This window comes from Notamacropus eugenii, chromosome 4, assembly GCF_028372415.1.
Source record: "Notamacropus eugenii isolate mMacEug1 chromosome 4, mMacEug1.pri_v2, whole genome shotgun sequence".
NCBI classification, from domain to species: domain Eukaryota; kingdom Metazoa; phylum Chordata; class Mammalia; order Diprotodontia; family Macropodidae; genus Notamacropus; species Notamacropus eugenii.
The window spans coordinates 432399161-432678933 of record NC_092875.1 but is presented as its reverse complement, the minus strand read 5'-3'; the positions used below and the strand labels follow the sequence as shown (position 1 = coordinate 432678933).

At 37.7% G+C, this 279773-nt stretch overlaps 2 protein-coding genes across 6 annotated transcripts; both read right to left on the bottom strand.

Annotated features, from left to right (window-relative positions):
• Positions 1 to 3196: 3196 nt before the first annotated feature.
• NARS1 (asparaginyl-tRNA synthetase 1) lies at positions 3197 to 27642 on the bottom strand. 2 transcript variants are annotated; one of them, XM_072605964.1, is made up of 15 exons: positions 27507 to 27642; positions 24205 to 24287; positions 19399 to 19464; positions 19208 to 19300; positions 19029 to 19118; positions 15704 to 15782; positions 14331 to 14401; positions 13646 to 13732; positions 12563 to 12784; positions 12233 to 12432; positions 11698 to 11833; positions 10715 to 10828; positions 9164 to 9295; positions 8657 to 8788; positions 3197 to 4330 (listed from the first exon to the last, which is right to left on the bottom strand). In XM_072605964.1, the coding sequence occupies exons 1-15, from the start codon at positions 27514 to 27516 to the stop codon at positions 4199 to 4201; spliced, it is 1647 nt and encodes a 548-aa protein (XP_072462065.1). In that variant the 5' UTR covers positions 27517 to 27642; the 3' UTR covers positions 3197 to 4198. The 2 variants fall into 2 exon arrangements, with proteins under 2 accessions (XP_072462065.1, XP_072462064.1); XM_072605963.1 differs by lacking the exon at positions 27507 to 27642 and adding an exon at positions 25800 to 26318.
• Positions 27643 to 45482: 17840 nt separating this feature from the next.
• On the bottom strand, positions 45483 to 196402 carry ATP8B1 (ATPase phospholipid transporting 8B1). 4 transcript variants are annotated; one of them, XM_072605961.1, is made up of 28 exons: positions 196259 to 196402; positions 126724 to 126929; positions 104200 to 104297; positions 103304 to 103417; positions 100634 to 100732; positions 100453 to 100514; positions 95633 to 95705; positions 95452 to 95522; positions 91779 to 91861; positions 91484 to 91642; positions 91234 to 91322; positions 89731 to 89921; positions 87483 to 87691; positions 86501 to 86544; positions 86142 to 86298; positions 81560 to 81748; positions 79968 to 80080; positions 77332 to 77496; positions 76350 to 76461; positions 74062 to 74137; positions 69750 to 69882; positions 63882 to 64170; positions 59018 to 59241; positions 56344 to 56427; positions 54257 to 54502; positions 53547 to 53685; positions 52406 to 52536; positions 45483 to 47321 (listed from the first exon to the last, which is right to left on the bottom strand). In XM_072605961.1, the coding sequence occupies exons 2-28, from the start codon at positions 126902 to 126904 to the stop codon at positions 47097 to 47099; spliced, it is 3756 nt and encodes a 1251-aa protein (XP_072462062.1). In that variant the 5' UTR covers positions 126905 to 126929; positions 196259 to 196402; the 3' UTR covers positions 45483 to 47096. The 4 variants fall into 4 exon arrangements, with proteins under 4 accessions (XP_072462062.1, XP_072462060.1, XP_072462061.1 ...); XM_072605959.1 differs by lacking the exon at positions 196259 to 196402 and adding an exon at positions 195140 to 195343; XM_072605960.1 differs by lacking the exon at positions 196259 to 196402 and adding an exon at positions 195140 to 195343 and having other exon boundaries at positions 126724 to 126926.
• Between the last annotated feature and the right edge of the window lie 83371 nt (positions 196403 to 279773).

The window sequence follows — 279773 nt, the reverse complement described above, 5'->3', positions numbered from 1 at the left end:
AAAAAACCCTCACTAAGACCCATCCTTCTAAGACTCAGGAAACATCATGAGGATCTTCTTGCATAGAATAGATAATTGTTTTACTTTTATTTTCCACATTTACCACAAAATACTTATGCAGAAAAATCCACTTTCTACACAGAAATGTATATGAATTAAAGCCTCTGGGCAGCCCCAGATAAACAGCCCAGCAGAGCAGAGGATTTATCTGAGGCTGGGTGACTTAATTAGTGGATAAAGCACTCGCCTGTCACAGATAGGACCCAGCGTGTGAGTTTGGTTCCAAGAACTAAATAAAATGAATTTGTTGGTTTCAGCTCAGTGCTTTGGGACAGGGGGGCAAATCTAAATCATTATGTGTCATGATTGGCACCTCTGAGCTGCTGCACAAACTAAATTTAGATTACTTGGCTGTATCTCCTTAATCAGAAAAAGGGGGCAAATTCAAGTGCAAAAGAAATTGTAGCTGAGTAAAGCAGAAGCAATTTACATGCCATAATTATCCATAGCTCCAAGATGCCAACTATCCTTTGTTTACCACAATGATGCTGCAGAATCCACATCAAAAGAATGTGTACTTTAACCTTCTTCCAATAGTAAACAGAAGTTGCATAAACTTATACTCTTACCCAGTTATGCCAATTACCAAGTTTACATGACAGCTAGAAAGGATCAGAGCTTCAGTCCATAGTTATTTCCCTGTCATATTCAGTCATTTCATTGTGTAGCCATCCTTTCCCCACCAACTTTCGGATCATCCACAACATTCTTAATGAAGGTGTTTGTGACTCTAAAGTTCTTCCTAAATTATAATAGACATATTTCCCATCACCCTTCAGTCCTTTTGACTTGTCCACAAATTTGGAGTATAGCTGTTCAATGCCACTTATATACTATACCTAGGAAGCTTAGACAAATATTATCCCCATTTCACAGATAAGGAAAACTGAGGCTAAGGCCTATTCAGTAATTTGCCCTGGAATCAGCAAGAGGTGCAAGTAGGATTTAATCATTAGTCTCTTCAAGGACTCCATGATGCCCTATGAGCTTTTTGTCCAGGTTCTTCTCCAGTACACCAATTACACGTGGTGTTTACACATGCAAATACTCTCCAGATTAAATAATCCACTTCTCATAATCATCAGATCTTCAAGTCAGGGTCACTGCTTTAATTCTTTTACGCCTTTCCTGGAGCTCTGTGGACCCTATTCAAACTCTTCATATCTTAAGTCTAAGGGTCCACCCCATATTCCTCTATCTCCTCAGCACCAGGCAGTGTCAAATCATCCATATCTATTCTTCAGGAAGGATCAACTAGCCAATGTCTTGAATTGATAATAGAGGAGCCAATGAGATATGTCATGGCAACAGAGAACTAGCATTTTAAACCTGACAGCATTATGACAGACTTTAAGGGTATTAATAAAGCTTCTTATCATGGATCCAAAGAAACTCAACAGTGATAACAGCAAAAAACTTAGCTGTTGTAGCTCCACGTGAATATCCATCTCATTGTTGAAAATTTACATTTCTAATATAGAGCTAAAGTTACAAAAATTGAGCTGGAGAAGGAAATGGCAAACCTCTCCAGTATCTTTGCCAAGAAAACCCCAAATAGGGTCACGTTGTGTTGGACATGACTAACACCACTGAACAACAAAGATAAGAACTTAGCCTAATATGAGGATAACACATTAGTCATTTCATCCATTCTTAACTACAAATTAACGTTTATGCAGCTGCACTGTTCTAGCACTGCTTAATTTCATTATACTCTTTTCTCCTGAAACATTCAAGAGGGGGAATGTGGTAATAGCTAGCTATTTACGTAACGCTTTAAAATTTGCAAATCGCTTTACAAATTATCTCATTTTTCCTCACAACATCCGTAATAGGTAGGGACTACTATTACCTTCATTTTACAGATGAAGAAACTGAGGCAAACAGAAGTTGTGACTTGCCATGGGTCACATCCTTGGCAAATGTCTGAGGCAGGATTTGAATTCAGGTCTTCCTGAGTCCAGTCCAGTGTTCTTTCTCTCTGTCATTTAGCCGGTTAGTTCTAAGAAAACCAAGTTCAACAAACTTTCCCCAAAAAAGTGTTGTTTAAGCCTGCATGCTGAAAAAAGTCTGACTCGTCCCATATCCACCTAGGTAGAATAACTAAGTGGAAGACCCACTCTCAGCATCAAATATTCAAACATCTAATTCCTTTTCACTTCTTTCAGAAGAAACCAGGGGTCACACAAGCAAATCCGCTATGTCCCAGGACTACATCCATGGCAAACACTATGAAATGGCATCATCATGACCAAAAAACTCCAAACCTGAATTCACCATGTAACTATCCAGGGCATTTTTGGGTAAAAAAAGGGGAGAGAGGAAGCAGAGGGAGGGAAAATAGGACAGAAAAATGAACCATGAAGAATCAAGGGGGTCAAGGAAAAAAGGAATGCAAGACAACGAGGAAAGGGAGTAAGGATGCTTAATAGTGTGAAGCCCTACTACTGAGTGGTGACCTTTAAGGTGAATTCCCTGGCTTGGCTGCCAAGTACCTACTGTTCTCCTCTGCCCTCTGCCTAGTTTTCTTGAAAGAGCAACCAAGGCCTTGTTGCTGCCATGCCAAGATCCCACTGCCACTAACATGGTGTTACCTCCTGTACTCATGCCCCAGTTAAGCTCCTCCAAGCTGGGTGGTTTTACTGCACCTACTGTTCTCAGGTCCTCTTTTAGTTTCATTGAACAAGTGCAAATTAATAAACGTCATGCACTTCTACTGTGCTAGATTCACAGAACTCAAAACATTCATAAAATACACGTTCGTTCTATTGGAGCCTTACTTCTTCAGGCTGAACAGTGCTTAAATGAATCCCCTAAGTAATACGTTAAAAGCTATTTATATATCCTTATAAGTAACTCAATTCTTAAAACTACTGATACTTTTATTTTGAAGTGAAAAATTAAATAAAATTTAACTAGTAGCTAAAACATACCAACAAGTAAGATCTAATTCAACATTTACATAAAAAGAAGCGATTAGGAGCACATAGTTGTTGATATTAGCCTTTTATAGTCATGCTAATATTGCCATTTTAACACTATAAATTAAAAGTATGTTCACAAAAATATCAAAATGCAAGCAGGATGTTGGTAATGTAAGAGATATTTCAATTGTGAAAAAATTATCCAAGCAAAATCCTTCTACATGATGTCATTTATTAATTTTCACAATTACAGTTAACGGAGAATATATGACATGCATTTTTAACTGACTAAATCTGAGCTGGAGGAATTTAGTAAGTACAGTGAGAATGAAGAAAATAGCTAATTAGATCTTAAGACTTAATAATGAGATAGTTCAAACAACTATATTATTAAATTATTAATATATTAATATTCTGCCTTACAATTCTTTTTGAGGTCATTTGTTCTTATTTATGGAAATGCCAGAGAAGAAAAGCAGCCCAGCTTTTCAGAACAACAGAACAGATATCCTGCAGGTTATTTAATTACCCCCTCAAATACTGTTTATACTGTTGTCCACCTTTTAACCTTTACTAAACTATTTGAAGAATTCTGCAAATTCTTCTATTTCTGTGGTAAACAAAATTGTTTAAATATATTAAAATCTGGAATGCTTATCAGATAATAACAAAGTGGATACATGGCTCAAGAAAATGATTCATTTTATTCCAACACCTACAGCTGAATGACATTTATACTGAAGAAATCAAATCTTTAACATTGTATTAATTAGGTGTCAACTTTATTCCAAGCTTTTGGTTCTTCATTCAATGAAAGAATAAGATGCTGCAAATCACAAAACACAGAACTGCAGGAGCACAGAAAAGTACACAAAATTTCCAGGATACAGTAGAAACACCCGGCATCAGTGGTGAATGAGACGAAACACAGAGTCCAGTACAAACCATAACCAAGGGCAGAAATATGGTACTACCTGCACGCTAATGTACCACAATATCCTTCCCCCAATGTTTATAATGGCAATTATTTTTCTAAGAATGACAACAAAGATGTCACTTGAGATCATTTTATTTCTGGGACTTCTCAAATAACTGACTATTTTATAGCAATGAGAACAGATAACACAAGAAGTGACACTGTGATGGGACAAAAAAGAAGCATCTTTCCATTAAGCTGTGTGGACTCCTGCCCATTGCTGTCACTCACTGGACTGTTAGGGTGTACAGCGCTGGACAAAGCGTGGGTACAGGCATACATCTCGGATATGGTATCTGTTCAAAATCCAAGTTAAGAATCGTTCCAAGCCCAAGCCATACCCTCCATGAGGGCATGCACCATATTTTCTCTGTCAAAAACAAATAAAAAAAAGGTTCAGTGCCAATTTTAAAATTTCATCTAATTCAACAAATAGCAAACATTCATTAAAGACTAAATGCAAGACAGACACTGTGTCAGGTGCTGTACAAGATACAAAGAGAAATAAGATATGACACCTATGTTCAAAGAACTTATAGTATAGTGGAGGAGAAAACATATAAAAATGACTCTAAGATAACAGATTATAAGTGCATAAAAAATAGTATCATATTGTACACCATCTTAGGGTGGGGGAGAAAATTTAAAAGCTTATGGAAGTGAATGTTGAAAATGAAAATTAAAATAAAAAAAAAAAGATAATATGATCATGAATTTAGGGCTAGAAAGGATCTCAATGTGTAGGTAATGAAACAGAGGCCCACAGAAATAAAATGACTTGCCCATGGTAATTCAGCCAGAAAAGGACTGTGCCTAGACTCAAAACTCAAATCCTGTGTTCATTCCATAAATGCTGTTTATGAGGGGAAGCTCACTTCTGGCTTAGAAGAAACAGAAGTTTCAATGGAAAAAGTGGCATTTGAAATGTCCTTTAAAGAATAGCTAGCTAGAATTTCAATAATTGAAAACGGAGGAAGGGAGATGGCCATTTCAGGCATGGGAAGCTGCCTGACTTAAGATTTAAGCACAGAATGTATGTGAATAGTCCAGTTTGGCTGGATAACAAATGGAGAGACAAAGATAAAATGGAACCAGATTGTAGAGGACCTCCAACGCCAACATAAGGAGTTTAATTAGCCCTTGACTTCTAGATGATGGAAAGCCAATGAAAATTTTTAGCAGTGGAGTGATGTGGTCAGAGCCACACATTAAAATTAACCTAGCAGCAGCATGAAAGTTTGTTTGGAAAGGGAGGCTAGAGGCAGACAAAACAAGTACAAGGACATTAAATTAGTCTTAGGAAGAGTAATAAAGATGCAACCTGGACTGGTGTCATACTGGAAGTGGCAAAAAGAGGACAGAGGCAATAGATATTGCAAAGACAGAATTAACTGAGCTTGGTGATTAACAATGTATATAGAGAGAATAGGAGAAATCAAAAGATGGCTCTGAGGCCTTAAGAGTAAGTGGTTAGGAGAATAGCAGTAACATTAAAAAAAAAAACAGTGAAGACCAGAAAAGCCTAAGTTTGAGGTACTAGTAGGAAATCTAGGTATAATGTCCAAGAGGCAACTGAAAATTTGTACCTGGAGTTTATAAAGTAGTTGAGTTGGGAGATATAGAGAATGGAAGCCAATGTAAAAGGAACAAATGAGACCACCAATAGAAAGAAGGTGAACTATCTTAAATATGTCAATCTAACACAAACCACAGAACGGCTAGAGGAGACCAAGCCAGGGCGAATTCTGCACCCAGAGACCACGGAGTATTGGAGCGAGGGAGATTCCTGCTCCGGAGAGACCTGCGGACCTCTCGCGGGGGGACAGGGAGCGGAGTGCGGCCCTGCCGCAGCGGCGACACCGAGAGGAGGAGATCCGAGAGGGCTACGGGGATGGGATCTCCAGCGGCGGCACAGCCCCCCCACCAACAGGTGACTGACGGGGGTCGGTGAGAGAGTCTCTTTGGCGGGTTGAGAGGGGAGTGGGGTGCCCCCAAGGCTCGGCCCCCCCCCCCCTCCCCCGGAGGTGGGGGCTGAGAGGTGGGTGCGCGGGCGGGAGCCTGGATCCATTGTGGAAGGTTTGTGCATAAACCTCCTGAGGGAATTGAGCCAGAGAGGCGGCCCTGCCCCTGACCTCAGCACCTGAACTTAATTCTCACACTGAATAGCAGCCCTGCCCCCGCCAAAAATCCTAAGGCGGGAAGCAGCATTTGAATCTCAGTCCCCAAACGCTGGCTGGGAGGACCAGGAGGTGAGGTGGGTGTGAGGAGAACATTCAGAGGTCAGGCCACTGGTTGGAGAAAATGCCAAGAAAAGGGAAAAGAAATAAAACTATTGAAAGGTACTTTACCGGAGAAAAGACACTTCCTCCCTTCCTTTCTGATGGGGAAGAACAATGCTTGCCATCAGGCAAAGACACAGAAATCGAGGATTCTGTGTCCCAGCCCACCCAATGGGCTCAGGCCATGGAAGAGCTCAAGAGGAATTTTGAAAATCAAGTTAGAGAGGTGGAGGAAAGACTGGGAAGGGAAATGAGAGGGATGAGGGAGAAGCATGAAAAGCAGATCAGCTCCCTGCTAAAGGAAAACCAAAAAATCTTGAAGAAATTGGCAACTTGAGAACTAGCCTAACTCAGCTGGCAAGGGAGGTGCAAGGGGCCAATGAGGAGAAGAATGCTTTCAAAAGCAGAATTAACCAAATGGAAAAGGAGATTCAAAAGCTCACTGAAGAAAATAGATCTTTCAAAACTGGAATGGTACGGATGGACGCTAAGGACTTTTCGAGAAAGACAGATATCTCAGAACATACCGCGCAGATTCGAAAAATGGAAGATAATGTGAAATATCTTACTGGAAAAACAACTGACCTGGAAAACAGAATCAGGAGAGACAATGTAAAAATTCTGGGACTACCTGAAAACCATGATCAAAAGAAGAGCCTAGACATCATCTTCCATGAAATTATCAAGGAAAACTGCCCTGAGATTCTAGAACCAGAAGGCAAAATAAATATTCAAGGAATCCGCAGAACACCGCATGAAAGAGATCCAAAAAGAGAAACTCCTAGGAGCATTGTGGCCAAATTCCAGAATTCCCAGGTGAAAGAGAAAATATTGCAAACAGCTAGAAAGAAACAATTCAAGTATTGTGGAAATACAATCAGGATAGCACAAGATCTGGCACCCTCTACATTGAGGGATAGAAGGGAATGGAATAGGATATTCCAGAAGTCAAAGGAACTAGGACTGAAGCCAAGAATCACCTACCCAGCAAAACTGAGTATAATACTTCAGGAGAAAAAATGGTCTTTCAATGAAATAGAAGACTTTCAAATTTTCCTGATGAAAAGACCAGAGCTGGAAAGAAAATTTGACTTTCTAACACAAGAATGAAGAGAACCATGAAAAGGTGAACAGCAAAGAGAAATCATAAGGGACTTACTAAAGTTGAACTGTTTACATTCCTACATGGAAAGACAATATTTATAACTCTTGAAACATTTCAGTATCTGGGCACTGGGTGGGAGTACACACACACACACATGCACACATGCACACATACATAGAGACAGAGTGCACAGAGTGAACTGAAGAGGATGGGATCATATATTAAAAAAAAAAATGAAATCAAGCAGTGAGAGAGAAATATTGGGAGGAGAAAGGGAGAAGTTATATGGGGCAAATTATCTCTCATAAAAGAGGCAAGCAAAAGACTTATTAGTGGTGGGATAAAGAGGGGAGGCAAGAGAAAAACATGAGGTCTACTCTCATCACATTCCACTAAAGGAAAGAATATAATGCACACTCACTTTGATAGGAAAACCTATCTCATAATACAGGAGAGTGGGGGACAGGGGCACAAGCAGGGTGGGGGGGAGGATAAAGGGGAGGGTAGGGGAGGAGAATGTAATACGAGGTCAACACTCATGGGGAGGGAAAGGACCATAAGAAAATAGAAGTAATGGGGGACAGGATATAATGGAGGGAAATATAGTTAGTCCTATACAACACAACTAGTATGGAAATCATTTGCAAAACTAAACAGATATGGCCTATATTGAATTGCCTGTCTTTCAAGGGGAAGGGGTGGAGAGGGAGGGAGCTAAGGAGGTTAGAACTCAAAGTGTTAGGACCAAATGTAATGTTCTTACCACTGGGTAACAAGAAATACAGGTTAAGGGGTCAAGAAAGCTATCTGGTCCTACAGGACAAAAGAGAAGACGGAGACAAGGGCAGGGAGGGAGGATAGAGGAGAGAGCAGATAGGTCACAGGGGCAATTAGAAAGCTTGGGTTTGGGTGGGGGGGAGGGGATAAAAGGGGAGAAAATTTGTAACCCAAAATTGTGTGAAAATAAATGTTAAAAATTAATAAAAAAAAGAAAAAAAAATATGTCAATCTAATGGCTGCCATAACTTTAGGAAAGTAATCTTCCCATCCCATCATTGTAAAGGGAAAGTTCTAACCTGAAGAGCCTAATGAAGTGCAAATGTAAGGTAAATGTGTTATTCTTAAAAAGAAAGATACTAAACCATAAATTAGAAACTAGGAAATGTCTAAGCTAAACTTACCCTGTCTGTTTGGTTCAATTTGATAAAATTTTTGCAAGAAACAGCATGATGTTACTTACCCATGCAGCTGACCACGTTGTGTCGAATAATAAAGAAATTTGTTACACAGCACATGTGAAGAAGGTAAGTACCTGATCAGTGTACCAGTAGTAGGGAGTGGGATCAATGCCTTCTCTCTTGTATCCCTTTAGCAGTTCCTCACCATCCCAGATACGCATGGAACCTCCCACAATTTCACCAACATTTGGCATCAACACATCTACCTAAAAAACAAAAAAATAAAGAGAACAAGATGTTGCCATAAGCCTGGTGCTACCAGGGAAGCAAACTAAAATTACTTTTCTAACACTCTCCCCCGCCACCCCCAAAATGCTGGCATTACTCTATAGGTGAACTGGAAGCCAGAACTGTGCTCCAATAAGAAGCCCCTCTAAAGCTTCCTTTGATCATTCATGGCCTAAAATTTAACAAACTGCGTGCTCAGTGATAAGTACAACAACTTCAGAAACCATTTTATAATTTTGTACTGGCAAGAAAATATCTGAGGTTTTAAACAATGAGCTACATGGCATTCCAAACAGTGATCCCCACCCCCTTAAAAAGAAAGGCTCCTAATACTACTTGAATCACCAACTGACAGATTCAGTAAGCCGGGAATCCTCAGGACATCGCGGCATATAGAAGGACTTGATCTCTGCAGGAAATCGACACAGCAAGATTGGTTCATTAATGGTGTCTGTCATCAGTCTCTCAGGAGCTTCTGGGATATCCTGAGGTTAAACAAGACTTCATTAACATTTACAACTAGAAATGCAACAAGACACCAGGAACTCTCTCCCTCTGCACCAGGCCTTTGTCCTACTGATGCAACGCACTAAGACAAGTCACAAAAAGTAGGGGAGGGGGTTAGTCTCATTTTCAAAACAAGCTATTTTAACATGTTCCAAAATTCTTCAATTCTAAATGAATAGTAAAAAGATGCCTGTGCTTCCCTAAATGCTTTAAAGGAATTCAGACAATATACCACTCAAGTCTGGTAAGTAACAAATACATATAACCCATTATGAGGGAAACTAGAAACCAGCGAACTTGGGTCTATCAGTTATTGCTGCAATAATTCATTTTATCTGGCTCTGAAGTACAGGAGTTTCACTAGTTCCGTGAGCATTAGGTAGTCAGTGATGGTTGCAGAATATCAATGATCTACATGGAAAGTAACAGCCACCTATAAACACTCATGGTTATTGGTGTATCTTTATCCCCACTATCAGTCATGCTTTAGCTGGCAGTAAAACACATCCAAACGCCAAGTGAGCCAAAATGTTGTATTTATGAGGGTAAACACCACTGAAATAGTTGGCTAAAAACATTAGATGACAATAAACCAAGTCACTCAGTTTTTACATATATCCTTTTGTGTCATTAAGTACATATTTGGTGGATATGCATTAGTTCATCACATATAAATATTCAAGATGAAATAAGAAATTGAAGCTAACATAAAGATTGATAAAGACACATATTGCACAAATGATATTATTAGTAGAACCTTTGACTTTCCCTGCTAACCTCTGGTTAACAGCCAATAGGAAACCTGTCAGATTATTTATACGGTATAACAGAGTACATATGAAATAGAGTGTTAAATCTCCTCTAAAACAATCAACCCTACACAGCACTTGGTAAGCACTTACAAGAGAATTATTATAAAATGAAGTGAACAGCAGAGAGGCAGTTGGCCGAGGAGGGGTCTAGAGCAGGAGTATGCGTGACGTTGAGCAGCAGGACCACAACTCAACATAGATCAGTAACACTGGGACCCAGCCCCTCTTACCTCTCCTTCCTCTCTTCCGGCTTTTCATTTTATAACTTTTGGCTCCTTCTTGCCTCCTATCCTTAAAGCAACTCACTGCACACTGCACCTTCAGTGGCTACCCTATTCCTTCCTCCTCATGATTCAGCAATTGAATAAACAAGGACTTTGGTAAACTGCTATCATCTGGCCTGGAGAATTATGGTTATAGTGTTCTCCCAGGAAAACAATAAGGAAGACTGAAGCACTGACGGAAATTTAAAAGATGAAGCCAGGCAGATACTTCCCATGTACTGAATTTTTTGTAAATAGTGTGCTCCAATAAAAGGCAATGTTCCCCTTGAAAGGAAAACCAAGACTGGTGAACATTTCTTACCTCTCCAAATTCATAATAGGTACCATCCTCCTTCTTCACATCATGCTCCTTTAGCCACACAATGGCATCTGAGTAGTTCATCCGTTTGAAAGGTCTCTTAGGGGGTGTAAAAGTCTATAATGAGAAAAAGAAAACATAGTAATTTTAAAATAACTTCTAAAAAAATGATTTCTAAAACTATGTCCAGTCACAGATCATGACAATAGGAAGGGTCCTTAGAGATCCTAAAAGATCGGTGCCTTCATTTTATAGACCATGAAAACAAAGTCCAGAATGATCTGCCCAGAAGTGAAGAGAATTTATGTTGAATCAGCCACACTCTCAACACCACCATCCTCTGTGATCCAAAGCCCATCTCTCAGAGAACATCCAAGGCAAAAGAATGTTTCTTCTTCTGAGAAAATCAAACTGGGCTACAGCACTAGCATCATGCTCTAACCAAGTAGGTTATTTGGCTCAAAGTCAGCAAGTCAGAGCAGTCAGGGAAGCTTTATTAGACATCAAGGCAATGTTCGTTCCTAAGTGTCAAAAACTGACGGCCAATATGTTAGGCAAACTGACATAAGTTTCCTATTACAAGTTTGTTGGTAACATCCACATGTTTTCCACAAAAAGGGACAGGAATTTCCCATTAATGACAAACAGTACTACTGAAAGTCTCCTTATGAAATATTCAGTGAATCATTTAGGATTTAAGTGATGTTGAATGCCTAGGCTCCACTGCCAAAAGATGTGAACTGTAGACTGGGCAGTTGTATACATCACTTAAAGCCATTTTCTGTAACCAAAACTGTAACTTCATTAAAATGTAATGGATAAGTTAGTAACCAAAACTGTAACTTCATTAAAATGTAATGGATAAGTTAGTTACTCTCGTATATAAACCAAAATTATTACAAAATTAAAATGATGAGCCAGTCATTTTTGGTCTTAAATTTCTTCAACAGTGTGAACTCATTACACACTTCCATTGAAATGCATACCGGGTTGAGTTCATACAGTAAGCTTGCTGCAGGTGATTTCAAGATCCTGTCTACTACATCACAAACCAAGTCTTCCACGCGGGTTAGGAGATCTTCAAAAGTCAGGAAAGGGCACTCAGCTTCAATGTGAGTGTACCTGAGGAAAAAGATGACACCACACCATTTCAGGGTCACTAGGCTTTTGACTTAATTTTACTCTAACACAAGGAATTTTAATAATGGAAAACTGTCAAGGAAGGTAGCATCCCAATTGCAAGAACCATTAATATTCGGTTCTAATACTGGGGTTCCATAAACCAGCAATTCTTTTCTTATTATTTCTAACAAATAGAGGATAAAGTCATAGTGAATGAATAGATACATTTCCTCTATTGCACTTCTGAGTATCATAACTGACATTTTCCTAGGGAAAGCAACACTTCACAATTACTATTTAAATGGATACTTCCCACATCCAAGTCTTGCTACAAACACATCATCCAAGATGCTTTTCCTGTGAACGGATTAAAAAAGGAGACAATGGCATTTCCCATACTCTGCCAGGTGTCTTCGTGTCCTGGACTGCTCTGCTCTGTACGACTGAGCAATACAAAAGACATCTCCTAAAGCTGGGAGGCAAGTTTCCAGATATAACTGTGACGACTGAGTCAAAAACGCCTCTTCTCCAAAATAGTTCAGTTTGAAAAGCGTGGCACCACCTTCCACCTGTGTTTGTACTAACGTTGGAGGAGTGATCTGTTTAAAAAAAAAAAGACAAATGAGTATTTAAGAAAAAAAACCTTTAAAATGACAGCCAGCCTTTATCATTTATCATTCTAAAACAGGAAAAAAAGGTTTATGCCACAGAAAAGCAAGTGAAACTTACTTCATGATATCCCCTATCAAAAAAGTGATCTCTGAAGCATCTGGTGATCACTGAACGTGCTTTCAAGATTTTAGACATGTTCTCTCCTCGGATCATCATGTGTCTATTATTGAGCTGGACATCCACATCAGACTCTTCATTTAGCAGGTTATCTGATCCCCCAGCAGGAGCTAAGCCAATCAATTCCCAATAGTCACAGCTCAGCTCATGGCCTCCTGGCGCCTAAGTGCATTTTGAATAAAGAGATTGGGGGGTGGGGAAAAACAAAAAGAATCATAAAACAAAACAGATGCTATACTATTCACAATCCCAATTTAGGTCATTATGAATTCTGCATGAGAGTGCTGACCCAAACCTGCAATTTCATTAGTTAAGGGAATTCCAAGTAAGGGAACTTCTTCTACTGATGTTCTTTTAACTCACAATCTTAAGAGTCAGCTGATAGCACTGAGAGTTTGAGTAACTTTCCCATGATCACAGAACCAGGAGAGGGAACAGGTAGGACTTGAACATGAGACTTCCTGACTGAGGTCAGCTCTCTATCCATTGATAACATATAGCCTTTCACATTGTGACTAATAGTTAAAAAAAAAAAGCCCATTAATATTTACTAAAACTGAAAAGGACTATTTAAATGGTTTTTCTCTGAAACAAAAGATGAAAAGTCAGTCCCCCACTAATCATTAAGGGAAGCAAGTGTTCTTCTGTATAATGTGGCTGAATAAGGAATAAGGAAGCTAATCTGGGGATGATTAACAAAGAAGATAGTTGCTGGGACAAAAATTTAACTCCTGCTATTTTTCAATCACATTGTTCAGAAAGAAATTTTAATGCCTTAAATCCAATCTTCCACACAAATGCAAATACTGAAGTCTTTCTTGCCAATATCTGACTCTTGTGAGCTCCCTCTGGTGGCTAATCATATTTTTTCCTCCATCAAGAGCTGTTCTCTCAGTTGTCAACTAAATGTGTCAACATGTTAACTATAGTGTAAACACTAAAATCTCATGATTATAATTTGAAAGCTTTCTTTTGTTAAATATTATTTAAGGCATCTTTTGATAAATAATTCCACACACTTACCTGCTTGCCTTCTGGCGTAAGATTGAGCGTGCCATACACTGCCACACTACTCTCTGTAGACAAGACCATTCCACTGTAACACTGACACTATATAAGAAAGAAGGTCATTTTTTAGCAGAATCCTCTACTCTTACCTAACTAGATTACCATATAAAAAAATGAGAGTATTATTTACAAACAAAATTTATTTTGTATGAAACAAGTCTAGCCCTTTCAAATTCTGAAGATAATGCTTTTACTCTTAATGTTTCACAAAATTTTTAACGTTAAAGACAATTTTTTTTAAAGAGGAAAATCAAGATGTATCTCTACTGGAGGGAATCTGTGAGGGTACATATGACTAGAAACTGTGGAAAGAGTCAGACACAAATTATAAGGACAAATTATAACTCACAACCCAAAGCAACAATACAATAGATACCCTCAAATTTCCTATTTAAAACAATGAAATTAATTAACTTTGATTTAAGGGAAAATTGACATACTGTGACAACACCCATTATTCAAAGTAATTTCTTAGGTCCTCAGCAGTAAAGTATCATTCAAGTCTTCCTTTCAAATTTGTAGGTTTTAAAAATAATTTACTAAAAAGCTGAAAGATATTCTTTTGCCAACTGCCACAAATAAAGTAAAGTACTTGGATATTTAAAAAGATGGGCCATTTTTAGAAGAAAAGAAAAATTACCAGTTCATCTGACAAGACACATTGAAGATATCCTGTACCATCTCTTAATATGAGAAACATTAAATTCTTCCCTAAAAAAAAAAAAAAGAAATTTTTTTTCTTAGAGATGCTATTAAGATCTTTATAATTCAACTTTTATGTAGCAGTTTATACAAACTATACAAAAGTATAATGAGTTTATCAAGCTCACCATACTGTTCAGCTTTCCTCTGGAGAAATAAGTGCATATTTATATTATCATCAGTGCTTTTAATGTTTTCAAAGCATTTTTACATCTATTATGGTATGCGACCCTCATTAAAAACAAAATAACCTCGTAATTTAGAATAATTAAAAGGCACAGGAATTATCATTCACAGCTAGAAGAGTAATAAACTGAGGCACAGGACAGTATGACATAACATGACCAAGACCACATATCAAGTTAGTTTTACAGAACTGTATAGGAGAAAGGAAATTCAGTGATCCTAGCCTAGGAGCTATTAACATTTTTTTGTGTCATGACAGCATGGGAAAGGTCAGGCATCTGTTCTCACAGTAAGGTTTTTAAGCACATAAAATACATAGAATTACAAAGAAATTCCATTTTTTATACTGAGCTATCAATATTTTTTTAAAAATGCATTCATGGACCCTGGGTAAACAACCCCCTCATTTTACAGATAAGGAAACTACAGCCCAGAGAAGCTGCAATCTGTCCAGGATCACAGGGTCCTAGAACCACGGCTGGGAGGGATCTCTGAAATCCCCCCAGAGTCCAGGAGTGTTCAGACTTCTGAAGTCATAGATTCCTGTGGCAACTTGCTGAAGTTTCTCAGAATAATTTTTTAAATACAGAAAATACACAGGCTTACAAGGAAGAACATTATACTGAAATACAGTTATCAAATTATTTTTCTAAAGTTCAGAGATTCCACATTAAGAAGCCCTGATCTAGTCCAACATGTAACTGAGGCCCAAAGACGGTAAAGACCTGCCTGACCTCATAGGGTGAAGCAAAGGGCACAGCTAGCAATCTCTTGACTTTGGACCATAAAGGAACTTATTAGTAGGTCAGCCCAAGGGAGGGGGAATGGAGTCACTATGAATTCACCCTTGCCTCTTGGATAAAAGGAAAAACACAGGAAAAAAGAATATTCTCCCTTTTTTTGGAAGGGGGAGCAGGAGGAGAGGAAGAAAGAAGGAAATACTAAAAGAAAAATATCAACGTAGTCTGCAAGAGGCCACTTACCTGGGATGACTTTAACATGGGACAAGCTACAGCACAAAGCACTAGCCTATCACCACCGTTTCTAAGTAAATACTGAGATGTTCTTCACCTCTATAAGTTTACTAGGCTTTAAATTAAAAATACACAAGATACATCAACTTACCTTGCCTACGTAACCTGTGGACCCAGCCAAACACCTTCACCCGTTGGCCTCGATGTGCTTCTAAAGTACGAATCTTTACCTGTCAAGTAAGGATTACAATTTATTAATAAAATCCAATATTTATCACACAACTCTACTTTCCACCAATGATTCAGACAATGGAATCATAAGTACCATAAAATCCATAATCAACATAACATCTGGGTTGTCTGGGACGTCAGAAAACAGAAATTATATTTAAAACTACTTTATTCAACTAGAAAAGTGGTCACAAAAGAAAAGTGAGAGAGGGTAGAAAGAATAAAGAAAATGATTCAACCCAGGGACTCAATCTGTAAAGCTGAAACACATAACAATCCTCCCAATACCTGCTGGAAGGTAGGCAAATATTATCCCTATTTTACAGATCATGAAACTGAGTCAGAGAGGTTATGATCACAAAACATAAGAGCTGAAACATCAGAAATTTTACTTAAGGTTACAAAGTTACTTGTGAAGCAACAACCACAGCATGTGAGGAATTTTTCTGGTAGACTTAGTACTTCATTGCAATGCAACAGCTTAAATAATTCCCAACGGTCTCAAAATGCCTTCCACATCCAGGGAAAGAACTATGGAACTCCATCGCAGAATAGGTCATTTTCTTTTGTATTATGTTTTGGTTTGTTTTATGATTTCTTCCATTCATTTTAATTCTTCTATGCAACATGACTAAGGTGAAAATGTACTTAATAGGAATGTACGTGTAGAATCTATATAACATTGTATGCTGTCTCAGGGAGGGAGTGGGGAAGTAGGAGGTAAAGGAGGGAGGGAGGGGAAAAATCTAAGATATACAGAAGTGATTTTGGAACACTGAAAACAAATAAAATAATAACAACAATAAGAAGTTATTTGTGAAAGAACTAAAATCTAGTTCTCGATTTCTAATCCAGAATAAAGAAGAAAATCAAAGCCTTCTGGGAATGTCAGCCATATGGATCATATTTGCAACAGATTCCCAAATGTGAATGTTTCTTCCCTGAATTGACCAGATGACAAAAATGGTTTTGTACTACTTCTCTTCCCTGACACTATAAAAGAGAAGAATTTACTCATTGAAGCACCAAAAATCTCAACTCTTGGTCAACCTCTTCTTTGATATCACTGAGCTAATCAGACTTAGGAATGAACGATCCCAGAAGGGGCAGCTAGAATCTTATTTACAGGACCTGCAGGTATGGGAAAGTGTAGAGGCAAAGTGTGTACAAAAGGGATTTTTAATTTATGAAGCAGAAGAGTAAGGTTCCAGGGAAACCCAGGGGGTGAGCCTAGGAGATTAGCTCCTAACTAGAGAGAAAAATGAGAAGAAACTTATACTTAATTATACACATTCCTTTAGCCCACTATGTAAAAATCAATTATATAGCAAGCAGAGTGAAATTCAATCAAATTCTGAAAAACACCTACTATGTGAAAAGGAAGGTGCTAGGGAACAGAGATGCCAAGATGAAACAAGGGAGACTAAGTGCTAACAAATCTAGGTAAAACACTAAAAAATTTTATGCAGAGAAGTGATCACTTTCAGCTTAGGAGGATGGAGCAGTCAAAGGAGGCTTCATGGAAAAGAAATGGCCTTAAAAAAAGGCAGTGACCAACGAAGAGACTAGAGTGGAAGAAAAGGTTGAAAGGAATTTCACTCCAGGTTTGGACCCTGCTTTGTGTTTGTCCTTTGTTGCTGAAGAAGTCCATGCCATCAGAGAAATGATGACATGGCTTGCACTTCACTTTGTTTTGAGTAAGGGAGGGTTGTGCAGGTCACCAGCCTCACTTCTCCTCCAGAGCCATCTGAATCCAGTGACCAGCTATTCATCAGGATGGATGGAGATGACCCAGGATGAGGCAACTGGGGTTAAGCGACTTGCCCAAGGTCACACAGCTAGTGAGTGTCAAGTGTCTGAGGTGAGACTTGAACTCAGGTCCTCCTGACGCCTACACTGGCATGGCATGAGTAAAGATACAGAAAAAGGAGAGTCAAGAACAATAAAGCCTGAGAGGGGGTAATCCAGTTTGTTTACAAGATAGGCCAGACTGGAACTTGAAGATGAGTTTTCCCGATCCTAGGCCTAGCACTCTATATCCCCTTCATCACCTACCTGCCCCAACATAGAAGTACATTAGGGCAATAATGTGAAACAATACTTGAAAAGGTAGCCTTGAACCCCAGAATAACAGCCAGCAAACAATGGGAAGCCAATGAAGAGCTTTGTGTGAACATGACCAAACAGTACGTGTTATGATGATGACTTGGCTGAACGTGTTAAGGATGAAAGGAGGGAAGAGACCAAAATAATATGAGGTTATTATAATAGCTTAGGTTGAAGAGTAGGAAATGAGAAGGAGGTGAGAAATACTCATCTACACCAAAATGTCCAATTGATAACTCAAACTCAACGAGTACAAAGGAAACCCATTAGCTTCCTTCTGTCTAGATTCTGTCTAGTTCTGTTAAGTCACGAGCAGACTTCTAACCATCTGGGATTCCCACCTCAGTCAGTCATCCTCCCCTCCAAGCAACCTACTCTTATTTTCCATGGGCTGCTGAGCTTTCACATCTACCTCCACAACATATCTCCCATTCATTTCCTTTTGGCTGCTCACGCAGCCTCCTCTCCAGGTCAAATCCTCATGATTTCTTAAGAGGGACATTGTTTTAGCCTCCTGATTGGTCTCCTTGTCTCCAGTCTCTCTCCTCTCCAATTCATTTTTCACACAGCCACCAAAATGACATTTCCTAGTCTGATCATGTCAGTCCCCTGCTCAAAATTCTTCAGTGGTTTCTGGCTGCTTCTTGGACAAAATGCCAACTCCTAAGCTGGCCATTTAAAGCCCCCATAACCAGGCTTCCAAGCCACCTGTCCAGGCTTATATCATATTACTCCCCTCCACAACACTCTTTGTTCCACCTAAATCTGTCTATTTGCTTTCTCCTGAATTCAGCATCAATTGAAAAGAGGTCTTTGGATTTGGCAATAATAAGGTCATTAGCAACACTGGAGAGGGCAGTAGCACTATAAACAGTGAAGAAATAAAGAACTCAAATAGAATCAAAGCAATTTGATTCTGTGTGCCTCTAAATCAGGTATGCTGCTTATTAAATGATAAAGTATTTTTTAACTCAAAAACTGTCTTTTCCCATGCCTAAAGAGCCAACAAGGAAAACTACTTCAAAGGAGTATTTTATCAGTTACATTCCCTTCATAACACTGAACATACAAAAATTCTTTCGTTGCACGAGAATCTTTGTTTTTAAGCCCAAAAAACATGAAACAATCTGTCTGCTTACACATTCTGCCTCTGGAAGATTTGGATCCTGTTTAATAGTAATCTTCTTTGCTTCCTCCAGGTTTTTCTCTCGTCTTAAATTGTCTTCTGCCTAATGGTAAAGATAAAGTACCTTGTCAGAAAATTGCTTCTACCTGCCAAACTGAAGGGAAAAAAAATGACATCTCATTCTTTACTTACTTCTTTTTTATCTCGGGATTCATTCTTCATTTGTTCCCTGTGCCATATTTTTTTAATATTCTTCAGCTGTGACTTGGAAATAATATCCCATCTCTAAAAAGAGAAAAACAAGCAAATTTATTTGCAAGGTCTATTAGTAGGTTTAATTACTCCTAAAATGAAAAAATTGACAGAATGTTAAGATACTCAACCTCATTTTCTTTTTGTGAATCCACATAAATGGTAGGAAATGGTTCCTTTCCTGCTGTCATCAAAGCCTTAAAAAATAACAAGAGATTTATAACATCAGATATAATATTCCTGATATAAAGTTTATAGAGTACCAGCTGATATTTAAGTAAGGGTTTTAAGAATTACAAAATGTTGCATGTACACTACATCTATTTATTCTAAAAACAACTCAATGAAATTAAGTACTATGGTTATTATTATCCCAAGATGAAAAACTTCTGGCTTAAAAAGATTAAATGACAACGGACATATAGGATTTAAAACCCTGAGAATTCCACCCTTTCCGCCCTACCAGACTGTCTCTTTATTTGGAATTGTACAAACATCTCACTTATTTAAAGATGTTTCATCTAGCAACCTCAACTACCTGGAGAACAGATTTAAACATTTCTGAAAAATCTCAAACAAATAACTGCTTTTAAGACAATAAAGAAACACAAAGTGTCTTCCTTCCAATAATCAGAATTCCAAAAGTGACCATCAAGTCTGAAACACTGGTGTGACCTTTGATTTTTTTTGTCCTTTCCCTATTATTGTGTCTAATCAGGTGCCAAGTTCTGTGGAGTTTACTTAGAAAACATCTTCTCCCTCCCATTCTCTTTTCTCCCTCCCACCCTCCACTGCCATCTCACACAACCATTCTGGTTCTGACTCTTATCATCACTCACCTGGACTCTGCAGCAACCTTTTAATCCCCCTCTCTTCTCCAATCCATCACTCATAAAGCTGCCAAAATAACCTTCCTAAAGCACAGATTTGACCATGTCACTGCCCTGCTAAGACTAGGATAAAATACAATCTCCTCAGCCTCACATTTAAAGGTCTCCAAAATCTGGCCCAATCTGACCTTTCCAGGAATAATTCATATTATCTGTCCCTTCGTCTCCCTTGACCCCACCTTCGGGTATAACTAGCTTTCAATCAAGCAGGACCATGAGTTCTTCCCTCCACATGTCACTTCCATGCCTGGGTCATTCCCAGTGACTGTCCCACCCCCATCCCTAGCTTTCAGATCTCTTTCCTTCCTCCAAAGCTAAGGTCAGGTACCAGGTATCCCACCTGGCCTTCTCAGATGCTTCCAAGTCAAAATGAATTCTTCCCCAATTCTTCCCCCCCAAAGCCACTGATCAGGGGATCTCTTTGTTTCCACTATTCCCTACCTTGTAATATATATACCTTGTGGGGCACAAAGTGTGGTGCCATCGACAGAAAACTGGCTTCAGAGCGAGGAAGTCCTGCTTCTGATAACTACTGACAAGGTAACTTTGGGCATTCAGTGCTCTAGGCAACTCTATAAGATTCTTTACTATACGTAAATTGTCAACATGTTTGATTAGAGGGAGTTTCCTAATACCAATAAAATCACAGCTCCAATCCCTAGCCTGGGGGTAAAAGATAGTTTCTTTGTGATCACCAGAATCTAGTACAATTTTTGCATCTAGTATTTGTTTAGTATTTTTAATTGAATTTATACATAATTAGCTAAATTCTTCACTTCACTGAAATTCTTTTCAGCCCTTCAGGAGAATGATTCAGGAAGAAATCCATAGACTCCTATCATAAGGACAGTGGCCTTTCTAGCTGTACCAATTTGTGATCTTTCCGAATCTTTATGGAAATTCCATTCTAAAATTGCAGGGTTGGCCTTATCCAATGAAAACTTGCTTAACTCTCTTAGGAAGTAAAGACACTCAGATGCTAAGTCAGGCCTAATCAAGTCTTGTCAATCAGTCAGAGATAAAATCTCAGAACAGTAAGAGCTTTGAGAAGCAACAAGTTGTAAAACTGTTATTTTAACAGCACAGTATCTTTGCTACATTAAAAAATATATACGTATATGTACGTTATGGTTATAGTTCTGATTGACACAATTTACCCAAGACCTGACTAGAACCTAATTGTCCTTACTACCCAGGACATGAGAGTTTTAACTGAATAAAGCCAACATTGCAATCTTAATGTGGGATGAACAAAAGGCCTAGAAATAAATAAATAAATGTGCAGGTGCTCAGAGACACAGACATATACACACACACAAATATAATTAGAAAAACTACTTTGACAGGCATCTATTGAATCATCTGTAGGTGGTTTGGAGAGTGCTATACCTAATTCCTATACTAGGCATATTATACAAAAACTTGACTCTCCTCACTAACGAGACTGTGGTAACAGGCTGAGATACTACAGTGGGGCAGAGCAATACTCTGAAGTCTAGAATTTCGTGAATAACTACTGCTTGTGGGCATGTCATCCACAAGGTGGTCATCTAGTAACAAAGCTATTTTAGCCTTGGCAACCCATAAACTATGAAAAAATAAAAAAATGGCCGTAGGTCCTGTAGGGCATCCTTCTTTTTCTGTAGTTACCTGTGGTAGAATGGAAGGAAAAGGTGTAGAGGATGCTAAGAATCACATAGATCATCCACTTTAATTTGACTGTTGGCACTCTAAATGCAAATTTTTCAATGACGTGTGTGGACTTATTATTGGAAGAGGTTAATCCTATTAATTTTAACATTCTTGCTATAAATGGAAACTGGAAAGAAGGACAATGCAGGATGACTTACAGATACTTCTTGGATATGCAAAGAAGGGAGTTGAATTAGCAAAGTAGTTTTTATTGTATATTCCCAAACTATAAGAAGTAAGATTTCGTGGGATACCAGGCATCCCATATTGCAGTACTGATAAGTATTTACAAAGAGACAAACATGAAAATAGTAATTTAAAGTTATATAACATTATCAGTTGCTGTAGATAAATTGGTAGAGAAATTCAATGAAAAACTTGACAAGGCCCTCCAAATCAAATCAACATTTACTCTGACACTTGGTGACAAAAAAATCAAATGTAGGGAAGAGATAAGGATGGGGAGAAATATGAGAAAGTAAGATTCAGAAGGAAGAAATGAAAGGAAAAAAAAGCCTAAAATATTACATAGAAGTTTTGTTGTTTGTATATCATGAATACTTTCTTCAAAACAAATAATCAGTTGGTGCTGAACATGCTAAGCAAAAGTCACAAATAATAAAATAGGATACATTTTAAGACAGGAAAAAAATTACTGAAGAGTAGGAGTTATCCCTAAGTCTGTTGTGTAGTCAGATCATCAAATCATTAGAGTTAAGACCAGAATTTATAATAAACAAGAATATTGACGAAAATATTGTACAATGGAAGTGCATTGAAACCAGAAAATGGCCAACAGAAATGATGTGAACACTGACTATAATAATTTCACCTAAAAGTTAAACCAATGTAATTATTACAAGATCAAATGGGCCCAGATAGTGTCTTAGTCAGAAAATATCTGCCTCATTTGCTAAACGTAGAGATGGCTGTCAAAAACAATAACAAGCTAGAATGTAAACCCATCTGTAAAATCTTAGAAGTTGATGATTATGAGCACTGTAGTTTCATAAAGTAAAGAGAAACAGCAGAGGGAGAAGTCAGTCTAAAAGAAGTTTGATAAGATATCCAATTAAGCAGTCATCCCAAGGCATCTAAAGATGAAAAGAGAAATAGGACAAAAGAAATGGAAAAGATTTGCAAAAATTATTTCAACTGCTTTACCCAATTAAATTGTAATCTCCTTGTAAATAGGGTTTTAATCTTTGTACTTCCATCCCTAGTAGCTCCCATGGTGCCTGGCACATAGAAGGTGCTTAATAAATGCTTGCTGATTGATTTCTCCAGCAAGGATAGTGAAACCACTGCACCTGGACCTTAACATCAGAGAACCTCAAGTAATTGTGGAATTAGTAAAAATGGCACTAAAGTGAACAAAGGTGAGAAATGCAGCCAGACTAGATCATGTATGTATATAGGTGTGTGTATGTATATATGTATATGTGTATATGTATATACATATATTATACATATATATACATATATTATTAATCATTACATATGTCCTCTTTTCATGGACAGCCCATCCAAAAAGTTCATCACTAAAAGGCTGGCTAAGCATCTCTAAACTCAACTTAGGTTGGTCCTTGAGAAGCAGACAGACTTTAGCAAGACTGTGTCCTGGCAGATAATGCCAGAGTTCAAGCGTCAAAGGCAGGCCCATCAGGAACCTAAGCTCACCTCCAAGACATGGTGAGTCATTAAAGTAGAAGACTGTAATACAGGCTAAAAAATAATAAAAAACAATATATATATAAAAAAAAATAAAAACTTTTTAAAAATTTTAAAACCATTAAGAAGCAACTGAAAGCAAAACAAGTTTAAAGAAAGCACGGAGAGTCAACTAAGCCACATCACCCTAAAGGCATTTAAGGATCAAAACGAAATGGTAACTCTTTACTGAAAAAAATAAAGACTTTTATAATCACCATGCACATACTGATTTGGACTCAAATGATCACAGTCCCACATGTGCTACATGAAGTAGTGGAAATGACATTAAATAAAAGTAAGATGAGGAAAAACTGCTGAACTAAATCAGGCATAAAGAAGAGGTCCATGCTGAAGGTGACAAAATTCTGAAGGTACTGAGCTAGGGTCTGATTCTTACTCATCCATATATCTCCTTATATGGTGCCTCAAAGTTTATAAAGTGTTTCACATATATTATTTCATTCGATTTCCAAAACAACCCTGCAAAGTTATAGATCAGAGAGATTAAGAGATTTGGCTGAGGTCATGCAACTGCTAAGTACTGGAGTCAATATTTGAATCCAGGACTTTCCTGACTTCACTTCTTCTACTACAACACTGTGTGAGCTATCACTCAGTTTTAAGTGAGAAGGGAGATAATACCTTTAGGCCTGTTTTAAAAGGTTTCTCTTTTGTTCCATCACCAGTTGCATCACTCCCCTCTCTATCTGAGACGTAGAGTTCCCCTGTTAACAAAAAAAAAGGAATCCATACTTAAACTATGTCAACAGTTCTCTCAGGTTACCAGGTACTAACTCCAAATGTATTAACTTCTTTGTTGCCTTTATGAATTTAATAGAAGATATGCTGCCATTTACAAGTACAGCACTGACTGAAAAATGACCAAGTATTTAGTATAACAACATTAGACCACCTCATTCTTTAACAAAACCTTTACATTTAAATGCTATCTGTATCCTGGTATACTGGGATGAATGCTGGATGTGGAATCTGAGGACTTGAGTTCAAATTCTGACACTGTTCCTACTAGGTCTTTGGCTTAATGATACTGAGAAGGCACTTAACCTTTCTGGGGGAGTCCTTTCTTAATTTCCAAACTGAAAAACACTTAAAGAAATGGAAACTGCCAATCAGGAAATGGTTGAAAAAAAAATCACCATGTTAATGTGATGGAATTAGTACTGAAGCACGTTCAGGAAAACCTAGGAAGACTGGTTTAGTACAAAAACATATGTATAGAGTGCGGTGAACTAAGCTAGGAGAATAATTTACACAAGAGTCACACTGAAAGACAACTTTTAAAGACTTAAGAACTCCTTTCAGTAAAATGATCAAACCATGATTCCAGAAGACAGTTAATGAACTAGGTCAACCATTTTCTAACAATGAGGTTATGGCCTCAAAAATGCAGAATGAGACCTAACATTTTTGGACATGGAAATCTGTTTTGCTTAACTGCAAATATTTGTTACATGGGTTTTTCTTTTAAAGAGGCTAAGGTGAGAGGGAAAGAAAATAAAATGCTTGCTAACTGAAAAATAAGAAAAAATAAAACCGGAAGCTAAATCAGGGCTGCTTAACCTGGGGTCCATGAACTTGCTTTTTAAAAATATATCCTGCTGACTATATTTCCATATAATTGGTTTCCTTTACAATTCTATGTATTTTACTGTACCTTGTATTAAGGAAAAGCTACTCTGAGAAGGGGTCCTGTGAGGTCCCAGATTACCAAAGGTGTCCAGGACACAAAAAAAGTTAAGAGTGTCAGAACCAGAAGATCTGTGAAGTCCTGCGCAGATTTAAATCTAGAATCCCATTGACATAAGGAAAAACTCCACCGTCCCACCACGTGACGACACATTTCTGCTACAAATCTGGCCATGTTATAAACACAAAAACCTAAGACTAAACATTTCTGGTATTAATCACGAGTCCACGTGGAGGCCAGGACCTAGCTTAGTAAATTGTTAATTATTAATATTAACTATTAATTGTCGGTTATGGGGGATGTTAGAGGAGGCAAGGGGGTGGAGATGTGCATCAAAATGAGCTGGAGCAGGCAGCCCCGGCAGAGGCCCCGGGTTCGGTTCGGCCCGGCCCCAGCCGCGGACGTTCAGGCCCAAAGTGGGCCAACACCACAGGGCTCCCCGCGTCCCAGGGCAGCGGATGCCCGCGTTGTTCCGGCTTCTCCGGAAATCTCGACGGGCAGCTCCGCTCGTCCCGGGCCCCGCACTCACGCAGTCCGAGCCCGGCCACCGCGTGGGTCACCTCCAGAGCCATTTCAACCCAGCCTCGAACCCTCCACGCAACGTGCAGCAGCTACAGGGGCAGCGGCCGAACCTTCCCGCACAACCCCGCGTCCCGTGTGTTGCATCAGCTGGCCCCGCCCCGGTCGCCCAATAATTCATCGCCGAATCCGAGCTCCATTGGACAAGAGGTGAGGGCAACTGACGCCTCAGCCGCCATGTTCGTTCAGGGGGAAGGGAAACTGAAGAGAATTTCCGGAAAGAGGAACTAAGCCCCCTCCCCATCCCAGTCTGTAGACCCCCCCCTCCCCCACGCCCTCACACCCCCACACCGCGGTTTGGGTGCAACTCCCTGCTCTCGGGGAGTGAAATGCATCGGGGCAAGCAGAGAGAAGCGGAAGGATGAAGCCGCCCTGGGGATACGAAGGCCTCCCAGAGGGCCTAGTTCACGAATTTCTTGGGAATCCTCCGCCCTTCCTCCGCAGGGGAGAAAATCACCCAGACCCAGCCAATCTAACCCAGATCCTCGGAACCGAAACCAAGCAGACGTCCCAGCTGCAAAAGCTGCAGTCGCTTAAGAGATTTTCATTGAATGAATGAATGAATGAATGAATGAATGAATGAATGAATGAATGAAATCTTTATTGAGCTTCTCCCTTGCACAAGGAGCCTCGCAGGAGGACGAGAGAGAGCCACATCCAAAAACACAAAAAAACACCAAAAATACAGAAAGGTTTTTCTGCCTTTAAAGACAAGGGGGGTGGGGGAGAATTCCCTGCTTCCGCCCCTCCCCCGAAAAGTCAAAGAAGCAAGGAAAGTTGTTGGACTTGACTATGCATTTTTGTTCCAAAAAATTTACTTTTTCTTCTGTTTTTCCTCCTCCCTGGGTTACGTGGAAAGGGGAGATAATCGATTCCTTTTCTGTTTGTTTGTTTGTCTTAAACTAGAAAGGAGCGTGCTACAGATACAAAATGTTGCATTCCCTCTCGCATGAAGTCAGTGTTAGTGTTACTTTGTTGCAAAGTCAGAGCAACTGTAAATGCAAATAACATACAACAAAAGACATCAATAAAACCGCAAGTGACAGAAGCATCAGTCGCTTATGTTGGTCCAAAGCACCGCGCTGAGAACTGGGGGTGGGGCGAGGAATGTACCCGTGCTGCGTCATAGCAACCCCACCTCCTCCTGGACTGGCTCAGCTTTCTTCTCCTGGTCCCGTACCTACACCCTTTAAGGGAAGGGGGCGGGAATACGTCCTCACTTTCCCCAGCATTTAGCAGGTGACAATTTTGCGGCATTTACTACGTCCTCCTTTCCTGTGTACTTTATGTGGACATATCCCCGGGAGCTGGAAAGATGAGGGCTCAACACCTTCCACTGACGCGTTACTAAATGACCTTGGGCAAGTCACTTAAAAACCTCAGTTTCCCTTGTCTATACAACTAGAATAATAATGGCACTTATCTCACAGGGCCCCACAGGTGTAGATCCCGCTAGATAGTACATGCTACGTGCTTTAAGAATCTTAAAAGTCCTATTACAATGGTATTTATTATGGTCCTTAAGGGACTATAGGATCCATTTATCTTTATACAGCTAACCGACCCTTGCACACAACTGCTGCCAAATAAATGCTGAATGAATGAACGCATGAAAGAACAGGAATTATTACCATCCCCCCCTTCCACTCAAACTTACCTAACACCATCCTGATCACCTCTGCTGATCACTTCTAGTGACAGCCGTTTCTGCACCACTTCTCCGCTACTTTGCTGCAACCCTCCCAGAGTCACCCTTATTGCATCATGCAAGGCCTAATTGGTCAACGTAGTGTGTACTGTCCTCAAAACCATAACTTTTATTGGCCATTAAGAAAGGGCAAATGAAGCCAATGGTGCCATCTTGAGTGAGGGCACCACCTTTCCCTTTCTCCACTAGTTCCCTCGACCTACCCCCCTTTTCCCTTTAAGAATCTTACAGACGCTGCAGAGTGAACACACGCCACAGAAAAAGGTAATTTCCTGAAGGTTCAGGGAATCAGTTTCAGAAACTTTTCAGTCCTACAGTCAAATTCTATTACAATTCCAATAAATAGTCATTCAGCATCTGTTAGAAGGCTACTCAAGAGCAGGAACCCACTAATTCCAGAGGCAACTCATTCCGTATTTGAAAAGCTCAAATTATTAGGATTTTAAAATTTTCTTTTTCATTCCTAGACCCATGAATTGCCTGAGGTTGATCAGATATTATCATTCTCAGCCTTGGATTGTCTTGTAAATGTTCCAAATTCTCTCCTCCCAAATTTCCAAGTTTTCACCTCAGACTTTATCAGTAGTTATGCAAAACAACTTACCTTGTAAAGTCGTAGAATGCCCCAACCCCTTTGCCCCTGCAGCAACTCTTCCTAGGCCCAAAGCCAAGTGCAAGTCATGTCATCATTTTCCTGATGTCATGGCCCTAAGATACTGCCTTGAGGTTATAACTGATGCTATTATGGTAGATGATTGTCAGATTGGCAAAGATGGCAAAAACTGAAAATGCAGTTATTGGAGGGAGGATGTTAAGGTAAGCCTACTAATGCATTGTCAGTGGAGCTATGAACTGATTTAAGCATTCTGGAAACTAATTGTGCATACTGTTTGACAGTAATATGTAGAACTGCAAAGTATCATACTCTCAAGAGGTCAAAGACAGAAAAGATCCATATATGCAAAAACATTTATAGCAGCAATTTTTATTGTAGCAAAGAATTGTAAACAAAGTGTGTGCTTTTCAATTAGGGAATGACTGAACAAAAAATACATAAGTGGAAAATAGCATTATTGAGCTGTAAGAAATGATGAACCAATAGCAATCTCAACTCCTGTTAAATCAGTTCAACCATACAGTGGCCCCTGCCACTCATATCTTGCCAAACCCCAACCCCTCTGCCACTCATATCTTGCCAGACCCCAACCCTGAATTTTTTTCATCAACTGCCTCCTCTAGTCTTACTAATACACTTCTGAGAGGAGGCAGAGGATGCCACACAATTGTGCTTACTGGTCCACAGAAAATTTATAGGATCAAATCTCAAATAGTAGCTAACTAATCTCAATCTAATCCCTCACTGCAGCAAAGCGCTCCTTTTGTTCCTAATTGATTCTCTCTTTGAATCTTTAAATCTTCTTTGTTTCAATCAGCAAGCACTCATTTTCTCTTCTCTTCTCTTCTCATCCATGTCCCACCTCCATTCCCACCCAGGATAGGGATTCTTTAAACAAATATGCATACTCAAGAAAAAAAAATCCCACACTGTCCATATCCAAGAATACATGACTCGTTTATCATCATGAATCCATCATCTTTCCATTAGGAGGTAGAAATCGTGCTTCATCATTGGTCCTCTGGGATTGTGTCTGGCCATTACATTGATCAGAGTGCTGAAGTTTTTCCAAGTTGTTTCTCCTCAAAATGTTTTTACTGTATAAATTGTTCTCCTGGTTTGCCCACTTCATTTTGCAACCATTCATACAGTTTCCCCAGACCTAATTGATTCTCTATCTCATTCTTTACAACAGGTTTTCCAAACCTTTTTTATCCTTAAGCTTTGATAGTACTACCTCCTCCAGCTCTCAGTTGAGATCTCCTCAGACAGTTCCTTGAAAAGGAAAAGGCTGTCCACATTGAGACCTATAATTCCTCTCTACTTTATTCTCTTCTAAACCTTCTGCAATCTGGATTTTGCCATCACTCAACTGAAACTTCTCTCTCCAAAATTACCAATGATAGCTTAATTGCCAAATCTAGTGGCTTCTTCTCAGTCTTCATCCTTCTTATCCTGTCTATAGCATTTACTGCATTTATGACTCTCTTTTCCTCCATACACTTTCCTCTCTGGGTTTTTGCAACACTGTTCATTTATGGTTCTTCTCTGTCTCCTTTACTGACTGATCATTCATGCCATACCCTTTGACTGTGGGTGTATTCCAAGGTTATGTCCTGGGCCCTATTCCCTTTTCTCTCTATATTCATTTCCCATGGGACCGTCTCTATGCAGATTACTCCCAGATCTACATATTCAATCCTACAGCTCTCCTGAGCTCCAAGGCTTCACCATGAGCCACATATTGAATATTTCAAACTGAATTTACAATAAGCAGCTCAAACGCTAAATGTTGAAAATGAATTTTTTTTTTTAATCTAGCTACGTGGCACGGTAGCTTGGTGTCAGGAAGACTCAACTTTGTGAGTTCAAATCTGGCCTCAGACACTTATTAGTCATGTGACCCTGGGCAAATCACTTCTCCCTGTGTACCTCAGTTTCCTCATCCATAAAAAGGAGCTAGAGAAGAAAATGGAAAACCACTTTAGTATCTTTGACAAGAAATCTGCAAATGGGATCACAAAGAATCAGATATGGCTGAAAAACACCGAACAAAATCTCCTCACCTACCCTATCTTTGAAACTTCTCTAATTATGTTGAAAGCACCACCACCCTTCCAGTCACTCAGGTTAACTCTCACTTATTCACAAAACCAGTTTACAAATCTTGTTTCTTTCTCCACAACTTCTCTTGCATATAGTTCCCTTCTATCACTCACATAGTGAGTATTTGATGTCAGGGCCCCTATTTGGTCAGCTTTTTGGAGCCATAGTTGGACACTAAACATGGATGAGGGTGGTCTCACCAAACCCTCACACCAGAGGTGCTAGTCCTCCCTAAATATCCCATACACCACAATTCCCAAACTCTAGAGCTTTCTCTTTCTACCATCTTCACCCCAAGGGAGCATTAGGACTCCTCTGGAAGTAATTACTGCAGGTTCAGACTTTAGAAAAAACGTCTTCGCCGATGAATGAAGGACAGATTTGGAATGGGGAAGAACCCAAGACAGGAAGACCAAGGAGAAGGCTATTGAAATAGTCCTGGGAAGAGATGATTGAGGTCCTGAACTAGTATCGTTGGTGGCTGAGTGAAGAGGACACGCATAAGGAATGTGGTGAAGGTAGAAATAATGAATTTTATTTTATTTTTTAGCAGTGTGGTCTCAGAGGTGAAATGAGAAAATGTATCTTCCTCCCAGAGGTATTAGATTATGGTTGTATGATACTGAATAAACTGTCAGACTCAGCTGATATGTTGGGTAGCTTTTCTGATGCTTTTTTTCCTCCTACCCTTTTATTCTTTAATCCAGTGGTGATAGATGAGGAGAGAGATATTTAGAAATGAAAGTAATATTAAAAGAAAATAGTAATTTTTAAAAAGTAAAGCAATTATAAAAACCAAATTCACAATTATCTGATTGAACTAATCCTCATGTCAATGAATCATTTTTATAATTGTGCAACTAAAATTGCCCCAATTTATAATCAATACATAATTTGTTTTATACTTATTAAATTTATATTCCTGTAAATTCTCAAATTTTTTAAAGAAAGACTTATGAGTGTAGGTTATTGAGTATAATCTGCCAACACTTTGTTGTCAAAGCTAAAATATCCCAATTTCATGAGACTCTTGGGATATATTTTTAAAAAGCACAAATTCAAGAAGATAACCTTACAAACACTAAGATAATTTAGGTGTTTTGGATGCCACATAGCCTTCTCAACTCATATTAAGATCGCAGTTTATTAAAATCCCCACATGAACAAAAATTCTAAGTGCAAGACCTTATGTTTGTCCCTTTTCGTTTTCATCTTATTAGATGTGGTTCATTACTTTAGCCTATCAAAGTCTTTGGGAATCTCAGTTCTGACATCCAGCATGTCTGTCCCAGTTTCCTGTTATGTAAGTATTTCATAAGAATGCTATTTATATCTTTATTCAAGTTATTCATACAAATGACCAAGAGGATAGAGTCACACACAAACCTCCTTCTAGGCTGACCTTGATCTATTAATCAAATTCCTAAACACATTATCATCTAGCTCACATCCTTCACTTTAGAATTATAGGACTGATTTAGGGTCATAACAGAACTTGGAGATTATCTAGTTATTATCTTCTTGATGAGGAAAGTGAAACCCAGTTACATTTAATGACAACTTGATATGTGATGGAAAATGGTTGAAGGATTTTAAGGAAATGAATATGTTCATATCTATGCCTAAATAAATCTGGCATCAGCATGAGAACATTTGAGTGAGGATCAAAGTAGGGAGAAACAGGAATGAGTTCATGGTGGGCACACACTATAGACCAGCCCTGCCAGATGGAGGAAATGGATAATGAGTTCCTTATGCAAATCACAAACCTGATACTGAAGCAGGATATAGCAGAGACAAGAGATTTTAGCTATCCAGACATATGCTGGAGGACTTTTTCTAAAAAAGAAAAAAAATCAGAGCATCTCATATATTCTTGCCCGTGACTTTCTGATAATTTTATCTTTCAGAAGGTAAAGTGATGAAGGAATCTGATAAAATGGGAGGAGCTGACTGTTAAGTGGATACAATAGGAACTTCAGAGAAAGTGATTATGTTATTTTATAATTCATAATAGATAAGGAGAGGAACAACAGGCACAATCTCTACCTTAAATTTTGGGAGAAGAGATATCAGAAAGTATAGAGAAATGGTATGACCTGGGACTGGAAAAGGTAAGTTGGTTCAAGTCTTACAAGAAAGGCAAATGATTCCAATGTGGAAAAGAGAGAGAGAGAGAGAGAGAGAGAGAGAGAGAGAGAGAGAGAGAGAGAGAGAGAGAGAGAGAGCTATAAGCAATTACAAGAAGAACTCTACTATTCGTGGATTTTTAAAGAACATATATAAAAGATGAAAACAACATAACTGAAAATAAATATAAAGGAAAGGAAAAATCTTATAAGAAAAAGATTATGAAAGCTAATATTCAAAATTAACCAGACTTTTGAATGGTTTAAAAGATAAGAAAGACTTTTTTTTAATAGTAGTTTTTTCTGATTACATGTTAAGATGATTTTCAACACTCATTTTTTGGTAAGATTTTGAGTTCCAAATTTTTTCCTTCCCTCCCCTTCAGCCTTACCATGACCACAAGTAATTTGCTATAGGTTATACATGTGTAATCACATTAAACATGTTTTCACATTAGTTATGTTGTGAAAGAAGAATCATAACAAAATGGGAAAACAAAATGAGAAAGAAAAGAAAAAAACAAAAAAAGTGAAAAAAGTCTGCTTTGATCTGCATTCAGCTCTTCCTCTGGATTGAGGGTAGTATTTTTCATGAGCCTTTTGGAACTATCCTGGATCATTGCACTGTTGAGAAGTGGTGAGTCTATCATACTTGATCATTGTACAATGTTACGGTATACAATGTTCTCTCAGTTCTGCTCACTTTACTCAGCATGTTGTAAATCTTTCCACGTTTTTCTAAAATCTGCCTGCTCATCATTTCTTATAGAACGACAGTATTCCATTACATTCATATATCACAATTTATTTAGCCATTCCCCAATTGATAGATATTCCCTCAATTTCTAATTCTTTACCATCACAAAAAGAGCTGCTTTACATATTTTTGTATATGTGGGTCCTTTTTTATTTTTCATGATTTCTTTGAGAAACAGACCTAGTAGTGGTATTGCTGGATCACAGGATACGCACAGTTTCATAACCCTTTTGGCATGATTCCAAATTGCTCTCTAGAATGGTCGGATTAGTTCACAATTCCACCAACAATGCATTAGTGTCCCAATTTCCCCACATCTTCTTCAATTTTTATGATTTTCCTTTTCTGTCATATTAGCTAATTTGATAGGTGGGAGGTGGTACCTCAGAGCTGTTTTAATTTGCATTTATTTAATCAATAGTGATTTCAATTTTTTTCACATGACTGTAAGATATCTTTTTTATATGACTATATCTTTAATTTCTTCATCTGAAAGCTGTCTGTTCATATCCTTTGACCATTTATCAATTGAAGAAAGATTGTATTGTTATAAATTTGACTCAGTTCTCTACATATTTGAGAAACGAGGTCTTTATCAGAAACACTGACTGTAAAAATTGTTTCCTAGCTAAGAAAATCTGTTTTTAAAAGCTGTTTGGGGGGCAAGACAAAGAATAAATCTCACACTGGTTGGGGTAAATTGGACAATGATAACAGATAGAAAGCAGGACTTCTTAATTCCTCCTTTCCTCTTGCCTCAAAGTAAGAAGTGTTCTATGTCTTGATAATATTATTCTATATTTGTTTTCATACTTCTATGTGGTAGGGACCATTTTAGCTCCCCCCACCCCCCACCTCTACCCCTACAATTCCCTATTGGCTCATCTTAAAGATTCAAGATATTCCAATATATAAAGTACTGAACAAAAAAGCCTCGAGTGGCTATTAACCTGTTCACCATAGCTAAGCAAGTCTCCTTTTTATTTAAAGAGAAAATTCCCTTACAAACACAGAAAGACAGTATTAATGTATCCTTCAGCCACTTCTAAGACCTTGCTCTAGGAATTATCTTTTTTCTCTTTCCTGGATCTGATCTTTCTCTTTAGCTCCTCATCTACTTTCTTTCTTTCTTTTCCTCCATTTCACACTGTTTACTTTTTTTTTTGGAAAATTATGCAATAAACACTATATGTCATTTTCAAAGCTACCCTGCTTTTCTGTGCTTCCTTTTAGGTTTTGTTTCCTGCTATATACTTTTTTTCTCCCCCCTCCCCACTTGCCCTAGAAAAGGCTAATATTAGACACAAAAATGTACAGGAGTGTGTGTGTATGTATGTACAACAATGCTATACATACTTCTATTAGTTCTTTTTTTGGATGTGGATAGCATCTTCCTTCATAGGCCCTTTGTAATTGATTTGAGTATTTATAATACTGAAAATGACTTAATGGTTCAAAATTGTTCTTAGAACAATATTGCTGTTACTGTATACAATGTTCTCTTGATTCTACTCATTTCACTCAAATTATTTCATGCAAGTCTGTCTCCTCATCCATTTTCAAGATGTTCAGATCTACTCTACCCAATCCTGAGAAAAGACTTTCCTTAAGATTATCCTACTTCTCTCCTCCCCAGTGGAAATAAATTTCTTGAAAAAGTTGCCTCCACTTTATCAATTTTTCTAGAAAAATAACCCACTCATCTTAGGGGTCATCTTAGGATTCCAATCCATTTTGTGGTCCTTTTGTGATAGGAGCAATCTCTGCTTTGTAGGATAGGGTAGTTTTTCCTTAAAAAATATTGAAGCTATCTATGAGCCTTAGTTGGCTCAGGGGATCAAGGCTCTAGATTCCTGGTGGTCTAAGCACAAAAGCCAGGAATTGCTATACTCAACTAAATGGCAGGATTTTTGCTGAATATTCTTTTTCTACTGTGGCTAAATAAGTCCACTTTTGTTAACTGTCAGATGTTTTATGAGTGTTTTTCATTACAATTCTAAAGCTGACAAACTAAATTGGCCTGATCAGGACTGGCCTACAGACCTAGTACAGCTTCTTATCAGGACTTTGGCAGAGGTTCTATAATTCAGAGGAAACAAGTTTTTCATTAAACTTGCCACAGAATGAAGTCAAAACTCTCTTGTTAGAAGTGGTGCTTGCTATTATAAAGCTATTAGTGAACCCTCAGATCTGCCCTTTGTAACAAAGCTTAAATTAAGAGGCTGAAAGTAGGAAGAACATTGGCAGGGATGAAAACTATACATTTCTTATAAGATTTCCACAGGAAGACTTATTTATCTCTCAGCTTGGCTCTGCAAAGCTATTTTATATTGAAACTGCAAGAAGACTCCCTCCTGGTTGATAAATTGACCTCTATTCTCCAGGCCGATCTTGCCACCAGAGAGAATTGATTCCTGATGAGAAATACTAGACTGTAATTGTAGACTAGATTGTTGAGCTTTAGTATCAGAAACCTGGTTTTTAAGATAATTGTGAAAAAATTAAAATGAAAACTGAGGTTCTAGGATATCTTTATTTTCTTCTGGCTCTCAAAAAGACCCTCACTTTGTAAATACAGTGAAGGAGTAGAGAAGGAGTATCTGTTTCCTCCACTCCAGTAACTATGAAATTGCTTCAGTTTTTTTACTGCCTAGTGAAATTCTGATTCACATGAGAATTTTTAGTCACCCTCTGTAAGCTTACAAATAAAGGAAAACTGTCTTTTTCAAGAGTATTGCTTTGAGGCAAAACCCTTTATGCCTTGAATTTCTTATAAGATTACAATCATCCCTTCTATATAGTGGGATGGGGAGTAGAAGGTGGGGGCTAGGGGCATAGCACCTGAGTGATCTAGAAAATTCATGTAAAATTTTTTGGCCCTCCCTCTGTACCAGAGAATGCTGAATTATTATAGTATTAAAAAATAAAATATGTTGATATTATGCAATACTATACATATATTTTGTGCATTTCTGAGTTTCTGAACTTTTTTTCTCTGTCATCTGCTGACCTTTGTATGTTGTCTGTGGCTTCCACAAAACTCCTCCAAATTCCCATTTAATTTCTGATACCATCCCTCAATATATTGAAACCACGATGGGGAAAGTTGTGATGTGCAAGGGATAATTATTTTTATTTTAGATCAAAGAAAAAGGAAAGGGATTCATATAAAAAAAAACATTTATAGCAACTCATTTTATGGTAGCAAAGAATTTGAAACTTTGAGGGGACTGAGGGAAGTGAGGGAATGCCCAACAACTGAGTTTTGGCTAGACTAGTCTTGGTATGTGAATGTAATAGAACGCTATTGTACTGTAAGAAATGATGAAGCAGTTGGATTCAGAAAAACCTGGGTAGACTTATATGTGCTGATGCATAGTGAAGCAAGCAGAAGTAGGAAAATGAAGTAGGAGAACAATCTAGACAACATTAGCAATATTGTAAAAATAATCAACTTTGAAAGCCTTAGTAAATCTGATCAACACAATGACCTGTCACAATTCCAAAGAACTCATGATGAAACATGCTATCCACCTCCAGATAGAAAACTAATGGACTCAACATGTAGACAAACATATATTTTTCCTCCTTTCTTTTTCCCGAATTTTTTAAAAATGGCTAATGCAGAGATTTTTTTTTTAACGTGTTTCATTTTTCTTGTTTCTCGATGAATTTCATTTTTCTTATTTCTTCATGGCTGAGGAGGTAGAAAATTTGGAACAAAAAGAAAATTTAGTCTCTTTGCTTTAAAAAAAAAAATTAAAATGGGGGGGGGGGGGAGAAGACTGTCTCTTTCTGTACATCTTAATACTGAAGCCACCCTAGGTGTAATTGCCTGAGTGATATGGAATCTAATTAATTCTGGCCTTTGTAACTGGAATATTTCTTTATGAAATATTCTCAGAGGAAGTCAAGGTGGCAGAGGAAAAGGAAGAAGGATAGCCCAGTTTCCCTACCATATCTCCTACATAAGAATCTAGAAAATGCACCAAATCATATTCTGATTGGGAAATTCACGGTGGGGGAAAACCACAGTGAGTCATTTTCCAGATCAGGTTGGCTTAGGGAAAAAGAGAGAGAGGTCTGTGAACAATGGAGATGGGGTGTGACTAGGGAATGAAAGAGGGCCAAGAACTGGAACAAGGGCAAGAAATACTGGGACTAGAAGTCCCAGGAAAAACCCTAAACTAGCACAGGGTATAGCACTTGGTACCATCTGCCAGCCCTGTCTGTCACTACCTAATTTGGAGTTAGAGATCTAGACTGGACTAAGGAGGAAGCTTGCACCGCTATGGGAGTCAGAGAGAAATGGTCCCAATTAGGGACATGAGTTAGGTACCGAACAAGGAACAAGTTCAGAAGCAAAAGGAAACTGTGTAATTCTGATCCCAGGAGCAGAGCTGGGACTGAGTTCTAGGTTGGAGCCTGCAATGGAATAACCACAGCAAGAACCTCAAACCCAAGGGGACCCATAGAGCCTTCCAACAGGTGAATAGTGGATGAGTCCAGCAACAATCTACTGAAACTCCTAACCAGAGACAAGTCAACAGACTCAAATCTGAGTCAGGAATTTCCAGTGCTCAGGCCAGAAAGAACAGACTTCACTCTAGGTCATGTCACTTTGGGAGCACTAGGGACTTGCAGGTCCCTAGCTTGTGCTATCTCTGAGATCCTGGAATAACACAAAGTTCAAAATTACAAGAAAGTAGCAGAAGCACCTAAGAGGACAGAAGCTCAGCCCAGAGGATAACTTATATAAAGTCCAAAGTGAAGAAAAGGCTTCAAGAATGAGCAAACAAAAAAGAATCCTACCCTCCCCCCAACAAAAAAACTGCTATAGTGACAGGGAAACTCAAGACACAAACTCAGAAGAATGGAATGACTCAAAATACTAAAACTCAAAAAAAACTGCAGCTTGGTACAAGTCTAACTAGAATTTCTGGAAGAGGTCTTAAATAGGAATTAAGGGATTTAAACAAACATATGAGAGGTAGCCCCAGGTCAACAGGCTTCCTCCAGTGGCCAGACCTCCACATGCTTCAGTGTAGCCCCAGGCAAACACAGAAACACCCCGTGGGGCCTCAGCACATGCCAGATATCACCAATAGGATCTCAGCTCAGCACCAGGTAAGCTGCCTGACCCCTAGAGCTTCCAGAAGCACCAGCTACCCCCCATCCTACCCTTCAGCACAGCACCAGATACGAGGGTTCCAGGGACCTCAGGGCAATATCAAAGCAATACCAAGTAAACAGCCAGGGTCTGCAACCACTGGCATAAGAAACCAGAGACAGTGCCCGTTCTATCCCAGGTATGGAGCTCAAATTTAAAAGAAAGGAAAAAGCTCTCCCACACCCACCCTGAATCAGCAAAAAACAACAAAAAAGAATCTGACCATAGAAAGTTGTTACGGTAATAGGGAAGACCAAAACACAAACTCAGAAGAGGACAACAATGTCAAAATACCTATGGGAAAAACCACAAAGAAAAATAGAAAGTAATCTCAAGCCCGGGAAGAACTCATGGAAGAGATCAAAAGGGAGCCTAAAAATCATATAAGAGAGGTTGAAGAAAAAAATGGGAAAAGAAAGAGTGTTGCAAGAGAATTATGAAAAAAGAGTCATCAGCTTGGAAAACTACTTAAAAAGTAGAAATGGTCAAATGGAAAAGAAGATACGAAAATCCACTGAAGAAAACAACCCCTTAAAGAGTACAATTGGTCAAATGGAAAAGAAAGGACAAAAGCTAATTGAGGAAAACAACACCTTAAAAGTTAGAATTGGGCAAATGGAAGCTAATGACTCCATGAGACATCAAGAATCAATCAAAGAAATTCAAAAGAATGAAAAAAATGAAAGAAAATGTAACCTGGAAAATAGATCTAGGAGAGACAATATCAGAATCTTTGGACTACCTGAAAGTCATAATCAAAAGAAGGACCTGGACAGAATCTTTCAAGAAATTATCAAGGAAAACTTCCCTGAAGTCCTGGAACCACAGGGCAAAATAGGCATTGAAAGAATCCACCCTTTACCTCAGGAAGGAGATTCCAAAACAAAAACTCCAAGGAATGTTATAGTTATCCATATCCAGACAAAGAACTGATAAAAAGACTCTGAATGCACTTACTTCATTCTTTCTCCTGGTTTTTTCCCTTTTGATCCATTTCTTCTTTCACAACTATGACTAATACAGAAATATTTTTACATGATAGCATGTATATAAACTATATCAAATTGCCTACTATTTTTAGGAGAGGGGAAGGGAGGAAGGGAGAAAAATTTGAAACTCACAATCTTGTAAAAATGAATGCTAAAAATTTTCTTGACATGTAACTGGGGAAAAATAAAATACTATCTTGTAAGGAATCTTAGAAATTATCTAATCAATAGTCCTTCCAATAAAGGAATCCTAACTACAAAATCCTTGAAAAATTGCTATCCAGGCTCTGTGGGAACACTTCTTCTAATGATGAACTCATCGCAATACAAGGCAGTCTGTTCAACTGTTGATCAATTGTATTGGAAACCTCTATAAATGAGCTGAAACCTGTCTTCCTATACTTTCCATCCAATGGTCCAAGTTTTGCCCTTTGAAGTCATTCAAAATGGCTCTAGATTTCTCCACATAGCAGCCTTTTGAATACTCGAAGGGAACATATCCACATTAAGTTTTCTCTTCCCTAGGCTAAATATCCCCAGTTGCTGAAATAACATTTTCCAGACTTCTCCTCCTCTTTATCATACCCTCAAGACATTCAAATTTTAAAATATCTTCTTTTGAAGTACTGTGTCCCAAAAGTCTCAGTGCAATTTAAAGTTATTAAAGTGTAGAATTGCACTAAGATTTTTGGGATTCCCTGTATGTCAGTAATACACTAAGAAAATCATACTACCCTCTGAAAGCAAGAAGAAAAAAAATAAGTTAAAATTACCACTTGAAAATGTTATGAATAAGGTAGCAGGAGTCTCTGCTGCATTACCTCTAGGCTCTGGAGGTCATATAGATGAAATCAGGTACCAAAGGAGAAAGAATTAAGAACAGAGAGGCATCACTGATGCTCTAAGCATCATCAATAGGAAGGCCTAGGGGATAGGGAGCTAGAGGTAATTGCTGCTCTGGTGGGAACATTGATAAACCAACAAATACTTTATCTAGGCTAGTATGTTCTGTGAAGCAAGCTGGAGAAGTATAAATTCAATTTATAACTACACTTCCTTTTTTTCTGACTTCACTAGTATTTTAGATAGCCTCCATTTTTATCCTATAAGAGGAGTAGGTCTAAAAATTGATTCTAAATGCACCTTGCTTTTTTACAGTTTAATTTAGGTCAATTAAACAATTAGTTATTAAGCTCCTACAGGACACTGTGATAGGTTTTGGGGATATAAGTACAAAAATTAAAACAGTTCTTCCCCTTGATCTTAAAAAAATACTTATTTCTGGAATGTTTCTTGCACAGAGTTTCCAACTTCCATTTCTTCCTGGATCATTTTTCTTCTAAAATGAATTTCCCAAAATTATTTTCTAAAAACAATATTTTATGCCATTCTGTACTTTTTAGCAAGTACAAAATTTGATAGAGCTTGTAGAAGCTATTTCCTCGACTCCTGATTGGATAGCTGCTAAGATCTTAATATACTGAGATTTCCATGAGAATGTCTTCCATTTCCTGCTGGGTTGTAGGACAGTCTTTTAAATGAGTATTTTTCTAACCACAGTCAACATTAATCTTTACTTATCAGGTATTGTACTTGAACAAACTGTAAGAGCTGTTCACTAGGTGGTGCTCTTTGACTGTCATTTAGTGAATAACACATCAATTTTTCAACTAGACTAAATGTAGTCTATAAAAACAAAACAGAAAATTAGCAAACTGATATTTACATCGGGCTTTATGGTTTACAATGCTTCATCTCAGTTAAACTGCAAAAAAAAAAATCAGGTTTGCATTTTGAGGAGGGTGGGTGGGTGGGATGGTTTGATCACTGTCACAAGTCTGCATTTTGAGGAGGGTGGGTGGGTGGGATTGTTTGATCACTGTCACAAGTCTACAGTGGAATATCACTGTTTGTTTTAGGGCCAAGGATATGGTCAATATTCCATTCTCAAGCATAAATATCACCAGACTGTGTTCCCTAACCCAAATGTAAATTTCAATCTAATGACAAGACAATTTGCTGAAGAATAGGGTTGATCAGGTGGGAAGGCAACAGACACAGTTCAGTGCTTTAAGGAGTATACCCAAATAGAGGTCTTATCTTATTAATCTTGGATCAGCCCCTGGGGGTATGGGTTTGTGAGACTGGGTGTGAGCAATACTTTTCAGGTGCTCCAGGGGACAAGCATTTCAATCCTCCCCAACCCCACATACCTATCTGCTATTTATTCATTATTTTGTTAATTTTTTTTTAACCTCTCTTAACTCAAAAGGCCCCATAGGAGGAGTATGAATTTTTAATAAACTTTGCTTTTCTTTTGGGCTAAAAGAAGGCCTTGAGTTAATTCATTTGGGCAGCATCCAGGGTGTTGGTATTTTGAGGTCCCAAGCACCTGAAACCTCAAATTATGGTTCCCTAACCTCAACAGGCCCATCTGCCAAAACAGTTTTACCAGAGTGTTGTCTCTGTGCTTGCTACAGCTTCTTGAAGCCACAGGTGAGAGGTGACAGGTAGACACCCAAAGTGGATGAGCAGCCCCGAAAGGGCTTGGAAAGCTCTCTGACCGGAGGTACTGATCCTCTGAGAACACCCAAATGTGGTGCCACCTAGCTTAAGTAGCCACTCTCACAGAAATTTTGAACGCTGATGTTGTATATTTATTAATAAGCTTACAGAGAATTGGGAAGCATCTAGAGAGAAGTAAAAACCTTTGGTGGAAGTTTGACTTTAATATAACTTTAACTGTCACCCTGAGGAAAAAACACAGTTAAATGTCATTCTTGGTAAAACTAAAACTGAGTTAATTCTCACTCTGGAGAAAAACAGTTCACTCACATTTTGGGGGGAAGAGCAATGCTGGTATTGGACAGCTAGCTAGCACAGTGGATAGAGTAGCACCAGGCCTGGAGTCAGGAAGACCTGGGTTCAAATCTAACCTCTGACGCTTACTAAATGTGTGATCCTGGGCAAGTCACTTAACCCTGTTTGCCTCAGTTTCTTCATCTGTAAAATGAGCTGGAGGAAGAAATGACAAACCACTTTACTATCTTTGCCAAGAAAACCCCAAATTGGGTCATAAAGAGTCAGACAGAACTGAAATGCCCCAACAACAGCAAAGTTGGTGCTAGGCAATTGGCGGTCATTGTACACTAAGGGTGATCCTTCCAAGTTTTAGAAATGAAACGACATGAGCAAATATGATACGGGTAGGCAAGTGTGTAGATGAGAGCAAAAGAAAAAAAGAAATATGTGGCCAAAGTGAACTGGAGGGGGTGCTAGGCTAAACCTGCAGATGGGATAACTGGTGAGAGAATTCAGACCAATGCTTTCCCCTGATTTCCCAGAATATGGAAATGTGACTGGCTGTAATCAGGATCACAGCCAAAATGTTTAAATGATTATTGCTTTCTCATTTGATGCTGTAACAAACTTCATGGCCAGTAACAGTGATGATTATTTAAGCCATACAGTATTTGAGACTGAAAGGGGAAAAATAAATGACATGAGAACAAATTTCCCTGATTTTGTCGACCAAGGTGGGGACTTGAGCTGATTAGAGAGAATTTTGTAATATTATTCATTTCTATGTAGTTTCAGAACATACTCCTCCTATGGGGCCTTTTGAGTTAAGAGAGGTTAAAAAAATTGCATCTCAGCTAGACAGAATCAGAGCTGGATTGAATCTGAGCACCTTCATCACTTTACTTTATTAACTGCTCTATACAAACTGGATTTTTTCAAGTTCATCTTGCCTTTTTCTGCCTCAGTGAAAACTGCCCATACCTGGAAAAGACTCTTCCCCAAATAAAAAAGATTTCTTTTTTACATCAATTTTTGTTGATCTTAAAACACAGATCACCTAGGGTTCTCATTGTATTCTTCTCCTACCTTCTTATAAAAGAGCCATTCCTTATAGGTAAGTATGAACAATAAAACGGTCCACAAAACTAAACAAAATATAAAAAAGTCTAACGTTATATTCAGTATCCCACACCTAAGGTTCCCCTATCTCTACATCCTCCACAATTTCTCTTGGTTGAAAACCTTTCTTCCCTCTCAGTTGTTACCTGCTCCATTGAGTCTTCCTTAATCAGCTGACAAGTATTTATTGCCTACTATGTGCCAGGCATTGTGCTAAGACTGAGGATAGAAAAACAAATCCCTCCCTTCCCCTGGCTCCCCCCAGCCTTCATTATAGGACCAGAGCTTTAGAGCTGGAAGGACCTACAATCTTAGTTTATAGATGAGGAAATGCCTGAGGTCACACAGGCTACTATAGTAGAACTTGGATTTCAACTCATGTCCATTGACCCCAGATCCAGTGTTTTTTCCACCATTCTATGCTGCCATAAGATGAGTTGGATTCTTCCTCCTCTTTTCTCTTTCCTTTGCCCCCTCAGCCAATTACAGTGCTCAAAGATCCCAAACCATAGATTTGGAAGTGGTCCTTTCCTTTCCAAGAACATCTTCTAGAATGCTTGGGAAGTGAGGAAATCTGGTGAAGCAACATTGACGTGTCACAGATAGGGTCTTTCCAATATAAAAAGGATAAACTGAGGAGTCATCTAGCTTGTTGCCCCCCAACAAGTTGATCTGACATTGCAGGTGTTTTCCCAAGTGACTAGGGCAAGTTCACCTTGAGATAGAGACTTGAAGACTTGAATCATCTCCACGTCCCCTTCTCCAGTCCTCCAGGCTATAGGAATTGTCCTTCAATAAATCTTACTAGGATACACAGTTTGATGTTTGAAGTTTCTTTCCTTTCCTAGTGTGGTCACCTCATTTAGATACACATCTGCTGTTAAGTGAAAAGTCATAAAATAAGATGAAGAAATTAATCAACTATTTACACACACTACATAGCATTAATTCAGTGACTTACTGGCTACTACAATATAAAAGGCATGATCTAGGCTTTTAAAAGGTAACTTTGTATCCTTAGAGCCTGCATGTTGGGGGTGGAAGCTCAATTCCATGTGGACAGTCTCGGGCGGGTAAAGGTGGGAACTTCTAAATCTTAGAGTTCTCATGAGGCCCCCCAGAAAACAGCAGGGAATCGAGGAGTGAGACCGAGCTATCTCGTGTATTTCCGCCTCTTCCCGTGAGAAACGTGATGGGAGGAGCATCCCCGCCCTCGAGACTGACCCGGATCTGGGCACACCTATTGTTATCTAACAGGCACGGTATTCAGGTGCAAACTACACAGCCGGAGAGCTTAATTAGGGTCAGGAAAGCCTGAAGGCGCTCTTAGCGCGGGAGGGGCCCTTACAGGACAGAAGGCGCCTCTTCCCTTTTCCTCTCTTCGCTCTTCCCTCTCCCCTCTTTCCCCACTTCCACTTCTGCTTTCACTCTCTCACTGAAAGATCTTTGCCTCCTTGGGAGATTTCTCTCTCCCTCCTAAGGAAGAGTTCCCCCTGCACATGTAACCAGGACCCTGAATAAAGCCTAACCCTTGTTTGACTCCAGAAAGTCTCTTCTCTCATACGTTTATCCGGTTTGGCCAACCGAAGACCTACGATAGGTAAGGTAAGACTCGGGTAGCCCTCAGGCCTCTAGGCCTGGCACCTGCACATAGTAGGTGCATGTTAGATGTGTGTTTAATTATATTGTTTCATGTGGCGGAGAGTGGTCTACTCCTTTCTTATTTCTACTAATGAACTCATGGTACTAGATCAGTTTTACAATATATTTTTTGGTGTGTGTCATTTCAGGCCATAAACTTGTCTGTTTCTTGGCAAATACATCATTCAATTGACTAGTTACGGAACCCCATTAAGAATACGTATTTTGAAATCAAGCCAACTTGCTTCTGTGCCGTGTGTTTACCTGAAGGTAGTCAGCCACAGGTGTTATCACCCCTAGCTCAGAGAAGAGGGGACCCCAGGTAGAATTAACAGTTTACACAAAATCACGAGGGTAGAAGGGCAATCCAAGGAGCTCATATCCAGTTCTTGGACTCCAAGGCAATTGCTCCTTCCACTCCACTGTCTCATGGTATATTCATTTGTGCTTTAAAACTCTAAACTCCACCTCCAATTTCCAGCCTCATCATTCTGAACTATACTTCACAGAACCCATCCAAGCATCAGATTCCTTCTTCTATATTTGTAATCCGTGAAAGCTTCCTATATCTGTGAAAAGATGATTATTTTCCAAGATATATTACTAAAGCATTTATTACTCTTTAAACAAAATATTTACACATAAAATCTCAGATTTACAGATAAAAGGAAATCATTTTCCAAAGCAATTTGCATATTAAGATTGTTAATATTGCACCCAACAGTATGTCTTTGACACATTTGCATTGTCAGTCTTCCCCACATTCAATTACCACAAAACAGAAGAAAAATATGAAATTGACAGAATTATACACTCAGTTTATCTTTGTTTAAAAAAATGAATTTTACATTCCTTTTTATTCACATGATAAAGGAAAAATTGTAAACTTTCTTTAATTTATTTCCACAAAATGAACTATACATTCTTTTGTCGCACCTGGAAAAACTATATACATTTTTAAGCTCCTTAAAAGGAATTAACGTGACAGGCAAATATTTTTTAACAACAAATAGCAGCGTGCTGGTAGAGGGCAGTATTAGTGAAACATGTTTATATCGTCACTAGCAAAAGAAACTAGTGCATGTTCCAGACAGAATGAGGAAAGCCTTTGGACAAAAAGAGTTTTTACCTCTTTAAAGGATGCTTCCCATAATTAAACTAAAATGATAGTTTGAAATGAACACATACTAACATCCTTCAAAATGTGGTTAATAATATCCTTTTCTTTTTTTCAAGGCAGCTCTAGAAACATCCAAGTAAAAAGAATGAGGTCTCTGTTACTCATTTCCCTTATAAAAAATACTTTATAATTATATACAGGCAGGCACAAAAGTTTGCTTCTCAACAGAAAGCTCTGCAAACTACTTGGTGATTTATCACTATTTTCCACATGTACATAGTTGTATCACAAACAAAAACGTAGATTTGTTTTTAGAAAAAAACAGTTTTTAAAGTAGGACTTTAGGAGGTTTCCTAAATGACATGCTTTGAGAAGATTAAAAGTTATTATAATGTACTATATTAGGCTTTCACTAAAAAGAAGCAAAGGAGACATATGCCAAATTCAATGGACTTTTTTTTGGATTGCACTAATAACCAAATATCCTAAAAGGAAGGAGAGCATTAAACCATGCAGCCCATTTATGACTCTGCAGAGGCCTTCAGAACCCTCGGCTCTCAGAGAAGGAATTTTTAATTATATTCTTTTGCTGGTATCCTCCTGAGTGAAAATTCATATTTATATAGTGGCCTAGAGAGCTTAATGAACATCTTGATTATTCACGTTGAATATTACTGACAGGAGACATTAACTTTAATTTTGTTACATATCATCAGTATTAACTATATATAATTTTATATATATATATATATATATATATATATATTTGCTTTTTCAAGTGTCACATCGCTATGAACTTAAGGTTTTAAAAAATAAATCCTTTGAGGAACAAATATCATGGATAATTTCATGACCATAAATGTCTGACTAATGGAATTTTTAAAAATACCCATACTTGGCTTGTTTAATTTTTAATAGTCCCAACCAAGTAGTTTTTCTTGTATAACAGTTGCTCATCTTCAATATCCTTGTGTCAAATTCAATTTTTAAAAAAGTCCTGAGAGTCAGTCATAAAAATATTATTATATATGTGGTTTTTTTTTGTTTGTGCAATTATTTCAGTAAAGCTATTTCCATGGAAAAATTCACATCAGCTCTCTACAGTTCGTCTATATTCTGCAGTTCCCTCTGCTATTACTCCATCCAACGGAGATCGCTTTTTGCGTATGCTACGTCCTGAGGAGATGAGGTCAGCATATCCCCGCTGATGGGAGAAAGCATAAGCAGAGCGCCGAGATGATACTCCCCGTCGAAACACATTTTGCCTTCGTTTCCACTGCTCTTCTGCTTTATACTTTTTACGACTTTTCTGAATCTGCAATGAGGAAATGAATGTAGGAGGTTAAGGCAGATAGATATTTGAATACTCTCCTAGGACCAGCTAAAGTCACACCTTACACAAGAAATCTTTCTTAGTTCTCCTTCACCTTAGTGCTTTCTGGACTCTGTGACTGTTCTTCAATTTATCCTGAATAGTTCTTGTTTTTATATAATTATTCGCATGATGTCTCCCTCACTAGACTGTGAGATACTTATAAGCAGGGACTGTTTTTTTTTTCTTTCATTGAATCCCCAGCTCTTAGCATAGTGCCTTGCACACAGAAGATACTTAATAAAATGCCTAATAAATGACCAGACCGTGGAATCAATAAAGCATAAAAGAAATCAGACTGTAGGTAAGAATTAAAACAGAGGCACAGATGTTAAAACATAGAAATCATAAAATGTCAGGAAATGTATAAAAGGTAATAGATATTTTGCACTTGCTATAGCAAATTTTTTAAAAGCAGGTTAACAAATCTTGGCTTAAATTTATTTGCAAGGTAAGATGAAGACAAAAACAACAGAACACTCTTCTCAGTACAAATATTTGTTTTTGGAGGCATGGAGTAAAGTGATTGGCCCAGGGTCACACGGTGTCTGGGGTCACATTTGAACTCAGGTCCTACTGACTCAAGGGCCAGTGCTCTATCCACTGCTCCACTAGTTGGCCTCCTCAGTTCAAATCTAATACAATTCCAGGCAAGAGAAATAGGCCATTTTGAAAATCACTTTAACATATACATAGATTATGTCCCTTTCCTTCCTACAGTCTTGACCTAATGGTTGGCGCTTGTCATTTTTCTCTTCATTTACACCCTTGAAAATGAATCTGTTCTCTTCTAGACTTGTTCATTTCCAGCCTTGGACAACTCCTATTACATGTGGCATTCCTAAGTTGCCTAGTTGCTGCTGATAGAATGTGTAAAACCATGCTGACTGGTCTGCTATACACTTATGCTGTCTAATTTCATGTGAACTAAAAACACCCATAGTAATATTTTTATTCATTCTTTACTGACACTATGGCATCCCATTCAACAGTTATTCCAAACCTTTTCCATGCATCTTGAACACCCAAGTGTACCTCCATCCCACTCTCTGGACAGAGGGCCTTATCTTCTAGTTTACCGAGAAAACGGAAATAATCATTTGTGAGTACCTTGACTCCTCTTCTCCTTTTTGCCTTTTTGATAACCTCTATTTATTTACATTTGCCTTTCCTCTGTTCTTAGAGGACAAAGTGGTTTTCCTTATTGTCAACATCAAAAATCCCTCTATTTGTACCTTTGATTATCGATTGTTCTAGTACTTCTCTCTCTCTCTCCACACATACACGTGTGTGTGTGTGTGTGCGTGCGTGTGTGTGTAATACACTTCAACCTTGTGTTCAAATATGATCCAGTTTCCCCTGTTCTTTGGCAGTTCTTAGAACTGGACATTTCCTTGTATTTCAGTCCTATATTTCCAAGTATCTGCTGGATAGGAATATATTGTCATCCCTGCAAAAGTAACGTATTTGAAAACTGAACTCAAGTATTCATTCTTCAAGTAAGTGCCTAATGTGCACTCAGTCTTGCTGTTGTGCTCTAAGAGAGGTACAAGGTCTCAGTTAGTCATGGTTAATGCCCTCTTGGACCTTACAGAGTCTAGCAGAAAGATAATAAACCCAGATGACTAAAAAATGAAATATTGCATGATGAGTACATTTAAAAAGGTGTAGAACAAAAAAAATATTATGTGAGGTCAAAGGGACAAAAGATTACAGAGTGGAAACAAGATTTTAGGAATGTCTTAGCTGTACTTCTAGACAAACTGACATCACTTCAAAGACCTGTGGGTAGACTAGGTAATGTCAACATGAAGAAACTATGGGGAAATGTGTTATTATGAGAAAGAATGCTATCTCTAGGCAGAACAATAGACAGCACCTGATTGACTTGCAGTACTTGTTCCTAGTATGAGCCAATCACTGCGGCCCTCTGAACATATCTTCATCAATTTCCTAACTTTCTACTTCCTTCTCCTACCATTACACTATTCTCTCTAAACTCATCTTTTGTGTGTGTGTGATAAGTAGTATTTGTTTCAGATGTGTTATTTCATGTTTGTACACTGGAAAATGCCAGAATATCCAACCCAAAAAGTGAATCACAAATGGCTTTCCTGCATCAATTGGCAGAATAGCAAATGATAAGAAAACAGTAATAAGTATCAGTCTTCAGCTAAGAGCAAAATGTTCATCTTTCAGTTCTGAACTACCTCCAAATTATTCCTTTTCTCCTCAGTAACAATATAAATTGGCTGGCCATTTTCCACTTCAGGAAAGTGAATGTCTGTGAATCCTGTTTGGATGTTCATGATCAAATTTGTCCACTGAGTTAAAAAAAAATCCTTGGTAAGTCTGGCAAATGTAGAAATAAATTCTTTAACAGTGGAGAGACAGAGATCAAGAAAGTCTTCATAGAAGAGTAATGCTGACCTGGACTTGAAAGGACTGATAGGAATTCTACAGATAAAGACAGGAATGGAATCCATTCAAGAACAGGGAATAATATATGAACCAAGGAAAAGAATTGGAAAAGAGAGGATGTGCACAGGGGCAGAAAGCAGACCGTTGTGGCTACGATATAAATTATACGGAACAGAACAATACAAGATAGGAAAGATAAGAATCTGACAAATTGCAAAGGATTTTGAATTCCAAGCAAAAGTAGTTTGATCTTTATTCAGGAGTCAATAAGGTGTTGAATTTTTTTTTTTTAGCGTACCATGATATTATAGATTTATATCTGGAAGAAACCTCATAGGTCATCTAGTCCAATCCCCTCGCTTTACAGATAATGAAAGGGAAGCCCCCTTAGAGGTTAAACAAACTGGCCAAGGTCACACAGGAAGTAAATGGTATAGCCAGGATTTGACCCCAGGTCCTCTGATTCTCTAATGTTCTATCTATGGCCCAACATTATCCCCCAGAAGAATGACCTAATTATAAAGAAGATTATTCTGGCATGGACTGGAGGGGAGCGAGGCAAGAGTAGAGGGGGAATGGTCTGATAGGAGACCAGCTCCAACAGTTCAGGAGGATGATAATGAAGGCATGTGTCAAGGGAGAAGCACTGGGAACAGAAAGGAGAGGTGGAATATGAGAGCTACTATGGAGGTGCATGAGAATTAGAGTCTGGAGAAGTGAAAAAGAGAAAAGAGTCAAAATAACACCAGTTTAAAATGTGGGAGACTCAGGGAATTGTGGTATGTTTGACAGAAATAGTGAAGTAAGAACAAGGAGAAGGTTTAAGCTTATAGCCTTAGGAGTCATCTGCATTGGGTGGGTAGATTGAAACTACACTAGTCAATGAAGTAAATGAACAACAGTAGCAAAGAAGACAGTGTAGACAAACAAGGACTGAATCTTTGGGAAAACACACTTTAAGGAGATAGAAGAAAAAGAGTAAGGAAAGAAAACTAAAAAGAGTGGTCACAAATGTAGGAGGTGAAACAAGACGTTCACTGAGGAAGCAGCATATTCAGTAGACTCAAGTGACATATAACAGTGTTAAATATGCTGCCAAGAAGTCAAGGAGGATGAGGATCAAAGAAACACAACTGGATTTGGTGCTTAGGAGGTCAATGCTGACTTTCCAGAGAGCAGTTTAGAATAATGGGGATAGCAACCAGATTGCAAAGGGCTGAGGTACGAGTGGATGGTGAGGACATTAGAGGTACACTATGTAGATGATTTTCCCCAGAAGTTTGGGAGTGACAGGGAAGAGAAAGACAGGAAGGGAAAGCTTTTTTTTTTTTTTTAAATTAGGGCGACATGTAGGCAGATGGGGGGAATCACTTGGAAAAGGAGATTTCCTCCCCAAGCCCATTCCTCTTCCAAACTTAATTTGTTTCTATTGGTGGGACAACCTTCTTCCCAGCCATTCACTCAAAGAAATCTGCCATGTTTGACTCATTTTTTTTCTCATCGCTGTCTACCACCTCCACCCATATATAATCAGGTCCTAAATTCCATCGAATTTCTGTTTTATAGACCCATTTCAGCCTTGCTGTTACACTGCCACATTCCTTCCTCTCCCTCTTCCTTCCCCATAGCTAATTAGTTCCTGAATTCCACTGAATTTATGTATTTTCTATTCTCACATACATGCACCACCAGGCTCATTCTACCTTGTCTTAATATTGCAACAGACTTGTAACTGGTCTGTCGCCTAGTTATCCTTCAAACGAACTCTTCACACTGTTATTAGAGAGAATTTTTCTAATGTTTGAATTTGTTCCCCTCAACACTCTGCTCAAACATTTTGAGTGGCTCCAAATAAACTACCAAATAAAATACAAATGTCTCAGCTTGGTAGTCAAAGCCCTCTGCAGTCTGGCTCCAACCTGTCTTTCCACCTTTACCTCACACTATTTACCTTCACCTGTTCTATCAAACTAGGCTCCTTTATTTCCATAGATTCTTGCTTTATCCTATCTACTCTCTTAGCATGTGCACATGTCAGAAAGAGTCTCCCAACGCTCCTGCCAACTGAAATCCTTCAAACTTAGGGGCCACCTTTTCTATGACACCTTCTCTGATCTGCCCTGATGCACATAGTGATCCCTCTCCATACACTAATCACATTATACCTGACATATTACTTATTTATATACCTATCTTATCTCTTTTATTAAACTATAAGCTCCCTGAGGGCATTTGCTCTCTTATTTCCTCTCTGTATCCCCAATACCTAGTACAGAGCACTGTATATAGTGATATTGTTCAGTTGTTTTTCCGTTGTGTTCAATTCTTTGTGACCCCATTTGGGGTATTCTCGGCAAAGATACTGGAGTAGTTTGCCATTTCCTTCTCCAGTTCATTTTACAGATGGGAAAACTGAGGCAAATAGGTGACTTGCCCAGGGTCACACTGCCAGTAAGTGTCTAAGGCCAGATTTGAACTCAGGAAGATGAGCCTTTCTGACTGCAAGTCATCACTATATTCACTATGCCACTTACATGCCCTTATTGCATGTAATAGATGCCTAATAAATTCTTGTTGAATTAAAGGAGGATTATACTTCTACCTACCTTATCGCTTTCTGATGGCCAGATCGTCATACATAAGAAACGTAAGGCGATAATGGGAAGCAAGCACACTGCAACTGTTAAAATGATGGTCAACCAAAGATATGGCTGCCTCAGGGCATTTGGAGCGGTTCCTGTGAAGAATGACAGGAGAAAGATATAAATTTTTGTCAGGTGGCAATGACATCCTCCTTATTATCTAAAAAACAGAATCAATTCTTGGATAATTCATGACTGTGGAATGTGCATAGCTGATTTGTGGAAACCAGGATACTATTTCCCCTCCCCCTCAAATTCCCATAACTCTCAACACATTTCCATGGAACACAAATAACTGAATATCAGTCCAAGCAGAGTAAAATTAGAAAAGTAAGAGGTGAAATATGCTTCCCCCTACCCTCCATGACCTTTTCAAGGGGAAAAATAACATGCATTATAAAACATTTTAGATAACACACAATACTGGTTTCCTCTTATTATGGATAAAATTGAATTGATTATATAATTGAAAAATGCTCAGAATAATAATAATCCTGTGTTGTACTAACATATGGGAAAATTAAATTCTTCCAGCCGGGTGTTTTTTTCTAGAGGACTGATTGATTTATAATTTTGGTCAGATATCATTTTGAAACTCCAATTAACATTTATTAGGTCTGGGCAAATGACAATATTAATTCAAAAATAAACTTAGTAATCTGAGCCAAACAGCCAATTTCAGTGCAATAATTAGCATCCCTTATGGCTAATTTTGCCTGGTTATTGCTTTTTTGTATTATGATTGTAAGTTGAAAGGAATCATGGAATGGTCTTTTTAACTTTAACTTTTACAGTGTCTGTAATTACTTAATAAATGTAGTGAGCAGTTTCAGGCAATTGACAGGACACTGGGATTACTTTGATTCTGAAGAAACAAAACTTGTCAAAGTTTTGGAATCTCCACAGGGAAAATGAGATTTATAGCAAATCTTTTACAGAACCTTAGAACTTAAGTAAATTTTTTTGAACTAGACTTTTAAAGAAGGAAACAATCTCTAGGACCACTGCCCAATACAGAAATATATAGAATTTATTCTTATCAGAAGTTGAAAAAAAAAGGGGGCACTTTCTTATAATTTATGTTGGGAATGTAGAAAGAACTGACCTGTGAATTGGAAACCAGATGGGAAGAGAACATGGATTCCTGCACTGTGAAAGTCAAACATGATGCCAAAATAAAGAGCGATGCTCCCAAAAATGGAAAAAGCATTCACAAAAGTCCAGTAGGAAGTATCTAAGCCAATCTGTTGGTAAACCAAACAGAAAACAGCACTCATTTGATGGTTAGCAGAATAATTGAAACAACAACTTGCATTTAGCTAAGTGTTTGAAGGTTGCAAGGCACTTTATCTACCCCATCTTACTTGATCCCCACAACCACCCAGGCAACTTTATTATCTCCGTTTTTCAGGAGAGGTAACTAAGACTCAGAGACATCAAATGAACAAACTTACACAATGAGTAAAGGGGCAAATTTAAACCTGAACCTGGATCTTCTGACTCCAGGTTCAGGGCTTTTCCTTTCTTTCAAGAAAGAAAGAAATAGATGGGTTTAGAATTTAGCAATTTGGATACAAATTGATTTGAAGGCTCTACAGCCCCAAATCAGACTTACCATCCTCAACTGTCTGGGGGAAAAAGGTATGAAAATTATATTCATGGTTTAAAAAGTTGGAGAGAGGATAGAAGTTCATGCACGAATATACATAAATGTGCGTCTATATAATACATAAACATATATTGTGTTATTCAGTTAAGTGAAATTATCTAAATCAGTTAAATTATTTTAGAAATTATTCAACTAAATCTGCTTACCTGAAAGTTGACTGTTATTGTAAGGGCAGATGCAACCGTAACAGCAAAGGATTGGTAGTCTGAAGGTGCCTCCCCATCTTGTCCCATGGTTTGTAGATAAGCACCATATGGTATAAAGAAGAGGATCAGTGAAGTTAAGATTCCATGGAACAAGCTTATGAAGAATTTCTTATAGTTAAACAATAAGTCTTTCTGTCCTACTATATATAAACTGGGGAAGCGAAGACTCAGCTTGTCACTCACATCCTTAAGAGAAAAATAAAATAAGAGTTATTAGCCATTGGCACAAAGGAAACCAAAGTAATGTTACAGTGCCCAGGGCAGGGACACAACTGGTGGGCACTGTATATATATGGTAGATGGTTTACTTTCTAGAGTTGTGCATTTTATTAAAACACATTTTTATTATTTATGCTTCAAACTGCTTCAACCTGCTACAGTATTCAAAGGTTTTATTGTCTTTTTTTTTTTTTACACCACTATCATTTCTTTCTAACCAACCCCATCCTTGTAACAAAGGAAAATATTTAATCCAAATCCAGTGACAAAGGAACTGCATCTGACAGTGTGGAGATGCCACATCCCACCATTCAGCAACACTGAGAATGTTCATTGCAGTTCCGAATTCAACTGCTTTTTGGTTTTCTTAATTTGAACCACTTTACTAAATATTCATTATTTTCTTGGTCTTGTCTCATTTGATCAGCCTTGCTCTGTAACAGAGCTCCAATGCATGTCAGGAAGCTTCATGGTAGTCTCTTTGTTTAGGCTCATAAAGAGAAAAAGCTCGTTAAGAAATACCTTTCTAAGAAGAAATAACTGGCCATGCCCATCAAACAAAATTTCTTGTTGTCTTTAGGTAGGTACATAAACAATCTCTCTGTATACTTTATTTATCCTTCTGAAAAAAGTCAACAATTTGCCCTTTTCTTTAGCTACTATTTCTTTAGTTTTTTTGGTTTAATTTTATAGTGAGGATGTTGATACAGATATGGTTCAGGTCCTCCAGCAGTCTGTCAATTCAGTGATTGTTGGACATAGGTCACATGTCAAATATAATGAAGATGACATTTTTATTTGTAGACAAGCTAAGGGTTTTTGTGCTTTACAATACCCTCCCTTGTCCTTTCCCCACTGTTTTTCCTCTCAAAAGCATAGGGCAAACTACACTAGACTCAGGACCATTTTGTGTTTTTGTCTATTTTATCCATATCCATAACCACAAAAATCCAAACCAAAACAAACAAAAACCCCTACACATTTTGGTGACAAGAGTTCTCATGATTTGCTTGGCTGGTGGCTGTATGGCAGATAAACAGTCTATTACTGGTGTGTGCTTGAGGACTCTCCAGTCCCTTCCAGATTTACCGATATATTCTTCCAAGATAACCTACACAAATTCTTGTATTAATGCCCTATTCCAATGTTTCATCATGGAATGGAGATGACAGTTGGGGTCTGAGAAGGATATGTCAGCAGTGTATAAGTGTTGGAAAATTCTATCAAGATGAAAAGGCTTCTGGGATTAAATTCTGATAAGTATCTTATACTGGAGGTGTCAACCCCCCAGCTCTCAGCTGTATGCACAAGGAAAACTCCCCAGTGATTCAGACTCACATTAAAGTGTAATTGGAGAATGCTAAAGAAAATTAACTACAATACAACATAATCTGTAGTTTCTAAGTTAGCATTCAGTGGCAGGAGTCGGTTTCTATTTGAGTTTGACACCACTGTTTCATACTATCCAAATCATCCAAAAAATTTTATACTATCCAAATAGAGGTGACCTAAATATTAAAGGTCACATCATTTTAAAGAAAAAAAGAGGAGACTAGAAGGAGGCATTTTGTACAATTAAGGATAGGTAGGAGAATTCTTAACCAAACAATGAACAGAGATGATCATAAAAGATGACAATTCTGATTATATAAAATTAAAAAGCTTTTCCACAATCAAAACCTAATTCAACTAGGTTAAGAAAAGCAGTAGTAAACTGGGGAAAAAATCTGTTACAGGTAATGTGTTAAATTACATTGTCTCCAAGCTCTTCTATGTAACAATCTTACTCTACAAATCAGGGATCATACCTGATCCAGCAAACCAACCAGCAGCACAGGGAGGCTTGAATATAGTACATTGTACAGTGTGATGAACCAGTCTTCATATGCGGTCTAAAGTCAAAATAACAATGGATATTTAGATAGAATTTAAAATGCAAAGCATTTTACATCAATTAAGTCATTCATTTCTCATAACGTTGAGGCATTATGGGTAATATTATCCCATGTTTGATATGTGAGCAAACAGGCTCAGAGAGGTAACTGACTGGCTTATGTTCACAAAGCTAGTGCTATAAGTAGGAAGGATTTGAACTTGATACTTCAAGCCTATTACTCTGCCTACTAGGTCATACTCTCTCAGAAACACAGTAGACCCAAACCATATGTTATTCCACTTTGCTAATGGGAAGAAATAGTAATAAGGGTTTCTCTGGTCTGGGAGAGATGTGTTGCCAACACAAATTTTAGCCAAATCTGTTATTCAAGAAAAGAGAAATTCAATTAGTCTCTATAAAAAGTGTAAGGAACAGGTCATTCCATAAACTAGATCATATGTAAAATTGACAATATACCCAAATAATTTTAAACATACCAATGTTCTTCATTTTTTCCATGATCAATATATTAGGAGACATAAAAATGATATTAAGAATTATATTAAAGTTTAAAAGTGTTGTGAACATACACATACAGGCACACACATTTTTTTAAACTAGTCACTTGTTTGCCATTTTGACAAATGTTTATAAAATGAATTACATAAAAAGAGATTTTATAGCATGAAAAGATTGTTCAGAGATGAGCCAAATGTTGAAATTTTCTCACTATAATGGAAAGTAAGCTATACAAAGGTAGACTATTATTTCAATATCCCCAGTGCTTAGAGAGTAGGCGTTTTAGGATGGTAGGCATTTAATAAGAATTTATTTACTGACTCAAAGATAAGTAATTTAAGATAAAGAATTCAAGATGGTTTTCCCAAAAGGTAGGAGAAAGGAAGCTCTTTGGCCTCTACCATGCTTAGTCTACCACGTCTTAGTCTTCTGAAGCATTCTGGTGAATATAAAAATTATCACAAAGGAAATAAACGACAGCATTGGATCAAGTATAGTTGGGATGTTCATTTTTCTGCTGTTCATACATTAAACACTTTCTGTAATGCCATTCTGTTTCCTTATGAAGACTGTACATGAAGAATGATGAGCAACAATCTATAATCATATGAAAAAATGCTCTAAATCACTATTGGTTAGAGAGATGCAAATCAAAACAACTCTGAGGTACCACATCACACCTATAAGATTGGCAAACATGACAGAACAAGAAAATGATAAATGCTGGAGAGGATGTGGGAAAGTTGGAACACTAATTCATTGTTGGTGGAGCTGCGAGCGCATCCAACCATTCTGGAGAGCAATTTGGAACTATGCCCAAAGGGCTACAAAAATGTGCATACCCTTTGACCCAGCAATATCGCTACTAGGACTATATCCCCAAGAGATCATAAAAATGGGAAAGGGTCCCACATGTACAAAAATATTTATAGCAGCACTCTATGTAGTTGCCAAAAACTGGAAGTCAAGGGGATGTCCATCAATTGGGGAATGGCTGAAGAAATTATGGTATATGAATGTAATGGAGTACTATTGTGCCATAAGAAATGATGAACAAGAAGACTTCAGAGAGGCCTGGAAGGACTTATATGACCTGATGCTGAGTGAAAGGAGCAGAACCAGGAGAACTTTATGCACAGCAACAACCACAGTGTGTGAGAGTTTTTTCTGGTAGACTTAGATTTTTGTAATAACACAAGAACTTCTTACCAAAAAAAAAAAAAAAATCCCAATGGAGGATCTCAAGGCAAAATGCCTGCCACACTCAGAGAGAGAAATATGGAAGTCACTCACATATTGTAGCAGATCATGTTTGTGTATGTGTATGTGTTTGTGTATCATGTTCTGATTTGTTATACGATTTCTTTCATTTATCTTAGTCTGACTACATAGCATGACTATAGTGATAATATACTCAATAGGAAAGTATATGTAGAATCTATACAGAATTGTATGCAGTCGTGGGGAGGGAGGGGGGTAGTGGGGAGTAGGTGGGGAGGGATAAAATCGCAATTGTATGGCAGTGATTGTTAAACATTACAAAATTAAAAAAAAAAATGATGAGCAACAGAACACACAGGAAGAGTACAAGGAATCACCAAAAGTATGAAAGTTCTCCAACAATGGTAACAGTAAGACTTCATAATAGCACAAAGGATATTAGAGAGGTTTACACACATATTTTTCTAGGCAAATATTTCCATTACTATACTTACATGTAAATAAATTTGAATTATTTCCCCTTTACGTTCAAGATTTTAAGTATACACACATATGTACACAGGGTCTTTATTAAACTGGGAACAAATTCATTAAAAAGCCTTAATTATTATTTTAAAACTACTAGAAAATTATAACAGGGTAAAAGAGTTCAAAATAACGTAGTTCAATATGCTTTAATTGTAAACAGTAATACTCATCCCTACCCCCACAAAAGACAATTACCAAAGTGAAAATGAGCTATTGTAACCTCAACAGTCAAAGTAGTTACAGTTATTGACAACTTCAGGTTTTACAGAAATTCACTTGGCAGTAACCTGCAGTCAGCGAAAATTTACACTAATTAAAAAACAAACATTTCCTATTACCTGCGCTGAGTACCCGTTGAAGAAGGAATACCAGAAGTGAACCAAAGTGAATGCAAAGTTTTTGTAGAAGAAATATCTGAGAAACTTGCACATCCTGATGTAGGACCATCGACCGTGGACCAACAAAAGTCTTTGCAGATATCTGAACTGAGCAAAAGAGTAATCACTAGACATGACTGCCTGCATGCCTTCTTGTCCGCTTATGCCAACACCAATGTGGGCAGCTAATGGGAGAAACACAAAAGAAGATATCTTAGTTATGGAATTATCGGAAGAGAAAAAATACCACCAAATGGCCAAACTCCAGTCTGCCCATACCCCAAAACTGCAAAAATGAGCAGACAATAACATAAATGAAACACGACCTTATATTTCGGATAAAGAAAATGAATGGCACAATTATTCTGAGTCTTATCTCTTTTTAGTGATGGTCCTCCCTTATAGCTTCTTCTGAACTCAACCTGGACTTGAATACTTGATATTCTGAGACTTGAAAAACAGCAAAACCTGACCATCTAAGGTTATTTTTAAAAGTTGTCAGGAATAAAAGTGATAAGGACCCTATATTTTTACCCTTTAAAGAGTCATTAGGAACCAGGAGATCATCGTACACAGTAACAACCACAGTGTGCGAGGCATTTTTCTGGTAGACTTAGCCCCTCACAGCAATGCAAGGACCTAAAACATTTCCAAAGGTCTCTTGAGGCAAAATGCCTTCCACATCCAGAGGAAGAACTATGATGTCATTTCACAGAATGAAGCAGAATATTTTCTCTTGTGTTATGTTTTGTTTGGTTTGATTTTTTTCTCATAGTTTCTCCCATTCATTTTAATTCTTCTGTGCAACAGGACTAATGTGAAAATGTGATTAAGATTGCATGTCATCCCAGGGAAGGAGGAGGGAAGGAAGGGGAGTATATCTAAGACTTATGGAAGTAATTGTAGAAAACTGAAAACAAATAACTTAATAAAAAAATTAAAAAAAGAGTCAGGTCATTTTTTGTGGTTAATGAATGAGAAAATCATGACCTGCTTACAGTAGTATTAGCCAATAGCCTGTAACACTGTTGTTCTGATGACTCAGTGATCTTAGGCACTTCAATGCTAGACCAGTGCTCTGTGAGATACTTCCCATGCCCCCAAACAGACTGTGCTGTAGTGCAGACAACCTAACTAAATATGGACAAGTTCCTCACCCACTCACTCCACTCTTGTGGCCCCTTCCTCTGATTGGCTGGTTCCTTCCCAAACCTCCATTTTAAGGAAAACATCTATCCCAGTCATGTCATTGTTACTCTCCAGGTTCCACTCCTGACTCTCCAGCCTTCCTTCCTCCATCATGCTCCTGTGTGGGTACTTTCCTCCTCTTCCCCTCTTCCTTTCCAGCTTCCTTTTATGTGTCTTGCCCATTGAAACATAATCTTCCTGAGGACAAGAACGGTTTGTCCTTCTGTGTATATTTGTACTCCCAGTGTTGAACACAGCACCTAAATGTTTGCTGACAGGACTAAGCTAATTGGTGGTAATTATGATGATCCCAGAAAACTGACTAAGGTGAGTGAGGTTGTGATCTGCATTTGTTGAAGGAGTACCCAGAAGGATATTACCATAGCTCTTCTGAAGCATTTCAGCATTAAGAATTTGCTGCAGTGATGAAAAATAATGGAGAAGTGCCAAAGGGAGGGAAAAAGGAACATAGCAAATTAATTGTTTCCTAGATTTTGGGGGAAAGGGAGGGAAGCTAGGTGGTGCAGTGGATGGGAATGGCTGGACTGGAGTCAGGAAGATTCATCTTCCTGAGGTCAAATCTGACCTCAGACAGTGACTAGCTGTGGACCCTGGGCAACTCATCTGTAAAATGAGCTGAAGAAAGAAATGGCAAACCACTCTAGTATCTTTGCCAAGAAAACCCCAAATGGGATCACAAAGAGTTGGACATGATTGAAACAAATGAGCAAAAGAGTCCAGGAGACAGTTAAAACCTGAACAGAATTATAAGCCAAAGAAGGGCTTCAAAAAAGAAATTCCAAATTTTGAATTGATTCAAAACTTTGACAAACAGAAAATCAGCTTAACTGACTATTTGACTTGGTAAAGCTATTCTGAAGGACATTTAAATTAGTTACATCCTGTTAGTTCCTATTTTCCTCTATGAAGCATATCATTAAATTAGAAAGAGACTTGAATTTTAAACAAACTAACAGGCAGCATTTGATCTATGGCTTTAAGACTGACAGAAGAGAGTAGTAGTACAAATATCACCACCCCCATATTACTATAATGTTAAAGGAATTTGAAGATCTTCCCTGCCCCTTAATAGACCCATGTGACCTGCTTTGAGCTCTGGTCCAGCCCAGAGCCTGAGCCACAGGAAACCCATGGCAGGAGGAGCTTGCCCAGTGGGTGGAGTAGGAAGGCTTCAGTAGGAAGAGAGAGTGAGGTGGAGCTAAGAGAGAGGCAGCAGGCAGAGCAGAGCAGCTAGCCTGGGTGGGAGGGGGCATTTTGCCAAAGGGAGCTTGTTTGTGGGGAGGCCTGACAGAGGGAAGGCTGGAGGATGGCGGTCCTCCCTCTGTTGGAAATACGTACAAACTTCCTTGTTACCGTTGTTGAACTGGTTTTCTGGTAGCTGAATAAATATTTTGGTTTTTGTCTTTGAGGAAGTTACTATTTTGAGAATTTACCCTGGAAATACACCTGCATAAATAGCAGTTGCTGTGGGTATGGCATTGGCTTTACAATTACAAATGAGGAAACTGAGGGTCAGAAAAGACTTGCCTACAACCAGACATCTAATAAGCATCAGAGCTAGCCCTCCGGTCCATATCGTCTCATTCCAAGGCCAAGGCTCTTTCCAAAACAACAGTCTCTGAGAACTTAATTTTAGACAATATATATTCCTGAAAAAGTTGGCAGCCTTTCTTTAGCTAACACAGACTTTATCAAGTTTGCATTTAATATCTTCTGTTTCATATGGTTAATTACAGTGCAATGTTCCAAAGAAGAATGTACTGGGGGTTTATGTAATCAAGTATCACCCATACGTGACTTGACTGACTTAACTGAATCCAAAAATTTTTTTGATTTGTCCAGTTTAAATGCCTAATTTTAGAGATAAGTGAACTCAAGGCCAAGGAGATTCAGTGGCCTCATTACTGGCCTGAGCTAAAGAATGAAAATGCCAAGTCTGGAGCAAAAACCAAAAATAAAATAAAACAAAACAAAAACCTCTTGGCTTAACTGAAAAACAAACAAAAACAGCTTTCAAAGGACAGTTAGAAACAATCACAATGGTCAACATAAAGGTAATGATGTCTGGACTAGAGCAGTGGTCTTGAATGGAGAAATGGAAGTTTATTGAGGGCTGAGTTTATGTTGGTTTGGTATAACAAGAACCTTATCACAGTGTCCTGAACATAGCAGACCTTAATAAATGTTTGCTGTTAAACCAAAATAAACAAATTTGGAAGATATCGCAATGGTACATTGTAGGCTCATAAATTTAGAAGAAATCTAAAAGTCAGATGTGTGTGACTTCCAAACTCATCACTACTATAGGTCAAAAATAAAGGAAATTAACTAACTAGATAAAAAGTAAATTAAAAAATACATTTTATAAAATAAATAAAATAATAATAAATAAAAAATAATTAAGAAATAAATAATGAGAAATAAAACTATAAAAAAAGGAAAATAATAAATAAAATAAAGGAAAAGCCAAATATAAAACAATGTGTGGTCCATCTGTTATTTTGCACTGTCTATGTCACTGTCCAAACCACCTGTGTGATATCTGTAGTAGTCCACAGCCCTCTTCATTGTAACAAATGTCATATGAGTTCTGAAAATAAGAATTCAAACCAAATTGAATTGAAATGGAACTAGAGGTGGAGGCAGATACAGTAAGACGACAGTAAGAAGGCATACAGCATACAGTAGACTCTTGCCAAGGAAGCTAATATAGTCTGAATATATATCGTGAAGAAGAGGAAGAGTAGATTCTGGAAAAAGAAAGAGATATGAGTTATTAAATAGACAGGAAGGGAAAATACAGTAAAAAATAATTACTATTAAACTTTTAGCAAGATAGTACAAGTTCTAAATTAGTTAATTCAGAGAATCATAGAACTGGAAAGGACCCCTGAGACCTCACTGTATATATGAAGGGACTGAAGTCCTGGAAAGGGGCAGTTCCTTGTTCAAGATAACACAGAGAGTAGCAAACTTGAGATCAGAACAGAAATTTCCTGCTGGTGTGTTCAGTGCTCTCTTTACTGTACTATGCTGACTCATGACCTCAATTGTGGCTATAAGTATGAGATCACAAAACAGAAATCTAGACTGCAGTGTTGGATTTGGTTTTTAACAAAGTATATATGTGTGTATATACACACACACACACATTTCTTTATCCATCCATACAAACTTATCTGTATATACTTGCTTAATTATTGCCCCTTAAATATTATGGCCACTGTCCCTTAAGATTGCTGCCCTAATGAACTTTCTGTTGTAAAAAAGAAGACCATTGAAGCAAAACCAAATAATGTTGGTCAGTATATTCCAAATCACACACCTATAGGTCTCTTTACTGAAAGGGAAGAAGGTATGATAAATTACCAGCACTCTTGGACTGATCTTGTTTATACAACTCACCAATTATATATTTGAAAAACAGGGATAAGAAAAAAGTAAATTCAACATTTGACATTGAGAAGATATACAGAAATGTACTGAATTCCATGAGATAAAAAGCCTGGGGAATGACACATATGAAATCTCCCAAACAATTTCTGCTTATTTCATTGGGAGTCACTGCAGCCTCACAGAACATGCTCTCTTAACACCTTTCGGGTGCGTTACTTACTCTTAATCATATTCACATCATTGGCACCATCCCCGATAGCCAGTGTTACGGCTTTCTTGTATTTCTTCACAAGCTCCACGACCATGGCTTTCTGCTTGGGAGTGACCCGGCAGCAGATGACTGCGCTGCACTCACATGCCAGGTCAACAAAATTCTTCTGCTGTTGCTCTTTATTAACCTCAAGTCTCCTTATACTCTGAGTACGTATTCGTCTTTCCTCTTCTGTCCTGGGGAATTTCAGTTTCAGGATTTTACTTCTCTTTGTCTTCTTTTCTAGAAGAATTTCATTCTATAGTGCCAGAGAGAAAGAAGGTTAACATTTAACAAGGCTCTGTCTGTTTTTGGCTTTAAGATTACTTCTCTCTTGAAACCTTAAAAAATGATATGAACTTAAATATTTGTCTTTATTATAAAAATCAATAATAATAAGGATGATGGCGATAGCTAACATTTATACAGCTCTTACTGTGTGCCAGGCACTGTGCTAAGTGCTTTATAATTATTTTCTCATTTGATTCTCACAACAACCCTGGGAGGTAGTTGTTTATATTTTATAGATAAGGAACTGAGGCAGAGGTTACATGAATTGTCCGGGGTCGCGCAGCTGGTAAGTGTCTAAGGTCACATTTGAACTCAAGTCTTCCTGACTCCAGGCTCAGCATTCTGTGCATTATGGCACCACCTAGTTGTCTTGGTCATTGACATTACTTCCTTCTGAATTTATATCATTTTTTCACAGAACAGCAAAGAAACTAAGAGAAGATAAGTATATATTTTATATATAACTTGAAGCTAATACTTGCTTTAAAAAATACTACTTTTTTATCTCATGCTTTTACATTGTGTTCATCTCCAAATATGTTCCTTATCCTTCTTCACCTAGCAAGCCACACCATGTAACAAATATTTTTTTGAGAAGAAAAAAGCTTTCAGCAAAATCCATCAATACCTCAATCATGTCTGACCGCATTTACAACATTACATACCTATGACCCTCTATGTCTTGTGCTTCTAGTTTTAAACAAAGATACTTTTGAGAAGAAACTATTTATCTTTGGAATCTCCTCAAAGCTAGTCTCAGATTTAATCATAATTGATATACACAAGAAAATATCTTCAGGAGTGGAAAAATGTATAACCAATACTGGGTGTTATAATTATTCATTGCAGTGATGTCAGAAAAAAATTATTCAGATTGTATTTTAGCTGAAAGCTACTCATTTAACAGATTCCAAATCTACTCAGTATAGGGAAGGGAAGGAAGAATTTGCTTACCTTTGACCAGTGTTATCTGACAATGGCACCAGGGAAACGGTCAATGGTTAATTATGTACAAACTCATATGTGCAATAACCTTAAAGTGGAGGTTTTCAGGTAGACAAAAAGACCTTGAATGGGCAAAATACGGGGGTCCATAACATGAATGGGAGAGAGTAGGGAAAAGGCAATAACTCAAACTATACAGATGTTGACAAAACTTAAAAGATAAAGGACAACTGTGTTCTACAGGGGAAAAGGAGGACCAAGACTGAGATACAGAGATCAAACTATAAGAATGAGAAGATAGGAAAGAATGAAAGAAATTAGAATAAAGTTTATGAATAGAAAGAAATGGAGGGAATGATACAGGCAACCCAAATTTTATTCTTTTATTTCATCTTTCATTAAGGCAGCTTGAAAATGAAACTAAACTAATTAAAGTGAAAAGCCTTTACTGGTTTTCTAGCATAAATCAGTAATGTACTCATGAGGAAAAATGTTATAGCTAGGAGTAAAATTAGGTATTCAGGTTATATAATATTTTTGTTGGAATGATGTTCATGGGTTCTTGGGTTCCCCCAAATCCTGCTCATCCTTTCTCATTCTAATTATGTCCTAATCTCAGAATCTACAGCACTTTGCTCTGATGTTCTACTACCTAACCCAGGATGTGATCTTTGATGCTGGCTAGAATCCCAATAACCTCTTTGTGTTTGTAGCTAAAACGGAAGGTAGACTTGGGCACTAGCCTAATGCCTTAAGAGAAGCGCGTCTTACCAGTGATGAAATCTGTCTTTTACCTTTGAACCAGAGAGTGTCTGCCCATTTCTTTCTATTCTGATTGCATACTTCATTTGGAACCTATTCAATTCCCATCGGGTCTACCGTTATCATGCCTATGGTACTTCATCCACCTGTGTTCCATTGTTAATAAATGTTCCAAAAATCATCTTTGAAGTATTACTCCAACCATATTCTTCACAAACTTGTCATCACAGGATCACTGTCCAAATTATGAAGGCCATACTCTTAATTTTGTGCTACAAAGCTTAACTAGCTAATCTCTCAGATCTCTCCCCTGCTGTTGGGTGCTATTTTCTAACTCTCATACATGAACTCTACTCCAGCCAGGTTATATTTCTCCACATTTTTCACCTGTGTTTTTCCTTCAGTCTCTAAGCTTTTGTTTAAACCGTCTGAACAAATAACAAATGCCATTCTGGGTTCCAACAAAACCTACCTCCTCTAATCTTGAAAATCCTGTCTTCTCATTCATTCAACAACATATAACAAAATCTTGTTATGTATAAAATATTGTGATAGCTACTGAGGGGGATATAAAATTATTAACACATATTCCCTTCTTAAAAGGAACTTGTCATATAATTAAAGTAAGATGAAATATTTGCATGTGAGAAATACACATAGAAAGTAAAAGACAATGTGTTATGAGAGTTTAAAAGTGGGAGAAGTCAATTTACTGTAGCGTGTGGATAAGGGAAAACTTCATAGAAGAACTAGCGCTTAAACTGAACACTGAAGGATTTCAAAAGGCAGAGGATGACGGCAGGTAGAGAAAAAGAGAAGCTATTCCAGGTCATGGGAACAGCCTGAACAAAGGCAGAGGAATAGAAAAATATAAGGCATATGTAGGCAATGGCCAATAGTCAGATGATTCTGAAGGTTCAAACCTGGATAAATGAGAAGATGGTAGTGACATTAAGAAGAATAGGGAAATTAGGAGGAAGGGCAGGTTTGGGAGGTAAGATGATGTTAGTTCAGTTTGGAACATAATGAGTTTGAGATTCTGAAAGGACACCTAAGGCAGATATGTCTAACCAGTAGTTGGAAATGTCCACCTAGAGTTCTGAGAAATAAGGAGTGAGAACTAGAGAATTTTCAACATAGAAATGAGGGCTGAAGTCACTTCAGTAGATGAAACTGACAGATTAGCAAAGATGATGAAAAAGAATAATGATAATTCTTGAAGGAACCAAGAGGAGAAAAGGGATCCTTGTACAGTATTAGTGGAAGTGTGAACTGAATCAGTCATCCTAAAACAATTTAGAACTATACCCCAAAGTCACTAAAATGTGTCCTCTGACCAAATAACATCACTACTATGCATACACACCCAAAGAGGTCAAGGACAGGTAGAAAGAACTCATTAAGTACAAAAATATTCACAGCTTATTTGGAAATAAAGTTAGTGCCCATTAACTGGGGAATGGCTTAGCCAATTTGCCTTTTTGAATATAGTGAAATACTGTCATACTCAAAGAAATTACAGAAAGGATGGATTCAGATAGACTTGGGAAGATTTAAAGTGACACAGAATGAAGTAAGTACAGTCAGGAGAACAACTTATACAATAACATTATAAAGAAAAATAACTTTTAAAGACTTAAGAACTCTAATACAACAATAATTCATGACTCAAGAAAACATATTTTCCATCTCCTGAGAGAAAAGAATGAGACATACATTTTCAGACACAGTCAACATGTGAATTTGTTTTACTTGAATATGCTTATTTGTTATAAGGTACAGCTTTTATTGAAACATTTAAAAATACACAGAGCAGAACAGAAAGAGGTTTAGGAGAGAAGTATTGTTAGATTCTATTTAGCATTAAATTTTATATTTAATATATACTTTAAAAAAGCTTGTACATAACAGAGATTCAAGCTCTTATTCATTCATTCTGATTTTTTGGATATAGAAATGTTCACATTTGTTCAGTTCATAAGAAAGAGAATGTTTAGTCTGACATTGAATATTAGGGGAAAATGTTCATTACTGTCATTGTTAATAGAAGATTTCAAGAACATCGAAAGAAGTCTTTATTAGGAAAAAGTTCAGGACCAGATCTAGAGAATATAACCATTTGTGGCTATAGATCCTAGAGAGGAGTCCACTAATTCCTCCCAGTTATGTAATACCACTTCATTTCCTTGCCAGTTAACCTAGACCTGGTCAACTGGGGCATTCTACTGAGTTTCCTTTGCCATCACTTATCCTAGTTTTCCTGGGCCTCAATAAGTAAGAAAGTGGAGGGAGTGGCATAGTTGTTTAACAGTCCATCAACCTCCTGGTGCACTGATCTGTCATGCATTAGAAAAAAGAATATACTATAAGCCACTAAAAGGGAAACCTCCTGGCTTATGATACATATATTCTTCTAATTGCATCCTGGGCCATCTCCAGTAATTCTGATGAATATCTGGTCACTGGACCCAGATGGCTCAGGAGGAGAAAGTGAGGTCGGTGACCTTACACAGCCCTCCCTCACTCAAATCAAAGTCAACTGCAAGTCATGTCATCATCTTGATGTCATGGTCCTCTTTGAGAACGAAGGACAAGCACAACAACATTCTAAAAGTCAGCCAAATTGGCCTCCTTACCTCTTTTCACATTCTATCTCCTCTCTCTATACCCTTGCAGCACCAGCAGTCTCCACAGCCTGCAGTGTACTCTTTTCTCACCTTCAGTTCTTAGAATGGAGTTTTCCTCAAGCTTTCACTCAAACACCGCCTCTTACATAAAGTCTCTCCTGATCTCCCAGTGGTTATTGGACCTCCTCTCTTCACTCAAATTATCTTATATTTATTTTGTATACACTCATATTTGTCTTCCTTGACACAGAATGGAAGCTGTGTGAGGGAAGGGATGGTTTCACTTTTCCCTTTGGATCCCCAGCACAGTGAGTGTCTGGCACACATTAGGCACTAAATCAGTGGTTGGTGATTGATTGCTTGATTGGGGTGGGAAGAAGGAAGGCAGAGTAGCAAAAGGAAAATACATCAGTTTGGCAAAATGTAAATGTGTTTATAGCTTAATCACAGTTTTCACCCTATGCCTCTATCATTATGCTTTCTAGTTTTAAGTTTGGGCTCTCAAGTAGGTCCATCCCAAAATGGACCTCCTCGTGAACATGGTTGAACTACAGTACCAAATGCCTTTTTCTTCCCCAGGTTTTTCTTCTCTTCTGCATAAAAGTTTTTCCTACTCATCCTTGGCCTTGATATGAGTTTAGTTCTAGGGTTTGTGGCTATGGATTTGGCTTGCCAGGGAGCTCTACCTTGGCCTTCAGGAATCTGCTACTCTAGACCACAATTATAAGAGTAAGAATGAAATGCTCTGAGTCAATAATTCTTTTCTTACAGTACACTGACTGCAGGCCTGGGGAGAAAATGCTCTTAATCAGAAAGACTCTTCTCTGTTTAGATCTGTTTAAAATATCATTAACATCTCTTGATTTTAATATGATCAATATATTGTACTGTATGCCTTTCCCAAAGAGCCATCCCCTCTAAAATGAAAAAAAAAAAAAAGGAAAGGAAAAGCTCAGCAAATGCAACCAACGTATCAACACAGTTCACTATTCTAGACAATATTTTATAGTTATCATATTCCCCAATCTCTGCAAAGAAGGTACCTTCTGGCATCTCTTCTTTGTGGTCTAATTTGAATTCACATATTCCTGACTCCAGGTCCAGTATTCTGTCCACTGTACCACTTAGATGCCTCAAATAAACTCTGGAGAATTTATCAAAAAAAGGAAAAACTAATCCAAGTGGCTGCTCTCTACAGCTTAAAGATACATACCAACCAGGAACCAGTGATGATTAATGCACGGTTTCCACCAGTTGGAAAAAAAGGTTCATTCACAGCAGGAGAGAATTTTGCATAAACCCCAGCTCTATTCTTCTGGTTTTCCCTCCTTGTGTGTAGAAGAGCGCTGGGGAAAAAAAATAAGCATGAGTTTTAAACTTAAAGCTTTCTAGGAACTAATCTTGGGAGAGTTTAAAATGTTATCTTAGGCACATCATATTGAGACTTGATTATTTTATTCCAAGGCTGCTGTGCTCCTGGATGCATATTTGTTTTGGCAAGGCAATGGAAAATAGAGCAGAGGGTTAATTTTTCCCAGCACAATACGGAAAATAACTATGGATTGGACCAGGATGCATCAGGGCACCCCTTAGTTATATATGTCCCCCTACTCCCACATCCTTCTCTTCACCACTGTGTGATTAGATGTAATCCTGTGCCAGCATAACAGAAGAGGAAGATCCTGGGAGTGGGAAACAAGGGAAATAAGAATGCCTAATTCAGGGGTGGGGAACCTGTGGCCTCAAGGCCTTCTAAGTCCTCAAGTGAGGCACTTTCACTGAATCCAAAATTCACAAAACAAATCCCCTTAATAAAAGAATTTGTTCTACTGAATTTGGACTCAGTCAAAAGGCTGCATCCAAGGACCTAGAAGGCCACATGTGGCCTTAAAGCTGCAGGTTCCCCACCCCTGGTTTAGTGACACAGGACCTGGCTGAGATAAAAGTTTGAAAAGAGTAGCAAGGATGGAGGAGACATAGGGTAATAGCACTGATGCACCTGTGCATTTTTCCCCAGTTTCTGGACAGGACAGAGACCTTCACCCTCTGAATTTGCTTGTGTAAAGGAGAACATGGAGTAGAAAGCAGCAGCCTTAGGAGCTGATGTGGCCCTATGGCACAGAGGCAGCAGAAAACAGAGCTGAGTTGCTAATTCTTCTCCTTTCCTATAGAAGCAGGAGGTGGAAGCTTGGTACTAAGCACCTTATCTCTGTCCTTTTTAAACCTAAGTTTCTGTAGCCATGGTCTACAGATAACGGGTGGGTTTGGATCTAAGTGCACAGACTGTCTTTTTATACTCCTGTTTGGCTTGCCTATAGGGTAAAAAGAGTCTGCCATGTGGTGATTGTTTTAAATATTTGGTTTTCATGGCTTTTGCTTCTAAGGAAATGAGTCAAGAACTGTTTACAAGGATGCCATGCTTCAGTAATTTTAACTCCACTGTGTCATTCTTGTATGATTTAATTCCATTAAAACCTAGCATCAAAGGGTAAAAGGTAGAGTTTCTCAGTGGGTGGGGTCACCAGAAGTCACAGGAGTCTTGTGGATAAATTCACAAACCACAGCCTTGACTAACCAGGCCAGAGCTCCCATTCACAAAAAGGGCCATGGGAATAGAAAGAGCTCTCTTTCTGAGAGTTACAGAGAGCATGACAGCTGAGCCAAGCATCCTTTGTTTAGTGACAGCTGGGCATGGGAAGTACTAGGCCCTCATTACCAAGTTGGATCAGTCTGCTGACCAATAGAGCCTTGTGATAGTTAAACTTATTGGTGATCAAAAGTGTACAAAAATGACTAGAAGCTGATTTATATACAAATAATCAGTATTATTTTGAAGAATTTGTAACAGTACCACATGTATCATGTAACTGAGTAGACCAACACAGTATACCTAATATATAAATGAATTCTGGAATTTTAGAATCTAAGGTAACTTTTAGGATTAGTTAGTCCAATTTTCTTATCTTACAGATGAGGAAACTGAGGCACAGAGAGATTAAATGATTTGGTCAAGATCACAAAGCTACTTATAGGAAGAGCTGAGCCTAGAACCCTCTCTCAATAACCAAATGAGCATCTTCCCTGCTATTCCATGTACAAGAGTACAAAAAAGACATGCACTCTGTCTACTTCTTAAATAGATTAGAAATCAATTTCCTTTATCACAGACTTGGAGAATGGAATTGGAGAGTATTCTAGAAGCTATCTAAATCAACCCCAACCTTCTTTAGAACAAATGAAGAAACTGTAGCCCAGAGAGGTCCAATAATTCTCCAAATATGCAAAACTAGTTAATGAGAAGGTCAAAATTAGACCCTCCTCCCTGATTCTAGAGATTCTTAACCAGTCTGCTTCTACACTCCCCAACAATTTAGTACAATCTCCTCATTTTACAGATCAGAAAACTAGCTTATGTTCATAAAGTGACCTGTTCCAAGTAATCTAGTGAGTTATTCATAAAACCAAGACTACAATCCACATTCCCCAGCTCCAACTCCTCAACAAGTGATCCATGATCTTATATTTAATTTAACCTACTGTTGACAAGAGATAACTAAGAGATCCTTGAAATAGCTGACAGAGGAAGAAAGGAGTAGGATACAACAGGGTCCAACTTCTAGCAACAGCTGCCTTAGTACACTGTACAGAAATAATACTTTCATGGACTACCTGGAATATCTGGATATGGCAGCTGACATCCATACCCAGCGAGAAAAAAAAAGATACCACAAGTATCAGAATTAAATTATCAGACTTGCTACTTACAAAAATTCATCTTATTCCCTAAGGTTCAAGTTTAACCACCTTCCAAAAAGAGACTGAATTGTCATTTATTAAGACCATGATTTGTAAAAGGCCAGTAAGATCACAAAGGGGAAAAAAAAATGAAGCGCTCTCTTTCTGTCTCTTACCTCTCTCTGTCTTCTCTTCTCCCTCCCCCACCACACACATCAATATGCATGCATGCACACACACACACACACATACACACACGTGTGTATGTGTATAATAGTTATATATGCCTTTCTCTCAAAAGCATGATTTCAATGATGCAGGGAGATTCCTCTGAGATTCTCTTAGTTGATAAGGGAGAATGACAACTTTGGGAATATTTTTAGAGTTGACTGACACACTTGGAGTTTAAACGATTGAGGTCACCCAGGCAGTTTGTGTCATTGGTAGGACTTGAACTCAGCATATCCTGCCTGCCTTATACCACATTGCTTCTCTATATGCTATGAGAATTATGTAAAATATGTAGGAGGAGTCTGTGATTAGTGTAAAATTGACCAGCCTAATAGAGTAGCTATACTATCTAAAAAAAATTAAATAAACATATTAAGAATTTATTACTTTATTAAATTACTAGCTTCAAAGGAAAAACAGTCTCACCATCTTTCAGAGATGATCTATATAAAATTTTTTGTTTTTGTTCAGTCATATCTGATTCTGAGACCTCATGTGGAATTTTCCTGGCAGAGATATTGAAGTAACTTGACATTTCCTTCTCCGGCTCATTTTACAGACGAAGAAACTGAGGCAAACAAGGTGAAGTGACTTGTCCAAATCTACCAGCTAGTGGATGCCTGAGGCCAGATTTGAACTCAAGAAGAGGAGTCTTCCTGACTCCAGGCCTCCACTGCACCACCAAGGTGCCACATCTACATAGATAATTTAGCCTATGGCTCTTTGCTTGTCTAGTTTAGCATCCTAATACTGTGTTCTACAAAACTCTACCACCATCTTTAGCAGAACTAATAATGATAATCAATTTCCCCCATTATCTTTGAGAAGTAAGACATATAATTTTGTTAAATTTTTTCTTCTGGGTTTATTAAACCCACTAGGGGTGTGTAATGAACCAGCTTAACGGTAATGGGGCTATCAGTAACATTTGTGTATACTAAGTCTCTTAGGGTCTTTTTTTTTCCTTTTAAATAACTGAAATTGCCTAACAAAATGAGACCATTTTCTCTGGATATATTAAAGGTCAGCAGTTAGCATGAATAATTTTTGATGTTTCCATTCCAGCGTAATTGGCATTTCAGCTTCAGGCTGGCATTTGAAACCAGACCTGTTCTTGATGGTGAGGATGATATGTGGTTATTATCTTAACAGTTCCAGGAGCTGCCCACTACTACGAAAACATTTCTTATAACCCAATCCAAGATATATTTGTTAGTCTTTCTTTTTAAAAGTCAAAAGCTACCAGATTAATTTACGCTAAGGTATTAAAAAATTCATTAGACTCAATTTCTTTCTTCCACTTAGGAAAAATGTCTTTTAAAGGGAAAGAAAAAGGATTTCAAGATAGATTTTGCTCTAATAAACTCCAAGTGAGGCTAATGGGTTTTAAACTAATTGCAATCTTTCAAGTACTCTATGTAATTTCTACTGCCTGACCTTGGTTTAAGGCATATATTCTGTACCCAGTTTCCCCCATCACTAGCCTTCTTATCAACTACTCTTAATTTGCCTCTAATTTGACAATTTTAAGTAACACAGAATGCATTCTCTTTACTTACTTAATGTCTTCACCATAGCAGATTGTAGTGTCCTCTGTCAAAAGTTCACAAGCAAATCCTATGTTCTCAGCCGTTTCTATAATGGGACAACATTAAGTCAAAAGATGCTCCTACCGAGTCATTTTGTGACTTAAATATAAATTGACTTTGCCAAGTAATAATGATTTTAAAATGATGAATATAGTCTGAACACAACTTTTAAAAGAGAATTTGCTATGCCAATTTTATGCAGAAAGAAAATTTGTAAAATAGGCAAAGGAAATGTATTCAGAAACTTAAAATCTTTTATCCTTTAAAATACAGAAAGACATAAAAAAACACCAAAGCTTATATGATAGAATTTTACCTATAAAAATGGGAAATATATTCTTATTCAACAATTCTCAAAATCTGAAATAATATACTCACCTTAAATATACCACAAAATATACACTCATTTAAAATAAGTATTAATGAATGAAGATCATACAATAAGAAAAAAGTCAACGAAGGCAGAATTTTGTGGGTTTAAGTTTTAAAATCTGCCTTGTTTAGATTTCCATGAGAAATGAAGTGTTCTATTTCCAAATCTCTGTGTCAACTATATGACCTCATGTAAAAAAATTGATTAACAAACCATTATGTTCTCATCCTAATTACCTTATTTAGGGTTCTTAAGTAAGAAAACAGTTTCAGCTGTTTTGGTTTTTTCCCCTTCAGTCACCTTCCTTTTGGTATGGATACAAAGACTTGCTCAGCCCAAAGTGAGAAATATGCTGATTAGGAGAGTTAACAGGAATATAGGATATAGAGCTATGGGTTATTTTTTTCCCCCTTAAAATATCACCTTGTATGATTCCCCTCTCATTTTAGAGGCTTGAGATAAAATAACTAGCCCAAGGTCACATGGATAGTAAGTAGGAAAACCTAAAAACCTAGTGTTCTTCCATTATATCATAGAAATTTTCTGAATGAAAGGTCTATATGTTAATCAATTCCTTATTAATAGTTAAAAAGTCAACAGAATGAGGTCAGTCTCCTTGAGGGCAGGGGCTATCTTATTGTTGTGTCTTTCCTGCCTCCAGCACAGTGTCTGGCACTGAGAAGGCACTTAATAAAAACTGAACTGAATTAATTAATTTTGATAAAATTAAAAAACTCTTTAGCAGGAAAGGTTTTAGTCAAACTATGAAATGCATGATTTTAAGGGAAAGGAACTTTGTTAGTCAACAAACGTCCTGTTTCACACAAAATAGTTACACACACACCCATAAAATTCAGCAATAGATACATATCATAGTGTCACACTGCAGGGTATATATTCTCTTTACTTGTCTGTGTGTGTCAATGTGTGAATGTGTGTATTATGTATAATTTTCCCCCAATTCTCTGTTAATACAATTTTTAAATATTTTGTTAAGTTTTAAGTTCCAAATTCTCTCCCTCCCTCCCTTCCCATCCCTGAGATGGTAAGTGACAAATATAATTTATACATATGTAATTATGTAAAACATCTCCATGTTAGTCATTTTGTACGAGGACTTGAATAAGAGAAAAAGAATGAAAGAAAGAAGTAAAAAAAGAGTATGCCTCAGTCTGTATTCAAACAATTGATCTGCTTGTTTCTGATCAACAAGTATGGCCTGGCTCAGGTCTTGAGTGTTTTGGGGATGACAAAGCCTCTGGCTGCTTACAAGCAGCCACGTATGAACCAGGAAAAAGCAAATAGAGAGGAGGCAGCTGAAAACCAAGGCTCAGGCTTACTTATGCAAGACATGAACTTTACCTGCCATATGTTGGAAATTCAATATTTCTGCTTAGGGAGGAGGGATGAAAGGGTGACCCCTCTTCCTTCAAATCCCAAGGGAACGTCACTTGCCACATGGTAAGAAAAAGTGAGACAGAGATAGAATAACTCTCTTTTTAAAAGTTGTAGTAATCTCCCTTTTCACTCCTTTAAAAAAAACTAATTGGCTCTTCATGCTTAGAGGTCAATAAGAGGATTGTTTCATCATTGCCAAAGCTCCTAAGTGCTGAGCTAGCACACTGGTGGGTGGTCAGCAAGAAGGAAGCAGGGGAACTCTGTACATGCCCTATTACAGCAGCAGGTATCATGTAGTGAAGTGTGTGGTACAGAGAGGTATTGGGAGTTAAGAAAAGGGAGTGATCAGCATGGGCTGGAATGCTTAGAGACCACTCAGCTTAAGAGAATTGATCTAGACATGATATAAATGGAGAGATTTATGAAAGGCACCAGTCATCAGTTAGATGCTAAATTTGTAAATTCACATTTATACACAATAACTTACCTTTCTTGTCCCCAGTAAGCACCCAGATCTTAATGTCTGCTTTCGCAAGTTTTGAAATGGTTTCTGGGACTCCGTCTTGCAGTTTGTCTTCAATAGCTGTGGCTCCCAGCAGCTGTAAAATAAAAAAAATAATTGTTCAGGAACAAATAGAAATAGCATGATTGAAAGTAAAAAGTATCAAACTATGAAGTACTAGCTAATGTTCAAGAGTGGGCTAACATCTGATATTAATCAAAGGGCTGGGTAATACTCCATGTTCATGGTAAGTCACACACACACACACACACACACACACACACACACACTTTTCAATGCCATATGATCAATTTCATTTACTGACTAAAAGACAAATGCAGAAAACATAATAATGATGACAATAACATATAGCAAGTAAAAATTACACTAAAAATTTAAGTGAAATCACCAAATTCCCTGAACATTAACTACAAAATAATTAATGTGTATATACTAGCCTTATATAATGTTATAACCTTAGGATGGCAAAATAAATTCCGTAAATAACATAAAGACTTACCATCATCGATCATCATGAGTTAAAATCTCAATCATAAACAATATTATTTTCTAGCGTTCAAGTTGATTTGCAAGAATAAAGACCTTACCTCCCATGCCATAACATTCATGTAATAAGCAGCACATCTTATTTTATATAAAAATTCAATTTTGATAGGCATTTTATGTTGTCTTTTAATAAAAATATAAATTAATTTGTATTTTAAAATATGTTTGCACAAAAACATGATGTACCCATCAGATTAGTGCCCTCTCCATTTCCCAGTTAGCTTAGGAATTTTACCCTTTCCTTAATGATGGCAAATGAGCTTAAATATGCTACTTTCATCCCATTATTTTCAAGTTGTTGAAATGATCCTTTCTCTTCACAGAAAATGAAAAATTTGATACAATAACTACCTTTATTAAAATTATAAGAAAAGAAAAAATTACTAAAGTTAACACTCACAATTAAATCTTTTTCAATTTCTTCATAAACTCTATCCAGGGCTTCATCTCGATTAACTGTAGTTATACTGGCAGCCATGAATTTTTTATTCCATTCTGCATATTCATTTTCACTAATTTCTTTGTAGCAAAGGCACAGTGTTCTAAGTGTCTCATTTGCAAAGATCTGTATTTATTTTAAAAGGCACAAATAATTATTTTGAGAATATATGAAATATTACTTTGCAGTAATGAAGTGAATTCAAGTATGATTTTATGAGAGTATGTACAAACTGGCTAGTAGACAAGACTAAGCATATGTCTCAAAATTTACTTCACTTTTAAAAGTACCACACACCTCACATTTTTATTCCAAACAGAAACTTTTCAGGGCCTAACATTCTTCCATCATTTGAACTAGCTAAAGAAAACTTTGAAGTGAAAAAACAAAATGCTAAGATAATTCCATTAAAATTTGTCATAAAGCTATATTCTTGAAAAAAAAATCCTATCATGTAATAAACTATTACTTCCAGCATACTGAACACCAAAAATTTGCAATGATACATCAGGGGCAAAATGATGTTTTAAAGAAAAATCCTGACAACTTTGAGAACGTATTCCTATAAAGCCCACAAGGAAACCAACCACACCTAGACCCCAAACCAAATGTCATTCCTTCAAACCAAATATGAAACCATTATTTGAATATTCCCTAAAGTAAAACTGGAAGGAAAAAAGTATCCCAGAAAATTTTCCATTATGAAGAGATTAAAATCATTATAGTTTTGAATGTGAATTATACACAAAAAATTTACATACAATCCTCAGTTGGACTCAGTTTTAAGAGTTGAATATTCATATAAAGATGTGGCTAATGTTAATGGTTATCCATAATACTTTGTTGCATATAACAGCTTTTTCAGAACACTCAAATGTATAATATGATGTTGAATTAAGGATTATTTTTAATATACACACTATATATTATTGATCCATGGAATTGTCATCCTTCAAAATAGTCACTTTGAGAATTTACATAATTTTTCCAATGAAATCACCATTATTCACAAAATTTCAGAAGTCCTCTAAACACCAGCTTATGAACCACCCAAGAAAATGTCATGATTTTATAATCATAAAAAGAAATAGATATCATTTTATTGACTACAAACGTGAAATCCAGAAACACTGAGAAATATAGTGTGTACATCATAGATATATCATTGTATTTTGTACTGGTCAAATCACAACAAGAATACAGTGCCCAATTTTGGGCACCACATATTAATTAAGGAGGGATAGAGGTATTCCATATTCTAATAAAAATCGTAGGTAGAGACACTTCCTCAATCCTGTAAAATTTATGTTAGAGTATATTTTTTAAAGAGAAGTGCCCAGAATGACAAAGAGTCTGGACAGTCTTATATGAAAAAAATTGCAGACACTGGGAATATTTAGCTTAAAGAAAAGAAGATGAATTTATATACTTTTCCTTATGGCTGACCGGCCATATCTGAAGGCATGACTTATGTCATGTTTCATGTTTTTATCTCTGATACCTAGCACAGGATTTGATACAGTGTGAGCTTAATTTTCATCAGCTTGTTTGTTGAGTGATAGCTATTTTCAAATACATGAAAGACTTTTGAAGAAGGAAAGAAAGTTATATTAAATGCTGACCAAAATGGGGGGATAGGGGAGGTAACTAGGAACAATGGACTTCCAGTCTGTAATTTACTCATGCCTGAAAGTTATGTGGAAGACTTTTTAAACCATTAGAATAATATGAAAACTTGAACTAAAAAAGCAACAACAAAGAAAATGACTAACGAAAGAAAAAACTACTTATAAGGAAATGTTTTAGATGAGTGTTCATGTATAATCTGTATAGGTTGTTTACTGTCTAAGAGAGGGAGAAAAGACAGGATGGATGGATAGAATTTGGAACTCAAAACTTAACGTCAAAATTTTTTTTTACATGTAACTGGGGGAAAATATAATAAAAAATAGGAAAATGGAATATGCTCTCTCTTTAAATAGTGAATTGCCCATCAACCAGAGGCAAGATGACTATCTCTCAATGACATTGTATAAGATATTTCTTTCATGGGAGGCTGGACTAGATGGTCCTTTCCAACTTTTAAGATCCTCTATCTCATTTCATCTCCAACATTATTATCCAGACTTGGCCACAAATGACTTTAGTCAGCTTAAAAAAAGTCCGTCTTATAAGTTGTAACCACCACAGATAATAAAACTATGCAATCAGCCTCATTGCCTTATAGTCAACGCATATGTGTTGTCTTGGTAAACTATGTCTGGGGTGAGTGAAATGGAAGTGGGGTTAGTCCTATTTTGCCTTTGGAACTGAGGTGCAAAGAGGTTAAGTGACTCATTTAAAGTCACCTAGGAATCTGAGTTACCATGTTGGATTAACACATTGATTCCAATTATCATCTGACAACAGCAAACAAAGGCATCCTCTGGAAGAGTAAGGATGTTTCTATATAGCTAGCTAGTGACAGAAACAAAACTTATATTTTCCTCTCTTAATCTGACACTTCTCCCACTAGACAATGCTGAATGATGAACTGTTAGTTGAAGTTGAACTTGATTGCTTGAATTTATGAAATCAAGATAACAAGCAGGACTTACATCCAGGGCATCCTGCGTTTCCTGTTTGGTAGGATTCGTTGGATGCAGCCGTTCATAAATAACAGTGTCAGCGCCTTTGCAATATAGCCTAATATGACCTTCTGGTGTTCTTACTATTAATGAAAAAGAAAATAAAGCATTCAGCTATATTCTTTGAGGCAAGCTTCCCATTCATTAAATTGTCACTATTAGAAAGCATTAATATCAAGATCTTTTAAAGATAACACTACTGATAATGACTTTTAAAGAATTATCAATCTATTAAAATAATCGAGAACTTTTACCCACACAGAAAAGAGCAAACCATTTAAACAAATGGGAACCACTAGTAAAGTGAACCTAATAGATGCTTTTCTCATTTTTAGGACCCAACTTGGTTCCATTTCCTTTTTGAAGTCTTTCTTAACTGCCAGGCTAGGGTGATTATTATGAACTTACTTGTACCAATCATTTGGCATTACCGTTTACTGCCTTATGATATCTTGTACTGTTATCTGGCATTAACTTTCTATAGGTGTCTTATTTCTGCAAATAAATAAAATTAATTGATGACAGAGTCCAAATACTTTATTTGTTCTGCATCGCCACAGTGTTGACAGCAAAACTCATCAGATGATCAGTACTGAATACATCTTTATTAATGAGTAAATTACTACATGATTAGATTTGAGTGTCTTGAACTTTTACTTTCATAACAAATAAAACAAGGAGAGATTCTGGGCATATTAATTCAATACTTCTAGGGTAAGTGGAGGTAAATGTGGTATTTGACCTATTTTTGTACCCTTCCTCTCTAAGTCCTTTGCATTTATTTTGCATATGTTTACATATGTTCATACATGTCTCTCTTGATAGAATGGAAAATTGCTGAGGGCAGGGATTGTTACACTTTGGGGATCCTCAGTGACTAGCATGATGCTTCAGACGTAGTAGATGCTCAATAACATTCGTCTTGCAAAGCACCATGTCTGCAAGATGGGATATATTTTTTGATTCTCAATCACAATTTTGTTCCTAAGTAGAGTTCCTTTGCTTTTTAATTTGCTATTTCCTTATAAGGAATGGAATATAAATATTTATGTTAAATATCAACATGGAGCCCAGAGACTCCCTCCAATACGACATTTATGGCAGGCAGTAATCACATTTTAAAATATTATGTTCTCTTTCTATGCATCGTCTTACATGCCCAAGGCCAATACTCAGGGTCCTGAATCTGTTTGCTACAAAGAGTATCCAACAGACTGAACTGAATATCTTCTATCTTCTACCTATCAATGTAAATGAGGTCCAGAAAAGCAACTGTACCTACACTGATATAGGAAATTTCCAAAAGAGGAAACTCTCTACTGAAACACGCCAGAAACTTCTCTGCAACTTAGTGTATTAGAAAGTTAAAGAATGAAGGAAAAAATATGCATTTCACACGTTTCAATAGAAGACTTGAAATTTCCCATGAGTCAAGCAATTAGTTCAACAAATGCTTTTGCTATGGAATCAAGCTGAATTAGACTATGGGTACATAAATTAGTCATTACAGAATGTTCTTTAATGGTTCTCCTTTGAACAGAAGGGTTTTGAGTGAGACTTACCAATTATGGACATTCTCTTTCGATCACTGTTAAAATCTAAGATAGCCAGAACATTGTATGTCCTTTCTGTTCCCATCTCACTTATGGTGATAGTGTTCTGTGTTCTTGCAAGGAAGGCAAAACCAAAGTTGCGGGCAGCAGTGACAAGAGCGCCTTCATCTGGAGAAGCTGCCTGGTAGTTGATTTGCCCTAGAATGAGATATTGAGAGAGTGAGACAGAGGCAGAGAGAGACATGAAAAAGAGAGACAATGAAATCAAGACACAGTGAGAGAAGACAATTAAGAGAATGTGGGTGAAGAAGTCAGAAGATGTGTCAGGAGGGGATGAATATCTGTACAGATCAGAGGCATGGATCAGATATCCATGAAGTGAGATGTTTCATACCAAGTCTATATAGCTTTTTTTTTTTTAATATCACCAAGAGCTTGCTGAGGGCTCTTAAGTTCAAGGACCTACATTAACATATTTAGTAAAATACGACTCTGTCGATGCCTGATCCTGATTTCCAGAGGGCTTGGATTCCAATAGGAATATTAATTCATGCCTCAAGGAGGATCAGTTATTGCTTATCTCCCCATTTAAATGAAAAGGGCTGAAACACTCAGGAAAATTCTCTACATCCCCAACCAGGGCTCCCTTCACTGGATACAAAAGAACATAATTTCTCGTATCTTCTGGTAGCCTTATTTTGATATCATCATCAATTAACAAGCAACACAGAGAGGAACAAGTTATACTGTGATAAATCAATAGGAAAGGTTTGTAGTGGTTTGAAACTCCTGGCTCTCTCCCTATAAATGTGTTCAAGTTTCCTATGTTAAAAAAAAAAATCACAACCCTTCCATCCCCACAAGCTACTCTTCTGTATATCTCTCACCTTTTCATTCATGATTTCTAGTCATCTGCATTAGATCTACTTTCTCACTACTCACTAATATCTCAAGCTGAAGTCTGAAATTTGATTTCATTGTTCCACCAAAACTACTTTCTCAACAGTTACTAATGATCATGCTAAACTGCTAAATGTAATAGTTTTGTTCCCCAATACTTGGCCTTTCTGCCACTTTCACTATTGACAACCATTCGGTCAGTCTTATATATACACTTGTTTCCCTTAGCTTCTGAAAGACTGTTCTCTCCTGGTTCTCCTCTCCCCGACCTCCTCAAAAAGAGGTCTGACTAATATGGAATGTTTTACAAGGCTGCATGTGTGTATAAACTATATTGAACTGCTTATCATCTCAGGGAGGGGGAAAGGGAGGGAGGGATAGAATTTGGAACTCAAAACTTTATTAAAAAGTTTAAAATATTGTTTTAGCATAATTGGGGGAAAAATAAAATATTATATTAAAAAAAAAGAGATCTGATTTCTCTTTCACAGTCTTCCTCTCTGCATCATCATCTCTCCCCCAATTCCAGCAAGTTTGTCCTTCATTGCTGAAGAAGACCATGCCATCGGAGAAATGATGACATGACTTGCACTTGACTTTGTTTTGAGTGAGGGAGGACTGTGCAGGTCACCAGCCTCACTTCTCCTCCAGAGTCATCTGAATCCAGTGACCAGATATTCATCAGGATGACTGGAGATGACCCAGGATGAGGCAATTGGGGTTAAGTGACTTGCCCAAGGTCACACAGCTAGTGAGTATCAAGTGTCTGAGGTGAGATTTGAACTCAGGTCCTCCTGACTCCTGCACTGGTGCTCTATCTACTGCACCACGTAGTGCACCAGCTGTTCCTCACCTTTGACTCTCAATCTCCTACTTCCCTGCATTCAGGCAGGACACAATCCTCAAGTCTAGGATGCATTTTTTCCTTGATTCTACCTTCAGAATTCTTCTCTTCCTTTAAAGCTCATCTTAGATGACACCTTCTCCTTTAAGTCTTATCTGTTTCCTCAAATGATCTTGTCTTCAATAATAGTATACATGTTGTATCCCTTCAAAGAATGTCATCTCCTTGAGGGTGAGGACTGTTTTTGTTGTATGGTTATCCCTTCCACATGTCGGGATTAGGGGGCATCATGCCCCTGCAATCTGGAAAATCCATGTAAAATTTTTTTGGCCCTCCCTTCTTACCAGAGAGGAAGTCTGAATTATTATTAAAATTATTATTAAAAGATAAAATATGTTGATATTATACAATATTATACATATACTTTATGCATTTCTAAGTTTTTAAACTTTTTCTGTGTCATCTGCAGCTTCTATAAAACTCTCCCCAAAACCTGAATTAATTTTTTATGCCGACCCATGATATATTGAAATTGTGATGGGGAAAAATTGTGATGTGGAAGGGATAACTATAGTATCTCTAATGCCTTGCATATGTGTAGGCTTTTAATAAAGTTCTATTTAATTTAATTAAATTTCAGATTTAGAATGAAGACATTGCTTATAGCTAGAGGCAACAGGGAAAGTTTTCTGGAAGAGATGGCATCAGATTTTGATCTTGAAGTAAGGGAAGAATTTCAACAGCAGTCATGTGAGAAGAAATCATTGCAAGAATAGGAGACAAGCAAAAAGAGGCACTTAGCACAGTGCCTGGCAAGTAGAATAGCCTAGCAAGTGACTGACTGACGTGGATAGGCATTGGGGGATGATGAATAGTCAGGTTTGTCTGAAATGTGAAATGCTTGAAGGTATTTAGTATTTGTCAAAGTCGGAAAGATAAACTGAGGTTGGTGCTGACATGAAGGTTCTAGCTATAGAGTAAGGATTGCTGTGTTCAGATTTGTACCAGAAAAGGTGATTCTACCTGCAAAGGAAAAGAAAGAATGAGATATGGAGTTAAGAGATAAGATAACTAGCAGTTATCTTATGGTAGTTCAGGAGAGAATTGTTAAGGGCCAGAATTAAGGAAGCAACAATACTGAAAACAGAAATGATGGGTCAGAGGCAAGAGACACCGTGAAGGTAAATGGGACTTTTTAGATTACTGAATGTGGGGACTGGGGTAGAATCAAGAGTCAAAGATCATAAGATCATCAGCTGAGAGCTGGAAAGAGTCTTAGAGATGATCTTCTCAATTTTGGACTCAATTTGGACACATGTCATGACTCCACCCCACTTCTGGAGATCCCTGATCTAGTCCAAACTCCTCAGTTTATAGCTCAGGAAACTGAAGTAGGCAGAGGTCAAGCGATCTGCTCAAGGTCACAAGGTAATAAAAGGAACTCAGGCTCGCTGACTCCACATCCAGCGTGCTTCCTACTGTGCCACACATTTGGCTTTTTCAGTTTGACAGAGTGGTAGTGTCAATCAACAGAAACAGGAAATTTAAGAATTACAGAATTTGGATGAAAGATAGTAAGTTCATTCTAGACACAATGAGTGTGAAATGAGAGAAAAATCCTATTACTAATTTCACTATGCAAAGTGCCTAGGGCAGGGGTGGGGAACCTGTGACCTTGAGGTCACATGAAGCCTTGGCGCAGCCTTTTGAAGGAGACCAAATTTGACAGGACAAATCCCTTTTGTGGATTCAGTCAAAGGGTCACACTTGAGGACCTAGAGGGCAATGTGTGGCCTCAAGGATCTAGGCTACCCACCTCTGCCTTACAGAATTTAGTGTAAACCATGAGAGAGAACGCCACCTTCATCCTCACAGAACTGTGCACTTTCTTTGAGAATGAATCATAACCACTACAGAGAAAGCTCCACGTTGATGGATTTTTTTTGCATTGTTGCTTTTTTAAGTATCATCAATTACTCAAAGCTAGAGACCAGGTGGCTTTATGACATTGTACTTTGTCCTTCTTCTGTGAGGAGATATCCCCTGGCCAGTCAAATAGACTTTAACCCTCCTCTGACTGAGTTGCTATCATCCCTTCGAATTACTCCTGACCATGATCTCTGATAACCCCTTTCCATTTCTTGACCTCAATCTGAACTCTGAAAATAGTTTTATTAGACTCCTTAAATTTATCCTAGGAGAATGGTTTACTTTGGAATTTATGGAATGATACCACACCCTGTTGTTATTTATTTACCATTTAAACTTATTTCTTTGCACACAATTTATGCCCTATTGCAGAAAAATGAAATCAGTGATAAGTAAACACTGAAGTGTTTTTGTTGGCTGAATTGATTAAAGCACGAAAGTGCGAATACTTTCCAAATGGGCACAGCTCATGGCTGAGTGCAGAGGCAAGGCGACAGGTTTTGCTCCTTTCCTCACATCAGGGCTCTGTGTTATTATGCCTGTATCAAAGGATTTCAAATGGCTAACATTTGTCCATGATGGATAATTTTAAGAGTACATTTAAAACTTCCTAATGTGATTTTTAGACAACCAGTAGTCATAATTCTAAAATCGTTCTTAAATGTAACTTTATTTAGAAATAAAGGTTGGAAGAAGAGCATAGATTTTAAACTCAAAGGCTGAAATCTTATATTTCTTGGAATCCTTTATACCTTATATAAAGAGTAAAAGCTCAGTCATTATTTTTGATTAATTAAACTCTTGAGAAATTTGTTGCATATAACATTTACATGCATTTAAATCTTCAATATGAGGTCTACAGAGTAGATAATAAATTGTCAGGCTCTTTTTTTATATACTAGTGAAATGTTTACTTACCATTACTTCTATCCACCATGACAGTGTGACAAATTGCAAGCAAAAAGAAGAACTGTCGAACTTCTGGCTCTTTCCCGGACTGGATTTGTTCAATCAGATAATGGTCATAAAACACAAGCTTTCCATCTGCAAATGTATTCCAACTAAAATCAACCTCCTGGGGAAAAAGAAGAAAAATGCCAAATATGAAAATTGCCAGTGTAAGTTACTTTTTACTGAGTTACTTTTTTTTTTGTAGCAAACAATCATTGTAGAATTTAAATGTATTTTTAAACACACAGAAATATTAACATGTTAACATTTGTTCCCAAACAAAACGTCACCAACGAACAACTCTTGAAAAAAGAGAAAGAACTCACATCTATCTTGCTGTGGTGATGCTGGGATGCATCCCGGTAGTCCCCTGAAATAGAAGCAAGTATTAAAATCACAAGGTAAATAAGTACTTGCATGAAAAAAGTATATATATATTTTCCCCATTTTAAATGATGTGTTTCATGTATGTTTTATGGTTTTGTTAGAATTTACAAATGTACTTCTGTTTCATTAAATTATAAGGATCACAATTTTTTCCATAACATCACAAGACTTTGTTCAGTCTAATGTGTTGACCACAGAAAGCAGTGTAGTATAATAGAAAAAATGCTCATCCATAAGACTGGACACATAGGTCATAAGAGTCTCAGCTTTGTTACTCATTAGCTGTGTGTGCCTTTGGGCAAATCACTTGACTTCTTTTCATTTTAGTTTACTTATCTGTAAAATGGGAATACCTATTCTACTTACTTTCCAGGATTATTGAGTTGTATAAAAGTACTTTGAAAAGCTTAAACCCACATGCAAATTTCGAGCATCATGTGTTATATTATTAACTAAACTCAACCACCTACTTATTCCTTGTACCTGCCAGTGAGTGGCATCATATTCCTGGGTGGTTGCTGAAACTCAGAGCAAGAAAGAGATTATATTACTACCAAGTTCCTTTTTTCCTTTATGCTACTCTGTATAGAAGCATTTAGGTGATCCAGTGGGTAAGAGCTCTAGTCTGGAAGTCTGGAAGATCTGATTTCAAATTTGGCCTCAGACACTTACTGTGAGACACTAGGCAAGTCACTTACTCTCTTTCAACCTCAGTTTCCCCATTTGTAAAATGATGATAATAATACCACCAACTTCACAGGATTGTTGTGAGCATCAAACAAGATTGTATGCCACAGCAGTCTACAAAACTTAAAATGTTACCTAAATGCCAGCTATTATTATCTATATCCAGTGTTGCCTAGAGCTCTATCCACAAGACACCTTCCACAAATATTCAGTGAACTAATGACTAATACTTACCATATATTTGTCCATTTATACAGCACTTTTTAAATGTCATGATATTCTGTGTTAACGTTCCTGTCTTATCGGAGAAAATGTAATGAATCTGCCCAAGCTGTTCATTCAGTGTGGTTGTTCTAGCCTTTGCTGGTGTGTCTTTCTTGGAATAATACATTTGTAGGTCCCAGTTTATGAAATAACTCTGTCCAAGACGGATGATTTCAACACTAGAAAGAAAGAAATAACACTTGTTGGATTGGTCAAATACAAGCTGCAGTCACTGAGTTTTCTTAGCACCTCACCCATTGGATTCTCTTTCTTCTCACACACGGGTCAGCCTGGTTCAGGCTTTCATCTCCTCTCCTATGTTCTCCTTGAGATTCCTCATACCCCATCTTTTATCTCAGTGTGAATAAGTTGGCTGTCCCCACTCCTGGCATTCATTCTCTCCTCATCTCTGTTTCCCTAAATCTTTTATATATTATATTGCCTGGCATACAGAAGGCACTCAATAGATTCTTTTTTGATTGACTGATTAGTTATTGGATAGTAACTTTCATTTTCCTCTAACTTAGTGTCATATAGATTCAACTAAGAAAGACCATCATTAGAGTATTACTAGAAGGCATGATAACCTACTCCTTCTTCCTTCCCTCAGACTTTATCTAAAACAATTTATCTTGGACAACCCATTCCTCAACTCAAATGGGCTGAGCAAAGTAGAGCTGATCATATCGCAGAGCCATAGAGCATACAGAAAGCATGCATTTCCAAGCAGTGTAAATGCCTTGGAATAAGTAAGGCCTAAACTAGGATTTATGAACTGAAAAGGAAAGTTCCTTCAAAACTAGTGTTGCCAAGGTTAAAATATCTGAAATAAGAGACAGTAAGGGAATTTTAAAACCATTTACGGAGTCTAGAATTTTAAGTACATCTTAGATGGAAACAAGAAAGCATTCAGAACCATCAGTGGCTAGAAAAAGGATGTCTCTAAAATAGATAAGTAGGGAAAAATAAATATCAGAAAAATAGGTAATTCGTGTATTCTCATAAAGTGAACATTTCATTGGCTTTGTTCTCTCATTCTCTATCTGTAAGTGTGTGTGTATGTCTCTGTCTCTTTTTCTCTCTCTGTCTCTCTCACCAAATACTATGTACACTTATTTTATTTCTGCAACATGTACTATGCCATATACCCCAGGCTATAATTTTTTTTAGAGGACTGTGTTCTATCTATCTTCCTTAGTTCTTATCATGATGTGCTCCGCACACAGGAGGCAATTAATAAATACTGGTGAATTTAATGTATCTGCAGTACTTATTACATAAAGTCATAAAAGTATGGACAAATATCTTCCCAATCACGCAAGAGATGAGTTTAGATTTCTTACTATACAACAGATGTGATTGAGAGCTTTACTTCATGGAAAGGATGACTGTAATTACATAGGAGGAAATATAAAACAAGACAAATATCACCACATCTGATTAAAGAGCATTATGCAATGCCCATCTGTCCTTGGACTATTTATTAATTCAATTCAATAAGCAATTTTTTAAACATTTCTGTGTCAGGCACTATAGTAAGCATTAAGAATCTATGCTCTAAGTAGAAATGTGTAACCTCAAGGTACAAGAAGACCCTACCCAAAGGCATTAAACACAAAACTAACATAAAGGGCAAATTTTGGAAATAAAGAAATGAAACAAGAAAAATCACCAAATGAAGGCAATGATTGTTTCAGAGGCAGGAGGTACTTCATAGTTTGTAGTTCGTAGGTGGGTGAGGAAAAAAAATCATTGGCTTAACATGACATCAAAAAGGTGGTAAAAGAGGCAGTAAATATTTGTCAAAATGAAAAAGGAGCTACAAATGTGAGAAACGACATGGAGTAGAAGAGCCATCCTCATCCTAAAGCTCTTACAAAGCCATGGTTAAAAGAGATGGGCTTCAGAATAGTGTGTGTCCAGGAAACTGATACAAGAGCAGGAGGCACTAGAAGGTTTCAGGGAGGGATGAAAACACCCCCCCCCCCCCAAAAAAAAAACTGGTAAGAAATGAAATTTCTGATTTTAGTTCCTAAGCCTGATTATGACTATACTTCAAAAGCTCAACATATTGGGAAATTTTTCATAGAGGAAAAAAATGTTTTTTCTATGTCATGAGAGTAGTAAGTAGTAAATTAGTATAAATGCCCATTTAACAATAAGTTGTATACCTTCCCATTAAGCTTAAAGCAAGAAACAAAAAAGGAGACTTTGTTACCTGACATAGAGGGAGATGGGTACCATAGTGTTCAGAATGATGATGTAGCCCCAGAAATTAAGGAATCCACGATATGAAGGTGTGCTGTCTTCTCCATCATACAGGTACCAAGAAAAATTACCAACCTGTGCTACCCAGTAAGCATGTCCAATAGCTAGACCAGCAGAAAGAAGTATAAGGACCACAATGATCTAGAAAGTGAAATGTTTCCACGTATTACTCAGATCTGCCTTTGACCAAGAGAGGGTCTAAGCTAGATTCCTAGTCCTGCCTACTCGAAAAGCTTCGTGCATTCCTTTATCTATAATGTATGAAATATGTGGAAACACTAATAAAAAAAATCAAAACAGTATTAGAACACTTTCCTTTATGATTGCACTTGGTTTCTTTAATGATTGCTAATAGTATCTGATTCACAACGCCACTCCCCAAAAATTGTCAGCAAAAATAATTGTTAACAAAACTCTGTTGTTTATCAGTTGTTTAAGCATCTTTGACTCTTCATGACCCTGTGGACCATACTGTTCATGGGTTTTTCTTGGCAATGGTTTCCCATTTCGCTATCCAGTGGATTAAGACAAACAGAAGTTAAATGATTTGCCCAGGGTCACACAGCTAGTAACCGTCTGAGGCCAGGTTTGAACTCAGGTCTTCCTGACTCCAAGCCTAGCACTCTAACCACTGAGTCATATAGCTGTCCCTATAAACAAAACTTTACTGAAATACAATTCTACACTAATAGAAGTGACCCTAGATTCTCAAAGGCTATGCTCTTGAGGTATCAGCTCTTTCCAATCCAGAAAGGTTTGGTGGAAAGGGTATCTAGGTAGTACAGCTCTGAGTCTGGAGTCAGGTAGACCTGATTTCAAATCCAGCCTCAGATACTTACTAGTTGTGTGACTCTATATCTACCACACTTTCTTCAAATGCAAAATGAAGACAGTAATAACACCTACTTTCCGGGGTTGTTGTGAGGATTAAATGAGCTAATTTGGTAAAGTGCTTAGCACAGTACCTGGCCCATTCTAGGTGCTCTATAAAGGCAAGCTATTATTATTTAAGGTCCAATATCGTCCGTACTAAGTTTAGACAGTATCCTAACAAGGAGGTTGGTCAGCTGGTGATGAATTTTTTGGCCAAGGCAACTCATGAAGACTATCTACTAAGATGTACAGGTTGGATCATGAAACAGGGTGAATTTCCAGACTGATGAAATCACAGATTTCCAAAGAATCGTACATTGAGAATTAGAGCAATCTTAGAGAGGATCAAGCGCAATCTCCTCATTTTGTAGATAAGGAAACTGGAGTTGAGAGGTGACGTTAACTGCTCTAAAGTCCCCCTGATAGCAAGTAGCAGAGATGGAGTATGGACCAAAGTCCTCTGACCCCAAACCCAATGATCTTTCCACAGCCCTCCCCTGATTATTGGAGCTAATATTTTTTTTTTAAATCATTAGTGAAACAGGTTAGCTTTTTGTGCAGTAAAATAAAAATATTTTACCGTGTAAACCATGTAATTCATCAAGTAATCAATTTTAGTCCTTTTAAACCTGGTATTCCCACTGTTTCTCATGATTTTGGTGTCAGCTCCTAAAAAAACCCAAAATTGAATGTGATCAAAATATGAAAAATAACAATCGTATATGTATTCATTCTTATGTTTTGGACGGTGAACAGGCAGGGAGGAAATATCTTGTGCTTCATTTTTATTATTCACGTTAGGTTATTAATGACATGAAAAAATAAAGTACCTGCAAAAATGACCAAACCATGGCAGAAATCAGTATTTCTAATCACACAGCCACGCAGCAAAATTTTATCTGCATCTAAAGAGTAACTTATGTTTTTCCACGATAGTGTTCCTGTAAACTTATCTAGTCGATTATTTGGTTCTTCACATTCAACAAAACCTAGGTTGAAAAGAAAAATTTCAATCTATGTAAACATTTAAGTGTAGCATTTCATACAAAATTCATTATTTTTAGACATTTTAGAAATAGAAATTATCTATCAAAATTGCAGCCAGAAAAGCAATTTTATACAAACCATCAAATGCTGCCAATGCACTCTCTTTTTGGAGATCTCGATCTGTGACTTCAAGTGACATTTTGAACTTTAAATTTGTTTCTCTAGGGGGAAAAATTAAAAGAAAAGAAAATTTAGTTGGACCAAATTGGTCATTTAAATGGGGATATAATCATGAAGGAAAACAGCAGTAAAAAATTATTTAAAACATTGCATTATTTCATTACTTAGTCATATTCTTTCTATATTAAGAATCAGTAACTAATGTTCTAACTGGTAGGTTTCCAGTGGCTTATGTGGTCATGTACCCTAGATCTGGTTCTATTTTTTTATTCCAATTTTAATTAGAAGCTTTGGAGAAGGGAGAAATAAGTGGTTCACTGAACTGGAGCCAAATCTTTGGCATACTAATACCCAATTCCCTTTGTAAATAGCTTTCTCTGGGCTAGTATGTGGACAAACATCTGAACATTTCAAACTATCAACTCATTAGATTCAGCAGTTAGTCAACTGCAACTTTCTCTCTACCACCTACCTATTTCTTCTATTTATCCCAAACTCTGAGGATCCCTTTGTAAACTAAACTTTTAGTATTTTATCATATCTGTTAGGTATGCAATTGGAATGGGGCTCATTTGACTCTATGTTAAAAAATGAAACTCAATTATTTCCTATTATCCTTAGAAATGAAGTAATTTTCTTTTTGGTTCACTTGACCTGAGAAGGCAAAGGTGTAACTGTTAACTATGATACTTCACATTTACACCAAACCAAAATGTGATACATTCTGAAAGCTGGGAAAGGCACTAAAAACATATGGAAAAGGCATAGGTCCACACAACTTTGCAATGAGATAGGCTTTTTACCTTCTGGCAACATCTCTTATTCAGGATTTTATTTCAAAGTTTCCACAAATATTAGCTGATTTAGTTCTGCCTATTAGGCAGGTGGCCAATTGACCTTAACATAGCCTAATAGGCAGGACGTGAGAATGTTTTCATGTTTATAAGTAACAGTAGTATCTTTTTAAAAAAAATTTCTATTCAGTTACTAAAAATTGAAATTATTCACATGTTTTATCTCATTTGATCCTCCAAATGACCTTCTGAGATAGACAAGACAGAATCACAGAATTTAATATTGAAGGGGACCTCAGCAGTCATTTCATTTAATCCACACCTGAAAGAAATCTCCACTGTAATGTCTTGCCAAGTGGTCTTCCAGTCTCCTCTTGAAGAGAGATCTCCAAGGAAGAGAAACCCAGCAATAAAGAATGAACTTACAAATAACTAAAAAAATGAGATAAGTTTACAGAGTGAGGGGGACAGGTCACCTCAACCTTTCCCATGCTCAGGAGGGCTCCCTCTCTATAGAGTATGTATTACAGAAAACAGACAGAAAAAAAGGAGAGTTTGTTACAGAGCCTACTTGGCAGCAGCTCATTCCATTTCTGCACAGCTATAGATGCTAGAATATTTTTCCTAAAATAATATGGCAAAAACTAGGTGTGGACCAACATCTTATATCCTATACTAAGATAAAGTCAAAATGGGTACATAAATTTCATTTTATTTGATTAGCCCATATTAAGAGCACTTAGAGTGTGATTTAGATTGGATCATCAGTAACTTTTTCTCCTAAAATTTCTGTATTTATGTAATCAACCTCAATTAGTAATGTTAATACATTTTTAAAGTAATAAGAACATGATAACACATACAAATTGCATGAAAAGACAAGGCACAAATAATATTTTTTTTAAAAAAAGAATCTTTTTTCCAGCCATCTATCCTAAAATAGCCCTTTTACACCTCCTATCCATTGTTCCTGGTTATGCCCTTTGAGGTAAAACAAAACAAGCAGAATTCTCCTTTCATCTGTCAGCCCTTCAAATACTCAAAGCCCAGCTCATCATGTCATCTCTGAGCCTTCCCTTTCTTCCTGGATTATAAATCCCTAGTTCCTTCAATCATTTTTCAGTTGACATAGACTGAAGGTCCTTCACCATCCTCGTTACCAGGAGGGCAAAACACAACAACGAGAAATAATTTTATGTACAGAGATGTCTTTTAGGACTCTCTGCTGCTAAAGGAAGATCAGCTAAGAAATTCTCACCTTTCCTTAATCACTGTTTCTTTCTTAAAACACACAAGAAGCAACAAAGAGAAATTATATTCTGATGTATAAAAAATATGTTGCTGCTGAAGGAAAAATGACAAGAGCCTTGAGAAGAACTGGTCATGGGATGATAGATAAGGAGGTGATTATCATATATACTCTAGGATTTTGGGTGATTGGGTTTCAGAGTTCAGAGAAAGCATAGGTACATTCCCAATGCCTAAGGGCCTAAAGGGAAAATTAACTCAAGAGGGACAGTATAGTTTCAAAAATGAAATTTTGATAACAACATTAACTATCCTACTAAGAAAAAGGGGATCTTTTTTAGTTGGCCTGGGTGTAAAAAGAAGCTCAAAGAAGAGACAGAATTATAGAATGGCGTTGATGAGAATGATGATTGAAAAAAAAAGTTGAACAATTCAACTAACAAACAACTCAATTTCCACTTTCTCTTCTTTGGAAAATGACCCATAGATTGGGAAGCAGAGAACCAAAATTTTAAGAGATAGCTGAAACCCAGGAAAAGTGAAGAGGTTGTAAGTGCATGTAGCTACCCTCAAACAGGCATCAATCCATGAGACAACATGCAAAAGAAAGTGATCAGGGTAGAGAAGGAATTGGAAATTGGGTCAAAAAGGAAGTAGCTGCAATTGTATAGCCAGGAGAATGGAACAATTATAGGTAAATTAATGGCTATCTTCAAGTATTTGAAGATAGCAATCATGTGGAAGGACAGTTATACTCATTTTGGGTGGTCTCCATAGGTGAAACTATGAGTCATGGGTAAAAAGGGTTTTGGGGGGAGGAGACTTGTGATTTCATCCATATAAAGCACTCCCAATAAACAATTTCCCTCCACCCATGCAAATCAGCAACTTGTCTCTAATTTTTAGTCTTAAAAGAGTAGCCTGGGACACTGAGAGGTGATGTGACAATCCAGAATCACATAGCTAGTATATATCAGAAGTAGGGATTGAACCCAGATTTTGGAGACTCCAAGGATGGTCCTCTGTTCATGATACCTTCTCAGTTTAAGAGTCAGATGACCAAGTGAGGTTAGAGTTCTACATTTGCCAAGGTGAAAGTTACATCAAGGCAAATATTGTTTCAATATATGAGAAAAGTTAATAATTTAACAGTTTGAAAGTGGAATGTGTTGTCTTAGAAGTCAGTTCCTCATCCCTGATGTCTACAAGAGGAGGCCAAATGACTAATTATTGAAGATGTTGTTCAGGGGATTTCTGTTCAGGTAATAGGGGCTAGATTAGAAGACAGCTGAGGTCCATTCCAGTTATGGATCTCTACGATTCTGGCCTTATTTTAGAGACGAAGGGACTGAAGACTGTAAAGAAGCAAACTGGTTACATTGCTAGAAAGTGGCAAATCTGGAACTTAAATCTAGATCTTTCAACTCCACATTCAAGATCCATTTCAAAACACATGATACCCTTGGAACAGATGACTTCAATATACACACATATATGTAAATATAAATGCATATACGTACATAAACAACATGCTGTATTTGCATTGCAATGCCTTAAATGAAGTGACCTTTCAAAAGAAATATTCTTACCCATCTAATTCAGCAGTTTCTACATAACAGAGGCTGTTAGGCTCTGAGCTGGACAGCAGGAGAATGTCAGCCTAGTCAAAACAATAAACACAAGTTAACTCATTAAATGTCAAGCAAAAGTATACCAAAGGTCACAGATTCAGGCAAATTTGGATGAAATGGAGATAACTTGTTCACTTACAGGAATAAAGTCATTTTTTTTCAAACGAATGACATCTCCAACTTGAACTTCTTTCCATTTTGCAGTTTTGAATCTAAAAACAGCATTTGAAATATTAGCAATTATTCATTTATATATTCATTTACATATTTATTCATATTTTAAAAATAGTGATATTAAAATATATAGAAGCAATTTGGAATTTATATTAGGAATATCTAGGACTCTGAAAAGTATAGGCATTCTATGAATTATGACAGAAAAATCTTCAGTTTTGAACTAAAATATATTTTATTGGTGTCACAGAGATAAGAAGCCATGGAAATATGCCCTCCAGCTGGCATATTTAGATGTTGTAGCAAAGTGTTAATCAAGAGATCGCAACAAAGATTGGCTTATAGAATCTTGACTCTTTGTTCATGGATTTTTAAGGAGCTGCAGCTTTTCAAGTTCTATCCCTGTTCTTCCTCCTCTAGACTGACCTAACAAGTAGACATGCTATTTATTTCCCTTCTTGATCCCTCCAAAGCCTACTTTATATCATCACTGAACCTAGAATCTGATGTCACTTACCAAGTTTGTCTAGCAAGCCAGAAGCCATATATACACTAGAATACTTAAAGATTGGTTCTCCTTTAAAGGAAGAATTACCTAACACTGAGTCCTTTATATTTTGGCATTACCTGAGCTGTGATACTATAGACTCCAAATGTCCATTTGTGTATTGAATATATTGTTTTAAAAGTTTAATATTTTGCAACTTCAATTCAGTCACAGTAATCTGTAGCTCATACTGACCCATCATCTACAAAGGGAGCCTCTGCTTAACAATGGAAGATTTCAGGGAACAAATTACTAAGAGGGTGAAATGCTCCATTTTGGTTTTTTTTTTTATTTAAAGCAAACAGCTATTATTCTATTCTAACTGGGTGGAGATTTTTTATTTGTTGGAATTGGAAAAGGGGAGAATAAGATGCTTAGATTCCAAAAACTGAGTCCAGAATCCTTCTCAGTTCCAAACTGTACCACACAGAAAGTTGCAAATTTCAAATAAGTCTGAATTTAGAAAACTTTTAAATATACAGTAATTCAATATGTGAATTTTGGAAATAGAGGATTACTAACAATTCATGAATCCCATGAAATCTAACAAGATGCCTCTAGAACTAATTATTAGAAGCAAAATCAAGGCACTATGGTTTCCTTATTAATTTCTGACCAAAATGCACATAAACAGAAAATCTCATTATGTTGATTTTTCTAATTTGCTAGGATTTACGATACAATCTGTAAGGGTTTTTAAAATTTAGCTTCAATTGATTTGATTTTACCTATTAATCAAAAAAATGATAACAAAGATTTATTAATAAGTATCTTTTATGAGACCTGGATCATACTAGTTATTAGTGATACAAAGACAAAATAGTGAATGAATGGATGAATGATCATGATGATGATATTAGCCAGCATTTAAATATTGCTTACTATGTGCCAGGTATTTTACAAATATCTCATTTAACCAGTGAAAGAATACTTAACTGCAAAGCATTTATAATCTGTATAAGAAAGGCAACATGTGCATATGTAGATAAACATAAAATATATGCAATACAGATAATTTTGGGGGAAAGGCAGCAGCACTTCAGGGACCAGGAATTGCTTCATGGATTAAGTGGCACTTGAGCTGAGCCTTGAAGAAAGTTAGGGTTCAAAGAGGCAGAGATGAAGGGGGAATTCATCTCAGGTATGAGGGACAGACAGCATAAAGTCATGGGAATGCAAGTGCCAAGTGTGAGAAACAGTAAGGGCAGTTTGGTTGGACCACAGTGACCATGAAGTGGAGTAATGTGTAATAAAGCTAGAAAGGTAAAATCAGGCCTGGTTGTAAAGAACTTTAACTGTCAAACAAAAGCATACGTATCTGATTCTAGAGGTAAGAAAGAACACCTGGAGTCTATTTAGTAGGGAGAGACATGGACTTGTACTTTAGAAAAATCACCTTGGCAGCTGAGTGAAGGTTGTATTGGAATAGGAGAAGTGTGAAGCAGGGAGCCCCAATTAAGAGGCAACTGCAATTGTTCATCTGAAAGGTGATGACGACCTGAACTAGGGTAGTAGTTATATGAATACAGACATGGGCACAGATGTGAAAGGTACCACAAAATAGAAATGACAAGATTTGGCATCTGATTAGAAGTGAGAGCAAAGGGTTAGGTATATAGCACCAAGATTTCTGACCCAAGTAAACGGAGGGATAGTGGAGACCTAGACACAAATAAGGCATTCTGAAAAAATGATGTGTTGAGAGAGGGAGAAAATGAGTTCTGTTTTGGACATGCTGAGATTGAGTAGTCCATGGGACATCCAGTTCAAAATGTCCAAAAGGCATGTGGTGATATGTAACTGGAGCTGAGGAAAGGGACTGGGGCTAGATATAAAAATTTGAGTCATAGGAATAGAGGTAATCATAAAACCCATGTGAGCTAATAAAATCAGTGAGAGATAGAATGGAGAGAGAAGAAGAGAGGGCACAGGGCACAGCCCAATCATGATATCAATTACGAGTCAGCAAAAAAAAAAAAAAAAAAAAAAGAGTAGTGATCAAACAGATAGGAGGGGAGCCAAGATAAAGCAGTATCACAGAAACCCAGTGGGCAGGAAGTATCCAGGAGAAAAGGGGGATCAACAATCTAAAATACTGCAGAGAGGTCACCAAGGATGAAGATTAAGAAATGATTGTTGGATTGAATATCTAGATTATTAGTAAATTCGGAGACAGTAGTTTCAGATGGGTGAGAAGGTCCGATTACAAAGACCTGGGAAGAAAATGAGAGGAAAGGAAATGCAAATAGAAGACTGAGATAGTTTTTTCGAGAAGATAGACAGACAGACAGATAGATAGACAGTTTTTTCTAGAAGTTTGGCTGAGAAAAGGAAGAAAGATAATGCATGATAATTAAAAGGATGGTAGGTTCTAGGGAGAGTTTTTCCCCCTAAGGGTGGAGAAGACTTGGGAATGTTTGTAGGCAGCAGGGAGAGATTGATGGTAAGATAGATAAGACATAACTCTAGGAGACATTTGCTGGAGAATATTGAAGGGGATAGCTAACAGGACCTAGATTTGTCAATAAATTTGGAGAGAGTGAACCTCAAAAAAGAAGAGTTTGCTGAGACTCTGAAAATAGCAATGAGAATCAAGAAACATTTTAAATGAAAATAAACAGTTAACACTGTGGTGTTTTAAATTTGGGATTAGAATTCAGAAGAACAAATCAATTCTTTCATGTTTACTACCTGTTTCTAATTAAATTGTTTCTAATATTCCACTGAGGATGCAGAAGAGCAATTCATATTATAGGCAATATATGATTTACAAATACTTGACTTATTAACAACTCAAAAATGAAACCTCTCTCAGCTGCTGCTGAAGATTCTAACTTCCTTTTTCATTCCAGGATCAGATGGTAGTCTCAGGGTTGGTGTTTATTTCAAAAGAGTTTCAGGTATATACATTTTTTTAAAAAAGTCTTTTGCGGACTAATCTGGGAACCTTATTGCCACTTTTTAAAACTTTTTTTCCCCAATTAACAAGCATTTATTATTTTTCCTCTACCTCTCCCTCCCATTAAAAAAAAAAAAGGAAAAAAGAAACCTTTCTGCAACAAATATGCACAGTTAAACAAAGCAGATTCCCACACTGGCCATATCTGAAAGTGTACATTTCATCCTGCATACTGAATCCATCACCTCTTGTAACAATTTTCCTTTGGGAAAATGCATTCAGAGCTTTAAATAAATGATTTACAAATATATGTTTCAAGCACAATCTCTTTTGCTTCAGTTTCTGATAAAGAGGTGATCCTTCTTGGCAAGGACAAACTCCCCACATAAAAACTGACCCCACCCTTTCCCAATCTCTCCAGCAGATTGCCCCCATTATATCTTTTATCTTGAATTTCTATACACTGGGTCCTTCCTACAAAGACCTTCATTTCTTACCCAATCCTCAAAACCTTCTCATTTGACCCTACCATCCCTACTAGCTATCATCCTATATCTCTCCTCCCCTTCTTGGCTAAACTCTTTAAGAAATCATTTATACAAGGTGCCTCCTCTTCCTCTAGTCTAAATCCTGTGCAATCTGGCTTCCACACTCATCATTTAAATAAAATGGCTCCCTGCAAAATCATCAATGAACTCTTACTTTGAACTGTCTTTAATAATGCTGATCACTATCTCTTTCTGAATATTCTCTACCCTCTAAGTTTTTGTTATAGCCTCTCCTGGTTCTTCTCCTACAGATCTGACTTCTCTTTCCTTAGTCTCTTGGGCTGATTCTCATGTCATTTTTACTAGCTGTGGGTGTCTTCCCAAAGCTCTAACCTGGGTTCATTCTTGATTCTCTCTATATTCTCTCACACAGTAATCTCATCAATTACGATGGATTAAATTATCATCTCTATGTAGATGACTCCTATATCTTTCTATCCAACCTTGGATTCTTCTTCTTAATGTGAGTTTCTTGAGGGTAGAGTCGGTTGTCTTAAACCTTTTTTGGCATCCCCAGTGAAAACCACTGGCAAATAATAATTGGACTAACTGATACACCTAAAAGACTACTTTGTGCTGTTTTCATGGTCATTTTATTCAAGGCTTTTTATTGTGACACTTAGATTAAAGACCTTTGAATCCACAGCCTTGATATTTTTAGGCTTTTGCACAAAAATCAAACTTATTGGTACATCTGTCATCACTAATCACCATCAGCCTTTAGCTATGTCAAATAAAAATATTTAGACATTTTTACAGAGTAAAAAGAAATAGGGTGATTTTTACAGTACCTGCCATCCTTGATAACTTCACATGTCCGATTGTTTATCTCTTTATCCATTCTATGGCGAGCCTTGGGTGGGACAGAAGGAAGAAGGAGAATTGATACCTTAAATTTAAAGTTCTACAAAAATTATAGGATAAAATAATCCGAAAACAACAGAATTCTTAGTATTTAAAAAAAAAACTTACCACATCATCCACAAGATCTTTGATTGCAGTGATGCCCAGCACCACAAGTAAAGGCACAAGGGTTGTGTACCATGCCAAGGTAGATATTTGAGGAATAGCCTTTAAAAGAAAGTGTATTGTAAAATATGTAATATTACTATAGAATTCATTTTTGTATTTGAAACCTGATTTGAATAATTATTCATAACTGAATTCTTGAAGACATACTGGTAAGAGACTCTTGGTACCCATTATACAAGTTATCTCAAAAGTCATTTCAATTCTAAGCAATAATAAAAATAATGAATATTATATATCACAATTACATAGGGTATTCCAAAATTCTTAGTGCCATTTTTAGCTATTAAAACTTAAAACTGCACTAAGACTTTTAAGACACCCTGTAAAATAATAACAATACTAACATATACACAATAATGATTATCATAGTTAACACATGCTGTTTTAAAGTTTGCAAAGCATTATACATGCGTTATATCATTTGAGCCTTCCAACAATCCTGTGAGGTCAGTGATTTTATTATCCCCATTTTATAGAGAAAGAAATTAAGATGGTAGAGAGAGTTCAAGTGACTTGCCCAAAGCCACACCGTAAGTGTCTGAGGCTGGATTTGAACTCTGGATTTTCTGATTGAAAATCAAGTGCTCTTATCCACTATTACACCTAGTTGCCTCTATTTTATGTATACATATATATGCACACACATGTATATGTGTGTGTAACGTATATAATTGACATGTAGCATGCAATCCGTAATTAAACATAATAATCTCCATATAAAACAATAATAACAATACCCTCAGGCTATTCTCTTTAGCAGCTAGCCACCTCTAACAGTGCCCCCAGGAGAGTAGTTCTGTGTCCTAAAATGGACACAACTGCGGGTTTATAACTGTCAAGTAAAAAACACTGGGACTTCAAGGATCTAGGTTTTTGTTCATGTGGAAAATCCATTCGCTGGTGCAGACTGTAAGCCTCCCATGACTCAAAAAGACATTCTCATGAATTATTCTGGCCAAAACAAATGCATCCCTTTGTGGATATCTCTCTGTGAAGATTATCATCAAATCTTGTGTGCCTGGTCCTTAGAGAACATACAGTTGGATGCCAGGTCTTTGCACTTTCCTAGGAGATGCCCAAGCTTGTGTATTCTGGAATCCAGATTCAACTTCATGCCATAAAAGGCCCTGGAATAAGACTTCAGTAGGGATTTGGGATAATATGAGAAATATCAACGGACAATGTCTGATGGACTAAAGCCAGGGACACTGTTAATCCGTGACTGATTCAAAAGTAGGAAGTAGTCCAGGTGTAGCAAATATCTTTTCTGTGTGTGTGTGTGTGTGTGTGTGTGTGTGTGTGTGTGTCTGCGTGTGTGTGTGTGTCTCTGTGTGTGTGTGTGTCTCTGTGTGTGTGTGTGTGTGTCTGTGTGTGTCTGTGTGTGTGTGTCTGTGTGTGTGTGTGTGTCTGTGTGTCTGTGTGTGTGTGTGTGTCTCTGTGTGTGTGTGTGTGTCTCTGTGTGTGTGTGTGTGTCTGTGTCTGTGTGTGTGTGTGTCTGTGTGTGTGTGTGTCTGTGTGTCTGTGTCTCTGTGTGTGTGTGTGTCTGTGTCTGTGTGTGTGTGTGTGTCTGTGTGTGTGTGTGTCTGTGTGTCTGTGTGTGTCTGTGTGTGTGTGTGTGTCTCTGTGTGTGTGTGTGTGTGTGTGTCTGTGTCTGTGTGTGTCTGTGTGTCTGTGTGTGTGTGTGTCTGTGTCTCTGTGTGTGTGTGTGTCTCTGTGTGTGTGTGTGTGTGTCTGTGTCTGTGTGTGTGTCTGTGTGTGTGTGTGTGTGTCTGTGTGTCTGTGTGTGTGTGTGTCTCTGTGTGTGTGTGTGTCTCTGTGTGTGTGTGTGTGTGTCTGTGTCTGTGTGTGTCTGTGTGTGTGTCTGTGTGTCTGTGTCTCTGTGTCTCTGTGTGTGTGTGTGTCTGTGTGTGTGTCTCTGTGTGTGTGTGTGTGTCTGTGTGTGTGTCTCTGTGTGTGTGTGTCTGTGTGTGTGTGTGTGTGTCTGTGTGTGTGTGTGTGTGTGTCTGTGTGTGTGTTAGACAATTTATATACTTATTTTTCATCTCCACCTTTAAGAACCCTTAATCCTCCTTGGAGGCTCAGCTCAGGTGCCATGTTCATTATGTCGCCCCTCCCTCCTCAAAGACTAAAAGAGAATTTGTCTGGATCTCCACTTTGTCCCTTCTCTCTCTAGTTTATATGATCATTCTTGAAGTATCATTTCTCGCTCAGTTCTGCTGTCCTCCTTATCTCCTTAAGGATAATCTTAGTTTCTTGAAGGCAAGAACTATTTTTGCCTATGTCTCCACTGTCCAACCCTGCATGTACAGAATAGGTTCTTAGTAAATGTTTGTTGACTTGAGTTAAACTTTAAGACAACCAGTTTTAATCTTCATATCAGTAAGAGGAGCCAGAATTAGAGAGTTGTGCAAATATTTTTTTCCCTCCCCTTTCTGAATCAGTCAGTAATCATTTGTGCTCCTGTGGTGCATGAGGTAAGATGGTACCATTCTCTTAAATAAAAAAAAAATCAGATTCTTGGAGTCATTCATCTTACACCCTTTTACAACTTAAACATTATTGAACAACCATTACTCGTATGAGATTTAAGATATCAGATAGTATTATTACCTGTAAGATAAGGAGGGTCAGGAAGTAGGTATTGGCAGCCCTCTTGAACTGCTCAAATAAATTCATTGGTAAAAAAGTAACTGCATTGTACTTGTAGGTTTTAATTGCATTATTCTAGAAAAAAAGAGAATCATTTTAAGTATTATCACTCATTTTCTACCTCATTTGCTTCTCCAAATTTTATATTGACCCAAGTATAGAATATGATTAAAAAAACCTATTGCCAAAATTTAGTTTATTAGTATCACTACTTTAATTGTGAAAGTGACATTTAGCAGCCAGAATGTGATAGTGGGATTTCTTAAACTTGTTTTAAGTCTGTCATGTGCAAAATGACTCCCAGAAAGCTTAAAGTCAGGACTGCTGTGTAATAAGATATATAACCTTTAAGGTCAAAGATACAAAATTCCCTATTATTGTTATCAATAATTTTTCTTTTGGTCTGGATGGGCAACATTGCATGAGTGTAGGGAATTCTTGGCCAAGAAAAAGCTACAAAGCACTTTACGTACTTTATTTGAGCCTTACAACAACCCTATTATTATTTCCATTTTAGGAAGGAGGAAACTGAGGCTGTGAGAGTTTAAGTAGTTTGTCCAAGGTCATATAGCTAATAAACATAGGATTTTCTGACTCCTGAGTCCAGTACTTCATCTTTAAAGTGTTTTTATAAATCAGTTACCTTCTTTATAGAGAAATATGAGGGCAGGGGAGAAATTAATCCACAGAATTGTACCAGTTTACACCTATCTACTTGTTAAGGTAACTAAAAGTGGTGAGAGGAATAAAAATTAACATTCTATAAAACTACAGGTGATCATGTAAAGATTCTTGTTGATTTAATACTGAATAAACACAGACTTTAAAGACATGTTTGGAAGCTAAAACCAGCTTACCGCATATTTACTCTCTTTTAAACAAAAGAAAGTTGTCTTCATAAACTGGGGCTGTTCATGGAAGCTTCGATCATTTGCCTTCACTTGCCATGTACAGTCTGAAAAAGGCAGGGGGAAGGGGGAGAAACAATGAAACAAAATCTCTCAAAAAACAAACCGTGCAAAACTACTTGACTGCTCATTTATAGGGCATTATAAAATATTCAGGGCAGCTAAGTGGCGCAGTGGATACAGTGTCTGGCCTGGAGTCAGGAAGACTCATCTTCCTGAGTTCAAATCTGGCCTCTGACACTTATTCCTGTGTAACTCTGGGTAAATCCTTTAATCCTGTTTGGCTTCAGTTTCATCTTCTTTAAAATGAGCTGGAGAAGGAAATGACCAACCACTCCAATATCTTTGCCGAGAAAACCCAAAAGGGGGACATGAAGCGTCTGCCCCAACTTAAACTACGAAACAAATACATTTTAACAAATCTTTCAGATATGTTGTGGTAACAATAATAGCCAAATACAGTGTACTTTTTAAGGTCTGCAGAGCACTTTACATTCAATATTTCATCTAATCTTCAAAATAATCCTGTGGTGTAGGTGCTTTTCTCACTCCCACCCCCAGTTTACCAACAAGAAAACTAGAGCTCAGAGAGTTTAAAGGACTCATTTAGTTTAAACACAGGACTTCCAGACTCCAAGTTCAGAACTTTATCCACTTTATCTAGTACCCAGAATCACAATGAGCTGCAATGCCAGTCTTCTTAGCATTTAATTTGCTTTTTCTCCCCAAATTTCTTGGGTGCATACATTTTCCAAATCCACCAAAAGAGAAGGTCTTCCATCTTGACTAATTCTTCCTCTTGAAGTTTCAATCATGGATAATACTATTCTGGGCTTTAACTCATAAAACAATGCCTGCTGACAGCTGTAATTCTCACAGATCTCTCTACTCTCACTTAACACAGTTTTGGCTACATTCTTGCAAACATTTCCCGTTCCTAAAGCTTCAGGGAGCTTATAGCTCCTTCACCTTGCCTCTCAAGTAATGATTTTGTGCTGGTTCAGCCCTTTCAGTCACTTCGGATCCTTTGTAACCTATCTAGAAAGAGCCTGAGGCTGCATTTGAACTCAGGTCTTCATGACTCCAGGCCCAGTGTTTTGTCTTCTGAGACATCAGCTGCCTCCACTCCCTGGTTAGTATATCTTAAACCTTTCAGCCTCCTTTGCAAAGTATTTCTTCTTTCTGGCTGATGTATAAGATTTAACAAAATATATTTAAAGGCAAATTTCTGAAGAGAAGGTTATTGTGTGTTAGAAGCTGTTTTCCCCTTATGTTCCCAGTTTGATTATCACACACATGTGCTTAGATATCACTTAATTAAAATTCTATCTCTTTCATGAAGTTACTTCACCTGACATTCCTACCTGATCACCTTTACCCAATCATTCTTCCTCTATAGCATTTATTTCCCATTTAATCACATGCAGGCACACATACACACATATGTACACGTACATATACACACATGTACAAGGTGATCCAAAAAAATCTTATTGCACTTTTAAGCTACTAAAACTTAAAACCCTTTAAGCTATTAAAGCCTTCATAGGATTTTGGGACCCTGTACACACATAACACACACACTAGTGACGTAATTATTTCTGTCTTATTTCCTCTTTTTTTGTTGTTGATCAGTTGTTTTAGTCACGTCTGACTCTTTGTGACCTCATTTGGGGTTTTCTTGGCAAAGATGTAGGAACAGTTTGCTATTTCCTTCTCCAGCTCATTTTACTGATGAGGAAACTGAGATAAACAGTTAAGTAACTTGCCCAGGGTCACACAGCTAGTAAGTGTCTGAGACCAAATTTGAACTCAGGTCTTCTTGACCCCAGGCCACATGTTCTATCCTTCATGCCATCTAGCTTCGCTTTATTTCCTCTCCTAGATTGTAAAATTCCTAGAACATGGGTACTTAAAAAATTTCTCACAGTATCGATAAGCCAATGCCTTACACTTAATAGGAACTAAATGAAAATTTGCTGAAGTCATGAATGAATGGATATCAGAAGTTTTTTTCCAAAAAGTGAAAAAATTGTTTCTCTTGTTGACTATTCTCCCTGCTAGTACAACAAGGCATTTCAAATTTTGATGGAGTTGTCTTTTCCCATATAATTAGACTGTGTAACATTAAGATTCCATTTGCCTGGATAAAATTTTGAATTCTGGTTGGACCAAATAAGAATAGGTTCCTTAAGTTTTTTTCCAAGGTTGAATTGGATTATGACCTTAAAAATTTATTTTCCTAGACATTTCTTGAAATCCTAGGTGGTAAGAGGCAAAGATTTTATCAAACTTGAGTCCACCCTTCCCCAAAGCAAGAGCAAAACAAAGCATCCCCTCCCCTAATAGTTTCTTTCATGCCTTCTCTAGATTTTTTAGAAGGTAGGAAACAAGATAGAGCCTGTGTTTTCCTTAAAAGAGTTGCCAATATAACAGGTAATAGAATTATGCTATTTAAGCATTTTCTTTTTATAGCTACTCAAGTAGCCAAATGAGCCTCTGCGAAACAAAGGGCAGAGACAATAGCTCCTATAAAATTCAGCTTGTAGAAATAGTGTGAAGCAGAAAGAGGAAGAGCTTAAATTTCTGGCACTTTAGAGATTACCTGGAAGCTCAACTGGAAAGAGGTAGGAAAAAATTCTCAGTCACAGTGAAGAAAGGAAGGAACATGGTCTTCAAATAATGGAAATGAAAAAGGAAAAGAACCTATATGTTTTTTAAAACGCTTATTGCTCTCTGTGGTGGCAAAGGACTGGGAATTGTGGGGATGCCCATCCATTGGGGAATGGCTGAACAGGTTGTGGTATATGATCGTGATGGAATACTACCATGCTATAAGAAAGGATGAGCTCAATGATTTTAGAAACACATGGAAAGGATTGCATGAAATAATAAAGAGAATCAAGAGAATGCTGTATACAGTAACAGCAATATTGTTTTTAAAAACAACCTTAAGTGAAGAAGTTGTTTTGACTATTTTAAATACCCAAATTAGGTTACATGATCATTTTATTATATATTTTAAAGGAACAGCAAGTTGTGCACAATAGATTTGCAGTTTCATGTACAATCATCTTGATTCTATCCTACTATGTTAGGGAAATCCTTTTTATTTCTTAAGTTCAGAATAAATAAAAAATTTTTAAAAAAGAAAAGCAATGAAGGAAAGAGTAACACTGTTTGAAAATATCTTTTGTGTAGGAAAAGTGAGGATCCAAAGAAATGTGTTGGGTTCGTTTTCTGCCTTTGATTCCCTTATTAGTATTCACACAGTACGTTGCATTGGTTAGGTGTTTCCATCTTTGATGGATCAGTAATTCTGTGCCTCCACAGAGAAATGTTGCAAAGCAAACATGTCTTTTAATCTTGTTCTGTACCAGTACATGTCCTCCCGTTAGTCCACCAAAGGAAGCCCACTCAATGTGCTGGGGGTATTCCCCTAGAACTCTCAATCTTTTGTTCAGTGGAGCACATGAGCTCTCCATTCATTCTACCCTGCTCTTACTGAATGACCTCTTCTGTTCACATCTCTCTGGTGACATCCTTAACACCCTGTCTCCATCAACATCAGGCTGCAACTGCTCTCATACCCTCATTAAGGATGTCCTCGATAGGTGTGTGTGTACTAGTCACAAAGATTTTGTAGGAGTGCTTGTGGGAAAGTAGGCATGTGGCTAACTAGTTATTGTTGCTTTATGTCCTTTTTCTTTCTTTCTTTTTTGAACAGGGCAGCATAGTGGTTAGAGAGTCTGCCTTGAAGACAAAAAAACCTGGGTTCAAATCCTGCCTCTAATACCTACTGAGCCTGGACCACTCACTTCAACTCTCAGTGCTCTATGCCAGGGATGTCAAACAGGCAGCCTGTGAGGCCACATAATACTCCTGAGTGTGTGTGGCCTGAACCAGATTAAACTGTAGTTACTTTCTGACTTTGATGTCTGAATGTAGTAATAAAAGATATATATGTATATGTATACATACATACATACATGCACATGTTTATATATCTATCAGTCTAATGTGTGCTTTTCTTAGTTTAATATGTAGCCCACAAGAATACTTATGTACAGTTTAGTAGCTGTTCTATTTGAGTTTGACACCACTGCTCTTGTGCAACTTTCTAAGGTTGTTGAGGAGACAAGATACAGTGGTAGAGAGTTTACTCACCTGGGAGTTCCTTAATCTAATGAAATCAGTAGTCCCTATTGGGATGGTACATGTTTTTCTTCCAGTGTTTGGTTCCCCTGCCTCTGTTCTTTGTAACTAATTTAATGGTTACTCATTGAATTCTTCCTCTCTTAATGGCAGTGCTCTGGTTCTCTCCATTGAGTGCCTTTCCTCACTATGACCTCCACTTACTGACCTACAGGTTATCATCTGGTTATAGGCACTTACATGCATAAGCACATCTACTTAGGAAGTACCTCATTCTTATTTGGACACAGTTTAACACACAACTAAAAGTTAAGGACTAACAGCTTTAATTCTTAACTGCTGTCCACATATCATCCAGAAGAAAAAAAAACCAAAAAACTCCAGGGAGTCTGAAAAAAAAAAACCAGTGGGTTTTTTTCCCCCTTATAATTCTCTACAGATGTGTAGTTGGGGTGTTTTTTTGTTTGTTTGTTTATCAGTTTTTTAAAAATGGCCAATACCTAAGCAAGTAGCAATTCTCTTATTTACTGTGCCCCCTTATCTGTCTGACTTACTTCAGCCAAAAGAAACCTACAGCTACCTGGCGGATTCATCAGTGGCATTCTCCTCCCGTAATTCCATTCCTTCCTTTATTCATGCTTTCAGGGTTAACTGCTGTAGTATAAGCCCTTCAGTAAATATAGCCAAGAGATTCCTTTGCACATTGGGCTCCTTAAAAAAGCTGGCCATCATTAACAAATATGTACTACAGCACCTACTGTGCACAAAACACCTTAGCCTCTGTATCCAAATGCTCAATAATCACAGAGAAATCTATCTTCTGTGCCCACACAGAGCTTATTTTCTAGGATGGAAATATAAATTCACGCAATAAGAAGATCAACAATAGATTTAGCAGTAAAACAGTCATACGTACCCACATACACACAGAGCATGATTTTTTTTCAATCAAATGTTTTGCCCCACCCCCACTCCAGCAGCATGACTCTTTTGATGAAGGGATAATTTTGCTGTGTTTTTCTCCAGTGTCTGGTACAGTGCTTCATACAAAGAAAATCCTTAATAAATGCTGGTTGAATTATAAAACCTAAAAATTATAAATGAATGGGCATATATTGAATGATCATACTGTTTCAAGTCAGTTAAGATTTAAGGAACAGATATAGTCTGAACTAATAGGAAAATTAACTAGTTACAATTGACTAGCATTTTTTAAAAAGGATGACACAAGCATGTCTAGGACGTAGACACCTTTTGTTCTGATGCTAGAACATGCTATATGGTACTTTTGAGGTATAAACAGGACTTACAGACTGACTATGAGAAACCAGAAACATTAATGTTTACGTGGTTCTACACTGGGAAGAAAACAAAGGGAGTGGGAGTCATTCCTAAATGCACTAAGCTGAGGTAAGGGAAGTCCCATGCATCTCTGAATATATCAATTATGGGTCGACTAGAAAAGGGCACATACATGGGCTGATGTATGGTGCTTCCTTTGGCGCTTCAAGTTTAGACCTCTGAATTCATTCTGTTTACTTATTTTCCCTTCCCCACAGAGAAAAGGGCCAAGACTGAAAAGACTTGTTGCCACATTCCTTATTCATATCCTCATCTACTCCAAAGTTCCAAGAAAATAGCCCCCCCTTTACTATGCCTCTTGGAAGGGGACCTGTCTCCAGTTGTTCTGATCTACCTCTTACCACTGGACCCAGATGGCTGTGGAGGAGAAAGTGAGGCTGGTGACTTTGCATAGCCCTGCCTCACTTAAATCCAATACACTTGTAAGTCATCAGGAAGGTGATGCTATGGTCCTTTTAGAGAACAAAGGACAAACCATAATAATAGCTTTTTGGAATACTTGTTCCATAGGCAACAAATTTCCTTTCATTCTAAATCTTCTCCTCTTCTGCTCCTTTTATCTTCTAGCTATGAATGAAACTTAGCTGCCCCACTGATAACACATATTCCTTGGTCACACTTTCCAGTACTAGCTGTAACTTCATTCATTCCCCTTGGCTCACTGGTGAAGGCCAGGAAGTCAGAACACTCCTGGATGCTCAATACCACTTCCAGGTTCTCTACCTCCATTATCCAGTAACCTCTTCTCCTTTGAGACCCAAGCTCTTCCTCTCTAGCACCCAATCAAACTCCTTTCCTGATTCTCCTCCTTCGTATCTTATTGCTCCTTCCCTGTCTTCTATGCTGAACCCCCATCCAGATCACACCCTCTAATTATAAATATCCCACAGGGGTGTGTCCTGGGTCCTCTTCTCTTCTCTCTCTTTACTATGCTTGGTGATCTCATCAGCTTGCAAGGGTTTAACTGCCGTCTTAATACTGATGATTCTCAAATCTACCTATCCTACCTTAACCTCTCTACTAACCTCCAATTTTGTCCCTCTAATGACCTTTCAGACATTCTGAACTGGATGGCTAGCAGACATCTTAAACTCAACATGACCAAAACTGAACTGATTGTCTTTCTCCCTAAAACTTCCCTCTGTCCTCAACTTTCCTATGACACTAGAGGGAAACCTTTCCATTTCCTCATGCTTGGAACTTAGGTGTCCTCTTCAGTTCCTCGCTATCTGTCACCCCCATATCCAATATGTCCCCAAGGCATGTCCAGTTAACCTTTGCAAAATCTCTGTAATATCTCCATTCTCACCTCTGACACTGCCATCACCCTGGTTAAAGCCCTTATTACTTCACATTTGTACTGATGCAACAGCCTTATATCTCTTCTCACTCTAATCTATCCTGTATTCAATCATCAAAGTGATTTTCCTAAAATAATTTCCTGAATTTCCTAAAGCTCCCTGTCACCTGCAAAATCAAATACAAATTCCATTTGGCATTCAAAACCCTTTATAACTTATATTCTTCCTAATCTTCTTAAATGCTACTCCCTGCTGCACATACTCTTCTTTCCAGTGACACTGGACTCCTTGTTCCAAAAATAAGACATTGCATGTGTCTTGGTTTTTGACATTTTTTCTAGCTGTCCCCCATGTCTAGAATGCTTTCCCTCTTCCTCACTGCCCACTGACCTCTCTGGCTTCCTTTAAGTCTCAGCGGCAGTCCTATCTAGGGCAGCTAGATGGTACAATGGATGGTATCTGGTCTTGAGTCAGGAGGACTCCATCTTCCTGAATACAAATCTGGCATCAGATACTTACTAGCTGTGTGACCCTAGGCAAGTTATTTAACCCTGTTTGCCTTAGTTCCTCATCTGTCAGATGAACCGGAGATGGCAAATGGAAATGGCAAATCACTCCAGTATCTTTGCCAAGAAAACTCATGAAGAGTTGAACACGACTGAAAATGAATGAACAAAAACATAGTTCTGTCTTCTTTAGGAAGCCTTTCCCCATCCCTCTTGAACATAGTATCTTCCTTCTCTTCATTATTTCTTTTATTATCCTGTACACAGCTTGTTTGTGTATGTTTTCCTAGTTGTTCCCCTGATTAGACTGTAAACTTCCTGAGGTAAAGATCTCTTTTGCCTTTTTTTCGTAATGCTTAGCAGTGCACTTATTAAATATTAGTGACTTACTGCTTCATTATGAATAACAAAACACAAGCCCAGATACCCACACGTAATGCACAAATTTATTAGATGTTGATAAAAGTGGGTTTGTTCGGATCATCAGTCAACTGATGATATTAATAATTATTGTGTATTCATGGTTATTATGTTCTCTGATCTTTAATGTCCAGAGTCTGACAGTAGTGAATGAAAAAATTAGGTCTGATTAAAACTCCTTTATTGTGTTAAATTCTTATGATTTTATACCATTTCTTCAAGAATTCATGATTTCAAAAATGTGAATACTCTGCCCAGATCAGAAACCCTCTAAGATTAAGCAGATGATTTATGAAAGTTGTGGTAGCTGAAAAATCCATCACCCAATCAATGGCTGTGAAATTAAAAACTGATACCCAATTTTATTTTGCATTATGTAAGAATTATTGATTGAGAATTATATCTAATCAGTATTTATGGATCAGATTTGGACTTGATTGTATAAGCCTCAATGGTACAGTTTGTAAAACTTCAAATTCTCTATTTCTGTGGGCTACGGTCTGACCAAAAAGATTCAAAATCTGTGAGCTTTTACTGACCATGAAGGGATGCAAGTTCACCTGGTCACAGGATGCTTGGCCATCACAAGACTTTCTGGAGGATGTTAGTCAACCCTATGCTTTTCCCACTGCCATGGATACTGGGAATCTCCTGTCTGAGTCATGCCACATGTAAGCCCACTCTCCATCTTTGTGTGTCAGATCAATCACAGTCTTAGTTTACATCATTAGACTACTTGTGGTACCCTATATAACCTGCTACCTTTCCACATGTATAAAAGAGGTCAGATGCATCCCTGGCTACTGAGGAGTAATTGCTAGCCTCCTTAATAAGTTTAACATGTAATATAATAAAAAATGTAGCAGATACATCATACTTGAGAAGTCTTGTGATATAGGACGAGGTAGACCACAAAAAAGAAACAGCCAACCTGAGTAAAAGCAAATGACATCATCTTATTGAGTCAATTTCTTCCAATATCTACAATTGATAGGTGAGAGTCACAGTGAAATAGTGAGTCCTGGTATAATCTACCCATAGATTCCTGAAATGATTAGAAAGGAAGGAAAGTAGAAAAGAGGCATAAGACTGAATGAAATCCATTGTCCTCTCCAAGAGAGTCAGTCAATAACCACGATTCTAGAGAACCTTTGATGAATTATGACCTCTTGACAAAGAAGCCTTATCTCAGGATGAAGAGCAAGACAAATTTTTGAACACAGACAATACAAGAATTAATTTTTCTTGACTATGTACATTTCTTAGAAGAATTCGGTTTTTCTTTTTAATTGGTGGAGTAGGTGGTAGGGTGAGAAATTTTTAATGAAAAAAATGCAATTACAAAAGGAAGTGAGTTAACCTACCTTATTCATACTGAACAACTTATTTTTCTAGGATTTTTATTCCCAAAGTATCTAATCTTTATAAAATAGAGATGTACAGAAAAATCTCATAGATTTGTAATTATCTTATTAATTATAATTCTGCTGAGGAAAGAAAGTCTATGGAAGCAGATAAACTTAAACCTACCAGCAAATCAGTTATGGTCACTTCTTTTCAAATAATTTGCTCAATAGCATGGTAAATGGTTCTTAAAGTTTAATTCAAAACATTTATTACAAAAATGCTCTCATATAGGAAATAAATATGAATGTTGTTTCTTTACATTTCTCAATGTTAAAGCAAAGTATTACACCAGTAATGTCATATACTATAAAACATGAATAAAAACAAATTTTAAAGAATAAGCTAATGATCATTTTTTTAAAATAAATTTTTATTTTGTTTTACTTAGTAGTACAAAAAAAACCTTACTGCTTTCAGCAAAATATTTAAAAAATGAAAGCAACGGGATCAAATATGCTTCATTCTTTCAGGGAAGGCTGGCTGAACACTTTAAGATACAGTGATGCAAAGGTTTGCTTCTAAGGGCCTTCTAAGGGCAATCAAAATATTGATCCTTGGCTGAAACAGCTAAAAAAGATACTGTGCCAAAACAGGTAGATGTAAATGGAAGAATCATATCCTTGGCTGCCCTTAGCTAATCATGAGACTCATTTTTTAATCCAAACCACAAATATTACAAAGGATTTGACTACAATCCTACTAGTAAAGTTTTATCTTCACTCTTGTGAAATCAGTTGTTCTTATGAACTAATCAGAAAGTATTGAATACTTATGCTTTTAACAAATGGGTTCAAAGATCCATTGAAACTCTTCATTTGGGAGATTTTTAAACAGAGTAGAAAATTCTGTTTCCAAGCTCTAAAGTGCACAGATATGCTAGTTTTTTCTATGACACATCATTTTCAGTAACAATGGATTAACTTTTTAACCATCATTTTATTTGAGATGGTTTCACAATATCTCAAGTCCCAAAAACAGGTGTGGGGTAAGGTTCATCATTAAACAAGAGATGTAAATTCTATTTTTAGTAACATCCTTAATAATTAAAAAAATCTTTTGATCTTCTTGTCAACCTGATGAAATCAGGAGTTCTTCACCTGGGTTTATGAACTTAAAAATTTTTATATGTATTTCAATATAATTGGTTTCCTTGGTAGTCCTATGACAATGAGAAGGGGTCCATAGGTTTTAGCAGTCTGCCAAAAGGTCCAGGACACAGAAAGGCACAAGATCCCTCTGAGGAGATGCTTTGTTTTGTTTTACCCTACAGTGCAGGTGATGCTGCTAACACAGGAGAAAGAAGGAGCAGCTCCATTATCTTGTTGGCTTATGCTTCCATTATCCTCTTCAGACCACTGGTTTTGTCTTTTGTTCATTTTGCATGAATCTTTTTAAGCCTCTTACTTTCCCAGGATTAAATTAGTTAAAACTAGACAATATAATTAATAAATTCACTAGTCAGTCATCCTGAAAGTACAGTGCATAGCAATACACCAAAAGGAAATGAATGGGTGAAGATGGCACTGTATAACCACCCATATTGTCAAAATCCCACTCTTCTTTCAGGATACCACACATGCCATATGTGACATATGACTACCTGACACAGGGACCATGTGAGGGCTCCAAGATCAATCCATATATTAAAAGTTAGAAAAGCTTAATTTTTTTTGTTAAATTAAATAATAAAGAGAAGTTCTCATATTTTCTTCTTGTAGCACAATGGGTACCCATGCAACCCAATTCTGTATTCTACTCTTCTAGAGCTAGGATTTTTTTCTTTTCTACTTTAACATATTTTCACCTTATTCACAGTATTATTCAATACTTTCTGATTAGTTCATAAGAACAACTGATTTCACAAGAGTGAAGATAAAACTTTACTAGTAGGACTGTAGTCAAATCCTTTGTAATATTTGTGGTTTTGGAGCTGTGAGGGAGCTAAAGGTAATCTCATGAAACCCTTCATTTAACAGATGCTCAAACAGGATTCCAAAGAAGTACAATAACTTGCCCAGTTTCATGCAGTTAGTAAAGTGGGCCTCAGATCCAACTTGTCTGATCCCTAGTGCAGTATTCCTTTTACTATATTATGCTGATTCTCTTGAAACTGGGAGTCAAAAGATCTGAGTTCAGAATTCAACACTTGATGTTTATTAGCTATGTGAACTTGATTTACTCAAAAACTCTCTGAGTCTCAATTTCCTCATTTGTAAAATGAGAGTGAGATGTAGGATGATAGAGTGGAAACAGAGCTGGCCTCAGAATCAGAAAAAACCTAGGTTCACATTCTACATTTGACATATATTGGCTCTATGAGTCTGGGGCAAGTCACTTAATCTCTGTGTGGTCCCAGGCAATTCTCTAAGATGGATGCTTTTGACTTTTTAACCTGGGGTCCCTGAACTTGGCAACTAATTCAAAATTATTACTTTCCTTTAAAATCCAGTATATTTTATTTTATAGAATCAAAAACATTATTGTGTGAAAGGGTTCATAGGCTTTATCAGACAAAAGGGGTTCATGACACACACACAAAATTAAGAACTTTTCTCTAACACTATAAGCTTCAAAGCCATTGCTGATAAGCAGGAGAAAGAATTTCCTCAAAGACACCTGACATCAAAGAAACCACAGATCTGAACCAAAAAACAAACACACAAAAGGAAAGATAACAATATTTGTACTATTTATTTACAAGGTTGGTGAGGGTGCCAAATGAGGTGTGATTTGTAACCACAAAAAGCACTATTGTTATTAGTTTTATTAATTAGTTAATTAGTACCGAATTAGTTGATCAGCATTATTAGTGTTATTATCATCAATAATAATTATCATTAAATATATTTTATAGTTTAATTCCAGTGGTCTGGGTTTTCCAGATCTGAACTGATAAAAATTACCCCTACACAACTGGATCTCTTTCTAGTTATCCATGGAAAAAGTAATTCCCTGCTTGTCTTAGGGGAAGCAGGATGTGGTGGTAAGAACACCAAACTCAATGGCAAGACACTCACGTTCTGCAAATAACTAGTTGTGTGACACTGGGCAAGTCAACTCACCTCTATCAATTTCCTTGGTTGCAAAAACTCCAAACACAACAAAGAAAAAAAGGAAGCTGGGAATAGAATTGCCAAGTCTTTATGGTCCTTTTGTGTTATAACCCTGAGACTCTACAGTTCCAAGTACCGACTTTGAAGCTTCATAGACGCTACCAGGACAAATTTCTGTACCATATATACCATGACGTTCAGTGGAATAAAAAGAATAAAAACCAATTACTCTACAAAGGAAGTGCTGGTTTTCCTTTTGGCTGCAATTCAGTGTGGAACATCTACACATACAGACTTTCCATAATTAACCCTGACTTTAGTAACCCAAATCAACACTGCCATGAAACTGAGAGTAAGAAGGCACAAATCAAGTCTTCACTTAGCTACGGGTCTTTACTCAGTTTTCTAGTTGTCGATTTTTGTCCTTTAACAGCATAACTGAGATCTAACCTACAAAAAGAACACTAATTTTGAATGCCTCCCATACATATTTTATGTAGTCTGAGATAACGAATCATGCTATTTATAAACTGTCAATTAGAACACTCCTACTAAAAAGTTGAAATAGGATAGCCCCTCTCAAAAGAAAAAAAGAAAGAAAAAAAATTTAAAAAAACCCATCCAAATACTTTAAAGTAGGCCTGCAAAACATGCTCATGGCCCTTGCTGATTTCGGCCTGAGGGTCCTTGTGGCCCACCCAAGGATTTCGAGGAAAAATGTAGAGGATGTAACTATGGTTCCAGATCATCCTTGGGCCCCAGTGCTGATCTCAGACAGAGCTAATTGGGCTCACTGGCCCTTTCAAGAAGTGATTAAGAGGCCTAATACCCTTGGGCAGGGCCACACCACACAGAGCCCATGGGGCCACTTTTTCAGGCTGCAAGAATGTTGAGCAGGCTTGCCTTAATGCAATTGGAGTGGAATTTCAGTTCATGAGTTATATAAACAAATAGGCACATATCAAATGTAATTCAGTTCCAGATTTCATAGCCTCCCTATGTTGATGAATTTTAATGGACTGGATTTATCATTTCATAGTTCTAAGTAAAAAAAGAAAAAGATTATTTAGATACACACCCTCCTAAGCTCCTACTGCTTCTCTGAAAAGATCGATTTCACCATGTAAAATGGTGGAGTCACCTTGCTGACTTTCACAACCAGACTGAAATAATGCCAAGAGAAATAATGCCACGTTGCTGACAGGCTGATAGGTTTAAAGCTCAATTATTAGATTCTTCTTAAATACAATCACCACCTGCTGTTATCACCAAAGACTGACAGGATGTGGTAAAATGACACTCATTTGAATAAGAGAAAGAGACCTTTTTGAATTAGGGCAATTCTGAATTATAGAATTAAAAAAACACAGAATGTAGTTTTATACTTTCAAGTAATTCTAGTGAGGCAAGTAAAATGTTATCCTCAGGGAATTACTCTAGTGAACAGAATTATGATAGAGTTGGGATAGCAGATAGAAGATTGGACCTTGGAATAAGACTTGGGTTTAAATGCTTAACCTTATAGAAAAATAAGCTGAGAAAAATGCAAATTAAAACAACTTTGGAGTAGCCCTTTATATTCATTAGCTTGACAAATTTGATTTGTTAAAAAAAGAACATTTCAAATGCTGGAGGGACTGTGGGAAGATTGGTCCATTAAGGCACTGTTGGTAGAACTGCAAATTGATCTACCCATTTCGACAAGCTGTTTGGAAATATGTCTAAAAAGCTATTAAAATATGCATTCTCTTTGACCCAGTCATATCATAACTAGGTCTATACCCCAAGAAATCAAGGAAAAGAGGAAAAAGACCCATATGTACAAACTAGCACTTCTTGTTTTGGTAGTAAAGAACAGAAAAATGATGCAGGGCTCATCAACTGGGGAATGGCTGAACAAGTTGTATATATGAAGGTTATGTGATACCATTGTGTTATATGAATGATAAAAAGGTTTCAAAGAAACATGGGAAAATTTGTACAAATGGATACAAAGTGAAATGAGAAGAACCAAAAGAACAATGTATACCACAACAATATTGTAAAGACAAAAAACTATCAAAGACTTAGGACTTCTGATGGACATAATGACCAACCATAATTCTAAAAGACTAATGATGAAACATGCTACCAACCTCCAGATAGCTACACTAAGAATGCAGATTGACCCTATACACACACTCACACACACACACACACACACACACACACGATATGACCAATTTGTTTTGTTTGACCATACATGATTGTAATGGGTTTTTATTTTTCTTGCTTTCTCAGTGGAAATTGGGGGCTAAGATAGGGAGAAAGTGGGGTGGGGGGGAAAGAAAGAATGCAGACCTGATAATAAAATTGAATCATAAAAAAAAGAAAAATAAGCCCAAACCCAGAGAGGTTTAATGGTTTGCCAAGGTCACACAGCTTGTGACTGTTATAGCTACAATGAGAATACAGGTATTCCGAGACATAGTTCAGTGCTTTTTGTACTTATCGCACTTAGTGCCATAGAGCACAGAATCTCAAACTTTGAGAGATCTTATAAATTGCCTAATCCAACCCATAACTAAATAAGAACCTACTTATTATCTATGACATAATCACTTCTCTTAAAGACCCCCCAGTAAGGGGAAGCCTACTACCATTTAAGATCATTTTCTTAGATTAGATATTCCTCTCAAAGTCTTATTTAAATTTTTAACCTAATAAAATTTTTAAATTGAGAAAGAGGAACTTGAGATCAGCTCATATCTGAATTATGAGGAATAAAAAAAAATTTAACTCTAAATTGATAAGATTTTTTAAAAATAGAAGGGAGAACCTAAAGGAGGATTACAGACAAGCAGAATGGTGTTGGAACTACCAAGAAAAACCCAAATTATACCAAAAATCTGAAATCACACACGGTGCAGACTTCAGGTTTCCTACGAAGCCCTCATTTTGTGTTCTTCACTTAGTATTGATGCATATTTATTCATTTATGGATGCTTGTCAAGTTTAAAAAGAAAAAAAATTAATGAGATTTTCCTATATGATACCTATAGTGCACAGCTGACCAAAAAGAGGTTTGAGAACTTAGAGAAAATTCAACAGGTTATAGGAAAGTAATGCTAGGAATGCCATGTATTACTTTCAGGATAACTTGGAGGAAAAAATTCCCATCCTTTTAAAAAGTCATTTTATGAACCTTATTTTATTGTAACAGTAATAATAGCTGCCATTACACAGGATATCCCAAAAGTCTTAGTGCAGTTTTAAGCTATGCAAGCTTAAAACTGTATTAAGACTGCGGGATACTGCATAATACTGTTAGAGGTTGCAAATGACTTTAAATACTTTATTTCACTAGAGGTATTATGATTATTATTCCTATTTTAAAGATCAGAAAACTGAGGCTTGGAGAACTTACTCACCCGTAGTCAAACAATTCCTAAATGAGAGAATCAGGAGTTGATATTGAGCTATAATCAGGGGCAGTCCAGAGAAAGCTGTACCAGGCAGCCTTAAGCTCTGCTGGCTTCTTTGCCATGACTAGATGATGCTCATGCAAGGGATACATGCTCTGAGTTCTCAAGTCTTTCAAAATTGTTTTTCTCTATATTTTTTATAGTATAAATTGATCACTACAAATACCCAAGAGAATACCAGGCTGTACAATATACTCCTTGCCAATTCACCTCTTCTTTGCTACCACCTCCAAAATCTTGAGGTGGCATGGCAACCTGAAAATGTCTCCCCCAACATAATCAGCTCACATCTTCCTTGACTACTGAGACACTTAATCACATTCACATTCTAATTTAAAGAGATTAGAGAAGAAACATTTCTAAAAAACAAAACTATGTTTTAACAAGGACTGATTTCAATTCTTCCATCTTATATTTGACTACTGTCCATTAAAGTACAACCTTCAAAGATGAACAAAGAGCAAGAGAATTTATGAGAATTCTTCTATGGCTGATGAGAAGATTATATTCTCAGATTCCACCTCATCCTCTAGTTTCATCAGACATCTTAAAGAATCAGGAAGATAATCTTCCTATTCCTTTCTGAAGTAACTTCACTGCTAATTTGTCTGTCTCTAGTTTACCTCCTACAGATCTAAAAGTAGATACTACATTTCTAGGAGAGTATTTCTATTTATTTGTAACTGGTCCCTTTTAGATCTCTAAGTAAACTCAAAGTAAAGCTACATAAATAAAATTCACATGCTTCTCTTTCCCTCATTGGCTCATGTTTATATTATGCTTATACCTGTATATAATAAAAATCACTTAATTTCCATTGGTTATTTTAAAGCATTTTGCCTGATACTAAATTTTAATTCTGTTCTCATATTTAAATTTTTTTTTTAAAAAAAGGCTGTTGGCTCACATCAAGACAATGCAATTAAAAAAGATGGTAACCTGCTATAATCCCTAATTATTCCACAACATATGACTTTTCATAAAGAAATTCCATTTTTGATGACTTGTTAAATTTATGTATAAAATTATAGTCTGATTAAACTATTTTAAAAAAAGCAAAGTAATAAGTTCAGAGCAGGACTATTCTATGTCATGAAATTCAGTGAGGAAAATACCCTAAATATTTAGACACCCCTCTCTCCTATACATATATGTAATATCATATATATGTGTAGACACATAGAAATATTATATTCTTCGTATACACATACTAGTACACAAGTATATAGGCTAGGAACTAGAGCTATGATTTCATTGGAATTGGAGCTATCAGATGAGTCAATTCCCCCCACCAAGTCAGTGCTGCTCACTTTCCAGCCTTAGAAAGTTGCCAAGAGTTCTGAAGAGTTGAGAGGTTTTCTCAAGGTCACACATCCAGTATGTGTCAGAAGTGGAACTTGAATTCTGGTTTTCCTAGACCCAAATCTAGCTCTCTTTTCACTATACCATGATACTTCTTGTGAAGTATATATGCATATATGTATATATATGTACAGATATTTGTATGTTGGGGATAGAGATTGGAGATAATAAGTAACAAAATCACCAGTATCTAAAATTGCTCCGGAAAACAGAATAAAAAACTCCAAGTAAAGTTAAATTTGAAAATAACTAGTCAAACTGACCATTTCATAAAGCCAAACTAACATCAACTCTGAATTTCCATGGGTTAAAGAGTATAGTATTCTGCATTAATTGTCCTTTACAAGTTGAACATTCAACCCAAGTCCTGGAACACATAGACTGTGTATGCCCAGGAAAAAACCAGAGCTGACGGTTTTCTTCCACTACGTGCTTCTATTAAATTCTGAATGCAATTGACCCAGATTCATTCTCTGATTCCTAACCAACCTATAACTGTGTGTCCTAAGCAACAAAGTACAAAAATAAATAAATGCATTTACTCATTCTGATATCAATAGATAGAAAGTATCCAATAGATATAAGGTACTTTATCAGCAGCAGTCACAGTTATAAAAATTTCTATATTACCATGCAGAAAAGAATGAGGAAGAAATCCGTCGAGGCAATCACCTGGAACTAAACCTGTAGTTTGTTTAGTTTCTTCAACTTTACCCTGATTTTTCTAACAGCTAGTTTCAGCTTCTCATCACTGAACACCATCTTCATTGTCACATTCATTTTTCTTTCAACTCTTCTTTTAACTTTATTTGATTAACTTTTTCATGACAGATATAAAACATTTCCATTTTACATTCATTGCTTTAAAACAAAAACCACAACTGACAGCATATTTCTGGGCTTAATAATCTAAAGTCTGAAAGCTGTAGTAATGATGAAATGAATAATTAAAACAAAACAACACATGTATTTGTTTTATAGTGTTCAGTAGCCTCAGTAAGGTGATGAAGAATAAGGAATAAGAGGAAGCTACGCTGACAGCAAAATATAGAGGGGAAATTGAAGCCAAGAAGGGAAATAAATGCCTTACGGATTCTCAGTACTTTATAGTTACATGGCAGATGTGGTATAGTTACTTTACAGTTATGTGGCAGACCACAGTTAACTGTATAGTCATATGGTAAATAGGATCATAGCTCTAAAAGCTGGAAGGAATCTAAGAGAAGTTAGTCTAATTTCCTCATTTTATAGATGAGAAAACTAAGGTTGGTGAAGCTTGACCAGTTTAAGGTCATACAGGCATGTAACAGAGTTTAAGCCCTGAGACTTCAAATCTAAAGCTTTTTCAGTCAGTCAACAAGAATTTACTGTGTTTAGTTGGACCCTACTGAAATGACTCAACAACAATGGAAATGATCCAAGTAAATCATGGGGAATATAAAGAAAGGGTAAAACAGTCCCAGACCCAAGGCATATATATTCTAATGGAGGAGATATCATACAAATAACAGAATGTGTCAGACACTGGATTTAACTTTGTCTTCCTGACTCTTGGCCCACCACATATCCAAAGTAAACGGAAGGCACTCTCAAAAGGGAAGGCATTAGCATGTGAGGGGACTGGAAAAGGCATCCTGGAGTAGGTGAGGCTTGAAGGAAGCCACAGAAACCAAGAGGTAGGGATGGACATAATTAATTCAAAGACAAAGAGATGCAAAACGGAGAGTCTTGTTCAAATTAGAGGAACTACAAGTAGGCTAGTGTTTCTGAAATGTAATGTCAGTGGAATTGCATAAAGTGTAAGGAAACCAAAAAGGAAGGAAATATTCAGGTTATGAACAGTTTTAAATGACCCCCCCAAAGGGTTTATATTTGATCTTAGAAGTAACAGGGGAGCCATGGAAACTTATTGAGCGAGGGGGTGACAAGGTCACATCCACACTGTAGAAGACCATTTTGGCAGATGAGGGAAGGGCAGATTGGAATGAGGAAGAACCTGAGGTAGGAAGACCAATCAGAAAGCTATTGCAATGAACTACACAACCTATATCAAATTCCTTTTCTCAATGAGGAGGGAAGGAGGGAATTTGGAAGTCAATTTGAAAAATGAATGTTGCAAATTGTTTTTACAAGTAATTGGGGAAAAATAAAATACTAAAGAATTTTTTTTTAAAAGAAGGCAATAGTCCAGGTGAGAAGTGATGAAGTCTTGAACTAGGATTGTGGCTACATGAGTAAAGAGAAAGGGACATTTAGGAGGTAGAAATAAAGAGGTGGATTTTTAAGGTAAGTTTGACTGATGAACACGGATAACCTAGAGTACAGTGATTCCTTGGACAATAATAAGGAAGTTGGGAAGAGGAGAGGGTTTGGTGGGAAAGATAATGAGTTCCTTGTATTAGACACAATGACTTTGGGACATCTAATAAATGGTGGAAATGTATACTGACTTTACATTTAATAAGGATAGGGATTGGACCTGTGATTTCATTGATATAGGAAACCCAATGAAGAATTTTGTTGTTCATTCATTTTCAGTCCTGTCCCACCTCTTTGTGACTCTCTTTGGGGTTTTCTCAACAAAGATATAGGAGTGGTTTACCATTTCCTTTTCTAGTACCAGATAGTTTTGATATTACAGTCTTATAACATAATTTGAGATCTGGTACTGCTAAACTGCCTTCCTTTACATTTTTTACATGAGTTTCTTTGATGTTTTTGACGTTTTATTCTTCTAAATTAATTTTATTATTTTTTCTAGCTCAATACAATAATTTTTTGGTAATTTAATTGGGAAGGCATTGAGTAAGTATATTAAGTTAGGTAGAATAATAATTTTTATTATATTGGCTCTGCCCACCCCCAATCGATATTTCTGACTTTATATATAAAATCCATATATTTGTATATAAAATCTGACTTTATTTGTATAAAAATATTTTATAATCATGTTCACATAGTTCCTGGGTTTGTCTTGGCAGGTATACTTCCATTTATCTTACATAGTTTGTTGTCAAATAATTTTTTAGTTGACTCTAGGATTTTCCAAGTATATCATCATATTGTCTGCAAAAAGAGATAGAATGGGTAATAAGGTAATAAAACTAAGTTCTTCAACTTCTTTTTCTTCTTTTATTGCTATTTCTAGCATTTCCAATGAAATATTGGATAATATTGGTGATTACAGGCATCCTTGTTTCACTCCTAATCTTACTGGGAAGGCTTAATGCTTGCTGAGGGTTTTAGACAGATACTTCATATCATTTTAAAGAAAAATCCATTTATACCCATGCTTTTGAGTAATTTTTTAAAAAATAGGAATGTGTTGTATTTTGACAAAAGCTACTTCTTCATCTATTGATACAATCATACGATTTTTATTGATTTTGTTATTGATATAATCAAATATGTTAATAGTTTTCTCCTTATGTTAAACCATCCCTGCATTCCTGGCATAAATCCCACAGTCACCATGTATAATCTTTGTTTTATTGATTCATCATGCTTTTCAAGGGACATCACAGCCTCTATTAGCAACATATGATAAATTACACAGATTTATTTTTTTAAGGACTTAGAAATGCCACTCCTCAAACTTATGTAGTTTTTAATATAGTCTTAGTGGATTAATTTCTAATAGTGAAAAACAGGGAAAAATTAAATGCCTATGATTGGATATTGACTGATTAAGCTTTGCAATACTGATGTAATACTTTCTTAAACTGATAGATGACCTTATTGGTGATCTAAATCCAACTTCCTCATTTCACAGGTGAGGAAACTGAGGCCCAGAGAACTCAAGTTGCTTAAGTCACTCAGAAACACAGGTAATTGAGTAACAACACTGGGAACTGAACTCCAGTGGTCTGACTGTGATTAAATTCATCATTTATTCTACTGCATTTCAAATGCCTCAATTGATAGTTTCCTGGGATTCAGAAAGCTGCTATTACCTCTTCCCTCCAGAAAAGTGCAAATTAGCCACAAGCCACTAATTATTCTCAGAGTCACTTCAACTCTGTGTACTACATGTTGGAAACTTAAAACATTGTAATAAAATAACTCAAGTTAGTTCTGCATGTATGGAAACTGGAGAAAGCATCCACTCTACAAGGAATTTTACCAAAAGCCCCAAAGAAACCTACAAGATGGTCATTTTATGTTAAAGGTTTGTGAATTGTCTACCTCCAAAATTATGACCCCCTACATCCAGATTATAAACATGCTGCATAATACATAATATGAAAAATATTGCACACAATCAATAACCCAGGAAGAATCTGGAGCCACAAGATAGTAGCAAATGAATTTGTTTTTTAGTATGTTGGCCATTTTGATTGAAAGAAAAAAAACAGTAGGGAAAAAATCCTAGGTTGGGCAACTAAGAAAAGAGAAGTCACAAGTCTCAGAACACTATAATTTATGCCATTCAACAGTTCTGGTGGAGTGTGATTAGAGCTGACAATTGGCACCAATGAGTATAAATTGATCATGTTGGACCCTGTGAGGTATAGCATCTAGATTTTAGGATAATTTTTAAAAAAATTCTAAGAAAGATTTAAACCCAGGTCTTCAGACTTCTCTGTTAACTAACATCAAAAAAAATTTTTTAAAGAAAATAAAAAAGCTTTAAAACCCTTGCTAAATGTTGAAAGAACAGTTGGTCTACAAGATTGATAATGAATATTCCATAGTTAATTTAGAACTATCACATAAATTATAATTTTGAACCATTTTGATTCATTCAACAAATTTTGTTGAGAGTTTATTGTGTATACACAGCACTGACTCAAGTTACATGACACATATGGATAGGAATAGGGAATGGACCCTATGATTTCATTGGATAGGCAACCCTTAGATAAGCACGAACAATAATCAGAAAAGAGATGAAGGGAACACAGAGCAGATCAGACATCTTTGTCATTATTGTGTCCATCTGTATAATTTTTCCTTTGGCAAAAAGTAAGCAGTTTCAAATTCATCACTGTACATCTGACTTTATTCTTCATTTTGTAGGATTTGGTTCCTTTGGTTGAGATTATTTGGCTCATAAATAAGGATATGACATTTTTAAACTGCTTACCCAGATCCTAATATTCCTGTATTACTGGTAAATACAGACTAATATCCTCCTGAGGACCAATTTGTGCCCTTTAATTCCTCTAACCACTACCAATCAATAAACATTTATTAAGTGCCTTTTATGTACTGAGGACTGTGTTAAGTGCTAGGCATGCAAAAAAACGACAACTCAGTCCTGCTATCAAGGAGTTTACAATCTAACTGTCAAAAGCACCTCTTGAGGGGGGAAGTGAGGGAAAAGTGGTCATTACACTGGATGGACTTTGTATAAGTCCAGAGCTGGAATGGGAGAGGCTCTATTAAAAAGTTTAGAACTTTTACCATTTGCTGGGCAACTCTCATATCCTTGTATACATACCTCTTCTGACCGGCTCTTGATTTTCCTCTGCTTCTTTGTTGACGCGGTTTTGCTCTGGTTCCACTGCAGGCTCTTGATCTTCAAGTTCATCCTCTGTTTCATCATCACTGTAGGGAACGACTTCATCGTTGGGCTGAGAATCCTCCTCAATTGTGGTTTCTGAGTCTCTTTCCCTATTCATTCTGCTGACAATCAGGAACTACCTACTTTTAAAAAGAAAGGAAAAGAAAAATAAGAAAACTAAGCGTCATTATTGATGCTCAGTTTGTAGTTAACTCTAGCTCTGTCCACCTCACTTCCAATATAATACCTTATATTTCTGAAATTCTAGTAAATAGCACTCAACCAGTGGTTCAAATTTACACAAAAATAAGAATAAAAAGCAATTCCTTTTTTATATCCCCTAAAATTTTATTATGATGAAGTTTACAAGCTTAGTCTATAATTTAGAGGGGTAAAAATATTTTGTATAAAAGAATGAAAGCTGCATTGTATCAAAGCTAGGTTTTAAATCAATTCTCTCCCCATCCAACTACTGCCGCTGACATTCTCTACCTCCATCTAACATCCTCTTCTCTCTACCTTTCAATCTTTCAAATTCATGATTACATATACACTTATACTACAATCTATTTGTACCCAAATAGAGAGCACCTTTAAATGAATTCCTCTATTTTAAAGTATGTACAGAATGATTTTACACACACATATACACATACATACACATATTTGCTTCTAATGGCAGCCATCTCTAGGGCCAGAGGGAGTGAAGAAAAAAAAAAGAAATTTACATGATAACTTTTTATTATATATTTAAAAGGAATAACAAGTTGTATTACAATAGATTTGCAGCTTCATGTGCAATCAACTTTTCCTACTATATTATGAAAATGCTTGTTTTATTTCATAAATTAAAAATAAAATAAAATAAATTTAAATCCTTTTCATAACAGTCTTTAGACTACCAAAGAACGAAAAAGGAGACTGTCATTGTTTGCCTATGTTACACTGCCTGTCAAATCAACATGACTCACTCTGGTGATCACAGATCCATCACATTTTCGCTGTAACTTGGTTATCTGTATTCAACTGCAAACTCATTTGATAAGCACTGTCAAATTCTGAGTTTTTTTCACAATCTAGTGTACATTTCAATTCAACTTTAAAGTTATACTAGTCTTTTAAAAGGCTTGTCATCTGTCTTGTCCATGCTTTTAAAATTTTTCATTCTTCCAAATAACAACAATAAATGACACATATAATACATTGTTTCATAAATCTGTCATCTCATCTGAGCCTCATAACAACTCGGTGAGCTAGGATACTGCAGTTATTTTCTGCTCCAGATCTGCTTTGAAATGAACTTTAAAAATATCTTGAGAACCAACAAAACTCAAAGACTCCAACAAATGTAAATGGATACAACAACAATGCATTGGACTTTGTGGAATTACAATGGCCAAGATCAGCTGTGAAGAAGACATGAAAAACGCACCTCCCTTCATTTTTGATGAGCGAATGTCAATGTGGAATATCATATAGAATGTCAGATTTAGATGATGCATTGGTTTGTTTTGGTAAACCACATTTTTTTTTCCTCTTAATTCATTGTTATAGAAGGACAACTTGTTGGATACAGGAAGGAGGAGAGAAATTCAGGAAGATACCACATGAAATAATTTAATATATGTAAAGTAAATTAAAGTATTAATTTAAATGTTTTCAAATTGTTATATATTGAATATACATCCAATATTACATCCTATATCTGCTGGAATTTATTTTTTTAAAAAATATGAGAGAAAGAACATCATATTGTGTGGGAAGAACAGGTTGAGTCACTTAGAAGTGCAAATTTGGGAGTAGTAGAATTTTCATGTAGTTACTCAGATGTGAAGTTATTGTGAGATGAACCATATACAATGGTTAATATGGGTTATGGCAACATGGAATAACTGAAAGAGTGATGGACTTAAGTTGAGAAATTTGAATTTAAATTGGGTCTGATGGCCATCTTCTCTGAGATGTTGGATAAGTCACTCAACCGCTCAGAGCCACAGTCCCCTCACTGGTAAAATGGTCCTCATAATATTGCCACAGCATCTGTCCTTTCCTCATACATGTGCCCCTTGAGCACTATGCCAGGTTTGAGGTCTATTGTGGGTGTGGGTCATCAGTTACTCCATCCATTAGCTCATGATCCTCCACTACTATGTTTCTTTTATCAGCAAACAAAAGGATACATTATTTAGGGGGAAAAGAGCTATTTAATTAAACAGCATATATAAATAACTGACAGGAAAAACTGTGCTTTACACAGAGGGGTATATGCTACCACAGGTAACTATATCATCAATGAGGGGAGAAAAAATTGTCAGAGAGCATACATGACCAAGAAGTATGACCTAGGCTCAAATCTTACCATAAACACTAGCTGTGTGACCTTGGGCAAGTCACTTAATCACATAATTCCTCAGTTTCTTCATTTGTAAAATAAAGGAGTTGGACTGTATGCCTCCAAGGGTCATTTCCAGCTCCAAAAATCTCTGTTCCTATGGTCTATGTTGCACAGATTTGCCAAGATGATTTTCTTGAAGTATAAATAGGACCACACAACCTTCCTACTCAGCAGACTCCAGGGGTTTCCTATTACCTCCAACAGCAAATAAAAACTCCTCTTTCTGACACTGAATGCTCTTCGCAACCTGGCCCCTTCCTATATTTTATTACACATTTTCCCCTACCACACACACTACAGTACAGCCATCCTGGCCTGTGGACTGTTCTTCACACATGGTCCCTCTATCTAGCATTGTGGTGCCTTCCACTGGTCATCCTGTGTCTGAAATGCTCACCCAAGAATCCCTCGTTTCCTTCTTGACACAACTCAAGCATTTATTTCCCTCTGACCTTTTCTATACCCTCAAGCTTCTAGTGACCTTCCTTCCAATGCCAACTCATATCTATTTTATGTCTTTTACCCAATTTATGCACACATATTTTCTCCCTCATTAGAATGCAAATTCCTTCAAGGCAAAGAATCATTTGTTTGAGTATTAGTAAACCCAGAACCTCTCACAGTGCCTGGCACAGAATAAGAGCATAAAAAATGCTTGATTCATCAAAAAAGGCATGAATAAAACTTTTAAAATTAATTTTATTTTCCTACCTAATAATGTTTTATTTTTTTCAAATTACATGTACAGATAGTTTTCTACATTCACTTTTATAAGATTTTGAGTTCTAATTGTTTTTCTCTCCCCTTGCCCCAAGATGGCAAGCAATCTGATACAGGCTACACATGTACAATTATATTAAACAAACTTCCACATTACTCATGTTATGAAAGAAGATCAGAACAGAATGGGAAAATCATGAGAAAGAAAAAACCAAAAATAAAAAGGAAAATCGAATGCTTCAATCTGCATTCCGATGCCATAGTTCTTTCTCTGGATGTGGATGGCATTTTGCTTCAAGAATCCTTTGGGAATGTTTTAGGTCCTTGCATTGCTATAAAGGGCTTAATCTATCAGAAACAGTCCTTGCACACTGTGGCTGTTACTGTATATAATGTTCTCCTGGTTCTGCTCACTGCACTCAGCATCAGTCCATTTAAGTCTTTCCAGGTTTTTCTGAAGTCCTGTTCATCATTTCTTATAGCACAATAGCATTCCATTACATTCGTATACCACAACTTGTTCAGCCATTCACCTACTGATTTTTCCCATTTGTATGATCTTGTTGGGATATAGCCCTAGGAGTGGTATTGTTGGGTCAAAGCATTTTCCTTTTTCTTTGAACTCTTTGGGGTATGGACCTCGTAGTAGTATTCCATTACATTCATATACCACAACTTGTTCAACCATTTCTCAGTTGATGAGTGTCCCCTCAATTTCCAATTCTTTGATGCCACAAAAAGAGCTGCTATAAATATTTTTGTACATGTGGATCCTTTCCCCTTTTTTGTGATCTGTTTGGGATACAGATCTAGTAATGGTATTGCTGGGTCAAAGGGTATGTGCAGTTTTATAGCCCTTTGGGCATAGTAAAACTCTTTTTAAAAAGATAACCATTGGTAGATCAGCTTTCTTGAGATTGATTCTACATTTCATGTTATTGACCTATCCCAAATTATAAAAACTACATCTGGCATGGAGACCATCACATCACAAGTTTCACAGATTTCTAACTGATTTAATGTATAACTGTCAAGGCACTGAAGAGATTTTAGTGGGTCTATGTTAACTATGAATGTGCAAACCACTAAAAAAGCAAGCAAATTTGGGTAAGCAGTAAAAATTCACGTAATCTCCTTATGGTTGACCTGTCTCCTGATATCTTCCATGCCCCTCCTATATCAACAGGTACATGGAGCTTCCAGACATCTGGGAAGTAGAATCTTCCTGACACTAACTTCAAGGAAGTCCCCAGTCTCCATAATCTGTTTTAAATAGGGAAAGAGGACACCAATCAGCTTTCCCTTACCTTTACTTCATCATTACAGACTGATTTTTTTCATTAGTATAGTTCAAAAAAACATTTTGATCATGACAGTGAACAATATCTCATGTCTACAGAGAATTCTATTACTATGAAGTGCCTTTCATGTTTGACTAGAAAAAAACAGCCTTCAAATTATAAAAATATAAATTGTGTTATGGAAATTAAAAATTCCCAAGCATACACTCTTATTAAAGATTTGAATATGATATGCTTGGAGAGCAGGTGCCTGGGACTGAGCAATATGTGAATAAACAAATTAAAAAATTTGCTAGGTATAAATGTTTAGTGCCAACAAACAGTTGCTTTCCAAAGTTATGATATTATTTGAAGAGTCATGACAAATTTATAGCTAAGCAATTGAATAAGAATGCCCTTCGACTGATCCAATCCCAGTTTGTCCTGATTGATTTTATCCAGACTTATTTTTTGATCACTGTTTGGGAATTCCCTCCAGTGATATAAATTGATACCTTGTCCAAAACAGTCTTCAAGAGCAACTGGGACTTGGATAGATTAAGTGACTCCAACCAGTGATGTTAGAAGTCGAACTTGAACCAAATCTGAACTTAGAATCTTGCTCATTCTAGGTGATTAGAGAATCACTAATTCTAAGAGTAGTGAGGTGGCAATAGATAGAGTGCTGAGTCTGAATCTTCTATGAGTTCAGATCTAGACTCAGACACTTACTAGCTGTGTGACCCTGGGCAAGTCACGTCACCCTTTTTGCCTCAGTTTCCTCATTTGTAAAATGAGCTGGAGAAGCAAATGGCAAATTGCTCCAATACTTTTGCCAAGAAAATCCCAAATGGGGTCACAGAGAGTTGGACACAACTGAAAATGACTGGACAACAACAACAATTCTAAGGCAAGCATTCTACACCCTAATACTATATTGTCACTCATTCTAATAATAGAATGGTTAATTACTCTAAAATTCAGCAGAGAAATTAGCTAACAATTTAAATTTTGAAGACTTCTGGGATGAAATTATCCTACATTTTGTATTACATTATTACTTTAATTAAGAATTATTGTCTTTTATTATATTGCTAGAATATTATGTATAGTCAGTCTTAGGCCATATTGACAGAATTCACCTTCATTTTTAAAACACAGTCCACGTCACAGTCCAGAGGAGTCTTGTTAATTGACTAGAGGGCTGACTCTACCTGGTTTTGGAATGCAGTACACCATCTTTCACCTCATCTGTTTCATTAGTTGCCTGCCCTCCCTTGTAATTCTTGTTTGCCTTCAAGGCTCGGTCGCCTCTTCTTGGAGGTCTTCTGTGGTTTTCAGTACTTTCCTTCACTTCAGTTTTCCTTGTACTTATTTGTATACACATAGCATCCTCTTTCCTTCCACCTGGAGATTGCTGTGGTTTGTCTTTCCTACTTGAAGAGGACCAGTGACATCATGATGTTGGGTTCAGGATACACTGTGTTCAACTGGCTTAGTCCAATATGAGTTCAGAAGGTTCTACCACAGGTTGGGCACAAATAGTCCATTTGAACATTTGGGATGAAAATGTTTCTAGATTTGCGCATCTCACGTTTCCTTTGTGCTACTGTGATTCTGCTTTGCACATAGAGCACAGTGCCTTCTTTGAGGGTTGGCATGTCTTGTTAGGTAGTCCTGTGCCAATGTCTCCCATGTCTCACAACTGATACTAAAGTTCTTCAGAGAGACCTTGAAAGTGTCCTTGTGTTGCTTCTTCAGACCTCTGTGTGAGTACTTGCCTTGTGGGAGTTTTCTGTAAAGCAGCCTTTTAAGTAAACCTATATTTGGCACTCAGATAATGTGAGCAGCCCTTCAGAGTTGCACTCTCTGCAGTAGAGTTTGAATGCTTGGCAGTTCAGCTCAAGATTGAGGATCTATGTCTAGTACCTTATCTTGCCAGGTGATCTTCAGAATCTTCCTAAGACAGTTCCAGTGGAAGCAATTCAGTTTCCTGACATGGCACTGGTGTACTGTCTAGCTTCCACAGGCATACAACAATAATGTGAGCACAATGGTCCTGTAGATCTTCAGGCTAGTAGGCAGCCCAAAACCTCTTCTCTCCCACAATTTCCTTCAGACTCTCCCAAATGCTGAGCTGGCTTGGCAATATATGTGTCAACCTTATCATCCATGTGGAAATCCCTGGAAATTATACTGCCAAGGATAGTGAACTTATCCACAGCATTCAAAATTTCTCCATGTACTATAATTAATGGTTCCAGGTATGGATGGCACAGTGATAGCTGGTGGAGAGTCTCTGGTATTTTTTTTAGTGTTAACTGTTAGGTCAAAATTAGCACAAGCAGCAGAGAATCAATTCTGACTGTTGTATCTCAGCGTCAGAGGAAAATAGCATCAAGGTTTACTACTGTACTGATGGTAACTTTTTGTTCACAAATGATTGTGTATTCATGCAGCTTCCAATGGTGAAAGGCAACAGAATATGGATCCAGGAGCTCCCAAGCCTTTCAAAAACAAGGTCTTCAGGTTACCAGAGCTTCTCATAGTGTCTTGCAACAGAAGGTATACAATAATTTTTTTAAAAAACAGACCTATAATTTCATTAGAGGAGTTCTTCTGGTGAAGAACTTTCTCTGTTAATGCATATCAGGAAATTCTTTGCAATTTATAATCCTAGCACAGTGCCTGAGTCAATGAGAGGTAAAGAACTCGCCCAAGGTCATACAGGCAGACCTCTTGTGTATCATTCTGGAAATCTGCCTCTCCTATTTTTGCCAATTACTCTTTGTTCAGCTTTCTGGAACCAAGAAGAACAGGACAATTCCTCTTTCACCCTAAAGATGGAATACAAAGTATTCCAAAAATCTAAAAGAAACTTTAAATATTAGTAGTTTAAAACTGTATTAAGACTTTTTTTGTCAGCCATGTTGTCTCTCCCAGATCTTTTCTTCTCCAGGCTACAGATCTCTAGTTTCTTCAACCCAGCTTTCCTATGACCTCCCGTCCAGGCCCCCCCCCCCCCCCCCCCCCCTCACTGTCCTGGGTTGCCTTTTCTAGATCCTCTCCATCTTGTTAAGATATAGAGTGCAAAACTGAACCTCAGACTCTTTCTAGGATCTGACCAGGAGAGAGTACAGCAGGAATATCACTTCTTTTGTCCTGGAGACCATGTCTCTTCTAAAACTTTAAGGATAAGGCATGCATGTCAGTTGAAGCAAAGTGTTTTATTACACTTTCACTGTGAAACAAAAATCTTCATCCTATCTTTATTTTCTTTGCACTGTGGACAAAAAAAAAAAAACTGCACTTGTCAACCGATACTGCTTGGTCCTTCAAAGTATTCTTAAATTCCAGTTCTTCTAGTGTTTAACGCTGCCAAGATTGTACTAACTTTTTTGACTGCATTTAACACCACATTGTTGAATCATATTGAATCTGCAGTTCACCAAAACCATCAGATCTTTTTCAGACAGAGTTCTACACAGTCATGCCTTCTTCAACATGCACTTGTAAAGATAATTTTGGGAACCCATGTACCATATATGGCTTTACAGTTATTCCTATCAAATTACATTTTATTAGATTAGCCCATTTTTTTTTTAGATACAGACTACTGCTTGGCACGTTAGCTATTCCTATCAGATTTGTATCATCTGAAATTGGATAAGCACACAACCTTTGCTTTTATCCAAATCATTCCGAAAAATATTAAGCAGCACAGGGACAAATATAGATGGATGGGGCATTCCACTTACAGCTCTATTCCCCCTCACCCCCTTTCACTGACACCCACCATTTAATAATTACTCTTTGGGCCTGGCTCTCCAGTGTGACCACAAAGAACTCCATCTTGCCCACTTTCATTCCATTTTCCACTTTAATCTTTACTTCCCCTAGTAACCCTTCCATGAAAACATTAACAAAAGAATAACCTTAATAGGCAGACTCATAGGAAACAAACCAGAAAATATGAAAAGGGACACATAAACAAACTTGGGGCACTAGGAGGTGTAGTGGACAGAGCACTCAGGAAGACATGAGTTCAAATCTGGTCTCAGATATTGACTAACTGTGTGACCCTGGGAAAGTCACTTAACCTTGTTTGCCTCAGTTTCCTCTGTAAAATGAACTGGAGAAGTAAATAGCAAACAATTTCTGTACTTTTACCAAGAAAACCCCAAAAGGGGCCACAAAGAGTTGGACATGACTGAAAAACAACATACAAATAAACTTGAGTTTTAATAGTTTAAAAGTGCACCAAGCCTTTGGAACAATCTATATTGCATATATATATATATATATATATATATATATATATATATATATATATATATATATATATATATACAACTATTTCTCCCTTTTGTATTAATTTATTTCCGGTTTACAAAATGTACATAAAATTGACTCATGATGGAAAATGCTATCCACATCCAGAGAAAGAACTATTGAGTCTGAATGCATATTAAAGCAGACTATTTCCTTTCTTTTGTTTCTGCTTTCTCTTTCTTGTGGTTTTTACTTTTGATTCTTCTTTCACAACATGAAAATGAGTTTAATATGATTGTACATGTCTAGTCTATATCAGATTGCTTTCCATCTTGCGGAGGGGGGAAGGGAGGAAGGGAAAAAATTTGGAACTCAAAATGTTATAAAAGTGAATGTTGAAAACCAAAAATGAATTAAAGAAAAAGAAAATGCTTATGAAATGAAGACAAAGGGAGTGCTACTCATGACTCATTGGTGACAAAACAGATTTAGACTGGTGAATTAGTCTTGGTTGGGTTAATGAGCTAATCACTATGCATAGATCTAGAAAACTCAGAAATAAAATGAAGAAGAGGGTGGAGTATTAGAATAGATGCCATCCCCAAACATGAGCTTCTAGGTATTCCCAAAATATTTTTCTTTCCAAAATGTTTATCGTGATGAGTCATAGCTTAGAACCACAGTTTGCTTTTATGATAAATAACAAAAGGAAAAGAAGAAAATAGTATTGCTGCTTTTCAATCCAGGCTGCATCTTTCTTTGTGAATAGTTTAAGGACAATGGCCCGCTTTAATTCCATTCCTGCTACCTCTATAATTATGTCTTCATAGCTCCTGTTATAATCAGGCTTAAGGAACACTATACAGGCATGTGTTTTGTAAGTTACACCTAACTGGAAACAAAACCTCTACGATAATAATAAGAAATCTTGCTTCTGACGAGTCTTTCAAGTTGGATTAGTTGTAATGCTAGCAGAATCAGTCTATTGATCCTCTATCCTATATTGATCCTCTATCCTATAGAGGATCAAGGACAGCTCTGTAAAAAAAAAATTCCAATTTGGCCTCAGTGAATGTCAATTTGATGGCTTTCCCCTCTCCAAGAATCTATTTCTAGCTTTGGTCCAGATTTATGGGAAATAAGTACTTTAGTAAAACGGTATACTGAAAAAGAAAGGGTGGGGGAAAGGTTCCCACCCGCCCAGCCCGGGAGCAAGGAGGGGATATGGCTCACCCTATGCTCAGGTTGCTAATGAGCTAGAAATCTCAAAAACAATCAGCAACTACAAAGGGTCAATCAATCAATTAGCAAGCTCCTACTATGAGCCAAGTATCCTGCTAACCGCTAAGGATTCAAATAAAGGCAAAAAGCCCCCTCAAAACCAAATCAAACAGTCACAGTCTAATGGGGGAGACAACAAGCAAACAACTATGTAGAAACAAGATAGAAACTGGATAAAATGAGGAGTAATTTCAAAGGAGCGACTAGGTGGCAGTAGATAAAGTGCTGGGCCTGGAGTCAGGAAGACTCTTCTTCCTGAGTTCAAATCTGGCCTCCGATTCTTAATACCTTAACTCTGTCAGTGTCTTCATCCGTAAAATGAGCTAGAGAAGGAAATGGCAAACCACTCCAGTATCTTTGTCAAGAAAATCCCAAATGGAGTCAGGAAGAGTCAGACATAACTAAAAAATAACTAATCAACAAGTCTCAAAGGGAAAATATTAAGATTAAAGAGAACTGAGAAGATCTTGATGAACATGAGGCTTTAACTGAGGCTTGAGGGAAAGTAGGAAATCCAGGAAGCAAAGATATGTATAGATTGGGGGGCAGGAGGGCAGGGGGGCAGTTCCTGGCAGGAGGAACAATCAGAGAAAATACTGAGAGTCAGAAGATGGAGTGGAGATATTTTCACTGAGTGCTGTAGCGCATGTAAGAAGGCAGGTAAATGAGTACACACAGAAGGGAGCCCAGACAATTGTGTCCTGGAATGTGTGTTTATCTGCGGTAAATCTCACATCCTGTCCAGTACTTTAACAAAAACAGGGTTCCAGATATCTACTAAGGATCCAAGATCTCTTCGAACTCTCTGATCCTAGAATTACAATTTGCCAAATAAAGGAGAAAAGTTTACTCCCTCTTCATCATTATGAATTATTCAGTCATCTCAGTTGTGTCTCTGACTTTTTTTGTGGGGGGAGGAATTTTCTTGGCAAAGAAACTACAGTGGTCTGTCATTTCTTTCTTAAGCTCATTTTACAGATGAGGAACAAAGACAAACAGGGTTAAATAACTTGCCCATGGTTACACAGCTAGTAAGTATCTGAGGCTGGATTTGAATTCAGGTCTTTCTGACTCCAGGTCCTGGAGCTCTATCCATTGTCCCACCTAGCTGTCCCTCCTGTGCTAGGTACATGGATAAAAAGAAAGACACTACTTTCAAGGAGATCACAGTCTAATGAAGAAGACAATATGTAAACTCTGTAAAAAATAAGACAATATAGAGGATAAAGTACAGATAATCGGTGAAGGAAGGCATTGACATTAAAAGAGACTCAGGAATGGTCTCTTTTAAAAAAAAAATCATTTTTATTTTATTTTCAGGTTTATTTTCTTCCCACCTCCCTCTTCCACTAAAAAAAGCAAAAGAAACTCAAACCTGTAGCAAACATGTACAGTCAAGCAAAATTAACTGGCACCTTAATGGTAGTACGTTTCATCATGAGTCCTCTGGAATCATGGTTGGTCGTTGTGTGGATAAAAGTTCCCAAATCTTTCAAAGTTGTTTATCTTTATGATAGTGTTGTTATTGTATTAATTATTATATAATTATTCTTCTGGTTCTGTTCACTTCACTTTGCATCAGTTTATACAAGTCATCCCATGTTTTTATGAAGTTAATCCACTTCATCATGTCTTACTCTTGGGAAAGGATTTTTGTAAAAGATGGACTTTTAGCGGCAACTTGAAGGAAGCCAAGGAAGCCAGGAGGCAGTAATTATTATTTTAAAATTCAAATAGAAGTATAATGATATGATATGTAAAATATACATCAGGTATGCTTGAGACCAACATTTACCTTCCTTTTTTTTTTTTAAAAGAAATTATGCTGTCACTCATAAGCATGAATTTAGCTCCCTCAGTTATGTCAGCAGGACAATACCAAACGCAAAGAAAAGGGCTATAATTGATATCTAATCACTATTTTATTCCATACCCAACATTCACACAGTGCTATCCAACTTAGATTACAAACTCTCAGAAGACAAACAGTTCACACCCAAGCTTGGCTCTAAGTAGATTACAAGGCAACAGTTCAACTGCTGTAACCCTCTGAAGAAGTGAGAAGATGAGGCTAGTGACTTTGCACAGCCCTCCTTCACTTAATCCAGTTCACTTGCACATCATGGAATCACCTCCCTGATGTCATGGTCCTCTTTCAGAACAAAGGACAAATGGCTGAAGTGGTGACAAGTTTTCTTTTTTACTGGTTTTGTTCTGTACTGGACAAATCTCATTAAAAATGAGCACTTCCACATTAACACAACAAAGAAAGAAAATCAACCACAAATTAAAAAAAAACCCACCAATACAATAAATTCAACATGTTAATTTCAAAGCTATCCAGCTTAGCTGTGAACCTTGTGCATGCTCAAAAAATGCTACAGTGACCTTTTCTTCTTCTTTTTTGGCACCTGTATTACTAGTCCCTCTGTTTCATAATAATTGCAATTTAAAAAAAATTCTACCTTGCAATACGCATGCATAATCAAGCAAAAAAAAAAAAAGCCACAACAAACTCATCACATTAATTGTGATGGGAGTCCTATTCTAATCTCCACTACCCCTCCACCCCCTACCCATCCCCATGACAATTAGACTAGTTTTTCCTCAAAATTAATGTTTTTTCCTTGAAACCATTTTGAGACATCACTGGCTCTGGGGGCTAAAAGATAGCTCTGGCTCTTGACACCATTGTTACCTAAGTACAAAACAGTGATGTGGAGCTCCAGGGGCCCTCTGGCACCTCTAGCTGGCTGGCAGACCACCATGGGCAACTCAAAGTAAGGGAAGCTTTACTCAACTGAGTCAACTAAGATCTCTTCAATGTATAATATTTGTAGAATAACCTTCTCCCACTGTGGTCTGTTAAATAACATACAAGTATCTCATTTTATTCCAGCATCCAACTTAAACTATCAAGGTCAGAGGCTGGTCTAGCCCAGTACATTGGCCACATCAAAAAATCTTTTTCTTCTTTAATCTATCTGGGTTATAGATCTAGTAGCAGTATCATTGGGTCAAGAGGTATGCTTAGTTTAGTAACGTTTAGGGAATCCATTCCAAGTTGCATTCCAGAAAGGCTGGACTAATTCATAGTTTCAACAACAGTCCATTGGTGTGCCTGTCTTTTTACCCTAATAGCCACCATTTTCTTTTTTTGTCTCTACCATCATCATCTAAGACAGGACCTCAGAACTGTTTTAATTTGCATTTCTATTATTAATGATTGGGAACTTTTTAAAATATGGCTGTTGATTTACATGTTTTCTTTTAAGAAATTTCACATTCAAATGCTTCTTTCTTACTCACCCCTACCCCCATATCTAATCAGTTACTAAATCTTTTCAAAAGTACCATTTCAACATTTCTCCTATCTATTTCACCATTACTCCAGTCCAGACCCTCATCAGCTCTGACCTAGACTACTCTCAGAATCTCCTGACTTTCTTCTCTCTCCCTACAACAATCCATCTTTCACACAAATGCTAAATCAGCATTCCTAAGGTACTGGATTGAGGTGCTGCACGTCCCTTCCTCTGCTCAAGAAGCTTCAAATGGTTGTCTGACTTTAGAATAAAATTAAAACTCCTTCATTTTCCAAACCTTCACCACCTTGTTCTAGCCTATTTTTCTTAGCTGCTTCCAGACTATTTGTCCTCATGTCCTCTATGGTCCAGCCAAACTGGTCTACAAGATTCCATTTCTTACCCGCATGACTTTCTGTGAGCTGTCTCCCTGCCTAGAAAGCTCAACCTCCTCATATCTGTCCCGTATAACCCCTTACTTCAGAAGCCTTCTTATCCTATTCCTAGGGCCTCTTCTTCCATTGATGAGTTGTTTCCACAATCTCCATTTTGGGCAAAGGTGCAGAATCAATCATCCCTGATTCTTTTGACTATGACATAATGCCTCACCTGCTCCTGCAGGCTCTTTCTCCCACTGGTGAGTTCTTCCTAGAACTTTCATTTGGGGGAAGGGCCCAGCCTACCCTTCCCTCATTCTCCCAACTCAGGCCCTCTCTCACTTTTCAGCTACCGTTTATGTGTTGTCTTCTACTACTAGAATGTAAACTTGAGGGTGGATGCAGGCTTTCTTTTTGTTTGCATTTTCACTCCCAATACTTACTGTAGTGCTTGATAAATGCTTGGTTTTGCTTTTTGGTTTGGGGTTTTTTGTTTTGTCTTATAATTCCCATAGTTCTGTTTCCATTTTTAAATCAAAATTTTCTCACATGTGGCTCAGATGCAATAAAGTATTTTTTTCATTTGTATCTTACAATTACTTGTACTCAAAGGTCTACCGGCTATTTGACCTTTCACAGACACCCATCAGTCATAACTGTTGCTTAATAAATGCTTGTTGACAGATGAACCACCTCCCTTCGATGTTTGGATCAAGCTCTGATATGAAATGGATGAAAAACAGAACAGCATAAGAGAACCACCTCCTTCAAGAAGTTTTTTTCCTGATTGCTCAAGTTGTTCAAGATTCTCCTATTTATGACAACCTGTATTAATTTTGCATAAATCTTGCCTTCACTTTTCTATGACCATGCTGTTTCCTTCTAGTAAGATCTAAGTTCCTTGAGAGTGAGGCCTATCATATTTTTATATTACTATGCACAATGCCAGCCATACCAAGGCCTAATAAATTCTGGGTTATGGATTAGTTGACTCAAATCTGGTATGTTTGACTTGAATGTTCTACCAGTACAACAACTGAAAGCAGGCAGGATTGTATTTCTACTTTCTACATCACTCTCTGACCCAGAATAAGTCATTCAAGATAAGGCAGCGGTAATAACCTGCAAGGGAAAGAATCCAGCCTTATGGGATATATTTTAAAGGTTTATATTAGTATTTACAAAATGAGCCTATTTCATCTCAAAGTATTAATATAAATAAATGAATTTAATCTATACAATATCCTGCGAGACAGTATGATATTATATTTCCATGAGGAAACTAAAGCACAGACGGAGCATGTAGCCTTGCCTACAATGGAGCCAGAACTAGACTTCCATTGTCTTGGCTTCTAGCCCAGTGGCTTTTCCGTAAACATGTTCAAACTTTTTGTTAAGTAAATGAAAAGATAACCTATTAATAAACCCTTCTCTCACCTTTCCTACTTAAAGGAAGTTCTGCACTTCCATCATCATCATCTCCTGGACTCTTCCCATCACCTATTATCAAATACTTTCCCCCTTTGTCCCTGTTTTGAAAATGTTCAGTATATATTACTAAACTTGCTCCTGTGAAGAAGGAACTGTTTTCCTTTTATTTCTAAAAGACATTGTGCCATTTCATGGTACTTAATTCCAGACATTATAGAGGTAGCAAAAGGGGGATGTTATAGCATATAAACTAAGCACTTGAGTTTATATTGTTTCTTCATTTGTAAAATGAGAAATTCAGACCAGAGGACCACTCCAGTCCTTTCTAGGTTGATGCCTATGATGCTTGATATTACTAGGCCTGTGACCAAAGGACAAGGCATTGCTAGTGTTCACACTGAGGAAATGTAATTGCTGCTAAAATTTCCAAGTTTTTCTATTTCTCTAATTTATTATGTGAAAGCAAACCCTTCATCCTGTATTTTTTTGGGGAGGAGGAAGAGGATTTTCAAATTTATGAACCAAATCTTTAATGAAGAATTTAAGATAATGATAAAAGGCAGTTAATACAAATAAGGACAGACTCATCAAATGAAAAGATTTACCTTATGCCAATCTGAACAAACTTTACACTAATGGCTGAACTGTGGACAAAATCATCAACGACATTCTTATTTAAATTCCAAGGGAAAAAAATCAGTCACTAAGAATTGAATTCTTCAGCAAATTTACCTTTAGCACATGTACAACCTCACTCAGTCCCATGAGTACCCTCAAAAATGAGTGGGCTTTGGGCTTTTAAATGCTTGGTTGATTGGTTGACTCAGATCAGGCTCATTTGACTCAAATAGTCCCCCAATACAACAACAAAAGCAGGTAGGTTTTTTATTTCTACTTTTTACCTCTCTGTCTCTCTCTCTCTCTGACGTAGGAGAAATCACTTAAGATAAGGCAACTGTAAAACCTGCAAGGGAAAGAATCTATCCTAAAAGGAGTAAGAACAATTTAACCTATCATCCTCTTCTTTTTCTGAAAAACTGTCCTAAGAAAATTCTGAGGTTTCAATCTAAAGTTTTTCCTTCATTGATGTTTTTTCCCTACTCAGTCCCTCCCAAATCAAGATTCGCTTTTCCTTAAAAGCTATCTATTTCCCTCTTCTTCATACCACGGATAACAAAACTTCCTTAAAAACAATTGGGTTCTTCTAACAAACTCAGGAAAGGGCACATTTCCTCAGAAAGTCAGAATTCATAACATTTAATTGTGTACATGAAAGGGGCAGGGCTGGGGAGAGGGTTGACTGGAAAATTATCCTAAAATAACTTTGATTTGGCTTAAGGCAGGTTATAAAATTGAGAGATGATTTACCATCTAAATATTCTTCCCTCTGTAGTTATAAGGGATTTTAATCCCTCCACTTCCTTATCACACAGGTAAAGAAATTAAGGTCCCAAGTGGTAAAATGACTTGCCTGAGATGTATCTGTCAGTGCTAAGGCTGGGACTTGAACTCAAATGTCTTGACTCCAAATTCAGTGTTGTTCTCACTGTACTGCACTGCCTTCTTAATTTCAAAATAGGGTAATAATGTCTAAGCACTGGGGAAAAAGCAGTGCCAGGATGAATTAGTTCAAGTAAAATCCCTCCTGCTCCTCCATTGTTTCCTCACTATATCCTTACTTTCCTACTTTCCAAAAAGGGCAGCTACATGGCACAGTGGAGATAGTGCCAGACCTGGAATTAGGAAGACTCACCTTCCTAAGACTCTTACTACTTATGTGACTCTTGGCAAGTCATTCAGTCCTGTTCGCCTGTTTCTTCATCTGTAAAATGAGCTAGAGAATAAAATGGCAAACCACTCTAGTGTCTTTGCCAAGAAAATCCCAAATGGAGCCGCAAGGAATCAGACATGTCTGAAAACTGAACAACAGTGGCATTTTCCAGAACTCTTCTCTTGTCCTCCACAGGTTTAGTCATTTCACCTTTGCCAAGTTGTCAGCAGCAACAATTGTAAAAAAAAAAGTTTTTGAAACTCCATTTTACTAAAAAGCAGTGTACTAATATTTATGGTGCAACATAACCACGCATTTGAACTGCAAGTCCTTTACATTCTAATCCTGGCCATCCTTTCCATTATTAATGTTTCATTATTTCCCTTCACATATTTATTTTCTAGTGGAACAGAACTATTCATGTTCTTCATTATTGATTTAGCCTTCCTCTCCTGTACAAACTGCCTAAGCCATCCCCCACTCCTGGAATACTTTCTCCCTTCTCATCTCTAATTTCTTCAAGACCCATCTTAAGGACCATCTTTTCAAGGATGCCTTTCCTGACCACTTTTGCCAAAAAGTGAGCCTTCTCCACACCCCAAGCTCTTAACTCTCTCTCTTTTTTGACCTTTTCCTTTCATATCCATCACCAAGAACGCAGCAAAGCAGCACTGAGAGACAGGAGCTTCACTTAGAAGTTGGGGCAGCTAGGTGATACAGTGGATAGAGCACCAGTGCAGGAGTCAGGAGGACCTGAGTTCAAATCTCACCTCAGACACTTGACACTCACTAGCTACTGCGTGACCTTGGGCAAGTCACTTAACCCCAACTGCCTCATCCTGGGTCATCTCTGATCATCCTGATGAATATCTGGTCACTGGATTCAGATAACTCTGGAGGAGAAGTGAGGCCTGCATAGCCCTCCCTCACTCAAAACAAAGTCAAGTGCAAGTCATGTCATCATTTCTCTGATGGCATGGTCTTCAGCAATGAAGGATAAACACACACTCTAGAACTGGGTAAAATGACCTATCAAGGCCAGAAGAGCAGGGGATACAGAAAGATGTGGTCACAAAAATCAATGAAAGGACCAAAGTTGATCATTGATTGTAAGTATGGCCTGTTCATTCCTAATTACTGGAGTGAGGGCAAGATTGATCTCAAGCTGAATGGGAAGGGCATTAAAAAGTTGTTTGAGATAAAAACAAAAGGAGTGATGAACATAAACCTTCAAAATCAGTTGATTCAGATTGATTCTGTCTGGTAGGTTCTCCTTTACCATGGGAACCAACGTGTCTCTTCATATAGCCAAGTTGAACACAGGTATACAGAAATTCTTGGGGGAAGTTTCCAAGTTTATGCCTGCTGTAACAACCTCTTCTCCCCAATTTTGCAAAGTAAATGATTTTACTTTCTCCCTTTCCTTTTCTGAAGATTTAGGGTCTAAAAACCTCTTAATTTTTTGTCAGAAAACATTTATCTCCCTAGTAACAGTTAGGACTTTGTGAGGCATTGGAATAAATGTTGAAATGGTATCAATTTCAAATAATATGTTTTTAGAGAGAGATGTTGTGGAGGGGATATCCAGGGAACACTATTCCCTATTTTGCAGATATGTCACCAGTTTAAGTGACTTCTGTTCTCTCTAATCTGCATTTTCTTTTATTTTAATTTTCAGTTCTAAATTCTGTATTTAACCCCATCCCCCACTCATTAAGGTAAGAAATATACCTATTATACATATGAAGTCATGCAAAATACATTTCTAAACTAGCTATGCTCAAGAAAAAAACACAAGAAAAATTAAGAAAGGAAAAAAATGTTTCAATCTGTACCATAAGTTTACCACTTGTCTTTCTGGAGGTGGACAGTGAATACTTTGGAGATATGGTGGATAATTGTATTGATTGAAGTTGCTAAGTCTTTCACTGCTAATTATCTTTATAATGCTACTGTTAACTGTGTACGCTATTCCCCCATGGTTTTGCTCAATTTACTTTGCATTCGTTCATGTATGTCTGCCTAGGTTTCCCTGAAACCATCTCCATCATAATTTCTTATAGCACAATAGTATGTCATTACATTCATACACCTTAACTTGTTTAGTCATTCCTCAATTGATGGCTGTTTCCTCAGTTTTCAATTCTTATCCACTACAAAAACAGTTGCTATAAATATTTTTTGTAGATATGTGTCCTTTTCCTTTTTCTGTGATCTCCTTGATAAACCCAATAGAGATATTGCTGCATCAATGAATAAGCACAATTTTGTAAGTCCTTTGGTCAAAGTTCCAAATTGTTCTTTGGAATGGTGGATGTAGTTCAGAGATCCACCAACAATGCATTAGTGTACCTATTTTTCCATATCCTCTCCAGTATTTGTCACTTCCCTTTTCTGCTAAATTAGTCAATCTGATGGTTGTGAGGTAGTACCTCAGTTTGTTTAAATTTGAATTTTTTCTCATTATTATTTATTTAGAGCATTTTTATATGACTATTAATAGCTTTAATTTCTTCCTCTGAAAACTGCCTATTTGTATCCCTTGACCATTTATCAGTTGGGGAATATCTCCTATTTTTTTAAATAAATTTGGCCAAATTCTTTATATATTTGAAAAAATGAAACTTTTCTCTGATAAACTCTGATAAACTTGCTGTAAACTACCCCCTCCATTTCCATCTTTTCTTCTATTTTTGACTGCATTGGTTTTGTTTGTACAAAAACTTTTTAACTTAATGTAATCAAAATCATCCACTTTACCTCCCATGAACCTCTCTATCTCTTGTTTGGTCATGGACTCTTACCTTGTCCATTGATATGACAGGTGATTTCTTACATATTCCTCTAATTTGCTTATGATATCATCCTTTATATCCCAACCCTATACCCACTTTGAACTTATTGTAGTAGATGGTGTGAGATGTTAGTTAGTACTTACTTTCTCCCAGACTACTTTCTAGTTTTCCCAGCAGTTTTTGTCAAATAATAAGTGCTTGCCCCAATAACTAGGATCTTAGGGTTTAATCAAACCTAAACTAGGCTAGTGTGTTCATTGTTTCTGTAAATTGTGTACCTAATCTATTCCACTGATCAACCACTCTACTTCCTATCCAGCACCAGACGGTTTTGAAGATTACTACTTTGTAGTATAGTTTGAAATCTGAGACTGCTAGGTCTACCTTCACATCCCCCCTGCCCCCATGACTACCTTGATTGTGTTGACCTTTTGTTCCTCCCAGATGAATTTTGTTATTATTTTTTTCTAGCTCTATAAAGTAATTCTTTGGTAGTTTGATTGTTATGGCACTGTCTACCCTGCACTTTGAAAAGAATCCAGTAATAGCTTGCTACCTTTCAAAAAAAAAAACACTATATATTTAAGGTTCTATCCAGCTCTTAAGAGTCTACTACTCCATATCACTGGGAGACCTCCTTTAATCTCTTTTAGGAAATATATTGTAACATACACAAAGTGGACAGGTTAGGAACTAGAGAAAATTTAGCTCCACACTGCAGATTTTAAAATTACACTTTATTAGTACTAAATGAATAATCTGATATTATTAGAAATATTTGAAGCGCCACTGGAAACCAGGGTTAAGCCTTCACATTTATCTTCATTTACTGAATCATTGATAAAGACAGGAATCCCTAGATGGTGACGTATTGGTGTGTAGTACTCAGGAAAATGTCACCTTAGTAGTGAGAAGACATTAAATATTTTACTACAGCAGCTGCTCAGAACAAAGCAACGTGGTGTGTATCCATTACCAACCTGTTTTCAGATGTGCTGAGTAAAGGAGAAACTTTTCGCAGGTTACATAATGTTTTTCTAAATATTTACCTACAAAAGGTATTTTCTAGATGATGTCATACAATGAGGAACAAACCCTACATTTTGCAGAATTATTAAAGTGTTAAATTCAGAAATAGAAACCTTATTTACACCCGACACCTACGTCACAATATACTCTTTGTATCTTGCCAAGAGAGACACTCCATACGAGATCGCCAAAAATAGAATTCAGTAGTTTATCAACAAGTGAGTAACACTGCATTTGTGTACATGGCGAGCTCAATGTAATTTTATGTTCAAACATTTAAACACATTACATCTGATCCTTTCATGGTTCTACTTACTTCCTATAGGCTAAATATTAAAATTTATGAACCACACAAGTACTTTAACACTTAAGTGGAAAGTTGCAGATCCCATAGCCTGAATTTTCAATATTTTCTCCTTTCTTTCCTCTTATAGAAAACACTGCTTTGACAGCATAACCCCTTTATACTTCTTATAATTCCCTATCAATTGATCATTCAGGAATCTAATAATTACTTATCGAATATCTCTTATCACCTAGAATAACATCTCCTCCCCCTACAATTTCTCAATGGGCTCTAGACCACCAGTCGTGCAGTTGATCCACAAAACATTAAATGTGTGAGCCTTTTCCAGGAATGGCTTATGCTCCAAAATTACTTTTGTAACTACAAATGGTGTGGGATTACTTTAAGATAAAACTTGCTATTTATATTTCACTTAACATTTTACAAAATATCTTCAGGTACATTGCCTCATTTCATAATCACTAGCATTCATGTAGCATCTTAAGTTTGCAAAGTCTACAAATAGTATCTCATTTTATCCTTGCAACAACCCTAGAAGGCAGATACTATTGTCATCCCCAGGTTTTGGGGGTTTTTTTGAGACCTTTTTCAGTCATGTCCAACTCTTCATGACCCCATTTGGGATTTTCTTGGCAAAGATACTGGAGTAGTTTACTCTTTCCTTCTCCAGCTCATTTTAGAGAAGATGAAACTAAGGCAAACAGGGTGAAGTGACTTGCCCAGAGTCAAAGGCCAGATTTGAACTCATGAACATGAGTCTTCCGGACTCCAGGTCCAGTGCTGTATATATACACTGAGCTACCTAGATGTTTCTACAATAGAGGCCTCATCCTCAAAATAACCCAGTAAAGTAGAAAGGAACAGACAAATATGTAAGGCATTCTTACCTTCATTTTACAGAAAGTGAGGACCAAAGGAAGTCAGATGCTCTTTCCACTAAACCACACTCTTTTTGTTGTTGTTGTTTTTTAGTAAAATAAAATACTAGCAATTTATTATACATGGAATAGGCAGGTAGGTGTTGTAGACACCAGAGTCAGGGTCTACAGTCAAGAAAACCCAAGTTCAAATTTAGATTCTGACACTTAGCAACCATGCAACCTTGGACAAATCCCTTAATCTTCTTTGCCTCAGTTTCCTCATCTGTAAAATGAGCTGGAGAAGGAAATGACAAACCACTTCAGTGTTTTTGCCAAGAAAACCTCAAATGGGGTCACAAAGAGTCAGACATGACTGAAATAACTGAGCAACAGCAACCAATACACAGAATACAGTGTGATAAACTGGGAAAAAATAAAACCCCACTGGATTTGGAGTCAAAGGACCCAAGTTCAAATCTCAGCTCTTCCATTTGCCAACTATATGCCCTTGAGTTAAATTGCTCAATCTCTCTCAGCCTCCAATTCCTTATCAGTGAAATGAAGAGCTCGGACTGGTTGACCTGTAAGGTTCTTTCCAGCTCTCGTTCCATGACCTAACCACTCCTAACATGATTTCAATGGAAAAGTATACTCTTAATAACAACCCAGAACTTCAGGAACACATCTTTCTCTTCAGGAGAGGCAGGGATAACTCTCTTAGCGACCATACCTGGGAGAAGATGCTCCCTTAGGACAGGGGAAGGTGGCCTGCATACTTCAGTATAGCAGTAACCTTTTTCTGCACATTAGCACATGTTTGTCTCTCCTTAAGAGAAGTAAGTCTGTCACTTTAAGTCAATCACTTCCCATAGGATTAGAAGTACAGAATAATAAGCTGTTCATAAGACCATAGATTTAGAGCTGGAAGGAGACTTTAGGAATATTTGGTCCAACCTTCTCAATTTGAAGGTAAAAAAAACCTCAGGCATCTCAGAGGTTAAATGACTTATCAAGGAGTACACAAGTGAAATGATTTGATTTGAACTCAGATCCGTGGTCTCTGTGAGATCAGAGAAGAGCCTCCCAACTCATATGTCCCATAAGATTGACGTTCACAATTTGGTATTACCTAGACTCGCCATGCCTGAGGGTCTCATCCTGGGCAAAACACGAAAGAGAAAACACACCTACTCTGCTCTGACTTTTCCCTGTATTCTCACCCTTCACAAAAGTTAGCATTTTCGGCTAGTTAGTAAATTGGTGGATTGTGTGGCAGCAGTGGGACAATGTGTTAGACTTAAGATCATAATAATAGTGTACAACTAACATATATAACATATATGGTGATTTAAGCTTTGCAGAGCTCTTTACAAATGTTATCACATTGGATCCTCAACATGGGAGATGAGAAAACTTGGCTTGAAAGAGGTGATATGACTGGCCCAGGGTCACTCAGCTGGTAAGTAGTGGAGACAGGACTCAAGTAAAGGTTTGACTGACTCCAACTGTCTATCCATTACTATACCTGGCCCTGAGTTACCCAATTATCAATTGCAAAAGCTATATATGTCCTTCCAACTTGTTCTCAGTTGCTTCATTTATAAAAAGGGGATAATACATCTTCCACAGTAAAAAGGAAAGCACTCTCTAAATCATGAAATATAATCTAAAGGAGTTATCATTATGCTATAGGAGCACATAAAAAGAAAAGGAAGAATATGGCAAAATAATTTAAAAGAAACAAGCATAATCCACACAATTCTCACTATACAATTCTAATTGCATTTTATTTCTTCCAGAAATACCAGTAAGGATATTAAAAGAGATCAGTAAGTGTATAAATAAAAGAGCAGTATTCTGATTCCAAGTATTCTGACTCCTCTGGGATTGATAACCTCTCAACTTTCTAATTAGGAAAGATGGAAGAGACCCACCTGATCTTTAAGGTCACAGGGCTCTGAAGCTTTTCTCAGGTAGATGGGACTTTTCCTATCCAAAGACATTGATGTCAGGGAGTCATTTGTATATGATTTCCATATGAATAGATTGCACAGTCAGTCTATTCTCAGATCAAGTAAATTGCCAAATTAAACACAGCTGACCTGAAGGTTATAGTCAGAAGCAAGATGTTGAGCAGAGAAGTGCAAACTTAGAGGCCAGTTCTAGTACTACTAGTTCTTACCACTAATCACACAGCCTGTAATGTGGTATTTAACTACTGTGGGCTTCAGTTTCCTCCTGTATAAGATAAGTCCTTTGAGATCCTCCTTACCAAATATAATAGTTATTGACTAGGATAAGCACAGTGGAGATAGAACATGGAATGCAATTAGAAAGATATGAGTTTGAGCCCTGTCTTTGCAGTTATTAGCTTCAAAACACCAGTGTGTGATCTCAGCCTCCGTTTTCTGATCTGTAACATCAAGATGATAGCATTTAACTCACAGGGTTGTGGTAAGGATCAAGTGAAATAACAAAATTTTGCAAAATATAAAGTGCTAGTTATTATTTCTTTCCACATACCCACTCTAAAAAATTTAGATAATTTAATATCTGAAATCTAAAGAAAAAATATATGGATATGTGTGCATATATATGCACACATACACATATATATACACATGTGTTTTTGTATGCATACATATACACACACATAGCACCTGGGTGGCTCAGTAATAGAGCTCTGGGCCTGGAGTCAGGAAGACTGAGTTCAAATCTGGCCTCAGACACTTACTAGCTATGTGACCCTGGGCAAGTCACTTAACCCTTATTTGCATCAATTCCTTGTCAGTAAAATGGGGACACACTGGAGAAGGAAATGGCAAACTACTCCAGTATCTTTTCCAAGACAACAAAGAGTCAGACACAACTGAACAACAACAAATATGTGTGTACACACACATGTACACATGTAAAAAATAAGGACAGAGTATAGAAAAAATTTCTTGGAAGAGTTTTACTGCTTACAGTTAAGAAAATTTGTCTTGAACATTCTTATTCTCCAGCAAAGTGGGGGAAAGGGTTATCTTTTTTCTTATTGATGCTTTAATCCAGACAAAGAGCAGACATCAAATTTAGCAGAACCAAATCAAATGGATTGTTCCACACCATGAGCACCAAAAACTAATTCTTCGTTTATTGATTTTCCATTGATGGTACTCACCATGTCCTCCACAAGGATATTTTGAGCCAACTAAAAAATAATGCTAAAAGTTTCCAAAACATTTCCCCAATAATTTAATGCTCTTTCCCCCAAAGGTGATATATGAGAGCTCAGAGGATCTCTAGTCCAATCCCCTCATTTTAGAGAAGAGGAAATTGAGATGAGAGGTGGTGCCCAAAGTCACACAGGTAGTAAGTTTCAAAAAAAATTCTAGTGCAATATCAAATGCTGAGGGAAAAAAATGAAGTCATTTACTGCAACAGTAGGCAGCATGTGGCCTTAAAGTCCAGAAGGCCTGGGTTCAAGTCCTGCCTCCCACACGTACTTGTTTGTGTGACCATGGATATGTGCATCTCAGTGTTGTAGACAGCCTTGTAAGATGGCAGAGAGGGCAGCTAACTGCATTGATAAAGGGCATTTCTTACGTGGGAACTCCTTATACCAATGCAATTGAGAAGTTCAGTCCCTATCGCTATCCCTATCCCTATGGTAATAACTTTTAAGAGCAGACATTTTAAAAAGCAAAGGGAGGCCAGTCAACCATTTAGAATCTCAAAGATATGACTGAGATTTCTCTATGATCATAAGAGAAAACGGAAACAAACCATGACACTATTAGAATTCATCATGGATCAGAATGGAATTTTATATGGGATAGGAAAAGATTTCAAGATCCATTCCTTTCATTTTAAAAATAATGAAACTGAGGCCTATTGGGGATCTCTGAAGTGTTATGGCTCTTTTATCTAGGTTGTACAGCTAATTGATACCAGAGCTAGGATCAAAACTCACTTAGGTTAATTACTTGTGCTTAGCACAGTATCTGGCACATAGTAGGTGTTTAATAAACGTTTACTGACTGACTCAAGTCTCCTGACTTTGGAACCCAATGTACTCCTATCAGTTAACGTCATTATTAAAGCATTTTAAGCAAGATCATTATAAGGTTATATATTAATTTTGGAAATGTATGCTGGCTAGGAATTCTGTTGACTATATAATTTTTTAAGAATTTGTTTGAATATAGTAGATACTCAATATACACTAATTGAATAAACTGAAATATTTGATATTTAAAGACTTTTCCTTAGCTTTCAGAATCACTGAATATACATATATTTGTAACTTTTCTTAAGCTTATTTTTTTCTCCTTAACTGAAGAAAAAGGCTTTTACTAACCATTTCAGAGAATTTAGGTTTTTTTATAGCTAATAATTTCCTGAAGGATAGATTAATCTAAAATAGACTAACAGGGAATATGTGAATTTTCCTTCTTGAGTGGGTTTAACCACTAAGGCTAGATGATGACCAGTGGTCTGGACTGATTTATTCCTGTCTGAAGAGGGGGATGAAGAGGGGATATCCTCTCTGGACCAGTGATTAGCTAATTATAAAAGACACAAAACTCTATTTTCTAAGAAATTCAACCATTCCCAAAATTAAAAGCTGCCAGAAAAAAAGACTGTTCTGGGATATACAAATACAGATTGTATCAAGGGGGAGACAATTGGGCCTGCTACTCCCTGACTTCTTCAATGTGCTACATTAAAATGAGAACTCAGAAGAATCTAAACTGATGGATAAGCAGCAGAATAAGGAGCTACTATGTAGTATGTGTCATTCCTTGCACCTTACATGTCCAAATTGGAAGTATCCCGGAAACAACTTTGTGAAAGAATAGTTTATGTTAAGAAACTAGGCAAATAAACCAAAGCATTTCTTTAGGTTACAGAAAACAACCCAAAGAATATAATTTCCTTAGATTTCAATTCCTTTTTTTGTTGTTATTGTTTAGTCACATTTCAGTCATGTCCAACTCTTCATGACCCCATTTGGGGTTTTCTTGGAAGAGAGATTGTAACGGTTTGCCATTTCCTTCCCCAGCTCATTTTACAGATAAGGAAACTGAGTCAAAGGATTAAGTGACTTGTCCAGTGTCACACAAGCTAGTAAGTGTCTGAGGTCCAAGGTCTTCCTGAAGACTCAGGTCTTCCTGACTTCAGGCCTGGTGCTCTATCCATTGTACCACCTAGCTGCCTCAATTCCTTCCTTTAGCTCAAAAAGACAGTCTTCCAGGGAGTGGAATAGAATTATACTGCCTGGGTAGCATTAAATGCCAAATCATTAAATCAAATACTCCAAAAGTTTAAGCCTTTTAATCTCTCTGTGATTAGATCATCTGCATCACTGGTCTTGGCTCTAACTCTTAAAGACTAAAACCAAGGCAAGAGATAGTACAAGTAAAGTTTATAGCAACAAACCTAAAAGCCATACAGTAGAATTAGAAATTAATGCTTTTCAGCATCAATATTTTGTTTTAAACTTAGAATCACATTTAAGTGAAAACTATAAATGTCTTTAAACAATCAACAAGCATTTATTAAGAGGCTGCTCCGTGCCAGGCACTGTACAGATTCCCTATCTATCCATCATTTTCTCCAAGTCAAAACACAGAAACCACAGCTAATGATTGTCTTGAACAAAAATTCAAAGGTCTAGATGGTCATATTAAATTAAAAGAGTGCTGTAGAAACTGCAGAAGCCTGAGTGGAAACTCAACCAAAAAAATTGCATACAGACACAGACACACATGAAACACACACACACGCACACACATACACACCCTTACTGAAGACTCTCCTGGTGCTAACCTTCAGTGAAAATAGGTTCATTGCAGATGGATGACAGGCTGGCCTGGCTGTACTGACTGGGTGTCTATGAGGATCAGAGATGAATTAGCAGTTAGGAAATAATCCTGTGCATAACATCTCCCATCCCCAAAGTGTGGCAGATTGGATTAAATAAGAGCTAACTTCCTTTCCAGGCTCACTCATTGTGACAGCATCCTCTGGTAATATATATCTTAACCTTTAGTAAACTTTCCTATTGGGCAATCTTTCTCCGAAACCTAATCCAGTATTGCTGTCCTCTTCCCTTTTTATCTGCCTTCAGGGAAATCCAGATGGCAATCTATTTGTCTGGATCCTCTACAGGAAATGCCCTTCCTATACTTGAAGGACTGTCATAAAATCTTTCCTTACTCTTCTGTCATTCTAGGCTAAATAAAGCCTTAAATAAAGTCCTTACCCTCTCCCCCCCCCCCAGTCTTTTTGAGTGAACAAGGGTCTTTAATACATACACACACACACTCACCTAAAGGGCTCAGAAAAGCAATGACTTCCAAGCTGATAACAATCTGAAGGACAAGCAAGGGCGTCCATTGGTGTCAAGCTAGGATAAAGAAACTTTAGAAAGAAATAAGCAAAGAGGCCCCAGAAGCCCCCTCTCTACCTGGATGAGGAGCAGAGATGAGAGAGAACTGTTTAATATCAAGCCTCCCAAGTCATTGGAAGGCTACACACCAAGGCAAACTGGATGAACAGCTAAAGCATACATAATCTGCTGGTCTAGGCAGTGATGGGCTTCAACTCCTCATAGAGCAAAGAGAAAGTGAGTTTAAGGGCAGTCAGAAAATGTTAAGGATATTTTTACAAGGCAGCAACTGTTGCCTTTGGGGACATAGATTGATTTGTATCTACATTCACTCACCCAGCAAGTTGATGTGCTCAGCAGTTATTATATATTAGTGGTTTGAAGACCGTAAGTTTCCTCTATTGGCAGCTTTCAAGAAAGCTACTTAATGAACTGCTTTGTAACTGTTAGTGTTTTAAGGAACTCTTATTTCAGATACCAAATGCAGAATTCCTTTTTTAAATTATGCAACGTATTATCTCTCTGATTTGTCCAGTTGATTTGTCCAGAGTATTCATTAGGGTTCCCCCTGGTCCAAATATTGCTGTAATCAACAACACTTGCAATCAATAACATTGACTAAAATGTATCTAGTTTTAAAATGTTTTAATAACATTGTATTAAGTAAGTAACTTTGTTAATGATGTTTCAGCCCTACTCAAGGATAATCAACAAAATTACATTCAGGAAAGACTTGTATATGTAACTCACGATAAAGATCTGCTATGCACATAGCAGACTATCTCACTATGAAAGAGGCAAAGCCAAAGAGCCCCAAATTCCCACTATATTCTCTTTCTGTAAACAAACATATGTAATATTTATTATTCAATACTTCTATCTTTCACCAACTCAATTTATGTCAATCTACCTACCATCTCAGTCTGAAAAAAGATATTTCTGAACATCCCACGGGGTTTTTCTAAAGTCAAACTCGTAATTCTGATAGTAGACATTAATGTTTTACAATAGTTCATAGTAATCATGTGGTACAAGACAAAGTACAATAATAAAATCATTGGTTGATAATTCATAGGAAAAGAAACATATTTCCTTTCATGAAAAACATACGATAGCTAAAACAAAAAGTCAAGAAATATTTCTAATGTATGTTATTTAAAAAAATTAATTTTGACCATGCTCATCCCACATTCCAGTATCATGAACATTTATTGACAGTATTTCTAAGTGTCAAAATACAGAGGTAATGCATACTTATGATATCAACACTAATTGAAAATAAACTGTTCAAAGCATCTTATAGCAAGAAAGTTATTTATCAAAAAACCTGACTCTCCTGCATATTTTTCATAACTGCTTTCTCTGAATACTTCCCATTAATCTGGGTAGCTAGATAGTGCAGTGGATAGAGCACCAGTGCAGGAATAAGGAGGACCTGAGTTCAAGTCTCACCTCAGACTCTTGACACTCACTAGCTGTGTGACCTTGGGCAAGTCACTTAACTCCAATTGCCTCCTCCTGGGTCATCTCCAGTCATCCTGGTGCATATCTGGTCACTGGATTCAGAGGGCTCTGGAGGAGAAGTGAGGCTGGTGACCTGCACAACCTTCCCTCACTCAAAAAAACAAAGTCAAGTGCAAGTCATGTCATCATTTCTCTGATGGCATGGTCTTCTTCGGCAACAAAGGATGAACTCACAAAAAAAAAAAAACCTATTAATCTAAATAAAACTACTCTGAACACATGTTTGTCATGTCATGTTTAATACATCACCAATTCAAAGCAAACACAGACACTGAGAGGTCAACAGGGAAATGTAATTGGTACAAGAGTTTGGAAAACTATGCTCAACCTCCAAATACATTTATGGAAGTTTCTTAATTAAAAGAATGAGCATATTGGGGGTGAGAAATGTATTAGAAGATCTGTATTTCATGCTAGTAATAGAAAGAACTGCTTTTAAATAGGGTCATCTGAGCAATCCTCATTAAATGTGGTTTGTAGAGACCCTTTTAAATAACTGGTGTTCTCACCAAAAAGACGTCCCCATATTTAGAGATGTCCATAATTTCAATACTTTAAAAATATCTAGTTTTTCAGTGAAGTGGCTATTTGCTGACCTGAATTTCAATTGCTCTATAATGAAGTAGAAGGGTTTTGAGAATTATTAGGTTTTTTACAGCAGTCAATGTAGTGCTGAGTATCTCTGGACTTTGGCTAGTCCTTACACAACAGAGTTTATTTCTAATCCATCCAGCTTTTTGGGTGAAACCTATCAAAGTTCCTCAGCTAGCATATTTTTTGAGAACCCAGTGTAGTAAGATGAGAGCGGTTTTGCTGGAACCACTCCACTGTGTTTTATTGTACAGAAAAGATAATTTTAAAAATGTAGGTGAGAGGATTTCTTTCCCAATACAAAGTATTTCTTTCACCCAACAGCCCTTTCCCCTTTATACTAGTTTCATTCAAAACACAAATATGTCTTTCTCCATAATGATGAATGGCTCAAATGATGCTGAACATAAATGATTCAGATACAGATTAATAATATAAGTACTTCAAATATGATGCAAACAAAATGATGAAAAGAAGTTATTTACAAAAGGTATTAGAGATTTCTGTGTAGATTTCAAGAATGAAGTGGGGAAGGCACAGAGGGAGGAGGGAATCAGTACTGGAGTCAATTCCATGCTTGGCCTTGGGGAGGATTCTTTATACAAGAAATACTTTCAATTGCAGAGGGAAGAGTGGGGATTGTGTTTAGATTTCTTTACCCTTAACCACCTAGAAAGGAAGCTGAATCAGCTGCTGATTTTCATGTGAACTATACCAATACACTGAACCCCACTGTAACAGGAATACTGAGATGCTTTGGAGATGTATTGTGCACGTTTCATCTTTATAGATGATTTTTCCTACTACTTCCAACACTCCTTTTTCAGTGTTCTTTCAATTCCCTGATCATCACATCAGGGAGAGCGCCTCTATCAGTGCTAAACCACACACACACACACACACACACACACACACACACACACACACACACACACACACTCATGGTTCAGCAGTAGTAGAGGATCTCTCTCTGTATATATATATATATACACATATATATGTATATATGTACTTTATATCGGTTAGTGGGTTAGTACTGATACAGGCTCTTTGTGTGTGTATGTGTATGTATATATATGTGTATGTATACATATGTACATGTGTGTATATGTACTATATATTTATTTATATGAGTTAGCCCTGATAGAGGCTCTCTCTCTCTGAGTTAGCACTGATAGTAGCTCTCTCTGATGTGATGACACACACTTACTTACACACATACACACACATACACACACACACACACACACACAATCGTTTATTATTTTCCCAGCAAAGAGGTAATATCTCTTAACGGAGTGTGCCCCAAAGAAGAAAGAACATTGAGTTGAAACCTAGCAGTAAGAGTCAGTTGAACAAAATTGTCTGCATGAATCCTAAAAAACGAAGAAGAAAGTTTTTAAAATAGAAATATTAGCTCCCTAAAGTGACCAAGAGCTTAACTTTGTTAGAATCGTCTTGTTATAATGGAGAATACCACCACCTTTCTTCTACTGAGGGGAAAAACATTTTCCAGGTTCTGCTCTCCTGTCACCGTGAAATGCAGAACAGATCCAAGGCACTCATGTTCACACTCATTTCTGATTTCCTTGTTCCCCCCTCTCAAGCAGTCCTGTCAGTATCACCGATACTTAGTAAGATGGCTCTAGAATGGTATGTACCTTAGTCCAAAAGGAGTAAGGCTTACCTGAGGAATAATTTTGTTCCAAAAGGAACAGAATCAATAAAGAGGAAGGGTATATAACATGACATTACACTGTATATTAAGAATTATTTATGGGGCAGCTAGATAGCACAGTGGGTAGAACACTAGTCCTGGAGTCAGAAGGATCTGAGCTCAAATTCAGTCTCAGACACTTCACACTACTAACTGTGTGACCCTGGGCAAGACATTTAACCCCAACTGTCTTGCCAAAAAGAATTATTTATATGAGAAATTCCAGGAAACCAAAGCAGAAAATACAGTAAACATAATTTGTTTAAGGACCAACTGGGAAAGAAAGAGGTACAGAATTATGATGATATGGTATGCTACACACTGTCTAGACACAAAGAATTATCATACGAGACATATAAAAAGCATCAAGAAGATAACCCATGGTTTTGTACAGGAATCTTACCTATCTACATAAGTACTAGATAGAGCTCTTATACCTTCTCTCATTCTTTCTCCCTTCCTCCCTTCTTTGGTCAATCTCTTATTCTCCCCTTTCTCTAGTAGATCAGTTGATGAATGTATTTGCCTTAAGGATAACTTCATCATTTGCAAAGAAGAGGAAAGTACAAAGGGAATTGCTATTCTGGGACTTATTGTGACCAGAAAGAAGAACTTGGTTTCTGAAGCAGAAATCACCAAACAAATGTTTATATTCGAGAAGTTGGAAAAAAGCACACATGGCTGGGCATATACCTTAGTTCTCTGGAATGAATGAATAGATAGACATATTTGTAATAGACTGAAGGACTAAACCTACAGTCATTAATACCTCAGAGGTGGCCTGGAGTCATGAAGATCTGAGTTCAAATCTAGCCTCAGACACTTACTAGCTTATTTAGGTTACTTACTAGTGTGACCCTGGGTAAGTCACTTTACCTCCTTGTTATCATAGTACCTGTCATATAAAATGGGGACACATTGGAGAAGGAAATGGAAAACGCTGTAATGGCTTTACCAAGAAAACATCCCATGGACAAAGTCCAGGAGATCTTGTACAGTCAGACACAACTGAACAGCAATATCAACTTTAAGTGAGGTTTCTAGCAGAGTATTTCAGGGAAATATTATTATCTTTGCTCTGTTCAAAACTTTAAGTCAATGAATCACTTAGATAAAAGCATGGAACATAGACTTTTTCTATTGGCAAATGACACAAGATTTGGAGGTAGTATTAACAACATTGGATGACAGAGTCCAGATCTACAAAGATCTCAATATGACACAATGTTGGTCTCATCCAAACATGATGAGATTTAATAGGGACAAACATGAAGTTATCTCACAAGACTGTAGTAGTTCCTAAGAAAAAAGATCTTAGGGTTTTAGTATTTTGTGAGTCAACAGTACGAAAAAGAAACCAACAAAAAGCAATGTTCTCTTAGGTTGAAGTGAGAGAGGCTCAGCATTCAGGATAAGGGAGAGCAGAGTTCCACTATGGTCTTTCCTCATCAGGCCATCAATGGCATTGGTGGTTTTAAGTCAGTTCCCTTTTTATATAAATGCTGAAGTACATCCATAAAAAGTGACCAGAGAATCCAAGAGCTAGAGACAAACTAGGAATTTCTTCACTCTTTGTGAATGATTGGGTATAAGCTAAGTTTATTAGTATGTTTTATAAAATACTATATCTAAGATAACCTGCCTAATTGAATAATAAAGCTTGCCATCTATCAGTCCAGTTCTTGTATGAAGCTAGGAGCCAACCTCAATCTCTTAAGGAGAATCTATTTAGTAGGAAACATTTAAGGCTATTGGGACCCAAAAGGGACAAACAGATGCCCCATTTTCCTTCCCTCAGGCCTCTAAAATTTGACCAGAGATCAAAGAAATGGTAGAGTATCAAGTACAGTACTTTGGACACAGTTGGCACTTAGCAGACATTGAATAGTTACTGTCCTGCCTCTTGACACCACCCCTTACTTCATGGTAGCACTGCATGTGAAACATATACACCTTAATTACCAAATTAGACAGGAGTTTTAAATACCTTGTAATTCTCTCCAAAACAAAATATTCACCACATATACCTATTAAAAGAGGAATACTGTTTTAATGAAGGATTTCTAACCCACTACATGCCTCATCAAAGTAAGAATTAATATATTTTTGTACTGAAAAGCACAGACCTAAACATATAGTAATGAATCTCAGAAATGTGGTTCTAAAATTTCCTGTTCTTCTTTGTCTCATAGGCTGCTATTGTGAATTAATTCATTACCTAGGGGCCAGCCTACTGGTCATGAGACTCTCCATACTTAGTTTGGCTGTTTCTCACAAAGCAAATGGTGTGTGTGTGTGTGTGTGTGTGTGTGTATGTGTGTTCATGTTCTTTCTAGCATAGTGTGGCAAATTCTACTAAAGTGTGTATTCCATGAGTAGAATCCTAGTAGACTCAAGATCACCCCAATACCATGAAAAGGAATTTGAGTGGATCTTTATGCTAGAAAATTTGAGATACTATTCTTACCCACAAAAAATCATACTTAATTATGACCTATTCATCATGCTCCTATACCAAAAGAATCAGGAAGAGCCACTACTACTATACTTGAAGAAAGACATGAAGTAGAAAAGGCTGTCCAAAAATCAGAATGAAAACCATCCTTCGCAGTAAATGTATTAAAAACAAACACAAGTGTACTGAGAATTCTTCTAGCTAAAGATTTCCAGAAAAAACATCACATAAAATCTTTCAATCTAACAGACATAAATCAGAGGCACAATTATTCACATTACAAGATTTTTATTTTACAAAAGATTTAGTGTGAGCTTTCTTTAAGTGGAAAGTTGCCCTAGAATGTTTTATAATCCTTTAAAAATAAAAATGAAATTTAAATGTTTTTCAAGAACAATTGCTTGTATTTAAAAGGTGCCTTGTGCTTTATAAAGTGTTTTACATACTCTATTCCATTTCACCCCTGTGAGCTAGCTCATGCAAATAATATCACCATTTTACTGATGATGTCCAGAGATGTTCATTTGTCTAACGGCAAATAGCTAATGATTTGCAAGCCTAGGACTTCAACCCATGTCTTCTGACTCCAAATTCAAGGTTGATCTTAGAAAGACCTTCATTCAAATCCTGCCTGTGATATTTAACAGTAATGTGACCATTACTAAATTACAACTATGAAACCTGAGTTCTTAATTTATAAAATGGTGACAATGATACTTATAGTACCTACCTCTTAGGGTTGCTGTGAAGCTTATGTAAAAAAAAAAAATCTTAAAAAGCTCAAAGTTCTATGTAATTTTTAATTATTATACATCCCACCACTTGGAATAACATGTATTGCACTGAGACTCAAAAATACATTGCAGTTTTTTTACAGTTTAAATATAGAAGAAAAGTGACATTTAAAAGCATAAAAAAAATTATTCCAGCAAAAATGGATTCTAATAATATCCCAAGAAAGTGTGGCATTAAGAAAATAAAATAAATAATGCCTTTGGTCACTTAATTAAACTCAACTGCAGCTGCAGCCTCACCACAGCTCTTATTGACATGCCTATGATTCCTTTTGTGATGATCAAAATATAGACTCCTGAGGCAGCAGGATTTTCTTTACAGCCCACTGGGTAGCTATCCAGTGGGTGCCACAAGCTCCTTTCATGTTTTTCGCAGCTCCCAACAGCTACCTAATGCTAACAAGAAAGGCACCAAAACTGAAGCACTAGTGAAAATAAATTGTTTTCCAGTTCTCATGCCATATTGTTGGTGATCCTGGCCAACTGGCCTAGTGGAATATTACCATTCATTAAAGATATATTAATCAGTCCTTCTACCTGTCACAAGAGGCAGCCAAATAATAACATTTAAAAATATCAATTCGGATAGGTTAGCCTTATTTTGCAAATATCTATCATTTTGGTCAAAGTAAAAAGAGAGAGAGCTTCTTGATATGAAGGATTTGATATTAACTCAATACAAACTTAAAAGAACTCCAACACTCAGTAAATATGACTTGTTAAATAATAATAATTTCTATAGCACTTTTCTTCCAAGATGCTATCAATAGTAAACAGAAAGGATTTGTCTACATGTGACACTAGTATAACAAACCAGGCAAGCATACTTTGTGATTCAACTCAATTTACAGCTTATGATACAGGCTAAGAAAATAAAAACAAAAATATCTGGGCTTAACTGAGTTATATCCAATTACTGTCTCAGGCTTCATTACAATTATTATTTGTCATACTTGCCATATTTTTTTTATTACCAATGATGAAAACTAACAGCAGTAAGACCACAAATTCATTCAGCACCCTTCCTTTAAAGCATTCAAAAGTGATTTGACTTTATTATCTCAATTATCCTCCCATCCTCTGGTTATGGGAGGACATCTATAATTATCCTTATTTTGCAAGAAAGAAACTGAGGCAGAGAGTTTATGAGATTTGCCTGAAGCCACAAGAAAGTCAGGAAAAGATTTCCTAACATAAAGAAAAACTTTTTCTATTACACTATAAATTTTACTTACTGAGTATGTACTGAAAAAAAGAAAGGAAGAATAAAATATGGGCACTGCCTTGTGCAGACTGGGGGCCAGACTCAAATATTTATGAACCAGTCATTCCATAAGCTACTTTCTCAAATCATTTTCAAGACTCACTTTTCCATATTCTGGGGTGAATCATCTAATCCAACTAAAGATGACTACAAGTAAATAACAAAATGAAATTGAATAATTGTCTTTCAAGAATATGAAAGACTCAGGGAAGGTGGCCAATTTTTCTCCATCTCCACCAAGAAGAAAATGAGCCTAAATTATGGAGAGTGCTCTCAGCTACTGGGAAAGGTTTATCAGTGGGTTTTGAACCACAGAATTCTAAAATTGTAAGAGTTCTAATATGGACATAAATTTTGGAATCTCTTTCTCTGGAAGTCTTTGAAAATAGTCTCAATTATGTGATATTTTAAATACAATCCTGCCCAATGGCAGATAGATAAACCAAATAACTTCTTAAGGTTTTTTTCTAGCCCAGTGGCCATGCACCACACTGACATTGTCTTTCCTTCAAGAGTTTTGCAACATTTTTCCTAAGTTAACTTTTCCCTAAGTTAACAGGCAGGAACTATGTCTCAATTGATTTCTGCTCTATAGCTACCTTGTTTATATACAACAAATATTTCAAGGTCAAACATCACTAAAATAAATTTCAAGGAGATGTCTAAAGTATTGAACAACATTGGAATTTCACTGGATTGACTATTACTCAAAATTGTTTGCTTGCTGTTTGTCCTTCATTCTGGAAGAGGACCATGAGATGATGCCATGACATGCAGGTGAATTGGATCTGTGTTTGTCCTTTGTTTTTGAAGAAGAACATGACATCAGAGAAATAACATGACTTGCACTTGACTTTGTTTTGAAGGAGGGAAGGCTATGTAAGGTCACCAATCTCACTTTCTCCTCCTGCGCCATCTGGGTCTAGTGACCAGATATTCATCAGGATGACTAGAAATGGCCCAGGATACCATCTTGGCATTTTTAGGCTGGCCTTTTCAGGTACACACTTAGAGGGAGGTAATCTTTAACGAATAGGCATCTCTAAGAATTAGTCAGGAAATGGCTCTTTTGATAAATAAAAGAAAAATAACTAAATCAACAGAAATTGTTACTAGTGATAATCACTGTAAGCCAGCCATTAAGTGGAGCTTGGGGGTGGGGCCTATTGTTGTCCTGCCCATGAGCTTCAAAGTGCACTGAGTTTGGGAAAGAGAGGTAGGGAGAAAGGGAGAAAGGGAGGGAGGGAGGGAGGGAAGGAGGGAAGGAAAGAAAGACATCTAGCCAGTAAACTCCAAAGCCCCAAAGGAAGGGAAGGGGGAGACAGAAGGGAGAGGATGAGCTGGGTTACCCAGCTAGCTGGGTCCCCACTCAGGCAGCTTGGTCTACTCACAGTTTGTTCATCCTTTGTTTTTGAAGAAAACCATGACACCTACCTAACAGAGTTCTTTCAATGATCAAATAACAACTCTGCAACCCTTAAAGTACTAATAAATGCTAGCTGTTATTGTTACCATTACTACTAGATCATATTCTGTGCCTCACATAATAAGGTAAGTTTACACAGTATTGCAACACCCATTTTATGGTGTATTTTTTTTAAAAGTCAAAATAAAAGAAAAATAACTAAATCAATAGAAATTGTTACTAGTGATAATCACTGTAAGCCAGCCATTAAGTGGAGTCAAAATTGTTCCCATCTATCTCTTTAACTACTATTCATGCATCAGTTTTCCGAAGATAAGAAATAGATGTGTCCACTTGAAAATCTACTTGCCGCAATTTTGTTTCAAGACAGTAGAATGCCCCACAAAACAAACTCAACTTGTATACTCATCAACCAACAAATGATCAAATGCTTATCAACCAACACTTATTAAATGCCTATCCTATGCCAAGTGTGGTTCTAGGTATCAGGAATCCAAATACAAAGCTAAGACAGTTGCTACCCTCAAGGAGTTTACTTACATTATATAGATACTCTTGGTAGTGGAGCAAATGAAGGGTTATTTTATTTATTTAAGTTGACTGTAAAATTATCATGGAATAATCAGACAAATGTGAGCTAATGAATGTCTAAAAAAACAAAGTCATCATTTTAGCCAGTTAACCTACTGATTCGACCACATCTCAAAGAAAGCTTTGGGATCTGGGCTCAGATTAGCAAGATTTCCTCTTATCTTTCCTGATCCCATCACACCATTTCCCAAGCAATTCCAAGTTATGCTTCTATATGTCAAAATTACCTCTTTCTTCTCTTTCCAACTTTTTTTCCTCAACATGTTTTGCCCTCCCCTACTGGAATTTAAGCCCTCTGAGGAAAAGAACTGACTTTATATGTATTCTGAGTGCTTAGCACAATGCCTAGCCCATAGTAAGCACTTCATATATTTTTTTATTCATTTAAATTTACCATGAAGAACGTACCGATTCTCCAAAGCAAATCTTTATGGATGCTATGTCTTAAATAAGGATCTTACCTCAGAAAAATATTTGCATTGTTGTAAGATCATAGAATTTATGACAGGAAAATATCTAAGAGATCATCCAGTTGAACCCTCATTTTATCATTTTTCCCCCATCAAGATTCCAGGATTTTCAAAGTTTAGGTTAAACAAACTTTCCAGCGTTAAAAGCTAGATCTTGGGGCAGTAATGTAAAAGTAACATCATTACAAACGAGCAACACCAAGTATATTTTTTTGCATGTCACCCTATACTAGAAGCATACTTCTGAACAAACTCTGTGTTCTCTAATAGCTTACAAGATAAATGCATCTGAATCTCAAGACAACTACAACTGCACACAAAATGTAAGAAGCATAGCCCACACGTGGAAAATAATTATAGTCCAGGCACTTAGATTTGTCCCCTAATCTTTCCACTGAAAAAGTTCTGCAGTGGAGGCAAAGCCAGTAGTTAATGACCAGCAAAGTTACTAGGTCAATTTCTAGGATTATTTGATACCTCAAAAATTAAGGTGGCAGATTCAATTCAGCAAAATATTAGTCACATTAAATTATCAAGATAATTTAAGTCTATATAAAGGTCTAATGGTAAGAGGATGACTGTAGGAAAGAGGAAAAACTCAAACATTTTAGTCAGCATCTTTTGGAATCACATATTTCACTGGTTTTCATGTACCATAAGGAATATTTTATGTGGTCAGTTTCACAAAGCACTAAACTTTAAATTGTTAAATGTTAAATGTGCAATTACCATTATTAAAAGAACCTGCTACACCTTTAGTCACCAGCTGTGAATGAAGAATCAACTTCCTTAAGAATGCTGCATTTCCTCATTCTTTTGAATGGTTTGGAGTCAGACAGACCCCACTTCTGGATTTCCCCACACTATACTATACCTTCAACATCTTATGATTTGGTTTTTTTGTTTTGTTTTGCATTACAAATGTTGGCACCTGTAATAAAATATGAGACTAATGGGAGAGATTAAATGACCTTAAAACCATCATCAACATAAATAAATATTGCATTAGAATAAGACCAGTCATTCCCTAATAGAAATGTGGTCAAAAGATATGAACAAATACTTGTCAAAAGAACTACAAGTTATTAAGGGTCACCTGACAGAATGCTCCAAACCACTACTAAAAGAAATTCAAACCAAAACAAGTTTGAGGTTCCATATTACAACCATCAAATTAGCAAGGACAACAAAAAAATGGAAAAAGTCAATTCTGGAGGATCTGTGGCAAGAAAAATACAGTGATACACCGTTGATAGAGGAAGAAAGTAATCTAGCCATTTTAGATATCAATTTGGACTCATGCTATGAAACTGACTGAAATACCCATACTCTTAGAACCAGAGATCAAATTGCTAGATAGATCGATAGACAGACGCACAAAATCACATATAAAGGAGGTCGAAGACAGAAAGGTCACAAATGTACCAAAATGCTTAAAGCAGCACTTTTTGGATTGTAAAGAATTGGAAACCAAAGTAGATAACCCATTGATAGGCAATGTCCAAATAAATTTTGGTACATGAATGTAATGAAATATTACTTTGCTGTAAGAAATGATGACTACGAAGAATATGCAGAAGGAACAAGATTAGACTTAGAAGAACAAATGCAAGGTAAAGTAAGTAGAACCAGAAAACAATATATATATAATGATTGGGTTGTTGCTCAGTCATGTCTGACTATAGATGACCCCACAGATTTTGTCCATGGAGTTTTCTTAGCAAAGATGTTGGAGTGATTTGCCATTTCATTCTCTAGTGTGTCCCCATTCTATAGATGAGGAACTGAGGAAAATAGGGATGAAGTGACTTGCCCAAGGTCACACAGCCAGTACGTGTCTGAGACTGGATTTGAACTCAGATCTTCCTGACTCCAGGCCCAGTGCTCAGTCTAATCCATTGTACAACCTAGCTGCCCCTATGATTTGAAATAACATAAATTTGAAAAAATAGCAAAACTGAACACTATGTAGTTATATGTGCCAAGTTTGGACTAAAGAAGAGATGGGAAAATGTGCCTCCATTCCTTTATTGCTTACAAGGGGACGCTGAGGAACACTGAATATGCTGTCACACTTGATCTAGGTCTTGTTGAGTTTGCTGAACAGTATTTCCTCTCCCCCTTCTTCTAATTTTTTCTTACAGATGATGACTATCTCATTAGGGAGGGGGAAATATGATACAGAAATGAAGATAAAGTAAAAAAGATGTATATACAATTTTAAAAAAAGAATAATTCTAAAAACCTGAAGACTAACACCAGGAAGAAAAAGGGAAAACAATGAAAATAATAGAAAATTTCAGCAACTGAAGAATATTGAAGAGAAAAAGTATGATTGGTGAATCAAGGAGAAGAAATGAAGGAGTCAACATTTCTTCAAAGACTTTGCTGTCCGTGTTTTGAAATTTAAAGTTAACTTCTAATTTTCATATTCCCCACAATTAACAGTAATGACATCATCAGGATCTAAGGTAAGGGTTTTTAACCTGAATTCTATGAACAAGTTTTAGGTAATCTGGTGAACTTGGATGGGGAAAAAAATCTCTTTATTTTCCTCAGCCACTAGCTAAAATTTAATTGTAACTGTAGTTGTAACTTCCTCAGACTGCTATGGGGATACATGACACAAAATAGCTTAAGAATGCCTGATATAAGACAACCTTGCAACTGATAATTTGTCAAGTCACATAGCATAAAAAATTATGTTGAGCAAGTATTTTTAAAAATTATTTTCACTTTACTTCAATGTTACTATCCAAGACTAGGGGTAGTTTAAACGAAAGCTTTATCTTGGCTGCTTACAATGTTTGTCCTTAATGACCCGAAAAACCTAACAAAGGCTTTTGTTTTTGCTTTGTTTTGTTTTAAAAGAAGTTGTAGATTATACTTTTTCCCTTAATAATCTTGAACCTAGGTTATGATTTTTTCTCATAAATGTACCAAGGGGTGTAACATTCCACTAACACTATCTGAACAATTGTAAAAGGAAGTGTCAGAACTAAGTTCTTATCCTGTGGTTTTTTTTTTTATTATACTTTCTTAACTCTTTGGGGTGGGGTGAATACCAGCTGGTCCATCACATTTACAATGGAATAAGTTGGAGTTTCTACCATATTCTGAATTCAACAATTCAATTGAAAGGGAAAAAATAACACTTAGGAAGCACTTACATACAGCACTAGTAATCTACCATTTACAAGATACCTTTGCTCTTTCTTTCATATAAATTTATTTATTTTCAGTTTTCAACATTCACTTCCACAAAATTTTGAATTTCAAATTTTCTCTCCATCTCCCCCTACCCCCACCCCAGGACAGCATATATTCTGATTGCCCTTTCCTCCAATCTACCCTCCCTTCTATCCCCCCCACTCCCTTATCCCCTTCCCTTCTATTTTCCTGTAAGGTAGAAAGATTTCTATACCCCATTGCCTATATATCTTATTTCCTAGTTGCATACAGAAACAACCTCTAACATTCATTTTTAAAGCTCTGAGTTCCATTCCCTCCCTTATCCCTCCCCTCCCCCTCATTGAGAAGGCAAGCAATTTGATACAGATTATACATGTGTGGTCAGGCAAAACACCTCCATAACAGTGATGTTGTAAAAGACTAACTATATATTTCCCTCTATCCTGTCCTGCCCTCCATTTATTCAATTCTCTCCTTTGATTTGTCCCTCTACTAAAGTGTTTGCCTCTGATTATCCCTTCCCCCAATCTACCATCCCTTCTATTATTCCCCCTCTCTCATCTCCTCCCCCTGCTTATCTATAGGATAAAATAAACTTCCATACCCAATTGTGTATGTTATTACCTCCTGAAGCCAAATCCGATGAAAGGAAGGCTTGCTTGTTCCCTCTCACCTTCCCCCCCCTTCTTCCCCTCCATTGTAAAAGCTTTTTCTTGCCTCTTTTATGTGAGATGATTTAACTGTATTCTACCTCTCCCTTTCTCTTTCTCCCAGTACATTCCTCTCAACATTTAATTTTCTTTTTTAGATATCATCCCTTCCTATTCAACTCACCCTGTGTGCACTCTCTCTCTGTCTCTTTACATATATATATACATATGTATTTAATGTTTATACACACATACATGTACATACACACACAAATACACATATATATATTCCCTCTAACCATCCTAATACTGAAAAAAAGTCTCATGAGTTACAAATATCATCTTTCCATGTAGGAATGTAAACAGTTCAACTTTAATAAGTCCCTTATGGTTTCTCTTTCCTGTTTACCTTTTCATGCTTCTCTTGATTCTTGTATTTGAAAGTCAAATTTTCTATTCAGCTCTGGTCTTTTCAACAACAATGCTTCAAAGTCCTCTATTTCATTAAAATTCCACTTTTTCCCCTTAAGTACTATACTCAGTTTTGCTGGGTAGGTGATTCTTGGTTTTAATCCTGTCTCCTTTGACCTCTGGAATAGTATATTCTAAGACTTGCAATCCTTTAGTGTATAAGCAGCTAAGTTCTGTCTTATCCTGATTGTGTTTCCACAATACTTGAATTGTTTCTTTCTGGATGCTTATAATATTTTCTCCTTGACCTGACAATTCTGGAATTTGGCTACAATATTCCTAGGAGTTTTCCTTTTGGTATCTTTTTCATGAAGTGATCAGTGGATTCTTTCCATTTCTATTTTACCCTCTGGTTCTAGAATACCCAGGCAGTTTTCCTTGATATTTCTTGAAATACGATACCTAGGCTCTTTTTTTAATCACAACTTTCAGGTGGTCCAAAAATTTTTTGATTATCTCTCCTGGATTAATTTTCTAGGTCAGCTGTTTTTCCAATGAGATACCTCACATTGTCTTCTATTTTTTCCTTCTTTTGATTTTGCTTTATAATTTCTTGATTTCTCATAAAGTCATTAGCTTCTATTTGCTCCATTCTAATTTTTAAAGAATTATTTTCTGGCCAAGATGGCGAAGTAGAAAGACGCACATACACATAGCTCCGAACACACAAACCACAAAATGGCTAGAGGGGACCAACCCAGGGTGAATTCTGCACCCAGAGACCACAGAATATTGGAGCGAGGGAGATTTCTGTTTCGGGGAGACCTGCAAACCTCTCGTGGGGTGTCCTTCGCACCGTGGACTGGGCGCCGGGAGGGGGAGCAGAGGGCAGCCCTGCCGCGGCCACGACACCGTGAGGAAAAGATCCGAGAGGGCTACGGGGACGGGATCTCCAGCGACCACGCGGGACCCCCCACCCACAGAGGGACCTGCAAACCTCTCGCAAAAGGTCCGTCACGCTGCAGACGCAGAGACCAGCGCGGACCTGCAGCGGCTGCGGCTCTGAGAGGCACAGATCTGAGAAAGCTCCAGAGACGGGATCTCCAGCGGTGGCACAAGCCCCCCCACCAACAGGTGACTGACGGGGGTAGGTGAGAGAGTGTCTTTGGCGGGTTGAGAGGGGAGTGGGGTGCCCCCATGGCTCAAGCCCCCCCAGGAGATAGAAGCTGAGAGGCGGCTACAGACAGGGGCTCCCCAAACGGGCGGGAGCCTGGATCCATTGTGGAAGGTCTGTGCATAAACCCCCTGAGGGAACTGAGCCAGAGAGGCGGCCCTGCCCCTGACCACCTGAACTTAATTCTCACACTGATTAGCAGCCCTGCCCCTGCCACAAACCCTAAGGCGGGAAGCAGAATTTGAATCTCAGTCCCCAAACGCTGGCTGGGAGGACCAGGAGGCGAGGTGGGTGTGAGGAGAACATTCAGAGGTCAGGTCACTGGTTGGAGAAAATGCCAAGAAAAGGGAAAAGAAATAAAACTATTGAAGGGTATTTTCTTGGAGAAAAGATACTTCCTCCCTTCCTTTCTGATGGGGAGGAACAATGCTTGCCATCAGGCAAAGACACAGAAATCGAGGATTCTGTGTCCCAGCCCACCCAGTGGGCTCGGGCCATGGAAGAGCTCAAGAGGAATTTTGAAAATCAAGTTAGAGAGGTGGAGGAAAGACTGGGAAGGGAAATGAGAGGGATGAGGGAGAAGCATGAAAAGCAGATCAGCTCCCTGCTAAAGGAGAACCAAAAAAATCTTGAAGAAATTGGCACCTTGAGAACTAGCCTAACTCAGCTGGCAAGGGAGGTGCAAGGGGCCAATGAGGAGAAGAATGCTTTCAAAAGCAGAATTAACCAAATGGAAAAGGAGATTCAAAAGCTCACTGAAGAAAATAGATCTTTCAAAACTAGAATGGTACAGATGGACGCTAAGGACTTTATGAGAAAGACAGATATCTCAGAACATACCGTGCAGATTCGAAAAATGGAAGATAATGTGAAATATCTTATTGGAAAAACAACTGACCTGGAAAATAGATTCAGGAGAGACAATGTAAAAATTCTGGGACTACCTGAAAACCATGATCAAAAGAAGAGCCTAGACATCATCTTCCATGAAATTATCAAGGAAAACTGCCCTGAGATTCTAGAACCAGAGGGCAAAATAAATATTCAAGGAATCCGCAGAACACCGCATGAAAGAGATCCAAAAAGAGAAACTCCTAGGAACATTGTGGCCAAATTCCAGAATTCCCAGGTGAAAGAGAAAATATTGCAAGCAGCTATAAAGAAACAATTCAAGTATTGTGGAAATACAATCAGGATAACACAAGATCTAGCACCCTCTACATTAAGGGATCAAAGGGAATGGAACAGGATATTCCAGAAGTCAAAGGAACTAGGACTAAAACCAAGAATCACCTACCCAGCAAAACTGAGTATAATACTTCAGGAGAAAAAATGGTCTTTCAATGAAATAGAGGACTTTCAAATTTTCCTGATGAAAAGACCAGAGCTGGAAAGAAAATTTGACTTTCTAACACAAGAATGAAGAGAACCATGAAAAGGTGAACAGCAAAGAGAAGTCATAAGGGACTTACTAAAGTTGAACTGTTTACATTCCTACATGGAAAGACAATATTTGTAACTCTTGAAACATATCAGTATCTGGGTACTGGGTGGGAGTACACACACACACACATGCACACACGCACACATACATAGAGACAGAGTGCACAGAGTGAATTGAAGAGGATGGGATCATATCTTAAAAAAAAAAAAAATGAAACCAAGCAGTAAGAGAGAAATATTGGGAGGAGAAAGGGAGAAGTTATATGAGGCAAATTATCTCTCATAAAAGAGGCAAGCAAAAGACTTATTAGTGGTGGGATAAAGAGAGGAGGCAAGAGAAAAACATGAGGTCTACTCTCATCACATTCCACTAAAGGAAAGAATATAATGCACACTCATTTTGATAGGAAAACCTATTTCATAATACAGGAGAGTGGGGGACAGGGGCACAAGCAGGGTGGGGGGGAGGATGGAGGGGAGGGCATGGGGAGGAGAATGCAATACGAGGTCGACACTCATGGGGAGGGAAAGGACCATAAGAAAATAAAAGTAATGGGGGACAGGATAGGATGGAGGGAAATATAGTCAGTCCTATACAACACAACTAGTATGGAAATCATTTGCAAAACTAAACAGATATGGCCTATATTGAATTGCCTGTCTTCCAAGGGGAAGGGGTGGAGAGGGAGGGAGCTAAAGAAGTTGGAACTCAAAGTGTTAGGACCAAATGTAATGTTCTTACCACTGGGTAACAAGAAATACAGGTTAAGGGGTCAAGAAAGCTATCTGGCCCTACAGGACAAAAGAGAAGACAGAGACAAGGGCAGGGAGGGAGGATAGAGGAGAGAGCAGATAGGTCACAGGGGCAATTAGAAAGCTTGGGTTTGGGTGGGGGGGAGGGGATAAAAGGGGAGAAAATTTGTAACCCAAAATTGTGTGAAAATAAATGTTAAAAGTTAAATTAAAAAAAAAAAAGAATTATTTTCTTCAGTGAGTTTTTGGACCTCTTTTTCTACTTGGCCCAATCTGCTTTTTAAGGCATTCTTCTCCTCATTGGCTTTTTGGACCTCTTTTACCATTTGGGTTAGTCTAATTTTAAAGTTGCTATTTTCTTCAGTATTTTTAAGGATTTCCTTTAGCAAGGTGTTGACTCATTTTTCATAATTTTCTTGCATCACTCTCATCTCTCTTCCCAATTTTTCTTCTACTTCTCTTACTTGATTGTCAAGATCCTTTTTGAGCTCTTCCATGGCCCGAGACCAATTCATATTTTTCTTAGAGGTTTTGGATGCAGAAGCTTTGGCTTCGTTGTCTTCTTCTGGCTACCTGTTTTGATCTTCCTCATCACCAATGATGTAAGAAAATACCTCTTTCACTGAGAAAGTAAGAATCTATAGTGTGTTTCTTTTTTCCCCTTTGCTCATTTTCCCAGCCAATTACTTGACTTCTGAGCTTTGTTGAGTGGAGGGCTCCAGAAGCCACTTCAGCTTCAGCAGTGGCTGCCCCACCCTAGAACAGGGGGCAGAGCTAGCAGGGGTGAACTGGTGCCAGGCTGGGGCATGCTCCACTCTCAGTCAGGTGAGAGATCCTTCCCACTATCCTTCGAAGCTGTTATTAGTGTTTGTGGGTTGAGAAGTCTAGAACCCACAGCAGCCACCAGCAATTCAGTCCCCTAAGGTCTCCTCCGGCTCAGCCAGTGCTGGCATGGCCCACACCAAACTGCACTCCATTCCCAGCCTGGTGCAACAGACCCTTCCTGTGGACATTCCAGATTGTGTTGGGCTGGAAATTTGTTTCAATCTATCATTTTGTGGCTTTTGCTGCTCTAGAATTTGTTTAGAGTCATTTTTTACAGGTTTTTTGAGGGCTTTGGGAGAAGAGCTGTAGTAGGTGCCTTCTTCTGTTCTGCTATCTTGGCTCCACCCCTGACACCTTTGTTCTTTAAGACTTGCTGAATTATGTGTCATCTTAATTGAAGAATTGGACTCAAATGTATTCAATTCTCCACTGGTTCATCTGAGGTTCTGTAAGCTTTAGGTCCCTTTTAATCCAATCCCATAAATTATATTCATTTTGTTTCAAGATGACCCACCAATGAGTTCCAAATATATCTGGATACCCTTCAGAAGTGTACCAAATCTAGTCAGTCACTCAATATCTTTGAAATTTATTATAGAACAAAGAGGTTACCTGGGAATGTCCAGCAGCAAAACTAAAACAAGATTCCTCCTCATCCTGGACCAATGAGATTGCAGAAAAATGAAGCTTCTCAAACCATAGGGAGGTCCACTCAAATAAAGAGATATAGATGCATTTACTAATAATTTGACTGTGGGCAAATCACTTAACCTTTCTAAGTCTCAGTTTCTTTATCTGTAAAATTGGGATAGGATTATTTGCACTACCAGCATATAAATGCTTAAAATAGGGATAGTAATATTTGTACTACCTATATTTCACAGTTTTTGTGAAGAAAAGGTTTTATAAATTGCAAAATACTATATAAATTAGACGAATTAGTATTACATGTCTGAACTTATTTTAAGGGATTGAAATACTTTCAATATCAGTAAATGAGGGGAATATATTTTCTTTTTTAAAACAAAAATTCATAAGCATGTAATTACTCTTAGAAATATAATCAGCACATTCAGAAAATCTATAACATACTGATCAGGACTGAATCTAATGAGCAGCTGTAAGGAGCATCCTGTTGTGTGCTTGCATATATCAATAGTTTTCCAGGTTAGCCTATTCTGGTCACAATTTGGCCCTTTACTGAACCACAGTGGGCGGACTTCCAATTCATGGCTGCAGAAACACAAAATCTGTTAGAAGTTGCTTGCTGAGGCAGGATTCCATTTGTTATCTGGACTTTGTATGTTTCTCTATTACTGTAAAAGAACAGGACGAAACATGTAGATTGCTACCATTGCTCTCCTAGAAATCCACTTGCCTAGTCCTTAAGCATTACTAATCTCATAATCGCATGATTTTATTCACATTAGTCAAATGAATTGCATAACGTAACACTCTTTAAAGTGGACAGAGAAGTCTACATTTGAAACAATATCTTTGTCTCTCCACAGTTTCACCTGGAAAGAAAGAAGGTGTGACTGAGAAGAATAGGATGGGGGAGATATGCTTTCCTATATCTTCTCTGAAGCTTTTCAAAATCCCTGCTCTATCCCATGCCACAAAAAATTGTGGGGGAGGAGGAGGGCCAAAACTAGATTGCTACTGGGTACCGAAGGTTCAGTTTGAGCTCTCCAGTGTACTGGCTCTTTCACATTTTAAAGACAACTTATACAAGAGCACACTGCCTAATTTCTAGTAAATCTTCAAAAGATATTGAGTTTTTACATTGATAATCTGTTTTGGATCAAAGATACTAGACTTAGAGGCTACCCACATAAGCACAGCTGGTAACCAGGGAGTCAGTACAAACATAGGAACCCACTTTCACAGCCCTTTCCTGATCCTTACCATCACCTCTAGGCTAAGTTGCTTGGGTGTTCACACCAAGTCCAGTACCCATAAGAGGCATTCCTCAGAACAGGAGGCCTATCAGACTGCCTAAGGAGGGCTGAATTGGCCCAGGATGGGAGAAGAGCAGGTTAAAGCTCCCACACCAATGAGTAGAAGGACCCAATCTAGCTTGGGTAAAATAGAGAAACCTGGTCTCAAAAACAAAACCCAAGTTCACAGAGTCCAGGTTAAGAACTCCTTTTCTAGTGGCTCTTGTACACCTAAATGAAACACTGAATGAAAATGCCTAGGAACTAAACTTGAGCCACAAACCTCAATTCAAATACAGATGACAGAGTTTCAAGCTACAGTAGAAAAATGATCTTTTTCCTTCAAGCAATTCACAACAGAAAGCAAAGCAGAGATAATTGTTATCTTTTTAAACAATGTCAGCTTTAGGCTGTTTAACCTAGAGAAATAAAAATCCAAATGGTATGCTGAGATCCTAGTTTTTAGACCATCAGGTTGAATGAACTGTGTTTCCCTCTTAAGCCTAAGTGTGTATGTTTGTTGATGTACTTGTGTTGGGAAGAGTCGGAAAGTGATGAATATTTTCCTAGGAATGAAAGCTGAAGAGCCATACCACATGGACTCATCCTGAGCTTCATGGTAGAACCATGTGACTGCTGCTCCTGCACAATTTAGCAATGTGAGTAGATAATAACTTATTTTTCTACCTTCCTCATATATATCCAGAGCCAGGTAAAACTGGCTTTTAATGACTGAATAAGATACAGGTGATCTACAGTGGAAAACCGTATTTTTCACTGGTTCTTTTGTCTTAATTAAGGTATCACTAAACTGGTCCAAAAATCCACATGTGATATCTGAAGCAAGTTCTGGTTTTGGATTAAAACATTTATTGACACAATACTTTCACTCCAGAGTGCCTGAGCCTGATCTGAAGTCATGTAGGAACTAGCTCACCTGTCTGTTTCCTAAAAATGGTTTTAATCAGATCATCTCCTATTCAAAAATCCTTAGTAGCTCCCCATTGTCTAAGACAAAATTCAGACTCTTAGTTGGAAATCATTTGACTCTGAGTACAATTTCAATTTGATATTCCAATGATCTTTTCATAGATAACCCTCCATTGAGTCAGAATGGTCTATTCACTGTCACCCCAAAACATAACTTTTTTTCACATCAGTCCCTTTTTAAAAAAAACTTATGCTGAGTCCAGCCCAGCATTTCTTTCCTTTTCTCTCTCCATCTGTCTAAATGCATTACCTAATTCTGTCTCCTCTTTGAAATCTCTTTTGAACTTTGCTTAACTCCACAATCCATCATGATTCCAGAGAATTAGGATAAAAAATGCTGCCTTCCTCCTGTCAGAGGTGATGGACTAAATATGAAGAATGAGACACACATTTTTGGTTGTGGCCAAGGGGAGAATTTGCTTTGCTTAATCAAGTTTATGTGACACAAAGATTTTGCTTGCTTGTTTCTTTTCCTAGTAGTGCTAGTAGTGGGGTTGGGAGGGCGAAAAATTAATGCTTAATAACTGAAAAAAATTTTAATTTAAAAATTTTTCAAAGAAATCTTTTTTGATTACTAATCAGAATGCCAAGAGCACTTATTGTCTGTAGCATTTATTTGACACTTAACGTATATTTTCATATGTTGCTAACAACAATATATATTGCATCTGCCTTGAATGCAGGGAATGTTTTTCATTTTGTCAGTACTCAGCAAGTTACCTTGCACATAGTAGGTATTTAACAAATATTTGTTGGATTGAACTGGAATCTGTAAGCTTCTCTAATGCATTTAAATGATTTCCTTTACATAGAACATGGCAAGAGGAACACTTACTCTATTTTGTAAACTATGGATGCCTGTATTTTGGTTTGGGTATTGTTCTTCTTTATCATATTCAAGCACACAATTTTTGTTTTCTCTTCAGAGTTTTCCAGTTTCTCCACCCATTGCTTAGTTCCAAAAGTGAAATTGTCAAGCGATCTTTATCTATCTTGCTGCAAGCATATTAATTAGCATGGGCATCACCATATTGTGACTCCCAAAAATTGGTCTCAAAATTTTCTAAAAGGTGGGCGTCTATAATGTATAAGAAATTCCAGATTATAAGGTAAAGGTATGTTGGTATAAGCTTTCAAGTTTGTAAAATCTGAGCTTTGAATACATAGCTACATAAAAGCAACTGAATAAAGTCAGACTTAGTTTCATGCTTAACTTCACTCCACCTACTTTAAACATTATAAAAAACACATATAATTTTTAAAAAATTCACTCCATTTAATAGGAAATGTGCCATATAGAAAATAATCAGCATTCTCAAAACCAAGTATAACATCACAAAATGCTAGCAATGATTTCTACTGCTTCAGGTCTTCTGGCAACAACATAACTAAGATCAGATCAATAAAGCAGATACAGAAATTATCCTTTTTTAAGAAAATCACATTGGGAAATACTATTTCCTCTTTTTGTCTTGTGATGTGAAGCTATGACATGAAACAAAAATATTGCTACTTCACTGTAATAATTGTTGTAAAAAATTTCTAACCAAGATGAAAGTGACTCAAGGATCATCAGTGCCATATAGATTGTAATATTACAAAACAACCTCTGAAATACTAAGTCATTTCCTTTCTATTCATTAAGATAAAGGTGATACAGTGAATAGATCATTGAACCTAGAGTCAGAAGGGCCTGAATCCAAATCCAGCCTTGAAAGCTCTCAGCCCAGAGATGGTAAAGGGGTCAGACAACTTGTCAGAAAGAGATTATTAGGGACCCTTTGCTGGCACTAGGTGCAGCTGCAGCTTCTTGACAGTTGTATTGCCTATTTGAAACAGTTCTGGGTCAAAGTTCCAGGGCAGAGACAAATGCTTGTAATCCACCCTGGTCACAATCTCAGGACCAAGCGGAGGGCCAGCACTTGTGGCTATAGGAGAACAGGATCCCTTCCTGGGCAGAGACAAAAGTGCAGATCAGGAGAACAGTGACCACAACTCTCTCAGGATAACAACACCTTGGAAGCACTGAGAACTTGTAGACCTTTAGAAGCTAGCTCTGAAAATATCAGCATAAAAAAAAAGTCTGAAGCTTGGCACAGTGCCTCCCTAACCCCTAGTGAACAGAGCCCAATTTTAACATAAAGTTCAAACTGAAAAAAGAAATAGGCTGAGGGAAAATAAGAAAGCAACAACAAAAAAGAATTTGACCATAAAAAGCTACTATGGTGACAGGAAGACCAAGACATAAACTTAAAAGACAACAATGTGAAAACACCTCCAATGAAGCCTCAAAGAAAAATGTTAATTGGACTCAAAGGCAGCAAGAATTCCTGGAAGTATTAAAGAAAGAGATAAGAGTGGTAAAGGAAAAATTTGGAGAAGAAATAAAAGTGATATAAAAGAAACATGAAAAGAGAATTAATGGCTTGGTAAAGGAGGCACAAAAAATAAAAAAACAATTGGCCAAATGGAAAAGGAGATACAAAAGTTCACTGAAGAAAACAATTCCTTAAAAATTAGAATTAGGCAAGTAGAACCCAATGACTTCATGAGACTTTAAGAAACAATAAAACAAAGTCAAAGGAATAAAAAATTAGAAGAAAAGGTGAACTATCTTATCGAAAAAATAACTGACCTAAAAAATAGATCCAGGAGAGACAATTTAAAAATTGTTGAACCATCTGAAATCCTTGATAAAAAAAAAAAAGCCTACACATCATATTTCAAGGAATTATCAAACTGCTCTGATATCTTAGATCCAAAGGTAAAATAGAAATTAAAAGAATCTATTGATCACCTCCTGAAGGAGATTCCCAAATGAAAACTTCAAGGAACATTCTAGTCTTATTCCAGAGCTCCCAAGTCAAGGAGAAAATACTGAAAACAATCAAAAAGAAACAATTTAATTATTGTGGAGCCACAGTCAGTATCACTCAAGATTTAGCAGATTCCACATTAAAGTGGTGGGCTTGGAATTTGATAGTCTGAAAGGCAAAGGAGCTAGCATTACAACTAAGAATCAGCTACACAGAAAAACTGAGCGCAATCCTTCAGGGGGGAAAATTGACGTTTAATGAAAGAGAGGACTTCTAAGTATTCCTGATGAAAAGACCAGAACTGAACAGAAAATCTGACATTCAAACACAAGATTCAAGAGAAGCATAAACAGATAAACATGAAAGAGTAATTATAAGGAATTCAATAAAGTTAAACTGTTTACATTTCCATATGGGAAGATGGTACATATAACTCCTGAGAATTTTATCATCATTAGGGCAGTTAGAAGGAGTCTACACAGACAGATGATACGAGTTTAAGTTGATTATGTCAGGATGATCTCCAAAAAAATATAGAGGTGAAAAAGAGAGATGCACTGGGAGAAGGACAAAGGGAGAGACAGAATGGAGAAAATTTTCTCACATAAAAAAGGTATGCAAGAAAGAGCTTTTATAGTGGAGGGAAAAATAGGGGGGGAATGCTTGAACCTCACTCATTGGAATTGGTTGAAAGAGGGAAGACTATATATGTAGACACACACACACGGAGTGGGGAGAGGAAAAGAGGGGGTGTTGTCCTTTCTTGAAGACCAAAATGATATCACTATGTTAGAACCAAGTTGCAGTGCGTCCACCTGTAGCTGATCAGACCAATATAAGCTTGGAATGCTGTAGCACAGGTCAAGGCACAAGTCCATGTGAACATTTCAGGTGGATTCTCTAAATTTGTGCATCTTGTGTTTCTTTTGGGCTAGTTCAATTCTGCCTTGCTCATAAAGTACAGCACCTTCTTTGATGAGAGCACAGGCAGTCCTGTGCCAGTGTCTCCCATATACTGCAATCAATTATAAAGTTGTTAAGAAACATCTTGACAGTGTTCTTTTATCACTTTTCCTTATTAGCATGTGAGTGCTTGCCTGGTGAGAGTTTTCTATAAAATAGTCTTTTAGGGTGTCATATGTTTGGCATTTGAACAAAGTGGACAGCCCACTGGAGTTACATTCTCTTCAGTAGAGTTTGAGGGAGAGGGAGAGGGAGAGAGGGAGAGGGAGAGGGAGAGGGAGAAGGAGAGACAGAGACAGAGAGAGAAAGAGAGAGTCATGTGAAAAAATGTTCTAAATTACTAATAACTAGAGAAAGGCAAGTTTAAACTACTCTAAGGTACCACCTCACACCAATCAGAAATGACAAATGCTAAAGGGGATGAGGAAAATAGGCACATTAATGAACTGCTGTTAGAGTAGTTAAGCAGTCCACCCATTCTGGAGAACAATTTGGAACTAGGCCCAAAGGACTATAAAACTGGGCAAACCCTTGGATCCAGCAACACCACTACGGTCTGTATCCCAAAGAGATCAAAGAAAGAGGAAAAGGACCTATATGGACAAAAATATTCATAGAAGCTCTTTTTGTGGTGGCAAAGAATTGGAAATGGAGGGCATACCCATCAACTGGGAAATGGCTGAAGAAGTTGTGGCATAGGATTGTGATGTAGTACTACTGTGCTATAAGAAATGATGAGAAAGATATGGCAAGACCTGTATGAACTGACACAAAGTGAAATAAAATGAACCAGGAGATCAATGTGTATGGTAATAATCAATGTTGTAATGATGATCAACTGTAAAAGACTAGCCTACTCTGATCACTACAACGATCCAAGACAATGCCAAAGAATTTATGATCAAATAAAGCTATCCACTTCCAGGGAAAGAACTGATAAAACTCTGAGTGCAATCTGAAGTATAATTTTCTCACTTTTTTTTTTTTGCTTTATTTTGTTTTATGATATGGCTAATATGCAAATGTGTTTTGCATGACTTCACATGTATGACTGATACATCGTTTGCCTTCTCAGGGAGTGAGATAGATGAATACATATATGGAAAGAAAGAAAGAATACAACAGCAATTCACATTTATATAAAACTTTCAGATTTGCAAAAGGCTTTCTCCTCCCAACCCCTTGGGGAATATAGCAAAGGTGTTATTTTTCTCATTTCACAAATGAAGAAACTGAGACTCTAAGTGGCTTACTTATGGTAACATAACTAGTGTTGAAGGTGGAATTCAAACCCAGAATTCCTGATCCCAAGTTCAACATACTATTACACCACATTGCCTCTACTTAACTAATGATAACCAATCTCATTAAACAAAAGCATAAAGTGTGGATACAATTCTAAGATGAAAGCCTAAGTGCGAGGTTCCCAAAACATTTTGGTTTGGTGTATCCTTAGTGTCTCACTAATTGACTAATTTTTTCACATTGTGCCTAAGCCAAAAGAAATGCCTAAGAGTTACATTTATTAAGTAGTCAGGTAAAAAAGTAATTTTTAAAAAATCTGCAACAGTGTCCTAGAATGTAAGCCCTAAATTTTATCTAGCAGAAGTTAATGGACCTGTTAATGCTGAAGTATGGTAAGGTTCATTTTTCATTTAAATAAAATTAGAATACTCATTCTATTACTGCCTTTCTTCCCTTTTTTTCTTCTATATTTATTCCTTCCTCCTTGTCCCAAATAAGATGTAGGCTCACTGAGTTATTCTAGCTAGAAGGAATCTGAGAGATCACCTATTTCAGGGATTCTTATTCTATGGTCCATTAATTGACTTAAAAAATATATTTTGATAACTACATATCAATATATTTGGTTTCCTTTGTAATCTTTATGCATTTAGAAACACTGTTCCTTTTTATTTTATTTTTAAAAAATTATTTATTTTTAGTTTTCAACATTCACTTTTATAAGATTTTGAGTTATAAATTGTCCTCTTTCCCTTTTCCCCTCCCCAAGATGGCATGAAATCTAATATAGGTTATACATGTACAATTATATTAAACACATTTCCACATTAGTCATGTTGTGAAAGAAGAATCAGAATAAAAGGGAAAAATCACAAGAGGAAAAAAACACAAAAGCAAGAGAGAGAGAGAGAGAGAGAGAACAGTATGCTTCAATCTGCAATCAGACTCCATAGTTCTTTCTCTGGATGTGGACAGCACTTTCCATCAGGAATCTTTTGGAATTGTCTTAGATCATTGCATTACTAAGAGCTAAGCCTATCAAGGTTGGTCATTGTAAAATGTTGCTGTTACTGTATACAGTGTTCCCCTGGTTCTACTCAGCATCAGGAGAAACACCATTCTAAGAAGGGGTCTGTAGGTTACAGCAGAGGAGTCAATGACACTGAAAAGGTTGAGAGGACCCCAGTCTAGTTCAACTTCCCCATTTTATAAATGAGGCAAATGGCATCCAGAAAGATCACAGTACACACAGAGCAGGACTGGCACTCAAACTCAACATCCTCCTAGGCCAAGCCTCTTTATGATCTATATCCTGCCTTATTCTTTATGATACTGATGCAATACATTTCAAATAGTAAAAAAAATCCTAAAAACTTGAATACCACCACAAATTTGTACATTGATCTGGAGCCATCCAAAAAATAATTACTCAAGCTGTCCTGATCAAAAGCACCAAATTAAAATAATGAAAATGAACAAAAAGCTACAGCTGCCCATTTTAAACAATTGCATTTAAGGGAAATAACATTGTGATTTTGTTATCATTGTGAGAACTCAAAGTTCAACCCTATATAAAAGCTGATAAAAGCTAGGGTAGTTTGTGATAAAGGTAGAGATGTTACTTTTGCAATTGCTATCACGAACTCTTTTTTTAGAATATGGTTAAGAGAAAAGAATGAAATCAAAGGGAGGCAAAAGTTGGGAATATATGAATCCAGTTAATGTAAACTATACTCAAATATCTGGTTAAAAATAAAGTTGCTTACACACATGTAGATGTTGGCAATGATGCAACATTATAACATAAACTCATTTGAAAGCTTTTTAAAAAATATTTAATATAATAAAATTTTGAAGGACAGAAAATTAGCAACATAAGAATTGCTTATATTAAAGATTCTGATGAAAAATCATGTTACATATACTCAGAACAATAATAATTGATTTTCTAATAGCATATAAAATATGCTTTTATCTTTTGGGATATTAACACACTTTCACGCTACTTTAGGTCTTGTAATGCACAAGTATAACCATGTTATACTGAAAGATTTGCTCACAGAATACTTAACAGTATTTATAAGAGACAATAAAATTATTCTTAATAATGCCCCCATAAGAAATTCAGCTGAGCTGCATATGGAATGTGATTTTCCTTCACTTGGTTCATTCATATGACTATATTCCAGTGAGTTGCCGCTTCTTATTTTATCTTTATAACTCTGCTGTGTATCTCCCTTAACTTCAATATTTGGCCAGTAGATTTGAGCTATTTTTTAAAAGTTGGATGAGGACTCTTTTCTAAAGATATCTCTAATTTCATTTTGTGGACATAGACATTTTTTAATAAGTGAACTGTGTATATAGTAATGTTATTCTATTTTATAAGTATATTTACAGAAAGTTTGGGAGTCAGTAAAGGTGCTTCACAATTTCCCCAAAGCAATCTCTCTTCCTCTTTTTCAACTCTGAGCCCAGTTCATTGTCCATCTGCAATATCTGCTCCAAATATGCATACTACTAGACAAGTTGTAGGTGTCCATACAGATATATGTTGAAATATGAGGAAAAACATTCTTCATCCATTTGAGCTTTCTTGTGTAAATGGACAGACTAAATTCTTTTAAGTGACTGTAAGACCTCTGTAATGTCATAGGGCTTGATGAAATCAACAGGATGTCTTCTGCAAACAAGAGCAATTTGTGGGAGGACCATATCATCCATCAGGAATTTTTCATGACTTAGACATTATGTCTGCTCTCCTCCCTCACAGTGGCGGGCATTTTTTATTCCTTGTTTTATGCCTCTTTTGATATTTATCATCAGTGGTTCACTAAACAGAGTTATTTCTATTGTTATATCTTCTGAGGTGTCTTAAATGATCTGGATATATGAATGGGAAATGAATTGTTGTAAAAGAGCTCATAAGGGATTTCTACCCAGTTGAATGCTTTTCAAAATTTGCAAACATTAGGACAATGAGATTTCATATTCTCTCCATCTTTCAGTGAGTGGTTAGAGGGCAAAAATGTGATTCATCATTGAATAACACTTGCAAAAGCTGAAATCCTTTACTTTGTACGTATATATATGTATATATGTATATATATATCCATATAAATATTTATAGGGGAAATAAGTAGGACAATAGGAACATAGACTATTAACTTCATGTTTTCTCAGTTCCTTTTTTTTTTTTTTGAACCAAATAAGGGTTGCTGCTTTATACATCTTATAAATCATTTCATCAGTGCTCTTAATTTAATCTGATCTACCTTATGTATGCTTGTTCCAATCTGGCTGCATTCTCCATCTTTGTTCTCTTTAGTGCCCTTTCTATTTCTATTTTAAGCACGTCATGGTCTGTGATGTATGTTCAGGTGTGGTGGTTCTACTATCCTTAATGGAGACAATTTGCTGTAATATTTTTTTTTTTTTTGCAAATCTTTTCCACTTTTTTATAGTCTTCTTTTCATCTTCATCCTTGAATGCCTTCTGGAGGACCTTCCTTAGTTGGATATCTTGCCAAATTTTATTTAGGCTGATTTTACCCATTCCCTCTCAACTTTACTTGAGATGATACTGATCATTTTCATCCATAATCTTTCTTCATAAGATTTTACAGATGATATTCTTAGATAGCCATCTCTCTCCATTTGGAAAGTTAAGTCGTACATCTGGTGACTAGGGCACTTTCTGGACCACTTTGATCTCTTTGTTGTAGTAATTAATTTATGTTGGTTTACCAAGTACATTAAACATAATAGCTTTGACCATAATAGCAATGACCAATAAATTGATATGCTATTTGAAAAAAATAACATCAAAATTGATATCCTGGAAAAAATAAAACCAAAAGGATAAAAAGAAAATTAGCACTAAAAGGAAAGATGGCTCATAGGTTCCGTATGGGAAGAAAGATAATTTTGGCAGAAGACAACAGAATGATAAAGTTAGATGTAGTGACTTTTTTGGTTGGATTTCCCCCCATAAAACTTATTTTGACTTCAGCTTTGTTTTGCAGCTAAAAAAAACCAACTCGGGTAGTACACCACTTCAAAATCTAATTTCTCACATTTTAACCCTCCCCTTAGCACATCGTGGAGAAACAATAAACTTTTTCTCTTCCAGTTTTCAGGTTGCTTAGGATTGCCCCAAACCAGACATGTCAATTAGAAGGTTAGATAAGAGTAATCCAGAAAAAAAAGAGCATATGAGCATCCTAAAATAGCTATATCAAGTCTTCAAATTATATTCCAAACAATATAACAATACACAAAAATTTTAAAATAAAACCCTCTGACCAAGTAATCCCAGTAACTGGGAAGGCACATGAAGGAAAGAATTAATAAGGAACAGAAATTTATACAAAAATGTTAATAGCTGCACCAAATTTAATAGCAAAAAGCTACAAACTATCTAAATGAGTAACAGTTGAGGATGTCACTAGACTTTAGTTTATAATCAAAACAAAGCAATAAAATTAAAAAGTGCAACTTTATTTGTGTTCTTCTTAAGCTCACCCCTTTTAACAGGGACATAATTTCCCTCGTGGCCTACCGACACCTTGTATTTTGCTAGAAATTATGGCAGTAAAAACAACTCCACATGCCCTTGCTTATTGTAATAAAAGAAAAGTCAGTTTTATCCAAACTTAACAAGGCTCTTATGAAAGCTTTAAAAAAAACAAACTCTTGCAATAAATAGAAATCATTATAAGCAAAACTCCAATCCTACCTGCTATGAAGAGCTTCTGGTCTACTTTGTCCCTTATGGTCAAAAACTCCAGTAATTTATTAAATAGATTCACAAATACTTCACTTGCCACAGATATAATGGACAGAAAAGGCACGGTAATTGTTTTTTAACATGGTGTCATGTTTCCCCACGTTTTGGCTAAGATTAAGCTTAGTGTAGTAATAAAACTGAAAGGGAGCTCGAGAAATCATCTGCTCCAACTGCCCACCTCCATGTAGGTGAATGATTAAACCATCCAAGAGAAATGATTATCTGTTCTCACACAAAAAGAGCAAATAGTATTTTCATTGGCCTTAAAGAACAGCCAATTCTCAAAGAGCTTTCTCATTAAACAGCTCAGTGGCTCTTAGGAGTCAGGTTAAGAGTTTGGATGGTATAGTACAACCTATTGTTATGCCAACAAAAAGAAAGAGAGCAACCTATCAATGATGGAACACACAAATGCCTACACAAGTAGACAACACAGACTCCTTACTGCCAACCTAAGAGATTGATGTTTGATTGATGCTACTGAGGATTATAAAGCTTAGCCTCCTTGGTGGAAAAGATAGAAAAAAGCATTCCAAATAGTTCCTAATAACCTAAATCAAACAAACCATACAATTCTGATGGAACAAAAACTAGCCACAGAGAAAATGCCACAAACAAAGAGTCCTGCAAATAGTAGCTGGTCAAAGGTCAGATTACACATGCATTCAGTGTGGAAAAGGAAGTCTTCTTATAGTGACAAACAAGGGAGCCACCAATAAGAATGGAACTTTAGATCAAGGAAGAATCGGTGACTAATTATGCTCTGAATTTAGTCAAATTGATACTACGGATTTTCACAGATATAGATAATTTCCATGTATGCTGTACTTGGAGTCAAAAGAAATCTAATTTTTTTCCCTCTTTTTAATATTTATCTGTTTATTTTTAGTTTTCAACATTCACTTTCATAAGATTTTGAGTTTCAAATTTTCTCCACCTCCTTTCCCTCTCCCTTCTCCAAGATAGCATACAATCTGATATAGGTCATACACATTAAATGTATTTCCACATTAGTTATGTTATGAAAGAAGAATTAGAACAAAAGGAGAAAACCATGAGAAAGAAGAAACAAAAAAAGAAAATGGTATGCTTTGACCTGCATTCAGACTCCATACTTTTTTCTCTGGATGTGGATAGCATTTTCTGTCTTTAGTTTTTTGGAATCATCTTAGAGCCTTGCACTGCTGTTAAGTCTACCAAAATAGGTCATCACACAATGTTGCTGTTGCAGTATACAGTGTTCTTCTGATTCTGCTCATTTCACTCAGCATCAGTTCATGCAAATCTTTCCAGGTTTTTCTGAAATCCAAATTTAAATTCTGTCTAGGATATGATTTGTGTGACCGTGGACAACTTGAGTCTTTGAACCTAAGCTTCTCCATCCATAAAGTGAGGATAATGGTAGCAGTTGTCCTCACCCAAGCTGTTGGAAGGATACATATAATACTTATCAAACTTAAAGAATCTTTCAATGCTCATTTTTATTATTGTTATAGCATCTAAAGTCATTTTACTTGTTAAAATAGTATCTTAGTTCCATAAAAGGAATGTGTGTACACTTTTCATGTTTTCCATGGAAGAGATGGACAATGGAATTAGATAATGGAATGACTAAATAAATCAAAACCACCTTAGTTGGAGTTCATGAATTCCAGTAGATCTGTGTTAAGATCCTGGGAACACAAGGACTTTTCATTATTTTCTAATCATGATTAGGGCACAAATATACTTCCTTTCCCAAAGTAGATCTCTGACAGCCATAAAGTAGGAGGTGGAAAGGGGGGGGGGGTGCTTTCCAAAAAGTCCTTCAAAGAATGTTTTAAATATTTAATTTGTGTCCCAAACCCCAAGTTAGTAACTTTAGATGCCTTGAATTTTTTTTTTTAACAGCATGCATTCAGGATGAGGAGCAGATGAAGATGGATAAACCAAATCAGCAGTTTAATGTGACCTATAGGTTACCTCAAGGTAGAAAAAGCACCCTTCCCACCATGAGCAAGGACACTGATTTCAGGATGGTAGTATAAGTGGGACCACCCAAGGCCAAAGGAAGTCCTGCAGGTGCCACCCTGACACCTGCACATCAGTTGTTCACTGATGATTATACCAAGAAGCAAAGATTTTCTTTGAGAAGGGTTGATGGCTTATAATAAAATCAATCAACAATTTATTGAAACCTTACACATTTTTCAGCATTATCCTAAAACTGTGGAAACCTGATAGAAGGTTTAGGCTATGGTGAATCTTAAAGACAAAACAGAAGAAATTTCTTCAAGATTACTTTGATTTCAAATTATTAGATGACAAAGCCATTTTAATCTCACAGAGAAGTACTTGTACTACTTAAATTTACTCATTCATGTATATTACTGAAATTTTACTTTCTACAAAAGGTATTGTATAAACTTTCTAGTGTCTTTGAAATTAATGCCAGAACTTCAGTGTTATAAGACTTCAAATCATCTGAGACTAGGTAAACAGTCTTTAGGTGGGCAAAAGGAAAGGGATTTTTAAGAATATCTCTTCTAACAAAGAAGAGGCTCTCTCTTCTACCATTAAGCTCCTCAGACAGCAACATTAGATTTATTTATCTCACTTAATGGGGAGGGCATACAAGTGACTGATCTAATTCAGTGTTAGAATTCTCGAAACAAATGGGGCCATGAATCACAAATATTCATAAAATGCCTAGATATTGTAAAGGAAATTTTTAGTCAGGGAAACAGCTGTTAAACAAATGAAAAACAAAAACCAATAGTATGGTTGGCCACAGTTTACCAAATAGTCACTTTAATTTTATGAAAAATTAAAATTCTTTAATTGTATAGACTATAAATTGTCCCAGCTTGAAAGCCTGAGACACATCATAAAATGTAAATTTACAGTTCTGAAAGACTCTGCCAAAAGAGAAATATATTTCTTTAGATCTTAAATATCTTGGTTCAATCATATAACACTGAAATATGTGAAATATTAACTTCCTTCCCATTAGGTTGCTAAGGGAAAAAAAAACCTAGAATTACTTAGTAAGGAAGATCACGTAATCTCCTTCCTTTAACTGAAAGAAAAAAAAAAGATAGCCCTCTAATGGAGGGGGCGAACTAGCTAACTCACTCTGCATTATTCTACGATTTGCCCCCTCCTTTTATCTATCTTCCTTTAAATTATTTTGCTCATTTCCCTCTTTTTTTAAAATTCTAATTACAAAAGATTTCAAATTTGTCATGATTCTTTTGGGGGGGGGTGAGGGGAGAGAGGAGGAGAGCATTCCTTTTGCTGGAGAGCAATGATCTATAAACTGAAGGAAATTCATTTTATTTCCTCTATCATCTTTATCTTTCCAAAACAAGTTTCCTTTTTTACATGTTGAACAAGTGGTATTTCATTCTGTGCATACCACAAAGGGACTAAAGGTGGAATTACCTTTAAGGGAGCTGAGTGGTGCAGTAGATAGAATGCAGAGGCTGGAATCAGGAATCTTCCCGAGTTTCAAATCCAGCCTCAGATACTTACAAGCTGTGTGTGATCCTAGGCAAGTCACTTAACCCTATTTGCCTCAGTTTCCTCATCTATAAAATGAGCTGGGGAAGGAAATGACAAACCCAGGCAGAATGAAATTCAATAAGCATATGTTCATAAAGAAGCTGTATATGGGCACACACACCCTCTCCCACGGAATGAAAGTGTATTATCCTGCTAAAATAAAGATAACTAGTACCTATTCATTTTTCCATAAATAAGAACTTGAGACCCTATCAAAATTTCTATTTGAAAAGTATATTTAATTTTTATTTATACAAGTTATTTTGAGGTATTCCCTGTGACGAAATTGGCTCACCAACAGAATGATTAGGAATCTTCAGATATTATAATGAAAAGGCTTAATTAAGTCTTACTCTAGGTTATCACTTCAAGAAATAGCCAGAGCTCTTGGAAGACCTCTTTTTGGGATCCCTAATTCTTAGAGAAGCTGCCTGGAAGGGGTAACTATGAGAGTTATCCACACCTCTCACTTTCATATTTGACAGTATTCTAGTACTCTATTTGGGCAGCTAGGTAGTACAATGGATAAGAGCACCAGTGCAGGAGTCAGGGGACCTGAGTTCAAATCTCACCTCAGACACTTGATACTCACTAGCTGTGTGACCTTGGACAAGTCACTTGACTCCAATTGCCTCATCCTGGGTCATTTCCAATCATCCTGATGAATATCTGGTCACTGGATTCAGATGGCTCTGGAGGAGAAGTAAGGCTGGTGACCTGCACAGCCCTCCCTCACTCAAAAAACAAAGTCAAGGGCAAGTCATGTCATCATTTCTCTGATGGCATGGTCTTCTTTGGCAATGAAGGATGAACGAACATACATAAACACAGACACACGCAGACTATAAAAACAGAAGCTACAGAACTTTCACTGAATCACTAAAAACAAGTTATTCCCTATTCTTTTCCTGTAAAACTTTTACAAGGGCTACAATCCTACCAGATTGGAACTGTAGAGCAGAGGTAGATCATCAAATTAATATCTCTAGGAGCCAGAGTTATAATCATTAATATTTAGCAAAAAACCCTGGTTTCTAGAGATATACAAATAATTAATGCTTAGCTAAATCCAGCTTGTAGAAGTGCAAAACCTGAAAGTCGACACAAATATAAAACATATTCAGTTTGGAGTGGCTGTCTTCCATTCCTCCTCACTAACATCATGGAATCCCTGCTTTCTTGCAAAACTCATTTCAAATGCCACCTTCTGCAAGAGGTCTTTTCCAATTCCTTCAGCTGCTGCCTTCCTCTGATGTTAGCTTCCATTCAGTCTAGGGGTTCTTACCCTTTTTTGTGCCACAGACCCCTTTGGCAGTCTAGGGAAGTCAGTGCACCCCTTTTCTGGATGCTTTTGAATGCATAAAATGTACAGGATTGCATATTTATATTCTAAACTAGGTTGAATAGTGCTTATTGAATTGATTTTTTAAGAGGCTTACAAGCTCCAAATTAAGAAGCCCTAAGCTAGTCAATACATATCTTTTATACACCTATTTATTCTCCTCCCCACCCCCACTCCCATTAAAAAATAAACTCCTTGAAGATATTTTTCTTTGTATTCTCAGGGTTTAGCTCATTGTCTAGAACATAGGAAGCATTTAACAAATGATTGTTGACTTTTTAAAATATCCCAAAGTAAAAGAAAGTAAATACATACATGTATTTACATGCTGGCTGTTGTCCTTCGTTCTCGAAGAGGACCAAAATAATGTCACCACAATAAACTCAAGTTTCACTGTGTCTGACTGTGACTGATCAGATCAATATGTGCTCTAGCACAGGTTGGGTACAGATAGTCCATGTGAACATTTGGGGTGGATACTCCAAATTTGTGCATCCTACATTCACTTCATGCTGATTCAATTCTGCTTTGTTCATAGAGCACAGCACCCTTAATGTATGCCCACATATTTATATGAACCTCAAAAGCAGAATTCAGGCAAAAAGGATGGCTCAGTACAGTTTGAACCCTGGGTTAGTTCTGAAGTAAAATAGCAGAAAGTGTAGAACTTGACTGGAGTTAGAAGACTTGGGGTCCCATCTTGGCCCTGATGTTTTTTACCTCTATACCCTAACTTCTGGGGCTTTAGCATCTCCTCTGGATTAAATAGCCTCTGAAGTCCCTTCCAGCTCTCCATCTATGATTCTTCAGTCTTAGTTTCCTAGTAAGCAGTCGTGGCATTCACACTGTTCTACCATGAACATAGAACTCATATATACAATAGTTTACATCCGAGATATGCTATAAAAGTAGGATTCCTAAGACTGCAAGCTAGTTCAAGGCTTGAAAAGTTCCAAGTCTACCTTTTGATTGAATTCTGCTGGGTTTGCTTTTAAATATTGCTTATTTCAAATTTTCAAAAAGTACCATGAAATTACTAACAGAGGAAATAAATACAAGATATAGTTTTTTCCCCTAAAAATAAGAGGCTGAACCTTGAGAGTAACCAATATTAATAGTGACACCATATGCTAACTAGTAAATAACAACTATGACTAGAAATCCTGTCATTTATAGTGGCCACACAAATATCTAGCTGCAATATACTAAACTCTTTACTAATAGTAATTCCCAAAGCCCTTTATGGGGACCCCTTCCTCATCTCAGTCTCTTGGCCTCCTTCAAATCTCAGTTACAGTTCCACCATCTGCAAGAAGCCACTCCCAGTCCTCCTTAATCACAGTGACTTGCCTCTGATATTATCTCTAATTTATCTGGTCAACAGTTGTTTGCATATTGCCTCCCCTAATAAACTGTGACATCCTTGAGAACAAGAACTGTTGTTGGATTTTGGGGGAGGGGTGGCTTTTGTATCCCAGGTATTTAGTTAGCAGAAAGCCTGGAAGATACTAGGGGATTAATAAATACTTATTGTTTGCTTGTGTATGGCAACATTTTGTTTCATTCCATGTAAAAAATATGCATGACTTTCAGAAATTGACAAAATACCAGAATATTTAAAGCTCCTTAACTAAAAATGGAAACTCCCCCCAAATTTCATCACATAATGAAAGCTGTTAATCAAAAGAACCTTCATGGTACTGTTAGCATACATGATTTCTCTTTCTCTTTATTTGAAAATAAACCAAGTAATCATTATTGAATCACATACTAAGTTTTTCTATTGTACCAAGGACTGTATAAGTATTTAATAACAAATTTATAATAGCAAATGCAACAATAGCTCTAGCAACAATAACTATACCTTTGACCATAATATAAGTTTCAATTAAATAGAGGAGCAGGCACAGTTCAAGGCACTGGAAGTACACAGATGAAACTTACAGCCAGTTATTGGAGGGGTTGGGATGGTGGTGGTGATCTTTAAAAGATGAAGGCCAATATACACACAACTATACAGTAGTGCTTGCTTCTTCCACAATCCTGCATTTAATGTAAGATACACTCTCTTTAATGCACACCTTATCTTTCAATTATTTCAAAGGAGGTAGGAAGGGCTTTCTCATAGAAAGATCACTAGAAAGTCTTGGTGTAATGAAAGCACTGCATAGATAACGAACGAGTCAAGGAAGAAATAAGGTAAGTTCCTCACTCTGAATATTTTTACCCCTTTCAGGCCAAAGCTGAGCCAAAATGACTACAGGTGTCAGTTTAAGATGAAGGTAAGGAGAAGTAAAAAGCAGTTACAAAGGGATCCAAGATTAGAGGTATTTTCTTTTGCCCTTTATCTCCACGATATGCAATCTATACATTCAGCAGGTCTTTCATGGCCCAGTCACCACTATATGGTGCACTTGACACCCTAAGCACCTGGCGAGGAAAACCAGGGCAATTCTTTTTAGAGAGATCTATGTTTCAATACAAATTCTGCAAAGTTTTACATCTCCAAACGGTGGGAGGAAATGCTTCCTGACAACTCTAGGCATCAGGAACGGAGAAGGGGCCTTTTTAATGGTAGCAGTTGGAGAAGAAAAAATAAGTTATTGTTAAAATAAACTTTGCCCGTTGCCAACGAACCTAGTGGTGCATTCTTGGATTATCGGCAGCCACCCTGAGATCTGATCTGGGATCTGGCAGGTGTCTCCCTCATCCTTCCCTCCAGGAATTCATCTAACCTGCAGCTCCCCTTAATTTTCCCTCCGGTGAGCTCCCGAAACCTCAGCAGGGGGGTGCCACAGAACCCCACTCGGGCGCTCCCGGGAATGAATGTGTGGAAGCCGAGTTTAAATGCCCTTCCCGGAGGGACATCCCACAAGCGGCAGTCCAAAGAACTCCGGGTCCTTCCTCCAGTGGCTTTCAAGATTAAAGCACCAATTCTCATATATGCCTTTTTAAAAAGTAATGAGCAGATAGACGTGGAGTCCCCGCTCCCTTTCCCACCCTGGGCTGGGCAGCGGGATGGAACGATTCTGCCTCCCAGCGCTCCACCGCCTCGATCGCCCCAGCTGCCGGGGCATTCCCGACTCCCCGGGCCCTCCTGGTACCGACTTCCTCCTTCCAGGACCCCAGCCCCGGCAGCTGTCGCCGCCTCCGCCGCTGCCCGGGCTCCGCTCCGGGGACCCGAGCCTGGGGACACTAGGGGCTCCGGGGTGGGCGGGGGACGCTCCCGGCCCCGGTGGCTCCTTACCTGTCTGACATTCAGCGCCTCCAGTCGACTTTGGCACCCGCCGGGCTCCTCCCGTGTGCTCCGCCGCCGTACCTGCCCCCCGCCCCCCGCAGCAGGCTCCTTAACACTTCATGGCGCACCGCTCCTGGCCCGGGGCCCCGGGGAACGTGTGTCCGGTTTGGCGGCGGCAACTGCGGCTACTGCCGCTCTTCCTCCTTTCCAATGGCTTCTCGCCTTTCCCCCGCCCCCGTCTCTTCCCCTCCCTCCTCCTGCTTTCCTCCCTCCCTCTCTTGCCTTCCCTCTTCCTTGGTCTCCCGAGGACCGGACCAACAGGTTTCGCCGCTCCCCGGAGGTGCCTCCCCTCTCCCTACGGCCGAAGCCACCGCAGCCCAGCTAGACTGTGGCGAGGGAGCGAGACGGGGAGGGGTCTTCTCCCCCTCTCTGCGGGGGACGTGGGAGGGTGGCAGGGCGTGGAGCGGAGCCAGGTGGAATGTACAGACTAGAAAGGGCCGAGAAGAGAAAGCCCCCGCGCAGTCCAGGTGGCTTCCCACCCTCACCTTCTGCACCCTTGCTGCCCCCCCGGCCCCCCGCACTTAGATCCACCTCGCCTGACCCCCTACGCTCACCCCACCCCGCTTGGCTAGCAGCCCAGAGCCACTGCAGTCCCCTTCTCTCCCCCTCCTTCTCACTCTTGCTGGGACCACAGCAGCTGCTACAGCTCTCGGTTTACACATCGCGTCTGCCTTCTAAAAAGGCCCAGCAGCCTACACTGCCTCCCCGCTTCCTCCACCCCGAAACCCGCAGAAGGCTCGGCGAGAGCAGCTCCCGCTTTTACTTTTCCATCTGCTCTCAGGTTCCGCTCCACGAAGCCTGGGGCGGGTTTGTCAGACACTGAGCGCTAGCCACTGGGGAGCCCGGAGAAGGACCGTGGGGGTGCAGAGAAGGGGAGCAGGCTGCCCCATTGTGAAAAACAAAATAGGAGCTTTCCTTTCACATTCATGGCCAAGCGAACATAACTCATGCCAGTACTACAAACCTGCACAACACAAACAGCCCACAAGTAAATACCGTCTTCTGTTGTTTCATTGGAATTTGTCATAGAACCGACTTGGATTTGAACTCACTTCTATGTTTAGTTACCTGTATGACCTTGGGCAAGTATCTTCACCTCTCTGGCCTTAGATTCTTCGTCTCTAAAATGAGTTTAGATGGCCTCTAAAGTTCCTTTCAGCCCTATGTGTATGATCCAATAATTCCCTCCTCCATCCTTCCCAAAATAAATAAAGACTACTTGAAAGAAAGGATTTACTTTGTTATACCTGTTTGTATCCTGCCCATCTCTGGCCCAGAGTTGAGGAAGTAGATGTTCAATGTTCCCTCATTTATTCATTCATTTAAGACACATTCATTTAACTTTCTACGTGGTTATAAGACTGTTTTAAGTCTTATGAGTCTATACCCACATGGAACGGGCATTCTAGAAGTCATTAGGTGCAAATCCAGTTGTGCTAGTATATGTTGTCTTTTTCTTTTCTTTTTTTGAGAGGCAATGCTATTGCTGTCCCCTCTTCCATTGCCCACCCAATAAAAAAATATGCCCTTGTAACAAATAAATATGGTCAAACAAAACAAACACAAAGCCAAAATGCGTATCTCCTTCCACTTTTTCAGTCAGCTCTCTGTTAAGAAGTGAGATTAGCATCAGTCCTATCTAGAGACACGGCTCATCTCGTCTTTCCGTGTTCAGAGTTTTAAAGTTTTTCAAAGTTTTTTTCTTTATTCTGTAGGGTCGCTGTTATTGTATAAATTGTTCTGCTGATAAAAAAAAAAGAGAGAGAGATTTATTCAAGAAACAGGAAATGGCAGGAATTCAGGAAACCTAGATTACACTAAAGCTAGGTTGAGGTCAGGAATAGAGTATTTTGAATACTTGAGAGTATCTGAATGCCAACTTGAACAGTTCCTCAAAATCTTGAGACCAGTTCTCCAGTTATTTGGTTTCTCTGATCAGTTTAGTTACTTATCTGTGTACATGTGGCGTATACTCAGTTCAAAGTACGTTCCTTGAGGGCAAGTGCTATTGTAGTTCTTTGTGAGTTCTACACCCATTGGTGACTTGGACACAGGAGTGCTTTAAAAAGTTTGTTTTTGCTGAAATAAATTCAGCAAGAACCCATTTGTTTTTGTTTTTACAAACAGGGTAGTGAGTAATCCAAGTTATTTTATGAAGATTAATCTGGAATCTATACTAGAACTGTGCTAAACTAGAAGAGGGAGAGCAGGGGTATTGCTGTAGTTTATAGGAGATGTAATGAATCTCCACGAAGGTGGTGTCGAGAAGAGACAATAAGGAATGTGGCAGAGAGTACTGGATTTGGAGTCCTTTTTTGTTGTTTGATCATTTTTCAGTCATTTCCCCCTCTTCATGATCCCATTTGGGGTTTTCTTGGCAAAGGTACTGGAGTAGTTTGCCATTTTGTTCTCCAGCTCATTTTACAAATGAGAAAACTGAGGCAAACAGGGTCAGGTGACCTATCCAGGGTCACACAGCTAGTAAGTGTCTGAGGCCAAATTTGAATTCAGGTCCTCCTGACTCTAGGGCTAGCACTCCATCCACTGAGCCACCTATTTACCCTTTTGGAGTCTCAGCTTTGCATCTGAGTAAATTAAAAAAAAAATTCAACCTCTCTGGGCCTCAATTTTCTCAATTGATCACTGGAGGACTAGCTAGTCTTCTAACTCTAAATCCTATGAAATGCAAAGAGACCATGGGAAGGATGAAAGTGACAGGACTTCACAAATGACTGGATTTCAAGAGAAAAGCAAAGAGGACTTTGTAGCTTCTAGTCCAGGTGACTGAAAGAACAGAAAAAGGGAAAACTAAGTTGGTGGTGGAAAGAGTAGGTGAGAAAGATGGACATCTTCTGGTTGTATACCTGGTAAATTAAGTAAGATTATTGCCACAGTCATTAGGAAGATTTTATGTGGCTCAAGTTCTCAATCTACCTAACAATCAATCTACCCTGAGGCACAAGTTACCTTTCTTTATCTCCTGAGGATCCAGCTCTCTACATGCCTTCCTTACTAAGCCAAATTAAGACAGAATCAGCTTGAGTAGGAAGCATTAGGGACACCTGCAGGTCCAATTTGGACAGGTGAAGGCAGTCACAGGATAATTAAAGGGGAAACAGCTAGAAATGACATGTCAATGCACGTGCCACCACGAAACAGCTGGCCTTCCTCTCAAGCCTGTATTCATCATTAAGCAACTATCCTCTTTACTTTTTCTTGAAGTATTTTGACCTTTTGCCCAGTGAGTGAACTAGGAAGATGAGTCTTTCTGACTCCAGATCTTTGGTACTCTATTCACCTAGCCATGACACCAAAAAAGATGAAGAACCATTATTTAAAGGTGTGTTCCTTTTGTCACTAACCATAGACCTCAGAAATTCAACAGTCAGGAATGAAAATAAAAGGTGGGGAATGTGGTCTTATAAGAGAGTAGCCCACTAATGGAGGAAGTGAGCTTGTGTTGGTGGGAGGGACTTCAAAGGTAGATCTTTTAGGGAAGGATTGATTATAGGATCATAGCAATAGGTTTTTGTTACATTGCTTAGACAACTCTTGAAGAACATAAATTTACTGTACTCTCAAAAATAAAGCACAGAAAAAAAATCAGTCATTGTAGCTTCCCAGTTTTATAATGTCCACATAAATATAAAAAGGGGCTTTAAAAAACCATATAGGCTAATTTTATTTTTAAAGCAAGAGGATAGAAAATGATATCAGAAAAAATCATTAATTTGACATCTCCTTTATCAAACACATTTATCCCGGGGCAGGGAGAGTGGGGAGAATAGGCTAGAAGAAGCATTATACTGAGGCGGTCCCTGCCCTTTACTAAGGCACCCAGTTCAGAGAGTTCTTTTCATCTAGGGAAAAACTCCTCTTTGGAGAGACTATACTACTCGGGTCTCACTCCTGCTGCTTCTTTTAAAGAATATATTAGAGAAGTCAGAGGGCTTGGGGGAAGTTATTTGAGCAATAGGCATAAATCAAATAATTTTCCTTTTAGAGGCAGTTTGTTGGAGTGTTGGCAGAGAAGTCAGAAGACTTCAGTTTGAAGCCTGCATCTGACTGGATGACTTTGGGCAAGTCTGTCAACCTCTCATCCTCTAAAATTTTTTTCACTACGATCTTATAATCCTTCCCTAAAAGACCCATCTTTGAAGTCCATTCCACATACGTGCTCACTTCCTCTATTAGTGGGCTGTTCTCTTACAAGTTCACATCCCCTTTTTTTTCCTTCCTGGTTTTCTGTTGAATTTATGAGGGTTACAGCTAGTGACAAATGGAAACTACCTTTAAATAATGCTTTTTCACCTTTTTGATGTCCTGGCTAGATGGACAGAGTGCCAAACCTGGAGTCAGAAAGACTCATCTTCTTGAATTCAAATCTAGCTTCAGATACTTACTAGCTTTATTATCCTGGGCAAGTCACTTAACTCTGCCTCAGACTGAGTTGCCTCAGTCTGTAAAATGAGCTGGAGAAGGAAATGGCAAATCACTCCAGTGTCTTTGCCAAGAAAACCCCAAAAGGGGTCACAAAGATTAAAGCAAGGGGATGGCAAATGCCATGACTGAAAAACAGATAACTGAACAATGATGAACCCCTTTTGCAATGTGATAAAGCCTGTGGACCCCTTGTCAGAATGTCTTAACACATATAAAAAATTAATAGAATTACAAAGAAAACCAAATTTTAATGAAATCAAAACTATTTTCCCCATCTAAGTTCATGTACTCCCTAAAATCTATGGGGGTCCATGGACCCCAGGATAAGAACCTCAACTCTAAAGTCATTTAATAATCTCAGCAACAGAGAGCCCATGATCTTGTGCTTTCTCACTCCATCTCTGATGAGTTTCAGGTCACTTACTGAAAGTGTCTCATGATAGCAACATGAATTGATTTGGAAATTTGCTTCACATGACTCATTTGAAAGCTGACTTATTAGGCCTGGCACCAACTCTGATACCAGTGCAGCTTAGGTAATTCTCTCTCAAAGTTCCCAGATGGGTTTGGACACTTTATAGGGCTTTATTTAGAAACCACCCCTTATTTAGTAACCACACCTTTTCCATGCAAGCTGCAGGGGAAAGTCATTAAATTTAACAGAAGCAGTGGTTTCTAAAGGAAGGCACACAATGCTTTCTTTGCTTTCAGCAGCTCATAATTTCCTCCTGGTTTTTTTTTTCTTTCCTTGACAACATTTAGTAAATGAACCATTTGGGAGATACATTGGTAAAATAGACAAGAAGTAGCTACTCTTGCTGAAACTTAGGAAGTAGTTTCCTGGATTTTTTTTTCCTCTGTGATATTGGCCAAGGGAAGAAAGATATGCTTAAGAGAGCAGATCTAGGTATTCAGTTCCGTGTGCTTCAGAGTGTGGTCATTTAAGCCAAAGCGTCTAATGCTGTTGGAAAGGTATTCACACCTCAGCTTGTGCCATTGTTAAATTTTTCATGGCAGTCAAGATTAAGGCTGACTGAGGAATTCTTACAGTCATTGTTTCAGACTGGTTTTAGAATTGTAGGTAGGAAGTTCCATTCTGTGTATCTCTTTCTGAAATCAAAATCTCTGGAAGTTTCAGATAATCAGCTTTATTTTTTCCTAAATTTGATTTCCAAGAAGAATTTATCACCCCAGATGTAATTTGTTGATCTAGTTTTGTCATCTTTGGGTCCAAATAATTTTCTGAAATCTTTTTATATAGCTGGTTAGTTTGTTCATCTGTTAACTACTTTTGCTTCACCTTGAAACTTCTTTCACTCAGCCCGTAGTTTTAAATTAGGAAAATTGGCAGCTCATAGAAACAGAAGGAATGTGGCTCATCTTTTCCAAAAGAAGCAAGACATGAAACATCTGGTGTACACCTAGGTGATGTTTCAGTGACTTGTCAGTTACTCTGGTGACATCCAGCATGATGTAATGGAAAGAGCATCAGTCTGGAAGCTAGGAGTTTACATGACCTTGGGTAAGTTGCTTATGCCTCAAAGCCTTATTCTCCTCCTCTGTAAAATGGGGGTTGAATTAGAAGATCTATAAGTTTGCTTCTAACTCTGGACATTCTATGATTCTGTGTACTATTTATTAGAATCTCAGGCCTTAATGGCCTATTGGAAAAACTTCTGGGCTTGGAGTCGACATGACCTAGGTTCAACTCTGACACAGTAGCTATGTGACCTTAGGCAAGTCATTTAATCTCTAAGTGCCTCCAACAATTTTAGGATTTCTCTACTAAATCATATTGGTGAAAAGTGTTCCCACATAGATCACATTCCATGTCTTTAGACCAGAGTGGGGAACCTGCAGCCTGGAGGCCACATGTGGCTTTCTAGGTCCTCAAGGGTGGCCCTTTGATTGAATCCAAACTTCACAGAACAACTCCCCTTAACAAAAATGTGGATTCAGTCAAAGGGCCACCCTTGAGGACCTAGAGAGCCACATGTGACCTCGAAGCTGCTGGTTTCCCACCCCTGCTTTAGACCATAAAACTATAGGATTTAGGAATGACAAAAATACAGACAATCATAATATAAAACTAAACATGCTAAATGCATCCGATTTGGGAAAGTCATAAATGATGGAGGGTGTCAGGAAAGGTTTCCTGGAGGAGGTTCAATTTAAATTGGACTTTAACTACAGGATGATTGGGAATTTCTAGACAAAGTAAGGTGAAGTAGAGAAAGCATTCCAGGTATGGGGAACATGGAGAGTAAAGTCAGGGAAGTGTGGGATTTATACTAGTGAGGTTAAGTTGTCAAGTGTGACAAGAGCACTGGGTGTAGGAGGAGGGGTAGTATGAGATAAGGGTAGATAGAAAGGTAGGGTAGTGGTAGTTAGAAGAGTGCCTTGAAAGTTAGGAAAAGGAGTGTGAACTCCACTGAAAATTTTTAACTGGAGAAATGACAAGACCAGATCAACAAATAAGGAAGGCTATTCTGTCAACAACGTGAAAATTTGTTTAGAAGTAAGAGTGAATGGGGGTAGGAAAACCTATTCAGAGGCCTTGAGTGGTAGATGATTACTGAGTAGCCTGTTACTAGAATAGTGTGATGGTCTTCTAGTTCTAAACTCTAGAATATGGAAAGAGTCATGGAGGAAGATGGCATTGGCAGAACTTAGCAAATGAGTGGATGTTGATAAGAGAATGGAAGTAGGACTTTGAGGTTTTCAGTCCATGTGATTGAAAAAATGTTGGGAGAAAAATAAGGAAAAACTGACAAGATTTGGTAACTAATATGATGGGAGAGGTGAAATTAAAAGGTAGTTAATCTTGACTGAGGTTTCTGACATGGGAAACTGGGTGAAGAGTGTCACAGATAGAAATATTAAAATCAAAAGGAGGAAAAAGTTGGGGACAAGGGGAGGCAAACGTGTTCACACCAAGTTCAATGTTCTGTTTTTTCCTTCCTATGCACCAAAGCAATCTACATATTTTTCATTTTTAAAAATATTTACATAGCATGTTAATATCCCATCATTTGTTTGGCATTTTCTCAAGGAGAGGGGGAGGGGATTTGGGTAAATTTCGTTTTTTTTTTTTTTATCATAAATTGGGTTAAGAATATTTTCATACAAATCACTTTATTTTTTCCTTTTCTGGATCAAAGGGCATGAACAGCTTTGTAACTTTTATGTATGTAGTTCTATATTGCAGCTAGATGGGGAGTAAATGGGTTTTGGAGTCAAGAAGACAGGAATTCAAATGTACCTTCAGATTTACCGATTAGCTTTGAGATCTTGGGCAAGTCACTTAACCTTTGTTGCTTTAATTGCCTCATCTATAAAACAAGGATAATAATAACATCTGCATCTTAGTGACTAGTATATAATAAGTACTGTATAAATGTTGCTGCTATTATTATGATTACTCTTTGGTAAAATAAAACCAATTTTGATATATGTGTCCCTTTTTCCCCACAGTTCCACAAACGTTAGGTTGTTATGTTTTTAAAAGCACTTTGAAAATATTTTTAAAAACCTTTCATACATCTATTTCTGTTCTTTTTCAATGATCAGTTGCTGTTCAAATCTTCATTCTACAAATAACAATGCCCCCAGTGCAAGGAAAGTTTTATGAGACAAAAGCATGAGTAATCATTTGTCATCCCCATCACCGACACAATAATAAGAATAGTATTCAAATCATCCTATAAAATTAGGCCAATCTCTGCTACATAATGATCCAAATTATGTGGGGCCTTTTGAAGGGAGTGCTTACAGGAAGTCCTCATGTTAACAAGCTCACACACAGTTCTATTGAATTGATTTCAATGAAACAGACATTGATTGGTAATTGACTATGTGTTGGGAGTTGGGCCAAGTGCTGGAGATGCCAAGCCAAAAATACTGAGCTACAAGTTCTAACACGTGCCTTTTTAAATATTTATACCCAAAATTTTTATCTGGGGGGTCTCTTGTTTGTTTTTCTCCAAGTGGTACATTTAATATTTCTGCAATCTACTTAAGGTTATTCTGCAGTCCGGTCTCTAAAATGATAGTTTGTTTTCAGGCTTTTGCAGTCCCCCCTTTTTTGCTTCTTGCTGCCCCAAAGCTGCTGCCCCCTATTCCCACTACCTACTCAAACCTGTTCTTTCTACCTCTCCTTATTTTGTATCCTTCAATTTCCTGTTAGATAGAGGAGGGACGCAAATCTGATCAACTGATGTTCAGTAAGGTGTTAATGAATGATAAAGCACTAATGTGATACTCCTACACAGATAACTTGTTAGGAGTAGTCTGGTATGGGGGAAAACGCTGGACCAGAAATAAAGAGTTCTGGGTTCATATGGAGAAACAGAACTCTTTGGGGGTCTATTTCGCTGTCCCATTGGTGGGGCTACTTTTCAGAGGGGAGTCAAAGATTCAGGAGAAAAAAATCTATTCCTAACTCTGCCATCAACTTACTGTATGCAAACAGGACTGCTTTGACAGTGACATGTCAAAGTTATTGTATTCTTAAAAGGGAAAATAAGTTGTATGTGATAGACCCATGCAGTTTCATTTTCTATTCTATTTTGTATATGAAAATTCTCATTTTTCTTTGGTATTTTGTTAAGTTCAGAATTTTAAAAGAAACTTGTGTAGCTTTAGGTAGATCACTTCTTTGGGCTTTACTTCCTTCAATACATCTTGGCTGCCTCTATTTCCATGTTTATCTCACGCTCCTCCCCCTCACACACTCAGCTCCAGCCAAATTGTAGGATTGCTATCCTCCAGTTGGATCCTAGAAGTGTTTTTCTTTCTGTTCATTTCCTCTTATTGGAGTTCCCTCCTCCAGCCCTACATGATGACGTGCTATGTATGATGGCCCAGTTTAAATGTCCCTAATTAATCAATCAATCAACAGACATTTATTAAACACCTGCTGTGTGCTACACATTATACTAGGCACAGGGAATACATGGAAAAAAGTCTCTGCCTTCAAGAAGAAGAGCGATCATTTTTTTTGGGGGGGGGGAGACAACACATACACATATGAGTTTATACAAAATATATACAACATTAAGGCAATTTTGTGGGGGAGGCACGAGCAGCTGGAGGGACCTCCTGGAAGAAGTGGCATTTGAGGCCAGCTTTGAAGGAAACTGGGGATTATTTGAGGTAGAGGTAGAGGTGAGAAGGTCATATATTCCAGACACTGGGGACAAAAGCATGTAAATAGCAGGACTGTCATGTGTGAGGAGGATCAAGAAGCCTCATTTGGCTAGACCACAGGGTGCAGGAAGAGGGTAGTATCCTAAGGCTGGAAAATAAGGCAGCTAGATGGCTTGGTGAATAGAGCTCCAGGCCTGAAGGCAAGAAGACTCAAGTTTAAATCCAGCCACACACACTACTTCTGTGACCCTGGGCAAGTCATTTAACTTCTGTTTACCTTGATCCACTGAAGAAGGAAATGGCAAACTACTCCAGTATATTTGCCAAGAAAATATGATGGATAGTAATATGCTCTAAGGAATTACAAAGAGATGGACATGACTGGACAAGGCTGGAAAATTTGGTTAGAAGGAAGTTATTACTTGTGGTATACTCATCGTGACTTTTTACTTATTCTGTGGTGGGAACAAAAGACTTAAAATACAAAAGAAGAGATTGTCTTCTCCTAGGGCAGAATATTTTAACTTGGGGCCTAGGACAGAGGTGGGAAACCTGCAGCCTCAAGACCACATGTGGTCCTCTAGGTCCTCAAGTATGGCCCTTAGACGGAATTCAAGCTTCACAGTATGTTCAAATTCTGTCAAAGAGCAGCTCTTGAGGACCTAGAGGGGTGTCTTTGAGGCCACAGTTTCCCCATCCCTGGTCTAGGAACATATTTTTAAAAATATTTTGGTAACTCAGTTTCAATATCAATGGTTCCTTTGTAATCTCATGCATTTTATTTTATGCATTTAAAAACATCATTCTGAAACCTGGAAAGACTTACATGAACTGACGCTGAGTGCAGTGAGCTGAACCAGGAGAACATTGTACGTAGTAACAGCAACATTGAGGGATGATCAGTTATGACAGACTTGGAGCTTCTCAGGAAAACAATGATCCAAGACAATTCCAAAGAACTCGTGTTGGAAAATGCTATCCACATCCAGAGAAAGAATGGATGGAGTCTGAATACAAATTGAAGAATTCTAGTTTTCACTTTCTTTTCCTATGGTTTTTCCCTTTTGTTCTGTTTCCTCTTTCAAAACGTGACTAATGTGGAAATATGTTTTACATGATTGCATATGTATAGCCAGATTGCTTGCCATGTTGGGGAGGGGGAAGGAAAGGAGGAGAAAAATTTGGAACTCAAAATCTTATAAAAATGAATGTTGAACGTTGCCTTTACATGTAATTGGAAAAAATAAAACACTATTCAAAAGAAAAAGAAAAATTTTAAAAAATAAGTAAAAACACCATTCTGAAGAGGCTTCACCAGATTATTCTCAAACACATATTAAGAACCCCTGTCCTAGAGCTAATAAGGAGTTATTGTAGTTTCCTGAGGAGGAGAGTGACGTGGTATTTGTGCTTTAGGAATATCCCTTTGTGTGGAGGGCAAAATGGGAGAAGAAAGAGAATTGAGGCAAGGAAAACAAATCAAGGGGCGGCTGTCATCCATGAATTTCTCCCTGATCCCTATAACTGTGATTAGCTTCTTCCTCTTATGAGAGTATTTTACACTATTTTGCATTTATGTTCTAATTTGTATTTTCTCCACGCATAGTATATAGCAGTGGTGTCAAACTCAAATAGAAACAGGAGCCCCTAAAATGAAACAAAGGGTCCCTGAGAGTCACACATAAGAAAACTTAGAAAACTGCATATTGATATATTTCCTTTTTAAAAAATTAATACCTCAACACATTAAAATCAGATAGAAACTATGTTTTAATTTCATTCGGAAAGCCCTCATGAGTGTTACGATTCAGATTTTTGACACCCCTAATTTAGAGTACTGGATTTGGAGCCAGGAAAACCTGGGTTCAGATCCTGCCTCTGATATTTAATAGCTATGGGTTTCTGGGCAAGAAGGCTGACATCTCTGGAACTGTTTCCTCACTTTAAAATGAAAGAGTTGGATTAGATGGTGTCTGGGTCAGATTCAGCTCTAAGTTTATGATCCTATGATCTCTCCTTATCATTATTCCTTGTTTTTCTTTGTATCTGCTAGTGCCAAGCCTAGTACATTGCATATTTGTTGTTGTTTTTCAGTCTTTTTAGTCATGTCTGACTCTTTGTGACCCTGTGGACCTCTGTCCATAGGGTTTTCGTGGCAAATATATTGGAGTGTTCATCATTTCCTTCTTAGATAGCAAACAGGTTAAGTGACTTGTCTGAGGTCACACAGCTGAGAAATTGCTGAGGTTTTCCTGACTCTAAACCCAGTGCTCCATCCACTGTGCCACCTAGCTGCCCCCACATTGCACATAGTAGGTGTTTATTTAGTTCTAGTTAGTTGAATGAATAAAATTATTGAATCACTAGCATTGGACCAAATGCTCTTCTTTCCACCTCTAATAATTTATAATACTATTTATTTTTTAAACCTAGGCCTTCAAGACCTTCCATGTCACAACCCAAAGGATTAACTAGTAAGGGAAATTTCACAAGTCAGTGGCGATGTGATTTTTGACAGGTTGGACTGGATACGGGCAAAAATGAAGGGTGAAGATTCAGAGAGGGACACATTTTAACATTACTTTTTATACATGCATGTGTTTTAAAAATGATAACATTACACTTTCTGTAGCCCATAGGTATTTATCTTATAAGTCAAGTAAATGTGTATTTATTGAAGGCACAGATCTTTTGCTTGACCACAATGCATAAGAAGCAACAATTACCTACTTTTCTGGTCTTTGGAACTGCTGGATTTGACCTTCACAGTCAGTTATGCACTGTGCTGGTTACCTCCCCTTCTCCTACAGGCCATAAAACCCCATCAGTCTCTCATATTCCGCGTCTTCTTTGTGGCCCTCATGGTACAATGATCCTGAAGCCAGGCACACAGTCTCATGGCAATGGCAGTTCTGGGAATGTCAATCACTTCCAATCTAGGGAGCTAGAACCTCATAGGAGGCATGCTTCTGTTACACACCTCTCACATGGCCCTTTCTGTCAGAATCTGACTCATCACAGCATCGTAATTGCAGTGACACTAGTTTGTACTAGTAGCAGAAAGATTTACCTGTGCGATGGAAATTTCAGTATTTGAAAACATGCACGCACATGTAGGCTGACACTGACTGACTCTTCTCATGTTGATTTGAAGTTATAATTAAAAAGCATTAGACTTAGATTTGGAATCTCTGGTATCGGATATAGATTGTATCTTCCCAGTCAAGAACCATACTAATTCTCCCTAGTGAGTCAAAGGTTACCTTAAACCTACCCCAGATGATGAATTTCATGAGAGTACCAGCACACAAATACTACACAAATCCATTTCCTGTGACTCACCTAAAAGAACTTAAGTTCTCCAAATTGTTTGACAATCAATGGGCCATCATACTATTGTATCTATAGAACTCACCCTTATTCCACAGAGAGCATGGTGACCTTAGCCAAACTTCAAAAATCTTGAAAAAACTCTGGTGTAGTCATAACATTTATAAAGTGATTACTTTATTCCAGGGACTGTGCTAAATGCTTTACAATTACTAGCCTATTTGATCCTTACAACAGCCCTGGGAGGTAATTGCTATTATTACCCCTCATTTTACAGATGGGGAAACTGAGGCAAGCAAAGGTCAAGTGACTTGCCCAAGGTCACACAACTAGTAAAAGTCTGAAGGTGGATTTGAACTTGGATCTTCCTAACTCCAGGCCCAGTGCTCTATCCACTGCTAGCCTGAGAGTGCCTTCTACTTCTCTCTCTGCTCCTTGGGTGGTCTTGGCAAGTTGTTTTATTGATATGGACCTCCATTTCCTCATTTTTGAAATGGTGAAGGCAATGAATTTGGGGCTGGAAGTGACGTTGGACATCATCTATTCCAGTGTCTTCATTTGACAGATGAGGGAACTGATTAGGAGGTGAATGAATTATTCAAAATCACACTCAAGGTTGTAAGTAACCAAACAAGGCTTCAAACCCAGGCTCTCTGATGCCCTTTTTAGTACCTCACACTTTTAGATTAAGTGATTTCTGAGGCTCATCCCAGCACTTGGACAAGTCAGTTTGACATGTTTGTCATCTTTTATAAGAGTTGCAGGTTGAATTGAGGGGGAGAAGGGAAGAAGGGATCACTAGCTATTTTAATTTTTTGAATTATACATTCTTCTGGGCATATGATTCTGTACTTTTACTTCAGCTCCTACAGAGACAAAATACAATGTTCAAATCCAGATTCTGTCACCTCTTAGCTGGGTAACCTTAGACAACTCATTTAGTCTCTCAGGACCTCAGTATCTTCTATTAAATGAGGGAATAGGATAGAGATAATCTCCAAGGGCCTTTTCAGGTCTACCATTTTGAGAGTCATAGATGATTATGAGTCCTTCCCTTTCACCACTTTTGTTTGCATCCCCTCTTTGTGGCCTCCAGGTACTTAGGGACCTCATCTTTCACCTCTGACTTTCCAGCACAGCAATCAGTTACTAGGTGTTCCTAAGCCTGTCTTGCTCAAGCACTATCCCAAGAGAAGGACTGACCTTATGAAAGCTTGCTCTTAAGTTGTTATTAGTTGGGTAAAGTCAAATACAGTATGTTCACCTTGAAGCATTAATAGCCAATATTGCTTTTATATTATTCCTCCAGGTGCTTGGTTAAATAGCATTTGGATCTTTTCAACAGGCAACAGTGCATTAACCCAAAGGCATAATAAATCCAGGCATCCAAAGTGGCAAGTTTTTTGAAGAGAAATTTTTTGGAGGGGACTCTTAAGGGTGGGAGTCCCATTTCCCCCTTTCAAACTTACCATGTAGACTTATTTCACGAATACATCAGAGCGGCTCTCATCACAAGTCACATGAACCCTAGATCTACAGCCTTTCAGTTTATTTTGATCATTGCTGCAAACACTTAGCAGTGTTTAATGCTCTGGAAATGTTGAATAATAATATTAAAGATTTTATTTTCACATTTTAAGGAAGAGAAGAAATATCTCCAAGTAAAGACCTGAAATGTGGATTGAGTGGTAATGAGTTCCACAAATTATCAGCAGTCATCCAGAGTAATATTCATTTCTGGTTAAAATTCCTAGGCAGGCATATCACTTTGGAGGGAAAGGACTGGGTCTTTGAGACTTTATATTTAAAGAGGAAAAAAGAATTTTTTTATTTAAATAAATACATTTCTATTCTAAGGGGTAGAAGAGAAGGAACTAGTTGGACATTTAACAAGTGCCATGAGTTGAAATGTGTACATGTGTGTGCATGTATCTCCTTTATTTTTTGGAAGGAAGAGATTCTCAGATCATGGGCAACAAATAGAATTGTGATTCTTGCTGATGACCAGTGTGAGGTCACCTTTCTACCTGCAGCTTATGGGATTCTCTAATGCTGACTCATGTTTTCTTGACCGTGTTTGATGTGTGCAGATCTTGCCTTTAGGCAGGAGGTCATAGACACACAAATATGTCCTTTTGTCTTTGTGTAATTGTGCTTCCTGATGCATAATTTTATAAGTAATATTTGGAATGCTGGGTCTTAGTCCTCTCTGCCTCTTTATCTATTCATAGTTACTTTTAATATATCCAATAGGTTTAGGCAGCTATGTGGTACAGAGGATAGAATACCAGCCCTGAAGTCAGGAGGACCTGAGTTCAAATCTGGCCTTAGACACTGGACACTTACTAGCTGTGTGACCCTGGGCAAGTCACTTAACCCCAATTGCCTCACAACAATAATATATATATATATATACACGATAGGCAGTTAGAAATAGAAGACTAGAAGTTAAGACATGTTAGGACTGGATCCTAACATTCTAAATAGATATTAGAAGTATTTGATAGAGATAATAATTTAATCTACCTTTCTGAATGCATGGGCCTAATTCTTTCCTTGCATCTCTGAAGATTTTAGGAAGACTTTCCCCAGTGAAATAGGCAGATGTGAACAATTTACTCTGATGGACCATGAAGGCAGCTAAAGCAGGCACTGTGGAGTGCTTAGAGCTTGGTGAGACATTGAAGACACTAAGGTCTTCCACTAAATCCTGAATCATTGCCCATCATCTTGACTTTTGTCTTACCACTGATCTTCAATGACTATGGAAGAGACAGAGTGAGGCTGAAGATTTTGTTCAGATCTTTAAATCCAATTGGTGAGCAAGTTAAGACATCACCACTGATGTCATTGGTCCTCTTTGAAAATGGACTGCCATCATCATCACCACCACCACCACTACCACCATCACCATCACCACCACCATGCCCCCCCGACCATCACCACCACTACCACCACCATTACCACCACCACTACCACTATCACCACCACCCCCACCCCTACCACCATTATCACCATCACCACCATGACCACCATTACCACCACCATTACCAACTCAGAGCTTCTAAAGAATCCTTTAGTGCTGCCTCCCCAATTTCTGTTTGTGGCATGCCAAGTCTAAAGGATTAGAGTGGTGAGGATGTAGTTGCCAAGGATCATTTCACTTCGAACCTAGGAGGAGTGGATTTAAATGCATGATCCAGGGCCATTCACTTAAGCTTTCTGAGCCTCAGTTTCCTCATGGATTCGATGATTTTTAAGGTCACTTCCAGCTGTAAATGTCTGATTCTATGATTTCGCAGTGCTTTTGAATGAGTTTCAGACCAGGCATTAGGTCATATTTGGAATTAGAAGAGCTGTTAGAGGTTGAGTCCAACCTCTTTCATCTCCAGATGAGGAAATTGAGGCCCAGAGAAACTTGAAACTTGCCCAAGGTCACACAAGTAGTAAGGAAGAGAGTCAAGATTTGAACCCATGTCATCAGTCGCCAAATCCATCATGTCTTCCATTTCCATGTACCACAAGGAAATGACAATTTCAGTATATTCTATGAGGCCACCTGTTTTGACTCAGTGCACTGTATAGCAACAAAGACCACAGAATGCCACAGGGAGAAGGATTCTTGTTGTTCATTCATTTTCAGTCCTGTCTGACTCTTTGTGACCCCATTTGGGGTTTTCTTGGCAAAGATATTGGAGTGGTTTGCCATGTCCTTCTTGAGCTCATTTTACAGATGAGAAAACTGAGGCAAACAGGGTTAAGTGACTTGCCCAGGGTCACTCATCTAGTAAGTGTCTGAGGGCAGATTGGAACTCAAGAAGATGAGCCTTCCTGGCTGTGGCATTCTGTGGTGAAGGGAATCTTCCAGCATCATGTTAGCAGTGCATAGGATCAAAGATTTGGAGTTCAAAGGCACTTTGCAGGCCATAGAGTTTGACTCCCTCATTTTACAGCTGGTTCATGGTGCCGCAAAGAATGCTCGGATGTCACAATTTCCTAAAATTGAGTTATTAAGGGATGCTTTGAGCTGTCAAGGGAAATTTGGTTACCCAGGTGAGCCTCTGCACTTCCCTCCTGTGTGTCTTCTTCAGGTCACAGTGGAAGCAACTCTCCCCTCCACCTTTCCATTACTTTTCTATTTACAAAGTCTACAAAGATGTAACTAAGTTAGAGAAAAAAATATCAGATGGTTTAGTGTTGACTGTTTATCCGGTGGCATCTCTTTTGCAGCTTGGAATTTGTTCTTGTTTTCCCAAAATGAAATTGGAATTGTATTATTAAATAAAATAAAAGTATATATGTATGTAGATCTGTATGTGTGTATATAAATCATTGTTTAATTTGTTAGTCTCTAGCTTCTTATTTTAGCCTGGAAATTTGTTGTCATTTCCTTTAATTTTTGTTTTTGTTGTGGTTAGCAGTCCATATAGGGGAAAAAAATGTTTGCCAAAAGTAGTCACCGGAGGGTTGGCTGATGTTACATTATTATGTGATCAACTTGTCATCTAGACACATCCGGGTGAATTCTTCTCACTACATTTTTTTAGAAGCCCTAGAGTACACTGACTCGAGGTATACTTCAGAATGATGTCACCACAAAGGACCTTGTCCAACTTGCTTTTAAGTTTGTCATCTCTTATTGTGGGTTCCTAACTACTTGCTAACTTCATGGTACTAATTATTCTTTTTTTCAGTCAAGGAATTTCCCAACTAATCTTAAATGAAAAAGATCAAGTATTGAAATCCTGTGACAATGGGTCATCCTCATGTACAAAAAGCAGTGTGTTCTTGTGGCTTCCTTCTGCTTAAAAGCTCCCAGAGTATGTTTAGGCTGAATTTTATTTTTCCATTATTTTCCATTATAAAATAAATTTTTCTATTATAAAATAAAATTTTATTATTGTCTATTATAAAGTAAAACATTTATTTTTCTATTAAAAAGTAAAGTCAGTATCTACTAATCCCTCAAAGTATTTTTAAAATTGTTTTTAAAAGTTCATTGTTTTTATTTTTTCAATTAATAAGCACTCGGTTTATGTTTCCCACTATCCCTCTTTGAGCAAATAAGAAATAAAATTACTTGAAAGAAAAATATACTTGAGCATTAAAATTTTTTTCTTTTCTGTTTTGTCCAAATAATTATTTTACTTGTATATAGTTTTTACAATTACTGATCAATATAGAGCTTTCCTGAATAAATTATCTTGGTGGACAGTAAATATATTGCTCTGAAGAATAAAGAATTGCTTTCAAGTACTGCCTGTTATATTTACTGGCTATGTGGCCATGAGCAAGTCATACTTTTCTCTGGGCCTCAGTTTCTTGTAAAATGAACTACATGAGTTCTAAGGTTCCTTCCAGATATAAATCACAAACATACACACACACACATTTTTCTAAGTGTTATATAAACGTGAGCTATTATTGGATACCAGAATTTGGCATTTTTATATCTCCTTCCCCTCCCCACCCCATTTCACTGTGCCTTTATCCAGTCTCCTCTCCATGCCTTAAAGAGGGTCTAATCTCCAAGGCTGTTCTGAAGTTCTCAAGCTATTCTATTCTTTCCATAATCTACTAGGGAGATCAATTATTTAAAGTAACAAGTGTTTATCAAGTAGCATCAGCACCCAACATACAAATATGTGTCTGAAGAGGATTGAAGCTTACTTCCTCAAACATCATTAGCCTGTCCAAGCTCTCAGCTCTGAGGGCTCTGGCTTCTTAAAGGGAGCCCAACAAAGGCATTCCTGGGGACTAGTAGGAATCAAAGAATCATGGATCTAGGATGTAGAATCAAACGTCTTAGGACCATGTCTAAAACAAGACTACAAAGACTGTTCAAAGGGGCTGGAGGATATTCCCTGTAAGTAAGGTATATGAAGTACTCTGACAGAGTGATGTCTAATTTATCAGATCAAAAAAGTCATAGTTGCCCATTTTAGCTTATTTTCCTTTTTTTCATCCGGTCCAGAGAGTTGAAATTACCTAAATTAAAATAAACCAAAAAATTTTGAATACCTACAATGGACTAAACACTATATTTAAACTTTTTCCCATCAACTTTCATCAGAAAGAGGCAAATGACTAAAAAAAGTGAGAATACATAAATCATAAATGATCCATTTTTCCCATATATAGACTGAACTATTATAGTCACAATATTCATTTCCTTTCTTTCTTTTTCACTGTGTAGTCAGTGACATTGTTGAAAGACTTCATAATATTAAGCATAGATAGGCAATGACTAATTCTCTGAAAATATCAGCTGACAGTGTCCTAAAAATACCAAAATGCTTTTACAGTAAAAGAGAATAATATGATGTAATACTGAGATTTATGGAATAACCAAGGACCAGTTAGATGAATCAGATTTTCCATTTTACTTTTGGTAAGGCAGCATGTTTAACTACTGCTATAAAACGTGGGTTTCTGATTCTAGTGATGTATTTGTCTTCTCACACCCTATTTGTTCTGTGCCTTACTTATCACATTTTATTTTAGCCCTACCATATTCTACAAATACCTAACCAAAATGTAGAACTCTAGAGTATACATCTAGCAAATAGCCCCAGGCGGTGTGATCAGATAGATGGAAAGCGATTTCATTCATTGTTATTCTCAGGGTGCTAACTCCCACCAATGAGGTAGATCAGCTATCTGTCACTGAGAGATTAAATGTCTACTTGAGGGCCACTCAGTCAATCTTGTTAAAGGCAGGACTCGAATTCAGATCTTTCAGACTCCAGGGCTGGCCCTGGATCTACAATCCTAGGGTATCTGTCTTGGGCTATTCTTAGCATCATTTGGATTTTCCAAATCACATAGGAAAATATTTTCGTACAACCATGGAAATGCTGCCAATTTTCCTACATACTCCAATTGCAGATATTTTATGCCAAGGGGAAAAAAATCTTGTTCTTAAAAGTGAAGGGAGAAGTATATTATGTGTTATATTTTACACATCTGATTCATATTTCTGAATATTTCAGAGGGAGTGCTTTCCCCGCCAAGTGCAATAGTGATGGAAAGATTCCTTTTCCATTTTGAAACTACTCCTTTAGCATAGATGAATAATTTTTCCTTGCGGCTAGTTCTGTCCATCCAAAAACCACTCGGGGCAGAGATCTAGGCTGGTGTACCATGAATTGATCAGCATGGAAGGAAGATGAGATGCTTTGAGATTCAATCTCCAAGACAACCACCATCAGAGGGAAGTAAGTCAGAGAGTCAGAAAGTGAACAATAGGGGAAAATAATGGGGGAAAAGATTAAAATTATTAAAGATCTCAGGAAGAAGAAAACTCAAACACCTTGAATATAAGCAGATAAGTCAACAGGGAAAACATTAACAGCAGAAAGAAATATGGCCTCCAGATCTAGTTAATGAGTTCAGACATCTATGAATAAATAAAAAATAAATGCACAGCAAAGGAAAATGATCCTATATTTGATGAGAAAAAAAAAAACTGTGGAATTTGGGAACATAAAATCTCAACACACTATTCCTGAGTGGTTCAAAAGAGAAATGAAAATTGTGAGAATAGAATTTATGGCCTGTGTAATAATTAAAAAAATAATGAGCAGAAAGGAAAAACTGGAATCTGCAGTGGAAAAAAGTAAAAGAGAAAACAATGTATTTGGAATACAAATAAACAGAAGTGAAGGACTAGAAGAAGAGAAGTAAAAAAAGCAATAACATTAAAAAATACATAAATTAAAAGGCTGCTGTGGGGAAGAGGGATTAGATTTATTTTGTTGGGCTTTGGAGGATGGATCTACGAATTTTAGGTGGACATTACACAGAGGCAGATTTAAATTTCATCCAAGAAAAACTGCCTAGCAATTAGAACAATCCAGACAGCAGCAGGTTTCCCTTGACTGGAAGTTTTCAGATAAAGTCTAGATAATCCCTTGCTGAGGATATTGTAGAAGAGATTTTTGTTCAAGTATGGTTTGCACTGAAAAGCCTCAGAGGTCACTTCCAACTCTGAGACTCAGTGATTCACCATTACCTATAATGTGTGTTCGTCCTTTGTTGCTGAAGAAGACCATGCCATCAGAGAAATAATGACATGAGTTGCACTTGACTTTGTTTTGAGTGAGGGAGGGCTGTGCAGGTCACCAGCCTCACTTCTTCTCCAGAGTCATCTGAATCCAGTGACCAGACATTCATCAGGATGACTGGAGATGACCCAGGATGAGGCAATTGGGGTTAAGGGACTTGCCCAAGGTCACACAGTTAGTGAGTGTCAAGTGTCTGAGGTGAGATTTGAACTCAGGTCCTCCTGACTCCTGCACTGGTGCTCTATCCACTGCACCACCCAGCTGTCCCTACTACATATAATACAATAATGCTTAAAGCTAAGATTGAATCCTGATTCTCATTCACTGCAGTAAAGATACTAAGTATAACACAGGTACAGTTCAATGCATTTTATAATGGCAAAGTAAATATTCTACAATCCTTATCTAGTCTAAGAAAATGTAGAGAATCTCAATGGGTTTGTGCTGTCTTTTCACCAAGGCTTAGCTGGAAACATTATATTTCCAATTTAAATTTTCCAGTAACAATAAGAGTTCAAGTGTTACACCAGAGTGGTTTATATATGGGTGATACATTTGCCAGGAAAGATAAAAGAGACAGCTGGTAGGGGGCTTTTCTCTTATTCTTCCTGTGGCTTCTTCTCCTTTGCCTTTTGTCTTTTCTCCACTTAGATCAGAATGAATATAATCCTTAACATTGTAAGTAATTGATCTTTAGCAAGTGAGTAACTAAATCCTTCAAGGGAAAGTTTTCAGTAGAAGTGAGAGTGATGTGTAAATGCAGTGTTCTATGGTGACTCTGAGAAGTCTGCTAATAATGTAAATATTCCTTGATAAATTAACATAACTTTAAAACAGGTAAGGAGTTGGGATTGGTCATTAAGGCTCCACATTTCAGACATGGGGCAGGATTTTTGTAGTTTTATTAGCTGGGTATGAGAGAATCTTTTAATCATAGCATGTTATCGTGAAACACATGAGACCTTCTGGTCCAGCTCCTTATTTTACACATGGGCAAACTGAGGTACATAAAAGTTAAAATGATTTGTTCCCAGCCACATAGTTTGTGGCAGAGCTATAATTAGAAGCTCTGTTTCCTGAATTCATTCGATGGTTAGTAGCAGCCTCTTTTTTCCCCCTATAAAAACATTATTTAATAAGAGGCCATAAAATATATATTTGTCTAGAAATTTTAGAGTCTCATCAAGGAAGTTCTAAACTGAAAATGTAATGGTTTGGAGAAAGACAATTGATCACATTAAAACTCTAAGCTAAATGCCACAGAAAGTAGCAGATATGACATGAAACAGTAACAGTGGAGAGGTCTGATAATTCCAGGAGACAATATTCTAGAAAGAGCCATATAATCCATAACTTCAGATGACTGATCCACAAATGAATGAACTATCTGTGGGTAAGAAACAAAGGTGAGGCAGCTAGGTGGTACAGTGTTGGGCTGGGAGTCAGTAAGACTTATCTTCCTGAGTTCAAATCTGACCTCAGATACTTACTAGCTATGTGACCCTGGGTAAGTCACTTTCCCTGTTTGCCTCAGTTTCCTTATCTGTAAAGTGAGCTGGATAAGGAAATGGCAAGCCACTCCAGTATCTTTGCCAAGGAAACCTCAAATGGGGTCACAGAGTTAGATATGATTGAAATGACTGAACGACAACAACAAAGATAACAAAGAGATAGTGAAATAAAGATGTTAATGACTTTAGAACTGTCACTGAGACAACAGTAAGGGATTTATTGCTAAAATATGGAAACTGCAGGCATAATTTATGGGAAAGAAAGGTGAAATCAAGGGAGTAGTCAAGTAACATTGCTTATCAAAAAAATACACTAATATTTGGAATTCCAAAAACCAGAGCAATGAGCGTTATGGTAAACAATTTGGATGAGAATAAATGGAGCGAGGGGGAGACAAGTTAAATTTACTATATACTACATACTACTCACCATGTAGAAGGAAATAGACAACAAACTTTGGAAGTAGCTAGATATGCTACAGCACCAGTGAAAGCATGATATAGTAATGATGAGGAATGTCAACTACATGGGGCTCTCCCACTATTAAAATAACAATAGCAATAAGAATCTGTCAACTGTTCCTATAATTTCATTGCTGTAGGGAACTACTGGAAGAGGAAACTCCCTTTACCAGTGAAAGTCAACACCTTTTCTGCAACTTAAAGTCTCAGCAAGTTGCCTATAGCACCGATACATTAAGTAACTTGCCCAAGGTCATATTGGCATGAGAAAAATCAGCCTAGAGTTGGAAGGGACATCAAAAACCATCTAGTCTAAAACTTTCATTTTACAGATCAAAAAACTGCAACCTGAGGAGATTAAATGACTTGCCCAAGGTCATACAGCTAATAAGAATCAGGCCTAGGACTTGAACCATGGTCTTCCTGGCTCCAAGGCAAGTTCCCCATATATTATTCCATTCTGTTTATCATAAAAATAAACTTAACAATTGATAAAAATTTTTCCTTGCCTTGCCAATAATGTCATTTTTCAAAAGGTAAAGGAAGCAACAAGGGGAATTAATATTCTTGACCTCATTCCACCCAAGAAGAATAAATAGTAGAAAGGATGAAGGCCTTGGAAAGAAGCAAATGATACATTGGGAAAGCCAGGAGCAGTATAACATATACTCTAGATTTCAAAGGAACAGTACTAAGAGCTCAGAGATTAGAGAAGTAGGATTGTGTGGTCTCATTCTGTAAAGGATATTGACTCAAGATGATTTGTTTTAAATAGGAATATACAGAAAATGGAAGCAAGATCAGGAAACAGAAGGTTAGTACAAGAGTGTGCCATAGCCCTGTAAAAATAAGAATGCAAAACTAAGAATGAGACTGGTGTGGTAGACAAAAGACAACAGAAAGGTAGGTTTTTAGTGATGTTGGGAGAAAAAAGTTGCATCGGAAGAAAAAGGATGGACCTTTGTCTAGATGGATGGGATAATGATAATTGTCAACAGAAAGATGGGAAGAGCTGTTTAATTTTTTATTTTATTTCTGTTTTCTTTGAGCAAATGTTTTGATTTTTAGCAAAGAGAATAGGAAGCAACTATAAGGCAGTAAACAACTTTAAAAACGTTAATTTATTTGTTTTCAGTTTTCAACAATCACTTCCCTAAGTCTTAAATTTTCTCCTCCTCTCTCTTCCCTCCCTCCCTGAGATGGAATGCAATTTTATATGGGTTCTACACATACATTCTTATTAAACACATTTTCACATTAGTCATGTTGCATAGAAGAATTTTTTAAAATGGGAGAAACCATGAGAAGAATCAAACCAAAACAAAACATAACAGGAGAAAAATAGTCTCCATTCTGTGTTCTGATTCCATAGCTCTTTCTCTGGATGTGGATGGCACTTTGCCTCGAGTCCTTTAGGAAAATTTTAGGTCCTTGCCCTGCTGTGAAGGAATTAGTCTATCAGAAACAGTCCTCGCACACTGTGACTGTTACTGTGTATAATGTTCTCCTGGTTCTGCTCCTTTCACTCAGCATCACTTCACATAAGTCTTTCCAGGTTTTTCTGAAGTCCAACTGTTCATCATTTCTTATAGCACAATAGTATTCCATTACATTCATATACCACAACTTGTTCAGCCAATTAATGGGTATCCCCTCAGTTTTCAGTTCTTAGCCGCCACAAAAAGAGCTGCTATAAATATTTTTGTACCTGGGAAATTTTTCCATTTTTATGATCTCTTTGGAATAGAGACCTAGAAGTGATTGTGCTGGGTCAAAGTATGCACATTTTTTTGGAGCCCTTTGGACCTAGTTCCAAATTGCTCTCCAGAATGATTGAATTGGATCACAGCTCCACTAACAACAAATTAGTGTTCCAACTCTCCTACATCTTCTCCAACATTTATCATCTTTCTGTTTTGTCATACTAGGCAATCTGATAAGTGTGATGTGGTACCTCAGAGTTGTTTTGATTTGCATCTCTCTACTCAATAGCTATTTAGAGCATTTTTTAATATGACTATAGATAGCTTTAATTTCTTCTTCTGAAAACTACCTGTTCATATCCTTTGACCATTTATCAATTGGGGAATGACTTGTATTCTTGCACATTTGACTCAGTTCTCTATATATTTTAGAAATGAGACCTTTATCACAGACACTAGTTGCAAAAGTTCTTTCCCAGTTTTCTGCTTTCCTCCTAATCTTGGTTGCATTGACTTTGTTTGTGCAAAACCTTTTTAATTTAATGTAATCAAAATTATCCATTTTGCATTTCATAATGTTCTCTATCTCTTGTTTGGTCATAAATTTCTCTATTCTCCATAAAGCTGACAAATACACTATTCCTTGCTCCCCTAATTTGTTTATATTATCAGCCTTGATGCCTAGATCATGTATCCACTTGCATTTTATTCTTGGGTATGGTGTCAGACATTGTTCTACATCCAGTTTCCACTATACTGCTATCCAGCCTTCCCAGCAGTTTTTGTCAGTGAGCTCTTATCCCAGAAATTGGGGTCCTTGGGTTTACCAACCAGTAGATTGCTCTATTCATTGACTACTATGTCTTGAGTACAGAACATATTCCACTGGTCTACCCCTCTGTTTCTTAGCCAGTACCAAGTGGTTTGGATGATTGCTTGCTTTATAATACAATTTGAGATCTGGTAGGGCTAGACCACCTTCCCTAGCACTTCTTTTCATTAATTCCCTTGAAATTCTGGACCTTTTTTTCTTCCAGATGAATTTTGATATTATTTTTTCTAACTCTGGTAGTATGATTAGTATAGCACTGAATAAGTAAATTAATTTAGGTAGAATTGTCATTTTTATTATATTAGCTCAGCCTATCTATGAGCAGCTGATGTTTTTCCACTTACTTAGATCTGGCTTTATTTGTGCAAAAAGTGTTTCGTAATTGTGTTGATATAGTCCCTGGGTTTGTTTTGGCAGGTAGGCTCCCAGATATTTTATAGTGTCTATCGTAGCTTTAAATGGGATTTCACTTTCTATCTTTTGCTGTTGGGCTTTGTTAGTAATATATAGAAATGCAGATGATTTATGTAGGCTTATTTTGTAACCTGCAACGTTGCCAGAGTTGCTTATTGTTTCAAGTACTTTTTTTTTACTTTATTCTCTAGGCTTCTTTAAGTCTATCATCAATATCATCTGTAAAGAGTGATAACTTATTTTCTTCTTTGCCTATTCTCATTCCTTTAATTTATTTTTCTTCTCTTATTGCTAAAGCTAACATTTCTAGTACTGTACTGAATAACAGTGATGATAATGGACATCTTTGCTTTACCCCTGATCTTATTGGAAATGCATCCAGCTTGTGCACATTATATATAATGCTAATTGAAGGTTTTAGGTAGATACTACTTATTATTTTAAGGAAGGCTCCTTGTCTTCCTATGCTCTCCAGTGTTTTCGATAGGAATGGGTGCTGTATTTTGTCAAAAACTTTTTCTGCATCTATTGAGATAATCATATGATTTCTGTTAGTTTTGTTGTTGATATGATCAATAATCCTGATAGTTTTTCTGATATTGAACCAGCTTTGCATTCCTGATATAAATCCTACCTCATCATAACATATTATTCTTATGGTAAGTTGCTGTAATGTTTTTGCTAATATTTTATTTAAAATTTTTGCATCGATATTCATTAGGGAAATTGGTCTGTAATTTTCTTTCTCTGTTTTGACTCTTCCTGATTTAGGTATCAGAACCATATTTGTATCATTAAAATAAGTTGAAAGGACTCCTTCTTTGCCAGTTTTCCTAGATAGTCTATATAGTATTGGAATTAACTGTTCTTTAAATGTTTGGTAGAAATCACTTGTAAATCCATCTGGCTCTGGAGATTTTTTCCTAGGGAGTTCATAGGGTGTGTTCAATTTCTTTTTCTGAAATGGGGGTTATTTAAGTATTTAACTTCCTCTTCTATTAATCTGGGCAATTTATATTCAACAATTTCACTTAGATTGTCAAATTTATGGGAATACAGTTGGGCAAAGTAATTTCTAATTATTGTTTTAATTTCCTTCTCTTTGGAGGTAAGTTTACCCTTTTCATTTTTGATATTGGCAATTTGTTTTTTTTTCTTTCTTTTTTTAAATCAGTTGACCAACGATTTCTCAATTTTATTTTTTTTCTATAAAGCCAACTCTTTGTTTTATTTATTAGTTCAATAGTTTTCTTAATTTCAGTTTTATTAATCTCTCCTTTGGTTTTCAGTATTTCTAATTTAGTATTTCTTGGGGATTTTCAATTTGTTCTTTTTCTAGCTATTTCAGCTGCATGCCCAATTCATTGCTCTCCTCTTTCTCTATTTTATTCATATAACTTAGGACATAAAACTTCCCCTAAGAACTGCTTTTGCAGTATCTCATAAGTTTATTGGTTATCTCATTATTGTCATTATCTTGCATGAAGTTATTGATTGTTTCTATGATTTATTGTTTAACCCACTCATTCTTTAGTATTAGATTATTTAGTTTCCAATTAATTTTTTGGTCTATCTTTCCATGGCCCTTTATTATATATAATTTTTATTGCATTATGATCTGAAAAGGATGCATTGATTTTGCCTTTCTGCACTGGATTGTGAGGTTTTTATGCCCTAGTACATGGTCAGTTTTTGTGTATATGCCACATACTGCTAAGAAAAAGGTATATTCCTTTCTATTCCCATTCAATTATCTCCAGAGATCTATCATACCTACCTTATTCAGAGTTCTATTCACCTCCTTAACTTCTTTCTTGTTTATTTTGAGGTTAGATTTATCAAGTTCAAAGAGGGGGAGGTTGAGGTCCCCCACTAGAATAGTTTTGATATCTATTTCTTCCTGTAATATCCTTAACTTCTCCTCTGAGAATTTGGATATGTACCACTTGGTACATATATGTTTAGTAATGATATTCCCTCATTGTCTGTGGTGCCTTTAAGCATTATGTAGTTTCTTTCCTTATCTCTTTTGATTAGATCTATTTATATTTTTGCTTTGTCTAATTCTTCTATATCAGCTGAAGTATAATATAATCTTCTCCAACCTTTTACCTTTACCTTGTGTGTATTCCCCTGTTTCAAATGTGTTTCTTGTAAGCAACATATTGTAGGATTGTGGTTCTTAATTCATTCTGCTATCCACCTCTGTTTTATGCAATAGTTCATCCTTTTCACATTCACAGTTATGACTACTATATGTGTCTTTCTCTCCATCCTATTTCCCTCCATTAATGCTTTTATTTGTTCTTTTTCCCTTCCCCTCCACAATAGTTTTACTTTTTGCCACCATCTCCCTCAGTCTTCTCTCCCTTTGATCAGCCCCCTTCCCTTTTATTCCCCTTTTCCCTTACTACTTCTTTCCTCTCTTTTAACCTCCTCTTCCTTTGCTTTCCCCTTTCTCCTACTAGTGTCCATACGGCAAGTTAGATTTACAAACATAACTGAGTATGTTGTTCCCTCCTTGCACTGAATCAGATGAAAGTAAATCTCAAACAATACTCATTTTTCTCTCCCCTCTTTTCCTCCAATATATTTTTGTGTCTCTTCCTGTGATATAATTTACCTTTTTCTGCCTCCTCCTTTTCTCTTGTCCTGTTACAATCCCTTTGCACCCTTTAATCGCATATTTTATCATCCCATCAGCCAATTTATACCCACTCCCTCCATCTGTGTATATGCCTTTTAAATGTTATAATAAGTATGCAATTCTCAAGATTAACAAGTATCATCCTATCATATAGGGATGTAAACAGTTTGCCCATATTGAACAACAAGTGTTTTTTCCCCCCTGTTTACCTTTTTATTCCTCTCTTGAGTCTTGTATTTGAAGATCAAATTTTCTCTGAGCTCTGGTCTTTTCATTAGGAAGGTCTGGAAATCCCATATTTCACTGAATGTCCATCTCCTTGTCTGAAATATTATACTAAATTTTTCTGGGTAATTGATCCTTGGTTGTAGTCCAGCCTCCTTTGCCTTACAGAATATCATATTCTAATCCCTCTAATTTTTTAATGTAGAAGCTGTAAGGTCTTGTGTAATCCTGACTGTAGTTCTTTGATATTTGAATTGTTTCTTTCTGGCTGCTTGCAGTATTTTCTCCTTAACTTGATAGTTCTGGAATTTGACAATAATATTCCTTGGCATCTTCAATTTGGGAATCTCTTTCAAAGGGTGATCGGTAGTTTCTTTTGATGACTATTTTGTCCTCTGTATTTAGGACTTCAGGGCAGTTTTCCTTGATGATTTCTTGGAAAATATTGCCCAGGTTCTTTTTTTTTTCATTATAGCTTTCCAGTAGGTCAATAATTCTTAGATTTTTCTCCTGGGTCTATTTTCTAGGTCAGTTGTTTTTCAATGAGATATTTTACATTTTCTTCTATTTTTTTCATTCTTTAGATTTTGTTTGACTGGTTCTTAATATCTCATAGAGTCATTAGCTTCTCCTTGTCCAATTTTAATTTTTAATAAATGCTTTTCTTCAGTTAACTTTTTTACTTTCTTTTCCATTTGTCCAATTGTTCCTTCTAAGGAGTTATTTTCCTCCAGCTAGGTTTTGTACTTCCTTTTCCCATTTGTCCAGTTTTCCCAGTTAGGTTTTGGGCTTCCTTATGCATTTGCCCAATTTTCCTTTTTAAGGAGCTGTTCTCTTTAGTGCATTAATTTTTCATTTTGCCAATCGTATTTTTAAAATCATTGGCCAGTTTTCTTTTACCTCTTTAATTTGGCTTTTAAAATCATTCTTGAGCTCTTCTAAGAATGCCATTTGGACTTGAGACCAGTTCATATTCTGTTTTGCAGTTTCAGATATGAGTCTATTCTCAATGCTGTTTCTGAATTTGTATTCTCTAGTGTTTGCTTTTTTGGTATGCTTCTTGCTCATGATAATTGCCTTTTTCCTGGCTTTTAAAGTGGATCTCTGTTTTGGGGGCATAGAGAGCTCTGTCCCACATTTCTTGTGCTGAGAACTTGAGGCTTTGTGTGATGTGGCCTCTGGTTTTTTCAGTTAGAAGTTAGAATGCTACAACTTACCAAGCTGAGCTGTCTTGTGTGTGTCAAGGCTGAGGCCAGGTGAAGTCCTTCTGAGTTCCCTTGGGGTTACTCTGTTGGGGAGGGGTGGCCTGACCCCAGGAGGTCTCCTCCTCCCCTGAGCTAGAGCCCAGGCAGGTTCAGCAGCTGATGAACCCCCGTATGTGCTGGTGTCTGCCTGATTCCCCTGACTGTGCTAAGGCACACCTGGGGTCCAGGTGTTGGCACTTATCCACCTCCCTGGGGCTCAAGATCTCCTGGTTCACTGAGGTGGAACTGTCTGGGACAGCTCTGGTCCTGCACTGGTCCCCTTCAGCCACAGCAAGGAGGACTCTCCTTGATGATCTTCCTAGCTACCCAAGCTGAGAGAATGTTTATCCCTTTGACTGATCTCACAATTCCAGGATTTTTCCTGGGGCAGTATTCTCTGGATTTTTCAACATAGGGAGGGTGAGAGCATTTACGGTTTACTCCACCATCTTGGCTCCTGGAAGTTCAAGTTGGTGACTTTAAACTTTTAATCTGCAGGCTGATAGTCTTGGGAGTGGCTGCTGTTTTTACTGGGGTCCTGTGCTTCTCTCTCACTCAGTTCTGCTAGACTCCCTTTCTGTGCTGATATGTTTGAGAATCTGCACTGTTGCTTCTGCTTCAGTTTGCCTTGCTGGTTCCTATCTGTGCACTATGGTGGGGTCTGTGCTGGTGCAACTTGTGTGCTCTGTGCTCTCCCAATCCTGTGTAACAGATCCATCCTGTGGATCTTCCAGGCTGTCTTGGACTGGAAATCTGCCACACTCTGTCTCCTAGTGGATTCCACCATTCTAAAATTTGTTCAGATTCTCTTTTTAGAAGTATCTGAAGGAATTTGTGGCAGAGCTAAGGTGAGTCTGTGCTCTCACTTGGCCATCTTGGCTCTGTTCCTATCATAAACTTAACTTTGATTCTTGGGGAATGAATCATTAAAGATATACTTGGCAAACAACTAGAAAGGCAAGTGGTGAATACTAAGAACTGGCATAGTTTCATCAAGAATAGGTAATACCAAACAGAACCAAACTACTTTTTTTGTTAGTATTAACAGATCAATTAATGAAAAGATTCTTGTGGATACAATTTACCTAGATTTTAGCAAAGATTTTGATAAAGTCTCATGCTCTTCTTGTGGAAGAGCTGAAAGGATGTAGAGTAGCCACTAATAAAATTAATAGCACTTGGAAATCAGTGTATATATATATATTCAAACAATAGGCTTTAATAGTTCAGTCTTAATGTCTTCAGGGGAAAATAGATCCCTCATGTGTTTGTGTTTATTCTATGTTATCAAATTTTCAGATGACACACAGCTAGAAGGGATAGTTAAGACTGCATGAGAGGCAGAATTCAAAAGTATATTCGCAGCTACAGTATTGGACTGAGTCTAACAAAATGAAATTTAATAGGGATAAATGGAAAGTCTTATACTTGGTACAAAAACCCTGACTTCACAAGTATATGATAGGAAAGGTATGGATAGGTAGTATTTTCCTGAAAAATAACTTGGGTTTTCATGGACTACAAACTCAATATAACCCAACAGTGTGGGAAGCCAAAAAAAAATCCAGGTCTGCATTTAAGAGGTAGCTATGTGATCCAGTGCATATAGCAGTGGTTCTGGAGTCAGGAAAACCAGAACTCAAATTCTGCCTCAGACATTTACTAACTGTGTAACTTTGAGCAAGACACTTACCCACTATTTATCTCAGTTTCCTCCACTGTAATATTGGGGTAATAATTGCACCTATTTTGGAGGGCTTTTGTGAGAATCAAATGAAATAATATTTAAAAAGCACTTAGTATAAACCAGGCACATAGTAGGTGCTATATAAATGTTTATTCCCTTCCCTTATGAAAATGCATACCTCCCAAGAAAAGGAGGTGACAATCCCATTATACCCTGCCGCTGTCAGATCTCATCTGGAGTACTATGTTCAGTTTTGGTGCCATACATTAAGAAAAACATTGATAAGCTGGATAGTATCTGGAGAAGGGCAAACAGGATGGTGAAGCATCTTGAGTCCAAGACACATGAGGATCTGTTGAAGGAGCCAGGCACTTTTAGGCAAGGGAGGAAAAGACTCAGAAGACAATAAGTACCATTCGGTATCTAAAGGGCTATCCTGTGGAGGAGAGACTAGATTTGGGCCATTTGGCCCCAGATGGCAGAACCGGGAGTGGTGGGTGTAAATTGCAAAGGTCCGATGTCAGGAAAGATTTCTAACAACTAGAGGAACTGAAAAGTAAAACAGGCTCCCTAGAGAGAGGATTTTCATGCAGTTTGCATGACCACTTGTTGGGTATATTATAATTGTTTTCCCTTCATGTATGAGTTTGGATTAGCTGGTTGATAAAGTCCCTTCCAATGCTCAAATTCTGTGACTGACCTGAGTTAAAATTTGGCCCCAGGCATTTGCTAGTTGTATGAACCTCTGTTTGCCTTAATCCATTGGAGAAGGAAATGGCAAACCACTCCAGTATTTTTGCCAAGGAAATGCCATGGATGGTATTGATATACTGTGGTTCATAGGGTCACAAGGAGTCAGACATGATTGAACCACAATAGCACTAGGCTAGTACATCAAAGGAATGCTGTTGACACAGTGTATATGCAGCTTATCAAGGCATTTGATAATGACTTCATCATATTTTTGAGGCAAGATGAAGAATTATAGGCAGGATGATAGTGCGGTTGGCTGGATTGAGACCTGGAAAAATGAACAATTGCAAAGAATAGTGATTAATGGATAAAATGACACCTAGGAAGTCAATCTCCATCAAAGACCTTTAGGGATCTGTCCTTGGTTCCATTTTATTCAACATTTTGACCAGTGCCTTCAGAGAAGGTTATGCTTATCAGATTTGCAAATAACTCAAAACTAGGAGGAATAATTTACATATGAAAGAAGAAAATCAAGATCCTAAAGGATCTTTTTAGACTAGAATGATGAGTCAGATATAATAAAATGAAAATTAATGGTGCCAGGAATCCTCAATCCACTTTGCAACTGACTTCTGACATCTCACTTGCCTTATTAGAGTCTCCTTCCAGAGCCTCTGCCAGAATGGCTGGAGTGGTATGACTCATGAAGCTTTTAAAATTATTTCAAGTTAAGACTATGCATCAGAAGCAATCAAGGGAAGTATTATTGCTTTGACTTGGATACAACTAATTCTTATGCGGCAGCAAGCAAAGGTGTTGGGGAATATTGAAGATGCCAGAGCCATTCTCTCAATTTTAGCCTTCATAGCAGATGGTGAGTGCCTTGTTGGCACTACATGCTGGCCATTGATTTAAAGATCCTGAAGTATAGAAAAATATTTCAAATTTTTCCTTTCAAAATTGTCTATTCCTCCAGTGGTGATGCCTGTGTAAACCCATGGGAAGCTATATTCCCCAATTCAGATAGATGTATTTGTGTTGATGAAGATGAAGAACACTACCAAAACTCTCTAGGACATTCAGCAAAAAGTGCCGTTATCACTGTGCCTGCTTATTGACGATTCTCAGAGACAAGCCATCAGAGATGCAGAGAAGTATGTCAAGGAACACAGGAGAAAGAAAGAACAAGTAGAAGCTGTCAACATGGCAGAAGTGACTATTCATGATACTGAAAGATGGAAGAATTCAATGACCAGCTTACAGCACATGAGTGCAACAATCGAAAAGAAGAAATCTCTAAAATGAGAGAGTTCTTGGCTTGCAAAGATAGTGAAACAGTAGGAAACATCAGGCAAGCTGCATCAATTCTCCAACAGGGATCATTAAGGCTTGTAGAAATGGTATATAAGAAGATGATCTCTGAGTGAGAAGGTTCTGCAAGTTCTGCTTCTGGGGAATAGAAGGAAGATTAGAAGGAGAGTAAGTAATAATGTTGCCCATTGACCTTGACTGGAGAGAAATCTGGAAAACATTTGTGAAGGTTGGAAACTAAGGGTTACAAGGACCTTTCTGAGAAGAAATGGGCAAACTTCAATCTTTCTATGTTTTTGCAGTATCCCGTATACAATTTCCTTAATGTATAAATCTACTGAGTGCCAGTCCTAAAGTCAGGAAGACTCATCTTCCTGAGTTCAAATTTGTCCTTGGATACTTCCTAGTTTGGCAAGTCGCTTAGCCATGTTTGCTTCAGTTTTCTCATCTGTAAAATGAGCTGGAGAAGGAAATGGTAAATCAGTTCAGTGTCTTTGCCAAGAAAACCCCAAATGGGATCTCAAAGGGTCAGACATAATTGAAATGACTGAACAACAACAATGAGTGTATTTGCTAATTATTTGACAGGTAATTCAGATTATACAAAAAGTTCTAAATGTTCACCTCCATCCTATCTTTATATAGGGTGGGAATTCATTGATCATTATAAAGGCTTGACACAGTGATGCATACAGCATCAGTGATTGTACTTCTAAGGAGTAAAACAAAATTGTATCACAAAATTGGGCATAGGGGACCATAATCCTTAAAAACTCAGTAGGAACAGGTTCCTCTAGTAAGCCATAGGTCTTTGTGACTGGTGAACTCCCTTATCTGTAGCCCAAACAGGGTTACCTACATTGCTAGAGAAGGAGAAACTAGATTGGAAGTGATGAGTCTACTTTGTCTTTATCTAGAACTATTCCTTCTGAAACAAGGTGATTCATAATGAGATTCTTCAACTTACCCAAAGCATTCTGTTTTCTCTACCTTCTAACCTTTGCTTTGGGCACCAGTTTCTTTGATAATTGTTCTTTTGAGTCATTCTGGATTTTGAAAGAAAAATAAATATGAAAAGAAAGAAATTAATGGGGATGAATGTAAAGCTTTATGCTTGGATAAAAAAAAAATCAGCTGTACAAATATGAAACAGGACAAGGGAGTTGTGGCTTGAAAATTATCCAAATGAAAGACCTGGTGGTTTAATGAAAAGTAAGCTCAATATAACTGAAGAATATGATATAGTAACCAAAAAGTTAAGTATTTTAGCAATAGGCCTGCTGTATTTTGCCCTGATCATACCATACCATGAGGACTGTGTTCCACCTTTCTGTGTGACTCATCTCAGGAAGGACCTTGATCGTTGGAGCACACCTAAAAGTTGGTGGTCAGGATAGTGAGGGGACTTAAAAACCACGACACAGAAGGATTGGTTAAAAGAACTGGAGGCATTTAGCCTAGAGAAGAAAAGTTCATTGGGAATAAAATAGCTTTGTTTTGAAAAAATACATGTATTTTCCTTCATATTATAAAATTAATCATCAACAAACACAAGTATTTTAGAAGACAAAGAACCAAAAAAGGGAGTGTATTTAACCTAGTGAACCTAGTGAATTTTTGTTACATATTTATTTTTTAAGTGAATATTACATTTGCAAGGTAGTAATACAAAAAAAACTTTTGAAAGTTCCTTGGATAGCAAGGAGATCACATCAATCAATTCTTAAAAATAATTAACTTTGACTATTCATTGGAAGAGCAAATACATTGACTACATAGTGAGAAAACAGGATTCACTGCTGGGAAAGATTGAAGGCAAAAGGAAAAGGGGAAGGATAGGTAATGTTATGGAAGCAATGAATGTAAGCTTGGACAGACTTTGGGAAAGAGTGGAGGACAAAAGGGCCTGATGCACTGTGGTTCATGGGTTATGAAGAGTCAGATGTGATTGAATGACTGTGCAGTAGCAACAATAAAATTGCTTTATGTGTCCCCTTCTAAACATCTTTTTGCCTTTGCAGATTTAATTTTGTGACTATTTTCCTTCTTTTTAAAATTTTTATCATTATTCACTAACTAATCCCATTACCACCAAAGGAGACTTTTCTTCTTTGTTCAGACATTTTCCAGTCACGTCTGACTCTTCATGACCCCATTTGGGGTTTTCTTGGCAAAGATACTAGAGTGTTTTGCCATTTGCAACTCATCAGATGAGGAAACTGAGGCAAACAGGGTTAAGTGACTTGCCTTGGGTCACAAGTTAGTAAGTGGCTGAAGGCTGGATTTGAACTCAGGAAAATGAGTCTTCCTGACTCCAGGCCTTGGGGGCTCTATCCAGTGCATCTCCCAGCTGCCCTAACAAATAAGCATTAGTCAAACAAAATGAAGCAACATGTTGACAGTATCTGACAACGTAGGTTTCATTCTACACCTCTAGTCAATCACTCCTCTGTTAAGAAGTGGGAAGAATATTTCTTCATCAATATTCTAAAGACCCGATTAGTCATTGCATTGATCAGAGTTCTGAAGGTTTTTTTAAAATTTGTTTTCCTTCACATTATACATTATGATCATTATGGAAAGTTTTTTTCCCTTAGACTGCTTGTTTCATGTTCTACAATTGTTCATACTCATCTTTTCATAGTTCTCTGAATCCTCTGTATTTATTTTTGTTATACTGAAATTTTATTTTATCAATTCATATACCTTAATTTGTTGAGCAATTCCCCAAGTGTTGTTTCCAGGCCCTTACTACAATAAAAGGTGCTCTTATAAATATTTTTGTGCATCTAGATTCTACCTCTAGGTCTTCAATCTCTTTGAGAGATAATGCCTGATAATATTTCAGGGTTGAAGGGTATGTGCCACTTAGTGACTTTAGGGGTATAGTTCTAAATTTTCTTTAAATTTAAAATTAAATAAGTTTTTTTAATTTAAAAATGTAAAATAAAAAATTTAAACAATTATTTCCCCCCAGATTGGTTGGACCAATGTGCCTATCCTCTCACAATGCCTCCAACAATTATAATTTTCTTTTTTTGTCATCTTTGCTGGAAGTAGGATCAGTGGGTGAAAATTACATAAAGGCACATTTGAGCTGGTGGTAAAGAAAAACTTCCTGGCAGTTAGAGCTGTCTCAAAGTAAAAGGTGTTCTTTTAGGAGGTAGTCAATTTCCCATCACTGTAGGTTTCCAAAGAGGCTAGAGAACCTAAAGAAAATTTTATTATGGTATGGATTCAACTATATAGCCTCTCATGTTGTAGGAAAATATATCCCCTAAAAAAGTGCTCTGTCTCCACTTCTTGAACCTCTGTGAACAGGTGGAATATTTAACTGCCTTGGAATATCAAACTCACTACCTGTCCTTTCGTCATTTCTTGGTCCTTTCAAAATGCAAATGCACCTAGGAATGGTAACACCTTCAGGGGTGGGGAAGGTAAAAGAAAAGGAAATCCTGGGACTGGCAGGGTTTTCAGAGAAGACGTCAGGCAGATAAGGCATAGAACACTAACTAGAGCAGCAGTGAAAGCACTAGACCTGGAGAGAAGACACATGATTTTTAAAATTGCCTGCCTGGCTGCGTGACCATATGTAAGTCATTTGGCTTCTTTCATCCTGCTTCTTTATCTATAAAATTAGAATAATGATACCTGTAGTGCTTTTTGCACAGGGTTATGAAGACAAGATACAGTTATGTATAGTTAGTGCTCTGGAAAATTTGAATGTCAGTTATTATGATAGGATAAGTGGGAAGGGTCAAAGCCAAATTTTGTCTCCTTCACAATTTTGCCTGAACTTGGCCCCGATTTACATGGAAAAATTGGGTTAAAAGAACTTAGGTAACATTTGGGATGGAGAAGAAATTGTGCATCCTGATAACAGTTTAATGTTAATTGCCCTCTAATAAAAATAATGTCTCATGTTTATATTTTATGATAACTTACAATTACGAAACACTTAAATACATGATCTCATTTGAGAGGTAATAGGGTGGGTGTTATTCTCCCAATTTTAGAAATGAGAAATCTGAGTTTGAGAGGACATAAGTACTTTATCCAGGGTCATTCAACAAATAGCCATCAAGACTGGGACTCTTTAACCCAGATCTGACTCCAAGTGCATTGTTTCCCTTCTGTATCAATGTAGTTTCTTATATGGTATCATACAGGGAAGAGTCAGATAGGTCTGCAAAGTTCTATATTTGGATGTTTTTACTTTTTTTTTCAGTGACACTAACTAACATAAGCTTGGATCTTGGCAGATTTACCCTTTGCCTTAGAGTAAAATCTACTATGGCCAGCTCAGGTCATGAACCTGCCAGACAGCATGATGGCCACCATAGCTTAGCAAGTATTCTCCATGCCAGTAGGATTTAGTCATCTTTGAAATTTATTATCTTATTCCACAATATTAAGTCTTTGGTTGCAATGGAATTGTTTCCCTACCTGTTAGCAAGTGATTCTTCACATCTCATATCAGGTCACAGTACTATAGGTGAATGAACTAAGTAGCTAAAAAATGTTCTTGGATTTTATCTTCCACAATCAAGTAGGGTAACAATGCAAGTTAAGTAACCGCTCATGATTTTGGCATATTTTTAAAATTATCTACCTGAGTCATATCTCATCAAAGAATACCAACTTAACCTCCATTCAGTTTGCTTTTGGAAATGAAGCAATAATCTGCTATTGGTTCAAGTTCATTCCTTTCCTGGATATCTGATAGGAAGGTTGAAAGGGGCCAAGTATATATCACCTTTTTACAGGTTAAGCATTATTTCTATCTCTTTACTCTTTTCCCAATGTAACATTGCCTCTTATGATTGTTTTCTTAACTCATTTGTCTTAGCTAATTAACTTTGCAACTAATTCCCAAGATATAATCAATCCATGCCTTAGAGCATTTTCTTTTATAATCCTTTTTTTTAATAATAAAGAAGACAAAATAATAACTCTCTCCATCCAGTGTAGAAGAAGCAGCATTCCTGAGGCTATGTCCTAGGCTATTTTCCCTCACTTGCCTGCTTTAATCCTTTATCCTAAATATGGTACAACAGAGTACCCTTTAGAAATGGATTGTCCTTGAATTATCCACTCCAACCTACCATATCCCTGCTAGTTCTGCAGGTTTCAGTTTCTGCAGTCCATAAGCAGACCTCAAAGACACATAGGAAGCTTTTCTTTTGGGCACCAGGTGGCTGTGGTTTTCAGAACGAGAGGATGCCAACCAGCCATGGAGGAACACAGCTGTGCTTTCACTTCTGGTTACAGTCACTATATAGCGGCCTAATGCCAAATAGTAGGAGCTGTCTTGCTCTCACTTCCCCTACTAAATCAAAAAAGGGCTCTCCTCTGTGGGGAGAGTATAGGATTTCTTCCTGTCATTCTGATGAACATTTCTTCTCTGCCTCCAAGGGCAAAAAAGTCTCTGGAATAAGGATCCTTTAAAATAAAGGCTGTGAGGTGGATCTAATCGTTACTGAAGAGGTTTTGAACTCTTCTCTTAGCATGGTAGAGCCTTAAGAGCTCACCTCCTCTTAAGGACCCTGGAATTAGCACTGATTTGGTTTAGATACTGTGATTTTTAAAAATGTGAGCACCAGAAAAAGGTCTAGATATAGAGTTGTGCAAAATACAGGGATGTTCTGCATTATAACAACCTGTTATGTGAAAGGTCACAGTTAGGTAACTGGTATATTAAGGGGTGATTATTGGCATGAGAATAATGGTTTTGGTTTTTGCCTTGGCATCTACTTTGTATATGCAAAAATATAGTTTAGTGCAAGAATAGCTCTGCCTTGTACAAGCTTTCTCTGTTTTGTTCATTCCACAGTTCCTTTTAAAGTACAGATTTTCCTTGACCATTTATAATATGTTTTGAGTTGTAAGCATTTGATTGAACAAACTACAGAACACAGATGCACATTGATTGTGGAAAGAAAGATGCATCTATGCTCAAGCTGTCTGGCTTGAGGTGGTCTCTCAAGTCAGCTTCCCTCCCTAGGCTCAAGTGATAAGGGAAACCTGTCCAATTGTGCTTTTATCTCTGTGAAGTCCAAAGTCTAACTCTTTGTGGGTGTGGAGTGAAAGAGGGAAACACTGTTCTTTTTCCTCATGATGAAAGGCAAACAATGGATTTCTAGTACATGGCTAAAAGTCAGGATCAAACAAAATTCAAACAGGTTTGTGAGCTGTTTTTTCTTTTATGGGTGTATGTTGGAGGGAGAGTGAGGAGAGGGCGGGAGAGGTTAAAGATGGTTTGATTCATTGAGATAGGCCATCTACTTAGGAGTTGTGCCTGGCCTCCATGTGACCCTGAGCAGATGAAAATATTTTTTGTACCTTTATTTCCTCATGAGAAAATTAAGGTGAATCAAATCATAAATCTGATTAGTAAAAGAACAATTCTGCCTCCTGTAGGAGTTGTGAATAAAAATAATTGTGCTGATTATGGGAACATATTAAGAAATTAACTAAGCAGTGTGGTATAACGAATAATGTGATGTTGGTGTCAGGAAGATCTAGGTTTTAATTTTTGCCCCAGACATATTAGCTCTGAGACTATGATCAAGTCGCTTGATCTCTCTGAACTTGGTTTCCTCATCTGAAAAAAGAGAATGGACTAGATCACCATTAAGGTTGCATAGTCATGTGCATGATGCTGGTCATGTGACCTGATGGTAGAAAGGAGTCTTGCACAGAGGGCAATTCAAGTCAGCAAATGTTGAAGATTCACAGATTCTTAGAAGCCATCCAGAGTAACCTTTACCTGAACAGGAATTCTATCTATAATATCTCCAACAAGTATCCATTAGTTCCAAAGTATTGCAAGATCACAGAGTTTAAGAGAAGGAAAGTAACTAAGCAGTCATCTAGTCTAACTCATGTACTCAAGGAATCACCACTATAAAAAACTGGACAAATAATCACTCTTCCTTTGCCTGAAGATCTCCAAAGAGAAGGATCCTGCTATTTCCTGAGGTAGCCCATTGCACATTGTGATAGTTCTAACTTTCAGGAAAATTGTTTTTTTCTGAAGTCAAGCTTTGCTTTACCTCATTGCAATTTCTCCCCATTGCTTCTGGTGCCAAATGGAAAAAGTCAAATCTTTTTTTCACATGTTAGCACTTCAGACACTTAAGGACAGCTGTCATGTCCTCCCTGAGTCTTCTCTATAGGCTAAGCAATATCCAATTTCTTTCAGCATACCTTCATGTGACTTGGACTCAAAGTCCTTCACCATTCCAGTTACTTCCTTGGTATCCTTTCCAGCTTATCAAGTGTTCTTAAAGTATGGCACCTAGTACTGAACCTAATACTCTAGACAAAGTCTAATGAGGGCAGAATAAAGTACAACTTTCACCTCTCTATTTCCTGAAAGTTATCTCCCTCTCCTCCTTTTTCTGGATAGGCCTAATCATCAGGAAGCTTTTCTTTACATCCATGCGAAATCTAATTCTCTCCTATTGCTAGCCATTGCTTTTGGTTTTTCATTCAAAGGCAAGTTAAACAAGTCTAATCTCCTTATGAGGTTTGTTTTTTTTAAGCATTTGAAGATAGTTCTCATGCTCCATCTTGGATTTTTACCACCGGTCATCTCTCTTCCAGGCTAAAACATCTCCAGTGAATCCTTACATAGCAGGATCTCAGGACTTCAGTACTTTTATATGGCATGACCTCAATTATTTGGTCCCTGCAGTGTGCAGAGTACTGTACTGTAGTAGGCAGCGGAGGAAGAGAAGAAATTTTCAATAAGATAGAATCCTTACCCTCAGAGAATAATAAAAGTGATAGATAACATCCATATAGCACTTTAAGGTCAGCAATCTGCTTTCTATACATTATCTCGTTTGATCACATGATTAAGAATAAATAATTGCATAATATGTAATAATGGAGAAACACAAAACAGAGAATTGTTGGAATTTTTTAAATTCCAACAGTTCCTTCTATGTTTAAGATTATATGATTCATAAAACAAATGTATTTTTATGATGGATAAAGCAGCACCATGGGAGTTATAAATATGGACAAGGTAGGAAACTGGGATTTTTCTCAATATCATGAATCCTCTGAAGTACCTCTCAAGGGAAATCTGTAAAATGGCAAAAGCAGAAAAATGGAAATCAGAAGACTTGAGTTCTAGTTCCAGGTCTGCTGCTGGCCAGGTCATTGAACTTCTCTGCTCCTCAGTTTTAACATCAGTAAAATGGGGAGTTTGGACTGAATCATTTTTGAACTTCATTCAATTCCACATTATAAGTATCTACTATCTGCCTAATTCTGAGCTTTATTTTCCCGCAGATAAAAAATGAAAGCGATAGATTTTCCCTTCAAGGAGTTTTTACTCAAGTAGAGAGGACATGGTATGTACACAAATAAGTATCATACAAATTGAAATGTGGTAAGAGCAAAGAAGAAATGCAAAGTGCTGTAAGAGAATTTGAAGGAAGAGAGCTCAGCTGGGAGGAATCAAGGAAGGCTTTATGGAGGAAGTGGTACTTGATCTAGCCTTGCAAGAAAAAAACTCCAATGGGTAGCAATGTGGATTGATTTTTTTTTTTTTTTTTGCAGGCACAAGAGAAAGCCTTTTCAAACAGACAGGTGAGAGAGGATAGGACAAGGACAAGCACAGACAATAGTTAGTAGCGTATTTTCATTGTCATCCAGGTGGAAACATTCAACCAGTATTTGGAAGGAAAAAGGGTTGGAGTTCCAGGAGAGACGCGGCTGATGACATTTGAATGTCACATGAATAGAGATGATAATGGTTGAACTCATCAATGGAGATAGTAGTAAAGAAACAATAGGAAAAAAAAAGAAGGTGCCTTCTAGTTCTAAACCTATGATCCTATGAACTATAGAGAGTCCAGGACTGATACTTGATGAACATGCACTTTGTTAGTGGGAGGAGGAAGATAAACTAGTGCAGGGGTGTGAGAAGGAGCAGCCAAATAGGTAGAAAAAGAATCAGGAGAAACCACTGTCTTGGAAACCAAGGGAAGAAAGAAGATGAAGAAGTAAAGGCTAAAAGAGATCAAAGAAAGAAGGAAAAAATGAACCTACGTGTACAAAAATATTCATAGGAGCTCTTTTCATGGTGGTAAAGAATTATAAACTAAAGGGGTTTAACTGGAGGAGTTACTAAGCAAATGCTGGTATATGGATGTGATAGAATACTATTGTGGCAGAAGAAATGATGAGAGAAACAGCTTTAGAGAAAGCTGGAAACTTGTAAGAACTGATGCAGAGTGAAGGAAGCAGAACCAGGAGTATAATTTATACAATAGTAAATTTTGAAATTTTGAAAGACAAGAATTCTGATCCACACAGTGACCAACCATGATTCCCGGGGGCTGATCATTAAGAATGCTTCCTAAAGTTTGCTAGAGGTGATAGCCTAAATATGGAAGAGGAAGAACTTTAAGGACATGGCAAATGTAGAAATTCATTTTACTTAACAATGCATATTCATACTAGGTTTTTCTTTTTCTTTTTAGTTAGGAGGGAGAGAAAATAAATGCTTGTTCATTGAAAAAATAAAATTTAATTTAAACTAAAAGGGGGAGGGATAGTGTCAGATTTTTCAGAAATGTTGGGGAAGATGAGAACTGAGAAATTTCTATTGTATACAAAATGAATATAATAATAAAATGGGATATATTTTCTTTCACCTGATTTCTAGTTCTGTGATTTAAATATGTGATTTAATTACCAGGTCAATAGGGATTGTTGAAAAAAGAAATTTCAGTATAGTGGAGTGATAGAAAACAGTCTATAGTATATTAAAAAGTGAGTAACTCTCTCCTGGGCATTTACCCCAAAGAAGTTGAATATTGAGAGAAATTTCCTTCCCACGTACCAAGAAATGTACATATAGCATCACTCTGTGATAGTAAAAAAAAAAAATAGCACCAAAGTAGTAAATGGTTGAAATGTAGCACATAATGAAATATTACTGTATTGTAATCAACAATATGAAGACTTCAGAGAGTAGGTTCACAGGACCATAGATCCACATGATCTCAGAGGTCATCTGTCCAATCCCATTTTACAGAGAAGGAAACTGACCCAAGAAAGTTAAATGACTTGCCCAAGCTCACACAGGTCATAAGCCTCAGAGGTAACTGCTGATTCTATATCCAGTGCCCTTTCTGCCATCCGAAAACTTGAATGAACTGATACAAAGCAAAATAAGCAGAACCAGGAAAATAATATACACAACAACTACCGGTAATGTAAAAGAAAGCAACTTTAAAGATATCAAAACTCAGCTCCGTGCAATGAATCTGACAAACCAACCAGCAGGCATTTATTAATTGCCTAAAATGTGCGAGGTACTGTGCTAGTTTAGGTGGCACGGTGGATAGAGGGCCAAGCCTGGAATCAGGAAGACTTATCTTTCTGAGTTTAAATCTGGCTTCAGACACTTACTAGCTATGTGAGCTTGGGCACGTCACTTAAACCTGTTTGCCTCAGTTTCCTCATCTGTGAAATGAGTTGGAGAATGAAATGACAAACCTCTCCGGTATCTTTGCCAAAAACAAAAAAACAGCAGAAAAACCCAAATGGGCTCATGGAGAGTTGGACATGACTGAAAAATTGCTGAAACTGAGCTAGTTGCTAGGGATTGATATGCAAAGAATAAAATAATCCCTGTTCTCAATTTAAATTCTAATGAATCAGAGAAGACATACATATTCTTGCCTATAGAGTTGTTTCTTTTCTTAAAGCGTTTTATTTTGCATTATAGTAATCATCGTGAATGTTGTTCTACCATTACAATCAAGATAACTATTTCTGTGACAAGGCTGTGATTTTTTAACACTGCTTTTGCCTGGGCAGGATCACAAAAGGAAGACACCTCCTGTAGCTTCTGATGGTTCTCCTCTCTCTGCTTGGCTAGGTTCTGATATTTTACTGCATTAGGCAAAAGTGTGAATAAGGGAAATGTTTTAGGCTCCTTAGAATCACGGGATTTCGAGCTTGAAGTGTTATTAGAATTTATCTAATCTAACAAGAGGCATAGAGACAGGAAAATCTGAGGTCAAATAGGACCTCAGAAATTTCATAGTCATACGACCCTAGGCAAGTCATTTAACTTCTGTCTTCCTCATTTCCTCAAATATAAAATGGGCGTAATAATAGCTCTTACCTTGCAGGATTGTTGTGAAGATCAAAGCAGATTTCTAAAGCACTTAGAACAGTGTCTGACATAAAATAGTTGCTTAATAAATGTTTATTTCCTCCCTCTCTTTCCCTTCATCCCTCCCTCTCATTCTTCCTTCCTTCCTTCCTTCCTTCTTTCCTTCCTTCCTTCCTTCCTTCCTTCCTTCCTTCCTTCCTTCCTTCCTTCCTTCCTTCCTTCCTTCCTTCCTTCCTTCTTTCCTTCTTTCCTTCCTTTTCAGATTACAAAATTCAGATTCATAGAGAACTGACTCTGGTTCTATCACATCTGATATTTCACTCATGATAAAATTTGAACTCACATCTTTCACCTTCATAAGTGACAAAATACAAAATTGTCAAATACAGTGGAAGCAAGGCCACTAACAACCACATGTTGAAAGAAGAGAGAATTTCTCTGATGGGAAGAAGGGAGTACCTTCCTTAATGAGGAGCCATACCTCTGTCCTCTGGTTATAGAGGCAGTGGACTCCAGGTGTTGAATGAGGCCTAAGCAAACAAACATGCTTACTTTGTACAGCTTAACTGTTTGCTTTTTTTTTTTTTGTTACAAAGGAGGATTCTATCAGGTACTGGGAAATGGCAGTCATGCTTAAAAATATCAACAAAACTTTTTTCTAAGTTTGAGTTGGGAGGAAGTAGAAAAAACCAAGAATAGACTACTATTTCTAGAACTTCAGCAGTGAAGGGGAGAACTCCAGGGATCTCCAAAGTGATTCCCAGCTGGAAAATTCTATAATCCTATGAGTCTATGGAAAGAAAAACTTAATTTTTCATTGGATGATGTCAGTTAATTAACAAACACTTATTAGATAGTAAACAAGCATTTATTAAGATCTTGCTATTGTCAGGCACTGTGCTAAATACTAATAAAGAGAGGTAAAAGTAATCCATGTCTTCCAGGATCTCATATCCTAATGGGGAAGAAACATGGAAAATTACTAGGTAAATACAAGAAACATACAGGGTATATGGAAGGTTATCAGAAGAAAAGGCATTAGAAACTGGGGTACTAGGAATGGCCTTCTGTACATGGTGGAATTTGAGCTTGGTCTTGAAGGACAAGAAGACAAAGGAAGGAGGCATTCTAGGCATGGGGGATAACTAGTGCAAAGGCAAAAATATGCAACTTGGAGTGTTGTCTTCAAGGAAGAGTGTATAGGCCAGTGCAGCTGGATTTATTAAGCACCTGTTATGCACCAGGCCAGAGGTTCCCAAATTTATTTGGCCTACAGTTCCCTTTAAAAAATTCTCAGTGCCCCCTTGGAAATCTACTTTCTTTAACCCTTTAATCGGTTTTTTGAAGTTTGTGCCATTTCAAAAATACATATGAAATATGTATATGTGTGTATATATATATATAAAATGTATATATATTTTTAAAATGTTCCATCTTCCATTTAATAATTTATTGTAAACTTGTGCAATTTTTTCCTGCATTGAAATCTTGATGATGCAGTATTACATCATGTAACCATATAGTATCACGTTGTAAACAACTCATTACATGCACACATTCTTGTCGATGCATGTTGGACTTCCCAACGTGCTACATGCTTGCCTGCCAACACTTGCTTGTTAAGACACGTAGGCAGACTTGACCACTGATCAGTTATAACTTGCATTTTGTGCATTTATTTGGAGAATAATGTGATCCCTACGACTTTAACTCTGTTACACAACAGATGAAATGTACAAATGGCTTTTCAAAATTTTCTTCTCTTTTTTCCTTGTGCTCCTACTGCTCCCTTATTTTTATTCAACACCCTCCAATTGCACCCAAGGCTACTACCACTCTCCCTGGATCATTCCAGCACTCCATAGGGGGTGGTATCACCCACTTTGGGAATCTTTCTAGGTACTGGGGATATCCATACAAAAACATTAAACAATCTCTCCTTTTAAAGAGCCTATATTCTAATAGATTAATAACCCTTAGTTTTCTGGCTTAACATGAAAGACATAAGGATTAGTCTACATTAGAATAGGACATGGAGAATCTAGGTATGACTGTTAAAAAGAAATAAGATAAATTGGGAGAAAGCTTAGAAAATTAGTAACCCTCATTACATTATTACAGAAGAGTTACAAGGTAAATGGAGATCTTAGGGGGAAAAAAAACTTTCAATAGAGTGAAGCGATAGAAACCATTCTATAGGGCATCTCCTGGGCATTTAGGGAAATGTCAATCCTGCATATGAACCAAAATACAAAATATCACTCTTTGTGGCAGTAAAAATCAAAACCAATAAAACCAACTAGAAACAAAGAAATGAATGATTGAAATGTGGCATATAAATACAAAGAAATATTACTGCACTGTAAAAAGCACTATTAGGAATTCAGAGACTAGAATCACAGGGCCACAGACCTAGTGCTGGAAGAGACCTCAGATCCTGTTCAAGGGATTCCAGGAGAATCCCTTGCCTTTTTAAAAGGAGAATCCACTCATACATCCTTGAAACTTTGAGATCACCAAAGATGGTAAGGCTGATAATACTCTATGAAGGAAGAGTTTATCATGGTCCATTGCTTTCCCTTTCTGGTGGGTATCCTAGGAAACTGAAAGGAAGAATATGGCTTAGAGAATCTACTTGAGTAACTGGAAGGTCCTAATCTCCTGGTTGGGACCCTTGGTATAACCTGTTCAGAAAGATACCTATGGAAAACCCCAAGAAAATGTTAGCCTTCTTGATAGTGCAATAAGGCACTATCAAAGGTTGCTTGTAAGAATTGAGGGACTTTATATGTGGAACACTGCATATGCCATTAGACACAGTAAAGGCTTTTCTGGTTTTGCCAAATTGGTTGTTTTCTCTTTCTTTTTGTTTCAAGTGATGGTTCACTGAATAGGGTACAGGTGAGGAATATATTTGGAAATAAAAATGATGTAAAAACAAAAGGCATCAATAAAAATTATTTTGAAAGTATAGTTTTTAAAATAGTGGATGCTTAAAGCTTCTCTTACTCTTGTATGTTTATGAGGTTTTTTTGTTACTTAGGATGACTTTGTCACACCTTTGGAATTTCCATTCTAAAGAATCACACTGTGAATGATAAAGGATAGAACAGAGAAATGGGTACGAAATAAGGGACTTACAGCACAATCACAATTATATACCACAACTGTTTCAGTCATTCCCCAAATGATGAGCTCAGTGATCTTAGAAAAACATGGACAGACTTGCATAAAATGATGAAGAGTAAAATACGTAGAACCAAGAGAACATTGTATATAATAATAGCAATATTGTTTTAAGAATAACTTTGAGGGACTAAGTCATTTTGATTATTATAATACCCAAATTAACTACAAAGGACCAATGAAGAAAGACTCTATCTGCATCTAGAGAAAGAACTGATAAATAGAAGTAAGTATGGAATGATTTTTACATATATGTATATACATGTATATGTATGTATATATACATGTATGTATATACACATCACAATACATATTTGTGTCTAATTGTAGCCATCTCTAGGATGGGGAGGGAGAAAAAAGGGGAAAAAAGAAAATTACATAGTAACTTTATTATCTATTTAAAGGGAATAGCAAATTGTAATTAATTGATTTACCATTTTATGTGCAATCCTGTTTCCTCTCCCTCACCTCTCATTCTACTGTTATGGAATCGCTTGTTTTGTTTCTTAAGTTCAGAATAAAATAAATTTTTAAAAATTTAAAAAATAAAAGGAAGGACTGTCCCCAACAATTGGTCCTGGGTGGTATCTCTCTCTTGATTGGAGTTTTCAAGTACTTAAGTAGTTGAAATACTTTGTGATATTATTGAACTTTTAAAAATATGGTAATTGGTACATTAGCAGGTCTGGCTTGGTGATTTTTGCTGATTTCATTCCCTTTCTTGTTTCACGATCAGGTCCTTTTGGTTTTTACATATGATTTCAGCGGTATGGAGAACTATCTCCACCAGCGTCAGGTCAGCAACTCATCTGAAACTCCTGTATTTGGAGAGTTATCTAGGGGCATTGAAACTTACTCATGAGCCAAGAGTAATTACAGTCAGAGCCATAATTTGAACTCAGGTCTTCTTAACCATGAGGCCAGCACTCTATCTACTCTACCACATGGCCTTTTATCAGGTCTTTAGGGATTTTAATAATAAAAATAAACTAATTCTCATGCCTTGCACAGATTATTAAGGTCTGGTTTAGACTAATTTATATGTGGGATAGTGAAAAGAGCTCTGGACTAGTAGTCAAAGAAATCTGGGTTCCAATGTTAGTTGTGGCACTTACTCTACTTGATGTGGGACAGCAGAAAAGTCAGAGCACTTCTTTGAACCCTGGTTTCTTCATTTATAAATGAAGTAAAGATAGTGGGTATTATTAACATAATAATACTTGGGAGTAGTAATAACAGGTTGAGTTGCTATGAAGAAAGAGCTTTGTAAATCATAAACCTCTACATGAATATGAGCAATTATCTCTTTGTAACTGTATCCTTCCATTTTCATCATCTCGTTAAATAATCACACAATTATTTTGAATATGTACAGTCATAGGTTGCTCTCTGATGTTTCTATGACTTTTTTTTTTTGCTGATGTTACCGGATTGATATGTGGTTAATAACTGGATTGACCGGTTAAATTGGGTGGTGATTGTTTGCTTTCTACGCATTATGGTAATTCTTGTTGGAGCACATACTCCATGTTGGAGCATGATCCCACTTGATAACTGAAACTGGTTGCCCACTGGGGGGTAACAAATGTTACCTGAGCTTTTCTTTACATTTACTCACATATCATATTTGTGAATTCCCCGGAGGCAGCTGTTTATGAGTTGTGTTCATAAGATCATAAAGTCAGAGGTTTAGAACTGGAGGGAAGTTAGAGGCCATTTATCTAACCCTTTCATTTTTCATAGGAGGAACACAAAATGATTTTCAAACAAACATGTCAGAACTTAAATGTCCTAATAAATGTAGCTCTCTTCAAAGTAGTCACTTGGGGAAAGTTATGCACTTATTTTGGGGATGCTGCCATTGTTTGAAATAAAGCTGCAACTCCTATATGGGAAACACTTCTAATTTAATTTAATTTAATTTAATAAATATTTGTTGGCCCCAATTCTTTGAGTGTATGACTAAGAAATTCCTTTGAGATATGACTTTAAGAAACAGGCACCACGTCATTCTGAGCAAATCCTGGTGAATTACAGAAGCAATCGATTTGGATGGTGATTTTTTGGGGGTGAAAATGAGGTATAACCCACATATCAGGGAAATGTATTTAATTCTGTGTGTCATAAAAGTCTAGAATTAAAAGAATAAAATTCCCAAGAAGAAGGGGATCTAGACATGCTTTGAATAATGCCACTATAAAAGGAATGAGTGTTCCTATTATCATAGCTGAACATAGAGGTAGCCGCAGGGACTTTCTCAAAGGTGGAGGATGACAATTGTGAAGGTGAATAGCTTTAGTGAGAGGAAGTCCCCAGTCAGGTTGCATCATTAGAGACATAACTGCAGGAAACATTGTGTCTGCTGCCAGACCAGGAAAGATCTTGTGGTGGTGAAGATAGTGTTCCAAGACAGACAAAATTTTACAACATGAGGAAGGAAGAAAGGAAGGAAGGAAGGAAGGGAGGAAGGAAGGAAGGAAGGAAGGAAGGAAGGAAGGAAGGAAGGAAGGAAGGAAGGGAGGAAGGGAGGGAGGGAGGGAGGAAGGAAAGAAGGAAGGAAAGAAGGGAGGGAGGGAGGGAGGGAGGGAGAGACAGAGAGAGAGAGAGAGAGAGAGAGAGAGAGAGAGAGAGAGAGAGAGAGACAGACAGACAGAGGGAGGGAGGGAGGGAGGGAAGGAAGGAGGGATGGAGAGAATATCTGAGTTAGAGATCCTCAGTCAGGATTATGAGCCAGAATAGGGGAAACCATAGCAACACCTGGTGACACCTGCTGGAGACAACTGGGAACTACAGAGGGAGAAGAGCACATTTGGGAGACCTGAGTATGGCTGGGAATTTCTAGAGATCCTTTATTGAAAGGACAGTGTGTCTGTCGTTTTCCAGGTTTTGTTACAGATTCTATTTTCCTTCTTCAGTCTTTCATTAAGATATTCCTTACTTAGTAGCAGGTAATTCATGCTTTCTAAGACAGTTATCAGAAAACTAGATGACATAACTCTTTTCTCTGACTCTTAAGGCAGGACCTGAAAAATAGAAGGATGACAGTTCCCTGAAACACACCTAAGTTACAGTGTCTGACCCCAAAATTAAATAAATATATTTGTCTGTTTAAAAAAAATCAGTCTTGTCCAAAGCCCAGTGCCCTAGGACAGTGACAGAGAGGCTAGAACACTGGTCTTGAAGTCAGGAATACTTGAGTTCAAATTCTGTCTCACTTACTAGCTGTGTGACCTTGGGGAAGTCACTTAACCTCTGTTTACCTTAGGTTTCTCATCTGTATAATGGGGACAGCAATAGCATTACCTCCCAGGGTTGTTGTGGGGATCAAATGAATTAATGTTTGTAAGGCATTTAGCACAGTGCCTGGCACACAGTAGGAGCTATTATTAGTATTATTATTACATGGCTCGAGCTTCTGACAGAATTGTATCTCTACATTCCCTACCAGCTCTCTGCTCTCCTGCCTGTTCCAATTCTCTTTCCACTTCCCTCAACCAAAATGTAGCCTCCAATTCCCAGGCTTAGGGATATGTTAAAATATTTTAAATAGGAAAATCAAAGTAAATTTTTGTATTCCTTTTAAAAGTACCCTGTTCTGAATTAGGCATATACTCTCACATGGACACCTTTAGTCTGTGAGTTGGCCACATACAAACAACATTTAGCTCATTGTCTGGCACACAATAGGTATTCAATTAGTGTTTATTGAATATAATTAATTAGTTAATGATGAAAAGAAAGAAGGCAGCTAAGTGAATCAGTGGATTCACTTGGGCTTGGAATCAGGAAGACTATTTTCCTGAGTTCAAATCCAGCCTCAGACACTTACTAGCTGTGTGACTCTGGGCAAGTCACTTAACCCTGTTTACCTCAGTTATTCACCTGTCAAATGAGCTGGAGAAGGAAATGGCAAACCACTCCAGTATCTTGGCCAAGGAAAACCTCAAGTGGACTCTCTCAGACGCACAACTGAAAATAAAGGTACAACAACATCTGGCAAGAGATTGGCTAGTCACAAAACCCCTTACATTTGTAGTTCTTCCCAGTTCAGAAAGAGAGAAAACTACCTCTTTGATCAGCCTGGGGAGAATGGGGTGGAGGTCTTTCCTAACCAGCTATGGCAGGAGCTGTGGCCCTCTCCAGGAGAATGAGGAGAGAAGAAGGGAGGGGTGGCAGTGATCTCATGGCAGCAGCACCCAACCATAGCTCCAGTTTCCTCCTTTAAGACCATGAAGGTTAACTTTTCAATGGACAAGCTGGGAGGCATGGCTGTACAGTTTTGGGGGTTTTATTTTGTTTTATTCTGTTTTATCACAAGTCCTTGCTAGGGAACCTGAGAGAAATAAATCAGCTGAAAGCAATGGATGGAACTTGCCTGGCCTTATTAATTACTGTCTTCATTTGCTTTCATTTTTTCCACTTAATTGATATATTTTTGGATTTCATATTATTTCTCATAAACACCTGTGGTTGAACCTGTCTCTGCATTGTCAGATATCATTTTGTTTTGGGTATGTGGGTGCAATCAGAACTGCGCAGGGGAAAGGGACCTTTCCTAGTGCAGGGATTATTAGAGGGAGGTATTCTTTAACTAGAGGAATAAGAAAGGGTCATTTCAAAACTGCTTTTCTAAGAGAAGAATTATTATGAATGAGGACCATGTTGCATAACTCTGCCTCATAGATGTGAGCCAACATTACAAAGGCATATCCTGCTTACTATTTTTCCAGTCAACATCATTAGACAGTAGCCTCGTTAAAATATTATAAGCAAACTCTATCATAAAGCTACAATTCCCCCTCCCCACTGTAGCATAATTTACACACATTTTATAAATGATCACTCATTTATAACATTGGTCCTATGAAATTAATTCCCCTATAACGTCAGTTCACCTAGCATCAGGTATTTATGAACTCCATAAGAATATTTGGTGGGATATGTCTAAATATAAGATGAGACACAGTATGACCAGGTAGAGAGCTGGCCTAGGAGTCAGAATGACCCAAGGTTGAGACCTGTCTCTTAAACATGCTGCTGTTTCCAAAGGACTCGATGCAAAATGCCATCCACATTCAGAGAAAGAACTGTAAAGTCAGAACTCAGAATGAAGCAGACTGTTTTCTCTTTTGTTAGGTTTTGGTTTGTTTTGTTTCTCTCATGGATTCTCCCATTCATTTTAATTCTTGACCAATGTGAAAATGTGATTAATAAGAATGTATGTGTAGAACCCACATAAGATTGCATGCCATCATGGGGAGGGGGCATGTGTGTGTGAAGGGACAGGGAGAAAAATTTAAAACTTACGGAAGTGGTTGTTGAAAACTGAAAACAAACAAATTAATCATTAACGAAAAAACCCTATGCTGCTGTGAGATCTTGGGGCATATCAGCCTCTCAGTGGCCCAGGCAAGTCTCTAAGACTCTACCCCCTCTAAAATTCCAAATAGCAAGTATTAGTTATGAAATCAGTATTGGTATCAAATCAGTTTTGGTTATTGGTATTGGTTATGAAGTATTGGTTATGAAGTTAATCACTGGGAGCTCCCTGTGTCTATGAAATTATAGGTCTGGTTAAAAAAGAATCATTTTCATTAAAAAACAAAAGACCAACTTGTATATACCTCTTTAACGAAGCAGTATAGGTAAGCGTATATTTCATTCCCCTCTCCCAGCTTAAAAAAGGGGAGAGGAGAAGAAAGCACTTGTGTACATTATAGAATGGACCTTTTATTTAAAATATTTAAATTTAAATTCTCTGTCTTTTGGACCATTTCACTGAGAGTAAGCAATGCTACTAAGACAAAGAGGTGACTTAACTGACTATATGAGCTCCTGACCTTTGCATAGAAAAAGAACTTCCGCAGCCACAGAAAGTATCATTAATTCATGTCAGCCATCTTGAAAGTTTGTGTCATACTATATGTACAAACATATTTATAGCAGCTCTTTTTATGGTGGCAAAGAATTGGAAATTGAGAGGATGCCCAACCATTGGGGAATGGCTGAACAGGTTGTGGTATATGAATGTAACAGAATACCATTGTCCTATAAGAAATGATGAGCAGGTGGATTCCAGAAAAACCTGGAAAGAAACGAACTGATGCTGAATGAATTGAGCAGAACCAGGAGAACGTTGTGCACAGTAACATCAACATCGTGTGATGATAACTTTAGTAGATTTAGCTCTTCTCAGCAATACAAGGATCTAAAACAATTCCAAAAGACTCATGGAGGAAAATGCTATCCACATCCAGAGAAAGAACTGTGGAGTCTGAGTGTAGATCAAAGCCCACTATTTTCTCTTTTTTTTCTTTCTTATAGTTTTTCCCTATTGTTCTGATTCTTTTTTCACAACATGACTAATGTAGAAATATGTTCAATGTTGTACATGTATAGCCTATATCAGATTAAAGACCATCTTGGGGAGGTGGGAGGGAAAGAAGGGGAAAATTTAGAACTAAAAATCTTAAAAAGTGAATATTGAAAACTAAAAATAAATTTATAGAAAGAAAAAATGCACAAAAAATGTGTGTCACAGATCTTAAGGGAAAGAGTACCACGTTACTCCCGCTGAAAAAATCGCTCAAGTTAATACCTTGATAGTATGAGGTGAAAAATGTTGATTTACTGTGTAGAGGATTACCTATTCTATTATTCTGTGGAAAGTTGAGCTTTTAATTCAGAATGTATTCATTCATAGCTGAATTTATGGAATGACTAGAGGAAGGACAAGGAAAAGAAGGCTGTAGTAGACATTTTGGGCTCATCAGAACCTTTATAAATTTTACAGATAAGAGATTGTTTTGTCTCTCTATCTTCTGAATCAGGGCAACTTAAATACCAAATTATAGGACACACCACACACATACACACACACATACATTATATACATGCAAACAGGGATTGTTCTGCACGTGTCCATGTCACATAACATGGAGGAGCCTTGCTTCTGGGAGAAGATTCCCAGTGTTTCCCTACCATGTGGTTGGGACTAGACTCGACACTAGTTGCATAGCCAGAATAGGCTGGTCTCAACAGGGACTGGGACAATCTCACTCTATTTTCTGTATGCTCTTTTCTGCTCAGTGAACAGAGAGGGTGAAGATCTAAGTTCACCCACGGTGTGGGTGCCGTAAATTGACTGAGCTGGGGGATGGGCTTCCTTTCCCCATTTCTCTTCATTTTCAGCCTTGTAACCTTGAGAAATGGCCCTGAGATATCTGCCTGGTTTGTTCCCTTTGTCCTTTTCGATTTCAGATGTAGATAGTAGAATCTCCCCTGGACCCAGGAGTCTGAACTATGGCTACCTAGGAGTCAGACTTCCAGACTTCCAGGTAGCTGATCAGACCAACCATCAGGGAAGCCCTGAGAAGCCAAGGTGCCTGGGAACTCAAACAGAAGGAGATGGGGGCAGGCTTTGGACTTGGGGTTTGGTACTGTGCTATATAGGAACTAACTTAAGGTGTGAATTTAATCTCCTTCCCCTTTACAGAGTATAAGTTGATGCTGGGGGACTATGTCTCCCATGTGTTGGGAGTACGTTTGTGTATTTGTTATAATACTTTTGAAGTAATACCCATGGTAATGTAAATGTAATATAATAGAAAAGCTAATCTGACTGTTAGTGGCTAAATGGAAATGTGGTGCAAGGGACCCTGTACATTTGGAGGAATGTCATTAGTAGGAGCCAAAGCCATGGGCAGGAAGGCTCTCCCCCCTGCCAAAAGGTTCTGGAGAACCCTGGGGAGGGGGAGATGTAGCACAAGTAACCTTCAGACAGTGGAGGCCAAAGTGGTCCCTGATTTACACACTTGAACATTTCAAGGATCATTTTCCACTTCCTGTGGATTACAAGCACTTCTTAATAAGTCATAAGTTTCTGTATCAAAAACAGCATCAGCCTTCTGTGAACATGGTGACAAGCCTTTCTGAATTTAGATAATAGCTTACCGAGTATCATCATTCCTTTTCAGATTGGTAGAACATATCAAAGCTTTTACCCTGCTGCCATAGCCTTCAATAACCCAGTGTTTCTATCATGCTATGGTGAAACATGGGAGGATTTTAATGAAAGGAATGTATATTCAATATGTGTATATACATATATACATACACATATGCAGAGAGGCAAAAAAGTACAAAACATATACTCCCAAACCATGGCCCCAGTGTTTCTTCTATGACCTTCGTCCCTGGAGAGAGAGGGCTCAGATTTCTAGTAGCTATAAAGCATGTGACTCACCAGCTTCACTTTCAAATGTGGCGTAATCAGTGGACAGTGTCTTCCTTGCTTGCACAAACAAGCATCTCAGATGGCTGGCTGGCTCACATAGGCCACTTGGGTCTTCCCTCTTCACCAGATTCACTTTTCTGCCTCTTTGGGCATAAACTCCCATTCCTAATCCTTTGGCCCATAGATCTCTTGAACTTCGCAAAGTCTTTTTGGTCTCTTTCTCTTTCACCTAAGGCAGGAAGGGATAAGAGATAACAGGTACAGAGCAATAGTGGGAGTCATGTGCTCACAGCCTTTAAGCCTTGGTGAGAGGAGGCCAAGGCCCCTGGCTCTCTCACCTAGAAGACCACAGCAGCTTGAAGGCCACCAGGCAGGAAAAATATAAGAGTTAGGTCATATAGTTGGGGTTTTGGGATGATACTTTGTTCTGGCTCAGGGGCCAGTGGAAAAACTTTTCCTCAAGATAGGAAATACACAGTATGGGAGTGGGGTGGAGGGAGAGGGAATAAGCATTTATATAGCCCCTACTATATGTGATATAGTAAATATTTTATCTGATTTGATCCTAAAAACAGCTCTGCAAGGTAGGTGGTGTTATCATCCCCATATTATAGTTGAGGAAATTGAGGCAAAGGGAGGTTAAGTGACTTGCTTAGGGTCATAAAGCTAGTAAGTATCTGAGGCTGGATTTGAACTCAGGTCTTCCTGACTCCAGGCTCAGAGCACTATCCGTTGTACCAACCAGCTGCCTGAATTAATTAATGTACTAATTTGAATGCTTTGTCTTTCTTTTTTAAAGATAACACGTAAATCAATGGAAATTTTTGCAAATGAACATACAAAAGGATGCAAGGTTGAATCTCCTAGGAAAGCATAGTAATTTAATCCCCAAATAGGATTCAGTCTTGCTTTGTTACTCCTTTTTCAATTCCAGTTTTGTCTGAGAGATTTGACTCTGATTCTCAGGTGTGTCCTCATATAATTTTCTCTGATTTCAGAAATTATCTCATGATTATGTATGATTAAGGCTAAGACAGTGGCTCTTATCATATTTCTATAGGTAAGTTTCCAAAGGTTTTTTTTGTGGGTGGTCGCTAAAACATCAAGTATATTGGTGGGGTTCAATAAACAACAAATATCTGCAGAGATAGTGGAAGCAGTAAAACAGTTGTTTTATGAGTCCAATACAGAAATCACAACTGATACAATGCTGCACTTGGTGTCAAGAGACATCTGCCAACCTTTAGGACTTACTAGCCTTGGGCAAGTTGCTTGGCTTGATTAAATGGTGAAGTTTCCTCATCTGTTTCTTCATCTGTAAAATGGTGAAGATAATATCTGTTCCACTTACCTTATCTGTCCGTTCATCCTTCGTTTTCAAAAAAGACTAGGTCATCAGAGAAATGATGACATGACTTGCACTTGACTTTGTTTCCAGTGAGGGAGGGCTGTGCAGGGTCACCAGCCTCACTTTCTCCTCCTGCACCATCTGGATTCAGTGACCACATATTCATCAGGATGACTGGAGATGACCCCCACGTACCTTATAGGATTGCTGTGAAAATCAAATGAGATGTTATGAATCTTTACATACATGCCAATTGTCAATTGTCCTTCAAAGAAATACTTCACTATACTCTTTGGTCCTTTGTTGGGACCATACCCTGTCAATATGATTTATAAAAAGAGATAGAGATATCTGTTTAAATATCTTTCTATATCTTCATAGCAGCATTTACATGTAATTGCAGTAAACTAGAAGTAACATACAAAAAGAAATGGTTAAATAATTTGGGGTATATCCATATAATAGAATATTATCAGGTAAATGAGGCCTATAAAGGAATATAAAGAAATATGAAAAGAGTTGTGAAATAATATAAAGCAATTCTTCACATATGACCATATATTCCTCTCTTGGTTTTTGTCTATGTGACCAGGTGGAGACTTGAGAGGAGCTGGTTTCTGGAAACAATGACTCAGGGATTGGTACATGAAACCCCCTTTAATTTAATTTAATTTAATTCTGCACAGCTATAAGAACTGATGATTTATGAGTTGTGAAGTCCAAACTAAGTGTATATATATATATATATGCATGTATATGTATATATGCACTTGCATGTGTGTGTGCATATATGTATATACACATGCCTGTATATGTATGTATGTACATAATACACATACACATATGTATATATGTGTAAGCTATCTACCTTGCAGCTGAAAGGTAGTAAGATGACTTTGAAGTGCCTCCCATGAATTTGAGTAGAGGAAAGTCACCAGCCTTGCCTCCTACCCAGTCTTGAAGGCTATGAGTACATAGCTACCTTTGTCTTCTTGTGTTTATTATTTCTTGATCTTTATGGGAATAAGAGTTCTAAGATGGGAATAGACAAGGAACTTGGTATGTTTGGGAGACTCAGAGGTCCCACCATCAATCAGACATGATAGTAATATCTATAAGAGCATTAGTGCCTGAAAGTACTGTCTACAGAAGGATATGGAAAAGACAGGCACAAAAGTATTCTGGGAATGTGATCCTTTGTGATAGAATATGTGACTAGACTTTTGAAAAACATCCATCCTCAGAGCCCAGGAAAGAGCTAGACTAGAGAGAAATTTCATGAATATCCCATAGACAGATAATGACCTTCAGAGCCAAGAGTCAGGAACTACCCCTTTGCCACATATATGCATCCCTACCATTGTACCCTTTAAGACCAATCTCCCCAGGGACCTTGTGTATGTATATGTGTATGTATAAGGGGAGAATATGTATCTGGTTGGAGGTGGTGGGGATATCTTTGTACGAACTTTTAATACCATATCTTCTCAGCAAATCTAAAAGGCAATTAAATCTGGCTGGCATAATTGTTAAGAAGGAGCACACTGGTGGGGGCTTACGATTAATAATATTCTAATATTATATTCTAATATATTCTGATAAGGTTAACCTCTTAAGGTTACCCTCTAATCCATAAGAGACATAATCAGCCACCCTGCTAGTGTGCCAATGCAGACCAGGAAAGTGAGCTAAGAAGGGATATGTATGTAAGTATACACACCTGTATATGCATATACACACATGTGTAGTACACATGTGTAGCATGCACCATACACACATATTCATTCATTCTTCACATCCTTAATCTTATTTTGCCCTGAAAACTATAAGTTAGTAATTATTGTTCCCATTTTACAGCTGAGGAACAGAGGCACAGAGGTTGGTTTTCTGATGTAGTATCAGACATCTGGTTCATGGTCACTGCCCTGACTTTTATTTAGTGCAGCATGTCTTTTACCAGGCAACCCTGCCTTTGTAATTGTTGGGATATTAGAAAAGACAAACTTACATGAAGATATTTTCTTTCATGCTCTGGATAGAAAACACTGGAAAATTGTTTCAATGAGATGTGGTTTTCTGTTCACTATAGTTCACACCAGGATTCCTCAATGCCTCCATTGTTGTGACAGCCCCCCTTCCTTGCAAGTGCTGATAACAGCAGGTGGGAAAGGCTAAATGGAAGGTTTATGAGGTCAAGAGCAAATAAGACACACCTGCCTTTATGCGTCTTCCTTAATCTTCTGTCCAAGGCTAAGAAATAGGAGTCATGTTGCTCAAATGGAGGCAAGGCCATTAGGAACTTGAGTCCCCAAATGGAAGGTTTACAAGATTAATGATTTTTTTTAAACTATAGGCAAGAAACATTAGACTCCACTTATCCTGCAGGAAATGACTGATAAATTCAGGACAGTTGGCTTCTTTCTTTCCTTTGCAAGAGATTTGATCCAACATTCATTTTAGACACAAACAGTTTGATTCACAGTATAATAAAAATGGAAATAAAAAACTCAACAACTAAGTTAGATACAAGGATAAAATTAGAGACTTTGTATTCAGAAATTCCTTTCCTAATTTAACTGCTTGGAGTTTAGAGCACAGGGACACCTAGGTACTGTCCCATATATATTAATATATGATCCATGGAGAGTCAACCTTACCAGGTAGGGGACTGAGTGTTTGCCTTAGAAGGGGGATAAAGTGGGTGCAAATTTCAAATTGCTATGGACATTCATGAGTTGTATGGCCATGGGCGACTCACTTAAGCTCTTGAAGCCTTAATCAATGTCTTTCCGTTATTGTCCAATAGTGTCCGAACTCATGACACCCCATTTGGGGTTTTGTTGGAAAATTGGTTTGCCATTTCCTTCTCCAGCTCATTTTACAGATGAGGAAACTAAGGCAGAGTTAAGTAACTTGCCCAGGGTCACACAGTTAGTAAGTGTCTGAGGCTGGATCTGATTTCAGGAAGATGAATCTTCCTGACTCCAGACCTGGCACTCTATCCACTGTACTATTTAGCTGCCCTATTCCACTATTACTATGTACACTATCACTTCTAATTAATAGAATGCAATCTCCATTGATGGAGGGAGTTCCCACATTGAAATCGTGAGTCCTTAATACATTGACATATAATAAGTGTGCATAAGATCTAAATTTTTGAATAACAGTTCTCCTGAAGTAAAAATCTATTTTCTTCCTTGTGAATTATTAATATATCCCTTCTGTATTTACTAATCACACAGGACCATAGAATCAAAGAATTGTAGAGGTGATAAGGACCTTAAAAGTCATCTAGTTCAGGGATTATTAACCTTTTCATGGATCCCTTTGGATGGTGAAGCCTATGGACCCCTTCTCAAAATAATGTATTTAAATACACAAAATAAAATACAGATTTTACAAAGGAAAATAACTATATTGAAATACAATTATCAAAATATTAGAGGAAAAACAATTTCAGGGATGCCATTTTATAGGTAATGAAACTGAAAACTCAAAGAGTGGAAATGATTTGTTTGAGGTCACAGTTAAAATTTTCATCGCTGACTTCACAATCCCTGCTCCCTGCATGTTCACTTTTATGGTGTCCTGTATATGTTCAGCTTCTTTTTTTGAACTCAAATCACTTTCAATTCTATATATGGAATTTGAAATCTGGTATTTTTTAAACCTTTGTGCATAGATTTGCGTAGTATATTTTTAAAGCTGGTACTCACCTCTCACTGTCATCTAGATGAGGTTGGTGCTCACCCCAGTGAAAGGTGGGGAAAGAGGCAGTTGGGGATCCTTCTTCCTTTCTGCTCATGCCACATATTCTAACTCCAAGAGGCAGAAATAAAATGAATGTGGCAAAGTTACAGAAGCATGGATAGCTTTTAGTGCAAGATAAGAAAGAAAGGAAAAAGCCTTCCCAAGATCTATAGTTATCCTAATAAAATAGACTACTTTGCAATGCAACCATAGGACTTGGCAATTTTAAGCAGAAACTGTTTAAGCACTTTTATCCAGGGGAATTGAGCGCCAAGAGATCTTCTAACTTTAGGTCTGATAAAGAGGCAAAAACAATGGATCTGGAGTCAGAAGTGCTGGGTTTGTATAACCCACTCTGATGTTTAATACCCATGTGACCTTGGGCAAATCACTTAACCTACCTGGACCTCATTTTCCTCATTTGGAAAATAAAGAGGTTGGATTACAAGCTTCTAAGCCCTAAATCAGTAATTGAAGAATCACCCACATTAAAAATTACATCCAAAAACTGTATAAACTTGTTTGTAAATTTAAGATGGCACCCAGTTTTTTAATTCAAATTATTTTGTGTGTACAATAAAACTAAGCTTTCTAAAGTATTATAATTATTTCTCATTGTTTCCATGGGAAAAGTGAATCCCAGTTTTTTAACTAGGAAATGAAGAGGGTGGGAAATATATCTCTTCTTGATCCAATCCCAGCTTCTAGAAGAGAATTGAGTCCCTGCTTCCCTCCTAATTCCAGAGGTGAGGTGATTCCTCCTTCTGTTATGGCCATCTGCAGTAGAGGGACTTCTTTCATTCCCCCAATGAAATGAGATTACTTTCAACTTCTGACCTCCAGGGAAATGCCTCTTAATGGTGAGCCATCTAAGTATCTGAATCTCAAAAACTTCCTGTATTATTAATGAAGATATTAAGGGGACTCTCCTATTTCCTAAACAAAATGTATGTAAATGAAGAGGCAGTCTAATGAAGTGGGAAAAAGTAGAGTCCAAAAATTTGAGTCCTTATCCCAGCTCTGTCTGTGCTAATTAGCTAGCTTGGAGATGCTTTCCCCTCCTCATCTCTGTCTCTAGGAATTCCAAGCTCTCCTCAAGATTCAATTCAAGGGTTACTCCTGTACAAGGTCTTTTCATGTTCTCCCATGGACATTATATTTCCCATACATGAATTTTGTCTATCTGGATAAACATTGTTTCCCCCAGGAAAATGTAAGCTCCTTAAAGTCAAGAACTGATTTTATTTGTTTTGGTTTTGTATCCCTAGCACCTAATACATAGTAGGCACTTAATAAGCACTTGTTGCATTAATTTGATTTAAGTAAGGGTCTTCACTTCTCCAGATCTCAGTGTCCTCAACTGTGAAAAAAACAAAAGGGTTGGACTAGATGATTTAGTTGAACTACCAGAAGCGGTGAACCTACAGCCTTGAGGCTACATGTGGTCCTCTAGGTCCTCAAGTGTGGCCCTTTGACTGAGTCCAAACTTCACAGAACAAATCTCCTTAATGAAAGGATGTGTTCTGTAAAATTTGGACTCAGGAAAAGGTTGCACCCAAGGACCTAGAGGGCAACATATGGCATTGAGGCTGTAGGTTTCCTATCCCTGAACTAGACCTTCCAACTCCATACATTATGTTCATGATAACTAAGCTTTAGAAAAGCATTTCCTATAAAACAAAAATATTTTTCCAGAGCTGTGTTTACTTTGGATGTTGGTAAGGAGGCATAAAAGGCTTTCTGATTGATGTTAGTTAAATATTTATTCCAGGATTTATATATGCATTTAGAGTGAAACAAATTGATAAGTACTATTTCTGCTTAACCATGAAACAAACGGGAAGAGGTATGGTACCCAGAATAAGAAGGTAGATAAACCAGTTTGTTAATGAATTAAAAACAGCAACGACAACAAAACAAAACAGAATAGCTTCCCTTTCCCATCAGCTTTCCTTCCATTTTACAAGCTGCATTTCCATCTTGGTCAGACGTGTGTGTGTGTGTGTGTGTGTGTGTGTGTGTGTGTGTGTGTGTGTGTTTAACTGATTGCCCTGCAGCATTAAAGGATTTTATAACTTGAGGAGGTGGGAGAGAGGAAAAGGATGCATTGCAATTCAATTTCTCTGTAAGCTGTAAGCACAGATTGCCCTCCAGTGGAAAAGATAATGGCCTTTGTAAATGCTCCACCACAGATTCCACTTAACTGCTAATATTCCTCTGTTAATGGTCAATCTACCTTCCTCCATCCAAAAGAACTAAAGCAACTGACTGTATCTATTTTTTTAAGACTGAAAAGTAAGATAAAAGGAGTCCAATGGCACCACGTTATCAGTGAACATTAATGTCAGTGGTTAAATTTCAAATTCAGCTCGTTCTGCCTTTCTGAGTGTTAACATTGGGACACCCCCACCCTCCTTTAAAGGCATAATACCAAGCATCATGTCCAATTCATTAACTAGAATCATAGATTTCCTTGATAAAGTTAGCAAACTGTATAAGCCTCCCAAAGTGGCTGCTCCCAAGCATATGATTTTAGGCATCATGATAATGCAGCTGCATCATAAATGTTGTTCGGTAATGAGAACTCGTTGGAACCAATCTAGCAATTTGCAAATTGAACAGCCTTGTACTAAAGTGAATTGTTTTTTTACAGGAAAAAATTGAAGTAGTGAAATAAATTCATGTTGATCAAATGCTTGCCTTTCAAGCAAAAGATCATCAGACAGCACGGGGTTCAATCCCCTCATTTCACAGGTGAGGGGAATCTGAAGTCGTACATGGTTAAGTGATTTGCTGAAGGTCATATAGACTGGTAAATGGCAGAATCCAAGTTTATCAATTATCAATCCAGACTTAGCTCGGTATTAAAGGTTTTCATAATCTGATTTAACTTTGCCCTTCCTTAGGTCTTCTAGTCAGAGAGCTGGAGGTAGTGAAATATATGCAGAATGAATGTCTGACCTGGAAGGAACCTTGGAAATATTCCATTGCAACCCATATCATTTTACATATGACGAAAGCAAGAACAAGAGAGATTAAGTTTGACTAAGAAATTGCTTAGGACTTGTAGTCAAGTCAGCAAGTATTTATAAAGCATTTCCTATGTGTCAGCACTGTACTAAGTGCTGGATAGAATAATTATGTCACCGCTCAGTTGTTTTTCAGTCATGTCTGAGACTTCATGACACGGGTAGGGGTTTTCTTGGCAAAGATACTGGAGGTGTTTACCATTTCCTTCTTCAGCTCATTTTACAGATGAGGAAACTGAGGTAAACGTGGTTAAGTGACTTGCCCAGGGTCACACAACTCGTAAGTGTCCAAAGCCTGATTTAGACTCAGGAAAAGGAGTCTTTCTGACTGCAGGCCTGGTACTCTATCCATCATGCCATTTAACTACCTTGCCCATCTACATTAGAGGAGAAAGTTTTGTTCTTTTTAGATAGAATTTTATTTTTTTCCCAATTACATGTAAAGAGGATTTTAAAAATTCATTTAAAATAATTTTGAGCTCCAAAGTTTTTTCCTCCTCACCTCCCCCCTCCCTAAGATGCTAATTAATTTCATATAGGTTGTATATGTGTAATCATGTAAACGTATTTCCATATTAGTTATATTGTGATAGAAGAAACAGATCAAAAAACCCCACAAAAATAAAGAAAATGATAAAAAGCATGTTTCAATCTTCATTCAGACTCAATAAGTTCTTTTTCTGGATGTGGATAGCATTTTTCATTGTGAGTCCTTTGGAACTGTCTTGGATCGTTGTATTTACAAGAATAGCTAGTATCATACAGTATTGCTGTTACTGTGCACAATGTTCTCCAGTTCTGCTCTCTTTGCATTAGTTCATGTAAATCTTTCCAGGTTTTTATGAAATCTGCCTGCTCATCATTTCTTAAAGTAAAATAGTATTCTGTTACATTTATATACTATAACTTGTTCCCAGATTGATGGGCAACCCCTCAATTTCTAATTCTTTGTCACCACAAAAAAAAACTATTATAAATATTTTTGTACAAATTTTCCCATTCATTCATTCATTCACTCATTCATTCAATCTCTTTGGGATACAGACCTCATAATTGTATTGCTAATCAAAGAATATGCCCATTTTTATAGCCCTTTGGGCATAGTTCCAAATTGTTCTCCAGAATGGTTGGGTCTATTCACAACTCCACCAACAAGTGCATTAGTGTCCTCATTTTCCCACATCCCCTTCAATGTTTATTTTTCTTTTCTGTCATATTAGCCAGTTTGATAGGTGTGAAGAGGTACTTCTGAGTTGTTTTAGTTTGCATTTCTCTAATCAATAGTGATTTAGAGCATTTTTTTATATGACTTTAGATAACTTCTTCATCTGAAAACTGCTTGTTCATATCCTTTGAAAATTTATCAATTAAGGAATGACTTGCATATTTATAAATTTAACTCAGTTCTTTCTATATTTGAGAAATGAAGCCTTTATCAGAGACATTTGCTGTAAAAATTGTTTTCCAGCTTTCTGCTTTCTTTCTAATCTTGGTTGCATTGGTTTTGTCTGTACAAGAGCTTTTAAATTTAATGTAATCAAAAGTAACCATTTTACATCTCACAAAGCTTTCTATCTCTTGTCTGGTCAAAAATTCTGAAGAAGTTTTCTTACCATAGCTGTGTGTGTGTTCATCCTTCGTTGCCAAAGAAGACCATGCCATCAGAGAAATAGTGACATGACTTGCACTTTGTTTTGAGTGAGGGAGGGCTGTGCAGGTCACCAGCCTCACTTCTCCTCCAGAGCCATCTGAATCCAGTGACCAGATATTCAACCACGATGACTGGAGATGAGCCAGGATGAAGCAGTTGGGGTTAAGTGACTTGCCTAAGGTCACACAGCTAGTGAGTGTCAAGTGTCTGAGGTGAGATTTGAACTCAGATCCTCCTGACTCCTGCCCTGGTGCTCTATCCACAGCCCCACCAAATCACAAGTGTGGGACAACAACATTATTGAATGGGAAACCCTTCTCTGAAAATGGACAAACAAGTGTACGATCCAATTCGAACATACCTCAGTTCCAGGTTTGGTTCCAGACCATTGCAATAAAGCAAATATCACAATAAAGTGAGTCACATTAATTTTTTGCTTTCTTAGCGTATAAAAGTTATGCTTATACTATACAGTAGTCTATTAAGTGTGCAATAGTATTATGACTAAATAACACAACGTAAATACCTTAATTAAAAAAGATTTTAGTGTTTTGTCATAGTTGTGCAGTTGTTTCAGACTCTTCATTATCCAGTTTGGGGTTTTGTTGGCAAAGATACTGGAGTGATTTTCCATTTCCTTCTCCAGCTCATTTTACAGATGAGGAAAGAGAGATAAATAGGATTAAGTGACTTGCCCAGGGTCATATAGCTAGTAACAGTCTGAGGCTACATTTAAACTCCTGGGCTTCCTGACTCCACACCTGAGGCTCTATCCACCTAGACACCTAGCTGCTCCAAAGGAAGAAAGCAATAACTCAATAGTCACGAATTCTTCATTTGATAATATAACCACAGACCATTCTCCTAACATTTGCCAGATAATTTAATAGGCATAATTACTTGGGAAGATTTGAGCCCACTTCAATTAGCTAGTAACTTGTGTTAATTATTCCTTTTCTTCTTTGGCTTTGAGCCCTAAAACCATCTGGGAAAGTTTCTTCCTCTTTTCCTCAAAATAATTTCATAGTTTCAGAAATCATTGCAAAACTAAATCACAACTGCACACAAATGGCCTCAGAGCACCAGGCATCACAGAAAAACGACCTCCTAGACCACTCTTGTGAGCTAATCTTGACTAAATTAAAGACCAAATCATTTTCACACTCTCAATCTCTTCAATTTTCTATTCTGCTCGGAGATACCAAAGTGTGTATTTGGAAGTGGATGTGGCCAATAGCACCTTATTATTTCCTACCTAGAATCTTCAGCTTCCATCCTAGAGTCTCTAACAAAGAGAGCACCACTCTGTATCACAAGTGGAAATGGGACTTTTTAGAAACAAAAAGGTAAATATATTTAGCCATTTTAGGAGTTGCTACATTACCACCCCAATTTGAATTTGGAGGATCACAACACCCTGCTTCCTTTTCCTTAACTCCTAAGGCTGTTTGGCTGAACGAGAGTATACTTTTTTAAATCTTAAAGTCTTGTGCATAGATAGAGTACAGATGCCAATTAACCCCTTAGTCATTCCTTTGGAGAAGGCTTGGCCACAAAATGTAGGAATTCATACAGAGAAATTTAAGCCACAGTGAATGGCCCTAATTTAGTCACAAACTGTAGCCTGGATCCACTACAAATTTACATTATTTAGTCTCCTATGGTTTCCAATTAAATCAAGGTAATTCTTGGATTTTGTTTCAGATTTTCTCTTCTTCACTCCAGCCTTCCACATCTCTCTCTTCTTTACCCTCTGTAACCTAAGAACTTCATGAAGCTCACACTTTGTTAATGACATAGAGACCATGAGCTCCCTCTTCTCCCCTTCATTTCCCCTCAAAATCCCTTTATATTAACCCCTATTTTCTTCTCCTTTAATCTAGTATCTGGTAATGAAAAGACTCTAAAGCCAATCCCCTGAAATGTACTTTGATCTCATTCCTTCACATCTATTAAAGTGCACAGAAACCCTCCCCCAATAGGCAACCTTTTCTTTTTCTCTTAGTTTCTTTCCTGCCTACATATACACCCAGCTCTTCTCATCCTAAAACAAAACAAAACAAAACAAAAAATGATTTCTTACTATCATTTCAAAACTCCCATCCTATATCTTTCCTCTCTTTCCCAAAGTCCTAGGAAAGAAGATTATCTAAACTTTCTGCCTCCACTACTCTTACTTGCTTGTCAACTTTGTAATCTGGCTGCCATTCTCATTACTCAATTAAAATTGCCCTCTCTGTCTTTATCAATAATCTCTTAATTGCCAAATCTGTTGCTCTTTTCTCAGTTCTTACACTTCTTTAGCTCTCTACAGTACTTTGTACTGTTAACCATCCTCTTTCATCTTAAATACTTTCTCCTCTGGGTTTTTCTGACACTATTTTCTCCACGTGTTCCTCCAACCTAACTACTATGCCTCAAACTTCTTTAATGGTTCTTTATTCCTATCTCACTCTTTAATTGTGGGCATACCCAATTCAGCTGTGGGCTCTCTCCTCTCCTTTCTCTACTACATTCTCTCAACTGGTGACCTCATCACCTCCCACAGAATCAATTATCATTGCCTTGCATATGATTTACCGGATTTATATATTCAGTCCTGATCTCTGTCCTCAGCTCCAATCTCTTATTAACAACGGATTGTTGAGCATTTCACACAGGATGTCATATTGACATCCTAAACTCATTATGTTTAAAACAGAACTCATTACCTTTGCCCCCAACCCACACTTTGTCCAATATTCCCTTTGTCTGGTATTGCAGACTCAAAACCTTGACATTATCCTGATCTCACTCTCTTTCTTACCGTAAGTACCCAGTAAATTGCCACGTCTTTCCATTTTTACACAATAGCTGCATCAATCCTCCTCTCACTACTCATACAGACTACATATTACTTCAAGCCCATGGTACCTCTTATATGGACTATTGAAATGACCTCCTGATTAGTATCCCTACCCAAAGTCTCTCTCTATTCTAACCCATCACCAATATGACTGTGAGAGCAATTTCCTTTAGCCCAGGTCTGACTAGTCATCCTCTGTTAATAAACTTCAATCATTCCCTATTTCCTCTTGGATCACACACAAACTTTGGCTTTTAAAAACCTTTCAAAACCAGACCCCAACCTATTTTCCCAGCCTTATTAAATCTCACTTCCCTTCCTATACTCTGCAGTTTAGTCACACCATCTTTCTTTGCAATTCTTCATCTTTTTGCCTTCACCCTAGTTATTCCCCATACCTGGAAGGCTCTCACTCCTCATCTCTGCCTCATCCACTCCTTTACTTCCTTATAGACTTATATCAAGCCTTACTTTCTGTATAAAGCCTTTCCTGATTTCCTGATTGCTGGTGTTTTTCCTCCCTAAACTTCCCTTTATTTAACTTGTATTTATTTTGTGGTTGCTGTCCTTTGTTTTCGAAGAGGACCAAAATGATATCACCATGATAAAGTCAAGTTTCAATGAGTCTGACTGTGGCTGATCAGACCAACACGAGTAGGGAATGCTCTACCACAGGTTGGGCACAGATAGTCCATGTGAACATTTGGGGTGGATACTCCCAGTTCATGCATCCTATGTTTCTTTTGTGCTATTTCAATTCTGCTTTGCTCATAGAGCACAGCACCCTTTCTGATGTTGGCACATCATGCTGAGTGGTCCTGTGCCAGTGTCTCCCATGTCACACAATCAAATCTAAAGTTCTTGAGAGAGACCTTGAGAGTGTCCTTGTATCTCTTCTTCTGACCACCATGTGATCACCTGCCCCATAAGAGTTCTCCATAAAATAATCTTTTTTGGCAAGCATACATTTTGCATTTGAGCAATGTGGCCAGCCCATCAGAATTGCGCTCTCTGAAGCATAGTTTGAATGCTTGGCAGTTTAGTTCGGGAAAGGAGCTCAGTGTCTGGTACCTTATCCTGCCAGGTGATCTTCAGAATCTTCCTAAGACAGTTCAAATGGAAGCGATTCGGTTTCCTGGCATGGCACTGGTAGACTGTCCATGTTTCACAGGCATCCAACAATGAGGTCAGCATGACAGCTCTGTAGACCTTCAGTCTGGTAGTCAGTCTAATACCTCTTCTCTCCCATACTTTTCCTCGGAGCCTCCCAAACACTGAGCTAGCTCTGGCAATGCCTGCATCAACCTCATTGTCAATGTACATCCCAGGAAAGTACACTACCAAGGTAAGTGAACTTATCCACAGCATTCAAAACTTCTCCATTTGTTATAACCAATAGGTCCATGTATGGATGGTGTGGTGGTGGCTGATGGAGCACCTGTTTCCTGGGTGTTAATTATTAGGCCACAATTAGCATAAGCAGCAGAGAATTGATCCATACTTTGTTGCATCTCAGTTTCAGAGGCTGCATTGAGTGCACTATCATCTGCAAACAGAAAATCATGCACCAACACTCCTTCCACCTTGGTCTTGGCTTGTAGCTTTTTCAAATTGAAGAATTTACCATCAATCAGTACACTAGCTGACTTTGATGCCATGTTCATCCTCACTGAAAGCATTTGACAACATGGCTGAAAACATCATACTAAAAAGCATGGGAACAAGCACATAGCCCTGTTTCACTCCATTGGTGACTGGGAAGGCACAAGAGCATTGTCCATTATCTAGAACCTAGGCAAACATGCCATCATGAAATTGATGTATAGTACTGATGAACTTCTCTGGGCAACCAAGTTTTGACATAATTTCCATAAGTCCTCATGACTAACAGTGTCAAAGGCCTTGGTCAGATCTACAGACATCATACAGGCCTCTGTTCTGCTCCTGACATTTCTCCTGGAGTTCTCAGACAGCATACACCATACCAACTGTTCCTCAGCCCTTTCTGAAGCCATACTGGCTCTCAGGTAGATGACCATCTTCCAGGTGAAGGATCATCCTATTAAGAAGAACTCTAGCAAGAATCTTGCCAACAGTGACTAAGACAGAGAGCCTCTTGTGATTGTTGAAGGACATTCTATTCCCTTTACCTTTATAGAGATGGACAGTGGAGGCATCCTTGATCTTCCTGGGGGGATAACCTTCTCTTGCCATACAACCTGCGAAATTTGTCAGTTTTTATATGAACAATGGTCTCTCTACCTTGTAAATCTCAATTGGAATAGGATTAGCACCAGGTGCTTTGTCACATGAAAGGAACCTAATGGCCTTCAAAACCTCTTCCTCAGTTGGAAGTTCCGTTAAAGAGGGATTGACTTCAACCTTCAACAGCCAATGACCTCAGTATTGATTGATGATGGTCTCTTGAGAACACTATGGAAGTGTTCAGCCCATTTCTCTAGGATCATGTCCTTATCACTAATCAATGTGGCTTCATCAGCTCTGAGTAGTTGTGATGCACCATAGGAATTTGTTCCATAAATAGCTTTCAGGAAATCATAAAAGCACTTTGGATTGTTACTATCAGCATAAAGCTGAATTTCATCTGCCTTCTTACTGAGTCAGGAATCCTGCATCTCTCTAAGCTTTGCTTGTATTTTACTTTAGATGGAATTAACTGCTGCCTTCTTAGAGATGGATGAACTGTCCTTCTGATAAATCCTATGGAGTTCTCATTTTTCATTTAGCAGCTTCTGAATTTCCCCATCATTTTCATCAAACCAGTCTTGGTGTTTGTGAGTGTTCTAATCTAGATGAGCAAATGCAGTGCTGTATACCAAAACTCTGAAAGCTGCCCACTCCTTTTTCTGCTCTACCAGCTGTGTGTTGGCTCAACTTTCCCTCCATGTTAGCAACAAATTGTTCACACTCAGAGAAGAGCTCTAATTTGTTGACATTAATTCTTCTGGTGGTCATTTTGCCTTGGGGATGGCACTTTTCATGGAGATGAATATTTAGCTTGGAAAGGGTAAGTCTATGATCAGTCCAGCACTCTGCAACACACATTGCCTTTGGGGTGTAAGGTGTGTTCAGGGAGTACCAGTACCTTTGGTGTGATGGCTGCTGAGGACTTTTCAGGGCTGCTTTGCTCCTGTGGTGTCCACCTATTCCACCCAATTCTCACCCGTGGCTCTAAGAAGCTGCAGCATGCACAGTGGCCACACCTTGGTAAACTGTCTTGGCAGATGGACCAAACCAGGTTGAGGGTAACCAAGGGATCTCAAACCCATTGGTGAGTTATGGGGGTGTCTACCCCAAGCATGTAAAGACTTCCTCTGGTGAAATGGGTGAATAAGAACAATTTGTTCCAACAGCCATGAAGGCAGCTGAAGCAGGTGATGTGGAGCACCTAGAGCTTGGTTAGACACCGAAGATGACAAGGTCATCTTCTGCATCCTGAGCCATCATTAGTCATCTTGATTCTGTCCTTTGACTGGACTATGGTGAATCTGGAGGAGAGAGTGAGGCTGACCACTTTGTGCAGCTCTGCTTCAGTTAAATCCAATTTATGCCCGAATCAAAAGACATCACCCATACCATTTTACTAATATACCTCACATTCCTGTGGTGACAGACAAGTGATGAAGCAGCAGGTGCAGATACATTGGGAACTGTAGTCACAACCCTGCACACAGGCAGCCCAGGCCATAGGGTCGTTTCTCATTGGAAGCAACAGTGGGACTTGGCAGCCCCCTGGGTGTCTGAGCAGCCTTTTAAGGATCATACTTCTCATCTCCTGGTGTGAGGAAAAAGGCTAGAAAAGGTGCCCTAAACATTTTCTGCTTACCCAACCCTGGCCTGATTACTGTGGCAGGTGGGGAATCCCACTCTATAGTCAAAATACACACAAAAAATACAAAATCATCTGCGAAAATGATTCCACTCACCATTGGCACATAGAACGTGTGCACACTTGTAGATAATACAAAATTCAGTAGATCTGAAAGGTAAACTACTCTTGTTTCAAGGGAACTCAACAGGTATTGCATCTCGATAGCAATCGTGAGTGAAACAAGGCTAGCAAATGAAAGCCAGCTTACTGAAGTTAGAGCTAGATACACATTTTTCTGGAGTGACTGCAGTGAAGAAGAGCACCGTGAAGCTGGTGTAGGTTTTGCAATCAAAACTAATCTAGTAAGCAAGTTGGTATGCCTGCCAAAAGGAGTGAATGACAGGCTTGTGACAATGCAGTTGCCACTTGTAGGAAAACATCATGCCATTGTCATCAGTACCTATGCTCTCACTTATAACGAACTCTGATGAAGTAAAAAAAAAAAAATTTTATGAAGACCTAGGGAGTCTTATCATCAATGTGCCAAAAGAGGACAAGCTTATAATTCTGGGTGATTTTAATGCTAGAATAGACTCAGACTACCAGACTTGGCAGGGAGTCCTAGGGAGGAATGGAGTTGGGAACAACAAGAGCAATGGTCATTTACTGCTGAAGACTTGTGCATCGCATGACCTTCTCATCACCAACACTTTTTCATTTACCTAAATGCAATAAAACTTCATGGATGCACCCTCACACCAAACATTGGCATCTAATAGACTATGTGATTATAAGGAGAGACAGACAAATTTATTTTATAAATACTTTTATGTGCATGAATTGTTTCCCTTGATAGAATGTAAGCCCTTGAGGGTAGGGATTCTTTCTTTTTTCTTTTTTAAAAATCCCCAGCACTCACTGTAGAGCTTAGCACAGAACAATTGAATTAGCACTTATATTGGGACCTATGAATTACCTTCATTTAAGTCAAGTAATTTCCTTCAAATTTTCATCTTGACCAACTAATGACTGTACATTAAGACAGATGGCACATGAAAAATCTTTCTGAAATTCTGAGTTTCTAGAGGAGGAGCTCATGGGGTTCTCATATTTCATTTCACTCTGATGAAGGGCAAAGTAAACAAGGCTGGTGGTCCCAGACAGTAGTTAAATTTCATGGAAATAAGCAGTTTGTACAAACCCAGGGCAGGAAGTATGGAAAATCATATTTCATCAGTCATTGTGATTTGTGACTTCAAACTCATAGAACCATTGATCTGGATGTGAAATGACCACAGTTTGCTGCTAAGTAATGACTTTGATGGACAAGGTAATCTGATACCAATGTTTGCCCTTTACCACTGGGGTCTTTTCATATTTTAAAGGGCTCTTACTTTCTCCTGCTGGAGTCTTTTAGCAGCTCTCTGTGATGTAGACAAGATTTTCCAGGAGCTTTGTGTTTCTCATTTTATGAATGGGGAAACCGGTTCCCTAACTTGTATTGGCTTTCCATGAACTATAAGGCGTATGTGTTCCCATTCCATTCAATAAACATTTAAGTTCTGAATGTGTGCTAGGTGTTTCACATTTTTGCATTTGATAAAACAAGAAACTTTGATTGAAAGGGTTAGGGTAGATAAACAAAGCAAATTGATGTTTGCCAGCATTTACAAACTCTCTTCTCCCTTGAAATCTATCCAGCCAAAAGTAAAACAAAACAAAACCATTACAAAAGCATTTACTTAATGGTTAAAAGTAAAGAAAATTAGCATTGATTTCTTGCTATAATTCTTAAGTTCTGTCTTTTCACCAGCACAGTGCAATGATATTAGGAATTAGAACATGAATAGTCTCACCCATGTGCTCTTCTCTCCTCCCAAGCTCCTAGCTCTTGGTTCTGCCATTAACAAATTGTATGACCTTGGGCAAATCACTTTCCCTCTTTGGGTCTCAGTTTCTTCAATTGTTTGGGCAGTGAAGTGAAGTGGCACAGTGGAGAGAAGGTAACACCTGGAGTCAGAAAGACTCATCTTCATATCTAATCTCAGACACTTACTAGCTGTATAACCCCAGGCAAGTCACTTAACCCTATTTGTTTCAGTTTCCTCATCTGTAAAATGACCTGGAGAAGAAAATGGCAAACCATTCTAATATCTTTGTCAAGAAAATCCCAAATGGGATCATGATGAGTTGGACATGACTGAAAAAATGACTGAACTAAAACCAAAAAGAGGGGGTTGGAGAGATAGATCAAAGCTTTAATATGGACCATAAAGTATCTTTATGAAGAAATCCCATTGCATTTCGTTGTCTTCAGGGCATTTGGGGATACATAACAGATAGGTAGAAAGACTACACTTCTATTTCACCCAGTCAGTCAATAACTGTTAATTAAGGACCAGGTTCTATGGTAAGTATTATTAGAATCAGATGAGACAATGTATGTAAGATATTTTGTAAACTGCAAGTTCGCACACATATCTATATTCATTATGGGAAAATATGGTATATTGATGACAGATAGTTTTATCAAATGAAGCAGTAAGAATAGGTGCTAAGTGTGTTTTGTGTTCCCATGTCAGGAGAGAATTTCTTTTCTTCATAGACTGTAGGTAGTTGTTGTTCAGTCGTTTCAGTCATGTCTGATTCTTTTGTGACCCATTTGGGATTAACTTGGCAAAGATACTGGAGCAGTTTTTCATTTTCTTTGCCAGCTCATTTTATAGATGAGGAAACTGAGGCAAATAGGGTCAAATGATTTGCCCAGGTCACACAGCTAATAAGTGTCTGAGGCTCCATTTGAACTCAGGTCTTCCTGACTCCAGGCCCTATGCTCTAATCACTTTGCCACCAAGATGCCCCTGGTGTTTCTGACTGGTTCTTCGTAGACTTTATAGACTATTGCCTGAGTAAAATGAAAACTAAGAGCACAGGAAAGTATTCTTTTGGAGTAGTAGATACCCTATTTAGGTAAACTACACATAGTTAAGTGTTTTTTCATATTCTTATATGAAAAATAAAAGTGACTGAAGCACTAAACCTTACTTTGTAAATTTAAAAAGGCAATGCCAAATGAAAACGCTAATTTTGGGAAGAAAATGAGAGCCTATTCATGAGACTTTGGCCATTTTTTAGTCAGTCACTAGAGGGAGCAACATACCACAAAGAACTACAAAATCCATTCAGCAGAAGGCGGCATGTACTAAAATGGCATAAAGACCTTAGTATGGAAATTTAGCCTAAAAGGAATTAAGTGCGGGATGTTTGGAAACATAGCTACAAGTTTAATTTGATTGGATCATAAAATGTATGAAGAAGAGTAGTGAAAAATAAGGCAGAAAAAAGTAGATTGGAAGGTGGCAGAGGGGGTGGGAGAGATCTCATCATGATAAACCTTTAATGACAAGCTATGGAGCTTGAATTTTATTTTGTAAGTAATAGGGAGCTATTGAAGATTTGAGGTCCAGCTCAGTCATTTATTAGCTGGATGACCTTATGCAAATCACATGACCTTTTTGAACCTCCCTTTTCTGTAAAATGGAGATAACCAGACTTCTTGTACCTAGTCCCCAGTGTTGTCTCAATTAAAGTGTTTTGTAACAATCCTGTGATGTAAGACAATATGGTTACCCTTACAGAAGAGAGAAGAGATGTCCAAAAATGTCAAATGATCTGCTGTTTTCTAGCTGGTCAGTTGTGTAGTTGGGACTCAAACCAATGCTTCCCTTTGCTTATCAAACAAAATCTAAAGGTTCTTTAGTCTGCTATTCAAGGCTCATCACGTTCAGTCTCCATCTTATATTGTTATCCTTATGTCTCATTACTCTCTTTTATACAAACCATGATTTAGTCAAATCAGGCTTCTAGCCATTTTCCAAAACCCTGACACTTAACTACCCCTATACATTTCCGTTCACTGTTCTCTTACCTTGGATACTTGCAGCGGAAAGAAAAATCTCCTTCCTCTGAACTCTCTTAGCATTCAATTTGTACATGACTTGATGCACTTTCACTGTCTAAGTTATCATTGTTCTTTGTGTACATGTTTTGCCTCTCCTAATAGGCAGAGATCCTCAGGTCCTAGTGTCCCGGGTCTGTCCCCGGGACCTTCGAGTGAGAATCTCCCTTCGGTGGGCACCGCTTCGGACGTCTCCGGACCTACCCCGGGGGACACGGCGGCAGGCAATAATCAGGCAATGCGCAGGAGGTTCATAGCTTTATTGCATGGAGGAGTCCCACGAGCAGTTCAGGGTGTTGTCTTATATAGGGAGGTTCTTCCGGGCTGCCATCCTAACCCGCCCCGAGGGCGAGGCCTACCACCCGATTGGATCCAGCCCACCCGACCAATTCCATGGGCTCACAACTCCTCTATGGGAGCCGTGTCTCCCTCGGATTGGTGGGCTGCCACTCCCGGGGAGGCCCCTATCCACCCAGGCGCCTAGGACCGACCCCCGTCAACTCCCCCTTTTTGTTTTATTATAAGGACATCTGCCTTTACCTGCTCTAGGACCCTCTTCCAAAGTTTTATCGTGCAAGAAATAAGGCAGGGAAGCAGCACACACAAGAGTATTACTATCACAACCATTCCAGCAGCAACCCCAATGGTATGCAGAAATGTGGTAAAATCTAATCTGGAAATCCAGTCAGGAAATGTCCCATGTTGTTTCTCCAAGTCCCTCTTATATATCTCAGTTACATTCCTAATCTGTCTTACAATGTCATCTAGGTGCTCTATATAGACCTCTAGATTTCTGTGGTTCTGCAATCACCGGATCGCATCGTCCAGCTCCTGGCTGGCGTTCAGTCTGAGCGCCGTCATGCACAGGGGCCGTGCCAGCCCGACGTGACATGGGAGTCCCTCCAATATGGCGTTTACTCGGAGGAGTGTCGAGATCGCCTGTACAGCATCAGTCAGCGCACTGAGCTCTAGGGCTACCCGCCTGTTAATTTGCTGTTGCAGTGCCCATGCCCGAGCGGACGTTGCCATGAAATCTGACAGGTCGGCAGCCATCATGTGGACCTGCCGCTGCATGGCAGAGATTTCCACCTGCTCTAAAAGGCTAGCCACTAACCCTACCATATCTATGGCGGATATTTCCAAGCCCCTCTTCTCCCTGACCATCACAGCCCTAAGGAAATCAGAGTCGGCAAATGCCTCATCGGACCCAACAGGGAGAAAGGTAACTGGGGGAATGGATAGAAGTATGACAAAGGTGGTATTGGAATGTACATCATTGGGCGTCAAGGTGTTAGAGAGGGTCCCATTGGAGCAGGATACATTGTATTTGCCCCCTGTCTGAGTAATGTTCCCTTCCCTACAGATTAGAAACATATCAGTCCTTTTCAGGGTCTGGACTGCAAGGGAGAAACGATTGCAGTGTCCAGAGACCTGACCCTCGTGGCAGGTAAATCCTTTCTTCATGATGAGGTCCCACCATTGGGAGCGGATGGTGTCATTGTCCGTCAGCGGCCCACTATTGTCAGTCATGTGGGTGATGTTTCCAAAGGCCGCTGCCATTTTCCAGAGATGGCTTTGGATGATTACACTCCCATTTCTCGCCAGGACGTGGGGCACTGGAGCTGCATAATACGGTCCTGGCGCTCCATCCATGAAGTAGATCTGCTGGGTGTCGTTCCACTGCTGTCCCATTACTGCATGCCCTGTGGAACAAACTTGCATACCAATGAACATATTGGGTGTAGGCACGCAGGGGGGTAGAGGGGAGTAGGGGATCTTTCCACTGGGTAGAAAGCTAGATTGAAGCTGTCAGCAGCAGTGTCTGCGGTTGTGATGAGGGCTGCTTCCTCTCTGGGCAGCAAGGTTAAAGCTGTCAGCAGCAGGCTCAGGTGGTGTATGATCCCTCTCCGGGGTCTCCGGGCTCTCCGACATCGGTTCCCACCTACGGATCCTTCCAATGGGAATCCACGCATGACCTTTTCCTATGGAGACACAAACATACCCTGGACCCCATATTAGTATCTTATACGGACCTTTCCATTTCCCTGAGGCCATATCCTTTACCATGGCTCATGTGTCTTTATATCCAGCCTGGGTATTACTTTCCTTGCGGGGTTGTCTTGGAAAAGTCACAAAATGTCTCATAGCTGGAGTAGTATGTGCGCTTTTTGAGACAGCTGTATCAAGCTCTGATTGTATTAGGCCTCTTGATCTTAGCTCTGATTGTATTAGGCCTCTTGATCTTAGCTCTGATTGTATTAGGCGATCTCTATCTCCCCTTCTTTGTTTAGCGAGGATCGCCTTTAAGGTAAAATTGATAAGAATGCATAGTGGCTGGTTACTTTGGTATAGCAGCTGCCAGGAGCTTACAAATGCTTGATTAACATCTGTAAGGAACCTGAACTTTACTGATTTTTTCTTTATAACAAACACAGGAGCATTCCAGGGTGCTAATTGCTCCTTAACCAATAGTTGTAATGCCTGGAGTTTTTCTGAAGTCAGAGACCATTGCTCCACCCAAATCGGGGTGTCTGACTTCTAATTCAAGGGTGGGGACTCCAGTACAACAGCAATGGCCCTTACTAAAAATTTGATAGCTTCATCCCGAGGCGGCTCATAATGTCCTTTTTTGGAGCTTGTGGACAATTGGAAGGCTTGGAAGGCGGAAGTTAGTGTTGCCACCAGTTTTGGGTCTGCTCCACCACCCTCATCCAGACACTTATCAACTATTTCATCTACAGAGGGGTCTGTGGGCAGGGTGGAGAGTATTCCCCTCGACTTAGTGAGTCCCTCCTTGAACAGCTGAACTATGAGTTGCGATGAGGGACCTCCCTTCCCAAACCTTTTCCATACCGCTTCCTGCACCCTAGTCATAAATTCCAATGCTGATTCACTCTGTCTCTGCCTTAGGTGACTTATAAGGGTTTGAGTGCGCACTGCAAGGGCATCTAGAGCCTTCATGGCTACTTCCTGGACAGCTCGAATTATAGGTTCAGGGAGGGCTAACTGCTGTTGGAACTCGGCATAGTCTCCAAACCCTGTGAGCTGATTAATGGTGTTCTCTACATCATTGGGGTGATTGGCTTCTGCATAAATCTTCGCTTGTCTGTTCCAGTCATGATCCAAGCCTGTGTGAGCCAACCACGGGGAGACTGTTAGAATTTTCTGCACCCACTGTCTACAATCCTTTATGTGTATTTTTATTCCCACCTGCTTACATATCTTGTACACTTGGCAGGCGAGAACTCCTGCATCCTCCGGTTCCATTCCCTTGGAAATCTGAGAGCCCATGTTTCCTCTAGATAGCCCCGACTATCTAGGTTGCCTGACTCTTCTACCCATAACTGGGTAGGGTTATACTCACCTCACTCGGCGGGGGCTGCAGTCCCTGTTCGGGCGCCAGCTGTCCCGGGTCTGTCCCCGGGACCTTCGAGTGAGAATCTCCCTTCGGTGGGCACCGCTTCGGACGTCTCCGGACCTACCCCGGGGGACACGGCGGCAGGCAATAATCAGGCAATGCGCAGGAGGTTCATAGCTTTATTGCATGGAGGAATCCCACGAGCAGTTCAGGGTGTTGTCTTATATAGGGAGGTTCTTCCGGGCTGCCATCCTAACCCGCCCCGAGGGCGAGGCCTACCACCCGATTGGATCCAGCCCACCCGACCAATTCCGTGGGCTCACAACTCCTCTATGGGAGCCGTGTCTCCCTCGGATTGGTGGGCTGCCACTCCCGGGGAGGCCCCTATCCGCCCAGGCGCCTAGGACCGACCCCCGTCATCCTAGCACAGTACCTTGCATGCATTCTAGGATCCTATAATCTCTCTATACAAATTTAGCAAATGAATGTTGAATGAGGAAGTTGATGAATTTGTCTTGTTCACTTTAGGGTCAGGGAGTTCTCAGGAAGTGATTTTGACAGAGGAAATCCTCTTGACTTTATCAATTTAATTGTCAAAGTTAGATGAGTGTGGTATCTATATACGTTGTATGTATGTATCTATGTATCTCCCTCTTAAAGCTCCAACATCCCTGGCATGTAATAGTAAGCTCATTACATTTTTTAAAAATTAGTTTTTTATTCTGAATTTGAAAAAACACTAAACAAAATGAGCAGTTCCATGGAGAAAATATAGAAGAGGATTGCACATAAAACCATGAACCTTTGTTACATACAGCTTTTCTCTTTAATTATAATAAATTCAACAGGTAACTTTCAAAGTTGTTTTGCTTGTGTTTCCTTCTGACCTTTCTGCCATTCTCCTCTACTTTTTTTAAAAAAGAAAAGCTCCAATTATCCCTTCTTCTGTCCTTTATTTTCCTTTCCTTTTTTCTTGTTTGCTTTTTTCCTTAACCATTCTATTCCTAGCAATCTTCCCCACCCCAGTTGAAAAATAGAGTAGATAAATAAAAGCCTTGGAATAAATATGTATAGTCAAGCAACATAAATTCTCACATTGGCCAGGTTCAAAAATGTTTATCACATTCTACATCTTGATTCTATTATTTCTCTATCAAGAAGTTCAAATCTGGCCTCCTGGACTTAGTAATTCTACAGCTCTGGGCAAAATTGGGATAATAATTGTACCTACCTCCTGAGGTTGTTGTGAGGATCAAATAACAGAATATTTAGAAAGAACTCAACACAATACCTAGGACATATTGGATACTGTATAAATCTGGGGGCAGCTAGGTGGTGCATTGGATAGAAGTACTGGGTCTGGAATCAGGAAGACCTGACCTCAGACGCTAGCTGTGTGACCCTGGGCAAGTCACTTAACCCTGTTTGCCTCCATTTCTTTCTCTATAAAATGAACTAGAGAAGAAAAAGGCAAACTAGTGCAGTGTCTTTGCTGAGAAAACCTAAATGGAGTCATGAAGTGTTGGACCCAACCAAAACTACTCAACAATAGAAATTGTAATGTTAGTTATTATTAACTTTTGAAGTTTCAAATTTGGCAGTTCTTACTGAATTGATGGTCAGTTTTAGGCCCTAAGTTTTTTCACAGGTAACTATTGTCAAACTAGGTCTTTGCCACCTGTTATCCGTGCATGTATGTGGTGCTGTTACCTTTGGCCCATGTAGATTATCTGGACCCACACTGATCTATCTAGATGGGACTCCCAGGGAGCCAAGAACAGTCTTTTCCAAGGCAGATTTTGATTCCTGGCAGGAAGGGAGATAGGAGGTCGAAGCCTGAGGTTGGCCACTCTGCTCTCCTCAGACCAAGAGAGAAAAATTTATATCTATCTACTTTTTAAAAATCTTGTTTGTCTAGGAGAAGCATTTTTTTTATTTAAATGTAGATTCCTGAAATGGGAAAAGAGGGCCCCAAACTATACATCTATGGCTTGGCTCTGTTCTCACCAAATGCCAATTCCATAATGAATACATGAAGCAAAACAGCAAATAGAATCATTTGTCCAAATTGAAAGCAAAGCAAAAATCAGAGAAAGTATTCTTATGAGAATATATGCCAGATAATACAGGTTGAAGGAGATCTCCCATTAGCAGCAAGATAATTCAGCTCAGTCAAGAGAGAGAGTTGCACATCTCCCCCAAGGGGAAATTCCTCAAATTTTCTGGCATAGAAAGCTGGGGATAAGAACATATTAAGGATTGCCAGCTCCTTTACTTGTCAGTTTCTTCCCAGAGAGTCTTTCTTCTTTTAACAACCTGAAAAGAGTTTGGAATGATACATCTTCTCTCTCAGAGTGGAGTCCAGAAGAGACGGGATATTTCTTCTCTTTGGTTCTTACCATCTCCACCTTCATCCGGGCATTAATTAATTAATTAATCCAGGTATTAATTAATTAATTAAATATATTAATATTTCATCATCTGAGAGACAAAACAAAATGTTGAATAGAACTGAGACTGAAGCAAGCAGAGACAGTCTTGGGATAAATGGAGTTCTTTGACAGTAAGATGTGATTTCAGGCCCCACTCACACCCAAAAAATATTTACTACTTATATCTGGAATTCCACTATTGGCAAATTTTTCTCTCTATGGTCTTCTTTTAAAATATAAATACTTGAGGAAAGAGGCAACAGATTGAGCCTCTAATATTTTAGTATGAAGGAGCTTCTGGGAGAGAAGAAAAGTTTGCAAGCCTTGGGAAAAGGGAAGTGCTGGGAACTGAAAGGGAGAGAGAGAGAGGCGCAAAACAAACTTCCCCTATTTCAGAATTTTGCCAAAAATGAAATTTGATAAGGGGCTTTATTGTCTTGATATTTAATATAATTTATTTAATGACAATTTTGTTGTATATTTGAAAGGAATAACAAGTTGGGTATAGTAGATTTGCAGTTTCATGTATAATCATCTTCTTTATTATACTACATTATAGAAGTGCTTGTTTTATTCCATAAATATGTAATAATATAAAAAAAAGAAAAGGGGAAAAGGAAGAGTATTTAATTTTAATTAAAATGAGCTTTTATTATTAAACTTAATAACCACTGGTAAACATAAACACTCAAACAAACAACTCTTGCTTCCAGGATCTCTGTATTCAATCGAGTACTCTTTCCATCAGAAAACATCCCTAGTGTCTATAATTTAGGAGATGGCCCTTAAAGGCTATGCTGGCTAAAATATTTAGCTCCCCATAGTCATCCTAGAGGTGACCTTGTGCTTACTGAGTGGGTTACTGCTCAAGCTCCAGATGTTTCTCACCTTATTTAAAACCTTTATATTTCAGTAGAATCTGCCAGGGCATATGTTCCACTGGCATGCCCTTTGGGAGCCAGGGTCACCTCCAAGCCACAAGGAGATATTAGAGCAGAACTTTTAGTGGAATTCAAATAAAAATATAAAAATAAAATAGGTGAACCACAAATTTCAAGCTATTTAAGGTAGCTAGACGACACAGTGCATAGAATTCTAGATTTTGGATCTGGAAGACTTGAGTTTGAATCTGACCTCAGATTCCTACTAGCTATACAACCCTGGACACTTAACCACTGTCTGCCTCAGTTTCCTTATCTGTAGAATGGGGATATTAATAACACCTATCCCTCAGAGTTGTCATGAGGATAAAGTAAGATGATATTTGTAAAGTACTTTGCAAACCTAAAAATGCCATGTAAATGACAGGTAGGGCAGTTCAGTGACAGCGGAGTGGATAGAGAACGAGCCTAGATTCAGGAAGACTCTTCTTCCTAAATTCAAATCCATCCTCAGCTAGCTGTGTGACCCTGAGCGAGTCATTTCACCCTGTTTGTCTCAGTTTCCCCATCTCTAAAATGAACTGGAGAAAGAAATGGCAAACAACTCTAGTATCTTTGCCAAGAAAACCCCGAAAGGGGTCATGAAGAGCCGGACACAACTAAATGATGAAATGATAACATGACTATTACCCTTTTTTAAAAAGTGCAGACTTACTTTGACAAAGAATAACAAAACACCTTATTTCTATATCCCCTTTTGATCTCTTTTCCTTATATGTGCACGTTACTGGATTTTGTTGCTATCGTCACTGTGTATTTTCTTTTATGTGGTTGTGTATGTATTGTTCTGACCCAGCATCTCTTTGCGTATTTTCTCACAGCACAGCTCAAATGTCACCTCCTACCAGAGGGAGGCTTTATCTCTGTACTCTCTGTACTGCATCTCTCCCCACCTCTACTCCAAGTCAGTAGATTGTCTGCTTTTCTGGAGGCAGAGACTTTCCCCCTCTTTGTAACATAAGGACATGGCTCAGTGCACTGCACATTATAGTCTCTTAGTAAATGTTTATAGAATTGAACTTCTTTTTATTATGATTATTTTATTTGTTTTCAGTGTTTTATAGTCACTTCCATATATCTTAGAGATTTCCCCTCCTTTTCCCCCTTACCTCCTACCTCCCCACTCCCTCCCTGAGACGGCATACAGTT

Bases quoted from the DNA above. Each gene is read 5' to 3' on its own strand.
- NARS1 (XM_072605963.1), bottom strand. From the start codon at position 25,842: ATGGCTCTGGAGGTGACCCACGCGGTGGCCGGGCTCGGACTGC. The intron at 14,402-15,703 runs GTAAGTTGATGT...TTTTTTTTTTAG, and splicing joins CCACAGGTTACGTAGGCAAG to GGAAGAATTTAATGTTTCTC. The intron at 10,829-11,697 runs GTATGCATTTCA...TTCTCATTATAG, and splicing joins TACTGTATGAACTCAACCCG to ACTTTTACACCCCCTAAGAG.
- ATP8B1 (XM_072605961.1), bottom strand. From the start codon at position 126,904: ATGAATAGGGAAAGAGACTCAGAAACCACAATTGAGGAGGATTCTCAG. The intron at 87,692-89,730 runs GTAACAAAGTCT...CTTTCTTTCTAG, and splicing joins CCCATCTCCCTCTATGTCAG to TGTTGAAATCATCCGTCTTG. The intron at 86,545-87,482 runs GTAAGTATTAGT...CTTCTATTTCAG, and splicing joins TATAAATGGACAAATATATG to GGGACTACCGGGATGCATCC.